Source organism: Coccinella septempunctata, chromosome 9 (genome assembly GCF_907165205.1).
Source record: "Coccinella septempunctata chromosome 9, icCocSept1.1, whole genome shotgun sequence".
Taxonomy (NCBI): domain Eukaryota; kingdom Metazoa; phylum Arthropoda; class Insecta; order Coleoptera; family Coccinellidae; genus Coccinella; species Coccinella septempunctata.
The window spans coordinates 14,610,737-14,886,138 of NC_058197.1; the positions used below are offsets into that span (position 1 = coordinate 14,610,737).

The 275,402-nt window shown below is 39.6% G+C and overlaps 2 long non-coding RNA genes and 4 other non-coding genes across 6 annotated transcripts; 2 read left to right on the top strand and 4 right to left on the bottom strand.

Annotated features, from left to right (window-relative positions):
• Nucleotides 1-114,802: 114,802 nt before the first annotated feature.
• On the top strand, nucleotides 114,803-237,910 carry LOC123320113. The gene is made up of 5 exons (XR_006538690.1): nucleotides 114,803-114,924; nucleotides 115,416-115,434; nucleotides 205,347-205,488; nucleotides 233,007-233,123; nucleotides 237,416-237,910. It is a non-coding gene; the product is annotated as an uncharacterized LOC123320113 (long non-coding RNA).
• On the bottom strand, nucleotides 159,451-159,524 carry Trnat-agu. The gene has a single exon. It is a non-coding gene; the product is annotated as a tRNA-Thr (tRNA).
• Trnat-agu lies at nucleotides 160,921-160,994 on the top strand. The gene has a single exon. It is a non-coding gene; the product is annotated as a tRNA-Thr (tRNA).
• Trnav-aac lies at nucleotides 208,209-208,281 on the bottom strand. Its single transcript has one exon. It is a non-coding gene; the product is annotated as a tRNA-Val (tRNA).
• On the bottom strand, nucleotides 209,144-209,216 carry Trnav-aac. The gene has a single exon. It is a non-coding gene; the product is annotated as a tRNA-Val (tRNA).
• On the bottom strand, nucleotides 236,288-237,498 carry LOC123320114. The gene is made up of 2 exons (XR_006538691.1): nucleotides 237,366-237,498; nucleotides 236,288-236,551 (listed from the first exon to the last, which is right to left on the bottom strand). It is a non-coding gene; the product is annotated as an uncharacterized LOC123320114 (long non-coding RNA).
• Nucleotides 237,911-275,402: the final 37,492 nt, after the last annotated feature.

Sequence of the window (275,402 nt, forward strand, 5' to 3'; positions counted from 1 at the left end):
TTTGGGGCCTTGACGATGGCAAATTGGCTAGTTCAATTCAGATCGTAACTCCTGTCGAATTCGTATCGGCGGGTGGTATCCATCTGAATTTATCCTTATTAATCTTCTCATTATTGAATGGATGTAGCTTATATTCGATGAATATCCATTATTAAACTAAAACACCGAATAACATTGTTTTAACAACCTAAGGAGGTCATTGGTGTTGATATAACCGACAACATCCTTAGTAGCCTTGGCCTTTACCTCGTGAGTATCCAGGACCGGTTTCCACATATGAATGGTTCTTAGGCTAGCCAGCTATGGAAACTTGCATACCACGTGTTCAGCTGTTTCTACTTCTGATCCACAGAGCCTACAAATCTCATTTGCTAACTTTTCCATACGATACGAATGATATTTGTACCGACAGTGCACAGTCAGCAGTCCCACCATCACCCGAAGCTCAGTTCGTGACAGCTTCAGCAGCTTTCTGGTATAGGTTGGTGAAATCATTACGAATTTCTTTGAATGAGTAAATCCAGGAGTTATTCTGTTGTTCACCTCCCATTATTGGACCACTGTTATAAGGCTTTATTCGGTATTCAGACTACAGGCAGTACAAGCAGATCAAAATCTTAAGCTAATGGGTCACATGACCTCAGAGATGACTCAATGTCAGGTTCAAAAGTTAAAAAAAATAAAAAACAATAGACCAGTACATCACATCTTTGACAAACAACAGAGAGAACAAGTCAGTACACCACTTATAGAACGAAGTTTACGAACACTATCGCACGAACAAACTCTCTCGAACAGCATCCATAGCCGCACCAGTAGCCCGAACACACAACCGGTACCCGCACTCGCGAAACCAGCTGAAGCTTTACCACTGAGATCTTGCAGTGGGACGAACTATACGAACCCTACGAGAACTGCGCCACACCACGCGGTTGAACTGCTTGTGTATGATGCAGCTACCCCTCAAAGCGGTATGGATTATGTCTCCAATATCCGCATCCGTAGCGCCAACCATCTTGATGATGTTCAGGTTTTCAGGGCACCATCCTCCCCTAGCACCCACAATGAGCGGAAGTACTTCGATAATTTTATCGGGGTATTGTTCTTCAACCTTCTCTAGGAAGGTGGGAGTGGAGTATATGGCTTTTTTAACTGCGTAAGCCATGCTCAAAGGCTCTGGGCACTCCCAGCTAACTGAAACGTCAGATATTATGACGTGCTGATCTTTAGTTAGAAGAAGGTCGGGTTTTAAAAGTTTTCCTTCCCTGTCCCTAATCCTGGGCTCCCTCGTCACCTGCCAGCCGTTCCTTATCGCTATGTTTTCGAGGCGATAAGCAACGTAGTTGTGCCTGTTTATCCTCTCCCAGTGCATAAGACTACACCTTTGCAGGACATGCGAGAGTGACTCACGCTGCATACATCCTGCACGGCAAACGGCTTCTGGTCCTTGGTTGTAAGGCAGGCCTGCTGATGGTAAGCAGTTTGACCGCAGCTGTATTGCCCGTATATAGTCCTCACCTGACAAGTATCTGGGAGGGTTATCAATGTACGTGTTGCACATCTTATGGTTTTTAAGTGCATTCAGTCCCTTGCCATAGAAAGATTGGTGGAGTTCACTGGCCCTATTATTGTCCTTCATGGCAGTGGTGGCGTTTGGCGGTCTTATCATTTTGGTCACCCTGTTCATCCAGATTGAGGATTTCTCTACGACGCAGTCCAGAATTGGCGTGATTCCTCTTAGTCGCTGCATCCTATATTGGTCTTTTCCGAACCAACAGAAAGGCTCTATTCCAGCAGGTGTTAACCTTGATGCTCTTTCTGCAAGTTCACCGGCTTTTTCATTTCTTTCAACACCACAATGCCCTGGTTCCCATAGTACCAGTCACTTCATTTCCTCTGGCCAGTTGCTTAATGACATTACGGCACTGTAATGTCAGCGAAGAGCCCTGGCAGTGTGATTCCAGGGACCTCAGCATGGCCTGGCTGTCCTTGGTGATATAGATATGCGCCCCTTTGAGGTTCATTTCAAGGCACTCCTGAGCGCATACGTAAATAGCCAGTGTCTCGCTCTGTAAAATAGAGGGTTCACTTCCCTGGGCTTTAGAGACACTCAATTACGCCAATGCCGGTGCCTACCTCTCATCAGTAAACCATGTGGATGACTTTTGTCCAGTCGATTTACGAAACTTGCACTAGGACGGTCAGCTATGACCGTTTCAAAGGGCGTCTCGAAATCGAAGAGGGTTGGCATAACATCCGATGGTTTTGCCATGAGGTTTGAGTCCAGTTGACTCAGGAACACCTAATGAGTGTGCGAATAGCAGAAACTGTCGAGTGCAGATTCTGTGGGGAGAAGGATGAGACTCCAAATCACTTGGAGACAGAATTCTTCGTCATTGTTAGCCAACGCAAACATACTTTCAGGAGCTCTTAAACCCATCCTAGATACTAGGGGAGATGGGAGGCATAGTTAAAATACAGAATTCACTTTTTCTGCTGTATCTAGGAGAGACAGACTCAGCCATTCGATATCAGTGTGCAAAATGGGTTGTGTTCCTCATTAAGTGCATGGATTCTCGAAGGTCTATTCGACATCCGTTAATAATTAACAGGACCGGAATTAATATCGAAAAGCGATAGAAACTTCGCACAGACGTGGAAGGGGAACAACTACGGGCAACTTCCCGAACACGGCAAGTGATATATAGTAGGTGGCAGAAGCGCGCCCGTAAGTGTTCTTGTAGTATTTAATTAATTGAATGAATAGTGATTTAAGTTTAGTCTGTACTTACAAACAATTGGCTACGAACCAAATTTCAACAATATCCTCAAGTTTCCTACCCGTAGCCGACGTTATTTCGATTCTATTAACTCCGAATTTATATGTGTGTACTACACGTACACTTTACAAGTTTCGTTCCTCTCTGTGTGTAGCCCCCGCGTTCTACCGTCCCCCCCCCCGCCCGCGACGTTCCTGTGTTTCGTGAATCGTGAATCGTTGTATTTATGGTACAAGCTCCTTCTGGATGATGTTTTGCCGGAGAGTTTCAATCTGGTCTTCGTCCTCGTTAATGTAATGTATAATGGATATCTACATTGCAGATTCGTAGATGAAGGTTGTTGAGAGATGGTTTTGTTATCGGCGAGGGAGGGGGTGTGATGGTGGAAGTTTGGCCCTTTGGTGTATCGCGATCTGGTCGGAGGAAATGGCGGAATATTTGGGTCTGTGACTTATCGATATGAACTGTGGGGTAATGAAATAATATTTAACGAACTCGTATCTGAAGATAGCTTGTACGTTTGGACAATGTTGCTGTTGAAATAAGAAAAGCAAGAGATCTCAAAATCTGAATTGGATATACAGGGTGAGTCTTTGACTCGTACAAATATTTCAACAGTAGATTCTTGAGGTCAAAAGCAACACTATTTCTTTTACCATTTCTCCTGAATTGGCTCGGTTTTAAAGATACAGGCTGTTGAAAAACATTAAAAAATGGTTTTTTAATTCTATTTCACAAACGGTTTTATCGAATGAGATGAATTTCGGAATATGTTTTTCATTCATTTGATGAATCTTTTTCGAACAAAAAATATCACTCACTTCTTCAAGTCCTCTTATTATGACCATTACGAACCATAAAAATACCAAAAAATCAAAGAACCCAACTCTTGAAACTAAGTTGGACGATATGAATATTGTAAAATGAAAGTATTCTTTATATATTTTCGTGTAATAAGCCGTTTTCGAGTTATTGTGAAATAAGAAAAATTGGGTAACTTTTTTTAAAAGATCCACAGATGTGTAGTTTCACAGATTTAGCTAGTTACTTGAGATTTTCCATGGGTGGCACACCTCATTATGAAAATTCAAAATGGCTATATCTTTTTAACAGGGCCAAATCGGAAAAAATGGTAAAGGAAGAAAGTGTTTCTTTTGACCTCAAAAATCTACTGTTGAAATATTTATATCGGTCAAAGACTAACCCTGTATTTGAATTGTACACAATATCGTTTGAATAAAATTGATTCTGATGGATGACTTATAAAAAGTGTGCATTTTTCCATCAGCTTGTAGACTAAGTATAAGCATGGCACACTCGTTTTTTGTCGCATTAATTCAGTGTGTGTTTCATGACGAACGACCTGATGATGGCCTAATTTTTGCCGAAATCGATAGCTGAATGAGATAAAAAAACAGATGTTTTACGAGGATGTGTTGATATCTAGCTAACCTAGACCAGTTCCATGCAAAAAAAAAAATTGCGTTACCAAAGCAACGAACAATAACTCATTAGAAGTGTCAGTGTGAAGTTTGAGTTCAAAAAAGTGAAGCAGAGTTACGCAATAAAAGAAAGAAGATGTCCACCAAATTGTGAAAATGGAAAAATTTGAGTATCGAACCATCCTCAAGTACCTGTATTTAAAAGTGTTAAGTTAAGAGGTAAGCAGATTCACAAAGATATGCTTAATTTCCTTGGTGATCAATGTCCTTCGTATGCTACCGTGAAAAATTGGACTACAAGCTTCAAAAGAGGTGAATTTTGCGTTGAAGATGATGACCGATTGGGAAGGCCAGTTTCTGTGTCAGTCCCCGAAAATATCGATGCAGTTCATGACATGATTTTATCAGACCGGCGAGTTGGGCTAAAACGGATATTTGGAGCACTGAATATTTCATACGAACGCGTTCATCATATAGTTCACGTCAATTTGGACATGAGAAAAATTGCTGCAAAATGGATCCCCAAATGTTTGAATGTTGACCAAAAGCGTGCAAGATTAAAAGCATCGCGTTCGATCTGTGCTCGATTTGAAAACGATGTAGACTTCTTAAACCGAATTGTTACTTTGGATGAGTCTTGGGTACATTTCTACGATCCAGAAACAAAGCAACAATCGATGGAATGGCGACACTCTGGTTCTCTAAGACCTAAAAAGTTTCGTGTCCAAAAATCTGCTGGAAAAGTTATTGCTTCAGTTCTTCGAGATTGCCATGGAGTAATCATGATTAATTTTTTTGGATAATAGTAGAACATTTTCTTGATAAGGGTGGAACAATAACCGGAGATTACTATTCGACATAACTGACCACTCTACGGGAAAAAAATTAAAGAAAAAAGACGCGGAAAGCTATCCAAAGGTGTTTTGTTTTTGCAGGACAACGCCCCTGCTCACAAATCTCATGTTGCCATACAAAAAATTCATGATTTAGGGTTTGAATTACTAGAACACCCCCCTTATTCACCAGATTTAGCTCCATCTGACTATCATACCTTCCCACAACTGAAAAGAAGTTTAAAAGAGCGTAAATTTTCTTCCAACTAGGAGGTACTAAAAGCTATGGAGGTCTGTTTTGTAGAGCAAGAAGAAACATTTTTTTGAAAGGTCTAGAGACGTTGCAGGTTTACTGTAATAAATGTATCCAATTATGAGGAGAATATGTTGAGTAATAAAATATATTGACATTGAAATTTTGTTTGGTTCTTTAGTAGGCTAAGAATTTTTCAATATATCCTCCAACCCAAAAACTGAAACACCTATCATTTCGATGCTCGCAAATCGGGATCCTGCTCTAAGCATAGCCGGTGTTTGCGTTACTCCAACACCCAAAATCTCCCCGTACTAAAACCGAAGACGTATAACTTCGAGATTGTGTTGCGGTTACCGTTAATTGAGACGAATATGTTCGCTGATTGTTATTTACACAATGGCGGCGTTCCGAAGACGCGAAGACCGTGTTTCACCTTGAATATTTCATGGATTTATATCAGGGAGTCGTGTGACTATGGAGAATTCGATGATAAAGCTCTTAATTAGCCGATAAGAGCTAAGGGAGGGGTGTAATCCGATAATCTGAAGATTAACACGGCAGGAATGGATGGAGTAGGTCCGTTTGCTATAATGTGGCGACGTACAAGAGAGGATGTTTTTGTTTGATATACGTGGTATTTCACAGAGTGAAATGTGTCAAATTTCCATGGCCAACCGCTAAAATGAAAGTGAATGGAGTATAGTTCAATTAGGTTGGACCACGAGCACTTTTCGCGGTTTAAAAAAATATATAAGTCAAACAGTAGACAGTGAGGAATTCACTCAAAAATGTCAAAATACAGAGAGTAGATCTTTCATTTCAATCTAATGGTAAATCATGAAAAAATTGGCTGAATTTTGGCCTAGTACACCAAGGAAATCGATCTAGTATCAAAATTTCGATTCAGAATCAATCCAAAACATAAAAAGGCCAAAATACATCAGAACCAGACAATAGGAAACAATAAAATTTAATCTACCCTCTTCATCGTCGCCCTGTCAAACTTAATAACAACAAAATCCTACATTTCCACCCCCACCCTCGCATCCACTGTCGGCACGAAAGCAATTAATCAAATACCGAAAGATCATCGTTCTTTTTTTGCGATTGAACGTCATATTCCGCCAGTACCGGACGGGGAGAGGGGGTGAGGAAAAAACGACAACGCAGGAAAAAAGAAAATAATTGAAGACAAGTTATTTAATGGCTTCTATTGAACGGCAGCCCCGCGAAATAAAGAAGGCCCAATTCCGGGCGAACAAAAGGAAACGAAAACAATATGAAACATGGCCCGCTGTCAGTCCGCTGATAGACGAAATCAATTCCGGGAATTTACTGTCCGGGGATGAACGGTAGGTATCCACGACGCGAATCAGGAAGGAGGGAGAACGACGTGTCTTTCCTTGGGAAGAATTGCGAGTACGACAGCAGTTTTTTCATCATCGGGTCCGGACGAGAATGCGGGGGATGATGGGTGAACGTTCGTTTCTTCGGGGGATGATCGTGTCCCAAAAGAAACTACTCAAAAATTGGATAATTTGTGAGAATATACTATTGATGAAAGGAAAGAAAAAACGATTTTTTATACGAAGGGTTTTTTGTCAGAAGGTAGTAGTCATCAAATTGGGACATTTCACCTGAAATTGTGTATATAGGGTGAGTCTTTGACTCGTACAAATAAACTGCTCCACAAGAGTTAGGGATATCGTATTCAATCGTTTTTAAAAGTATGTAATCTTCGAGAAAATCGCTGAAAACTCAATTAATCGATCCAATAAAAATCAGTATGAGACATTTCGTCAATCTGGTCGCCTTTTCACTGAAGTTTGGTTCTTTGCATATGCTTCATGAATGTTCTTATTTTGCATTGAAGTCAGTTTATCAACAGCTTCGATTTGAAACGAGTTTTCTGAAAATACCAAGACGTAAATTAACAAACGCTGAGACTAATAGGTCTATCGGAATGCTACAGGGTGGCCTAACTCAGGTTGTTGTAGCAGAAAGGCTCCAAGTCAGCCAAAGTGTGATATCTCGACTTTGGAATAGGTTCAGGGAGACAGGTTCCGCGTTGGAAAGACCAAGGCTTGGTGGGCGACGAAAAACAACACCAGGATCGGTTCATTACCGTTTCGGCGAGAAGAAACCTTACATCTACGTGTAGAGTGCTACGGAATACTCTTCAAAATGCAGACGGGGTCCAAGTTTCCATCCAAACCATCAGACCGTTTGAGAGTGGTTAATCTAGGTTCTAGACGTCCATTAAGAGGAGTTCCATTAACACGTGACCATAAGCGTCAAAGACTGGAATGGGCAAGGCACTATATCAATCGGAACGATCAATGGCGTAGTGTCCTTTTCACTGATGTATCCAGATATGGACGATTTTCAGATTCTCGAAGAATAAGGGTATGGACAATCCCACGCATACCCCGTAATCGTCGCTATGTCCAAGAAGTCCATCCATTCCGTGGGGGTAGTGTTATGGTGTGGGCCGGGATATGTTTCAACGGGCGCACAGATCTACACATTTGTCCTGGGAATATGACCGCCTTACACTATAGGGAGCATGTCGTTGAAAATGTTGTTCCAAATTTTCACGCTGCTATTGGTGAAACTTTTCAATTTCTAGACGATAACGATAGACCGCACCCTGCAGCCATAGTTGAGAATGCGCGAGAGGAGCTTGGTATTCCACATTTACCAATACCTCCGCACTCACCAGATTTGAATTGCATAGAACATGCATGGGATATGCTCCAAAGAAGATTAGATAATCATCAACCTACCCCAGTATCCTTAAATGATCTGAGAGAGCTTCTGCCCCGTTTATGGAACCAAATTCCTCAAGAAATGTTCAACAACCTCGTGTGTAGTATGCAAAGAAGATGTCAAGCCGTTATTGATGCCTGTGGAAGCCATAGATTGTATTGATAGCTTGAATTCTCTGGGAATAAAATTTCGTTATTTTACTCGATTTTTCTTATCCAGCCTGTATACGCTGCAGACCTACAGGCTAAAATTAATTTGCAACATGAAATCATATGAATTTTCATCACAAAAATCTTATTTCAACCATATTTTTTTTGCAATTTAAGTCAATATCCCCAATTCATGTGGAGCAGTTCATTTGTACGATTCAAAGACTCACCCTGTATGAAAGTCTAATGGACAAATAATCTAAACGTTGTTTCGTGGGTGTTTGATCAAAATTTTAAAAATATTCTGCTTTTTTCTTCTTTTGTTGTTTTTGTTTTAAAACCGCGTTTTCATTTCAAAGTGAAAGGAACATCTGCAGGTTAGAAAACCGATGCTTTGAAGGTGATATCAGCAGATATCTAACCAATATATTGTCCGAAATCCTATAGAGTAAGTCATTGCACCTTGATGTTTCGAAAATCACCAATTCCAGAATATTTCCACATCCGGATCACGTCTGTAAGCTGCCAAAACGTCATTCCCTGAGAGCATCCATCAACAGGTCGAAACGGACAACGAAAAGGTTACGTCCCGGGACGTTCGAACCCTATCAGATCCATTTCCGAACGCCTAACCCCGGGGTATCGGTCCGGTGGTTGCCTCCACTTCAACCCCGTGTCAAACACCCCCGGAATTAATAAAGTGTTAGTAATAAGGATCCCGGTAACGTTGAGGAACGCTACTTCGACTCCTGGTTTGCTTCGATCCGAGATTAGCTGATGTCTTGGATCGGGACTGACGTACGCAGTGGCGTAGAATCCAGGGATGTTATGAAGAAGGGCCTTATTTTTATGAATAACATTCCACTGTACTGTTTGTCACAGTATTCGTCCTACATATGAGGGTTAATTTTGATGATATTTTGTTCGTGAGTTCTAGTGAGGCCCCGAATGGTTTATATCCACAATAGAGTCATATAGGTGGCGTTGAAGTCGAGCTATACGATTGTATGTCAAAAGCCTGAAATAGTTTGATGAAATTTTGTTGTTGACTTCATGTTTGGCAAAGAATGATTTAGATCCACAACTGGGCTCAAAAGTACCATTGGAGTCGAGTTGTTCATTAAATGACAGTGATCAATTTGATGTGAAATGAGGCTTAAAGTTGGCGATGCTGTCGAGTTATGGAATTTCATCTGAAAATCCTAGGACAATTTCAATGAAATTTTGTGTGTGGGATCAATTGAGATCCCATATTGGGTCTCCTAGATGACGTTGCAGTCGAGATGTGTTGTATCGTTATAGATTTTTGGTATTTGGAAACATTTAGCTCAGAATTGCAATCAAAATTTCATCCGTAACTGTTATAGCATTGCACATCACTCACTTCAGCTGAGGACTCTTTTAAACTGGAGATGGACCTATAGAATGATTGAGAAGCTTCAAAACAGCTTTAGGTTTGATACTCGACTGTATCCATTCACACGCTCATAAATTGATCGTGAGACGACTGCTTCAATCTCATGGCATCGTAAATAATGTATTCTTGAGCCTCTCAATCATCCCTGGAATCCTCCCGGGTACGCCTATGGTTGTAAAGTAACACCCGTTAAGATCGACTGTCACTTATAATATGTAGGAATCTTGAATATCGAATGAGGGTAAGAGAAATTTAATTAGCCAACAATACAGAAACTTCACACTTTGGCAGCCTTGAGAGAATGGAATACTTTGCGAGGGTGTTTCCGTTACAGATCGGTATTTTACCCAATTATCTCCTAGAAAGGGATGCGTGGCTTGAATCATGGCCGCATCCAAGAAATAGGCATTTAAATTAGACGATGTTTATTCGTAAAGAGAAGAAAACGTTGATTCAAAAATATTTTTTCAATTCTGATCGATAGTATAGACAGCTTGTTTCCTGCAGGTCACTTTTCTAGTTAGTTTTCTACTAATCCATTTTCGTGGTTTTCATCACGTGTCCTTCCTAGGATGCTCGATCTTTCCCTCCAAGTACACAGAATATACAGGCAGATTCACGCCAAGTGCTCATTAGCACTAACAGTAGGTTCTTGAGGTCAGAATAAGCATTGTTTTTTAAGATTTAACAAGTCGTATTGTATTGGTGATTCATTGAAGACTGAATTATTCGAACCAAATTTTACTTGAAAATTTCTACCAGAGCTTCTATAGTTTCGCATTAAATGTTAAGGGTCTTTTTCTGGCGGACACCATGTACATTACGTGAGTCGAATTATCTTCGATATCCTGCAGACATTGTAGGACAACACCACCAACCTGTTTAACCTGGAGCGCCTCAAAGAAAAAACCTGTACCAAGTTCATCACGGAACTTCAATATGCAGACGACTGTTCACTTATCGCTAGCAGCTCAGAGGATCTACAGATAATGATGGACACCTATAAACGTATATACGAAGCTTTAGGCCTTAGACTCAATATCGACAAAACCAAAATCCTGGTAAGTCCGCCAGAAAGCCATCAAACAGATATCAGCCCGGAGGATGTAACTCTAGAACAGGTCGAGCAGTTCAAATACTTGGGAAGCTTCATAAATACTAGGGCTAATCTAGACACGGAAATACAAAACCGTATCAATTCGGCATCACGGGCATTCTGAAAGCTAAAGGACAGAGTGTTTCAAAATCACGACCTCAATCTGAAGACCAAGACAGCTGTTTACAAAGCAGATTGAACAAACGCAACAACGTCATCTAAGACAGATAATGCACATCAGATGGTTCTACAAAGTTTCGAATGCAGAAGTCTTGCAACGGGGGAGTTGTACAACAATTGAGACTCAAGTAACGAGGGCCCGACTCAGATGGAGCGGCCACATTCAGAGGATGAAAGACACAAGACTCCCCTAAATAGCTCTATATGGCTCTATATTCACTGAGGGAGCCCGGAAACCAGGAGGTCAGTATAAGCGGTTCAAGGATACACTACATCAATCCCTAAAATCAGTTAATGACAATCATAACTGGGAACAACTAGCGTTAGACAGGTCACAGTGGAGGTCTTTGGTAGGCAGTTATAATGGAGACTCGAGAAGAATACAGCGGCGGACAGATCTGGTTGGTGACTATCCATACCCTGAGTGTGGAAGGATCTGCAGGTCACGGTTGGGTCTCTTAGATGCAACTAGCCCTAAGAAATTACAAGTCTGTTCGCAATTTTTTTTTTTATTCTTTTTGTAGATTTATTCCCGGAAACGGGATACAGCAATGGATGGATGGATGCTGGTTTCTATGAAGTCAATTGAAAATGGCTTTTCAGGTGCCATACTTTAGGTGGCTGTATCTAAGCAGGGCCCGTTCGAAAAAAATTCTTCACAAGAAATCACCCCCTAAATTTTTTCGCAACAATCCATAAACACCCAGTATATTGACTCGATAAAACTGAATGCAACAGAACACTTGTCCCGATCCAACACATCATCACAATTTCAACAGAAACCACCCCCGAACAACCTCCAACAACTGTCGTCTTCTCCATCGCATCGAGAAACCGTATTATTCTCCCGCATAAAAGACGACCTCCAGAACAAACTTTTCGCCGAACACCTCTCGTAAACCCGTCTTTTCCAACAACTTAACTCCCCGTCCCGATTGATCTCCTCAATCCAATTTGCGACTTGACACCTCCGAGAGATGTTAAATAAAAAATCGCCCCTGAGTGGGGCGGGCGTGACGTGCCGCGATTGGAAATCGACGCCGTCGAAAAATACACCCTGATGATAGCAGCGTCCCGGCGTAATTGGGGGGCGTCGAAAATTCGGGAAGTTCGAAACAGGCCCGATTTAAAACTTGTTCCTTAACTTGTTCTTTGATCTCGGGGAGATAGTCGGTGTATTGATTGCGACGTTTGTTATCTGTCCTTTTACCAACGGAAACTGTGTACAGGGTAACCTACCACCTACCAATAGGCACTATTACATAACTCTAAAAGTCTCCCGATTCATAGAAATCAGTCAAGGTAAAATAACAGTAAAAGAAGTGGATTGGCAAACAGTCAAACGCGCCCCAAATGCTACGGATTCGTGTGCCAGCCAGAACCAAGACTAACACTCGACAGGCAAAGTCTGGCTTCAAAATCACAGGTCAAGAAATAAGGCACGGTGGTCGGAAACGGTTCTCCGCTGTGTTCCCTGCTCCCAACGGGTTTGCACGCCGGCAAGGAAATCTTACTTCTATACTTCATTCAACCTTATTTTAGCAGTCGGTTGGCCATGGAAATTTGACACATTTCACTCTGTATACTACGAAAATGTGGGGTTATGACTCTTGTCGAAACATTTTTGGGTTTTAAATCAACGCTATGTTGCCCGTTCTACGTGAAAGTTTCTGTTATTACGTATTTTATCACAATGTCGAATCTCTTCGGAAAATATGTGACGAACATAATTGAAGTTTATACAAACTGATTGAAGGCATACCAAATCCAGTTATTTGCATGGAAAATATAAGAGATTAGTATAATATCATAATATGCACTAGCTTGAGGAGAGTTAATGTTCGTTATCTTCTTTGGCTTACATCAGTTGTAGATTTCAAAAATATTAACTTAAAGATGAAATGCATATGATGCAGTGGTTGGGAATGGGTAGGTATTTCCTGGAGGAATTAACAGATAATTACAAGAATGTTAAATTTTTCAACAAAAATCATCTTGCATCAATATAAGTAAAAGGAGTTGAAGGAAGTTGCAAGTTAAGATGCAACTTCACCGTTGAACAAAAATTTCACATGAATAAACAGTAACAGGGCAACTTGCGTGTATTTGTGGCTATTCATCTTAATACATTGATGTAATTATAATATTTAGGTATTTATTAGTATCTTAAGACATTCACATTGTATAGGACAAGTCAAATGAAAAACAGAAAAATCCATTTTAGGGAACTCATTCTCCGATGACATTTATCGAAAATCCTGTAGTTAACTTTTGCATTAATTCACTCAAACATAAAATTCTGCATTAAATGCCACCACTTTTTTGGGTCTCCCAATAGAAGAAAATTCTTCGTCATACTCTTCATTCACAATCTTTCTGATTGTGGAAATATTCAGCTGAAATATAAGTCGTTTAGATTCAGATGAAACATTATATAAATTCTCTTACCTTGAATATGTTCGCTACCGTCTGACGTATTGTGGATTTTAGAATATAACTATTTGAATGAGCGGACCTGAATTCTAAATAGCACTTCCTGAAACCCTGTCTCTTTTTTCAATCACTTTCGGCATTTTCGTAATAAAAATTGATATTAGTTGTGGCAACGGCGTTACGACATTTCATGAGTGCCAACCTAACTTCGTTCTAGTTACAAAAACTTGAGAAAATTATTTCATGGCCAACCGACTGCTAAAATAAATTTGAATGAAGTATAGCTGGTAGAACCAAAAAGGATAAATTAGCACAATTGTTCACCAATCTGGTTCCTGCTCCCAGTGGGTTTGCACGCCAGCCAGGAAGACAAATTCAATATACAGTCGAATATTCATAATCACAATACACTAGAAAAATCTCTTATTCGAAAAGACTTCCTGAGATCACAGGGAAGTCCAATCTTCAGCGCTGCAAACCTGTACAACAAACTTCCTGGTGTGGTTAAGACTATGCCCAGAAGACAGTTTAAAAGAAGTTCACGTCATTTTCAACAAGCCAGGCGTTTTATTCAATTGACGAATTCTACTCTGAGACGATGGAATTTCATGTTGAGTTGACGATGACGTTTCGCATTGAGTAGCCTATCTTTATTTTGTCTTTATGTGTTGTCATACTGCAGATTTTATGTATGAATTATATATATGTACAACCTTTATTTTGACTTGTGTACACAATATTGTATCGTAAGACACCAATAAATATCTCTCTCTCTCTCTCTGGGATACTCTTCATAGATAGGCAGATCGACACTAAAAAATCTTCACAGCCTATATTCCAGAGTACCAACATATGTTGCCACACTGGAACGTGGATGCTCCCTCAATTTTTTTTTGTTCAAAACCGTGAGAGCTTTGTGCTACATCCCAGCAATTAGCCGTAACGCCCTGCAAGATTCCGTGGAAACATAAGACATCAACTCTAACGCCATCCAGCGTTCCTCGTTAGTTCCGAAGCAACAAACGAATCCACTCTCGTCCATTTGACGTAGCACTACAAGAAAGGCCCAAAACGTTAACAATTCCGTTTGAACATACCAAACCTCCCCATTAGCGAATGATCTTAACACCGACAGGAGTATACGACGCATTAGCGCCTGCCGCGCGCGTATTTCATCGTCATAGCTGGCCCTGGAATGCAAGTCTTGCTTTAATTAAGAATAAGAATGTCGTTACAGGACCCCGTGACGATTCGCAATTGTCTTTCGGCACTTTGTGCACCGACAGAGGTGTAGGGAGTGTATAATGAGTATGGCGTATGTGGAGAGAGAGCTCCTTCGACAGCCTCTGGGTATACAGCTGGTCCGGATGTAGGGTCCCAACGCAGGAAATCAGGAGTACAACAACGTTTTTGGCACCTAGAAACATCGCATATGCGGTAGCTAGAATATATCAACTCCAGCATAAAGCTAGACTTCTTTCAGAGCCACTGGAAATGGTAGGGACAAACTACTCTTCTTCCTCGCTCATCCTCTTACGAGGATGTATTGACATCTAGTTAGCCTAGACCAGTTCTATGCTTAAAAAAATATTACGTTACCATAGCAACGAACAATAAATCATTAGAAGTGTCAGTGTGAAGTTTGAGGTCAGAGAAGTAAACCAGAGTTACGCAATAAATTGAAAGAAAGAAGATGTCTACCCAAATTGGGAAAATCGAAAAATTGGAGTATCGAGCCATCATCAAGTACCTGTATTTAAAAGGGTTAAGAGTTAAACAGATTTACGAAGATATGCTTAACACTCTTAGTGATCAATGTCCTTCGTATGCGACCATGAAAAATTCGACTGCAAGCTTCAAAAGAGGTAAATTTTCCATTGAAGATGATGACCGATAGGGAAGGCCAGTTTCTGTATCAGTCCCCGAAGATATGACATGATTTTATCAGACCGTCGAATTGGGCTAAAACGGATATCTGAAGCACTGAATATTTCATACGAACGCGTTCATCATATAGTTCACGTCAATTTGGACATGAGAAAAATTGCTGCAAAATGGATACCTAAGTGTTTGAATGTTGACCAAAAGCGTGCAAGGGTAGAAGCATCGCGTTCGATCTGTGCTCGATTTGAAAACGATGTGAACTTATTAAACCGAATTGTTACTATGGATGAGACTTTGGTACATTTCTACGATCCTGAAACAAAACAGCAATCGATGAAATGGTGACACTCTGGTTCTCCAAGACCTAAGAAGTTTCGTGTCTGAAAATCTGCTGTAAAAGACCTTGATTCAGTGTTTTGGGATTGCCAAGAAGTAATCATGATTGATTTTTTGGATAAGGGTAGAACAATAACCGGATATTACTATTCACATTACTGATCACTCTATAAAAAAAATTAAAGAGATAAGACGCGGAAAGCTATCCAAACGTGTTTTGTTTTCGCAGGACAACGCCCCTGCATACAAATCTCGTGTTGCCATGCAAAAAATTCGTGATTTAGGGTTTGAATTACTAGAACACCTCCCTTATTCACAAGATTTGGCACCATCCGACTATCATCTCCTTTCTCAACTGAAAAAAAAGTATAAAAGGTCGTAAATTTTCTTCCGAAGAGGAGGTAATAAAAGCTGTGCAGGTCTGGTTTGCAGAGCAAGAAGAAACATTTTTTTTGAAAGGTCTAGAGACGTTGCAGGTTCGCAGTAATAAATGTATCTAATTGTTCTATAGAAGGCTAAGAATTTTTCAATATATTCCCGTCTGACAGATTAGTGCAGTAGTTCAGCAATTCATTCAATCCATGTGAAAGCATTGGGAGCTTGAAAACCCTTGAAATAACCTTGTAGTTCATAGGGAGTCCTGAATATCAAGTTAGGAGGTATATTTTGAAGTATACCATTTCATTCTTCCGACTCATCTTTCCTATTGATGATTTGCTTAAAATTCTCGATACCTGATGTCTCTCTGCAAAGGGATAAGGAGTATAACATATTCCTTTCGGGCCAAGATTACATTTGGACCACCCTGTTCTGTCTCTTCCTCCTTACGTCTCAACGGTGCAAAGAAAGCAACAGGAAATCCTAATCAAAATAGGAAAGGGGACGAACATGGCTTTCTCTCGCGTTGACGAAATAATGTACTGCTTTTTGGAGGGTTGTTAATATTTATCAAAACTATGTTAAAAGGCGAAATGCTGCTTGTATCTTAATTAACAAGAAGGAAGTAGGTGTGGCAGTAAGAGCTGAATATGGAAGTGGGGAATTATTCATAAATTTTGTTTCAGAGTGTGTAACACTGTGAGATCATCTCCAGACGTCTCTTTATGGAAGTGCAAAGACGGATCTGGGTCCTTCCCATTTATTTCGGTGTATATATGTTTCACTGTGCAATAATTGGGGAATTTTTAGTTCTTAGTAAACCGATGATCTTGAAATTTTTTTTCAGCAGATAATGAATTGGAAATCCTCGAAAATATTCTTCTTCAGATGATCTCTCTGAAGAATTTGACGAAGATTCTCAATTTATTGCCTGATGGGAGAGTTTTATCTATACTGTGAAAAGTTGCATCGACTTTTTAAATAATTTTGAATTCATTTATTGGAGAAATTGTTTAAAAAAATCTGCTTCTGTAGAATTATTTTGGACTTCTAACATCTTCCACAAACAATGATTATTTTTTTCAACATTTCACGTTCTAAGCATTGCCAGATTAACTATATCAAACTGATTAAACGAAAAATGTGGAGGAAGAAACCACTATTTTGTATTTCATTATCTAATTCCCATTTTTTTTTCAGTTTCTGAACAGATGGATCGTCTTCTGAATGTGACCTCCAAAAAGGTGAGTTTTTGAGTTGATTTAATTCGGTATTTGTTGCCAAAGCATTTTGTAGCTTGACTTTTGAAATGCCAGGTTTTCCTGAAATATATGGGATAGTTATCTGTAGATTTTTATCTCTTCAAGCATTACCTAATTTCCTTTCGTGGTTAACTTGCGTCAGTTTCTTTACCTGCTGAAATAACTGTCACTTTGGCATGAAAACAAGGATTTGGAATAGTGTAGAAACTATAGAAAAAATTTGAAAACAATTCGAAGTTGAGCTTCACTAGTTTATCAAGTTTGTAGATACCTTTACCATTATTTCAATTTGTGAGCTTCTCTTTTTTTGAGTACAATGCTGAAACTAAAAAATGAACGAGTATACAATATTTGTGGCGTACTTTCGTAGTTAACAAAAAATGATTTAATTCATGATTGAAATCCTAAGACAACCTTGAGAATATTTGCCCATCAGATTCAGATTTTTGGGGATGTGGATTGGAAGACCTCTGTCGCCCTGAAACAAAACAGCAATTTTATCATTATTTTTGCCCATATACTTTTCTTCTACAATATCCACGTAGTTATACCACTCTAATGCAACGTCTTTGATTGTTATTATTTAATTTAAGCTAAATGTATCTTCAATAGTAGTTTCCTTAATTCTCGTAATTGGTTAGCTTTAATTTTTCCATGTACAGACAGGGTGACAATGTCTGCATAAATAATTCAGGATCGCAGTGGGTTTTGATGAAATATCCTTCGACGCTCCATACTGACGAACAAAAAGGGGTTGATTCTGATTAAGTGATCATTTTATTCTCGATTCTGATTAGAATTCCATTAAGATGTTGAGATCGGCAAAATAAAAATTATGACACATTACAATCATTTATAAAGATCCTGGACAAAGTTCATACGAACATTATTCTCGATTGCACATGGATTTTTCGAACAATTTCTTCTTTCGTAAGGGTTTTTATGTAGATCAGGAGTTTCCTTCTTGCAATTTTTTTTATGCAAAATGAGTCTTTGACTAGTACAAATATTTCAACAGTCAATTCTTGAGTTCAGAAGAAATACGTTTTTCCTATACTATTTTCGGCCCTGATAAAAATATAAAGACGTTTTAAGTTTTCATAATGAGCTTTGCAACCCCCGAAGAAACAAAATTACTTTCAGACTATTCAAATCTGTGACACCACACATCTGTTGATCTTTTAAACAGAGTTGTATTCAGCCAAAGTAGCCAATTTTTCAAATTTCACAGATACTTTTTAATAATTGGACATCAAATTACCCGAAAACGGCGCATTATACGAGAAAATATGAAGAATATTTTTTTTACAAAAATCTCAAATATTCGCTAGATATCCAACCTAGTTTCAAGAGTTGGGTTCTTTGAATTTTTGGTATTTTCGTGATGGTCATAATGAGAGAAGTGGAAGACATGGGTGATTCATCAAATAAATGAAAAATTTATTCCAACATTCATTTCATTCGATAGAACAGTTCGTGAGATAGAATTAAAATAACATTTTTTTATGGTTTTTCAAAAGCCTCTATTTTTCAGACAGAGTCGGTTTGGAGTAAATGGCATGAAAAAAATTTGTTTCTTTTGAACTCAAGAATCTACTCTTTGAATATTTGTACGAGTCAAAGACTCGCCCTGTATATGGGTGAGTTTGCGAAACATGAAAAATATAAAAGCTGTGAATGAATTGATGTTTTCTTCAACATTTCTTAAATTGAAAAGTGTTTGATTGTTTCACGTTTTTTTGAATTATTTTCGATTTACTTAGTATATGAATTCACAATAGCGATGTTTTTTTGAAATCTTCATAAATATTCAACCCACTTATCCCAAAAATAAAGTTAAAAGGCATCAGATGTCATTGTATTTGTCTGCGAAATTTTATTAATATGGTCCTTTTTGTTTTAATTATATCTACTTTTTTCGAAACTTCATCCTAACCCTGTATACCTAAAAAGAAACAAGTTATGTTGAAAATGGCTACTTTTATTAACAAAATAACGTCCATTCGTATATTCATTAGCAGTTTCACAGTCCACGAAAAATGTATTTTCATCCCTTGATCTTCGCACAATGAAATGACCGTGTTGCCCAATTTAACGCACGAATTATTTTCAATTTGGAAACTCCCCCAACGTCAAAATCTCCCCCAGACGAGAATTGAATCGTCAAACCGGCCTCATTCGTTAAAAATTACGCTTGTCCGAAAAAAAAAACCTCGACAAGCCCCCTCGGACACGCCGATTAATAAATTAATAACTGCCCCCCTGTCCGAAATCTACAAGCTCGCCGTGTAGCGAAAAATCGGATATAAATCCGATACTTCCCCCCGGGTAAAATAGGAGCGACACGAAAAAAGACAACGCTGCCGATACACCCCCGTCACATCCCTACCCGCGACAAAAAAAAATTAACGCAATCTTCCGGACCGTAAACGAAATCGTCATAATTTTCAATTAACCGACCTTGCCGACCGGTACGGGATAAATAAAAGCAAAAACATTCGCTGCCGTCATCAACGCCATCTAGGTTATAAATTAATTTTCCGGTAACTGGCGTTAGGAGAAGTCTTTGCCGCTCTCCATCCCTCTGAGTTATGTCTATGACGGAAATTTCTACTTTTATCTAATTTAAAAGTTTGTTTGGATATAATAAAATGCCGGTGACTGCGTTGAAGTTGCCGTATATCTGAATTAGGCTATGTGTTTTGAATAGCCACACTTCTTTCGGTTAATTTGCCGCGTTGATGAAGGGTTAATTTGGGCGAAATGCAAAGTTGGGCCTCGGCGGAGTTGCCGTCGTCAGGTTTGAGGGAAAGAGGTTTCGCTGAAGCGGAAAATAGCGCCGTGAGGTTGGACTAGTCGTGGAGAAAAAAAAATCTTAATAAATTAACTTTCAAAGTAACATTACTGCTGAACTTAATCTTGTCGACTCAATATTGTAAGATCAAACCGATTTAGGAATATTCCGCCCGTCAAAAGTTGAGTAGATATATACAGGATGTTTTCAAAGGTGAGGCTTGTCTAAATAAATATCCAAGATGGCTGAGATACAACCCCTAGAAGTTCGACAAAATTTCATTGAATTTCAGGTACGGGACTGCAAGTAAACTTTGGCATCGCAAAAACGAAACGAAACATTAACATATGGCTGGACAATGACTGGTTCGGTACCAAGTTCATCCGATTAGATGCATCAGGTCCCTTCTGAGAGAATCTTAATTGTTGTATCAGGCAATTTAAGGTGAAAAAATGTAGAAAATCGAGGAAGTTTCTTGAAAGTGCTTGTGTTAGTTATGTTGAAAAAGTGCTATGATGTTTCCCCATTTCATCCCATTTTTACGACGATTGTTGGAATGTTCAAACAAGAAGATCGTGATGCCCATTGTGAAAAAATACGTGGATAATTTAGACGAATTTTATTGGTGAGATTTTGAAGTATTATTCTATTTTTTACACTTGTGTCGTAAGTTTCTTCTGTTTGTTGGTATCGAAATGAGCCATTTCATAAAATCGTGTAAGTTACTAAAAAATAATGAGAACAATTCGGCAATCCTAAGTTTCCATTTTCATTATCACGTAAATATCGAACGAGCCAATATCCTAAACGAAACCACATGGTCGAATCAGGAGATAAGTTTTTTGCTTCTGCTTTGTGATAATTCAGCTGAAAAACAGGGTCGTATTAGGATCTATTTCAGTAATCATTTTCAATTTTTTTTCAACTTTGTCATTTTGAAAGTGTTGATTGGTGATTTTTGGTGAAACGCTATTGAACAAAAAACCTAACCTTCAAATACACCCTGTATGTGATCGAGAACAGATAAACAACCCCCTGAGTGAACCAACAGTTTCTTCACAGTTTTTACATCAAATAATAACGAGGAGAAAGAAGTTTATGGAGAAACGTTGCCTTCAGATTAATGCTCTTCTTCAACTGAAAATTCCTTCAACCTGATTTTTTTTTTTTGGTGTAGCAGGGGAAAAATCTGCAAATCAGACGAACCACCCTTTCCTGAGAGGAAACAAGTGTGGGGTTTCTCACTCCCTGAGCTCGAGACCCACTAAAAACTCTTAACTGCTTCTTGAATTTTGGTTCCGGGAATTTGCCTATAAACCGTTCATCTCTTAGTCGGTTTTCTTCTCGCACACTATCGTGCTGGGAGTTATGTGTTTATCCTCTATTGGATTAACACTGTATTGAATTTTTCAATAAGTTTCTGTTGTTATTTTAATCTCTTTTTAATTGATCTCTTGGTCTCCTTCGGTAAATTCGCATTCTCCTCTTGTCTTCCTCTGGGTCGTAGTCCACTAGTCCCCTGTGTTCTTGATTCGGATGGTTTTTCGCTGTTTCGAATAATTTCTCTGCTTTTCTGTTCATGAATTCCGTTATGGTTTCCCATTTTAGGTCCCTATAAATCAGCCTATTCCTGACAAACCAAGGTGCATCTATTGCACATCGTAGCAGCTTGTTTTCAGTGGCCTGAATTCTTTTGATGTGGCTCTTTGCCGCGAAGCCCCGGGCAACTGATCCATAAGTCAGTTGAGGCCTAGCAACGGCTTTGATTATCTTTAATTTTGTCTCGTTAGACATGTGGCTTCTTCTTCTTATCAGAGGGTAGAGTATATTCATTGCTGCTTTCGTTTTGTCGATTGCTTGTTTGATATGACTTTTCCAAGTAAGTCCTTTGTCAAGCGTTATTCCTAAATATTTGGCTTCATTTTTCCAGTCGATTTCTTCGCCGTCAACTTCTAGATTCGTTGTGGGTCGCAGTCTTCTCTTCTGTAATAATATTGCTTGGCTCTTTTGTCCATTGATTTTCCACTTTATGCACCGGTCATTTGTTTCGTCAATCGTTTCTTGTAGAACTCGTTCTATTACTTCTGGGTTGCGGTGTCGAGTTGCTATGCCTGTCTGGTCAGCATATAACGTTAGCATGGTTCTTGGATACTTCGGAATATCGTGAATGTATATGTTGCACAGAAGTGGCCCAAGCACTGACCCTTGGGATACTCCAGCCTCTAAATCCCTTGTTGTGGAGCATTCTCCTTCCACTTTCACGTAAAATCTTCTATTTTGGCCTTCAACCTGAAAAGATAACGAAATCAATAATTCTTGACATAGTTTCTTGCATGTGGTGGGGGGTAAAGGAATAGTAGCTCCAATCAGTAACCAAAATTGGTGACCCTGGAGCCAGGGGGTCCAGGGACCTACTCGAATCAGTTGTGGTATTTTGCCCTGTCCAATTCAAAAGAGTGTATCTCAACTCAAGGACGAGGGTTGAGTTGATTTTTCATCTAACTGTCAAACCTACACTATCTGGAGAGTATATTACACCCTGACTGGATTAGTGAACTCCATTTATATCCCCCACCACATTAATCTGACTTCCAAATCTAACAGTATCTTAACAAAACTAATATACCTTTATCTCCCGCCTCAAAACTCTCGACGAAGACTAGTTCGAATCAAAATTCACCCTTCGCACCTAAGAAAATGTCCAATTAGGATCACGAACCTCGCTATACATTCCGCATCTGAAAATGCCAAGGAGACGCACCGATTAAAGATTATGGATATTTTAAATACCGATGCCAGTTCACTGAAATGACATTCCGTTTATGAATATTCATATCCTGATGATGGGATGAAGGGTTGCTCTGATCCCCAGACGCCCCCTCCACCCCTGTCGTCGATTCGGCTTCGGCATAACCACCCCCCATCCCCCCCCGACCAACGACCCCCTACTCTGTCAATCCCAGAAACCGTGATTTCTCGATGTTTGTTCTGTACACGCACGATAAGTTTGGGCGCTTGAAATATGCGGTTATTAATTTTGTCACAAGAGTCCCCCAAATTCATATTAGTTGTGAAACAGGATGTACCAACCGAAACAATCCGTTTGAATCTTTTCACACGATCGATTCTTCAAGGAAATGTCAATTTCTGTTTGACACTGTGTTTTGATGAGTATTCACATCCCCAACTGATCATTCTCACGTCCAAACTTCTTCCAAATTTCAACTCAGTAATGTGGGTCTATAGGCTTATACAGGTGTATAATTCAATTCTACTTATAGAGTTTTGATTATTGAACATTGAACAGGTATGACAATACCTTTCAGTTTTTATAGCAGTAATCAACAGGGGAGATTTTAATTATCATTTAGAAAAACGAAATATTCACAAACAGCTGAGTGAAATTGTAGGACTACTCCTTCGATAACTTCATTAGCATATGTCTGGCATCGAAAGAAACTTCATCCAAAACCATAATTGTACCTCACCGAAAAAGACGAACTTCTTGACGTACTCGTTCACTGTCAAAAAAACGTTCATATCTAGCCAGTGAAGACTACTCATCATCATTCATCACGCTCGATAGTCCACTCTAATATGTGAAACTCTTCTTAGCAAGCTGGAAGACGTTTTTCGATTGTGCTTAGGGAGGTTAGGTTAGGTTAGGTTAAGTATGGCAAGGTTAGGTTAGGTTGAAGTACATCTCAAAGACGTAAGCTTGCCATTCAGCAAGTAGGTACTGAGGTTCAACAGAAACTGTTGTCAGCTTTCGATGAACTGACATTGACAGTGGGGAAGCTTGACTTATTCTTAGAGAGATCCCAACACTCTTTGGATCTCATAGTTTTAAGATTCGAAGGAACCTTTTGGGAGTGAACCATTCCTAGGAGATTGCTTCGCCAAAAAATTCTTTTAGGTGCGTTTTGCTACACCTCAGAAAGATTCTGGACCTCTAAGTGGCCTTTCTGCTCGTTGTATGGCAAGTGTGTTGGCTTCCCTGTTTCCTTTGATTCCAGAGTGATCTGGAATCCAGTCTGAGGAGACATTGTTGTTTTTGTCGATTTCATTGAGTTCACTTCAGCATTTCCATATCAGTTTTGAGTGGATGACAAAGGAGTTCAAGGAGGTGATAGCAGAATGGATCACTTTGCCATATCCTGGATAGTTTCTTTCTAGGTTCATGTCAGCATACCTTTTGATTGCTAGTAATTCTGCCTGAAAGACATTAGGGCATATCTATTTTTCAAAATCCAATGAGTCTTTACAACGACGCTCTTGTCAATCCCGATTTAGCATCGTGAGCTCTCAAACTAATATTAGTTTGGAGTGTTTTTGAAAAATTGCTGTGGGACAAAGCGGCATTCATTTCACCAAGATAGGATTGTCATCAGAGTTGTTGTTTCGAATAGTTGTCCTTATAATCACGAATAAAAGGTGGAAGAAAAGAATATCCTTCACCTAATCACCGTATGGACTGAGCAAACTCACCTACGCCTCTGACTATCCGAGAGGCCGACAGACGAGAACAAACAGGTGCTCGTTTGATTATTTATATACCTGGATTCCAGTTCAAACAGGATCGCTTTGAGCAATCAGGACCCGCCAGATTCCGCAGATAGGTTCGAAGGTGAGAACTTGCCGTTTGATTGTTTCCTGCTCGGCGTACTTTGCGCCCCGCCTGCGTTATTCAGCTGTTGATGTTGGACTTGAGCTCTCTCAGTTGGCCTTGATTGATGTTCACTTCAATTGTTTAACTTGATCCATAGCCACCTGTTTAATTCGTGACGCTGTTTGTAGCCGCACAGTTGAGCGGGCGTCGAAGAAATCCGTCTTGAAGGAGGGGGTGAAATTATCCGCGCTCGTTGGGGATGAGGTGGTGCATTCCGAGGACGTGTCGTGAATTTTTAGGAAATGATCCGAGATATTTTGAAAATACAAGTATGAGCAGATTTCAAGTAGAGTTTTGAACAGATTGCAGCAATGTGATGAAGGAAATTATGATGAAGAACAGCACTTCTTGTCGAAGGTGTTCTTCTCCAGGTTCTTATGTATTTCCCATGGACTTGCGTACCCTTGTCACAGTACTCTATGGATGGTTTCTTCCAATTGAAGTTTCTTCGGTATCAGTCCTGTTGATGAAATGATAATAAGGATGGTCTTGATATCTTTCAACTCCCACTGTCTCCTGGTTTGTTGCTCGATACCCTTATATTTCGGAATCTTTTCGATGTGCCTATTCGTAGGTTGTTATTTGGAACCACCACGTTGATGCATAGTGCTCTATTCTCATATGTCTTCAGTGAAATGAGGTCAGGTCTATTGTGTGTAATTTTCCGGTTTGTGAGAACCTTGCAATCCCAGTAGAGCTTGTGATGATCATTTTCCATAATCTGGATGGTAATATCCATAAGTTACCTTTTTAGGCCTTGAAAGTTGGTATTTTAGAGCCAATTCTTAGTGTCAAAGCTTGGCAACTGCGTCATGTCTGTTCTTGTAGTCGTGCCTGTGATTTTCTATCATCCCTCAGTGATGTACTGGATGGTTTCATGTGTCGCACAGCCATAACGACCAGCATCGTTCGGTACTGAGGTATACGTGGTGATATATAGACCAGTTCCATGCATAAAAAAAATATTGCGTTAACATAGCAACGAACAATAACGCATTACATGTTTCAGTGTGAAAATTGAGTTCAAAAAAGTGAACCAGACTTACGCAATACATTGAAAGAAAGAAGATGTTCACCGAAATTGTGAAAATCGTTGGAGTATCGAGCCATCATCAAGTAACTGTATTTAAAAGGGTTATGAAGTAAGCAAGTTTACAAAGAGATGCCTAATACCCTTGGTGATCAATGTCCTTCGTCTGCTACCGTGAAAAATCAGAATGCAAGCTTGAAAAGAGGTAAATTTTCCTTTGAAGGTGATGACCGATCGGGAAGGCCAGTTTCTGTGTCAGTCCCCGAAAATATCGATGCAGTTCATGACATGATTTTATCAGACCGTGGAATTGGGCTAAAACGGATATCTGAAGCACTGAATATTTCATAAGAATGCATTCATCATATAGTTCACGTCAATTTGGATTTTAGGAAAAATGCCGCAAAATGGATACCTAAGTGTTTGAATGTTGACCAAGAGCGTGCAAGGGTAGAAGCATCTCGTTCGATCTGTGCTCGATTTGAAAATTATGTAGACTTCTAAAACCAAATTGTTACTATGGATGAGACTTGGGTTCATTTCTACGATCCAGAAACAAAGAAACAATCGATGGAATGGCGTCACTCTGCTTCTCTAAGACCTAAGAAGTTTAGTGTCCAAAAATCTGCTGGAAAAGTTCTTGCTTCAGGTTTTTGGGATTGCCATGGAATAATCATGATTGATTCTTTGGATAAGAGTAGAACAATAACAGGAGATTACTATTCGACATTGCTGACCACTCTACGAGAAAAAATTAAAGAGAAAAGACACGGAAAGCCATCCAAATGTGTTTTGTTTTTGCAGGACAACGCCCCTGCACACAAATCTCATGTTGCCATGTAAAAAATTCGTGATTTAGGGTTTGAATTAGGTAGAACACCCCCTTTATTCACCAGATTTGGCTCCATCCGACTATCATCTCTCTCCTCAACTGAACAAAATTTTAAAAGGTCATAAATTTTCTTCCAATGAGGAGGTAATAAAAGCTGTGGAGGTCTGGTTTGCAGAGCGAGAAGAATCGTTTTTTTGAAAGGTCTAGAGACGTTGCAGGTTCTCTGTAATGAATGTATTCAATTAAAAGGAGAATATGTTGAGTAATAAAATATTTTGACATTGAAATTTTGTTTGGTTCTATAGTAGGTTAAGAATTTTTCAATATATCCTCGTAGAAGAGATATTTTCTGCATTAACTGGTCGACTAGGACTAGACGTTGTTGATTCTTTTAAATTCACCGTAGGTGCAGGCTCTTGCTTTCAACTTACGTTCAACCCGTCGACTCTCATTCTCTCCCAACATAAATCCTCCTATTTCGGCATTTTTCATCGATTTCCACCCTCGGATGAATTGAAAGCCCCCATTAGCCATTAAAATAATTCAATCCGCCGAAAAACGCCATCAACCACCCCCCTTCTGAAAAATGTACATCATCAACTTGCCACCGATATCCAGCCTCACATTTCCCCGTCTCAATCTCGGCGACGCGTGAGGGGGGGCGGAAGGGGGAGGTTTTCGCATTAAACCTGAGAGATCTTAATAATAAAAAATCGCCGGTCATTAAACAGTGTCTAAATACGTTCGGCAGAAAATTGCCCCTGAAGAATCACCCTCAGATAAGGGAGGAATATTCAAGACGCGGCAGCGATCGGGCGCAATATCTATTGCTGCGGGGCTTATTATTCGGTTGAAATAAATGGCCGCTCATTTTTTCCGGTTTTTTAATATGCTCGTGTTGAGTTTTATGTAATGGCTTCGAGTTGATAGGGAAATTTCTTGGATGACTTACAAGCAAGCTAGAAACATTAAATAGATGTCCCAGGTTCCATTAATAGTACAGAGAATTGAAAAAAAATTGTTGTAGATCTGTTTAAAACTTTAAGTAAAATAAGCTACAGTTCTTTATTGGCTTCCTCAGAAGGCATTGCCACCTCGGGAGGCACCTGTTTAGAATAGATTAAGAAAAAGGGGCCTATGATTTTCTCATTCAAGACATTTCTTGAGCAGGCTTGAAATGACGAGGCATTATGTAAGTAGGTGAAGGGTACGAGTATGTATTGATATCTCGTTAGCCTAGACCAGTTCCACGCATAAAAAATTATCGCGTTACCATAGCAACGAACAATAACTCATTAGAAGTGTCAGTGTGAAGTTTGAGGTCAAAGAAGTAAACCAGAGTTACGCAAATAATTGCAAGAAAGAAGATGTCCACTGAAATTGTGGAAATCGAAAAATTGGAGTATCGAGCCATCATCAAGTACCCGTATTTAAAAGGGTTAAGCAGATTTACGAAGATATTCTTACCCTTGGTAATCAATATCCTTCGTATGCGACCATAAAAAATTGGACTGCAAGCTTCAAAAGAGGTAAATTTTTCATTGAAGATGATGACCGATCTGGAAGGCCAGTTTCTGTGTCAGTCCTCGAAAATATCGATGCAGCACTGAATATTTCATACGAACGCGTTCATCATATAGTTCACGTTAATTTGGACATGAGAAAAATTGCTGCAAAATGGATCCCCAAATGTTTGAATGTTGACCAAAAGCGTACAAGGGAAGAAGCATCGCGTTCGATCTGTGCTCGATTTGAAAACGATGTAGACTTCTTAAACCGAATTGTTTCTATGGATGAGACTTGGGTAAATTTCTACGATCCAGAAACAAAGCAATAATCGATGGAATACCGATACTCTGGTTCTTCAAGACCTAAGAAGTTTCGTGTCCAAAAATCTGCTGGAAAAGTTCTTGCTTCAGTTTTTTGAGATTGCCATAGAGAGTAATCATGATTGATTTTTTGGATAAGGGTAGAACAGTAACCGGACATCACTATTCGACATTACTGACCTCTCTACGGGAAAAAATTAAAGAGAACTGACGCGGAAAGCTATCCAAAGGTGTTTTGTTTTTGCAGGACAACAGCCCTGCGCACAAATCTCATGTTGCCATGGAAAAAATTCGTGATTTAGGGTTTGAATTACTAGAACACCACCCTTATTCACCAGATTTGGCTCCATTCGACTATCATCTCTTTCCTCAACTGAAAAAAAAAGTTTAAAAGTTCGTAAATTTTCTTCCAAAGAGGAGGTAACAAAAGCTGTGGAGGTCTGCTTTGCCGAGCAAGAAGAAACATTTTTTTTGAAAGGTCTAGAGACCTTGCAGGTTCGCTGTAATAAATGTATCCAATTATGAGGAGAATATGTTGAGTAATAAAATATTTTGACATTGAGAAAAGTAGATAACGGGTTTTCTCAGTATCTCTATTCATATCTGATTGGCCTCTTTCGGCCCTCTCCATGAAATTGGGGCTCTGAACAATCTGCTGGGATTCGAAGCTGATTTTCTCATCACCATTCCCGATCCAACCTCATGAAAAGTAGCAGGAGCGACAATAATATCGCATTCAACTCTTGCTGCGACAAATCTCGGCATTCGAACAATCTCATAGCCGCCTAGAACCGATCTCAGGAGACGCGATTCAATGCAAATGGTCCATCTCTCGTACAATAGAGCTTTGATGAGAGCCAATAAATCAGGAATATATGCAAAACGGCATCCCCGACCCCCGTGATATATGAGGGGTGCGATTTGGGGGATGTTATTATTGCCGTGAGCCATTAACAGGCCTCGATATTTCTGTAGTCGTACGTAGAAGGAGTCGTAAACAGTCGGGGGTGGTCTGTTCTTTGTTCGGGATCAGAGAAGGTTCTTGTGGCAGAAGATCAGTTCACGATTCGTGATCAAACACTATCAAGTGAAGATTCGGAGTCTTCCTAAAGATCTGCAGGTATATGTAGGTGGTCCCATCCCTTGTAAATGATAATATGCCTGTGTACAGGGTGATTATTTGAATCGTACGAATATTTACGAAGATTAGTCGACTACGATCCAACGGAAGAAGCTAGAAGGTCAAGAACCTACCACCGAAGACCGAGAGATCAGTTAAGGATTTAAATGTAACCAAAGAAGAGCTTAACCTATAAAAACTGTAGGCAGCATACAACTATCGACACGACTATGATCGTGTGAGAGTCCAGAAACCACAAGAGTCAACTGGTTAATAGGCAAAATGCCCGGAACCTACGAAGAAGCAGTTGAGGGTTTTTGGTGGGTCTCGAGCTCAAGAGAGTGAGAATCTCCACACTGTTCCCCCTCAGAAGAGGGTGTGTTCGTCTGTCTTGCAGATTTTCCCCCTGCCACACCAAAAAAAAAAACACTTTTTCTTCTACCATTTTTTACGAATCAGCTCGGTGTGAAAGATACTCTTGAAACTAAGTTGGAAGCTATACAGGGTATATTTGAAGATGAGGTTTTTTCTCAACAGGAGGCACAACTGGTCAAAATGAAACGTTTCACCAAAAATAACCAACATGAAATATTCAAAATGACATAGTTGAAAAAAAAATTGAAAATGATTACTGAAATAATACAACCCTAGACCGTTTGTTAGCTAAATTATCGTAAAGCATTGGGAAAAAGCTTATCTCCTGATTCGACCATGTGGTTTCGTTTAGGATATTGGCTCGTTCGATATTTACGTGGTAATGAAAATGGAAACTCAGGATTACCGTATTGGTCTCATTAGTTTTTAGTAACTAACACGATTTTATGAAATGGCTCATTTCGATACCAACTGACAGAAGACAGAAGAGACTTGGGACACAAGTGTAAAAAATAGAATCATACTTCAAAATGTCACCAATATAATTCGTCTGAATTATTCACGAATTTTTCCACAATGGGCATCACAATCTTCTTGTTCGAACACTCCAATGACAATCGTCATAAACATGGGATGAAATGGGGAAACATCATAGCACTTTTTCAACTTAACTAACACAAGCGCTTTCAAGAAACTGCCTCGATTTTCTACTTTTATTTTCATCCTAAATCATCCTAAATGGCACGATTCAACAATTATGATTCTCTCAAAAGTGACCTCATGCATCTAATCCGATGAACTTGGTACTGAATCATTCATTGTCCAGCCATATAGAGTCATTCGGGGTAACTGAGCGCAGTGGGTAAGTGTGCGCAGTGCGTATATCTCCACTATGCAATGTATGAAAGAGGGGTTCATTTGGGTGGAGCAAGGGCGCAGAATCCCCAAATTAGTTTTTCATGGGAGTGCGCCATGTGACGTTTCGTTATTTGCAATCAATCAAATTCACTAGTTTTCTTGTTAATTTTTAGCATCTCTGCAAATTCTGCCAGGTCCAAGTTCCGAGTCCCTCAGTGTTAAACAATATTTTATTCAATCATGGGCATATTAATCTAAATATATACTAAAAAATTTTAGGTTCTCTTAGCTGCTCAACTCTATAAGAACGTCAATTCAAATTTTGGCTTACTGGGGAAAGTGTGCGTGGGTAAGTGTGCGCATAGATTCATTATATGGGCATTAGCTCAGTACGGAAAAAATTATGACATTGTTGATTTTCTTGGTTAAGACTCGATCAATATTGTCCTATTTGTTCAGAAAAATATGAAAAGCCACCAACAGGGGAATGTATCAAGTGTTGTGTTCACCAAGAATTGTGGCACGAAGAATAATGCACTGCTTGAAAAAAGGCGCTTCTGTATTGACAATAAACAGCATTTCTCTAATATTGTACATTTTGATGACATTATTTTGTAATTTGTTTTGATTAAGTGGTTCACTAAGCAATGCGTTCACTTACCCCGTGAGGGTGCGCACACTTACCCGCAATACGGGGCATGTGAACGCACTCCGACTTTCTCTATTAAATTCTTTTTTGCGGAAAGAAAACGTTTTTGTTTGTTTGCTTTTTGATGTTTTCTTATAGATTAGAAAATTCTCTATCTTATGAATTTGTTTTAATTTTCCTAGCTTCAACATTTGAAACAGGGTATGGCTTGAAAGGCAAAAGTGCGCACAGTTGCCCCGAATGACTCTATTTATGTCTTGTTTCGTTTTTGCGATGCCGGAGTCACCTTCCACAGTTCCGTACGAAATTCAATGAAATTTTGTCGAACTTCTAGGGGTTGTATCTCAGCCATCTTGGATATTTTATAGAGACAATTTTTGGTTGAACGACTTATTTTGAGGAGTTCTACCTTCTGTCAAAAAAAGCCTTACCTTTGAAAACACGCTGTTTAATGAATATTTGAATGTTTTGTAAAATAAAAGTATTCTTCATATTTTCTCGTATAATGCGCCGTTTTCGAGTAATTTGATATTCAAAAATTAAAAAGTATATGTGAAATTTGAGAAATTGGGTACTCTGGCTGAATACAACTCTGTTTAAAAGAACCACCGAGGTGTTGTGTCACAGATTCAGCTAGTTATTCTGAAGGTAATTTCGTTTTTCCAAGGGTGGCACAGCTCATTATGAAAATTTAAAATGGCTATATGTTCTTATCAGGACCGAATCGAAAAAATTGGTATATAAAAAAAGTGTTCCTTTTTACCTCAAGATTCTACTGTTAACATCTCTGTACGGGTCAAAGAGTATTCTCAAAATCGGCCCCCACGGTTTGTAAAAGTTCACCTTGTGCAGAATTTTCCAATGCAAGGATGAAAATTTCACCCTTCGGTCGGACATCGCCATTTTCCAGATTTCGAACGCCGATTTTCCCGAAGAAAACGGCTCGGCGTCCCTCAAAAAAAAAAATAAAAGAAACGATCGTCAACCCCAGACATCCGGCATCGAATATTAAATTACACGGTAGAAAAAATTCCCGACCGCGATATTCCATCCGCATTAAATGAAGCCCGTTTATTTTTCATTTCCCGTCTGATTAAAACAACTATAAATAATTGAAAACGTCCGATAAGATCGGTACCAATAAGGCCCGGGCGGCCTGCGCTCTCCGGGAAGTTTTCCGAAAGTAGAGGGTTGAAAATAATTAAAAATGCGAGAGATGAGGGTACGATTCGCGGTCGCGGAAAAATCCTAAATCATTTTTTTCCTTTATCTGGCCGTCTTTGTCTTTTAATGTTCGAAGGGACGTCCTCATAGATTGCCGCCGGCGATTAGTGTTACGGTTTTAATTGAATTTCTGCTGCGGTCCACGAGACGCACGACGATGGATTCGTTGATTTCTCTGCTGAAATGCATTAAGTTGGCAAATAAGAATCCCTGCCAGTTTACGACCACTTTGTAGAGAACGTAACGAAGGTCCCAGACGGTCCTGTCAACGTTTTTAGAAGGTTAATTTTATATTGAAGAATTTTTCATAAATCTCCTGTTTTTTGCAACTCTTTATATTGTGACTATTATTCCTTTTTTTCCATGTTTCGGTAGCACTAACAAGAAAGGCAAGCGCAAAACCTTGAGAAAAGAGCGTTAGTCAAATTCCTCTGCATTTAAGATTTTCGGGGTTGCTGTTATCACATAAAAGGTGTACAGACCAAAGTTTACTATATATGGGAGCAGTGATACTGAAGGAAGTACCTATTTGAATTGAAACACTTTATAAACGAAAAATTGTCCGAATTAATCTTGCTTCGTTTGGATTTTCATCTTAGAAATTACATTTTTCAGAAATTGCAAATCTCAATCCGCGATATCTCCTGTTATATTCGTCTGATCCAATTGGGATTTGCGGTTCCATAATCAGCGTTGGCGAGGCTTTCACCGTAGCACAAAAACTCGATTTCGAAAATCTCGATTTTTTGGGTCAAAAATGAGCAAGGGGTAAAACCCCCCAAAAATGACCTATTTGCTATTCTGCCTGGAAATGAGGGTGATCTATTGCTGTCCTAGGATATGGAGTGCATATAAGTAATTTTGAATATTTTATAAAACCAAACAATTGATGATTCCATAGAGAATTGCACTCTAGAGAGCCCTCCAAAGTGAACTCGAAAATGAAAAATGGTAAATCAAAAAAGTTCATTTTCTCCTAAACGGTATCAGATATTTGAAAGTTTGGTATGGAAATATAGGTTTTCGAATACGCTGAATCTATTACTAGCAATTTCGTGAGCCTATCTCCCTTCGTTTAGATTTTCACCTACGAAATGGCATTTTTCAAAATTTTCCAAATTTCAATCTGCGATATCTCCTGTTATATTCGTCTGATCCAATTGGGATTTGCGGTTCCATAATCAGCGTTGGCGAGGCTTTCACCGTAGCATAAAAACTCGATTTCGAAAATCTCGATTTTTTGGGTCAAAAATGAGCAAGGGGTAAGACCCCACTAAAATGACCTATTTGCTCCTCTGCCTGGAAATGAGGCTAAACTATTGCTGTCCTAGGATATGGAGTGCAAATAAGTTATTTTGAGGATTCTATAAAACCAAACAGTGGATGATTCTATAGAGAATTGCTCTCCAGAGAGCCCTTCAAAGTGAACTCGAAAATGAAAAATGGAAAATCAAAAAAATTCATTTTCTCCTAAACGATGTCAAATATTTGAAAGTTTGGTATGGAAATATAAGTTTTCGAATACGCTGAATCCATTACTAGCAATTTCGTGAGCCTATCTCCCTTCGTTTAGATTTTCACCTTCGAAATGGCATTTTTCAAAAATTTCAAATTTCAATCTGCGATTTCTCCTGTTATATTCGTCAGATCCAATTGGGATTTGCGGTTCCATAATCAGCGTTGGCGAGGCTTTCACCGTAGCACAAAAACTCGATTTCGAAAATCTCGATTTTTTGGGTCAAAAATAAGCAAGGGGTAAGACCCCCCTAAAATGACCTATTTGCTCCTCTGCCTGGAAATGAGGGTAATCTATTGCTGTCCTAGGATATGGAGTGCAAATAAGTTATTTTGAAGATTCTATAAAACCAAACAACTGATGATTCCATAGAGAATTGCATTTCACAGAGCCCTTCAAAGTGAACTCGAAAATGAAAAATGGAAAATCAAAAAAGTTCATTTTCTCCTAAACGATGTCAGATATTCGAAAGTTTGGTATGGAAATATAGGTTTTCGAATACGCTGAATCCATTGCTAGCAATTTCGTGAGCCTATCTCCCTTCGTTTAGATTTTCACCTCCGAAATGTAATTTTTCAAAAATTTCAAATTTCAATCTGCGATATCTCCTGTTATATTCATCAGATCCAATTGGGATTTGCGGTTCCATAATCAGCGTTGGCGAGGCTTTCACCGTAGCACAAAAACTCGATTTCGAAAATTTCGATTTTTTGGGTCAAAAATGAGCAAGGGGTAAGACCCCCCTAAAATGACCTATTCGCCTCTCTGTCTAAAAATGATGGTGTTCTAGTACTCCATAGGGGTTGTTCTGTAGATATTCTGGAAAACCAAACAGTTGATTATTCAATATGGTCCAGTAATAGCGCGATTTACCTCTGCCTGGAAGTGAGGGTAATCTATTGCTGTCCTATGATATGGAGTGCATATAAGTAATTTTGAAGATTCTATAAAACCAAACAGTTGATGATTCCATAGAGAATTGCACCCCAGAGAGACCTTCAAAGTGAACTCGAAAATGAAAAATGGAAATTCAAAAAAGTTCGTTTTATCCTAAACGGTGTCAGATATTTAAAAGTTTGGTATGGAAATATAGGTTTTCGAATACGCTGAATTCATTGCTAGCATTTTCGTGAGCCTATTCCTCTTCGTTCAGATTTTCATCTGCGAAATGGCATTTTTCAAAAATTGCAAATGGCACTTCAGAGAGCTCTTCGAAGTCAACTCGAAAATGAAAAGTGGAAAAATAAAAAAAAATGATTTTCTCCTAAACAGGGCCAGATATTTGAAATTTTGTTATGAAAGTATAGGTTTTCGAACACGCTGAATCTATTGCGAGCAATTTCCAAAGCCCATCTCCCAGAAACATAAATTCCTCGGTACCTCTTCAACAGTTAGCAAAACAATAAATAGTCTTAAATATACAAAAAGTAGACACAGGTGGTCATTAAATTAAACAATAGAAAGTTAACGAACACCGTGCCTGTACCTAAATCGAAGCTTCGCCATCTGAAACCTCTTTGAGGCAAGTGGTCCAGCAAGAATCCTTCGATTCCTGCAACAATAACGGAAACGTTCCCGAGTCTGGCTGGCTAAACTGCCACTGCCGAGCGAGAGAGATCTGCCGACCATTAGTTCAATGGTCCGTTAGTAACGAATTTTGAATATAGTTGGTAAACTATTACATCGGAACTATGTGCGGAACGGTGGCGCCCTCTGAACTTCGGGCAGAATTTTCGATTGTCGAATTCGTAATGGGGCGTTATCGCTTTCTATTAACGCGCCGCGCTGTATATGGGGTATATATGGGACGTTTATCTAATGTTTCTATTCGAATGGAATGGGAATCGCACACGGATGCGTCCGAGATGTGTTCGTCGTGAAGTTCCTATGGAATTGGGATCACATCGTGGTATTAATAACGGAAGTTATGGGATAGTATTGGATATTTGGATACTCCTTCATTATGTCCTGGCACAGGTGACCAGTAGCATATCTGCTATGTTTTTTTGGGAGATCTGATAGGGAACTTTGTGTGATATTATTTTTCTGTAACCTCGACGTGTTTGATATGATATTTAGGATGTGCCTCTGCTGTATCCAAATGATATATTCCATGTGACATATTAGTAACTTTGTTCTTTATTTGCCATGTATCATTTTGAGATCATGGAGAGCTGCTACACGTGGCATATATGGAGAATTGTGAAAAATGTTATTGACACCGTCGTTTTGATTAGTGGATACTGCATATGTAATTATTATCATTTAGTTTTTATAGTTCTTCAGTTTCATAGACGTTTTGCTAATTGAATAGTTACTGAAAGTGGAGTGCAAATTAGTTGTAGTTGTAGTTAGTAGTTCATAGCAGTCCTATGGAACATGATAGGCTATGATTTTATTATTATCCAGCATATAAAAATCATATTTATATGTTTGTGTATATAACGAGCTGTTTGGTGCAGATTATCATATAGTAAAATACAAGTTTTTTCTTCACAAGCTACATGTAATTTGTAGAAATGAAAGAATAAATCATACATACGAATTTTCTTCAGAAAAATGTGTGTTTTTCTCATTCTAACAATCCATAACATAGACCAAATTTTTCTAAAAACTTCATTATCCATGCCAAAAAATTAGTGAACCGTTGATTAATCTTTTTATGGAATGAATGAATATTTAAAAACATGTTCTAACTAACAATATTTCTTGGAGAACAGTTATAAACCCAGCAGTTGGCAATATACTCTTTCTAGTGCTATTACTTTCTTCACTAATCTACAGATATCAATCTGGAATTTATGAAAACATGTAGTCAATTCGTTCACACACTGATGTTTGCAATTTTATTTTCTACAATTAGTGATAAAAACACCCCATTTGAAAACACAAAAATCGAGTTTAATATTATAGTTTATTACGAAATTCTCAAATTTTTTATATTTTTGTTGCAGCAAATATTTTTTATACCACATAAATGTATTGCATATGGATTCCAAATAGAACAAATATTTGTATGATACATATTTGAGCTCTTTATTTATGCTCACTTCAGAAACGAGATTCTGATTTTTTCTGATTCTGCCCTGATAAAATGACATTGCCATTTTCATTTTTCGTAATGAGCTATGCAACCCTTGAAGAAACAGAACTACCTTCAGAATAAGTAGCTGAATCTCCGACCTTACACACTGTTGAACTTAACAGAGTTTTTTTCAGTCGAAGTACCAATTTTACAAATTTCACAGGTGCATTTTGATTTTTGAACATTAAAGTACTCGAAAACGGTGCATTATACGAGAAATTATGATGAATGCTCTCATTTCACAAAACGTTCAAATATTAATGAGATAGCATCCCACTTAGTTTCAAGAGTTGGTTTCTTTGAATTTTTGGTACCTTTATGGTACCTAATTAGAAAACTGAAAGACGTGGGTGATATCTTGTGTTCGAAAAAGTTTCATCAAATAAATGAAAAACTGTATTCCAAACTTCATTTAATTCGATAAAACCTTTTGTGAGATAGAACTAAAAATAACATTTTTTTTTGTTCTTCAACAGCCTGTATCTTTTAAACAGAGCTGATTCGGAAAAAATGGTAGAGGAAAAAAGTGTTTCTTTTGATATCAAGAATCTACTGTTAAAATATCTGAACGAGTGGAAGACCCTGTATAGCTGTTCTTTATTTGTGATCTGAATGCTATATTTAGGTTACAAAGCAAGGAACATTGGATATAGCTCTGCTATATAGTAGCTCTATAATGTGATCTCCTGGGGAAGTGATTTTACGATCTCCTCGCATTAGTATAAAGAAGAAAACGATCTAGAGTGGTCCATAGGGACTAGTTATTTATGCATTGGAGAGGAAAAACTGTTATTTATTATAGTAGTGCTAGTATGCAGGCGAGTCAATGAGCAGTTTCTGGCTCCATTTTATTGTGTTTCTCTACCTAAACTGGACAAAGTATTTCGTATTTGGAATTTCCATGAGAACTTGATTCAAGTTAAGTAGGGAGTTACAATGATTTAGATGTAACGTTTAATCAAATCGAATGTTAGAAGAAGAAGACAATAGAGTTTTATGTTAATCAAAGGGATAATTGCGTCATATCAAAGGAGGCTGAATCGGACTTCAGAAAAAAGCACTTAGGAATTGTAAGAGTTAGAACAAATCTAATATTCAAATGAAAACGAGACGGAGAGAGGGCCAGATAAGAGCGACATGAAATAAACCGCATCGAGTACACGTCGAAAACTCACCGCCCCCAACTTTCACGGTCGTAATTCAAACCGGGGGCCCGCGGTCCTTCCAGGACGTAACGGGCGTCCCCGCAAAAATTATCAGTAGGCCATTAGAATACATCAAAAATTAATTTACCCAACGTTCTAGATTAAAAATTAAAACTTTCCGTTCTAAAAATTAATGGCTAAGAAAACAGCAGATAATTCCCGAAATTCAATAAGAACGGACCTGATAAGTGGCCGAGCGAGGACCTTAAATTTACCGCGAGTCCGACGACGACGCCTTTTTTTAATTGCGAATTTGCAAAATGAATTATAAATTTCCGCACCTTGAGTTCGACCGGGGCGCCCGGCGACATTTTTCATAATTAATTACGCCCCCCCCCGACCCCGCGCCAACCCCGACTAGCGTCGGACCTAGAATGGGTGGAAATGGGAAAAATAAATGGCGGGATGGTTAATGGACTTCGAGGAATTTATGCGGCGAAGGTGATGCCACGGGGTGGTATGTCCAGGAACGCATTTTCCCGAATCGTTTCGAATATATGCAGATACGGACCTGGTCGGATGTCTGATATCCAATAAACAACAGGAATAGAAACGCCGACGGTCTTTGAGAGTCCATATGCAGGTTGAGTCTTTGACTTGTACAAATATACTGCGCAAAAAATTTAACGCACAATATGGAAATCTCAAATTTATTCTACAACTGAAGGTGTTCTCAATGATAATTATTTTTGTCAGAATTATGCATGCATATGTTATCCACTTTTAACGGTTTTTTTCAATACAGATGTTTTTTCCCAGCAGGAATAAAAAAAGATGATATTATCAGGTTTTGAATGTATTGGCTCCATTCTAAAATCAGTTGTTCTCGATCAATTCTAGTTATCAAAAGTTTTTCTTTCGTTTGATTTTCTACACTCGATCGCTATGCAACGCGAAACACGCAATTTGACCCAAGAGGAATGTGCCCAAGCGGTAGTTTTGCGAGAAGAAGGGTGGACATACACAAGAATTACAGGAAGGTTTGAAGTTTCCCATACAAGTGTGTCCAGAATGTTCAGCGATTCAGGGAGACAGGTATGAATGTCCGAAGACCAGGATAGGGTAGACCAGGGGTAACAACTGCCATTCAAGAACGTTACTTAAGAGTTTCTTCGTTGAGGCAACGGTTTGCAACCGCTCACCTCCTTCAAATTCAGCTTGAGCAAACTCATGAGGTGCAAATTAGCACTCAGACAATAAGAAATCGTCTCAGAGAATATGATTTAAGGCCTCGTGTCGCGGCAGGAGGCCCAGCTCTTACCCCAGCCCATCGAAGGGCGCGTTTGGATTTTGCGAGAGAGCATATCCATTGGGAAGAGGCCGATTGGGAAAGAGTTCTCTTCACAGATGAGTCTAGATTCTACCTCTACCATTGTGATCGACGTTCCCTTGTATACAGGCGTCCACCTGAAAGATAATATGATCAGTGCAATTTCCTGAATACTACTGGTTTCGAGGGAGGATCGATTATGATATGGGGTGGAATATCTTTGACTGCTCGCACATACCTAGTGGTCGTTGATAATAGAGCTATGAATGCTGATAAGTATATAAGGAACATTCTTGAAGAGCATGTAGTGCCATTTGCCCCATGCATTGGTGAAAATTTCATTTTTATGGACGATAATGCCAGACCCCATCGTGCGCGCATCGTTCAGGAGTACATTGAACAGGTTGAAGTCTCTCGAATGGAATGGCCAGCAAGAAGTCCAGATCTCAATCCGATTGAGAAGGTTTGGGACAATCTCAATAGAAGGCCGAGAAGTTCAGAAAATCATCCAGCTACTCTTAATGACTTAGGAATCCAACTCGGAGAAATCTGGGAAGGATTAGATCAGAACATTTCAAGATCACTTATTTTGAGTATGAACCGTCGTTGCCGAGCTGTAATTAACGCAAGGGGTGGAAATACCAAGTATTAAATCACTCATCAGCATTTCAGTATTTTGAAAATTGTTCATTTCTCTTCTTTCACATAAGATTCGGTGAAATCCTGAATTTTTCTTCCATTTAATGTGTCTTGTTTCGTTCAAAACCTTCCCGAGAGAACATAAAAAATAAGTTATAAAGTCAATGTAGAGTTAACTTTCATTAAAATTGAGATTTTCAGAATGTGCGTTAATTTTTTTTGCGCAGTGAATTTTCACAGCAGATTCTAAGATCGAAAGAAACACTTTTTTTCTTTACCATTTTCTCCGAATCGGCTCGGTTTAAAATAAACAGGCTATTGAAAAACTATAAAAAATTGGTTTAAATTCTGTATTGTCAATTCTGGTGCTACATACCCATTTTCATGTGAGAAAATCTAGAGAGGTCCTTTGCGTTGAAGTAGTTAGCACAAGAATTGACCGAGAAGACTTTAAAGAGAATGAGTTGAATTAGATAATCTGTTATTATTATTATTATTATTATTATTATTACAGTAATGTTTAGAGCTGAGGCAAAGCCTGTATAAGCTCAAAATACAAAAAGAAAAATCAATAGTATGCGAAACAAAACGCAAACAAGAATTGAACAATGCAATTGAAAATAATTAGTGATTCAGACAAAAAAAAAACAAAAATAAAGATCAGTCAGGTTACGGTCGAATGGCTTCTATGTCGGTCCAGTCTGTTCTTGAACGCATTCACATTTGCTTGTTAGAGCAGTTTTGTAAGAATCGAGGTGAATGAGAAGTGAAATCAACAAAGTTAACGAAGAGAATCTTTTTCGCTTCAGCGAACATCTGAAATATTGTTGACAGGTGGCTGTGTCGATCAACTGTCGAGTATCGTTGGCACCATAGAAATGAACAGTAGCGTGGACAAGACCAAGATCATAGGGGCTCAATTTTCAACAGGGATTAAAAAAGTGTAGCAAATTGACACGGTTTATTGAAACTGCTTATGTTGACAAAGTGGTATTATAGTTACCCTATTTCATCCTATTTTTACGACGATTTTTGATTCTTCAGCGAATAAACATTGTATGCAGTTCCAAAAACGAAGCGATTTCGAAAATATCATCACTTTTCGCCAGTTTTCTACTCTCCACCTTTCCAGTCACATCACCTGCGAACCTCCATTTCTTGAAACTTCCATTAAGGGACCTCCCCGCCGACATAACGCGCCCCTAATGAAAGCGCCGCCAACTTTTCAAATTTACATTAACAAAACGACTCGCAGACACAGAAACAACGGGCAGAAATAGGGAATAAGGCGACGGGGATACGCGCAATAAACAAAGAGTTAATAACTAACGTCAGGTCGACTCATCAGGCGGGCCTAGGTTAATGGACATTCTGTATTAATACATATTTATATAGGCATATCAATTACTCCCCGGATTATCGTTCGGCGGGATTGAAACGTAAACCGACATTGAGTGCCTTTCCGGGGAGCGAGTAGCTGGCTTCAATCTTTCAAACGTGCAGGAATGAGAAAATGAAATTTGTATATGCGTGGGTCGCGGGCTAGGTAGTTATTTCGGAATCATCAGGCAGACGTGGACGCTGCCATCGGAAACTTCCAGTTTGCATCTACCGGCTGTTTGACTTCGATCTCCGGAGTACTTAGTGGTTTTCTTAGACTTCTTTGGTCTGACGAAGCAGAAGATATTCTGAAAAACATCAAAGGAAATGAAGATGACTAACAAACGTGCCAGGAAAAGAACACAAACTCATTTCATTGGACATCCTGAGAAACATCAAAGGAAATGAAGATGGCTAACAAACGTGCCAGAAAAAGAACACAAACTCCTTTCATTGGACATTCTGTGAAACATCAAAGGAAATGAAGATGGCTAACAAACGTGCCAGGAAAAGAACACAAACTCCTTTCATTGGACATTCTGAGAAACATCAAAGGAAATGAAGATGGCCAACAAACGTGCCAGGAAAAGAACACAAACTCCTTTCATTGGACATTCTGAGAGACATCAAAGGAAATGAAGATGGCTAACAAACGTGCCAGGAAAAGAACACAAACTCCTTTCATTGGACATTCTGAGAGACATCGAAGGAAATGAAGATGGCTAACAAACGTTCCAGGAAAAGAACACAAACTCCTTTCATTGGCGCATAATCTTTCTGCGGTGTAGATGAATGTACCTATAAAAAAGGGTTTTGGAAAAAAAAAACCGAAACAGCCTGGCAGAATCTTCCTGGGATGAATCAACCGAAAAAGGTTTCTATGGAACCTTAATACAGATCGATGACGCCTCAGGAAACACCTTATGAGAATACAGTCTGGAAGGAAAGTGCAAATTCTGTGGGGAGAAGGATAAAACTCTAGATTACTTTGTGACAAAATTCAAAAAATTCTTTGGACAAGAAACTTGTAGATGTGAGAAAGTAGCCCATGTAAAGACATCCTATATACTAGAGTTCATAAGAACTATACAACTGGAGTGGGGATGTGTACTACGTATTGTCGAGAACAGCTCTGATGGAGGCACAATAAACCTTCAACTCAAATTGCAGTAGTACCAACCATAAATCTACAATCTGCCCTTTCCCAATGGTGGAGGCTGAAACAGACTGCAACTCACTTGGGTACCTGGACTCCAAGACTTCATATAAAACGAGATATCAGATGTTCCATCCAGAAAACACATCTATTTATCGTCAAAGAAACCTTCTGTGGATCCCCTCATCTGTAGGATCTACAGATAATCTTGTATAATGTTGGAAATCTATAAACATATATAGGAAGCTTTGGACCTTAGACTCAATATCAACAAAACCAAAATCCTGGTAAGTCCACCAGAAAGCCTTTGAGCAGATATCAGTCTTGAGGATGAAACTCTAGAATAGGTCGAGCAGTTCGAACACTTGGGAAACTTCATAAATACTAGTGCTAACCTAGACACGGAAATACACAACCGTATTCGGGCATCACGGGCATTCTGGAAGCTGAAGGACAGAATCACGACCTCAATCTGAAGACCAACACTGCTGTTCACAAAGCAGTGGTCCTCCCAACGCTTCTTTACGGAAGCGAAAGCTGAAAGCCCTAGAGGCGACATAATAAACAGCTCGAACAAATGCGACAACGTAATCTAAGATAAATAATGCACATCAGATGGTTCCACAAAGTTTCAAAGGCAGAAGTCTTAGAGCGCGCGAGTTGTATAGCAATTGAGACTCAAGTATCGAGGGCTCGATTCAGATGGAGCTGCCTCATTCTAAGGATGCAAGACACAAGACTCCCCAAAATAGCTATGTATGGAGAATTCACAGAGGGAGCTCGGAAACCAGGAGGAAAGTATAAGCGGTTTAGAAATATACTGCATCAATCCCTGAAATCAGTTAATGCCAATCATAACTGGGAACAACTAGCGTTAGACAGATCATAGTGGAGGTCTTTGGTCCACAGTTACAATGGACACTCGAGATGATTACAGCGGCGGCCAGATCTGATTGGTGACTATCCATGCCCGGAGTGTAGAACGATCTGTAGGTCACGGTTGGGTCTCTTCAGTCACAGGAGGGCACACAGTAGCAAATAGCCCTAAGAAATTACAAGTTTGACCGCGCCGATAGCTCTGTCTTTGAGTCTTTTTGACTCTGGATCTGGAGATGAACTGAACTGTATCTTTATCATATCTTTTATGATTACTCCACGACACATAGGGTAACACTTGAAACCCTTGGTTCTCTCAAGCTGACTCTAGAGGAGTTAAGGAGCCACTCTTTTTCTCCTTCTTTGCGAAAGCCCATGTGTTTTTTGGCTCATTTTAATCCCCTTTTTCTGCAAAAGTGGGCTCCAACTATCTATTCATCTTATTATCGGTTTTTCTGCAGCCTATATGCTGGTTTTCATATTTTTCAGCACCTTCACCAGTCTGTTCGTTCCAGAATCTTCTTCACTTTGCTATATCTTCAGTTTTGCTTCTTACCAGTCCTTCTCTGGGAAAATCTCTTACCTCATGGACTTGAGGAGAAGGTTCAGCTCCATGCGCTCGTTTCTGTGCCACAATAGACCACACTGGTCGCTGCGGCAGGTCTGTAACTGTTTCCGCCCAACTATAACCTCCAGCAATTCGAAGTGAACATAAACAGGCTGCCGCCTATACCGTAAAACTTCTTGACGTGGACCGAAGGACCGCAGAAAGAAGAAAACCGACCTTCCACACGCGCGCTCGGCCCTCGAAACGCGACGGTCGTTAGCGGTAGCAGTTTATTAAACAATACCAAACGGCGTAATCGCCATTTGATTTTCCGACGGGCCCGCAATCTGCTTTTAACGGTCCGTTGAAATAGTGCGTTCTCCGGCATCAAATTCGGATTAAATTCGGAATCGTCCGATGTTTAACAAATACGAATTAAAGGGCGGTCATTTGCGGGAGGTAAAGTTGAATTATTCGCACTTGGGCTAATGCGTTAATGATGATCGAATATTTGGCGATAATTTATTGTGGGCCGTTAGTGCAGAATGGTGGGTTCTGGTCTGCGTTCGGTTGCCGTTGAATGTATCGTTATTCACGCCCGAAATGATCTGCAAAATATGATCGATGGACTATAACAGTGGTACGCTTCCGCTGTTTCCGATACGGTTAGTCAATTCATTCGATAGTTTGCGCTGACAAGATTTCTGTAGCTTCGAATTTATGGGTAGTCCGGGATATGTGAACCTCTTTCACTTTGAAGCCACTTAAGTTGTATCTGAAAATGGTAGCAACTCATTTTTTCGCGTCAAGATATCATGCCCGAATAGGTAACAATAGATAATGGTAGAGTGATGGTGAGATGAATATTTTGAGTACAGCAATTCTTTTTTTAGGAACCGAAAATTGGCTCATGTCTCCCTAACAGAATACAAAAATACAAAAAGGTATTCATTCTCCCTAACAGAGTTGAACAGGGGGCGAGGGATAACATCTCCTAGATGTTATGCCGGATACTGGAGTTCATAAGAAGTTTGGAACTGTATGGCGAGCTATAGAAGCTCTGAGTCGCAGTGCAATGTAACCTACTTAAAATCTACAATCTGCCAATTCTGTCAGTGTTAAAAAGCAACTGACGACATTCAGGCAAAGTCCAAATTGACGAATAATATCGTACTTTACCAACAACAGACCGGAAAAACCCGATTTGCTTAGGCAGACAAAGATGTGCCAGAACTTTAGAGTTGCCTGTATTATGTACACTAACGAAATAAACATGAAATCTGGAAAGGACCCAAGGAGGAGTATAATCAATTAGAACTCATGTGCAACTTCACATCACCAAACACCGTTCAACACAACACAGACTCCAGAAAAAGGCATTACATTGCGATGAGTGAAATTATATTATGTGATATGATTGAGTAAGGCTTGAGGAAGTCATTTATAAGAGTTGAACATTCAACTCAGCCTTAGTGTAGACTATTTTCCTCGTTCTTGGGACTGGGCTTTCCACGATTCAGAGTATCATTTTCCCTATCCAGTGATCGAACCCATTTCGAATCCAGCCATCCCTTCGCCAATAACTCCACTCCATAATATACACCAGGAAGGGAAGAGCACGTGGTCGGGAAAATGCAATCGACCCAAGTATTTTCACGAGCCATTAATTAATTACGGGGGAATGTCCATGGAGTAATTAGAAAAGCCACCGCACCAGAATAACTCATTAACATGTTTCGGAGATGTAAAAACAAATGTATTGTGAATTATCCGAATGACTTCCGTATCAGGTTGGGTCTCCTCCTCTGTTTGATAGTGGGAGACTGCTAGTATGGGGACAGTGGGCAATTGTTTCGCTCACTAGTCACGTGGCTCGCTTTTAGGACGGGTCAGGTATTCCGTCGGAATCTGGGTGGGTTCCGAAGGGTTACTAGGCCTCGGAATTAATTTGTACACAGTCATTGGATGAGGTTTCTTGTCTGGGTAAGATGGCCCCTATGCTGATTGTCAATTACATAGAAAAGAGGAAAGGAAAATCATCGAAGATGGTATATTTTTTAAAGGGGTTACATCGTCGTGTGACCTATGTATAAGTCTATTTATTCCCTCATCATGGGTTCATTCAATCATTGTTGTATCCCGTTACCGAGAATAAATCTACAAGAAGACTCAAAAACAAAACTATCGGTGCGATCAAACTTTTAATTTCTTAGGGCTACTTGAGACTGTGTGCCCCCCTGTGACTGAAGAGACCTAGCCGCGATCTACAGATCCTTCCACACTCCGGGCATGGATAGTCACCAACTAAATCTGGCCACCGCTGTATTCTTGTCGAGTCTCCATTATAACTGTGTACCAAAGACCTCCACTGTGATATGTCTAACGCTAGTTGTTCCCAGTTATGATTGACTTTAACTGATTTCAGGTAGTGATGCAGTAGATCCTTAAACCGCTTATATTGGCTTCCTGGTTTCCGAGCTCCCTCTGTCAATTCGCCATACAGAGCTATTCTGGGGAGCCTTGTCTTGCATCCTCAGAATGTGGCCGCTCTATCTGAGTCGGGCCCTCGTTACTTGAGTCTCAATTGCTATACAACTCGCGCGCTGCAAGACTTCTTCATTTGAAACTTTGTGGAACCATCTGATATGCATTATTTGTCTTTGATGATGTCGTTGTGTTTGTTCGAGCTGTTTAATATGTCACCTGTAGGGCGTCCAGCTTTCCTTTTTGTAAAGAAACGTTGGGAGGACCAGTGCTCTTGCGTCAGTTGGCAAAGAAGATTCATTCTATGATCAATTCATATGCCCCCTTTTTGGAATCTAATTTTTGAAATAATCTCTAATAAGATTATATTATACCCCTCATCAGAGCTGTTTTTACTACTATTATCTACAGCTCACCCTCCAGTTGTAGAGTTCTTATGAACTCCTGTATCTGAGATGGCTTCAAGGAGGTTACTTCTTCACTCCAAAGCATTTACGCGTAGTCTTACGATGCCAGGTGATCTAGACTTTCATACCATATCACCTTGAAATCGAGCATGTGAGATTGCATCTTGATTGTCAAAAGGTTTAACTATATCACATTTCTGATAGTTGCTTTGTTGGTTTATGTCCTCGGATCTTTCAATTGCAAGTAGTTCTTCCTGAAATATATTTCGACAACGGCCAAGCGATAGCATTTGATGCCAACCCTATCCCTTTCGTAGTTTTCAAACCATCTCAATACCATTTGATGGATTTTTCTTTTGTAGATTTAGAGAGTGACTTGATTCCCTTTCCAAATCTTCATTTTGTACTTGGCAACGTAGTTAATCTATTCTCGATATTTGTTTTCTGTATCTTCTGGACAAAGAGAATAATCGCTCATGGGATATTTATTTATTTATTTGTTTGAACCGGAGTCGTTGTGGCTCGATTAGCCTTCTGGGATCTGCGACCTTGTAGATCTTTTGTTCTCTTCCCTACTCATTCACAGAAACCCAAGGAGGTCCTCAATGGCCTTGATAAAACCGACAACATCCTTAGGAGCCTTGGCCGTTACCTCGTACGTATCCAGGACCGGTTTCCCCATATGAGTGGTTCTCAAGCCAGCCAACTCTGGATACTTGCATACCATGTGTTCATCAGTTTCTGATTCTGATCCACAGAGCCTACAAATCTCATCTGCTGACTTCTCCTGTCAGCACTCCCACTAACACCCGAAGCTCAGCTCGTGACAGCTTCAGCAGCTTTCTGGTGTAGGTCGGTGAAATCATCACGAATTTCTTTGACTGAGTAAGTTCAACTCCCATTGTTGGACTGCTGCCTCATATTGGTCTTTTCCAAGCCCACAGAAAGGCTCAGGTTCAGCAGGTGTTAACCCTGATGCTTTTTTTGCAAGTTCATCGGCTTTTTTGATTTCCTTCAACACCACAATGCCCTGGTACCCATAGTACTCAGAGAACATCAGGTTGATTCTGATTCCTTATTCCTTATACCTCCTAGAACACCTCAGAATTACCTCATGGGTTCATTTATTGCAAAATAAAGATGAGTAAAAGATGTTATGGTCTTCAGTGCTATAGTTTGCCACGTTCTCATAGCTCCAGTGATGGAAACACCGGCTAGCTTTTACATTTTATGGAGAGTTGCCTTGGCATGTCAGCCTAATGACTCATAAGTTATTTTCAATTCCACAATTGTGTCGTTCATCCATATTGCTATAATTTTGGGTTCATCCTCAAGTTGGAGACTTCTGCAAGCCATCATGACCTTTATTGCTTTCCTAGTCAGCCACCATACTGATTCCAGAGAAGTGTCAATTCTAGATAGATTACTCTATATGATGTCTCCATTTAGATGGAGGGTTTTTGATCGAATACTGACGATAATTCTCACGGATCCTTCGATACGTCATCGACAACATCCGAACCTCTCACCAGAACGATCCGGCGACGACCAAGACGTCTCCGCACCCCTGACAAATAGCCGGAGAGGGATGAACGTCAACGCGGAACCGGAACGAATAAATTCCGCCGAATGTTCGCAACGGTTTTGCATACATTCCCGTTTATCTATAATATGCACATGCATGACAATACGGGGTAATCTTTCAATTTCAAGAATACGCGCTCGTACAAAAATCCTCTGATAATATTCCCCGTCAGTTTCCCGGGCGATATTTCAAACGTTTTTATGATCGAGGCCGGAGCCGAAAACTCGCGTCATTTGCCTAATGCAAAGCGGCCCACTTGATGCGACGGATACAAGATATAGACGGTTCGAAACTATAGTTAATGTGCCGTTAAAAGCGCCGCGGGCGGCTGGGGGGGGGAGGATCTGCGAAATATGTTCGACGGTCTTTAACGGAAAATTCGAACGAGCAAGGATGAATTATTGATATGGTAAGTTCGCGTACGTTACGCGTGCGAAGTTATATCGTACTTAAAAAGGGAACGGGCGAAAGTGAGGGGGGTAAGGAAGCGCCGTTCCTGAATCATATTTTGACAGTTAAACTTTGACAAGTTCATTTAGGTTGACTGCCAAACGAACCACTGTTATGAAAGTCGTAAGTAATGGGGCCCACACACTATAGTTGGGTTAAATTGGAATATACTCGAGCGTCGTGGAGACCTAGTGGATTCTGAAGATTAGGTGGTAAAAAGAAAAAAAAGTTCTATTATTTATGCACTTTCAGCGGTGGGGAAAGCGTCTGCAGGTTCTCAAAGATGTAAAAAAAAAATCGTCAGGTGTACAAACTCGAGCATGTCAGATTAAGATACTGTATATTATGCCCTACGTGTCTCCGATAACAAATTCATGTTAATCTGACAGTTTACGTGGTGGGGCTGGCCGTACGGAAGAGTTGAAAATGGTAAAAAAAAAATTTCGAACGTGTCTAGAGGATATTATGTTAATTGAACCTAAGGAAAGCTACTTTATACTCGAGCGTGTCAGATTTTCATACAGATGATTAATCTCGGTGTTGAAGACGTGCTGACCCATTAATCTGACACTAATCAGGAGGGGTTTTCTGAATCTGAAAGTTTGAAGATGATAGCAAGGTATTTTTTTTTAAATATCTCCTGCCCAGTACCTCTAATCTTTTCTGTATTCATTATGAAAGCTGTAGATAATAAAATTCTATACAACTTTTGCCTGAAGCAATTTTACATACTCTTAACTGTTTTTGTGTTAGAAGGCCCTGGGGGCTAGGAGCTTAGCCACACATGCGAAATGCGAAAGGCCAAGGTCAATGTAGAAACACAGTCTTATGTACATTAGTACATTCATCGCCATGCGAGGATACCTATATTGAAAAATTCATAGCCTACTATAGAATCAAACAAAATTTCAATGTCAAAATATTTCATTACTCAACATATTCTCCTCTTAATTGGATACATTTATTACAGCGAACCTGCAACGTCTCTAGACCTCCAAAAAAATTTTTCTTCTTGATTGCAAACCAGACCACCACAGCTTTTATTGTTTCCTCGTTGGAAGAAAATTTACCACCTTTTTTCAGTTGAGGAAAGAGATGATAGTCGGATGGAGCCAAATCTGGTAAATAGAGGGGGTGTTCTAGTAATACAGACCCTAAATCATGAATTTTTTGCATGGCAACATGAGATTCGTGCGTATAGGGGCGTTGTCCTGAAAAAACAAAACACCTTCGGATGGCTTTCCGCGTCTTTTCTCTTTAATTTTTTCCTGTAGAGTGGTCAGTAATGTCCAATAGTAATTGCAAGAAGCAAGAACTTTTCCAGCAGATTTTTGGACACGAAACTTCTTAGGTCTTGGAGAACCAGAGTGTCGCCATTCCATCGATTATTGCTCTGTTTCTGGATCGTAGAAATGTACCCGAATCTCATCCATAGTAACAATTCTGTTTAAGAAATCTACATCGTTTTCAAATCGAGCACAGATCGAACGCGATGCTTCTACCCTTGCACGCTATTGGTCAACACTCAAACGTTTGGTGATCCATTTTGCAGCAATTTTTCTCATGTCCAAATTGACGTGAACTATATGATGAACGCATTCATATGAAATATTCAGTGCTTCAGATATCCGTTTCAGCCCTCTTTGACGGTCTGATAAAATCATGTCATGAACTATAACGATATTTTCGGGGACTGACACAGAAACTGGCCTTCCCGATCGGTCATCATCTTCAATGGAAAATTTACCTCTTTTGAAGCTTGCAGTCCAATTTTTCACGGTCGCATACGAAGGACATTGATCACCAAGGGTATTGAGCATATCTTCGTGAATCTGCTTACCTCTTAATCCTTGTAAATATATAGACTTGATGATGGCTCGATACTCCAATTTTTCGATTATCACAATTTCGGTGGACATCTTCTTTCTTTCAACCCTCTAATGCCCAAAATTTTTTTTCCTTTTTAAAATTATTTCAGTATAGTTTCAAGCTAGCTTATGTATAATCTACATCTTTTTTTCGCAAATAGTTAACTGATTTACATTAACACCTGTTCTCACGAAATGAACCTATACTGAAGGCGGACATGGGCAGTTGAACTAAACTGCTCACAGGGAATAATCTTGTATACACTTATATGCAACCAGTCTCAAGGCGGAATTGGGTATCAGAGAGTTAATTTATTGCGTAACTCTGGTTTACTTTCTTGACCTCAAACTTCACACTGACACTTGTAATGAGTTATTGTTCGTTGTCGTTCTTTATGCATGGAACTGGTCTGGGCTAACTTTATATCAATACATCCTCGTATTAATCTGACACGCTCGAGTAAATCCCGAATTTCCCTCTTGGGCTCCCCAACTACTATCAGGAACACAAAGACAAATAATTGTGGATGAAAATTCAAGTGAAATGCGTGGGCGCTGAGTCAGCAGTTTCCATTTATTCGAAATCTACGAGAATCCTTCTTTTACCACAGAAAATATCACTATCAACCCTCAACAGAATATTCTAAAAAATGGTGAAGCAAAGGATTCCGAATGTCTCCGGCCAGTTCATTGCTGGACACAGTTTTTTCACGGTAACTCACCAAAGTGACCACAAGAGTTCTTTGCCCATGAATATCAACTGAAATCCGTTGATATAATATCAAAAGAAAAGCGTTCAAACTATCAAAAGTGCACGCTCATCCCTTACAACATTCCCACAATTCCGAGCTTTCCGTTATAGCCGAAATTTCAAAGCGCCTACTTATCCCCGCTGAAACGTCGAATGAGATAATAACCGGTCGCTCAAAGGCGTCCCGCCCGCCCTGAAAAAGCCGCCCGCGGCCGGCGAAAACGAAAATTCCCAGGAATTCCCGAAAAAACTGCCCCGGAACATGTACTCGCACGTACGCGATGCACATCCACGGAGGCAAAACAATAATTACATCCTTTGTGCGCGGGATATTAATTAGTGGAATATCTCTAATTGCCGACGGACAGGACCATATTTTACTTTGTTGTATGTATATGTTTTTAGCGATATTCCTTCTTAGGTTTGAACCGCACGTTTGTTTAGGGGATTAAGGGGACCGCGCCGCAGGACCGTATTAATCCTATTATATTACGTATATAATATAAGCAAAAAATATTCATCAGTATTAACATATTAAGGTTTACGCCGCTCGCACGAAAAAGCTCTTATTCGTTTCCTCTGCCCACGTTGTGTTTTCGTTTGAACAAAGCCGACTCTATCTTCGGGTATTAGGGGGATGCTCCGGGAAATGGTATAATTAATTTCGCTCATTGTTTGGTTTCGTTTTCTATTGTGTCGAGTGTCTTGTAACGGTCAGCTTGAAAGTTTCCCGAGCGGTGGTATCTGTTCGTCGACGAATAACTTCTCAATTGCTTCAAAAAGCTTGTCAGGATTCCTCTGCATTGTTCATTACTCTTTCGCGATACACCAAACAATTAAAATTGCCCATAGGTATTGCAGATATTGCTTTACTCATATGTGGATTCATCGATAGACAAAATAACGTTTGTCATGTTCACACAATAGGGGCCACGTAAATATTTTTCTAGGACAAAAATCTTACAATGTGAGCTTGTACCCTTTGATAAGGATGAATCTATGCATGTCTTAGGATAAGTCTTTTACTCGTACAAATATTTCAACAGTGGATTCTTGAGGTGAAAAGCATTTTTTCCGATTCGACCCTGATCAGAAGATTTGGCCATTTTATGTTTTCATAATGAGCTGTGCCACCCCTGGTAAAAAATATTACCTTCCGAATAACTTTTTTTTTTGTGTAGCAGGGGGAAAATCTGAAAGACAGACGAACCACCCTCTCCCTTATGTGTTTATCTCCTATTGGTTAACACTTTATTGAATTTTTCAATTAGTTTCTGTTGTTATTTTAATCTCTTTTTAATTGATCTCTTGGTCTCCTTCGGTAAATTCGCATTCTCCTCTTGTCTTCCTCTGGGTCGTAGTCCACTAGTCTCCTGAGTTCTTGATTCGGTTGGTTTTTCGCTGTTTCGAATAATTTCTCTGCTTTTCTGTTCATGAATTCCGTTATGGTTTCCCATTTTAGGTCCCTATAAATCTGTCTATTCCTGATAAACCAAGGATCTATTGAAGATCGAAGCAGCTTGTTTTCAGTGGCCTGAATTCTTTTGATATGGCTCTTTGCCGCGAAACCCCAGGCAACTGATCCATATGTCAGTTGCGGCCTAGCAACGGCTTTGATTATCTTCAATTTTGTCTCTTTCGACATGTGGCTTTTTCTTCCTATTCATCGCTGCTTTCGTTTTGTCGATTGCTTGTTTGATATGACTTTTCCTTTGTCAAGCGTTATTCCTAAATATTTGACTTCATTTTTCCAGTCGATTTCTTCACCGTCAACTTCTAGATTCGTAGTGGGTCGCAGTCTTCTCTTCTGTCCCAATTTTTAAAATTTCACAGATGCTTTTCAATTTTTGAACATCAAATTACTGGATAACGGCGCATTATACGAGAAAGTATGAGGAATACTTTAATTTTACAAAACGTTCAAATATTCATTAAATAGCGTCCAACTTAATTTCAAGGGTTGGGTTCTTTGAATTTTTGGTATTTTTATGATATGTAATGGTCTTAAAGAAAAAACTGGAAGACGTAGGTGATATCTTGTGTTCGAAGCAGTTTGATCAAATCAGTAAAAATTATATTCCGAAATTCATTTCATTCGATAAAACCGTTCGTGAGATAGAACTGAAAAACACATTTTTTATGGTTTTTCAACAGCCTGTATCTTTCAAACCGTGCCGATTCGGAAAAAATGGTTGAGTTCTTTCAAAACTCAGTAACTTCAGTCTTTCATCAAATCGGCAAACTTTCGCTGATACGGACCATTTTAACGAATTCACAAGATTCGAAAAAATCTCATCGTGTGAAAAGAATCAGAAATTAACCCAAAATTTTGCGAAATCGACTCTCCGCCATCTTAGATGTTTTAAAGCGACTAATTTTGGTGAACAATGATTTATTCCTATGAGTTTTATCAACTGTCGAAAAGGCAGTTGTATGGTTGAAAATCCACTTGTATGAATTGAAGTTAATTTTGGCCAAGCAAAAGAACAAACGGTGAAATAATTAATTATTTATTCCAGTATTCGTACTAACGAATCTATTTATTTTTCAGATACTACATTATGTGAGGATAGTGGTGAGTACGACTTATTTTCATATTACAAAAATATCCCACACACTGTGTTCTTGAATATTCGATTCGTAACAATAGAATGGTGGCAATAACAAATCATGGGTTGCCTAGTCAAGGCGCTGAAAGTACCCAGGAAAAGTACCAAAACTGATGACTTGGTTCTGAAGTGCGGATACTTGTTGAAGTCTAAAAGTTAAACCAGAATATTGCGTTAAATATTATTTCTTTCGATATTCAAGAAAGAATTGCCATACAGATACACTGTGGACTAATTTCTTGAAAAGTTGATTTCTAAGAATGGTACCAACGACGAATCATTGGTTGCCTTCTCAAGGCGCTGAAAGTATCCAGGATAAGTAACCCAACTGGCTGGTTCATGTTGGTGTCTAAAATTTTCCATTTATCAGGCAAGACAGTTGATCAGTAGAGTATTTCTTACTATATTGAAAAAAAAAAGTATCAGACACTGTGCACTATATCCTTGAATATTGGATTCGTTAGAATGGTACCAAAGACGATTCATTGGTTGCCTAGTCAAGGCGCTGAAAGTCCCCATGCAGAGAACCTAAACTGACCTAGTTATAAACTGCGAGATCTTGTTGAAAAATGTTCTCAATCATTAGGCCACATAATTCTTGAGTGGAATATTAATTTCGAAGAAGTAAGTATGCATTGACATTCAAACGATCAGGAAGGATGTAGTATTCAGTTGAAGACTCCGCCGCATATTTTTATAGAGGATCTTTGTTGGAAACCTTTTCTGATACGTTTTTATTGTAAAAAGTTTGTTCTGCTCCTTACGACCAGTTTCATAATGAAATTTAAAGTCACTTTAAACTTAAAGCTTCCTTTATTGTCATTTTTAGTAGAGTTAAATGAAGCTTTAAAATAAAGCGACTTCAGGTTTGATTATAAGACCGGCCGTTAGTGTTGCAACATCTATAACAGTGTAAACAAGAATAATTCCATCAGCACATCTATAATGCAACACCTGTTAATACCCGATCGATGAGAACCAACAAACCCCGATATCGGCCAGTCAACCACCCTTCCCCGCACCACCAAACGTCCAATCCGCCTAACGATATCGCACGATTGTATGTACACGTGGTCTCGGCCGCATGCACACAGACCGACGGACAGGTCCTTTCCGCAAAACAAACTTACCGGCTTCAATGTGTTTATTACCGAACGGTAACCTGCTAAATGTTTGTACTTCTGTCGGACGCCGTTTTGCGGTGGTCCAATACTGATAGATGGTTCGTTTACTGGTCGGGAAGGCGATCGATGAGCGGGCTTAGCTAAAACGAGGATTGATCGGATTATGCTTATGGCTATGGATACATGGCTATTGATACATTTCGGGGTTTAGGTGCAGTGGTTGGATGCTGAGGAAAGGAGCGCAAAGTCCTTTCATTGTTCCGTAAACTTTCTGTGATATAAGAAAGTTTATCTACAAGAAAAAGTTTCAGGGGAAAGAAAAAACCGAAAGAAAATTAATTTGGAGGAACCTCAGAAGAACCTAAGTTTATATAAGTACAACACTTTCTTTGTAAGATCTTGTGTGAATTTGTTTTACTAATGTTGAAGAGGAACGTGAAGAAAATGCCCTTATTGCTCTTGTTAGTACGAATACGGTAAATGATTGCCAAGCAAGTGGTGGTAATTTAGGGGCACTCAACTCAACAGAAGAAAAGTGTTTGTTGCTAACTATAGTATGATTTATGACATCAAATTGAAAATTTAAAAAGACTGATGGCATTACAATACAGGCAGAAGAAAAGGCTTGGTATTCAGTAATGAATTCAATCAAAAATGGGAAGTTCTGCAGCCAGTTCAACAAATTTTGTTAGGTTAGAATCCCGCCCTTAAATACCTAAGTGGTCATTACAGGAGCGCTTAATTCTAAGGCTAGCTTTAGCCATTTAAATGTCACTTAACAGTTGGTGCAACGTGATTTAAGTCAAGGGTTCATTTTAAGGGCCACTTAACACTAAGTGCGTTTGGTGCAAACGGGTCTGAGTCTTTTCCAAGATACCGAAAACTTTTATCTGAAATGGAGAGAAAACAAAAGCCGAAAGAGGTAAAATAATTAAACTAGATTCAATATGTCAGATTGACCTGAAATTCACAACCCAATTCGAAAAAGATTCGGAAATTGCATGTATAGCCCAGAAACCATCCTGAAATTTATCAATGGAACAATGATTAACCAGATTTCTTCTGGTTCCCCGCATTCACAACTAGAAAAAAGCATACTATTGCAACGTCCGTAACCTGTTCTTATACGATTCAGAATACACCATTTTTTCCTGGGAAGATCAAAACCAAGAACTCTATGGAGTTATATTCGAATTAATGAAAAATTTGGACCATAAAGGTTTGCGCGACTTCAATCTAGAAATCGTATTTTCTGGAATGTAGGACAGAATTGGAAAGGAGTGAAATTTATTCCAGGAATTCATAACTATTGTCTGTCTACGAATATGAGGCGTATGTCGGACGAAATGTAATCGCCAGTTTAAACAAAACTTACAATAGGAGATAAATTGGTTGACGTAACATGCGCCTACAGCGATTCAGCTCCTTGCTGGTGCGAAAGCCCGTGTGGAGCCAGAAGCTGAAAATGAGAGACACCCTGCCCGAGTTCTTCCCTTATTGTGATTAAGTTTCATAGCTGGTGCGCAAGCCCGTTAAGAATCAAAAACAGAGCGGATACCCAAATCCCACCACTGTACCTTGTCTCCGGACCATTAAACCTGTGACTTTTGAGGCTGGATCCCATCCTTATTGTCCTATAAGAGGAAGTATAGGTTCTGGCTTGTGAATGAATCAATAATATTGCTATCGAAACATCGTTTCACCATATCTAAAAACTTTAATATACATTTTCATCAGGAATTTTATCCTGTATACGTTCCTTGTTATTTGGCCTCGAGTTTTGAATCGCCCTATAAATTTAGTTGTCCTAAATGTTAAGATATGAGCATTGTGTCGAATACTCAATGATATCACTGAGTTTGTATGATAATTAAGTACTTGGTTGGGCGACCGATCTGGTTATGGATTCGAACAAGAGAGCAAACGCTCTCGAGTTCAAGTCGATGCTTTTCTCGTTGTTTTTTTCTTGTCCGCGTATCAGTTCCCGGTAACCTGAACGGGGCACACTCCGTCCGGACCCACGCGCATTATAATATTACATCAATTATCAACGTCATATCTGCAGTAATATGCATTAAACGGCAGGCGAAACAATACAATCCGCAATTGCACAGTATTAATTAACGAGATGATATCCAATAGCGATACCCTACTGGTATTTCTACGGTTGTGTGATCCGCAGCCTTTGTGCGAGATCTATCGAGGCAAAAACTATACGGTTACTTTCTAGTCAAGGTGGCCGAGCAGGCACGGGATATATCGAGATTGATTTACTCAAGGAGATATTCAATACATCCTTTTTGTCCGAGCAGGCAGGAAATGGATTCATCCCGGTTTGCCGATGTGAGAAGGAAAAAATCGAGACGGTCATTGAACGATAAATTCACAAGTATCCGATTACCCTCGACTAATCCCATCAATTCGGACGGAATCGACATGTTTCACCGCTCCATGGATCGTATTTCTTCGAGATTATCTGATTCGGCGTCAGCGTTGACGAAAACATCAAAATTAACGTCGGAATCAACCTCAATGTCAACGTCAACGTCAAAGTCAACGTCAATGTCAACGTCAATGTCAACGTCAACGTCAACGTCAACGTCGAAGTCAACTTCAAAGACAGCGTCAACAGCAACTGTATAGATACTACATACTTGTCCAAGACTAACTTTTCAAGGATGGAAAAAATAAAGCGATACAATAAAAAATTATAAACAATAACTCATTGAAAGTGTCATTCCACTGTAAATAGAATGGCCTGTTCAGAATAATTGTTCAGTTTCTAAGAAAATCTGTTTTTCCTATAGGCCTCACCACTGTCAATCGCCAACCAGTTGGGACACATGTGGTACGCCATAAGTTTAAGTGAAAGTATCATATAAATACTGGCGCAGAGGATTTTCGCAATGACTTTTAATGTAACCATAAATCAGACGCTTCCAAGATCAACCCCATACGACAGACTCCTCCACTTACGTCGCAGTTCGACCAAAAAGACAACCAGAAAGAACCACACCAATTAGCACACTCATTAGACGATCTATTTAGGTCCGAATCAAAGGCATTCCACCCAGAGTCTCCCGTCGATATTTTCGAAACGGAATTGTGCGATGTATAAAATCGTTCCGGCCCCGTTAACAACTCCATATTCCATAAATCACGGATTATTAATATTTTAACTGTGGTCCTTTGAGCCGGATTGTAAATTATCCGCCGAATGATGGTTTTATTAGGTTCGGTATACGCATTCGTCAGATTGGAGGACGAAGTTCTTTAATTACCCCTTATTAAACGTAACTGTCGCGGGAGTACTTGATTCATGTTCCGATTCTTACGGTCGATCGTTGTCAGAAGGAAGATTTTGACGAGGATATGTGGATACGCTCGTGTGGACAGGAGGAGGAATAATTGGTGAGCTTGGAATTCGCGTCGACACTGCAGTATTGGGATGGATTTCGGAATTTTTAGCAGCTTTGAGTCTGAATTGAGAAAGAACGATACATAAAATACTATTCATAATGCTGTTCTTCACTAGTTACTATTCGTTTTACACGACTATGCCTCTAACAGAGAAGGAAGAAGGTTTTTCGAAAGTGACAGTTCCTAAATAAATACACAAAATGTTTTGTGACACTTGGCCAGCCTCTTACAGTAGACAATCAGGCAGGAAGGAAATAAGAATGGAGGAACAGAAGAGAGAGTCCAGTTTGTCATACAAAAATACACGACTGGTTTGTCCAAATACTGTATGTCCAATAATTGTTTCATAGAGTTCGAGGAGAAAGAGTGCCTACATTGTGGAAGTAGAGGGATACCCCTGGATTGGCTGGAAACACTAAAGGAGATGAGTAAAGCTATAGTGATTGTAGATTTTGAAGGAGGTTACGTGACACTGTGAGATAAAGATCCATCATGCATTACATCAGTGCTTTTTTCCCCTCTAAGTCTACAGCTGGTCATCCAGTTCCTGAGTTCTAATGAACTCCAGTATCTGGGTTGGCTTTTAGGAGGTTATACCTCGTCAAGTTTCTAGTTCAAAGCAACTTTTGCGTTGGCTAGTAATGGTGGGGCATTTGGTTATCAGAAGATCTGGAGATTCATCTTCCACCCAACAGAATTTGCACTCGTCAGTTTCTGCTAGATCAATTCGCATTGGTTGCTTCCTGAGCTGACAATGCTCTGTAAAAAATCCAGTGAGGAAGTGTAGTATATTATTGCTAAGATCAATATACTTCATAGACCTCGCAATATTAAAGTTCCTTTTTGGAGTGTTTCAGTCTCGAAAAATTCCTCTAGAGTCATTCTCTTTCAATTATCTACTTCTTTTGGAACTATTTCTTGAAGGTACATTATCCTATATACTATAGAAAGGATCATGGTCAATGAAATGAGTTTGTTCTCCTTCCCTAGCAAATGTATTCGCTTCCTTTTTTCCTTCTACTACCCATGAACCCATGCTAAATATACCTTGTCACTTGCTTTACTCTTTAAGTTTCTTTGGGTACTTCCATGTCATCTTAGAATCGATGACGTGCGAGCTCAATGCTTTGATCACAGCCTTACTACTCATTTCTGATAGTTTCTTTCTTGGTATTTCTGCACACATCTTTCGATTGTGAATATCAATATTTCTGCGTGAAATGAGCTTGGATAGTGGCATAGCAAAAGTGAGAATAATTTTGCCAAGCTATAATACTCCTGTGAAAGTATTTGTCGTGATTTTGGAATCATCTGTATACCACTCAATAGGATTTACGTGGGTTTTCTTTCCAAATCTTCCTTCTACTCAAAATGAGGAATGTTTTATCTCTGCTGGTTCTCTGGAACTGGCAATATTCCCATATAATTGTCTAACCATTTGTTGCCCCAAACCCAGACACCAGACGGTAGGTCAGGTTATTCCCATTGAAACCAAAGTTACAGTACCAACAAAAATATGCCAAGAGATGCTTCCTGCGTCATTGTGAGTGCCTGCAAAGTTTCGAAAATATCGACTTCATCCTTTCGATGACCATCACGTGGTCTCATATGTGTATGCACAGCATCAATCTCGAGATATTGTTAGGTCAATCATTACCATTCGTTTGTGTGTGTTCCCAACTAACATGAGCATTCGACGTTGAAGAAGTTTCTACAAGAAATAGCAGACAATTTTGAGGGTCCAATAACGTTATATCTTAGTCATCTAGCATATTCTCTGAAGCCTAGGTCGAAAGGATTATAGGTTTCTCAAGACCTTATCAACCTTCGAGATTCATCTCTGTAACTACATTTCGTTCAACATCCGAGCTCCCCCTTATAGCCGCCGCCATAAAAATGCGCTAAATTGTATTTTGCAGTTGTTTTTTCCCTTCGTTCGATAATTAATAGTTCTTATTAATTATCGTTTTACGACTTTATTATTACTCATTATTTTATGGCGTTGTAAATTTTTCGATATTGAGAGAGGGTGGTCCGTTTCCTTCAGCGTGACATTTACGGTGAACGTTTAATGCCTCGCTTCTGGCTTCCCCACGAGCGAAGTCAAGGAAGTCGATGTTGGCATTTTTCAACTACTGCATCTTGTTACATAGCGTCACTTTTATAGATTGCACGTGATACGTTTGCTTCATACGTCTAATCGCACTAGCAAGAAATCTAGTACCTACACTGATTTTAATCAGAGATCCATGATACAGGGTTGGGATAGAATATGAGACCACGTGATGGTCATCGAAAGGATAAAGTCGATATTTTCGAAACTTTGCTGGCACTTACAATGACACAGGGAGCATCTCTTGGCATATTTTTGTTGGTACTGTACCTTTGGTTTCAATGGGAATAACCTTACCTACCGTTCAGCTGGTGTCAGGATTTGGGGCAACAAATGGTGAGACAATTATATGGGAATATTGCCAGTTCCAGAGAACCAGCAAAGAGAAAACATTCCTCATTTTGAGTAGGAGGAAGATTGGGAAAGAAAACCCCCCTAAATCCTATTGAATGGTATACAGATGCTTCCAAAACCACGACAGATACTTTCACAGGAGTATTATAGCTTGGCAAAATTATTCTCATTTTTGCTATGCCACTGTCCAAGCAGTTAAAGCAATTGTGGATTTTCTTTTCATTAGGACACCCATATCATATGATCGTAAGGGTTCTATGAAGGCAAAGGCGACCACTTTTAGTCAGTTAGACTAATGCCACATAGGTCGTTTGTTTTATCCATAGAAAGGACCCAGAACACCTAGCATTTGAAGCAATTGCTGGAAACATAATGAAAATAATTCTTCGAGAATATTTCCTGAATGAGGCTGCTTCATCGAGGGGTTTGTGGTGCTGATAATTCAACTCCATTAAAGCTGCAACAGCAACACTTAGTAATCGTCGAACATCCTGCAGAAATCAACTTGCAGGAACTGATTGGCATGGACACACTAGAACGAGGTCAACCATGATAACGTCGACACTGCTGGACTTCCAGGAGATCCTTCTCGAGACAGAAGATTCCATCAGTGCCATCCAAGATCGAGTGATCCCAACAAGGAACCATATGAAATAAATCACCAAGAATGCCTCAGTGGACAAGAATAGACATTATGCTCTTGCCAAGATTTTACACCAAGAATTGGCAATGAAATACCAACAGAGTTTTTCAATTTAGTGGTGCTTAGGTTAGGTAAGGGTGTCTCTAGCCTTTGTTGTGAGGTTCTGAAGAGTATAACTTTCGTTTTGAGGAATATTCCATTCTTCTAGAACCTATTTTTGATCCTATCAAACAGTATCGAACTGGTTTTGAGTAGCTGAGGATAATTTCAGCCTGGTACTAGCATATTCGTGTCATCGGCATAGTTTGTGAGAAGACAAACAGTTATATCTATTGTTTCCTGTAGGTCTTTCTTACGAGTAGCTGTTTTTATTCTCTTCTCCTGATGTAGCACTCTTTCGCATGTCTTTCAAGATCTTTCGATGTAATTCTTAAGCATTTCTAATTGCACTGCATAGAGTCTCTTCCATTGCTGCATTCTCTTCCCAGGTATACGAAGGATTGCATTCGAAACTGTAGGTTTTATTCTTCGGGAATAAAAGCTACATGATCAGAACTAGGTAGGCCACTATCAAGTCGATTTATAGCCTTTCATTACTAGATCTCCCAATCTTTCATCCACACAACAAGTTTGGCTCATAAATCTCCTTGTGAGGCTCAAGTTGCTCTGGATGAGGTACCTCCAGAAGAAGTCGACCATCTTGTTAGGACTATGTCCTGATTTTGATCGCATAAGGCATCGTGGAGGTCCAAGACATTATACCAATTTTCCTTGTTCTCCTTCCGTTTGCATTCAGATCAAATTTTGATCGATTATCTTTGTTGCAACATCTTCATACTGGATATTCTGTTTTCTATGTCACTCGGTACATTTCGCTGAAATCTCCGATAGCGTCTATTCGAAATCGCAGAAAAATTCCTCGCCCCGCGTCTGCCGACATCCCATAACCTTCACCACCGATGCGTAACAGGTTATTTTACACCTCTATGACTACCCTGATACGTGGGGTAGCTCTCCGGGGTCCCTGAAGAACCGACGGACGACGCCGAGTGACGTCGACGGACTGCCGTAGTTCGGAAACCGGTCCCAGAAGGGCCATTATCCACATATATATTTATATAAAATACGTATCGCCTGCGACGTTATTACTTTTTGATTCGGCATATATTTCCGTAGCCCGAAAACGACCTAACGCGGTGGGTTTCGGAAAGGTTGGCATCGAACGGAGCGTGAAATCAGGGGAGATTTATGGGTTGCCTTCGAAGAGTTTAGTCTGGATGTCTTGGTATTTTGTTTGGCGAAAGGTGAGGATTCATAATTTCGTCAGAGCAACACTAATTTTTTTTTCGCCGACATATGAATCAAGGACAAACTGGATGAACAATAAAATTCTATGTACAAAATATGTGGGATTAGTTAAAAGCAACAGACACCTTGAACAAGTAATGATTTACAGACTACAGAGATAACAAAGCTTACTAAGAGATATTGAAAACAGAACACCCATTATCGATGAATTTATTGAAACAATTTGTTGTATTCATGTGCCCTAGGGTACCTACTTTATAGTTCATGGTTCGGTAAAGGGATGCACTCCTCTGCGACTTGGAGGTCTATTATGCCCCCATCAGAGCTGTTCTCAAAACTGAGCAATCTATAGCTCGTCCTCGAGCTCCAATGAAGTCTCAGAATATCTGAGAAGGCTTTAAAGAGGCGAAGTCCTCATTCCTTCTTTGATTGATCTCGTCCATGTCATTGGTAACAGTTTACTGCGAGGAAGCCAGTGACGATGTGTAGCTGAGATAATCCTTGAACTTTACAGCTTCAATATCCTTTTCTGGAATGATATTTTCCTCAAAGATTCCTCCAGAGTATTTCTCTTTTGATTTTTCCTTATCCAGAAACTCTTTTTCATAGGTGCTTTTTCCTCAGGATCAGTGGCTGGCGTTTGTGCTCCTTTTTTGGCAAGTGTATTGGTTTTCATTTATTCCAGAGTGACCTGTTCTCAAGACTAAAGAGAACTTGTTGTTCTTGCCTATTTCATTCTGTTTCCGGCGACACTTCCATGTCTGCTTTGAGTTGATGACATAGGAGTTCAGTGCTTTGGTAGCAGTTTAACTATCAGAATGGATAATACGAGGATGTATTGATATCTAGTTAGCTTAGACATGTTCCATGCATAAAAAATATATTGCGTTACCATAGCAACGAACAATAACTCATTAAAAGTGTCAGTGTGAAGTTTGAGGCCAGAAACGTAAACCAGAGTTACGCAATAGATTAAAAGAAAAAAGTCCACCGAAATTGTGGAAATCGAAAAATTGGAGTATGGAGCCATCATTAAGTACCTGTATTTAAAAGGGTTTAGAGGTAAGCAGATTCACGAAGATATGCTTAATACCCTTGGTGATCAATGTCCTACGTATGCGACCGTGAAAAATTGGACTGCAAGCTTCAAAAGAGGTCAATTTTCCATTGAAGATGATGACAGATCCATAAGGCCAGTTTCTGTGTCAGTCCCCGAAAATATCGATGCAGTTCATGACATGATTTTATCAGACCGTCGAATTGGGCTGAAACGGATATCTGAAGCACTGAATATTTCATACGAACCCGTTCATCATATAGTTCAGGTCAATTTGGACATGAGAAAAATTGCTGCAAAATGGATCTCCAAATGTTTGAATATTGACCAAAAGCGTGCAAGGGTAGAAGTATCGCGTTCGATCTGTGCTCGATTTGAAAACGGTGTAGACTTCTTAAACCGAATTGTTACAAGGATGAGACTTGGGTACTTTTCTACGATCCAGAAACAAAGCAACAATCGATGGAATGACGACACTCTGGTTCTCTAAGACCTAAGAAGTTTCGTGTCCAAAAATCTGCTGGAAAAGTTCTTGCTTCAGTTTTTTGAGATTGCCATGGAATAATCATGACTGATGTTTTGGATAAGGGTAAAACAATAACCGGAGATTACTATTCGACATTACTGACCACTCTACGGGAAAAGATTGAAGAGAAAAAACGCAGAAAGCTATCCAAAGGTGTTTTGATTTTGCAGGACAACGAACTTGGACACAAATCTCATGTTGCCATGCAAAAAATTCGTGATTTAGGGTTTGAATTACTAGAACACCCCCCTTATTCACCAGATTTGGCTCCATCCGACTATCATCTCTTTCCTCAACTGAAAAAAAGTTTTAAAAGATCGCAAATTTTCTTCCAAGGAGGAGGTAATAAAAGCTGTGAAGGTCTGGTTTGCAGAGCAAGAAGAAACATTTTTTTTGAAAGGTCTAGAGACTATGCAGGTTCGCTGTAATAAATGTATCCAATTAAGAGGAGAATTTGTTGAGTAATAAAATATGTTGACATTGAAATTTCATTTGGTTCTATAGTAGGCTAAGAATTTTTCAATATATCCTCGTCTGTATTTCTCGAAAATCGAATAGGCCTAAGTTGTCTCCAACAAGTCTACCATCACCGTCCCAGAAAAAATTCCATTCTACCCGAGAGTACCCGCGATAAAATCTATATTTTACCCCGAAATTAACGTCTTGGCGCTGGCCTAACCACAGATTTTATTCGTGTCAACAATGTTCGGGTTTTTAGGTAGTCCGAGGACCAGATTGATATCTTAATTGTTTCGTGAAGTTCTCAATTTCAGAACCTGGAAGACGTTGTTGAACACGTGTCGTGAGGCGGCGGCATAAGTCATTCCGTAAACCTTTCTTTTTTGAATTGCCACCACGATAACGATCGCTCGATAAGCTCTTGGGCGTAATCAATCCCGGAAAAATTTCATGGGGATTTATGGTGGCGAGCCTGATTGCGACGATTTCATTTTGTGATGGGATTATTTGGCTTGGAAATACTCGGAAACACCTCTATTAGAAAACCTTTCACGTATTCCCTTCAATACTTTATAACTGGGGTGGCTAGAGACAATGAATATTGATTAGTCATAGTCATTTTCCTGCCTTTATAAGGGAAATCAAAATCAAAATAACAAAAATAATAGTTGAAAAAGCAAGGATCTACAGATAATGCTGGACAACTGTAAACATATATACGAAGGTTTAGGCCTTAGACTCAATATCGACAAAACCAAAATCCTTGTAAGACCGCCAGAAAGCCTTCAAACAGATATCATCCTGGAGGATGAAACTCTAGAGCAGGTCGAGCAGTTCAAATACTTGGGAAGCTTCATAAATGCTAGAGCTAACCTAGACACGAAAACACACAACCGTATCAATGGGCATCAAGGGCATTCTGGAAGCTAAAGGTCAGAGTGTTTCAAAATCACGACCTCAATCTGAAGACCAAGACAGCTGTTTACAAAGCAGTGGTCTTCCCAACGCTTCTTTACGGAAGCGAAAGCTGGAGCCCTACAGCCGACATATTAAACAGCTTGAACAAACGCAACAACGTTATCTTAGACTATAATGCACATCAGATGGTTCCACAAAGTTTCGAATGCAGAAGTCTTGCAACGCGCGAGTTGTACAACAATTGAGACTCAAGTAACGAGGGCCCGACTCAGATGGAGCGGCCACATTCTGAGGATGCAAGACACAAGACTCCCCAAAACAGCTCTGTATGGCGAATTGACTGAGGGAGCCCGGAAACCAGGAGGCCAGTATAAGCGGTTTAAGGATACACTACATCAATCCCTAAAATCAATTAATGCCAATCATAAGTGGGAAAAACTAGCGTTAGACAGATCACAGTGGAGGTTTATGGTGCACAGTTATAATGAAGACTCGAGAAGGATACAGCGGCGGCCAGATCTGGTTGGTGACTATCCATGCCCGGAGTGTGGAAGGATTTTCAGTCATAGGAGAGCACACAGTCGCAATTAGCCCTAAGAAATTATAAGTCTGAGACTTGCCCATGCTATGGTCGGGAGACATAGTCAGTGGTCCAAGATTTCCGCCGCACTGAGCTTAGATAATAGTTTGTTTCAAAAAAAGAATATTGAATTATATGGATAAATATAAAAAAATATACAAAGGTTCAAAAGAGTAAAAATCATCTCGGAAATGAGTGAGAATGACTCTGAAATAGAAAATATGTATTTCATACGCTGATACATCTGATGATGAACACCTTGACATAGACAATCGTTGGTCATTGGAAATTGTTTTCTTTCAATCTTTTTGCTGATATACAAAGTTATGGTCAAGTCCCTCTAGCCCCCTGTTCTACTCTTCCATTGGTTAGGGAGACATGAGCCAATTTTCGGTTCCTAAAAAAAGAATCGCTGTGCTCAAAATGTTCATCTCACCATCTCTCTACTATTATCTATCGTTACCTATTTGGGCATGATATCTTCACTCAAAAAAATGAGTTGCTACTATTTACAGATACAACTTGTGGCCTTCAGAGTGAAAAGAGGTTCAACTCTCTTGCCACAAAATTTCTGAACTTCTTTCACTTTTGTGGAGCAGTATATTCATCGAATGATCATTTCACTTTATTAGTCGTGCAGAGGGACAGAACTATCATAGCTTATGGATCAAAATTACGTCCACCAATAAATCTGAACGTTGAAACGTCGAAAACCGATGACAGTTTTACAACGGCCGCGTAGAAAACAGGATTTATACGGGCGTTCCGACTAATCGAATATAGACAGAGAGAGCCAAGGGGGACATGCTTTTAAAATCGATGGCCGACATAAAAAGGCAGTAAACCGATAATTTGGTAGATTTAACAGCCGTTATGAGCATTATAAAATACTAAGTATGGACGCCCCGCCGCGTCTCTCCTGCACTATTTGAGAAGTTGTTGATGTGGTAGATGGTCCATTAAGGCGACATCATCATTTGTCCGCCGATTTTGTCCTCCGTCGTCATGGAAACGACGCGTTTTTTTTTTCAGGAATCTAAAGGTCAGTTATCACGAGCAGAAAAGGTGAAAACTACGATTGAGACAACAGGAAATGTATGATGATTTCTATTTGATATAATTCTTTTTTTTTTTGGTGTAGCAGGGGGAAAATCTGCAAGACAGACGAACCACCCTCATCTCCTGAGGGGGAATAGTGTGGGGTTTCTCACTCTCCTGAGCTCGAGACCCACTAAAAACCCTACTGCTTCTTGAATTTTGGTTCCGGGCATTTGCCTATAAACCGTTCATCTCTTAGTCGGTAAATTCGCATTCTCCTTTTGTCTTCCTCTGGGTCGTAGTCCACTAGTCTCCTGAGTTCTTGATTCGGATGGTTTTTCGCTGTTTCGAATAATTTCTCTGCTTTTCTGTTCATGAATTCCGTTATGGTTTTCCATTTCAGGTCCTTATAAATCTGTCTATTCCTGACAAACCAAGGTGCATCTATTGCACATCGTAGCAGCTTGTTTTCAGTGGCCTGAATTCTTTTGATATGGCTCTTTGCTGCGAAACCCCAGGCAACTGATCCATAAGTCAGTTGAGGCCTAGCAACGGCTTTGATTATCTTCAATTTTGTCTCTTTCGACATGTGGCTTCTTCTTCCTATCAGAGGATAGAGTCTATTCATCGCTGCTTTCGTTTTGTCGATTGCTTGTTTGATATGATTTTTCCAGGTAAGTCCTCTGTCAAGCGTTATTCCTAAATAGTTGGCTTCATTTTTCCAGTCGATTTCTTCGCCGTCAACATCCAGTTTTGTTGTGGGTCGCAGTCTTCTCTTCTGTAGTAATATTGCTTGGCTCTTTTGTCCATTGAGCTTGATTTTCCACTTTATGCACCAGTCATTTGTTTCGTCAATCGACTCTTGTAGAACTCGTTCTATTATTTCAGGGTTTCGGTGTCGAGTTGCTATGCCTGTGTCGTCAGCATATAACGTTAGCATGGTTCTTGGATTTTTCGGAATATCGTGGATGTATATGTTGTACAGAAGTGGCCCAAGTACTGATCCTTGGGGTACTCCAGCCTCTATATCTCTTGTTGAGGAGCATTCTCCTCCCACTTTTACGTAAAATCTTCTATTTAGATAATTCCTGATCAACTTGCATATTTTGATCGAATATCCAGCACATCTCATCTTATATATTAATCCTTCATGCCATACTCTGTCGAATGCTTTGATATAATTCGAATCATTTCCTCCCTTGATACGTGTCGCATCGACTAGCAATCCCGGGGAATAATCCGATCTTTAAGAGCAGATCGTGGTAGGTGCCTGAAGGACGCCCATCAATTTTTATAAGTCCGAGTTTTTTCGTTTCTTCCGTATAAAACGATCGTAAATTCCGGGCTTAACTATTGACAGACGGAAAGAGCCTACTTATCCGATAAAATATCCACCGACAGAAAAGGAATAAAGCTTATGTAATTCATAGATTTCCTTCTGAACGGAACTGTCTCATTGATGAATTGTTGTGCGGAGCTGGTGTTGAAGAGATTTCGGAAATGGTTTCAACGGACAGGGTTGGCTATCCGCTTGTGTTATATGGAACGAAAGTTTATCTCCTACTGAACAATATACAGAGAGGGCCATTGAAAAAGTCAGTATAACTGAATTGTATAACGATAGGATATTTTTGATTCCAGGGAGACAACTTCAAAGACCAAATTCAAAACCGAATGGCTTCAACCTATATTTTAAATAGGGATGATGGGGTGAGTGAGTCATTCGAAAAGCCTTCCTATTCTGAGTGCAGCATATTAAATTTTTTTTGATTCAATCTATTCGTTTTCGAGATATTCAAATTTCAGTTTTGTACAGAATTGGTTGTTTAGTTGAATATGCTGTGTGAATCAATGAAGGATTGTTATTGTTATTACAGTTTGGATTCAGAAGGAAGCATTCAACAGAGCAACAATTACTAAGGCTCACAGAATACATTACAGAGGGATTTCAAAATAAACAAGCTACAGGTCTTGTTTTACTAGACGTCGCCAGAGCATTCGACGGAGTATGGCATGAAGGATTAATATATAAGATGAGATGTGCTGGATATTCGATCAAAATGTGCAAGTTGATCAGGAATTATCTCAAAAATAGAAGATTTTACGTGAAAGTGGGAGGAGAATGCTCCTCAACAAGAGATATAGAGGCTGGAGTACCCCAAGGATCAGTACTTGGGCCACTTCTGTACAACATATACATCCACGATATTCCGAAAAATCCAAGAACCATGCTAACGTTATATGCTGACGACACAGGCATAGCAACTCGACACCGCAACCCAGAAGTACTAGAACGAGTTCTACAAGAAACGATTAACGAAACAAATGACTGGTACATAAAGTGGAAAATCAAGCTCAATGGACAAAAGAGCCAAGCAATATTACTACAGAAGAGAAGACTGCGACCCACAACGTAACTGGAAGTTGACGGCGAAGAAATCGACTGGAAAAATGAAGCCAAATATTTAGGAATAACGCTTGACAAAGGATTTACTTGGAAAAGTCATATCAAACAAGCAATCGACAAAACGAAAGCAGCGATGAATAGACTCTACCCTTTAATAGGAAGAAGAAGCCACATGTCTAACGAGACAAAATTGAAGATAATCAAAGCCGTTGCTAGGCCTCAACTGACTTATGGATCAGTTGCCTGGGGTTTCGCGGCAAAGAGCCATATCAAAAGAATTCAGGCCACTGAAAAAAAGCTGCTTCGATGTGCAATAGATGCACCTTGGTTTGTCAGGAATAGACAGATTTATAGGGACCTAAAATGGGAAACCATAACGGAATTCATGAACAGAAAAGCAGAGAAATTATTCGAAACAGCGAAAAACCATCCGAATCAAGAACTCAGGAGACTAGTGGACTACGACCCAGAGGAAGACAAGAGGAGAATGCGAATTTACCGAAGGAGACCAAGAGATCAATTAAAAAGAGATTAAAATAACAACGGAAACTTATTGAAAAATTCAATAAAGTGTTAATCCAATAGAGGATAAACACATAAATCCCAGCACGATAGTGTGCGAGAAGAAAACCGACTAAGACATGAACGGTTTATAAGCAAATTCCCGGAACCAAAATTCAAGAAGCAGTTAAGGGTTTTTAGTGGGTCTCGAGCTTAGGAAAGTGAGAATCCCCACACTTGTTCCCCCTCAGGAGAGGGTGGTTCGTCTGACTTGCAGATTTTCCCCCTGTTAAACCAAAAAAAAGAAGTACTTTGATCCCAGCTTGACTGTCAGAATGTATCGCTATCTCTTCTGGTAGTTTTTTTTACGTAATAGGTCATCGAGGGATCTCTCAGCATTGTTGGATTGTTGGTTGAAAGTTTTGATGTTTCTGATCCTTTCGCTTTCCCTTGTGAGATCCTTAGTTGTATCTCATATGCATCCATCTCACTCGTTTAAAATAGATCAAACAAATCGTCGACTCCTCCAAACCCTTGATAAGACCATATGAAATAGTATCTAAAACCAGTCTCCAATGAGGTTTTTCGGTTTCAATATTTGTTGGAAAGCTTGAGGAGATAGATAGGAATCGTGGATGTTGCAATTCGCCCAGAACACGCTGTACATCTGCATAGGTGAACCACGGACGTCTTCATCATCGGACATCGCATCGTCCCTGTCAATGGCATTATCAATTCGAATTAGCTTCATGCATACAGTTACAATATATATGTCACGTGTTATTGCACAATTACATCTCCAATTGCGCAAATTGATTTACAACCCGGTGTATACACACTCCGATAACGTAATGGTTATTGATATCTGCCATTCTGTGTCCCCTACGCCCTTTCTCTATGCCTCCGTCTGTCTGTACGTCGGCGGACAATACCACAGGACAATTATACTTGGACAGCGTGGCATACTATGATTTGTGGGCGATCGTGAACGTCATTCTGTCGTCTGTGATTCGACTGTACGGAATTTTGGGTAATGCTACAACTTGTATTCATGCGGAAGGGGCATTGTTAGGTTTGCGAGTAATTAGTTGACTGGACGTGATCAGATGACGATCTACTCCAATTTTTGAGAATATTCATCGTTCTATAGGTCTTGTACACCTAAACCCAAACGTCAAGTTCTTCTGCTCCTTTCATCACAGTTGTTTTTGCCACTGCAGCATGTGCAGATCGCCCTCCCATCCAGGAGTTTTTGTGAACTTCATGTGGCATGGCTTTAAGGTGGTATTCTCTCCATCTAGTTTCTCGTAAAAAGTTCTTCGGTTGTCTGCAAATGGCAAGATATTCTGTAACCATGTCCCAGAGTTTCTTCACCTTCTGCCGATGGTACAGGAGTACAGATGGAAAAGATGGAAAAGCCAACTTTTCCTGTGGTGGAAAAGAACCCACCTACAAACTCCCAGGATTTCTGTCTTCTTGTCTGGAGTCTCTATGACTTCCTGGAATTAATTTCATTATGGATTTTACGGAAAATCGGCCAATAAACGTGAAGCCATTGCCTGAAATGGCAACAATATGCTTAAAGAGACAACATGGTAGAGAAATATGAATAATCTCCATGGTGAAGTCTTCTGGCTAATTATTTTTATTTTTTGAACCAGGGTCATTGTGGCTTGGTTAGCCTTCTGGGAACTGCGACCTTGTAGATCTTTTGTTCTCTACCCTACACATTCGTAGGAACCCAAGGAGGTCGTCAATGGTGTTGATAAAACCGACAACATCCTTAGGAGCCTTGGCCGTTATCTCGTGAGTATGCAGGACCGTTTTCCCCATATGAATGGTTCTTAGGCCAGCCAGCTCTAGACACTTGCATACCATGTGTTCAGCTGTTTCTGCTTCTGATCCACAGAGCCTACAAATCTCATCTGCTGACTCACCCATACGGCACAAATGATAGATGTACTGACAGTGTCCAGTCAGCAGTCCCACCATCACCCGAAGCTCAGCTCGTGACAGCTGGTTTCTGGTATAAGTCAGTGAAATCATGACGAATTTCTTTGACTCAGTAAGTCCAGGAGTGTTTCTCCAGAGGGTTATTCTGTTGTTCAACTCCCATGGTTGGACCACTGCTTTATATTGGTCTTCTACAAGACCACAGAAAAGCTCAGGTCCAGCAGATTAACCTTGATGCTTTTTTTCGAGGTCAATACAGGACCTGAGCCTTAGAAAAGGTTTCTACTGTTTCGTCCACCTTGAAATCAAGGAATATTATTGGTGTGGCCTCCCTCAGTGAAAAAGTACCTGTATAAAGTTCCTATCTTTTTTGGATATTTCAGAAAATAAAGAAGTATTGGCACAATTTAAAAATGGGCAATATATCAAAGTTGGGTTATAAATATCTCCAAGACAAATGAAGATATCGTGAAACCCTTTCCACTAATAGAAAGTCGACCCAAGGACTTCTTTCAACGTTTTAACCTTTCTAGTCTAGATGTACTAGAAACAGCCCAAATCACGGAATTTGGAATACCCCGTACAGCAATACCGAAAATTTAATTTGAATGCGAAAAGTGAGTTTTCTGTAGACTGTACACCTTAATCTTTGAGCAGTGTAGTCTGTTCAGCTTCTTAACGATTTCTAGTTCACTAGGTATACTTGTCGTTTATCGATCTTATTCAATCATCCCATTAAGTCGCGTATACACGGTGCAGACCTAATGACATGCACGTCGAACCATCTACGCGGTATGCTAACGGCGGCAGTAATTGTCAGACGGTTGGCGGCAGTGCATCACACTACGTCACGTGACAGTATCGCCTGTCAGCCGCCTATTGACATGTATATTAGCGGTTTGATGGCGATATACGGAGATTTCCTGTATTAACGTGGACGTACAATTCGATACCCACGTTTGACGTTCGGGAAGCATAAGCACCGGTACCACAAATCACTCGAGGTTCCATTAGGGGTTAGAATTCCAATCTGGAAGCATACATAATGCCTCCAGATCGGGGAGCCATCAAATTGATTATGTCGAATTGGAGATGTAACGCTGATCTGGATATGTGCGGTTGTGCGTTCGTATCAGGGTAGATATCGTGGTTACTCTTTGTATGTCACCTTCCTATAAGGATATATTGAAAAGTTCTTAGTCTACTATAAAACCAAACAAATTTTAATGTTAAAATATTTTATTACTAAACATATTCTCCTTTTAATTGGATATATTTATTACAGCGAACCTGCAACGTCTGTAGACCTTTCAAAACAAATGTTTCTTCTTGCTCTGCAAACCAGACCTCCACAGCTTCTATAACTTCCTCGTTGGAAGAGAATTTACAACCTTTTGAACTTTTTTTCAGCTCGGGAAAGAGATGATAGTCGGATGGAGTCAAATCTAGTGAATAAGGAGGGTTTTCTAGTGATTCAAAACCCTAAATCACGAATTTTTTGCTTGGCAACATGAGATTTGTGTGCAGAGTCGTTGTTTTGCAAAAACAAAACACCTTTGGATAGCTTTTCGCGTCTTTTCTCTTTAAGTTTTTCCTGTGGAGTGGTCAGTAACGTCGAATAGTAGTTTCCGGTTATTGTTCTACCCTTATCCAAAAAATCAATCATGATTACTCCATGGCAATCCGAAAAACCTGAAGCAAGAACTTTTCCAACAGATTTTTGGACACGAAACTTCTTGGGTCTTGCAGAACTAGAGTGTCACCATTCCATCGATTGTTGCTTTGTTTCTGGATCGTAGAAATGTACCCAAGTCTCATCCATAGTAACAATTCGGTTTAAGAAGTCCACACCGTTTTCACAGCACAGATCGAACGCGTTTGTATGAAATATTCAGTGCTTCAGATATCTGTTTTAGCCAAATTCGACGGTCTGATTAAATCATTTCATGAACTGCATCGATATTTTCGGGGACTGACACAGAAACTGGCCTTACCGATCGGTCATCCTCTTCAATGGAAAATTTACCTCTTTTGTAGCTTGCAGTCCAATTTTTCACGGTCGCATACGAAGGACATTGATCGCCAAGGGTATTAAGCATATCTTCGTAAATCTGCTTACCTCTTAACCCTTTCAAATATAGGTACTTGATGATGGCTCGATACTCCAATTTTTCTATTTTCACAATATCGGTGGACATCTTCTATCTTTCAAATTATTGCGCAACTCTGGTTTACTTTTTTGACTTCAAACTTCACACTGACACTTCTAAGGAAATATTGTTCGTTGCTATGGTAACGCAATATTTGTTTTATGCATGGAACTGGTCTAGGCTAACTAGTTATCAATGCATCCTTGTATTTGACCCAACAGTTTTCGATGACAGTCGATTTCACTTGTGCAGAACACTTTCATTTATTTGATATGGTATTTGCTTCTTGTGTTTTTATGGCTCAGTTGCTGAATATATATAGACCTCCGGTATTTACTTTTATGTGGAGAAATGTTGAATCTTATTCATATGTCGTATCTTTATGTATTTACGTCTAGACCCTAGGTTTCTAGGCATCTTTCAGGTAGAAATATTCGAAATCAAAAAATCAGTGGAAATAAACCTATAAAGAAATATCAGAAAATTGACATAGCAATACATTCTGACAGTCAGGCTTTTTCTTTTGACCTCAAGAATCTACTGTTAAAATATTTGTTAGAGTCAAAGATTCACCCTGTATAGATGAAAACATCGATTAAGATCGATTTGGTTCGAATTTTTTCCGTATTTATTCCGATGAAAATTTTTTGTCGTGAATCTTGCATATTGACTGCCCTACACATCTTAGGTTATCATTACGATAAATTCTGACTTATTTTTGAGCTCTTTGATATTTTCCCTTAGAATTTTCTTGGTCAGAATCGTTCATTAGTGAATTTTTTTTTTATTGAAAGAAAAAACTATGGAAGTAGACGGAAATATTTCAGGAAGCGTCATCCGCAACCATCTCCGGACATTTTTATAGCCAACTGTAATCGATACCTGCCAACCATCGGAACCACCTGCGACAATAATCTAGAGGGCCGTTCAACCTCCGTCCGAACGGAATCGAGACATCTCGGAGACAAACTACCGCTTCCTATCTCGACCACAGATCAAACCGAAATTCATAGAAACTGTACCGTGGTTCGGATTCCGGGAACAGGCAATAAAAAGTTATATTATTCGAGATGACGTTTTCTCGAGTAGCTACACGATTCCTAAAAATTACCTATATATACGATTTTTTTCTTTCGGTTAATTGAGACGTTGGTTTTCGGGGCACGTACCGGCAGTAGTAGATACGTATACCGTCTCTTACCGCCGCGCTTCTTTGCCTGATGGCCGAGGGTATATTATTTAGATTTTCTGGCTGATAGATTAATGGACTGAATGGCCGTTGTCTGGATCAGATGAGGCGGTTTGATCGTTGACGTGGTTTGCATGAATGAGACATTTTTTCAATGGTGGTTCTTGGGAATTTTGACAGCGGTCCAGCTATCCTCATGATTTATACGATAGTTTGAGGTTTGCTCTGTTTCGTTGGAGGTAACTTTAATCATTGTAAGAGACCAAACTGTTCACGAAATACGCTGAAATACTTCATATTGAAGGGCGTCTCTTACTGCAAAAATTGCTGAACATCAATTTTTTGCACTTGAGCACTATAAACCCAAACAGGAGAACAATATTCAGCAGCAGGGCTGCTGTTCGAAGAGTACTTTCATCAGCACCCCATGAAGTACCAGCTAGTTTATGCAGGGATATTATTCCTAGTTTTCAACTTCATACGCAAATTTTACAAATGTGCATTGAAATTCACCGGGGACTGCAGTCCCATTCTTACATATTATCTTAGATATAATATACAGAGTGGGCCATTGAAAACGAAACAGACGAGATTACAGACGAAATAAATTTTTTCGATAGAAATGCTCGGACAGGTCGATTTCTGTTTCGAGGGGGACAACTTAAGATGTAGGTTACGGACGCATAGCGCTTCAACCCTTGCTACTACAACCCTCACCCCCAATTTTTGAATAGGGAAGATGAGGTGAGTGATACCTCATTTGAAAGGTATTTTTATACTGATTTCAGCACAGTAATTGTTTTTTCATTTTATGCATTAGTTCTCGAAATATTCTCAACTAAGTATTTGAAAATGAAGTGGTGTTTTCATGGCACTTGTAGTGTTTTTTTGTGAAAAATCGACATTTTGAGCTTCAAAACAACCATGACTGTGGCTTCCTTCTTCCAATCCACTGACATAGAAATCTTTATTCAAGATGTCGAACGAACAAAGCGTATTGCGAAGGAGCTCAATCTTGCTGAAACTCAATCTAAATTATCTTCGATATAATTTGCAGTATTTCCAATAACATGCGGTAACACTTGATCCATAGAAATCTCCAAAAAGTCCAAATACGTACATATCTCTAATCAGATTACCAGGCAAGAAAATCAAATCATTAATGATGCCACAGAAATATTCCAGTCCCAATTCGTGAAACGATTTCCGACTTAATTATGAAGTGTTTTCTCAGTTAATCAACAAAATGAAAACATTATTGAAGCCAACTGAGAAAACACTTCATAATTAAGTCGGAAATCGTTTCACGAATTGGGACTGGAATATTTCTGTGGCATCATTAATGATTTGATTTTCTTACCTGGTAATCTGATTAGAGATATGTACATATTTGGACTTTTTGGAGATTGCTATGGATCAAGTGTTACCGCATGTTATTGGAAATACTGCAAATTATATCGAAGATAATTTAGATTAAGTTTCAGCAAGATTGAGCTCCTTCACAATACGCTTTGTTTGTTCGACTACATTATTGAAGATTTCTATGTCAGTGGATTGGAGGAAGGAAGCCACAGTCGTGGTTGTTTTGAAGCTCAAAATGTCGATTTTTCACAAAAAAACACTACAAGTGCCATGAAAACACCACTTCATTTTCAAATACTTAGTTAAGAATATTTCGAGAACTGATGCATAAAATGAAAAAACAATTACTGTGCTGAAATCAGTATAAAAATACCTTTCAAATGAGGTATCACTCACCCCATCTTCCCTATTCCAAAATTGGGGGTGAGGGTTGTAGTAGCAAGGGTTGAAGCGCTATGCGTCCGTAACCTACATCTTAAGTTGTCCCCCTCGAAACAGAAATCGACCTGTCCGAGCATTTCTATCGAAAAAATTTATTTCGTCTGTAATCTCGTTTGTTTCGTTTTCAATGGCCCACTCTGTATGTAAAAACTCATTGATAAACACGACTAAACGAACAGGGTGGTTCATGCAGTGTCCATCAACGTGTTTTTATAGTTCACAGTTTGGTAATGGATTTACATTTCAGTCATTTTACTGCGACCTCAAGGTCTATGGTGCCCTCAATCAGAGCTGTTTTCACAGCTGCAGTATCTACACCCATCCAGCTCCAGAGTTCCAATGAAATTCAGTACCTCAGAGGGCTTCAGGAAAGCTATAATTTTCTCGTCCAAGACATTCCCTGCACAGGCTTCCAATGGCGAGGCATTCTGTACCAAGTGAACAAGAGTTTACTCCTCTTCTCCACAGAATCTGCACTGGTCAGTTTCTGATAAGCCCATTCTCATCATATGCTTCCTCTAAGGCGACAGTGAGAAAGCCAGTGAGGAGGCGTAACTTCCAATTCAGGTACAAACACGTCTTGGGTCTTGCACTTTAAAAATTCCGAAGGATCTTTCAGTTGCAAGTATTTCTGCCTGAAAACACTCTATCTGGAGACTGACGATAGAGTACAATTTTTGATGGTTTTTGAACCATCAGTATACCATTTGATGGTATTTAATCAGACGTATTTCCGAAACCCAATAAAATTTTTCCTGAAAATTCGCGAATCGTAGTTTATATCTGGAATCCATAAAAAAACAGGGAATTGAAATTAGTTCAGTCCGTTTTTGATGGTCGAAAGTGCCTTGTTCCAGAAGAAAATGAATGATTCAAAGTATTCGAAAAAATTTGATCCTTCAAAATTAATAAAATAATTGAAAACTCCTGTTCATGGCATTCTCCACTGAGCCCATGCCTGTAGTAATGATCAGCCTGGAGATATCCAGAGTATGGCCATATTTCATGCGATACATAATGTAGCAAATCCATTTGATATCGATTATTTGTACATTTTCTCGCACGTATTGCTATAATACCCTTCGCGAAGTTTATGGACAGATTTATGGAGTGCTCTATCCGAAGAAGACTTCCAGGGTTTAGGAGCGATGCGAAAAATGAACGCTCGCAAGGATTTCACGGGAATCTGCAACTGACACTCTGCATGGAATAAAGAACACTTTGAGAAACATACCTCGATAGTTTCGGAAAAATTATTATCATAGCCTTATAGCTAATTGAGGTTCAATGAACTCATTTCTGTACAATATTATACATATAGTTTGCACTCTTAGCTTCACTTTCTAGCTAAAATTGGGTGGTTAATTTACGTTCTACTTTATATGAAACGAAATGCACATTATACAGTCTGTCCAGGATTAATGAGAATAAATTTGGATATAGATTCAGAACCTCAAAATAAGACGAAAAGTTCAAATGGTGGTATGGCTGGAAACGCTTCGTTGAAGAGTTACTTTGCTTTAAAGATAAAGACATGGTTATGGATTCATTCAATTCTTTCAAAGTAGAACCAAGATGAACAAATAACAGAGGTATTTTTCGAATAGAGTTGCACCTGAAAATAATTTTCTCACTCATTCCTCATAGCTGAGTGTGGAGTGAAATTGACAACCCGAGCTGTCAACATAGGCGAATCTGTCAGCATTGGCGTATCTGTGAACATAGGCGTATTTGTCTGCATAGGCGTATCTATGGGCTATACTTATCTTCAAATAAAGGTATAGATCTACGGTCTTACTAGTCATTATAATAACGTTGATTCTACCATAACTGCCACAGGCTTCGAATATTATCATGAATGATGCATTGAAAAGACAATTTGATTTCGATACTCTATTGTTTCCTGAATTTTTGTCTGAAATTATAGTGTTTTCTCAAGCAATAAGATATATACTTTGCTCTGTTTTTGAATAACCACTTAAGGACCCCCATGATCTTTCGTTGCTCAGGTTCTACCGTTTCTATAATTTTGAATGTCAGATTGACCACCAGCATGGTAAACGTTTCAGTTCCTATATGCAGATGCGATGTTCAAAAACAGACCGAAGGATCTAATTCATTCTTTTACAGACATGGATGAAAGGCAATAAAGATTCCAGAAAAAATCGTCATTTCAATACATATTTTCTGATGAGCCTTGATGAAGAGTTATGGTGGAAATAAAGAAGGGTTGTCAATTTCACCCATCTGTAGCTATGAGGAATCAGCGAAAAAATGAGTTCTTTGTGCATCTCTATTTGAAAAATAACACTTAAAAATATCGTTCGTTCATCTTTGTCCCTCTGAAAAAATTGAATGAATCGATAAACAAGTCGTTATCTTTGAATTCTTTTCGATGATTTTTTCTAATTCCTTTTGTCACTGGGAAGATTCATTCTAGAGATGCAATCGTCTAGAAAGAAGCAGGCTCTGTGATTTTCAACTCTTTTATTCTCTGCACCATCCATGAATAACATGAGAATGTCTCATTAGCTAATCTATTGATGGATGTTTGGAGATATGCCAAATGTGTAATGTTCTGTGGTCTACCACAGAATTTGAGTCCTGTAATCGACAATCCTAGTTAGATATAACGCTGATTTTTATCCTGACCTTTGGCAAGACTGGTGTTCGCAAAGCTCATCTCAGTGTGAGGAAGAATAACCTCAAAAAAGTCAATTTTCTATCCTAGGATCTCCACGTCGATTTTCTCCACAAATTCCATCCGGACCGCCCGTTGCAGAACCCCGGACTCCACACACGCATTCCGGAATTTCGAACGACAGCATTATAATTTATATCAGATCTGGAAATATATTTGAATAGCGTCATTCTGATTTATACGTTTCTGCATCATATAGAGTCGCACAAAAGAAGGCGATCGCATAATATCTCCGGACTGTGGGGCGGCTGGAGGACGTATGTGGGGTGCGAATTGGAAGAAGAAGAAGAACCCGGTCTTCTATACGCCGTTGATTTATTTCTCGATATGCGGGGGGGATTTGTCAGTTTATATCTTGAAAAATGAGGAAATATCAAGCGACCGTAAGTATATGGGAAGTGTGTGGGACTTTTAAGCTGTCGAAAAGTGTCTAGGATAGTCCGTAGGCTTCAGTTGACGACGTAAACGAAGCATTTCGATGCCCAACAATTTAACAGAGTGTTTACTGAAGATGAACAAAAATGAGTCGTTGTCCGAATAGATATTTCGTTAAAATTTCATCATCCTAAACAACAAATCAAGTTCATCCGTCTACTATTAGTTAAAATGTTATTTCAAGGACTGAGCACCCTCTAAAACCATCCCGATTTCATAGAGAGGCTAATTCTTTTTAGGATTGAATCGACACTTTCCAAAATTGTGAAAAGGGTTTCAGGAAAAATAGAGATTGTCGTCAGGTTCTGAGCCTCCCCACTTTCATTGTAGCAGGTTTCAATGATGAACTAAAAACAGGAATAGCATTTGTGGATTTATCTTGCTGCATATGACACAGTATGGAAGGATGGTTTTATTTTCAAACTCCTTACAAATCTGAAGTGTGGAAACATGGTTCGCTTTCTAGAAAACATGTTGTCAGATACAAGGTTTCGTGTTTTGTTTATGATAATAGTACTAATTTCAAAACTTTGAATAACGGTCTTTCACAAGGATCAGTACAACCGTTCGGTATTGAGGTAGTTTTAACTGACTCCATCTTTTTGGGAATTTATCGAAGGTCAACTTGCGAGTGATTTTTCCCCAGGAAAATCATCGTAGATCTAAATGTGATACATACTCTGAAAGAGCAACTCTTCTAGTAATAAATGTGAAAATTTAATCCATTTCGGCGCAACCGTTCGGTCTTGAAGAAGTTTTAACTGATCCTAACTTTTTGGGAATTTTTCGAAGGTCATCTTTCGAGTCATTTATCTCCCAGGAAAATCATCGTAGATCTAAATGTCAGACATATTCTGAAAGAGCAACTCTTCTAGTAATAAATCCGAAAATTTCATCCATTTCGGCGCAACCGTTCGGTCTTGAGAAAGTTTTAACTGACTCCATCTTTTTAGGAAATTTTCGAAGGTCAACTTGCGAGTAGTTTTACTTCCGGGAAAATTATCGTAGATCTAAATGTGATACATATTCTGAAAGAGCAACTCTTCTAGTAATAAATCTGAGAATTTCATCCATGTAGGCGCAACTGTTCGGTCTTGAGGAAGTTTTAACTGACTCCATCTTTTTGGGAAATTTTCGAAGGTCAACTTGCGAGTAGTTTTACTTCCGGGAAAATTATCGTAGATCTAAATGTGATACATATTCTGAAAGAGCAACTCTTCTAGTACTAAATCTGAGAATTTCATCAATTTCGGCACAGTCGTTCGGTCTTGAGGAATTTTTAACTGACCCCATCTTTTTGAGAATTTTTCGAAGGTCAACTTGCGAGTAGTTTTTCTTCCAGGAAAATAATCGAAGATCTAAATGTGATACATATTCTGAAAGAGCAACTTTTTCAATGATAAATCTGAGAATTTCATCCATTTCGGCACAACCGTTCGGTCTTGAGGAAGTTCTATCTGAACCCAACTTTTTGGGAATTTTCAACGTTTGAGTAGCACCTCTTCTTTGAATGTTCGATATGAATCGAGCAATATACCAACATCATCGGAGCCAGTCTCCAAGAAGCAAGGCACTCGAAATTCAATCCTCCCCTAATCCGTCCTTCAATAACGATCTTCCCAACGGGGACCTTATCAAATTACAAATCAATTATCTCCCGATGAGATTCATAAACACGGTCTCTTTCATGCCTCTCCACATTCGAAAGCGAATAGTAAAGATGTTTATCAATCGGAAACATCCTCCTCATCCTCCTCCTCCTCAAAGTAATAAGGATTTCAACTTATTGCCTTTCGCGGAATAAGAAGAAGAAGATCGGCGAGCGGATCTCCCTCCCCCAACCCCCGCCAGCCCCACATCAGATCGAGATATGTATTTCGTCCTTATTTGTTGGAACGTTCCGCCCGTCTTAGTTTGCTTTGATATTCGGAAATTTCAATTCAATTGGATATGACAGATGAGTTCATAGAATTTAGTTGAAGGATGTACGCGGAGAGTCTTTTGAATGCGGAAGTTGCAGGATTATTAAGGGAGTTGCAGGCTCGATGTTTGGTATCTTGATATTTATCCCCGGGAGCAACAACTTTAATGGATATATATATGTAGCGTGTAGTGACGCTCCTGGTTTATTATACACGTCTAGAAAATGAGATTTCGATAGCGCACATCGCTAGAACGTTATAATTGAGGAAACGTTCGAGGTTCTTTTATGGGAGAGTCCTTCATGAAGATCTCCGTTTCGGGGAATTCTCGAATTTTGATGGGGAAGTCGAACACACAGTTTGCGTGTGCTGGTAGTTTATGAAATGTCTCTCAGGAAACGCTAGATTTATACTACTAAGAGTTTGTGATACAGTAGTTTGATTTCAGAGCGAGATGATTGATCACTTTGTTTTAAAGTGCACTAAAAATTCAATTGGTTTCTTTATGTTCGAACATGTGTTTATTTCAGGACGCTGGCTTCTTCCTTTTTCCAAATCTCTGACAATTTGCTAGTTCCACCTCTCATTTTGCGGCAATTTGAGCCAGTTTTCGATTTCTACGAATATACTTCAGCTGCAATTTTTCCCAATAAAAACATTGAATTTATGCCTCCCGCTAATTATGCTTAGTCAACCCATAATTTGACATATTCAACAAAAACCAAGGTTTCAGTCTGAATTTCAAAAAAATATGAACTGAATATCATGAGGACAGATGTCTAACTTCTCTGAAGCTGTGTTATTATAGTAAGCTTTATGGTTTCTTGTAGTTTTATCGTATCTGCTACCAATTTCGAGAAAAAATTTTGGGACGATGCTCTCGAAATCCTCAGAAGAGCCCAAATTTTAACAGACCAGAGGTGAAATGAAAAAATCTTCACGGAACGATATTTACGAGGATATATTGAAAAATTCTTAGCCTACTATGGAATCAAACAGAACTTCAATGTCAAAATATTTTATTACTCAACATATTCTCCTCTTAATTGGATACATTTATTACAGCGAACCTGCAACGTCTCTAGACCTTTCAAAAATAATGTTTCTGCTTTCTCTGCAAATCAGACCTCCGAAGCTTTTATTACCTCCTCGTTGGAAGAAAATTTACGAACTTTTGAACTTTTTTTCAGTTGAAGAAAGAGATTATAGTTGGATGGAGCCAAGTCTGGTGAAAAAGGGGGGTGTTCTAGTAATTCAAACCCTAAATCACGAATTTTTTGCATGGCCACATGAGATTTGTGTGCAGATGCGTTGTCCTGCAAAAACAAAACACCTTTGGATAGCTTTCTGCGTCTTTTCCCTTCAATTTTTTCCCGTAGAGTGGTCAGTAATGTCGAATACTAATCTGCGGTTATTGTTCTACCCTTATCCAAAAAATGGATCAAGATTATTCCATGGCAATCTCAAAAAACTGAAGCAAGAACCTTTTCATCAGATTTTTGAACACGAAACTTCCTAGGTCTTGGAGAACCAGAGTGTCGCCATTACATCGATTGTTGCTTTGTTTCTGAATCGTAGAAATGTACCCAAGTCTCATCCATAGTTACAATTTGGTTTGAGAAGTCTACATCGTTTTCAAATCGAGCAAAGATCTAATGCGATACTTTTACCCTTGCATGCTTTTGGTCAACATTCAAACATTTGGGGATCTATTTTGCAGCAATTTTTCTCATGTCCAAATTGACGTGAACTATATGATGAACGCGTTCGTATAAAATATTCAGTACTTTACATATCCGTTTTAGCCCAATTCGACGGTCTGATAAAATCATGTCATGAACTGCATAGATATTTTCGGGGACTGACACAGAAACTAGCCTTACCGATCGGTCATCATCTTCAATGGAAAATTTACCTCTTTTGAAGCTTGCAGTCCAATTTTTCACGGTCACATACGAAGGACATTGATCGCCAAGGGTATTGAGCATATCTTGGTAAATCTGCTTACCTCTTAACCCTTTTAAATACAGGTATTTGATGATTGCTGGATACTCCAATTTTTCGATTTTCACAATTTCGGTGGACATCTCCTTTCTTTCAATTTATTGCGCATCTCTGGTTTACTTTTTCGACGTCAAACTTCACACTGACACTGCTAATGAGTTATTGTTCGTAACGCAATATTTTTTTATGCATGGAACTGGTCTAGACTAACCAGATATCGATACATCCTCGTATATTTTTCAGCCTATGCACAAATTTGAAGGCTTAGCCATCCGTTATGTTTACCAGTATTTTTTGCCCACAAATCCGTACGTCTACCGTAAATCAGATCCTTCCAAATATTGAAAATGGAAATCGCCTATCTGCTCGACATAATTAGGTCTCCGAAGGGCCCTTAAGTTGGGCGTCGCGACGCCGATAAACCACCGACTTCGGTGTAAGAACTTTTAAAAGTCTTCCCGGGACCGATGCCCGAGACGTCCGTTATTTATGCGTCCTATATCGCCACATCGACGTCTTAATCGGCAGGATACACTGGAGGGTTAATGACGTCATTAATACGCGATCTAAATATCGCGGGGGTGATCTAAAGAGTGCAGTTTGTGAAAGTTGGTCGGGTGGAGATATGAGCGATGAGCTGGAATATATACTTTATCGATGATCTTCGAAGCTTCGAGACCTAAGTACTGGCGAGGTATTCGTTATAGGCTTATATGTATTGATATTTGACTGCAAGCTTCAAAAGAGGTAAATTTTCCATTGAAGATGATGACCGATCGGGAAGGCTAGTTTCTTTGTCAGTCCCCGAAAATATCGATGCAGTTAATGACATGACTGAATATTTCGAACGCGTTCATCATATAGTTCACGTCAATTTGGACATGAAAAAAATTGCTGCAAAATGGATCCCCAAATGTTTGAATGTTGACCAGAAGCGTTCAAGGCTAGGTTCCTAAACCGAATTGTTATTATGGATGAGACTTGGGTACATTTCTACGATCCAGAAACAAAGCAACAATCGATGGAATGGCGACACTCTGGTTTTCCAAGACCTAAGAAGTTTCGTGTCCAAAAATCACTGCTGGAAAAGTTCTTGCTTCAGTTTTTTGGGATTGCCATGGAGTAATCATGATTGATCTTTTGGATAAGGGTAAAACAATAACCGGATATTACTATTCGATATCACTGACCACTCTACGGGAAAAAATTGAAGAGAAAACACGCGGAAAGCTATCCGAAGGTGTTTTGTTTTTTCAGGAAAACGCCCCTGCATACAAATCTCATGTTGCCATGCAAAAAATTGGTGATTTAGGGTTTGAATTACTAGAACACCCTACTTATTCACCAGATTAGGCTCCATCCGACTATCATCTCTTTCCTCAACTGTAAAAGGTTGTAAATTTCTTCTAACGAGGAGGTAATAACCGCTGTGGAGGTCTGGTTTGCAGAGCAAGAAGAAATATTTTTTTTTTTAAAGGTCTAAAGACGTTGCAGGATCGTTGTAATAAATGTATTCAAATAAAAGGAGAATATGTTGAGTAATAAAATATTTTGGCATAGAAATTTTGGTTGGTTTTATAGTAGGCTAAGAATTTTCTACAATAACCTCGTATCCACATAAATACGGAAATATTTAGGTATACTGATTCCTTGAATATAGATTTCCTGCTTTTGATCTTTCCAGGAAAATATGTTGTGTTCTGAATTGTACAAGAACAGGCCTTGGACTTTGCAATAGTATGTTCTTCGATGGAATTCAGTTGAGAGCCTTAGTTGTGAAAGCGGGAAACCAGAAGAAGCTATAAATCATTTGATTAATGATTGTCCCATTTATAAATTAAAGGATGGTATTAGGCCTATACATGCAATTTCCGAAATTTGTTGAATTGGGTTCTACAACCTATTGAACGAAATAAAAAATGCGTTTTTTCTGTATACAGAAATGAAAAACAAACAGTTTTTTTTCCTCAGGGTGGTTCACATCAATGTTCACATTGCATTACAAACTATTCTGACAGCCTTTGCCACATATTCGTCAATATTTCGATGTTTGTTACAGGGAAAAGTCAAAATTGATCTCCTTCCCCCTTTTCAAGACCACTACCAGAAGATGACGGATGTCAACGAAAGTATCGGAAGTTTTCAGAAACCACTTATTACTTCCGTTCGAATTGGTGAGTGATAGTCGATCTGCGGATCCATTAGTCAAATTAAAAACGAGAGGACGCGAAGGGAAGCGTCTGTCAAAGAACGCTTTTTATACAGATGGAGTTTCATATTTTTCGATTGTCTTTCGGGGTTTCTTCGCAAAAAATCATTCGGAGGGGAAGGGTATTCGGTTTCGGTTCGTATCGATTCTCCATGATATATACCGGGGGTGGAATTTTCACGAAATGATCCCTCTTTAGATCGACTGTCGATGAACAATGAGGAAAGGAGATTGTTTCTTCGTATTTATTTGAAATCAAAGAATCATTCATAGTTCAACAGAACGGGTCTTATGGATAGTTGGTGGTAGTTTGATATAAAATACTTTTACACTTCTTTCATAATAGTGATCTGGCAGTGGTGATTTTGTGAAGGGGATATAATTTTATCTTTGAAATTCTGTAATATGTTTGGTGATATAAAGTGTGTGAAGAAATACACTGCGCAAAAAAAAATTACGCAAGTGCGTAATTTCAAAATTTGAGATTTCCATAAAGTTATGGAAATCTCAAATTTATTCTACAACTGAAGGTGTTCTCAATGATAATTATTTTTATCAGAATTATGCATGCATATGTTATCCACTTTCAACGGTTTTCTTCAATACAGATGTTTTTTCCCAGCAGGAATAAAAAAAGATGATATTATCAGATTTTGAATGTATTGGCTCCATTCTAAAATCAGTTGTTCTCGATCAATTCTATTGATCAATAGTTTTTCTTTCGTTTGATTTTCTATAATCGATCGCTATGCAACGCGAAACACCCAGGAGGAATGTGCCCAAGCGGTAGTTTTGCGAAAAGGGTGGACATACACAAGAATTGCAGAAAGGTTTGGAGTTTCCCATACAAGTGTGTCCAGAATGTTGCAGCGATTCAGGGAGACAGGTATGAATGTCCGAAGACCAGGACAGGGTAGACCACTGGTAATAACTGCCATTCAAGAACGTTACTTGAGAGTTTCTTCGTTGAGACAACGGTTTGCAACCGCTCGCCTCCTTCAAATTCAGCTTGAGCAAACTCATGAGGTGCAAATTAGCACTCAGACAATAAGAAATCGCCTCAGAGAATATAATTTAAGGCCTCGTGTCGCGGCAAGAGGCCCAGCTCTTACCCCAGCCCATCGAAGGGGGCGTTTGGATTTTGCGAGAGAGCATATCCATTGGGAAGAGGCCGATTGGGAAAGAGTCCTCTTCACAGATGAGTCTAGATTCTGCCTCTACCATTGTGATGGACGTTCCCTTGTATACATACGTCCACATGAAAGATATGCTCAGTGCAATTTCCTGAATACTACTGGTTTCGGGGGAGGATCGATTATGGTATGGGGTGGAATATCTTTGACTGCTCGCACAGACCTAGTGGTCGTTGATAATGGAGCTATGAATGCTGATAAGTATATAAGGAACATTCTTGAAGAGCATGTAGTGCCATTTGCCCCAGACATTGGTGAAAATTTCATTTTTATGGACGATAATGCCAGAACCCATCGCAAATTCAGGAGTACCTTGAAGAGGTTGAAGTCTCTCGAATGGAATGGCCAGCAAGAAGTCCAGATCTCAATCCGATTGAGCAGGTTAGAGAAGGCTGAGAAGTTCAGAAAATCATCCAGCTACTCTTAATAACTTAGGAATCCAACTCGGAGAAATCTGGGAAGGATTGGATCAGAACATTTTTAGATCACTCATTTTGAGTATGAACCGTCGTTGCCGAGCTGTAATTAACGCAAGGGGTGGAAATACCAAGCCATAAACACTTATCAGCATTTCAGTATTTTGAAAATTGTTCATTTATCTTCTTTCACATAAGATTCGGTGAAATCCTGAATTTTTCTTCCATTTAATGTGTCTTGTTTCGTTCAGAACCTTCCCGAGAGAACATAAAAAATAAGTTATAAAGTCAATGTAGAGTTAACTTTCATTAAAATTGAGATTTTCAGAATGTGCGTTAATTTTTTTGCGCTGTGTAGAATATTAGTTCAAAATCTCACCAATAAAAATCGTCTAAATTACTCACGAATTTCTTCACAATGTTCTTGTTCGAACATTCCAACAATCGTCGTGAAAATGGGATGAAATGGGGCAACATCATAGCACTTTTTCAACATAACTAACATAAGCACTTTCAAGAAACTGTCTCAACTTTCTACACTTTTTTTCACCCTAAATTGCATGATACAACAATTATGATTCTCTCAAAAGTGACCTGATGCATCTAATTCGATGAACTTCGTACTGAACCATTCATTGTCCAACCATATGTTTATTATGTTTCGTTTCGTTTTTGCGATGCCGGAGTCACCTTCCACAGTCCCGTACTTGAAATTCAATGAAATTTTGCCTAACTTCTAGGGGTTGTATCTCAGCCATCTTGGATACTTTATACGGACAATGTTTGGTTAAACGACATATTTCGATGAGTTCTACCTTCTGTCGAAAAATACCTCATCTTTGAAAACTCCCTGTATATATTCTATTTCTAGGAATATAAATTTTTTAGTCGGATTAAGAGATGAACAGATTTTCATTCATATCTAAAGAGTGGCTTTTCTGTTACTGCTGTCCTCGAAAACAAAGTAAGTACGGACGATCATTGTGAAATGAAGAAAGTGATGGAATGAAAAAAAAACTTTTATCTTGGTTTGCTCTTAAGACCAAGTTTAGACGCATGAATAATCTCGTTGCTATTTTCAAATATTCCCACAAAATTACTCGAAACTAATTAACTGCCCATAAAAAAAACCGTTCCAGTATTCGAACAATCCAGAAAAAAACGATAAAACCCGATTCAATGCGAGAATTATACGGTTATCGTAAGAAAATATCGAGGACCGAACCATGAGACGAAACAACGAAATTATAATAATGGAATGCCGGAGTCATAACATGATCTTATAAATAAATAACGTTTTCATTAAATCAGGACCATATGGCACTTAAACTACTGTCCATAAATCCAGATATATAATGAGAATTTATGCGTATGCGTTCCCTTCCTTTTTTCTTCCGAATATGACATCCACAATGGCCGCCAGCTCAAATAATAAAAACAACAAGGCTGGACAACGTGCCCAAGATGGATTTCTTTCGGGAAAAATAGTACAGTCGGCCAGTTCACTGATTGGAAGTTTGGGATAGCCGAAAAAGGAGTTAATGATGAAAGCAAAAGATTTCAGTGAGAGGAAAAGATTATGGTCCAGTTTGTCCGAATTATAATTGAAATTCGTCTTCAGTTTGCTATTTTTCGAGGAGTATTTGAAGTTTCACCTATGGTATCTTGCAATTAAATGCATGTGAAGTAGTAGAGACCATTAATGGAAAAATTGAGTTGAAATTTTCATCAGAGGAAAAACTTAACTCAACTAACACGCCATCTGACAATAAATCATAAAATGTATTCTCCTGAGTGAACTGAAAGGTTTAAATATCTGCTCAAATTAACATTTGCTTTCAAGTTGGCTTCTTTAGGAAGCTGTATCCAAACAGATGCTGCTCAAAAAAACTTATATGAAAGACCTAATCTGTTTTCGTCCATTATTCTTTTGCTTGTGGAAAATCGTCAAAAATTAACCCCTCTCGTTCATTGCAACCTATTCATTCATGATCCTGTTGAATATACACCTGTTCTACCCAATCCCAAGTGGCTCGAATTTGGTCCACTGTCTCGAGTCAGACGACGAGCCCGTTCCTCATATTTGCCCAAAGATATAAATCACAATAGTCTCGAGTTTACGCAGTCACGATAAAAGAGTGAACAGGTAACAAGATTTTATTGCCTTATATTATTAAATCGTTATTTTATTAATTTATGTAGATGGGGCCTACGTAACAATGCGACTTTATTGTTTCTTTGTGTTTGGCTGAATTGTCTGAATGCATAAGGAACCATTTACTGGTCATATGAAGACCGATTTATCTTGATTTCAGGACCGCAGTTATTTGACGGAGGTAATGAATATTTTATGAGTTATTATTATTGAATTGGCGTTTTTGTACAGACATTCATCGAATGAGGAACATTGGCAACCTTTTGCTATTTCTTCGACAACTTTCTTCGAAACCTAATAACAATCCCTTTGTCCTTAGGAAAACATGTCTTAAACATTGCTTCATACAATCAAAGTTTGGGAAATCTTTTTTCTTGGTATGAAGTTAGCTTTGACGCTTTCACTTTCCCCTACATTTTTCTACAGGAACTATATACCAAAGGTATATAACACTTTTTTTCTATACCATTTTTTCTGATTCGACCCTGATAAAAATATATAGCCATTTTAAATTTCTGTAGTCTGTAGTTCCTGGATGAACACAATAATCCACTACAGGTGGAATTAAAGAAAAATCGTCAATACCTAGAAGTGAATAATCAAAAATCATATTACCTTGGGCTGATCCTACCCTGCGCATTCCGTCCCGTACAAATTATCATTGCAGGTTCGTGGTTCTGGAAAAAAAATCAACATTATAAACTGGGCAGGAAAAGATGTTTATCACTTTTATATATTATTTATCAAGATCCCTGTCACGGTTTATTATTTGACTTATCTGTTTTATTTATTGTATTTCATTCAAGAAAGTATACGATGTTTCGTGAAACATAAAACGCTCATTATTAAATAGAACAAGGCGATGATGTTCGAAGAATAAGAAGTTGTCGTCCAATGGCAAATATGTGTTCAACTCGTAAACTAACAAACCGTTTATCGTGAATGAAACTAATCAGATGTGTTTGGAGAATTCATTCTATTTGAATGGATGTATGATAATTCTTATCAAACGAAAGTTACTTGAATGTATTATATTAATTGGGACAAACGAAGGAATGTGGAAAACGAGCGATGGATCGAGTGATCATTTCAAAATGAAATAACCTGTGGTTTATGAACTATTATTAGCAGATTGACTGTCAAACATTCATCAATCACTTGTGATTTATATGTCATTATTCACTGGCGTTTTGAAATTCATGGTCAGAAAAACAGGAATAGGATCTCAACATAGACATTGCTATACAGAGTGATCCAACGTAAACTTTCCGACTTTAAAATGGAAATGTTTAAGATCGTTCGGACTAGTCGATTTCAGATTCGAGTGAGAACAACTTTTCTGCTTTTTCCATCCCTGGTTTCGAATAGTGATGAGGGATGTTTCTATAACTGATTTTGAAGATCGTATCTAGTACTATCTGACCCAAAAATTAAGCTTCAAAATATCCATCGATAATGAAATAACATTGACATTAGTGAAAGAGGCAATGTGGAATTTATCTCGAGAATATTATTCGTATCCGACACATTTCGAAAGTATTTAGTTTGTTGTTAATATTTTGTTCAAAAAAGTATTAATTTTTGGTACGAAAAAATAGACGAACTATGTTTTTGTTTACCTTAGTCTATCGTGAATTTTCAAGAAGGTTATAAGCGTGTCAAAGCGATTGTAAATTTTAGTAGAATTGAAACGGTGTACTCCGTAGAAAAAATTTGGAAAATTTGACGCTACTGGTTCAGTCAGAAACAAAAAGAGGGCGCAAGAAAGAGACGAAACGAGGGACGTGGCTGTCTAGGGTCATGTAGCAATGGATCCGACCTTTGGTACTGGTAGATTGTATGATGTATCTGGTGTTTCACGCACAACAATCATGAGAATCTTCAAACAACATAAATTTCATCCCTATAAGATACGATTGGTTCAGAAACTGAACGAGGATGATCCTGATCGTCGACTCCAGTTCTGTAGGGTGATCAGTGAAATTATTGAAGGTAATGAACTACAAGTTCGATATCTGTTTTTCGAAGGAGTGTTCATTTTGTCGTGCAAGTATTGAAGAATACAGAATACCATCAGACGATCATTTTCCATTTTTTGTTCGTTCTCTCAACCGAAAACACGAAACACGCTGTATACATGGCTACCTCTGCCATTGTTTTGACCACCTTTATAGATTCCATCGCCGCCTACGCCTGTTGCATGCGACAATCCACGTCTCAATCAAAACTGTTGCAGTAAAAATCGCCGGTTACTATTCAGATTCCCTCCACATACCGCAGAGACCTTCACACCTTACATCTAAATGAGGCGGCCTTTTTGTAGCCGTCCTCGTGGCTGCTTAAGATGCAGCGCGGGCGGCCATTTTGATCACTTTATTGCATTGCGACAAGGTCCGATTTTTTCTGTGGGAAATATACGAGCGTGATTGACAGCGGGTATATGTCATGGGACGGAAATATCGCGAGATAAGGTTGTGTACAGGCTGCTCAGAGAATGGATTCGAATTTTGTGTAGGTACAACTGTATGTCGAGCATTAACAGATTTACATAGACTCTTTAACGAAGAATTTCACTAAACGCCCGTTAAAAATTGCCATTACTCTGAAATGAGTAAACTGTATCTGTCGTATGAGCCATCCCTCCAAACTCCAATGGGGAATTCTCTTCAATTTGGGTTATCACAGCATATGCAAGTTTAAACTGAATAATCATGGGTTTCATTCATGAATTTTTCAAATGCACCGCGGAAACTATTCAAAATCATTCTTCAAATATCAGGTTTTAAAATTTAAATCGCTTCGTTTCTAGTTTACTATTTGGCAACAGCGCCTACTAGAAATTTGAAACAAAAACAATGGCTTGTTTATAAAATAACAGCTGTTGATTTACAGCCAACATAAGGCGCGTACTCACTGGCGAGCAGCAACAGCAACCGGCCATAAAAATCCCATAAAATTTTACGACCTTCCTAGTTCGTCGCAGACCTTATAGACAGCCATCTTTGCCTATCTCATCGGAATAGTGTATTTGTTGTCCGTTATTATCAACGCATATTTCAGTCGATGTTGCCAACTTGTGCAATAGAAACGAAACGCTTTAAATTTCGAATACCCATTTTTATAAAAAATACATCATTTTCGTCAGAAAGATTATTCCCTATTATGTATTTCAATAATTTCTGCGAAGTTTGGTCCGAAAATCCCTGTTGCTTCCCGTTGTCAACCTCCCGAAAGTCCCTCATGCCGGAAAACCTTCAAGGACCCAATTAAAACCGACCGAAATCAATCGTGCCCCACACTCTCCCTACCCACCCCCCTACGACCCTGTGCGATCGGAGTAGCTTCTCCCGCGGAGTAAGTCAAAGTCCGTCTGATTACAAATAATCCCTCGGGAGCCGTGAAATTATGAGATTAAAAGAGGACGGAGCACGGGACCCTTTGACTCCCAAGATTAGCCATTATTTATAGGGTCATTCTGATAGACGTTCTATAAGGCCAATCAGTAATTGCTAGACGCGGCTGGCTTCTATCTGAGAGCGCTTCTTTCATCTGCAATTTACAATCAACAGAATTAGGTTGTCAGTGAACCGTGCCAGCGTCTTGATCCTGTGTACGCCTTAATTTATCGACGGAGATGAGGTGGGTTCTACGATGATGAAGTCTTGATACACTTTGAAGAGTTACCTTTAAAAGGGCGACATTCCTTTCCCATTCCTCATCTTATCTCTTCGACTGGACATAATTTTTCCGTTGAAATAGACACTGAATTCTCAGAAGTATGTTTGTTGTTTGGTAGGGGGTTTTATTCCACTGTGACCTTGATCTATTGTGTCCTCCATCAGAGCTGTACTCACAACTGTGCCAGCTAAAGCTCCAGAGTTCCAATAAACTCCAGTGTCTGAAAGGTTTTCAAGGCGGCCCCATTCCTTCTATGATTCTCTCGTCCAAAACATTCCCTGACAGGCTTGCAAAGGCGAGGCAACAGAAGTTGCCTCCTGTTCTCCAAGGAATCTACACTTGTCAGTTTCTGATAAGCTCATTCTCATCATAAGCTTCCTAAAGCGACAATGTCCAGTGAGGAAGCGTAACTCATTCTTACTAAATACTTCTTGGACTTTACAGTTTCAAAATCCGAAAGGTACTACTTCTTGGGATGATCCATTCCTGGAAGAATTCTCCAGGGGAGTTAGGTTCGCTGATATTTTTTTGTTAAGAGATGACCAGGATCTCCGATTTTCAGTCCTTTAATTACCTCTACCTTCCCTACATATTCCGACGTATATTGATGAAAGTATCAACAGAGTAGTCCAAAAATTTCAAGCAGCTATTTGCAGATTTTCGTTTATCAGCATGATAATGCACTACCACATATGTAAGTACGGAAGAACCTTAGGGTATTCCACATTTACTATAACCTTCAAGATCCCCTGACCAAAATCGACTCAAGCAAGCTTGAGACTAACTATACAGAGCCCTTGACATCCACAGAACATAGCAGGAAACGCTTCAACAGCTCAGAGATCCTTTCCAAAACTTTGGCTTTAAAAGGAGCAGCATTTCCCCAAAAACTTGGCCTGCAGAGAAGACGCCTAGAAGTTATTGATGCTCGTGGAGATCATACTTTGTATTGAGAATGTATCCTTCTCGAGTCTCCATTATAACTGTGGACCAAAGACCTCCACTGTGACCTGTCTAACGCTAGTTGTTCCAGTTATGATTGGCATTAACTGATTTTAGGGATTGACGTAGTATATCCTTAAACCACTCATACTGGCCTCCTGGTTTCCAGGCTCCCTCTGTGGATTCTCCATACAGAGCTATTTTGGGGAGTCTTGTATCCTCAGAATGTGGCTCCATCTGAGTCGAGCCCTCGGTACTTGAGTCTCAATTGTTGTATGACTCGCGCGTTGCAAGACTTCTGCATTCGAAACTTTGTGGAACCATCTTAGATGATGTTATTGCGTTTGTTCAAGCTGTTCAATATGTCGCCTGTAGGGTGTCCAGCTTTCGCTTCCGTAAAAAAGCGTTGGGAGGACCACTGCTTCGTAAACAACTGTCTTAGTCTTCAGATTGAGGTCGTCCTTCAGCTTCCAATATGCCAGTAATGCTAAATTGAAACGTTTGTGTATTTCCGTGGCTAGGTTAGCCCTAGTATTTATGAAGCTTCCCAAGTATTTGAACTGCTCGACCTGTTCTAGAGTTTCATTCTCCAGGCTGATATGTGTTTGAAGGCTTTCTGGCGGACTTACCAGGATTTTGGTTTTGTCGATATTGACTCTGAGGCCTAAAGCTTCGTATATATGTTTATAGGTGTCTAACATTAACTGTAGATCCTCTGAGCTGCTAGCGATAATTGAGCAGTCTTCTGCATATTGAATGTAAGTGATAAAATTTGTACGGGTTTTTGCTATGAGGCGCTTCAGGTTAAACAGGCTTCCATCAAATCTGAATCTTATTCCCACACCTCCTACAGGCATACTCTTGTCAGCAATTATCGAGACAGCTATGGCAGTAAATACGCTAACACGCATCCTTATTTTAATCCAGAGTTGGTTCGCACACTACTAAGATTTTTACTGGTCACGTCTGTCAAGTACCTACAGATACAAAGACTATTTCAAAATTTCCCCATCTCCATGTGGAAGATCGCAGTCCAATACCATCCATATGCATCTCCGAGATATCTTTCAATATTATAATACGAGTTGCATGTTATATGCAAATGACGCAGTTCGATTTCGATCTAATAATATCAATCTATTGTTTCAAACCGGCAATAAATAAATTAATATTTCCCCTAACCGATACACAGCTATATGGTTCGTGCATACCTGTTTTCGTCTTTACAATGCCTAATTTGAATATCGACTATCTTCGAATGAGCCGTACGATTGCTGCTTTGAATATTGGACGATCGTACGCTTTGATTGTTGCCCCTTACCTTCCGCTTCCTCAAGGGATATTAGCAAACATTTCCGATTTGCATCTGGACGAATACGGTCAGGTACCCATAACAGATACCACCTCCTTCATACTTGAGGGGATCCACTCCAACATGAACGTAGTCAGAACGGCATGAGACAACCTCCTAGAAATTGAACTATATTGTCGAGGGCTTTTAAGTCCTCATTCCATCGATTGTTGCTTTGTTTCTGGATCGTAGAAATGTACCCAAGTCTCATCCATAGTAACTATTCGGTTTAAGAAATCTACATCGTTTTCAATTCGAGCACAGATCGAACGCGATGCTTCTACCCTTGCACGCTTTTGGTACACATTCAAACATTTGGGGATCCATTTTACAACAATTGGTCTCATGTCCAAATTGACGTGAACTATATGATGAATGTGTTCGTATGAAATATTCAGTGCTTCTGATATCCGTTTTAGCCCAATTCGACGGTCTGATAGAATCATGTCATGAACTGCATCGATATTTTCGGGGACTGACACAGAAACTGGCCTTGCCAATCGGTCATCATCTTCAATGGAAAATTTACCTCTTTTGAAGCTAGCAGTCCAATTTTTCACGGTCGCATACGAAGGACATTGATCACCAAGGGTATTAAGCATATCTTCGTAGATATGCTTACCTCTTAACCCTTTTAAATAGAGGTACTTGATATTGGCTCGATACTTAAATTTTTCGATTTTCACAATTTCGGTGGACGTCTTCTTTCTTTCAATTTATTGCGTAACTCTGGTTCACTTTTTTGACCTCAAACTTCACACTGACACATTTAATTGAGTTATCGTTCGTTGCTATGGTAACGCAATTGTATTTTGCATACATGGAACTGGTCTAGGCTAACTAGATATCAATCCATATCATACATTCGTTGTGTTTTGAATTTTGTTCAGTTCTTTTCCCAATTTGTTTTTTTTCCACTAATGACCAATCTTATTCTATGGATTATTCATTGCGACTCAACATTATAGCTTTACCGGTAGTTTTCGGGCTTGCCAAACGCATCGTTCCTCAATCCTACCACCCACCTTCTCCCCACCCTTCCGAAACCGTCGAACTATTTATTTTCAACACTTTCCCAGTCCCCACGTCTCGACAGCACCGCACATCTCCGTGTCAATTTTCAGCATTCCACCCCGCACATTACGGACTTTATGGGGGTCAAATATTCCAATTTACCGACTGACTCGAAATTTATTGTCTTATTTTCAGCGCTAAATATTCGGTCGATATGAACTCTTCCCGCACCGACTGTATAATTTTATTGCCAATTTTTGGGATGTTCATAACGCCCCCGAGACCGTATTATGTGCTAGAGGCATCGCGGACGGGTGGTCGGTGGCGTCTTTATTATTAGAAATTTGTCGATTTGAATATTATCGGCAGTTCGATGGGCCGGAAATTGGGGCGAGGGAGGGGAGGGGGTGCGGATGTAAAGTGCGTTCGAAAAAATTCGCCTTCAAGTAGGCTGTGGAATTGTAAGGGTTGATATTCTGTGTCTGAACGTAACTTTTGATTGTATCACCTCATTTTCCCCATATATAAATACACTGCTCAACAATCGTTAGGGATCACGTGTAAACTTTATCCCCGTATCTTCTTTTCTTCTCAGGTTATAAGTGAAAACTCATTTTTCGTGTCTTTATTGGTTCCTTTATTTCGTGTAGTTTCATCAATATCGAGAAACAAATGTTGAAGTCTACACTTTTTCATGTAGAATGATGCAGTGGCGTATTCAAGGATATTATTTCAGTCTGCCTCTTCAGTGATATAGTGGTAACTTTATTTTATTTTTTTTTTGTAATATGAACCCTACGATTTTTTATATATTCCAGTGTCATATTTTTTTTATTCAGAATATACAGTGTGCTTTCAAAGGTAAGGCTAGTTTTATAGAAGGTATAAAACTCATCAAAATAAGTCGTTTAACCAAAAATTGTCTTCATAAAATATGGAAGGTGGCTGAGATATAACCCCTACAAAATTTAATTGAATTCCAAGTACGGGACTGTGGAACGGGACCTGGGCAACGCAAAAACGAAACAAAACATAAACATATGGCTGGACAATGAATGGTTCAGTACCAAGTTCATCGGATTAGATGCATCAGGTCGCTTCTGAGAGAATCATAATTGTTGTATCGTGCAATTTAGGGTGAAAGAAAAATGTAGAAAATTGATGCAATTTCTTGAAAGTGCTTATGTTACCTATGTTGAAAAAGTGCTAGGATGTTTCCCTATTTCGTCCCATTTCTACTACGATTGTTGGAATGTTCGATCAAGAAGATTGTGATGCCCATTGTGGGAAAAATCGTGAATATTTTAGACGAATTTTATTGGTGAGATTTTGAAGTATTATTCTATTTCTTACACTTGTGTCCAAAGTCTCTTCTGTCAGTTGGTATCGAAATCAGCAATTTCATAAAATCATGTAAGTTAAAAAGAAATAATGAGAAAAATTCGGCAATCCTAATTTTCCATTTTCATTACCACGTAAATATCGAACGAGCCAATATCCTAAACGAAACCACATGGTCAAATCAGGATATAAGTTTTTTTCCACTGCTTTCCAATAATCCAGCCTACAAACACTCTAAGGTAGTATTAGGATTTATTTCAGTAATCATTTTCAATTTTTTTCACAACATTGTCCTTTTGAATGGTTTGTATAGGTGATTTTTGGTGAAACGCTTCATTTTGACCAGTTCTACCTTATGTTGAAAAAAAGCCCCACCTTCAAATGCACCCTTATGTCGTGTTTTCTATTGTTCTGAATTCAGGAATATTCTTCATCCTTCATTCGATGAATCTTTCTCGAACACAAGATATCACACACGATTTCCAATTCTCTCATTATGACCATCACTTACCTGAAAAATACCAAGAATTCAAAGAACCCAACTCTTGTAACTAATGGTTGTATTCTGCTTTTCATTTGTAAGTTACGAATCTGTTGCGTACGATCGATCTGTAAGTTTCAGATCACAAAACACTAATATCATATTGACAGATTCGTAAATAATGCAATTCTGGAAATGTTTCTGTCACTATCGCATTGACAGTGTCATTTTTGAACTACTTATCGTAAATAGTTACGGATTCCTGTAAGCTATAGACACCACTAAAAACCGTCCAGAATCGCAATTTTCCTGTAAGCTTATGAAAAGTTATGGATTGGCTTACAGATGAAAGCAGAATACCACCATAAGTTGGACACTTTTGAATGAATATTGAACGTTTTGTGAAATGAAAGTATTCCTCATAATTTCTCGTATAATACGCCGTTTTCAAGTAATTTTATGTTCAAAAATTACAAAGTATCTGTGAAATTTAAAAAAATTGAGTACTACATTACTATACTTCATTCAAATTTATTTTAGCAGTCGGTTGGCCATGAAATAATTTTCTCAAGTTTTTGTAACTAGAACGAAGTTAGGTTGGCACTCATGAAATGTCGTTAATGTCATAACGCCGTTGCCACAACTAATATCAATTTTTATTACGAAAATGCCGAAAGTGAGTGAAAAAGGAGACAGGGTTTCAGGAAGTGCTATTTAGAATTCAGGTCCGCTCATTCAAATATACCCTGATATTCTGAAATCCACAATACGTCAGACGATAGCGAAGATATTCAATGTAAGAGAATTTATATAATGTTTCATCTGAATCTAAAAGACTTATATTTCAGCTGAATATTTCCACAATCAGAAAGATTGTGAATGAAGAGTATGACAAAGAATTTCCTTCTATTGGGAGACCCAAAAAAGTGGTGGCATTTGGGAATTTTATGTTTGAGTGAAGTAATGCGAAAAGTTTACTGCAGGATTTTCGATAAATGTCATCGGAGAATAAGTTCCCTAAAATGGATTTTTCTATTTTTCATTTGACTTGTCCTGTACAATGTAAATGTCTTAAGGTACTAATAAATACCTAATTATTATAATTACATCAATGTATTAAGATGAATAGCCACAAATACGCGCAAGTTGCCCTGTTACTTGTTTATTCATGTGAAATTTTTGTTCAACGGTGAAGTTGCATCTTAACTTGAAACTTCCTTCAACTCCTTTTACTTATATTGATGCAAGATGATTTTTGTTGAAGAATTTAACATTCTTGTAATTATCTGTTAATTCCTTTGGGAGATACCCACTCCCAACCACTGCATCATTATCTTCGGGTTAATATTTTTGAAATCTACAAATGATGTAAGCCAAAGAAGATAACGAACATTAACTCTCCTCAAGCTAGTGCATATTATGATATTATACTGATCTCTTGTATTTTCCATGCAAATAACTGGATTTGGTATGCCTTCAATCAGTTTGTATAAACTTCAATTATGTTCGTCACATATTTTCCGAAGAGATTCGACATTGTGATAAAATACGTAATAACAGAAACTTTAACGTAGAACGGGAAACATAGCGTTGATTTAAAGCCCAAAAATGTTTTGACAAGCTTCATAACCTCACATTTTCGTACTATACAGAGTGAAATGTGTCAAATTTCCATGGCCAACCGACTGCTAAAATAAAGTTGAATGAAGTATACAACTCTGTTTAAAAGATCCACATATGTGTAGTGTCACAGATTTAGCTGGTTAATCTGAAGGTAATTTTGTTTTTCCAGGGATGACAGACATAGCTAATTATGAAAACTTAAAATGCCTATCTATATCTTTTTATCAGGGCCGAATCGGAAATAATGGTATAGAAAAAAAGTGTTTTTTTTCCCTCAAGAATCAACTGTTAAAATATATGTACGAGTCATAGACTGTATGGTGGTATATCACGGTTGGTTTGTGACGGTTTGCCAAAGCCTTTTATCACTCAATATCCATGCGTGTTCACTTTGACTCAACTGCCTTCAAAGAGGAGAATATACTAAACTTTTCCTGAATGGAACACTTCCAAATCGATCATTATCCGTTTGCTCCTTCAACAACCTGATCCACTTGTGCGATTCCTTCGTATTCAAACAGGTACAAACATCCCCGACAGCCTCCCACCACCCAACCTCGTGGACTCCATCCGAGCCAAGGGCATGATTAATAACGAGAAACTCCTCGAAGATGATTTTCAACCCCCATCAAAGCGACCACCCCCCCGATCAATCCCAGATTTCCGAAAGGATTAACTGGAAGCGGGCGAAAACTGAAAGTGAAATCGCAATTAATAGCAGGCCTCATCAGCCTCTAATTGTGAAGTTGGAAACAAAATCGAGCGTCGTCACGAGGCTGGCTTAGTGGCAGGAACGGAAAGGGCCATTGATGCCGAAGAAGAACAATGCGAGCAGAGAGCATCATTTCCATTAGATATTATTGAAAAGTATGGTGCAATATCTCGAATGGGGAATATCTATAGAGGGTTGAATATCAAGTCTCGTTTGTGTATCTGTCACTGTCAGATACAAGGGAGTTGAGGGAATGTGGGAGATGGGAACGCGGAGTGCCATGAGAAATGTTCTGCGGATTGATATCGTTTCGGCTGATCTTCGAGGTTTTTCCAGGGGGTTGTTTTTCGAACTGGTCTAAGCGACGAACGATGGCTGAGTACTGCTCATTTGAGTACATCTCTTAGACATATACAGAGGTCATGCAGTGATTTTTGGCGTTTGTTTGGGATTCAGAGGAAGATCATGCGAGTGATGGATAATTTGGGATACTGTTTCTGCATGAGATTTTGTCTTACGCTCATAAAAATCATGAAAACTTGGTACAAAACAAGGATGGTCATAATTATAATACAAGAGCAAAGTATGTTATTCATTTACCCCATACCAGGCTCAGTAGGTCGCAAAAGGCTCCTTTTTATTTGGCAGCCAAACTCTGTAGTAAAATCCCAAGGGATATGCGAAGTCTGCCCATGAAAGTCTTTTCTGAAAATGTATTTTTTACTGTGGATAAATTTTTAAAGTTTGAAATAATAAATTTGTGAAATATTATTATATTGCGAAATGTGACGAGTGTAAACCTATTTGGTGTAAACATGAATAGATCTATTCTATTCTTTTGTACTCTTATTCCCTTATTTATTATTATTTTATGAACCAGGGTCGTTGTGGCTCGGTTTAGGCTTCCAGGAACTGAGGCAATGTGGATTTTTGTTCTCTACTCTACTCATTCATAGGAACTCAAGGAGGTCGTCAATGGTGTTGATAAAACCGACAACATCCTTTGGAGCCTTGGCAGTTACCTCGTTAGCATCCAGGACCGGTTTCCCAATTTGAATGGTTCTCAGGCGAGCCAGCTCTGGATACTTGTACCATGTGTTCAGCTGTTTCTGCTTCTGGTCCACAGAGCTTACAAATCTCATCTGCTGTCTTTATCATACGGTACAAGTGATATTTGTACCGACAGTGCCCTGTCAGCAGTCCCACCTTCACCCGAAGCTCAGCTCGTGACAGATTTAGCAGTTTTCTGGAGTAGGTCGATGAAATCATCACGAATTTCTTGGACTGAGTAAGTCCAGGAGTGTTTCTTCTGGAGGTTATTCTGTTGTTCTACTACTTTTGTGGGACCGCTGTCTTATAATGGTCTTTTCCAAGCCCACAGAAAGGCTCATGTCTCATTTCCTTCAACACCACAATGTCTTGGTACCCATAGTAGAGTCACTCTGTTGTCTCTGCCCAGTTGCTTCTCAACATTCTCAGGAGCATTGACCGTTACTTCGTGAGTATCCAGGAACGGTTTCCCCATATGAATGGTTCTTAGGCCAGCCAGTTCTGGACACTTGCATACCATATGTTCAGCTGTTTCTGCTCCTGATCCACAGAGCCTGCAAATCTCATCTGCTGACTTTCCCCTACGGTACAAATGACAACAGCTGACAGTGCCCTGTCAGCAGTTCCAACATCACCTGAAGCTCAGCTAGTGACAGCTTCAGCAGTTTTCTGGTGTGGGTCGGTGAAATCATCACGAATGTTCTTGACTGAGTAAGTCCAAGAGTGTTTCTCCAGGGGGCTATTCTGTTGTTCTACTACTATTGTTGATCTTTTCCGAGCCCACAGAAAGGCTCACGTCCAGCAGGTGTAAACCTTGATGCTCTTTTTGCAAATTCATCGGCGTTTTCATTGCCTTCAACACCACAATGCCCTGGATTCCATAGCAAAATCACTTTATTGCCTCTGGCTAGTTGCTTCATGGTATTACTGCACTCCCATGTCGGCAGAGATCCCTGGCAGTGTGATTCCAGGGACATCAGCGTGGTCTGGCGGTCCGTGGTGATATAGATATGCGCCCCTTTGAGGTTCATTTCAAGACACTCCTGAGCGCATACGTAAACAGCCAGTGTCTCGGTGTGTAAGATAGAGGGTTCACTTCCCAGGGCTTCAGAGACACTCAGTTTAAGTCCATGAATGCCAATGCTGGTGTCTCTATCTGATTTTGATCTATCAGCAAACCATGTGGATGACTTTTTGTCTAGACGTCTTACGAAACTTATGGCATTAGTATGGTCAGCTATGACCGTTTCGAAGGGCGTTATGCTTTGCATAACCTTGCGATGGTTTGGCCAAGAGGTTTGAGTCCAGTTGATGCGAATTGGTCTAGCAGAAACTGCCGAGTGCAGATTCTGTGGGGGGGAGTATGAGACTCCAGATCACTTGGTGACAGAATTCTTCGTCATTGCTAATCAACGCTCCAGAGATACTCAGTTTAGGTCCATATACATCAATGCCATTGACCCTTTCTGATTTAGCGGATTGTAACTAGAGAACACAATAATCGAGTACTAGAGTATGTCTCTGTCTATAGAGACCACCCATTGGAAAATCTTCATCTACAGTCTTGCTGTCTTCTCCTCGTCCTTGCCAAAGAGCCCTCTTTGGCTCTTTGGATGTTAGAACCGCAGCTTTGAAGGACGAAATTATAAACTGTATCAAAGAAATACCGCTAAATTTGTCTAAAACTCTCACGGGAAGTATTGACCACACATATTTGTTAATTCACCCTGTGCTACCTTCAGTTTCTATCGAAAAACACTTCCGGAAACCCCTTCGCCAAGGAAAAACAATCAAACGTCCACCCGACAAGATCGTTACGTCCGTCTCCGCGTGAAAATCCCGCAAAGACAACGATCTTAGCCGTCAAACCCTCCGACGTCTTAACTACAACGTACCCCCTGACCCTCCGAGGCCATAAAACACCAATCGGAACCTCCTAATCACCATCGGACCTAATTGAAACGCGGGCCGTATCGGTTCTGCCAGATAGTTACCCCCGGTCGTTCTGGACAGACCCACGTGAAGGGGCAGTAAAAATATCCAGTTCTCCGGAGGAATCGAAGTAAAGGGCCACGCGGCCTGATTGCCGATTTCGCCAATAGAGGTCCGATGAGCGCTTTCTGAAGCGTGTACCGACGGCTTAATGTTACGATCGCCAATTAAGGTTACGGCCTTCTTTGATGACGATTTCTTCGTTAACGTTCGGTGTTCTATGTCGTTAAGTTGCGGCGTAACTATTTCGTGTAGATTGCCTGGGTTCATAAAATGTATCGATGGCTTGTGGTCAGCCGGGTCGTTTCCTCCCGGTCGTGTGGTGGAGGAAATCGAAGACGTCGAAAGGGATAGCCATCGCATAAGGCGGCTGAGCAATTCTCCAAGCAACATATTTCTGCGTTGAGTGATTATACATAGAGGCAAAAATCTTTACCTCTGAGGGTCAGTCTTCAACTCATACATATGTAGGTTGTATTTGAAGGTGAGGCTATTTTTCAACAGAAGATAGAACTGGTCAAACTGAAGCGTTTCACCAAAAACTATCTATACAAAACTTTCAAAACGACAAAGTTGAAAAAATCAATAATGATTACTGAAATAGATCCTAATACGAACCTAGACTCTTTGTAATCACAAAGAAGTGGCTATATCGGACAGACTGAAATAAATCTAAAGACCGGATTGAAGGGACATCAAAGAGACTGTCAGAATAGAAAACCATCGACTGGTGTGTCCACTCACACCTTGAAAACTGGTCACTTGATGAATTTCGACAGTATGGAAGTTTTGAGGAGCAATGGTAACAGATGATATAAACGTATGTTCTTGGACTCTCTTGAGATTAAATATCTGTTCCATCCCTTGAATCTAGCCACGGAATCACAGGAATTCAATTCAATTTATTGTAACATCGTGGATATCAAAGATTATAGACCTAACCTAACCTTATAGACCAAACCTGACCTAACTCTATAATCTTTGGTGGATATAATAACGGGTAAGGATAAAGTTACGTACGACCCTGGTATAAATTCTACTTTGAGTGGGTTTTGACAACTTGACGTTTGACATTTATGACGTGTCGATCGGTATACATACCTTTTTATTGAACGTATGTCTCTCCTCGATGAGATGAATTTGATTTTATTTTGCCTTTTGTCAAGAATTTTAATATCTTAACTGGAAGTTTTTGATGTGTAGATGTAATTGCCACGGTTGTTGTTCTGCTTGTTCATTATTCTGTTAGGTTAGGTAAGGTTAGGTTACTCTGCTAGGTTCAGTTTGAATGTGAGTTTTCATTGATTTATTTTACATTCTACTGATATTTAGTGCCCTGGAGATGGCCATGTATTGAATAAAGAAGTGTGACAAAGACCAAACAAACTTTTCAACCGAAAATTTTTGCATTCTATGCAGTGATAAACTCATCTCCTGATTCGACCATGTAGTTTCGTTTAGGATATTGGCTCGTTCGATATTTACCTTGTAATGAAAATGGAAACTTAGGATTGCCGAATTGTTCTGATTCATTTTAAGTAACTTACACGATTTTATGAAATGGCTCATTTCGATACCAACTGACAGAAGAGACTTAGGACACAAGTGCGAAAAAATAGAATAATACTTCAAAATCCCACCAATAAAATTCGTCTGAATTATTCACGAATTCTTTCACATGGGCATCACAATCTTTTTGTTCGAACCATCCAACAATCGTCGTAAAAATGGGATGAAACGGGGAAACATCGTGGCACTTTTTCAACATAACTAACATAAGCACATAAGCAAGAAAATGCCTCGATTTCCTACTTTTTTTTTCACCCTAAATTGCACGATACAACAATTATGGTTCTCTCAGAAGTGACCTGAGGCATCTAATCCGATGATCTTGGTACTGAACCATTCATTGTCTAGCCATATGTTCAACTGAAAATTTGATTGGTAATTAGCGCAGTGTTGAAAACATCTCAAATGAGGCCACAATAGAGCAAGAGGTCACTGCTGGTACAACCACCTTAGAACTATGAGCTATAAACCATCGTAGTTGTAATTGTCCAATGGTTATTTTTCTTCATGATATCGTCACTGGAAAGATTTTAGCATGAGATATTAGATGCTTCTTCAAAGTGGACCTGTTTCTCTTATATTCAGTCCTTCAGCTTCAAATACTCATCTGTCCATCAGTAGATGAGGAGTTTCAAGACGTATAATCAATTTTTTCGAAAATGTCGAAAATTTACTCTTGTTCTCAGTTACCTTGGCATGCCAGACTATTGCCTTATAAGTAATCATTCATCTTCCAGTTCGTTTCAGCGATTTGGGGATACAGGCGCAAGTTTTTCAAAGCCTTCATTGCTTAACTAGCAAGAACTAGTTTCAACACTGTCCAATCGTCATTTCATCACTGTAGCGCCTTCGTTGCAACTCATGCAGAAATATCAAAGTCGGCTGCTACTCATCGCGCTCTCAAATACCGCAAAACCCCGGTACGAAACCGACATTAACAACCGCGCACATATGAAGCCATAAAACGTCAAATTTAAAGGCTTATAAAACCGGCCATTTTATTATTTAAGAAACAGTAGCGATATCCTAGATAAAATCTGAAATATGCAAGCGCGACCGCCGCTGCGGGAAAAAACAAACGGACGTCGAAACAACTGACGAAAGGGATATCGTTATACGGCCGCCATATTCCATCGTTCACGTTTCTGGCTCCCCCGGTATGCCGATCCGATCGGACTCGGAGTTTTCGAGAAATAACAACGCCATAAAAGTTCGGAAATTATGACGGCAATTAATGGGAGATATGGGGAATATTTCACGGACGCATAGATCGGATATTAAAAGTTTCGACAGTTCACGTCGTCCCCGACGATCTTTATGTTTTTCGCAGTTTGGGCCCGATTCGTATCTACGCGGAGGAAAGTTGGGTGGGTTAAGTTATGACGCGAATCGGCTGCTGGGTACGAGAGAAAGAAAAATGCGGCACTAACGATAACGAAGATTTCCTTTATCTACGGGGGCGGAAGAGTTTCCCTCAACCGGAATCTCCCACCCGAAAACTGGGTTGGACATATGCGGATATTGAACCTCTTGACACAACCATCAGATGTTATGCCAATCATCTTTGATTTCGAAACGCCCTCTGGAAGTGTCATAGCTGACCATCCTAGTGCGATAAGTTTCGTCTGGACAAAAAGTCATCCACGTAGATTACTGATGGATCAAAAATCAGAGAGAGGCACCGGCATTGGCATATATGGACCTAAACTGAGTGCCTCTGGAGCGTTGATTAGCAATGACGAGGAATTCTGTCACCAAGTGATCTGAAGTCTCATACTCCCCCCACAGAATCTGCACTCGGCAGTTTCTGCTAGACCAATTCGCATCAACTGGACTCAAACCTCTTGGCCAAACCATCGCAAGGTTATGCAAAGCATAACGCCCTTCGACGGTCATAGCTGACTATACTAATGCCATAAGTTTCGTAAAACGTCTAGACGAAAAGTCATCCACATGGTTTGCTGATGGATCAAAATCAGATAGAGACACCGGCATTGGCGTATATGGACCTAAACTGAGATCTCTAAAGCCCTCTGAAGTGAACCCTCTATTTTACAGACCGAGACACTGGCTGTTTACGTATGCACTCAGGAGTGTCTTAAAATGAACTTCAAAGGGGCGCATATCAATTTCACCACAGACAGCCAGGACACGCTGAGGTCCCTGGAATCACACTGCCAGGGATCTCTGCTGACATGGGAGTCCCTAATACAATCAAGCAACTGGCCAGAGGCAATAAAGTGACTCTACTATGGGCTCCAGGACATCGTGGTCTTGTAGTAAATGGAAAAACCGATGAACTTGCAAAAAGACCATCAAGGTTAACTTCTGCTAGACCTGAGCCTTTCTGTGGGCTCGGAAAAGACCAATATACTGGTCAGGTGAGAACTATGTACGGGCAATACAGCTGCGGTCAAACTGCTTACCAACAGCAGGCCTGCCGTACAACCAAGGACCAGAAGCCGTTTGCCGTGCGGGATGTATGCAGCGTGAGTCACTCTCGCATGTCCTGCAAAGGTATAGTCTTATGCACTGGGAGAGGATAACCAGGCACAACTACGTTGCTTATCGCCTCGAAAACATAGCGATAAGGAACGGCTGGCAGGTGACGAGGGAGCCCAGGATTAGGGACAGGGAAGGAAAACTTTTAAAACCCGACCTTCTTCTAACTAAAGATCAGCACGTCATAATATCTGACGTTTCAGTTAGCTGGCAGTGCCCAGAGCCTTTGAGCATGGCTTACGCAGTTAAAAAAGCCATATACTCCACTCCCACCTTCCTAGAGAAGGTTGAAGAACAATACCCCGATAAAATTATCGAAGTACTTCCGCTCATTGTGGGTACTAGGGGAGGATGGTGCCCTGAAAACCTGAACATCATCAAGATGGTTGGCGCTACGGATGCGGATATTGGAGACATAATCCATACCGCTCTGAGGGGTGGCTGCATCATACACAAGCAGTTCAACCGCGTGGTGTGGCGCAGTTCTCGTAGGGTTCGTGTAGTTCGTCCCACTGCAAGATCTCAGTGGTAAAGCTTCAGCTGGTCTCGCGAGTGCGGGTACCGGTTGTGTGTTCGGGCTACTGGTGCGGCTATGGATGCTGTTCGAGAGAGTTTGTTCGTGCGATAGTGTTCGTGAACTTCGTTCTATAAGTGGTGTACTGACTTGTTCTCTCTCTGTTGTTTGTCAAGGATGTGATGTGCTGGTCTATTGTTTTTATTTTTTTAACTTTTGAACCTGACATTGAGTCATCTCTGAGGTCATGTGACCCATTAGCTTAAGATTTTGATCTGCTTGTACTGCCTGTAGTCTGAATACCGAATAAAGCCTTATAACAGCGGTTCAACAATGGGAATTGAACAGCAGAATAATCCTCTGGAGAAACACTCCTGGACTTACTCAGTCAAAGAAATTCGAGATGTTTTCACCGACCTACACCAGGAAGCTGCTAAAGCTGTAACGAGTTGAGCTCCGAGTTATTTTGGGACTACTGGCGGGGTACTGTCGGTACATATATCATTCGTACCCGATAGGAACGTCAGCAGATGAGATTTGTAGGCTCTGTGGGTCAGAAGCAGAAACAGCTGAACACATGGTATGCAAGTGTCCAGAGCTGGCTGGCCTTAGAAGCATTCATATGGGGAAACCACTCTTGGAAAGTCACGAGGTAACGGCTAAGGCCCCTAAGAATGTTGTCGGTTTTATCAACACCATTGACGACCTACTTGGGTTCCTATGAACGAGTACTGTAGAAAACTTTCAACCTGAAAAATGGCCACGAGGATCCACAAAAAGGTAAATACGGTAGAGTGTTGTTGTGGTGGATCAAGAAGGTCATACACGAAGAGCTTGAGTAATTGGACGGAATAGGAGGCAGGTATCAAGGGCAGTAGACTAAGTATAGTGCATACTTTACTCAGTCCCTGGCTTCAGGCAAAAATACTCTGTAATTGACTCGGCTCCCTAGATTTCCCTATACTTCACCCATATATCTACACCTTCCCTCTACACAAACTAGTGGCAATTCTACGTGAGGTCCAAGTTTCTTGGATTTCTCGAGAAGAAATCGACCATCTCATTAGAAGCATTTCCCGACGTTTTTCTGAGTGCATAAGACGTCGTGGAGGTTCAACACCTTATTTTTACCTTTTTTACATAGCCTTGGTAATCGGAACATCCAAACGCAACTGTAGATCCGTTTCGGGATCATTGCCCACTCATCAGTGCAGTGTAGCGTTAAATATTCCAACCGGCGGTTGGGGAAGGGGGGATGTACTTGGGATATTTAACGCTACACTGTACTGATGAGTGGACAATGATCCCGATGGCCATAAGATCTTTCTCCCCTAGCAAACAAACATAAAATCGAATCAAAAAAATTGACGTGATCATAATTTTGAGGTTTAGGCATAGAAATAACCCCAGACAATTTCCGAACATATTCTCGCTCTTGCTGAAAAGACTATTAATCTGCATATTCAAATTCTTAGATGTTTTTACCGAGCTCCTCTCTCATTCCGCAGATAGCCATCTGAACATCCCATTGTCCGCAATTGCAAAATCAGAAACATCCACCACAACAACCCCCATTCAAATGACCCTCCCCTATTGCCAGCTATTTCAATAAAACGTCAAAAGTAACAAATATCCCCCTCACGAAATCACTTCATACCCCGACAGACAGTCGATCGAAAAATCCTCACCGACATACGCGCGGCCATGAAACGTTTTCATAAAACGTCCGGGAAAAGTCTTCAATCCGTCCGGTCGGGAAATCTATTGTTGTTTTCCATTTTCCGAACAGGCGAACAGTTGCCCTATTCAAATTTTATGACAGCCTAAACGTCGGACGACTCTCCAAATCGAATAACTCCTCGACCCTGACGGGGGACCGCCGGGGTCGAAACGTTGTAAAACATAGCCCTAGCCGCAGAAGATCGAGGGGGCGTCCGGTCCTTTCTTATATTGATATCTGTCCATTTATCTTATCCAATGAGCCTATCCAGATTCCTCCGATTTTATTAGGGGCTTAAAGGAGCCACCAAACCGGATAAATGATTCAAAGGTCTGCGGAATATAAAATGAGGGATTATTTTTTCGGAATCTGTCCGGTTGTGCGGGGGTAGGTTTCGTCAAATTGGCCGAAGAGCGGGGTATTTCTGGGTGATGTATTGCCGTGTTCAATTTATGGGTTTTGAAGAGGGTCCAACGGAGATTTGGATGTGAGGGAAGAGGATACGTCGGATCAGATCTATACGCTAGTTTCCGAATGTCTGGAGGATCTTGAAGAGCTTTTTCAATGAAAATTCATTCATTTATTGCTGTATCCCGTTACCGGGAATAAATCTACAAAAAGACATAAAATTTTTTTTTTTTTGGGTGTAGCAGGGGGAACATCTGCAAGTCAGACGAACCACCCTCTCCTGAGGGGGAACAAGTGTGGGGTTTCTCACTCTCTTGAGCTCGAGACCCACTAAAAACCCTTAACTGCTTCTTGAATTTTGGTTCCGGGCATTTGCCTATAAACCGTTCACCTCTTAGTCGGTTTTCTTCTCGCACACTATCGTGCTGGGATTTATGTGTTCATCCTCTATTGGATTAACACTTTATTAAATTTTTCAATAAGTTTCTGTTGTTATTTTAATCTCTTTTTAATTGATCTCTTGGTCTCCTTCGGTAAATTCGCATTCTCCTCTTGTCTTCCTCTGGGTCGTAGTCCACTAGTCTCCTGAGTTCTTGATTCGGATGGTTTTTCGCTGTTTCGAATAATTTCTCTGCTTTTCTGTTCATGAATTCCGTTATGGTTTCCCATTTTAGGTCCCTATAAATCTGTCTATTCCTGACAAACCAAGGTGCATCTATCGCACATCGAAGCAGCTTGTTTTCAGTGGCCTGAATTCTTTTGATGTGGCTCTTTGCCGCGAAGCCCCTGGCAACTGATCCATAAGTCAGTTGAGGCCTAGCAACGGTTTTGATTATCTTCAATTTTGTCTCGTTCGACATGTGGCTTCTTCTTCCTATCAGAGGGTAGAGTCTATTCATTGCTGCTTTCGTTTTGTCGATTGCTTGTTTGATATGACTGTTCCAAGTAAGTCCTTTGTCAAGCGTTATTCCTAAATATTTGGGCTTCATTTTTCCAGTCGATTTCTTCGCCGTCAACTTCCAGTTTCGTTGTGGGTCGCACTCTTCTCTTCTGTAGTAATATTGCTTGGCTCTTTTGTTCATTGAGCTTGATTTTCCACTTTATGCACCAGTCATTTGTTTCGTCAATCGTTTCTTGTAGAACTCGTTTTATTACATCTGGGTTGCGGTGTCGAGTTGCTATGCCTGTGTCGTCAGCATATAACGTTAGCTTAGTTCTTGGATTCTTCGGAATATGAGATAAAAAAAAGAACAGACTTATAATTTCTTAGGGCTAATTGCGACTGTGTGCCCTCCTGTGACTGAAGAGACCCAACCGTGACCTACAGATCCTTCCACACTCCAACGTTGTCCAAATGTTGGGAACCGGAGGAAACCATGGTTAATTATTGTCCCATACGAAATTTCAGGATGGTTTTTGGGCTTTTCGTGCAGTTTCCGAAAGGTGGTGATGAGAACTGTTGAATGTTAAGTTAGAGATATCGAACTTAATGAAAAAAAAAAAAACCAATAGAACAGAGACATGTGGTTATATTATTAGGTGCCAAGATTCGAGCTACCTTCGATCTTCAATGTGATAATTGCGTGGAAGCACCTTTGAATAGTGCATTAGGATTAGGGATGTAAAACGCCCCCGCCTGCTGCCCTAAGAGATATCTTCAGAGTTCAGATCCGGATCCCGTACCACACACCGGCTCCGGTGGTGTTTCCGGTTGGTCCGGAAACTGGCTAAATGCTCTCGAATGCGGAAACGCTCACTGCCGGAATAAACAGACATATATTCTTGGACCGGAGTAAGTGTTGGATATTTTACGTTGATGGGAAGGGGCTGAGAGGGTGGGTGTACGGTTGGAGATTGGGGGATGAACGGTATAGACATATTTATCTTGGACTGGACTGGATTTAGGTTAGGTGGTACAGAAAATCACTTTTTTTGTAAGCAATAGCCAATCAGGTGAGCAAATTCTGTTGTGGGGGATGAAATCCTGGAGTCGCAGAAGGCCTCGTGATTGAAAACTAATTCAAAAAATGCTTCGGACAAGGAAACACGTGGGAACGAAGATGTTTCCCCCGGAAGCCATGCCAGATGCAGTAGTTCATCAGAATAAAAGAACTGGAAGGCAAACTGCTATAGTACAGCTCTGAAAGATAATTCAGTAGACCTGGACGTGTAAAATCTGATTAAATCCATTTAAATCTACAATCGTTGCAAATTTGTTTTCATAGCTCACCCTGTATAGGTATTGGATCTAAGAGAATCCCCATTGTACACGTGTACGTTAATCATAAAAATCAAAATTTCTACAGGGTGAGTCAGACTCGTACAAATGTTTCAAGAGTAGATTCTTGAGGTTAAAAGAAACACTTTTTTCCTATAACATTTTTTCCTAGTCGGCCCTGATGAAAAGATATATAGCCATTTAAAATTTTCATAATGAGCTTTGGGAAAACAAAATAACCTTCAAAGTAACTAGCTAAATCAGTGACATCTTTGGATATTTTGAACAAAGTGTTGTTGTCAGCCAAATTACCTAATTTTTAAAATTTCACAGATATTTTTCAGTAGAACTAAAATTACGTTTTTTATGGTTTTTCAACAGTCTGTATCTTGCAAACCGAAACGATGCGGAAGAAAAGGTGAAAGAGAAAAGTGTTTCTTTCAACCTCAAGAATCTAGTGTTAAAATATTTGTACGAGTCAAAGACTCACCCTGTATATAAGAAATGCAGTGCGTCAAAACCACCCCAATCTCGTCATAAAATAATTCATCATTCAATACACCGCTCCATCTGAATATACGTATCGGTTATCGATCGAAGAATATCAACGAAGAAAAAGCTGTTTTTCAGTTTCGCGACGTTTATGAGTCACAAACGCCAGATGCTACCGATAGATAGACGATCATGCATATTTACCAGTAGTTGATCGGTTCGCGTATTGGACGTATCGTGATTTATTTTTGTGCCTTTTATTGGGAAGAATTCTTCAAATCGAACTATGGAAAATTTGGAACCCCTAAGGTTTCAGGTAAAATAAGGATAAACTATGTATCTCCTGTGATAGTTTCTCGATAAACTATGTGCATATATTATTCGTTATCATTTCGTGAAACTCTGTAATGGGTGCACTTTGGGTTTGTTTTATTATTATCTAGGTCTTTACTACGAGCATTCCTTTACCATTGGTCGCTATACTTCAGATTATACTAGGTGTGACATATTTTCAACTGCAGTCTTGCAATAGCTTTTAAGATTTTTTGTCAATTTCGGTTTTGAAGGAAAGTGGCCAACAATTCTGATAGTCTTTTCAATTGAAATATATTGCCACAGGCCAATTTCCAGGAAGTTTGAGTGATGCATTGACTTTGTTGAAATCTAAATAATGTATTATAGCATCAAAAGGAAATAATTTAATGAAATAAATTTTTACTTCAGGAAAACGAATATGTAGGTACTTTTGAACCACTTTTTGTTCCTGGAAAAGTATACCTGTCACTGATTTCGTTTTTTTTTTTGCAGGTTTTCGGCAAGCCCATATGTGAGTACTTTGAATTTCTTTATCTGATGAAGCTCTTGAAAACAGGAATCTTCACAATTTCTCTATCGACAGGGTGAGTCAAATATGAACCCATCGTGACGTACACATTTTAATGATGAACATTTGGAGCAGCAACCTTGTTCTGAGGTTAACGGGAGCACAAACTAAAAAATAATTGTTTATTTGATGACAATATATTGAACTTCCGTGTATTATCGTTTGATGATATTGAAATAAAATGATTCCTCTTTTCACATTTTTGTTCATCATTTCATCTTGCTATTTTGACAATTTCTTGCATATTTCAAGCAATCTGCATGTCTTCAGTATTCGCATGCATATACAGGGTGCATCATAGCTATTGGGACGATGATACCTGATGTTCCATTTGAGTGGTAGTTTTTGTGACGGAAATTTTTAGTCATTTTGATTAGAAAATACGATGACAAAAATATGTTCAAGTTATATTGTTTCTCTTAGATAGACACGATATCGATCAGTATTCAGAATATTGAGATTTATTTTTCAAATGTCGAAATTAAATTTTGTGGATCAATTGAAAAATTTTTGTTCACGAAATTGCAAAAAGGACTTTTTTGCCAATCAAATTCAATTTTCACGAACGAAAGGAATCATATAGCATGTTCATTTTCGAGAATACGATCTTGTTTCCAATTATTTAGGAGTTATAAATTTTATTGCCATGAAGAAGTTCGTATTGCTCAGAAAATATGGATTTTTTGTACCTTGAGAATTCATTAGGTGAATTGATTTCGAAGAAAGATATCACTCGTCTTTCTGCCTAAGATTTGATAATTTTGTGAGAATTCATAGTTCAATAATACACTTTCCAAATATCATTTGTAGGCAGCGTACTTGAATACTTGGTGTTTGTTGATGATTCAAAATGATAAAAAATTGAAAGGAGGGCTTCTATCATTCAAAATATCTGCAGGTGGTATTGAAAATTATAACTGAATAATTTGAAACAGGTCTGTATTCTCAAAAATGAACCTAAAATATAATTTGATTCGTTCATCTTTTGGAATAAGTGTGCCATGCGAAGTGAAAATTGAATTTGATTGAAACAAATATGTTTTTACAATTCTGAAAACAAAAATTCTTCAATTGATCCAGAAAATACAAATTTTGATATTTGTAAAATAAATCTCATTTGTGAGTTCTGTCAGGATAATCTGCAAACTGCCTGTGCCATCTCGAAGGGCTATTAGAAGTAAACCAGTCCACAAATTTCTATCAAATTCTGACAACTCGTTTTCAAGTTATGGATATCGAAAATTTAAGCCATAAATCACCCTGTATCTCCGAATCTAACGACCTTCGGGTACAAAAGAGGCAACTTTTCTGACAGACCTAGATGACCCTCATTCGCCATTAACCTCTATGTCCAACTGCTCGTGAAACACCCTGTATATCGAACCATTTCAAATTGGGCGCCCTTATAGCAATAAACGCAGTTGAATTGAGGCGATCCTGGCATTCCCAAGATCGACTCTACCCATTACAACCCATTAATAACGCTAAAACCCCCCAAAACAAGGCGACCTCCTACAGATACACTTGTTCGTTTCCGCATTAACATCGAACCGAGACCGGAACCGAAAGCGTTCGGTCCAAAACCGCATAGATTTGTCCGTCCTTTAAGGGCGACGTAAGGCAAATACCTCCGTAGGTCGAAAGGGACAATTGGGAAATCCAACGGGTGCGTTATCGGTTGTTTCGAGCGCGATTGCAATTGTTCGTCGTTTCGTAGTGACCGTTAGGAATACGATAGTTCTACTGGGAGGATTTTCCTTGGTGGTCCTGTAAAGATCGTCCTGGATTCGACAGTATTCTAGCTGTTTTTTCAGTTAAAATAAAATGTTTTTTTCGTCTATTCTCCAGGGCTTTAGCTCTGAATTCAATCATTTTCAAGAAAAACGGTACGAAAACGTACGAATATCAGATGGAAGACCTAATTTCCATTTGACATAATAGAAGACTATAAAATATCGATATTTCACTGAAATATTTTTTGCCCTTTGAATTTTATTCCCGTGAGAAAAGTTTGAATTTATGTCAACCCATACCTCAGATGTACAGTGTGAGTCTTTGACTGGTACAAAAATAGATTTTTGAGGTCAAAAGAAACAATTTTTCCCATACCATTTCTTACGATTCGGCCCTGATGAAAAGATATAGCCATTATAAGTCTCATAATGAGCTGTGCCACCCCTGGAAAAACAAAAGGTAATTTTGTTTTTCCAGGGATAACTAGCTGAATCTATGACATTATACACCAGTGGATCTTTTCAACTCAGTTGTATTCAGCCAAAGTAAGCAATCTTTTCAATTTCACATTTTTCAACATTTTTTCATTTGAAGAAAGAGATGATGGTCAGATGGAGCTTAATCTGGTGGATGAGGAGGGTGTTCTAGTAATTCATGAATTCAATGTATGGCAACATACATTTTGCATTGTCCTGCAAGAACAAAACACTTTTGGATAGCTTTCCGCGTCTTTTCTCATTAGTTTTTTCCCGTAGAGTGATCAGTTATATCGAACAGTAATCTCCTGTTATTGTTCTACCATTATCCAAAAAATCAATCATGATTACTCTATGGCAATCCCAAAAAACTGAAGCAAGAACTTTTCCAGCAGATTTTTGGACACTAAACTTCGTAGGTCTTGGAGAAACAGAGTGTCGCCATGCCATCGATTGTTGCTGTGTTTCTGGATCGTATAAGTATACCCAATTCTCATCCATAGTAGCAATTCGGTTTAAAAAGTCTACATCGTTTTCAAATCGAGCACAGATCGAACGCGATGCTTCTACCCTTGCACGCTTTTGGTCAACATTCAACCATTTGTGGATCCATGTTGCAGCAATTTTTCTCATGTCCGAATTGACGTGAACTATATGATGAACGCGTTGGTATGAAATATTCAGTGCTTCAGATATCCGTTTTAGCCTAATTCGACAGTCTGATGAAATCATGTTATGAACTGCATCGATATTTTCAGGGACTGACACAGAAACTGGCCTTCCCGATCGGTCATTATCTTCAATGGAAAATTTACCTTTTTTGAAGCTTGCAGTCCAATTTTTCAAGGTCGCATACGAAGGAAATTGATCACCAAGGGTATTAAGCATATCTTCGTAAATCTGCGTACCTATTAACCCTTTTAAATACAGGTATTGTTCGCTGCTATTGTAAGGCAATACCTATTTTTTTATGCATAACTCTGGTCTAGGCTAACTAGATATCAATACATACTCGTATACGAGAAAATATGAAGAGTACTTTTATTTTGCAAAAAGTATACTATATACTATACTATACAGGGTCTTTCACGAGGAACCTCACCCATATTTATACGGGAAACTACCGAACGTATTTTCATGAAATTCAGCACTTATAAGTATTTCACGATGCTGATGAAATCTAAAATATTTTCAAGGCATGAGCACCTTCGGTTTTTCCGGAAATGACGTCAACTTCCGTTTTTCGAATTAGAACACCATTTTTTTGTTGCAGAAATAGATTCCTTAGAAAATTTCAAGTTATTCTGATGTAACATTTTTCAGTTTTGGTTGCAAAATTCTCTCTGAGCGGGAAAATTCGAAAAAAAAAATCAAAAATAGAGCTCCGCTGAAACAAGAATAACTTCGAGGTTTTTGGATGGAAAATTTTCATTTTTGGGATTTTTCAAGATGTAAGATTGATGTATCCACTTTAAAAATCGAAATCGCGATTTATAATGCAGGGGGTGAAAAAATCGCTTTCAAAGTTAGGGATGACAAAATCGTGAAAAATCAATTTTTTCAAATTAGAACCCCATTTTTTATGGCAGATATTGAATCTACGTTAAAAAATAATGTGAGTGTATGCATTACACCCTTGCCCTAAAGTGGATATTTTTCTGAGTTATTCACAAAAAACTGTTTTGCGTCTTGAATTTTCAGCTATTTCTTTTCCCTTCACGCCAAAAAGATGAAATTTTCAGGAACTGTTACTTAAACCATGTTTTAGATTTTACTACCCTAATATGCCAGAGAAAAAAGTTACAGGTTGTTCCTAAATAGATGGCGAATTTTAATTCGAATTTGTATCGGAAACCTCTTTATTTCAATTGATCGGCCATCAATTTTCTCTCCAGTGATAAATAAATAATTCCTTATGAACCATATGCAAAAACTTACCATGTTTTACATTCTTTTTTTTTAATGATAGATATTATTAATTACATCTGCCAAATTCCTCTTTATTCAGTAGCATTTTGTGTTTACTATTAATTTGGTGATAATTCGTATTAAGTTATAAAATCGATCACTATGCCTAATTTTACCAATGAAGATTATTTAAATCTCATTCTACTTCATGGAGAATGTAATAAAGTTGTAGATAGAACGATTCGACTGTTCATTGAGAGGTTTCCTGACCGACCCAGACCAACGAGAGATACCATTAACAGAACCATGACAAACTTGAGAAATGTCGGATCTTTCGTTAAGAAAACTATACACAGAGAAAAAAGTGTAGTAGATGATGAGAATCATCTTTTTGGCTTGAAGGGAAAAGAAATTGCCGAAAATTCAAGTCGAAAAACAGTTTTTTGTGAATAACTCAGAAAATATCCATTTTAGGGCAAGGGTGTGATGCATACACTAACATTATTTTTTAACGTTGATTCAATATCTGCCATAAAAAAATGGGGTTCTAATTTGAAAAAATTGATTTTTTCACGATTTTGTCATCCCTAACTTTGAAAGCGATTTTTTCACCCCCTGTATCATGAATCGCGATTTCGATTTTCAAAGTGGATACATCAATCTTACATCTTGAAAAATCCCAAAAATGAAAATTTTCCATCCAAAAATCTCGAAGTTATTCTTGTTTCAGCGGAGCTCTATTTTCGATTTTTTTTTCGAATTTTCCCGCTCAGAGAGAATTTTCTAACCAAAACTGAAAAATGTTACATCAAAATAACTTGAAATTTTCTAAGGAATCTATTTCTGCAATAAAAAAATGGTGTTCTAATTTGAAAAACGGAAGTTGACGTCATTTCCGGAAAAACCGGATGTGCTCATGCCTTGAAAATATTTTAGATTTCATCAGCATCGTGAAATACTTATAAGTGCTGAATTTCATGAAAATACGTTCAGTAGTTCTCCGTATAAATATGGGTGAGGTTCCTCGTGAAAGACCCTGTATTCCGAAATTCCTTTCATTCGATAAAACCATTTGTGAGATATAAAAATTTTTGATGGTTTTCAACAGCCTATATCTTTCAAACCGAGCGTATTCAGAAAAAAGTGGATTATAGTATTGTATTCCCAGTGAAAATGTGCCTGAAGAAAGTACTCATCATTGTCAGATATTTTCGAGAATCAAGAAGTTATGGCACATTTTCGAAATCGACAAAATATCAAAAGTTGGTTATATATTCAAGACAAATGAAGATATTGTGAAGCGGTTTCCACTAATGGACTTTTCACGAAAATCGAGCCCAGTACTTCTCTCATTGTTTTTCCCTATCTAGTCTGGAAGTACCAGAAACAGTTAAAATCCAGCAATTTGGTATACCCTGTACAGAATGTTCCAAATTCGATGTCCAGTGAGGGAATCTCCTAAACAAAAAGAGCTAGAGCAAAACCGATGACACGTTTCTAAGCTCCTTTTCAGAGTAACAAAGAATGGTGGAAACCGTAGGCTCCTACGCTCCTTCGTTTCTGAGTTATTAGCAAAAATTGAGATTTTGACGATTTCCAAAATTTCTCCTAACTTTTTTTTCTTTGAACTTACAGATCTGAAACTGGAACCTTCTTAGGCACTTTCATACCTTTAATCTACTGATGAAAGATTTTTTTTCCAATAAAACTTTGCATTTCGAATATTTCGCCTCATGATTAGAAATGAAAACACTTCTTGAACTGGTCAATGGATTTTACGTAAACAAGAGCCTGTAGAAGGTTCAAGTTTAGTATCTGCAACGAAATAGTCAAAACCTCATTTTTTGCTGATAACTCAATAATAAATAATCCTAGAAGGCAACGGTTTTCACCATTATTCGTTTCTCTGAAAAAGAACTCGGAAAGTATCCTCGGTTTTGCTATAGCCTTTATATTTTCCGAGATACCCTCACTCGACATTGAATTTGGGACACCCTGTACATATACGGGATTGCGAGAAAATGTGAGGAGTGATTCCTCTGCTGAAAATAGTGTGACTGTTTCATGTAAATTTTCCTGCTAAGATGCAACTCGCAACCCCTTAAAGATGGCACCTGAAAGCAATTTTTAATTTTTTTCGAAACCAAAAAACTCACAAATGACAAAGAAAGTGATGTTCCTCTATTCTGTCAGCATGATACCTGCCTACTAGATAAATTCAAGTATTTCAACTCGCATGACTCGACCACCTATAGCTTCGTCCCTTTCTTTCGTCCCAACTAGCTCTCTACTCCTATCCTATCCCGATAATAGTACAGGACCTAATAAAAACCCCCTTCCGTCTCTCCACGTTCGTAAATAAATTGAAATTGGCCGGTCAGGATGGCCTGGGTGGACGTTGCTCTAACTGTTGTATCGATATAAAGAAATACTGTTTCGGTTTCCTCCATTAAAGGGGCTCGGTTTGACGATGGACCTTTTCGTATCAGTCCTCTCTCAATGAGGGAGATTCTCGTTTATAAGGGACGGTTTGGAGTTAATGGGCTTCTCTCTGAACCGAATTCCGTAATCGGTAAATATGGGGAGGACGGTCGGGGGATGTTTTCTTTGGGTGAATACTGTGAGTTTCGAAGAGATTGCACGATATGTTCAACTCTTTTCTTATCGTTTTGTCAGTCATTTGATGTTGATGAAAATTATTATTAGTAATATAGGTCCCTAGCTCTTTTCTTATGGACTATGGGCAAAATGATAATATTCTCATAACAGGCAAGTTTGTTTCGTTTGGAATTCTGAGAATTCTGCTAACGTTTCGAAAATATCGATTTTTTGAGTCGAAAATCAGCAAAGGGTCAGAACCCCTGAAATGAAATATTTGCTTCTCTGTATGATAATCGGGATGCTCTATTACTGTCTTGAGATATAAAGTGCATAGAATTTGTTTCGAAGATTCTAGGAAACCAAACAGTCGATGATTCAATGCAGAATTGCACTCCAGAGAGCTCTTCAAAGTCAACTCGAAAATGAAAAGTGAAAAAACAAAAAAAATTATTTTCTCCTAAACGGTGTCGGATATTTAAAAGTTTTGGTGGAAATTGAGGTTTTCGAATACGCTGAATCCATAACTAGCAATTTCGTGAGCCTATCTCCCTTCGTTCAAATTTTCACCTTCGAAATGGCATTTTTCAAAAATTCCCAAATTTCAATCTGCGATATCTCCTGTTATATTCGTCTGATCCAATTGGGATTTGCGATTCCATAATCAGCGTTGGCGAGGCTTTCACCGTAGCACAAAATATCGATTTCGAAAATCTCAATTTTTTGGGTCAAAAATGAGCAAGGGGTAAGACCCCCCAAAAATTACCTATTTGCAACTCTGCCTGGAAATGAGGGTAATCTATTGCTGTCCTAGGATATGGAGTGCATATGAGTTATTTTGAAGATTCTATAAAACCAAACAGTTGATGACTCCATAGAGAATTGTACTCCAGAGAGCCCTCCAAAGTGAACTCGAAAATGAAAAATGGAAAATAAAAAAAGTTCATTTTCTCCTAAACGGTGTCAGATATTCAAAAGTTTGGTATGGAAATATAGGTTTTCGAATACGCTGAATCCATAACTAGCAATTTCGTGAGCTTATCTCCCTTCGTTCAGATTTTCACCTTCGAAATGGCATTTTTCAAAAATTCCCAAATTTCAATCTGCGATATCTCCTGTTATATTCGTCTGATCCAATTGGGATTTGCGATTCCATAATCAGCGTTGGCGTGGCTTTCACCATAGCACAAAATATCGATTTCGAAAATCTCAATTTTTTGGGTCAAAAATGAGCAAGGGGTAAGACCCCCCAAAAATTACCTATTTGCAACTCTGCCTGGAAATGAGGGTAATCTATTGCTGTCCTAGGATATGGAGTGCATATGAGTTATTTTGAAGATTCTATAAAACCAAACAGTTGATGACTCCATAGAGAATTGCACTCCAGAGAGCCCTCCAAAGTGAACTCGAAAATGAAAAATGGAAAATCAAAAAAGTTCATTTTCTCCTAAACGGTGTCAGATATTTGAAAGTTTGGTATGAAAATATAGGTTTTCGAATACGCTGAATCCATTACTAGCAATTTCGTGAGCCTATCTCCCTTCGTTTAGATTTTCATCTTGGAAATGGCATTTTTCAAAAATTGCAATTTTCAATCTGCGATATCTCCTGTTATATTCGTCTGATCCAATTGGGATTTGCGATTCCATAATCAGCGTTGGCGAGGCTTTCACCGTAGCACAAAATATCGATTTCGAAAATCTCAATTTTTTGGGTCAAAAATGAGCAAGGGGTAAGACCCCCCAAAAATGACCTATTTGCAACTCTGCCTGGAAATGAGGGTAATCTATTGCTGTCCTAGGATATGGAGTGCATATGAGTTATTTTGAAGATTCTATAAAACCAAACAGTTGATGACTCCATAGAGAATTGCACTCCAGAGAGCCCTCCAAAGTGAACTCGAAAATGAAAAATGGAAAATCAAAAAAGTTCATTTTCTCCTAAACGGTGTCAGATATTCGAAAGTTTGGTATGAAAATATAGGTTTTCGAATACGCTGAATCCATTACTAGCAATTTCGTGAGCCTATCTCCCTTCGTTTAGATTTTCATCTTCGAAATGGCATTTTTCAAAAATTCCCAAATTTCAATCTGCGATATCTCCTGTTATATTCGTCTGATCCAATTGGGATTTGCGATTCCATAATCAGCGTTGGCGTGGCTTTCACCATAGCACAAAATATCGATTTCGAAAATCTCAATTTTTTGGGTCAAAAATGAGCAAGGGGTAAGACCCCCCAAAAATTACCTATTTGCAACTCTGCCTGGAAATGAGGGTAATCTATTGCTGTCCTAGGATATGGAGTGCATATGAGTTATTTTGAAGATTCTATAAAACCAAACAGTTGATGACTCCATAGAGAATTGCACTCCAGAGAGCCCTCCAAAGTGAACTCGAAAATGAAAAATGGAAAATCAAAAAAGTTCATTTTCTCCTAAACGGTGTCAGATATTTGAAAGTTTGGTATGAAAATATAGGTTTTCGAATACGCTGAATCCATTACTAGCAATTTCGTGAGCCTATCTCCCTTCGTTTAGATTTTCATCTTGGAAATGGCATTTTTCAAAAATTGCAATTTTCAATCTGCGATATCTCCTGTTATATTCGTCTGATCCAATTGGGATTTGCGATTCCATAATCAGCGTTGGCGAGGCTTTCACCGTAGCACAAAATATCGATTTCGAAAATCTCAATTTTTTGGGTCAAAAATGAGCAAGGGGTAAGACCCCCCAAAAATGACCTATTTGCAACTCTGCCTGGAAATGAGGGTAATCTATTGCTGTCCTAGGATATGGAGTGCATATGAGTTATTTTGAAGATTCTATAAAACCAAACAGTTGATGACTCCATAGAGAATTGCACTCCAGAGAGCCCTCCAAAGTGAACTCGAAAATGAAAAATGGAAAATCAAAAAAGTTCATTTTCTCCTAAACGGTGTCAGATATTCGAAAGTTTGGTATGAAAATATAGGTTTTCGAATACGCTGAATCCATTACTAGCAATTTCGTGAGCCTATCTCCCTTCGTTTAGATTTTCATCTTGGAAATGGCATTTTTCAAAAATTGCAATTTTCAATCTGCGATATCTCCTGTTATATTCGTCTGATCCAATTGGGATTTCCAGTTTTATAATCAGCATCGCCAAGGCTTCCACCAAAGCTCAGAAACTCGATTTCGAAAATTTCGATTTTTTGGGTCAAAAATGAGCAAGGGGTTAGACCCCCCTAAAATGACCTAATTTCTACTCTGTCTGAAAATCAGAATGTTCTATTACTGTCTTAGGATATGGAGTGCATAGAATTTGTTGAGAAGATTCTAGAAAACCAAACAGTCGATGATTCAATACAGAATTGCACTCCAGAGAGCTCTTCAAAGTCAACTCGAAAATGAAAAGTGAAAAAACAAAAAAAATTGATTTCTCCTGAACTGGGCCAGATATTTGAAATCTCAGTATGGAAATATAGGTTTTCGAACACGCTGATTCTATTGCGAGTGATTCCGAGAGTCTATCTCCCTTCGTTTAGATTTTCATCTTGGCAATGGCATTTTTCAAAAATTGCAATTTTCAATCTGCGATATCTCCTGTTATATTCGTCTGATCCAATTGGGATTTCCAGTTTTATAATCAGCATCGCCAAGGCTTCCACCAAAGCACAAAAACTCGATTTCGAAAATTTCGATTTTTTGGGTCAAAAATGAGCAAGGGGTTAGACCCCCCTGAAATGACTTAATCTCTACTCTGTCTGAAAATCAGGATTTTCTATTTCTGTCTTAGGATATGGAGTGCATATAATAGGTTCTGAAGATTCTAGAAAACCAAACAGTCGATGATTCAATACAGAATTGCACTCCAGAGAGCTCTTCAAAGTCAACTGGAAAATGAAAAGTGAAAAAACAAAAAAAATTATTTTCTCCTGAACTGGGCCAGATATTTGAAATTTTGGTATGGAAATATAGGTTTTCGAACACGCGGATTCTATTGCGAGCAATTTCGATAGTCTATCTCCCTTCGTTTAGATTTTCATCTTGCAAATGGCATTTTTCAAAAATTGCAATTTTCAATCTGCGATATCTCCTGTTATATTCGTCTGATCCATTTGGGGTTTCCGGTTTTATAATCAGCATTGCCAAGGCTTCCACCAAAGCGCAAAAACTCGATTTCTAAAATTTCGATTTTTTGGGTCAAAAATGAGCAAGGGGTTAGACCCCCCTGAAATGACTTAATTTCCACTCTGTCTGAAAATCAGGATGTTCTATTTCTGTCTTAGGATATGGAGTGCATATAATAGGTTCTGAAGATTCTAGAAAACCAAACAGTCGATGATTCAATACAGAATTGCACCCCAGAGAGCTCTTCAAAGTCAACTCGAAAATGAAAAGTGAAAAAACAAAAAAAATTATTTTCTCCTGAACTGGGCCAGATATTCGAAATTTTAGTATGGAAATATGGGTTTTCGAACACGCTGATTCTATTGCGAGCAATTTCGAGAGCCTATCTCCCTTCGTTTAGATTTTCATCTCGGAAATGGCATTTCTCAAAAATTGCAATTTTCAATCTGCGATATCTCCTGTTATATTCGTCTGATCCAATTGGGGTTTCCGGTTTTATAATCAGCATTGCCAAGGCTTCCACCAAAGCGCAAAAACTCGATTTCTAAAATTTCGATTTTTTGGGTCAAAAATGAGCAAGGGGTTAGACCCCCCTGAATAATTTCCACTCTGTCTGAAAATCAGGATGTTCTATTTCTGTCTTAGGATATGGAGTGCATATAATAGGTTCTGAAGATTCTAGAAAACCAAACAGTCGATGATTCAATACAGAATTGCACCCCAGAGAGCTCTTCAAAGTCAACTCGAAAATGAAAAGTGAAAAAACAAAAAAAATTGATTTCTCCTGAACTGGGCCAGATATTTGAAATTTCAGTATGGAAATATAGGTTTTCGAACACGCTGATTCTATTGCGAGTGATTCCGAGAGTCTATCTCCCTTCGTTTAGATTTTCATCTTGGCAATGGCATTTTTCAAAAATTGCAATTTTCAATCTGCGATATCTCCTGTTATATTCGTCTGATCCAATTGGGATTTCCAGTTTTATAATCAGCATCGCCAAGGCTTCCACCAAAGCACAAAAACTCGATTTCGAAAATTTCGATTTTTTGGGTCAAAAATGAGCAAGGGGTTAGACCCCCCTGAAATGACTTAATCTCTACTCTGTCTGAAAATCAGGATTTTCTATTTCTGTCTTAGGATATGGAGTGCATATAATAGGTTCTGAAGATTCTAGAAAACCAAACAGTCGATGATTCAATACAGAATTGCACTCCAGAGAGCTCTTCAAAGTCAACTGGAAAATGAAAAGTGAAAAAACAAAAAAAATTATTTTCTCCTGAACTGGGCCAGATATTTGAAATTTTGGTATGGAAATATAGGTTTTCGAACACGCGGATTCTATTGCGAGCAATTTCGATAGTCTATCTCCCTTCGTTTAGATTTTCATCTTGCAAATGGCATTTTTCAAAAATTGCAATTTTCAATCTGCGATATCTCCTGTTATATTCGTCTGATCCATTTGGGGTTTCCGGTTTTATAATCAGCATTGCCAAGGCTTCCACCAAAGCGCAAAAACTCGATTTCTAAAATTTCGATTTTTTGGGTCGAAAATGAGCAAGGGGTTAGACCCCCCTGAAATGACTTAATTTCCACTCTGTCTGAAAATCAGGATGTTCTATTTCTGTCTTAGGATATGGAGTGCATATAATAGGTTCTGAAGATTCTAGAAAACCAAACAGTCGATGATTCAATACAGAATTGCACCCCAGAGAGCTCTTCAAAGTCAACTCGAAAATGAAAAGTGAAAAAACAAAAAAAATTATTTTCTCCTGAACTGGGCCAGATATTCGAAATTTTAGTATGGAAATATGGGTTTTCGAACACGCTGATTCTATTGCGAGCAATTTCGAGAGCCTATCTCCCTTCGTTTAGATTTTCATCTTGGAAATGGCATTTCTCAAAAATTGCAATTTTCAATCTGCGATATCTCCTGTTATATTCGTCTGATCCAATTGGGGTTTCCGGTTTTATAATCAGCATTGCCAAGGCTTCCACCAAAGCGCAAAAACTCGATTTCTAAAATTTCGATTTTTTGGGTCAAAAATGAGCAAGGGGTTAGACCCCCCTGAATAATTTCCACTCTGTCTGAAAATCAGGATGTTCTATTTCTGTCTTAGGATATGGAGTGCATATAATAGGTTCTGAAGATTCTAGAAAACCAAACAGTCGATGATTCAATACAGAATTGCACTCCAGAGAGCTCTTCGAAGTCAACTCGAAAATGAAAAGTGAAAAAACAAAAAAAATTATTTTCTCCTGAACTGGGCCAGATATTTGAAATTTTAGTATGGAAATATGGGTTTTCGAACACGCTGATCCTATTGCGAGCAATTTCGAGAGCCTATCTCCCTTCGTTTAGATTTTCATCTTGAAAATGGCATTATTCAAAAATTGCAATTTTCAATCTTCGATATCTCCTGTTATATTCGTCTGATCCAATTGGGATTCCCGGTTCTATATTCAGCGTTGCCGAGGCTTCCACCCTAGCAGAAAATCTCTTAGGTTAGGTTAGGTATATTCCTCCGATCCAAGTGAGACTTTCAGTTATATGACACAAATCTACGAAAATGATAAAGAGTAGTATTCGTAGTTTTACTCGTCCATCGATATCCAGAAACTGGAAACGTAACCGAAAGACCAAGATCTACCACCTCTGCACAAAATCGGTTTCTGACTGCACCTACCCGTATAAATTCTTCGAGTATAGGTACTTCGAGAAAGTTCTGGAGTAGGTATGCAGACATTTGGATGAGCATTGCTTCAATTTCCACATAGCCGAAGGAAGATTTCCACTGTCGCTAGTGCTAACAACATTCGTCAATGTTTGATTTGCATTTTACCACCCCCCCCATCATCGCTCACGTCTACCACCCGCGCGAATATATCACCAAATCCAATCCTTGCACGCGATCCATCCTTCGGACTCCAAGCCATAACTTTATGACTCCTCTGCGGCGGTCTACAAATTGTTGAACATTACTGCCTGTGCGCCTCTCGCGAATGAATACAGTCGGAAAAATTGCGAATATGTGACCGGCCTCGCTCATATGTCACCGAGATGACGCTAGATGTCGCCCGCGATAGCTCGCCGAGATCACGTACCGCACCGCGGCCTGCCCTGGGACTGAATATGAGTTTTATAGATAGATCGCGAAGTTTGATATTATTCCGTGGTTTTATTCGTTGCGATACGTGAGACGAATGTTCTATGGCGATGGAATTTATATCGATGGTCGCGACGGGCCGGTAATGGGTCCTTCTGTGGCCGCACGGGGTGGGGGTTCGGTCACGCCACGCTTGTCGCGATGTCTTGGATGGTAGTTCTAATGAGCATGTAAGATCGCTATCTGTGAGTGATGGGGAGTCGGCAGGGGGATCCGGTATGCAGAATTTTAGATCTGGGCGAAATCCATGAAGGTCCATAACTAGTTTAGTCTCTTGTTCATGTCTTGTCATCTTTTACTAAAACGATCCACGAAGGTGCGACCTAAATACTTGGGTCCATGGAGTTTAGAGAAGAAAGTCTTTTCATACTTTATGTCTGCAGTTCTAAACTGTCCAGATTCTGTTTGGGCATAGGTACATGATGGCTGTGTAAGGGTGAAAGACTACATCCTCAATCATTTGTGGAAAGCCATGTGCATTCATCATCATCGTTGCTGTATCTCGTTACCGAGAATAAATCTACAAAAATACTCATAACCCAGACTATCGGTGCGAACAGACTTATAATTTCTGAGGGCTACTTGCTACTGTGTGCCCTCCTGTGACTGAAGAGACCCAACCGTGACCTACAGATCCTTCCACACTTCGTGCATGGATAGTCACCAACCAGATCTGGCCGCCGCTGTATTCTTCTCGAGTCTCCATTAGAGCTGTGTACCAAAGACCTCCACTGTGATCTGTCTAACGCTAGTTGTTCCCAGTTATGATTTTCATTAACTGATTTTATTAACTGATTTGATGTAGTGTATCCTTAAACCGTTTATAAGGCCTCCTGGTTTCCAAGCTCTCTCTGTGAATTTGCCATACAGAGCTATTTTGGGGAGCCTTGTGTCTTGCATTCGTGTACGCTTCATCTGAGTTGGGTCCTCGTTACTTGAGTCTCAATTGTTGTACAACTCAGGCGTTGCAAGACTTAAGCATTTGAAACTTTGTGTAACCATCTGATGTGCATTATTTGTCTCAGATAACGTTGCTGATGTTCAAGCTGTTTAATATGTCGCCTGTAGGGCGTCCAGCTTTCGCTTCCGTAAAGAAGCGTTGGGAGGACTACTGCTTTGTGAATAGCTGTCTTGGTCTGCAGATTGAGGTCGTGATTTTGAAACACTCTGTCCTTTAGCTGGCAGAATGCCCGTGATGCCGAATTGATACGGTTGTGTATTTCCGTATCTAGGTTGACCCTAGTATTTATGAAGTATTTTAACTGCTTGACCTGTTGTAGAGTTTCATTCACCAGGCTGATATCTGTTTGAAGGCTTTCTGGTGGACTTACCAGGATTTTGGTTTTGTCAATATTGAGTCTGGGCCATGTGCACAGTGTTGGAATTATGGTGAAGGAGGTTGTTGCTTATAATAAGGTCTCCTTCGGTGTTCATTTCATCGCAGAGACAAAATGACCGCCGTAGGTTACATCCAGGTGGAGGTGAAACTACATGTTTTGCCATATATTAGGACGCTGTCCAACAAGATTATGCACGACCACATGTAGCTAAAATTAGGTTGGCTCAATTTGAATTGTACATTCTCTCATGTATTTACTCTCCATGGCCTAATAGATCTCCCGATCTAAACCACCTATAACACGTTTGGCGAAGAAGACCATCCTCCACAAATTCCAGTGGCAGTTTGACAGACAGGTACAAGTTGCCTGGAATGAGATAACTCAATAGGAAATGGACCATCTTATCAAGAGTATGAAAATATTCAGCTTAATTTCGAACCTCTCGCTTGGTATTTTTTTTTTTTCAACTGAACCAGTTCATGGTTGTTGCTAACAGATGAACATCGCTTGTAGTCGTTCAGATCATTTCCAGAATCAGACGAATGTAGGTACCTTAGTTTCTCTCTTGAAACAAGTCGTTTTAATTCTCGATTTTTTGCTTTGCCTTCCACAGGAAGAGGATTATGATGCACATTTTAGAAAAAAGCAACTTTTAAGCGGAATAGGCAATCTTTTCCCCTAGCACCCCCGTATACAACCACAAGTTCCCTGTCGTTCCTCAATAAAAATCATAACGAGGCCCACACTCCTCTCTCACGAAAACCGCGGACAACTTTTAATGATCCCAAAAACCCAAAAACTTAAAACGGTGCGCGCCGGCGATGAAAGAGCCACGACACCCCCCCGTCGCCCCTTCCACCCCCTCGATAAATATAAATCTTTATCAAACTTTCTGGCCCGGCTATCGGCTTGAATGGAGCGTCGAAAACAAAAACGGTTAAGGGGACAACTTCGTGCCCATTCATCGAACTTTTTTCCTATTTATCTTTGAACCTATGGGCCCTTTGAACTAGATGAAAGGATCCATTCTTCGGTTCCCGATCCGGGCCTCGTTTCGTCCGCGGATGTATTTATTCAAATCGAACGATTTGAATACGACGTGAATGGACGTCGAAATCTTATTGATGCGGAGGTCGCAGGTGTGTGTGAGTTCTTTGCATTGAACTCGTACGGTTTGAATATTGATAGGACGAAGAGATAGGGTTTCATATGCTGTTCCTGCATGTGCATCGAGATGACGGTTTGTCCCATGGATTCTGGGTCTCGATTATTATTTATCTCCTTAAAATGCAGGCTCATTTTTTCTTAATCTTAGTCTAATTTATATGGAGAAGTACTCTCAAGATTTTCACACTGGCAAAATTATGGGAGGAAGAAGAATGGTAACGAAGTTTCTATTGTGGTGTCGATTTCAGCATTTTATTTCAATTGTACCTTGATTCTTCGAGGATACAGGGTGATTCACTGTGATGGCCTATTAGATATTCATGGAAATCTAATCACAATTTTGAGCTAAATGTTTGCTCTTCCAGAATATGTATGACATAATCCCAAAACTCGAAAGCTGATTCTCGAAAAATCCTGAAAAAGATGGGCTCAGTTAAAAACTCGTAAAGACCGAACGGTTGCGCCGAGATAGATGAAATTGTCAGATTTATTACTAGAAGAGTTGCTCTTTCTGCATATGAATCACATTTCCATCTACGGTTACTTTTATTGAGAGATAAACGACTTGAAAGCTGACCTTCGAAAAATCCTGAAAAATATGGGTTCAGTTAAAAATTCGTCAAGACCGAACGGTTGCGCCGAGATGAATGAAATTCTTAGATTTATTACTAGATGAGTTGCTCTTTCTGTATATGAATCACATTTCCATCTACGGTTACTTTTATTGAGAGATAAACGACTTGAAAGCTGACCTTCGAAAAATCCTGAAAAAGATGGGTTCAGTTAAAAATTCGTCAAGACCGAACGGATGCGCCGAGATAAATGAAATTCTCAGATTTATTACTAGATGAGTTGGTCTTTCTGTATATGAATCACATTTCCATCTACGGTTACTTTTATTGAGAGATAAACGACTTGAAAGCTGACCTTCGAAAAATCCTGAAAAAGATGGGTTCAGTTAAAAATTCGTCAAGACCGAACGGATGCGCCGAGATAAATGAAATTCTCAGATTTATTACTAGATGAGTTGGTCTTTCTGCATATGAATCACATTTCCATCTACGGTTACTTTTATTGAGAGATAAACGACTTGAAAGCTGACCTTCGAAAAATCCTGAAAAGATGGGTTCAGTTAAAAATTCGTCAAGACCGAACGGATGCGCCGAGATAAATGAAATTCTCAGATTTATTACTAGATGAGTTGGTCTTTCTGTATATGAATCACATTTCCATCTACGGTTACTTTTATTGAGAGATAAACGACTTGAAAGCTGACCTTCGAAAAATCCTGAAAAGATGGGTTCAGTTAAAAATTCGTCAAGACCGAACGGATGCGCCGAGATGAATGAAATTCTCAGATTTATTACTAGAAGAGTTGCTCTTGTAGTATATGAATCACATTTCAATCTACGGTTACTTTTATTGAGAGATAAACGACTTGAAAGCTGACCTTCGAAAAATCCTGAAAAATATGGGTTCAGTTAAAAATTCGTCAAGACCGAACGGTTGCGCCGAGGTGGATGAAATTCTCAGATTTATTACTAGATGAGTTGGTCTTTCTATATATGAATCACATTTCCATCTACGGTTACTTTTATCGAGAGATGAACGACTTGAAAGCTGACCTTCGAAAAATCCTGAAAAAGATGGGTTCAGTTAAAAATTCGTCAAGACCGAACGGTTGCGCCGAGATGGATGAAATTCTTAGGTTTATTACTACATAAGTTGCTCTTTCTGCATATGAATCACATTTTCATCTACGGTTACTTTTATTGAGAGATAAACGACTTGAAAGCTGACCTTCGAAAAATCCTGAAAAAGATGGGTTCAGTTAAAAATTCGTCAAGACCGAACGGATGCGCCGAGATAAATGAAATTCTCAGATTTATTACTAGATGAGTTGGTCTTTCTGTATGTGAATCACATTTCCATCTACGGTTACTTTTATTGAGAGATAAACGACTTGAAAGCTGACCTTCGAAAAATCGTGAAAAGATGGGTTCAGTTAAAAATTCGTCAAGACCGAACGGATGCGCCGAAATGAATGAAATTCTCAGATTTATTACTAGAAGAGTTGCTCTTGTAGTATATGAATCACATTTCAATCTACGGTTACTTTTATTGAGAGATAAACGACTTGAAAGCTGACCTTCGAAAAATCCTGAAAAATATGGGTTCAGTTAAAAATTCGTCAAGACCGAACGGTTGCGCCGAGATGGATGAAATTCTTAGATTTACTGAGAGATAAACGACTTGAAAGCTGACCTTCGAAAAATCCTGAAAAAGATGGGTTCAGTTAAAAATTCGTCAAGACCGAATGGTTGCGCCGAGGTGGATGAAATTCTCAGATTTATTACTAGAAGAGTTTCTCTTTCCGCATATGAATCACACTTCCATCTACGGTCACTTTCATTGAGAGATAAACGACTCCCAAGCTGACCTTCGAAAAATCCTGAAAGAGATGGGTTCAGTTAAAAATTTGTCAAGACCGAACGGTTGCGCCTAGATGGATGAAATTCTTAGATTTATTACTAGATGAGTTGCTCTTTCTGTATATGAATCACATTTTCATCTACGGTTACTTTTATTGAGAGATAAACTACTCGAAAAATCCTGAAAAGATAGGGTCAGTTAAAACTTCCTCAAGACAGAACGGTTGCGCCGAGATGGATGAAAATGGATGAAAATGCTTTGGACAAGAAATCTGCAGAAGCGATGGCAGAGCCTTCTTGAGGCCACACCTGATATCCATTGGATTTCAGTAGATTTTCCATTTTCCGCAGTTGCAGTCGAGATCTGTTCGGAAAATTTTCGTGGGAAGCTCTTGGTATTGCAATATCCTCAATGGAATCAGCATATGATAGCAGAATTAAGCTAAATGTCAATAAATCCTCGTGTCCCCATCAAAAACTACCGAAACCTCGCCGCAAAACGCCATCGAAACTTCGCCACAATCGAAATTTCCCAATCCGGACCGGAACCTCCACCTAGGCTCCCTCAACCCCTTCCTCGTATATCAGACACGACTCATGGACCGTCTTGAAAACCGTATAACTCAAGGAACGGTCGCTGGACATGCACACGATTACAACGGGTCCACGGTATCGGCTGCGGTCAAGCCAAGGCGCCATCGTCCGTTGAATAATAAGGGCCCTAATTTGAATCGGTTCTTGTCCGAACACGGTTCAGGTGTTCGGAACAATCCCTGTCGCAAGTTCGGTTCCGCTCCGCGGTCAGTTTGGGGTGTTTTTCGTTTCTGGCCCGGTACTTTTGGGGGGAGATGGAAGGCTGTCTCGGAAGGGAGGAGATGTCGGGCGGTATTTCTGGGAATGAGGGAACAATTTAAAGGAAATGGCGACCGAAATCGCTTATTGAGGGTGCTATAACCCTTGAAAATCGATTTTTCAGGATGGGGTACCAAGATCCATTTGAATGTTGTGTTTTAATCGATCATGTTGAATGATATATTGGGCAACTTTGATTCTCCTTGTTTGTTTCAACCGTTTTCTCGGGTAAAACGAATTAACAGGTGAAGCTCTTGAAGCTTCTTTTCATTGGAAAAAGATTTTCTTGATGTAGCTATATCAGCCGAGGTAGAAATAGCTTTCAACCTACTTACCCATTTTGGACTAAGCCTGAAATGCGATCCTGGTGCATCAAATGTAAACAGACAAACCTGAAATTATCTTTCAGCTACGTATGGGAGAGTTGAACTCCTTTTCACTTTGAAGCCACCGGACATGAGCGATATAACTCTGTTTCCCACAATTACCTAGCCTGAACATCGGCTTGAGCAGGAAATGGCTCTCTGCGTTGCTTAAGTTACGTCTTACACCTTGTCGTCTCAGGATACCAGTGCCACAAGATAATCTAGGCGAAACCCCAACCGAAGTTGCACTGACAGCGTCATCAGTGCAGCTTTTAAACACCTTTTAACGCAGCTCCTTCAAAAAGATGGATAAATTCGGAGGCCAAGACAGCTGTTCACAAAGCATCCCAACGCTTCTTTACGAAAGCCAAAGCTGGACTCCCTTCAGGCGACATATTAAACAGCTTGAACAAACGCAACAACGTCATCTAAGACAAATAATGCACATCAGATGGTTCCACAAAGTTTCAAATGCAGAAGTCTTGCAGTGCAAGGGTTAACAATTGATACTCAAGTAACGAGGGCCCGACTCAGATGGAGAGGCCACATTATGAGGATGCAAGACACAAGACTCTCCAAAATAGATCTGTATGGCGAATTCACAGAGGGAGCTCGGAAACCAGGAGGACAGTATAAACGGTTTAAGGATATACTGAATCAATGATGCCAATCATAACTGGAAACAACTAGCGTTAGATAGATCACAGTGGAGGTCTTCGGTTGACAGTTATAATGGAGACTCGAGAAGAATACAGCGGCGGCCAGATCTGGTTGGTGACTATCCATGCCCGGAGTGTGGAAGGATCTGTAGGTCACGGTAGGGTCTCTTCAGTCACAAGAGGGCACACAGTCGCAAGTAGCCCTAGGAAATAAGGGTTTGTCAATCTTTTCTTCTTTAGTTTTATTTCCGGTAACGGGATACAGCAATTAATCTGTGAATGGTAGCAACTCTTTTTCTTTGCGTCGAGACATCATGCCCAAATATGTAACGGTTGATAATAATAGAGTGATGGTGAAATGAATATTTTGAATACAGCAATTCTTTCTTTAGGAATCGAAAAATTGGCTCATGTCTTCCTAACCCATGGGAGAGTTGAACAGGGGGCGAGAGAGACTTGACCATAAGTTTGTTTATCAGGAAAAACATTCAAAGAAAACAATTTCCAATGATCAACGATTGTCTACGTCAAGGTTTCCATCATCATATGTATCAGAGTCACTTTCCCTTATTTCCGAGATGTTTTTCACTTGTTTGAACCTTTGTATATTTCTTTCTATTGTATATTCATTTCTATTATTCAAATTTCTTTTTTGTAGCCAACTATTATCTAGGCTCAGTGCGGGAAACTTGGACCACTGATTATGTCTTCCGACCATAGCATGGGTCAAGTTGCTACATTGTTTTCACCTCAAATCGCAAAAAACAACAATTTTTTCAAATGACCTGATGCGATTCTTTCGACCTGAGGAATCTACCGTTAAAATATTCGTACGAGCCAAAGACCCACCTAAAAATTATAGCATTATTATCATTCATTATTGCTGGGTTGAATCTCTAGTCAATGAGATCATGAAACCTTCCCATTCGACCCTCAAAATTTCGACCTGGGGCAGAGTTTCACCCCGTTGAACTCCTCGACCACGTCCGAAGGTCCAGAAGGCACCTCGTCACGCCTAAAATCAACATCGGCCCTCTTGCCCCCCTCTAGCCGCCATTGTAGAGATCCGTGGCGATTTATTATTTGGTCAGTATTGTTTCAAAGTGTCGACTTAGGCCATTGAATACGCCAGCGGACTTTGATATGCGACCGGTGTATGGAGACTTGGCCGGGGTCCGGCTTTCAAACGCCCAACCGATAACTTATTCTCTAAAGGGTATCATTCAATTAATGATATCGTTTCTCCGCAACGCGCCCCCCGCCACCCCCTCTCGGTTACCGGGCCGAGATTCATTGTTTCGCCGGGGAGAGCCGCTGGACTTTGGAGAGCGTGAACTAATGGGGATAGGTTATATAGTGGTAAGTTGTTTTAGTAAAATTGAATGGTGGAAGCTGCGGTCTTGTCCGTTTTTGTCCGGTCGACGTATACGTTGTTCAAGGCGTGTGATGTATTGGGGATTTAATTGGGGTGGGTGGAAGCGGTTGATGTGGAAGGAGGAGGTGGCTGTTGAGAAAGAGTCGAATCGACTTGAATGATTCAAGCATTGAATCTTATTTCGTATACAGGTTGACGATTTGAAAACTTGCCAGTCGAATTATGTCACGACAAGAATGATTTCAGGGTTAATACAGGAATAGGTCAATTTTTATTCGGAGGGGGACATATTTTGAGCAGAATTGTGAGCCGAAATCTCCTAAACCCTAGGTGTAGGGGCTATCACCTCTAAATTCTCAATAGGGAATAGGGGGTGAGCTAACCTCAAATGGAAGATCACTTGAGCCACTTCGTGAATACTATGGTTTGCAAATTTTTATCGAGTCCTCGAAGTAGTTACAGGGGCTGACAATTTGAAAACTTGCCAGGCCAATTATGTCTCCACAAGGATGTTTTCAGAGGAAATGGCGTAAGAGGTCAATTTTTATTCGGAGGGGGACATGTTTCTAGCAGAATTGTGAACCAAAATCTCCTAAATCTTAGGTGTAGGAGATGTCACTCCTAAACTCTAAATAGGGAATAGAGGGTGAGCTATACCTCAATTGGAAGATTATGTAGAAGGAAATATTGTCTTCCAATTTAGGTTTAGCTCGCCCTCTATTCCCTATGAGGAATTTTGGGATGCTAGCCCCCTAAACCTAGGTTTGAGGAGATTTAGTCTTACAATTTAGCTCAAAATATGTCCCCCTCTGTTTAGAAATTGACCTGTTCCGGCTTATTCATTGAAAACATCCTTGTCGAGACATAATTGGTCTGACAAGTTTTCGAATTTTCCAAACCAAGTTTGTGACTTCACTACATGACCAATAGTATCCGCAGACAGCTCTAGATTTTTTTTCTGTGAGATAAGCTTTTCAAGAATGTCCTCTGAAAATTTCATGGATCTGACTGCAACCGTTTGATCTTGACGAATTTTTAAGTGAACCCTTCTTTTTCGGAAATATATCATCGTAGAGCTTCACTACGTAAATACCAGTCTTCGCAGAGAATTTTTTTCTAGCTAGATGAACTATTCGAAAGAATATCCTCTGAAAATTTTATGTTGTTCGAGTCTATTCTTTGGTCTTGTTCAACTGATCCCATCTTTTTGGGAATATTTCCAAGGTCAACTTTCGACCCTCGCAACTCCCAGAAAAATCATGGAAGGGCTAAAAGTGATACATATTCTGAAAGAGCATTATTATTATTAGTATTTGAACCTGGGTCGTGGTGGCTCCATTAGCCTTTCGGGAACTGCGACCATGTAGATCTTCTGTTCTCTACCCTACTCATTCATAGGAACCCAAAGAGGTCGTCAATGGTGTTGATAAAACCGACAACATTCTTACTGGCCTTGGCCATTATCTTGTGAGTATCCAGGACCATTTTCCCCATATGAGTGGTTCTTAAGCCAGCCAGCTCTGGACACTTGCATACCATGTGTTCAGCTGTTTCTGCTTTTGATCCACAGAGCCTACAAATCTCATCTGCTGACTTTCCCATACCGTACAAATGATATTTGTAGCGACAGTACCCTGTCAGCAGTTCCACCATCACCCGAAGCTCAGATCGTGACAGCTTTAGCAGTTTTCAGGTATAGGTCGGTGAAATCATCACGAATTTCTTCGACTGAGTGAGTCTAGGAGTGTTTCTCCAGAGGGTTATTATGTTGTTCAACTCCCATTGTTGGACCGCTTCCTTATATTGGTCTTTTCTGAGCGCACAGAGAGCTCAAGTCCAGCAGGTATTAACCTTGATGCTCTTTGTGCAAATTCATCGGCTTTTTCATTTCCTTCAACACCACAATGCCTTGGTACCCATAGTAGAGTCACTTTATTGCCTCTGGTCAATTGCTTGGTATTACGGCACTCCCATGTCAGCAGAGATCCCTGGCAGTGTGATTTCAGGGACCTCAGCGTGGCTGTTTGTGGTGATATAGATATGCGCCCCTTTGAGGTTCACCTTAAGACAGTCCTGAGCACATACGTAGACAGCCATCAGTCTGTAGAATAGTAGTAGCGTCTGTAGCTTGAATGTCAGAGCGTTGGCTCAGTAATATCACAACCACAAGGTACTGAGTTCGATCCCGGGCTGGGGAGGAAATTTTCTAGTCGATACGGGTACGGGATACCATTCACTATTGGGTTGAAATCAACAGTGCTTTGCCTAAGGTGGCGTAAGGACAAAGTAACAGAGCCTATACATAACACAACTGGTTCTCCGAACTCGGAGCTTCTGAGGGGTACTTTGGTACCTACAGAGAATCAGGATAATATAGTAACAATAACAATAGATGATTCACTTCCCACTGCATTAGAGACACTCAGTTAAGGTACATATGAACCAATGTCAGTGCCCCTTTTTGATTTTGATCCATCGGCAAACCACGCTTCTGAAAGAGCAACTCTTCTAATCTAAGATCACGAAGATCGTTTGATTTTGGGGAGCTCCAAAGAACGCTGAGATCAACATATTGAATATCTCCTTGATGGAGATAAGTAACACCGCCCAAATGTGGCATGCGAGTATATTACCCCCGCGACTTTGCCCATTTTTCGAGCTGCCAAACCCGAAGCAATAAATATCCGATAACCGCTCAACGAGCCGACGCTATAAATACGAAAAATACCAGTTGGGAACCCCGTCGATACGTCGAACCTATCGAAAAAACGAAAACGAGACGCCGATCCCCGCAGGAAAAATCGGGAGTAGGTACTTAAGGTACGGATGAGGGATCGCGTTGTCGGTACCGCGGACACAATTACATATTTTACCGTGGCATAAACTAATGGGAGCCATTGTCACCGCTACCGTTCGTCCACTTGGGAGGTTCGTGTGGCCCCCCCGCGGGTTCAGTTCGGGTTGCGGAGGTGGCCGCTTCTGGCCGATTTTCGGACTGGACCCGTTCAACGATGATCGAACGTATTGGAAGTGATTTATGCGGCGCTCCTCGGATATACCGAACGGTTGGATCGATATTCCCGAGATTAATTTGCCCAATTTTTATATTTAATTAGTTTTTTAGGGTAAAGGGTGATAGTTGGGGAGCCGACGATGCTAAATCGTGATTTACTCGAGCGTCGTGGAGAAAAGAAGGTTCTCTGATGTATCCACTCTCAGCGGTGGGAAAAGCATCTGCAGGTTCAGATGTAAAAAAAATTCGTCAGGTGTACAAGGTGGACAAAATTCGTTGTCTACTGAGAGGATCTCGAGAACTTTAGTACCTAGAAGAAAATGGACGACACATTTCCGAGCTCTGTTTCGGAGAAACAAAGAATGGTGAAAACCGCAGCCTCCTACAATACTTCGTTTTTGAGTTTGACAATTTCGTAAAGTTGTCATAACTTTTTTGTCTTTGAAGTTGCAAATCTGAAACTTGAACCTTCTACATCCACTGACGAGCTCAAAATATTTTCTTCATTTCGAATCATTAGGTGAACTTTCATTATTTTAAATGCAAACTTTTATTGAATTTGTTATTTTTGAATTAGAAAAAACTTCTTGTCAGTAGATTCCACGTATGAAATTCCCTAAGAAGGTTCAAGTTTCAGATCTGTAACTTCAGAGACAAAAAAGTTATGAGAACTTTTCGGAATCGTCACAATCTCAATTTTTGTTTATAACTCGAAATCTAAAAGTGATAGACCGATTCTGTTTTCAGATTTGTATTAGTCTTGAAAAAAGAGCTCGAGAATGTGTCAACCGTTTTCTTCTAGCTGCTATAGTTCTCGAGATTTCCCCAGCAGACAACGAATTTTGCCCACCCTGTACATACTCGAGCGTGTCAGATTAAGATACTGTATATGCTCCACGTGTCTCTGATAATAAATTCATGTTAATCTGACAGTTTGCTTGGTGGGGCTGGCCGTACAGAAGAGTTGAAAATGGTGAAAATTTTTCGTGCGTGTCAAATTTTTAGAGGATATGTTAATTGGACCCAAAGGAAGCTACTTTTCAAGAGACTGAAAATTCGTACGTGACGCAAGGTCACAGCAGACCTTTGGAAATGCAAAAAAATCGCTACTTGTACATACTCGAGCGTGTCAGATTTTCATACAGATGGTTAATCGTGGGTTTGTAGACGTGTTGACCCATTAATCTGACACTAATCAGGAAGGATTTTCTCAATCTGACAGTTTGAAGATGATAGTAATACTTTTTCCAAAAACATCTTCCTTCCTGTACCTCTAATCGTTTCTGTATTCATCTTAAAAGTTGTAGATAATGAAATTCTATACAACTTTTGTCTGAATCAATTTTACATTCTCTTGACCGTTTTCTAGTTAGAGGGCGATAACTGCGAGGAGCTCAGCCACACATGCGAGAGGCCAAGGTCAATGTGGAAACCCAGTCTAATCTACATGCATCGCTATATATCTCAAAAACGTTCAAAAGTAGAAAAAATTGCTTCAGACAAAATTTGTAGAAAATATTATGCTCTACAACTTTCATAATGGATGCAAAAACAATTTGAAGCCCAGGAGTGGACATAATTGAGAAAAAACTGATTTTTGTGACCTTTACGGCCAATTTCTATTGTTTCGGCTTGCTGAAACTTTCAGATTATATTTTTTCCGTTAGTCTTGAATCATTAAATCAAAAAATAAGTCACAGTGCTCGAGAATGTATACGTGCGACTTTTTTATTTCCCAAGTTTGGCGCCCTCCCACAAATTTTGGTCACTCTTAAATTATCAGATTAAGACAATATATGCTGTTCAACATGTAATTAACCACATATATCTTAATGTGACACGTTCGAGTATGTACAATGATAGTTTTTTTTTACTACTCTGACAGATTGTCTTAGACAATTGCTCCCATATACAGGTCTAATTTTTGGTAGAGGTACTCTACAAGGTCCAAGGTATCTTCCTTCCAGTTTTCTCATTATAACCATTATGTACCAAAAATGCATAGAACCCAACTCTTGAAACTGAGTTGGACGCCATGTAATAAATATTTGAGCGTTTTTTGGAATAAAGGAAGTCCTCATATTTTCTCGTATAAGACGCCGTTTTCGATTAATTTGACGTTCAAAAACCAAAAAGTATCTGCTATATTCGGAAAATTGGGTACTTTGACTGAATGCAACTCTGTTTGAAAGATCCACAGATGTATAGTGTCCCAGATTAAGCTGGATATTCTAAAGGGAATTTTGTCTCTCCGGGGGTGGCATAGCTTTTTATTGAAGCTTAGAATGGCTATATCTTTTTATCAGGGCTGAATCGGAAAAAATGATATAGGAAGAAAGTGTTTCTTTTGACTCCAAGAATCTACTGTTAAAATGTTTGTACGAGTCAAAAACTCATCCTGTGTATTTATTGGGTATCATTTACGTCTGTGAAATTCCTATCTAATCAGTTTATATTCCTCTACCCATGCAGGTCAGGGCATATTCAGGGCATATTCATTCAGAATGTCGAATTATTCCCTTTGACAGAAACGATTCACGCAAGTTGGGAAGTATCGTAAATCAATGGAGTGTAGAAAACGCTCTTCAAGGTTTTTTCTTCAAATAGTGTACATATATGATATTTCACCTAGCGGAGTAGATGGGCCTTCCAGAGCACAAACGGACGTTAATTTCCCGTCAGCATCTCAATCCGGATCGGCCGATCTCCGCGCGCCGAACATCCTCCGGGCCCCAATAAGATCCGTCGAACAATTGAATTGTCATCTTCAAAGCACACTAGACGTTGGTTTAGATTTAGCTGCTGCCACGTTCAATACCGCCATTATGCATGTCTGTTCCGTGTATATGATTCCGGGCCACATCCGGGACCATTGTTTCCGGCCTCCCATTCCTAATCAAAATCTTCCACTTAATTTCAGACGTCTTCGCGGGCGCTCCATATGGGGGTTGGCTGGTGAGAGGCGGGAGGGGAGGGGGAGACGGTATGGCTTGTCTATTGAGTTTTTGAGATCGAGCAGCCGGATCAGCGGAGAGGGGACGGTGTTGTTTGTAGTTGTTGATTGTTTGATAATTAGGTTTTGGGGTGGGGGAGGGGATAAGTGGGATTTGATGGCTCGTTGGAATGAGGTGACTTCAATGATCGACTCTGGATTGAGAGCCAATGCCCGCTAATTACAAGTAGAGTATAAGGGATGACACTTACATACGAGGATGTATTGATATCTAGATAGCCTAGACCAGTTCAATGCATAAAAAAAATATTGCGTTACCATAGCAACGAACAATACCTCATTACAAGTGTCAGTGTGAAGGTGGAGGTCAAAAAAGTAAACCAGAGTTACGCAATAAATTAAAAGAAAGAAGATGTCCACCGAAATTTTGAAAATCGAAAAATTGCAGTATCGAGCCATCATCGAGTACCTGTATTTAAAAAGGTTAAGAGGTAAGCAGATTCACGAAAATAAGCTTAATACCCTCGGTGATCAATGTCCTTCGTATGCGACCGTCAAAAATTGGACTGCAAGCTTCAAAAGAGGTAAATTTTCCATTGAAGATGATGACCGATCGGGAAGGCCAGTTTCTCTGTCAGTCCCCGAAAATATCGATGCTGTTCATGACATGATTTTATCAGACCGTCGAATTGGGCTAAAGCGGATATCTGAAGCACTGAATATTTCATACGAATGCGTTCATCATATGGTTCACGTCAATTTGGACATGAGAAAAATTGCTGCAAAATGGATCCCACATGTTTGAATGTTGACCAAAAGCGCGCAAGGATAAAAGCATCGCGTCCGATCTGTGCTCGATTTGCATACGATGTAGACTTCTTAAACCGAATTGTTACTATGGATGAGACTTGGGTACATTTCTACGATCCAGAAAAAAAGTAACGATCGATGGAATGGCGACACTCTGGTTCTCTAATACCTAAGAATTTTCGTGTCCAAAAATCTGTTGGAAAAGTTCTTGCTTCAGTTTTTTGGGATTGCCATGGAGTAATCATGATTGATTTTTTTGGATAAGGGTAGAGCCATAACCGGAGATTACTATTCGATATTACTGACCACTCTACGGGAAAAAAATTGAAGAGAAAAGACGAGTAAAGCTATCTAGAAGTGTTTCGTTTTTGCAGGACAACGCCCCTGCAAACAAATCTCATGTTGCCATGCAAAAAATTTGTGATTTAGGGTTTGAATTACTAGAACATCTCCCTTATTCACCTGATTTGGCTCATTCCGACTATCATCTCCTTCCTCAACTGAAAAAAAGTAAAAAAGGTCGTAAATTTTCTTCCAACGAGGAGGGAATAAAAGCTGTGGAGGTCTGGTTTGAAGAGCAAGAAGAAACATTTTTTTTAAAGGTTGCAGGTTCGCTGTGATAAATATATCCAATGAAGAGGAGAATATGTTGAGTAATAAAATATTCTGAAATTGAAATTCTGTTTGGTTCTATAGTAGGCTAAGAATTCTCCAATATATCCTGGTATATTCCTAAGCGCAGTCACGTCTACTATCAAAAACGCTAAAGCAAACTTGGTGAATTTTCTCTGCACTCTTTCCAATTTGTCGATACATTTATGGTAAAATGGTCTCCAAATTACCACGAACAAAGCTAAAATATAGAGTCTTGGCCGATTCTACAGATTTGAATGCATTTGAAATCCGCAAAACGAAACACAGCTTCAAACTCTCAGAAACTATACACTATCTACGTGAAATTCAAATGACAGACTCGAATCAAGTGGGACTCCCAGATGCCTCACAAACCTCAGCTCCTTCACAAGTACCCCCATCGATGGATAGGGGAAATACCAGAAGATTAGTATTTTTGGTGAATCTTATATTAACGAGTACTAAATACCATTTCCTTAAACCCAGCGACATCACCTAAACTTACAATCGACCTATACATCTTGAGATCGTCCGCATAAATTTCGAGATCGTACATCGAAGGACCAAGAGACTGTGAAGCAACGAATGGCCGGAATTCAAAACATCCAAAGCAACAACCATCACTTGGAAACATCCAGCAAGACGACCGATACCAATCCCTTCAGCTCGACCTCAACAATGAATTTCCTCGAGGTCGGAGGCCAAACATTACATCCTTAGTAATTACCGGCGTCCTCCTGCTGGCGCCGAAGGAAAACGTCTGATTGAAGGACCCAATCGGAAAACGGGTTAGCAAGAAGGGGCAATAATATCTACATGATTAACAATAATAACCCGAAGGGGTTAATTTATAGAACACCTGTACGCTATCCATGCACCTACCATAATTACCTGACCGGGTCTTACTTGTTGATTTTGCGAAGATCACGTAACCCTTGGCTCACGATGTTACGTGTCTGCGGGGCGGTTATCGGGGGAGGTATTGGTATTTATGCTGTAAATTGGGGCCGCAACATGCTGCATGCTCTCTGTTAGCTCCGGGGGTTATGGGACGTTCTTATTTGTATATATCTCGTCTATCGTTTGTGCTAAGACAAATGGAGAACTCTTGAAATATACAAGGAATTAAAAAAGTTCGAGATATGTGGTATATTCGAATTGATGATTCAGGTAAAGTATGACCCATTTGAAATAACTTACTTCACCTTAAAGAGTTGGGTTTATTCAAGTAGAGTCCTTCCACTTTATGTTACTAGAACGTGGTAAGGTTGGCACACATGAGATGTTGTTAATGTCATAACTAAGTTGCCACAACCATTCACCAACTCTTTTTTTATGATGCAATAATAAGGTACTGCGGTGTCCCATTCAATATAACAAACTCTTTTCTGTATGTCAGAGATGATAATTAATTTCCATGATCCGTTATGAGTATCACATAAAACAAAAAAAATACTACTAAAAAAAATGTTTCAGAATCTTTCGAATACTTGAACATAAACCATCATTGCTATATATCACATTGATGTTTCAGAAACGTCCAGTAACTCGAGAACAAATCGATATTTCGCTGATCTGCTTTCTGATGAAGATGTTTTCTGAAAGTCCTCGAGAAGCTTTTGGTGAGCATCGAATTTGGGACACCCTGTACAACGATCGACTGCGAATTATGCATCCTTCTAACTTTCCTTATGAGAACAGACGATAAGACAAAAACCACTCTGTAGATATGGTTGAAAAACTGATCGTTTCTTACATTATCAACACTTAAACTAATATGCGAGGATATATTGAAAAATTATTAGCCTACTATAGAACCAAACAAAATTTCTGTATCTTAATTGGATACATCTATGACAGCGAACCTGCGACGTCTCTAGACCTTTCAAAAAATGTTTCAATGTCGTTGGAAGAAAATTTACGACCTTTTAAACTTTTTTTCAGTTGACGAAAGAGATGATAGTCGGATGAAGCCATATCTGATTAAAAAGGGGGGTTTTCTAGTAATTCAAACCCTAAATAACGAATTTTTCGCATGGGAACATGAGATTTGTGTGCAGGGGCGTTGTCCTGCAAAAACAAAACACCTTTGGATAGCTTTCCGCGTCTTTTCTTTTTAATTTTCTTCCGTAGAGTGATCAGTATTGTCGAATAGTCATCTCCTGTTATTCTTCTACCCTTATCGAAAAAATCAATCATGATTACTCCATGGCAATTCCAAAAAACTGAAGTAAGAACTTTTCCAGCAGATTTTTGGATACGAAATTTCTTAGGTCTTGGAGAACCAGAGTGTCGCAATACCATCGATTGTTGCTTTGTTTCTGGATCGTAGAAATGTACCCAAGTCTCATACATAGCAACTATTCGGTTTAAGAAGTCTACATCGTTTTCAAATCGAGCAGAGATCGAACGCGATGCTTCTACCCTTGCATGCTTTTGGTTCAAACATTTGGGGATCCATTTTGCAGCAATTTTTCTCATGTCCAACTATATGATGAATGCATTCGTATGAAATATTCAGTGCTTCAGATATCCGTTTTAGCCCAATTCCACGGCCTGATAAAATCATCTCATGAACTGCATCGATATTTTCGGGGACTGACACAGAAACTGGCCTTCCCGATCGGTCATCATCTTCAATGTAGAATTTACCTCTTTTGAAGCTTGCAGTCCAATTTTTCACGGTCGCATACGAAGGACATTGATCACCAAGGGTATTAAGCACATCTTCGTGAATCTGCTTACCTCTTAACCCTTTTAAATACAGTTACTTGATGATGGCTCGATACTCCAATTTTTCGATGTTCACAATTTCGGTGGACATCTTCTTTCTTTTAATTTATTGCATAACTCTGGTATAATTTTGACCTCAAAATTCACACTGACACTTCTAATGAGTTATTGTTCGTTTCTATGGAAACGCAATATTTTTTGTATGCATAGAATTGGTCTAGACTAACTAGATATCAATACATCCTCGTAACCTGGGAATTCTTTCTAATAATTTCTTTAATACTTGGTGTTCTGTTTTCTATGGCTCTCAGTGTATTCAGAGCGTTCCATGGCTTTACAATGAGGGTTAGATCCCCTTTTCACCCTGTCTATATGTAGGCATAATCAATTGAAACAGGGATATCGTTAATCGATAGCAGATGGTATTTTTCACGATATTCATCGTGCGTTATCAGCGTGAGAATCTATTAGAAAAAAAATCCATCTATCGATCGGTAGCTGAATTAAATGGGGTGCACCTGACGCTTCCCGACTGGTGGCTGCCGACCCCGGGGGTGGTAAATCAGGAACAGCCAGAATAAATCCGTTAGTGCAGTGTTTGTCTAGCTGGGGGCTTAAGAACACTAATTATCAAAGTTAGAAACTGTATTAAGATTATATGCTTGCGCGCCAAGGTGAGGCCTTAAATATTGTCAATTTAGCAATTTAGCAACTTATACTCTCGCGATTTTGTCTGTTATTATAGATAATGGTATGCTAAATTGGTTGACTTTCGCCCCCCTTACGTCTCACGTGCCCGCGTAAGAAGTTTACTTTGGAAGAGAGGTTATATTTGACAGGTGACGGGAATGCGGATATGGCAATTCCGAATATTTGATCTGCATGCTAAGCATCCCCTTGTTCTAGGATTGAACAGGCGAAATGGAAGAGGGAAATCGATAGATGGCATGAGCTTAAACTTTAAATTCTAACAGTAATCCTTCAACTTACTTATTCTGCATACAGGGCGTTTCTGAATTGATGGGAAAGATTTTTACTGTTGTACCTCCAAGGAAAAACCCTTGTATAGTTGATTTCATTTGTGGTTGAGTTGAGGAGTATCAATCAATTTATAAATATCGAATTTTTTCGTCCATCTCAACAAATACTGACATATGTGTTAATTTCCCAATAAAAATTTACTTTTTTAAGGGAATTTTGTTCGTCCCCTGACACTTTTCCTCCGGCTATCGTCAATAAGTTAGGGCTCACTCCTTGAACATACGTTGTAAAAGCATAATAAGAACATGTTTCTTATTGGTGGTTAGGTTAACGCGTTTTTGAATAGTTTCAACTTTGATGTAATATTTCTTACCTTAATGCTCAGTAGTACGAGCATATATTGAAAAATTCTTAGCTTATTAGAGAACCAAACAAAATTTCAACGTCAAAATATTTCATTACTCAACATATTCTTCTCTTAATTGGTTACATTCATTACAGTGAACCTGCAACGTCTCTAGACCTTTCAAAAAAATGTTTCTTCTTGCTCTGCAAACCAGACCTCCACAGCTTTCATTACCTCCTCGTTGGGAGAAAATTTACGACCTTTTAAACTTTTTTTCAGTTGGGGAAAGAGATGATAGTCGGATGGAGCCAAATCTGTTGAATAAGGGGGGTGTTCTAGTAATTCAAACCATAAATCAAGAATTTTTTGCATGGCAACATGAGATTCGTGCGTATAGGGGCGTTGTCCAGGAAGAACAAAACACGTTTGGATAGCTTTCCGTGCCTTTTCTCCTCAATTTTTTCCCGTACAGTGGTCAGTAATGTCGAATAGTAATCTCCGGTTATTGTTCAACCCTTATCCGAAAACTAAATCATGATTACTCCGTGGCAATCCCAAAAAACTGAAGCAAGAGTTTTTCCAGCAGATTCTTGGACACGAAACTTCTTAGGTCTTGGAGAACCAGAGTGTCGCCATTACATCGATTGTTGCTTTGTTTCTGGATCGTAGAAATGTACCCAAGTCTCATCCATAGTAACAATTCGGTTTAAGAAGTCTACATCGTTTTCAAATCGAGCTCAGATCGAACGTGATGCTTCTACCCTTGCACGCTTTTGGTCAACATTCAAACATTTGGGGATCTATTTTGCAGCAATTTTCATCATGTCCAAATCGACGTGAACTATATGATGAACGCGTTCGTTTGAATCATTCAGTGCTTCAGATATCCGTTTTAGCCCAATTCGACGGTCTGATAAAATCATGTCATGAACTGCATCGATATTTTCAGGTACTGACACAGAAACTGGCCTTCCTGATCGATCATCATCTCAATGGAAAATTTACCTCATTTGAAGCTTGCAGCTCAATTTTTCACGGTAGCATACGAAGGGCATTGATCACCAAGGGTATTAAGCATATCTTCGTAAATCTGCTTAACTCTTAACCCTTTTAATATTAATATAGGTACTTGATGATGGCTAGATACTCCAAATTTTAGATTTTCACAATTTCGGTGGACATATTCTTTCTTTTAATTTATTGCGTAACTCTGGTTTACTTTTTTGACCTCTGACTTCACACTGACACTTCTAATGAGTTATTGTTGGTTGCTATGGTAACGAAATTCATGCATGGAACTTGTCTAGGCTAACCAGACATCAATACATCCTCGTTTATGTATCGCTTTACCTGAATAATGTTAATATAAAGGGTGGAAAACTAACCGATTCTTTGATATCGAAGTTACAATGCAGTTGTGTCAGACAAAGTTGAAAAATTTCATTCAGTTTTGAAATTTTCTCCTTCTTCATTCGTTCCAAATGTTCCCTATTGGAAATTATGAGTGATGGAGTAAAGGAACTCCCTAGGTTTTTCCATACCGGGGAAAACAATCGGTGAACCGGGCGAAAACGCAAAAAATCAACCCTCTCCTCATTCGCACGCATAAAAAAACCGCGCAATAAAACACGTCCATACCACTTTCCGAAGAGACCATAGACATCGTCTTTATTTTATTCGACCCCCGGCAATCTGTCAGTCCGCTCTTCCGCAACAATTTCCCCGTATATTTATCGGGGGCGGGAGTGGATGCGTCTGTTGAAAAGACGAGTTCTGTCGATTTGGCCGGATCTCCTTTTAAGTGTCCCTGATTTATGGCCTCGGAACGGCTCGGAAATTGGATAGACGCCCGTTTTTCCGGATCCACTTCTGCCGACAAGAGGACGTGCGGGATACCGTCTTTATCGGATGGAGAGCGATGTGTTTTTTCATGTAGATCGCGGGATATAGAGACACACGTAGCCTATATCGGCGATATTGCGTTTCGAATGGGGTGCCTCTGAGAAAGGCTGCCGGTGACTGATAGAATCGTCCGATATGTTACGTCTTGTACGGATTTTTTATTTCGAGGGGAATTTTCCGGTTTAAATTCCGTCTGATCGACAGAGAAATTCGTGGTTCGTTCAGATGTCAGAAGCGTCAACACGAGACAAGGCTCAGACGAGTTGTCAATTTCATTTTTTTTTTTTTTTTGGTGTAGCAGGGGAAAAATTTGCAAGACAGACGAACACACCCTCTCCTGAGGGCGAACAGTGTGGGGATTCTCACTCTTTGAGCTCGAGACCCACTAAAAACCCTTAACTGCTTCTTCATAGGTTCCGGGCATTTCGCCTATTAACCAGTTGACTCTTATGGTTTCTGGACTCTCACACGATCATAGTCGTGTTGATAGTTGTATGCTGCCTATAGCTTTTATAGGTTAAGCTCTTCTTTGGTTACATTTAAATCCTTAACTGATCTCTCGGTCTTCGGTGGTAGGTTCTTGACCTTCTAGCTTCTTCCGTTGGATCGTAGTCGACGAATCATCGTTGTTCCTCATTTGGATTTTGTTTGGCTTTGTCGAATATCCTTTCCGCCTTTCTTTTCATAAATTCTGTGACTGGTTCCCATTCCAAGTCCTTGTAGATTTGTTTGTTCCTAACAAACCAGGGTACGTCCATCGCCATTCTAAGGAGTTTATTCTCAGTGGCCTGTATTCTCTTGATGTGGGTCTTGGCTGCGAAGCCCCATGCCGCCGATCCATAAGTGAGTTGTGGTCGCGCGATAGTTTTAATCATCGTCAACTTGATGTTCTTATTCATATGACTTCTTCTGTCTATGAGTGGATAAAGTCTACTCATTGCGGCTTTTGTTTTATGAACTGCACATTTGATGAGGTTTTTCCATGTTAGTCCTCTGTCTAGCTTCACTCCTAGGTATGTTGCTTCATTTTTCCATTCAACCTCTTCTCCATCAACTTCAAGGATTTTTTCCATCCTCAATCTTCTCTTTCGCAGTAATATTGCTTCTGTCTTTGGTCCATTGACTTGGATTTCCCATTTGATGCACCATTTGAGTAATTCATCTATGGCTTCATGCAGTCTCTGGTGTATGATCTCTGGGCGTCGATGTCTGAACGCTATTCCCGTGTCATCTGCGTACAAGGTAAGCATATTTCTAGCATTCTTCGGGATATCATAAACGCATATTACGTATAGCAGAGGTCCAATTACCGATCCTTGAGGCACTACCGCCTCCAATTGTCTGGTTTGAGTGAAATCGACATGGTTTAATCTAATTTAACAAATATACTCCTCCACAAGAGTTAGGGATATCGTATTCATGGATGAATTTTCATCACAAAAGTGTTATTTCAACTATATTTTTTGTAATTTAAGTCAATATCCCTAACTCATGTGGAGCAGTTTATTAAAGCATCCCTATTCCCAAACCTATTCGTGCTAGTGTTGGATAAATTACCAGTTTTCCACAAAAATTTGCCGAAAACATCAATCTAATGAACAGACATACAGGTTGGTCCAACGAAAAGTAGTTTTTTTCCCGGAATTCAGTTCAATTTTCGAGCGTTGTGAAAAATTATCTTATCAATGATTACTATTCTGCAAAATCTGACGAAATACGTCCCATTATTTTCTGAATAAAATTATTATCACTCAAACCGCGAAATGTTTTAATTCATTATCACGGAATGCCAGTTTGGGAAAACTTCCGACGAAATATCTCAATATTTAAGTTTTCAATTAATTTATATTCCTTGTTTTCAATGAGGCTTTTCCCGGCTTTCGCAATAATTGATTTTGTTCAGAGTCGATTGTGTTTATATTGCGGTTCAGACTTTTCAGCTATCGGATGCTTCGCGGAGAATGGGGAGCCAGAAGAACAATATAGTCCTTTGCCGAATGATGACGAGATCTTACAAGACCCAATCATCCTTTCTTCGATATCAATAGAGAGAAGTTGATTTAGTTCCCACAAAAAGTGCACTGACTTCACTAACAAGTAGATATGTGAATAAGAATGATTCTGGTTTAGGATACACTGTTTTGTTTGCTTCATTTTTTATTATTCTCCCCACGTTTCGGTGTTATCCATCAGGCACCTTCAGGCATTCGCGTATCTTAACTTTATTCACAAAAAATAAAAGATTTGATAGTTTCAATCATCGAAACCTCATCTACCAATCAATTTTTCTTGAAATTTATTATCTAGCTGGTATTATTCACTTGAATTTGTTCGGAGGAATAAAGAGAATGGAAAATCAACTTGATGAAGATGGCAATATGCTTTTACAAGAAGACCTCATCCACTTCCAACTAGGTGGAACCCTAACTCATTATTTCATCAACTGAGAAAGTTGCTCACTAATCATTTCCAAGAGGCATGGATTGATAGGAAAGGGCCAATGAATGGCCACTACGCTCTCCAGACTTGACACCTTCAGATTTTTACCCCTGGGGACATCAAAAGTCGGTTCAGTGTGAGGCGATCTACTGAATTTAATCTAACTTGAACATTCAAGTTCGATATTTACGTGGTAATGAGAATGGAAAGATAGGATTGTCCACTTATTGTCATTATTTTATAGTAACTAACACGATTTTATGAAATGGCTCGTTTCGATACCAACTGACAGAAGAGACATAGGACACAAGTGTAAAAAATAGAAAAATAATTCAAAATCTCACCTGAAAAATTCGTCTAAATTATTCGCGAATATTTTCACAATGGGCATCACAATCTTCTTGTTCGAACATTTCAACAATCGTCGTAAAATTGGAATGAAATGGGGAAACATCACAGCACTTTTTCAGAATAACTAACATAAACACTTTCAAGAAACTGCCTCGATTTTCTACATTTTTTTCTCACTAAATTGCTCGATACAACAATTATGATTCTTTCAAAAGTGACCTGATGCATCTAATCCGATGATCTTGGTACTGAACCATTCATTGTCCAGCCATATGTTTATGTCTTGTTTCGTTTTTGCGATGCCGGAGTCACTTTCCACAGTCCCGTACTTGAAATTCAATGAAAATTTGTCGAACTTCTAGGGTTGTATTTTAGCCTACTTATTTTGTTGAGTTCTACCTTTTGTCAAAAAAAGCCTCACTTCTGAAAACACCTTGTATTATTATCCCTCAAGAAGTAACTGCACTCAAAAGTTGACTAGGACTTACTCCAACAAAATAGAAAACACATGATATGGCTTACCACAACTGATGATTTCAAAAAAACTAGTGGGATGTCATATTATGAATGTCTACAACTCTAACCTCTAATTCCATAGTTAACGTAGTTCTGATTCATTTTCGTGTGAATTCATTACCGATTTTTGTTCCATCTTCAATTTCAAACAAAGTTAGGTTTCTCTCATTCCCTTCAGCCACAAAAGCTGTTATTACCATAATATTCAATCTGCCCTCTGTCCAATCCAGAAATTTCTTCAATTCGTCTCATAGATACCTATAATTAACCCACGCGTCTAATTTTCCAAGAACCCTGCCAGTGATCAACAACCATCAAAGATCGGACAGACGTTCTCGTAAAAAGGGGAGGCGTCTAATAAATATGTATTAAACATTAAATCGAGAAGAAGCATAACGCTATCCTCTTAATAACACGTTCTCGATATCGCAACGCGTCACTCAAACTCGTATTGATACAAACGGTCGAGAAACACGTCAAATCTGGACGCCCCCAGGGGGAGTTCATAAGAACTTGAATCCGTTTTGATATTTCGTTTATCGATGAAAAAAAAACAATAAAAAAAATCGAATGAGTTCCGACGATTCGTTCTTCGAGATGATACGGAGAGCAAGTTGTTCCCTAGGTGGGGTATCATGATGGGTGAGTGACAGGTACCCTGCCTAAGCTGTCAAAAATTTCCAACCGGTGTTGTCTGACGGATTTTTTGTTATGAGATGGACGTCGGTAATATAAAACAATAAAATGCTGAATGTTATTGATCGTGGCAAATCTGGTTGTTCGAATAAATTATGGAGTCTGTCGAAAATGTACTGAAGGAAAAAACTAAAAACCAGTGTTGTAACCATGGGGCTATCAGCTGTCTGCTCTACAAAGGGAGAAGTTCTTTTCAATCAAACTTCTTTTTCGTTTAATCGTTTGATTTTGTACGGAAGAAATTGTCAAAATTAACATTTCTCTTTAGTATTTGTTCATTTGTTTGTCGTTACAAGGCCAACACGTCGGATGTCAAGTTTTGATATGAAGAATTTGTCCTAGTTTTTTCATTTTCTCGACGTCTTTTAGGCTTTTATGTCCAACTCTGAGTAAAGGAAATATAAACAAGAACACTTTTGTAGAGCTTGAAACATTCGCTATAGGTTGAGTCGATTCAGCTAAAGTGTAAACCAATTTTCTAAGCCAAAACGTGAGGAATTAAATTAAAAAAATTCTGCTACTCCTACGATGAAATATTTCGTCTCTGATGGTGCTATACTGGGAAACGCCATCCATTTCAGAACGAAACTGACGTCAGCGTTGGACTCGACTCATGGTAGTGCCCAACAGGGGGCGGTCATGATATAGGTAAACTGTCCATCCCCTTGAAACGCAACAAAGAAATATAATCTGACAGTTTCAGCAAGCCGAAACATTACAAATTGGTCATAAAAATAACGAAAATCAGTTTTTTCTTAATTATCTCCACTCCTGGGCTCCAAATTGTTTTTGCATTCATAATAAAAGTTGTAGGGCATAAGATTTTCTAAAAATTTTGTCTGAAGCAATTTTTTTTACGTTTGAACGTTTTCGAGTGATATGGCGATGAATGTAGATTAGACATTGACCTTGGCCTTTCGCATGTGTGGCTAAGCTCCTCGCCCTTATCGTCCTATAACTCGAAAACGGTTAGCAGTATGGAAAATTGCTTCAGACAAAAGTTGTAGAGAATTTTATCGTCTTCAACTTTTGTAGTGAATACAGAAACGATTAGAGCTGCAGGAAGGGAGATATTTTGAAAAAATGTCTTGGTATCGTCTTCAAACTCTCAGATTAAGAAAACACCACCTGATTAGCGTCAGATTGATTGGTCAACATGTCTGCAACACCGAGATTAACCATCTGACACGCTCGAGTATGTATAAGTTACGAATTTTTTTGCATTATCAAAGGACCGCTGTGACTTTCGTCAAGTTTTTTTCGTACTACACAGCGTGGAATGTGTCAAATTTCCACGGCCTACCGAGTGCTCTTATAAAAGTGAATGGAGTATACTCTCCTACTGCCGAGTTTAGATACAATCGACGAGGGGAAGATATAAAGATATACAGAAATGGTCTTTTGTTGGTAAATAAAGTTTATCCATTACTCTACGACGCCTAGAACTTCGGCAGTCTATAATTCCATCGAAGCTGAGGTTCACGGTTCAACAGTTCTCCCCGAAAGAAAACTCGATATACCTTTGTCGATACACCGGAAACCTACAAGGGAAAATCCGACGGACCGGGGAAACAAATCAAGTTATCTCATTTCTGCTCAGGGTCCATGTGAAAGGAACCGAAAGAGCCCTACTGCCACTTGTACGTTTTCTCATAAAGTCCCATCACGGTTATGAGATCGTCGGTCGCCTCAAGACCAGTCCAGTGATCTCTCTACGATTCGATATATATCGGATTAGAGAAGACCTTTTCGCTCCCCCCTCACGGAGGAAATGCATTATTCTTTGTGCGGTTAACGCTAGTCAACGCATTCGATACGTTTGGCGATATCGGAAGAGTGGTCTTTTGTTCGGGAATCTGGAGTGACGACAAGATGTAATTATTGTCATTCCGGAAGGTGGTTTTGGACTTGACAAGTCGCAACGGATCCATCACCTCCTTGTATTGAAGGCGTTTTTCAGCTGGGACCTCTCATCGAATTTCTGAGGAAAATCGTGAAATCATGAGATTTTTTTTTTTTTTTTTGAGATTGGGGACAAATTTCTTGAATACTGTTTGGGTTTGGCTAAGAGAAATGGTTGAGAATACTGACACATAAAATGCAGATGGATGGGGAGAGTTGATGTTGGTTAGTCTCAACGAATGAAAGTTGAAGACTTTACGACAGAAATATGATATTCATAAAGGGTGAGTCTTCAACCGTATAAACATTTCAACAGGAGATTTTCGAGGACAACAGAAACACTTTTTCCCATAGCATTTTTTCCGATTCAGCCCTGATAAAAGGGAAGAGCCATTTCACGTTTTCAGAATCAGCTGTGCCACCCCTGAAAAAACAAAATTATTTTTAGACTAGCTAAATCTGTGGATCTTTTAAAAAGTGTTGCCTTCGGTCAGAGTATGGGGAGTCCGAGAGAGTTAAACACCTTTTCACTCTGAAGCCACTTAAGTTGTATCTGTAAATGGTAGAAACTCATTTTTTTGCTTCAAGATATCATGCCCAAATAGGAAAAGATAGATAATAGTAGAGTGATGGTGAGATGAACATTTTGAGTAGAGCAATTCTTTCTTTAGAAACCGAAAATTGTCAACCTAACCCATGGGAGAGTTGAACAGGGGACCAGGCCAGGATCTACGATTTTTTCTGACCGGGGCAAAAATTCATGATGCAATTTGATTTTTTCGTAGGATCAGTATTTTGAGAAATAAATCACTTTAAATGTAAAATTTCGAAGAAATTAGTCAACTTTGAGGATGTGTAGCACCCAGAAAAAAGCACTAGTCATATGCTGATTTTTTTGTGATAGATTGGTTCTTTGCGAATAGAAAAAACTACACTTCATTCATCTACCGCTAACAGTTCAGATTTTATAATTTTTTCCGCGAAGGTCCAAAATTTCCGATTTTCCATCGACCATAACTTGAAAACTTAATTTTTAAAAAATATCTGTTTGCATATTCGTGTTCTACGCACTCGTATTAGTGTACAGTACGAATTTTTTTTTGATCGGACACCAAAAATATTTTCCAAAAAATCCATACAGTATGGAAAATTTAAAAAATTTTCGATCTCTACGGTTTCCACCAATATTGTTGTATTTACTAAATCGAGAGCGTAGATTATGAATATGCGAACAGAATTTTGCTGAAAGGATTAGTTTTCAAGTTATGGTCCATAAAAAATCGGAAATTTTGGCCCTTAGTTCCAGATGAAATGGGTATGAGTCGGTAAGTCCTCAGGCAAAGAAATTACTGGCTCTATGCTTGCGACACATTGTAGACATATCCCATCTTTTAACATATTTCACCCAAGTGTGGCGGTCATTCCTAGATGACTGAATAATACTTATACAGTTAATTAATCCCTGATTGATTTTGAAGATTTTTGGCATAGTGATGGTTTATCATGTTTCCATTCTACAGTTTCGATTTTAGCTCTAGGAAATTAATTTTTTCCGAGAAACTAAAAAAAAATTTTCAACCTCTGGTTGATTTTGGCGCCCCCTTAAGCTGACGCACGGGGCAAGCGCCCCGCTTGCCCCCCCCTAGATCCGGGCCTGCAGGGGACGAGAGAGACTTGACCATAAGTTTGTTTATCAGGAAAAACATTGAAAGAAAACAATTTCCAATGATCAACGATTGTCTATGTCGTCATCTATGTTGTCATCATCAGATATATCAGCGTATGAAATACATATTTTCTATTTCAGAGTCACTCTCAATTTTTTCCAAGATTATTTTTACTTTCTTTAACCTTTGTATATTTTTTATATTCTATTCTATTTTACAATGTTTTTTTGAAGCAAACTATTATCTAGGGTCAGGGCGGGAAACTTGGACCACTGATTGTGTCTCCCAACCATAGCATGGGTCAAGTCTCTCACACTCTCATTTAGTCTCTTCAACAGATGTTTTCTTGAAAGTTTTACAGCTACTAATTAAAAGGCCCATCGTTTTTAAAACAATATTAGTCAATGAAAGCAATAAAACTAAATAATACTACGCACCTATTAAACTTTCCAGACAGTGTAACTTAAATGTAATTTAAATACCTAGTTCTTTTATTCCACACATATAAAAAACAACACAAAAATATGAGCGAACAAAAAATTCTGAGGAGGATATTCCAAGTGTAGATTTCTGCCAGTCCAATAGCTTTTCCTAATCATTCATATGTATCCGAAAAAATGTTTCCTTGTAAAAATTAGTAATTAAGATTGTTTACCTCAATGGATGTGTCGAACTTTGAGAAACACCAGAAGACAGTGATATTCATATCACGATTTGAGTCCTTGGTAAGTATATCTACACATTTTTATGTTCTTCTCAATAAACGTCATGAGGAAAGATTGCTCTTTATTCACTACAAATTTGCGAAAGTCCTGATAAAAATGTTGTTTACCCACTAGGCCCCGGAGGGATTCGAACCCTCGATCTCCTGTTTACTAGACAGGCGCTTTAACCAACTAAGCCACGGCGCCGCTTGTACTTAATTATAAGCGAATCGTACTCAGTCCTTTCGTTGAGTGTTTACATTATGACACTCATCTCTATAAGATAAATATACTGGCTTGCCAAGATTCTTCTCTTTAGTAGTGGTTTCACTGATAGCGGCTATTCCTTCAAAATATATCTGGGATTTGTCGAATCCTTCGATGGTCTTGTGTAGACCTTTGAGAGGGGCTCTGGTACAAGAGCTCTCAGTTCTCAAAGGCTGAATCCCAGCTGATAGAGCCCATTCTGCTCGGAGTGACTCAGGGGTCACCTGAAAACCCAGTCACTCTCGGGAGAGTTCGTTTGTAGGATTCCAGCGACATCCCTCATAGATTCCAGCGTATGCAGCATCTCCAGACCCTACTCACGCGAACCCCCCGTCGATCTGCAAGACCAAGACGCGATGAACCGATCGGAATCCCATCCGCCTCATCCGTTCGACTGAGGAAATACAAATCCAATTTAAGTTGCCCGCGTAACGCTCCGGGACTGTCACATGTCAATCTCGGCCCGCTTCGATCTGTCTCTTCCCATTTCACGGCCTCCTGTGTCCCCGATTCAATTAGGCCGTTAATTGGAATCAATCGTTTTGATTAGACATAGCGCGAGAGAATCGTACGAGACAGGGGGTTGGGGGGTGGGGGTAGGAAGGCGCCTCGCTCGTCTCCTCGGTCTGACGCGGATTTTCGGGACTTTTTGCGACACTTGGAGATGGCTTGGGAGGCACTGGAGAGCTGGAATTGATGAGCAAGTGGGCTGGAAGTAACAAAAATACGCAGTGGCTTCAGCAATTCAAGACAATAATTGTTACAGCTTTCTATTCGTGCTGCGCGTCAGTTTGTCTGACGTGACGGCACATGAGTGTAGTACACCAGTACACCAGATCGATGAGAGCCAGATGAGGGGTGGGTAACATTAGGTCTTATTTTTTATTTTATTGGGTGGACCGAGAGTGGTGAAGAACGATAGCATGTGAGAGGGTGAGTAGGGTCTGGAGATGCTGCGTACACTGGAATCTATGAGGATGTCGCTGGAATCCTACAAACGTATTCTCCAGAGAGTGACTGGGTGTTCAGGTGACCCCTGAGTCTCTCCGAGCATAATGAAAAACAGGTAAGGTTAAGACTGGGCTCTATCAGCTGGGATTCAGCCTTTGAGAACTGGAAGCTCTTGTACCAGAGCCCCTCCCCAAGGTCTACACAAGACCATCGAAGGATTTGACAAATCCCACATATATTTTGAAGGAATAGCTGCTATCAGTGAAACCACTACTAAAGAGAAGAATCTTGGCAAGCCAGTATATTTATCTTATAGAGATAAGTGTCAAAATTTAAACACTCAACGAAAGGACTGAGTACGATTCGCTTATAATTAAGTACAAGCGGCGCCGTGGCTTAGTTGGTTAAAGCGCCTGTCTAGTAAACAGGAGATCGAGGGTTCGAATCCCTCCGGGGCCTAGTGGGTAAACAACATTTTTATCAGGACTTTCGCAAATTTGTAGTGAATAAAGAGCAATCTTTCCTCATGACGTTTATTGAGATGAACATAAAAATGTGTAGATATATTTATCAAGGACTCAAATCATGATATGAATATCACTGTCTTCTGGTGTTTCCCAAAGTTCGACACATCCGTTGAGGAGAACGATCTTAATTACTCATTTTTACGAGGAAACATTTTTTCGGACACATATGAATGATTAGGAAAAGCTATTGGACTGGCAGAAATCTACACTTGGAATATCCTGCCTAGACTTTTTTGTTCGCTCATATTTGTGTGTTTTTTTATATGTGTGGAATAAAAAAACTAGGTATTTAAATTATTCCCCCCTAAGCCATTTGGCTGAAAACGCCCCTGTCTCAGTGCAACCGTTCGGTCATGACAAATTTTTAGCTGACCCCATCTTTTTGGGAATTTTTCGAAGGTAAACTTCAGACACTCATATCTCTCAGAAAAATCATCGTAGATCTAAATGTGATAAGGGGTGCCGGGAGACTTGCTTAGGTAGGAGACTTGAACCACCTCAAAAATTTCAATTCAAATTTCGCGCTACCGGTATCGTGAATAGCTTGCGACATACTCGTAACAAGGCACAACTAGTGGCGGCTCCATTTTGGCCGCCATCAGAACAGTTCGGGAGTGGTAGGGTTGAACGTGATTTTGTTGTTAGGAAGTAGGGAATTGAATAATTTTTGTTCGTTACACTGTCTGAAAAGTTTAGTAGGTGCGTGGTGCACTGGGCTTAGATAATAGTTTGCTTCAAAAAAAGAAAATTCAAGAATAGAAATGAATATAAAAAAATATATAAAGGTGCTAAAAAGTAAAAAGCATCACGAAAATAAGGGAGAGTGACTCTGAAATAGAAAATATGTATTTCATACGCTGATACTTCTGATGATGAAAACCTTGACATAGACAATCGTTGGTCATTGGAAATTGTTTTCTCTCAATATTTTTCCTGATAAACAAACTCATGGTCAAGTCTCTCTCGCCCCCTGTTCAACTCCCCCATGTGTTAGAGAGACATGAGCCAATTTTCGGTTCCTAAAACAGAATTGATATACTCAAAATGTTAATCTCACCATCACTCTACCATTATCTATCTTAACCTATTTGGGCATGATATCTTGACGCAAAAAAATGAGTTGCTACCATTTACAGATACAACTTAAATCTCTTCAGAGTGAAAAGGGGTTCAACTCTCCTGGACTCCCCATACATATCCTAGAAGACCTCAAAATTTCATCAACTTCGGTGCAAGCGTTTGGTCTTTCAAATTTTTGACTGAACCCATCTTTTTTGTTTTTTTTTTCGGAGGTGAATTTTCAACACGCCTATCTCCTACAAAAGTCATCGTAGATCTGGAAGTGATACATACACTTTTAGTGATAAATCTCGAAATTTCATTGATTATGTCTTTTTTCGTAGTTTTCTATCTTGTTTTAACATTTCCCTTAAAAAATATAATTATAGTTGACTCTTTTCATGATAACACGCACTTATCTCGACAAAAATTGAATAAAAATATACCTAAACCATGCGATGCATTTACATTTTCTGTTGGTTTGTTAATATCAAGTGTCATGAGTCAACAGAGGTGTACTAACCTGAAGTGAGGATATCTTGATACAAAGATTGTCTTGCTTAATTTTATTTCAACACTTTTCAAGTCGAATCTACGACAGTAACTTGTAAAACGGAATGTTTAATTATGAAATACTTCAAAGTTTTCCTGATTCTTCGAAATAACTAAGTTACTCCCATGAATTTCGATATACAGGGCGTTTTAAGGACAGTTTTACGTCTCTTGAAATTTTACGGTTTCTTAGCTATATCAGTCGATGGTGATGCACCAAAGTTAAATATGGGGAGGCTTCAAACTTACGGCTTTCATAAATAGAAACCAAACGAATAAAACAGTCTAATGTAAAAGACACAGAACATGTAAGTTCAGTGTTTTCCACTCTTTCTTCTTAAAAACTGTTCAAACTGTGTCAGTTCTGCGTCTGGCATACCAGTGTAGAAGATCTCCGACCAAATTGGAGGAATTTCTGTCTACAAGGTCGGTGCATGATATACAGTCCGAGAACAGCGTGAACAAGTACCTTCGGGCGGAAAATTTACGACCTCATCGATGAAGAAGGGAACTATGAGGACCCTCCAGTTTAACCCTTGAACCAGGAAAATTTATATCCTAAGGGCTGCGGATAGATCGGAAATTCGCAAAAATAAACTCGAGATAATCTTGAGCTTTCCGCAAAAGGGATTCTCCAGTGGATTTATGTTGGAATATGGCTAACGTCTGATTTATCGATACTGGGTTGGATGGAGAGTGAGAGAGAGGGGTAGGTTATCGGAAAAAATAACTGGAGAAATGACAGGAGGATAAGAAACAATTAGGACTTGGATGATATTTAGTAGTGAAGTGTTGAAGGAGTATGGAATGATACAACACTGCGCAAAAAAATTAACGCACATTATGGAAATCTCAAATTTATTCTACAACTGGAGGTGTTCTCAATGATAATTATTTGTAACAGAATTGTGCATGCATATGTTATCCACTTTTAACGGTTTTCTTCAATACAGATGTTTTTTTCCCAGCAGGAATAAAAAAATATGATATTATCAGATTTTGAATGTATTGGCTCCATTCTAAAATCAGTTGTTCTCGATCAATTCTAGTGATCAATAGTTTTTCTTTCGTTTGATTTTCTACACTCGATCGCTATGCAACGCGAAACACGCAATTTGACCCAAAAGTAATGTGCCCAAGCGGTATTTTTGCGAGAAAAAGGGTGGACATACACAAGAATTGCAGAAAGGTTTGGAGTTTCCCATACAAGTGTGTCCAGAATGTTGCAGCGATTCAGGGAGACAGATATGAATGTCCGAAGACCAGGACAGCGTAGACCACGGGTAACAACTGCCATTCAAGAACGTTACTTGAGAGTTTCTTCGTGGAAACAACGGTTTGCAACCGCTCGCCTCCTTCAAATTCAGCTTGAGCAAACTCATGAGGTGCAAATTAGCACTCAGACAAAAAGAAATCGCCTCAGAGAATATGATTTCAGGCCTCGTGTCGCGGCAAGAGGCCCAGCTCTTACCCCAGCCCATCGAAGAGCGCGTTTGGATTTTGCGAGAGAGCATATCCATTGGGAAGAGGCCGATTGGGAAAGAGTTATCTTCACAAATGAGTCTAGATTCTTCCTCTACCATTGTGATCGACGTTCCCTTGTATACAGACGTCCACATGAAAGATATGCTCAGTGCAATTTCCTGAATACTACTGGTTTCGGGGGAGGATCGATTATGGTATGGGGTGGAATATCTTTGACTGCTCGCACAGACCTAGTGGTCGTTGATAATGGAGCTGTGAATGCTGATAAGTATATAAGGAACATTCTTGAAGAGCATGTAGTGCCATTTGCCCCATATATTGGTGAAAATTTCATTTTTATGGACGATAATGCCAAACCCCATCGTGCGCGCATCGTTCAGGAGTACCTTGAAGAGGTTGAAGTCTCTCGAATGGAATGGCCAGCAAGAAGTCCAGATCTCGATCCGATTGAGCAGGTTTGGGACAACCTCAATAGAAGGCTGAGAAGTTCAGAAAATCATCCAGCTACTCTTAATAACTTAGGAATCCAACTCGGAGAAATCTGGGATTAGATCAGAACATTTTAAGATCACTCATTTTGAGTATGAACCGTCGTTGCCGAGCTGTAATTAACGCAAGGGGTGGAAATACCAAGTATTAAATCACTTAACAGCATTTCAGTATTTTGAAAATTGTTAATTTCTCTTCTTCCACATTCGGTGAAATCCTGAATTTTTCTTCCATTTAATGTGTATTGTTTCGTTCAGAACCTTCCCGAGAGAACATAAAAAATAAGTTATAAAGTCAATGTAGAGTTAACTTTCATTAAAATTGAGAGATTCAGAATGTGCGTTAATTTTTTTGCGCAGTGTATTTCCCATGTGTTCAACGTTTTCAGCATGGGGTGTAGTAAATAAGATCGTCGTGAACTCTGTTGGGTGGAAAGACAGGATGGAAGTAGTAAGAGTTGATTTAATATCCTTTCTTTTGAGTTCCATTCAAGTGACCCCATCTTTTTGAGAATTTTTCGAAGGTCAACTTTCGAGTAGTTTTTCTACCAGGAAAAGCATCGTAGATCTAAATGTGATTCATATTCTGAAAGAGCAACTCCTCTAGTAATAAATCTGAAAATTTCATCCATTTCGGCGCAACCGTTCGGTCTTGAGGAAGTTTTAACTGACCCCCATGAAGTGCCTATGAAAAATCTCTTTCTGTTATTCGTTGGCCATTCAACTCGAGCGATCAATAGAGTGTTGATAATCGTGTATTGAATCCCAACAATGTGTTCTCACCCACGATCTGTTGTGACAATGAGCATTGGGGTATTTGAGATGACAAAAAGTGATTCGTTTGTTCTTCATTTCCGTTTTTTATGAAAAGCCAAACACCTGGTTTGTTCGTTCTTTGATTCTTCATGAGGAGTCGTATAGAGTTATCGATGGATGAAATGGTGAAGAAGAAAAGTTTAATCCCAAGACGTTTAGGATTATTTCTGTGTGAAGCGTTAGGGTTTTTTTTGGCCATTTTTGGATACAATAGGTAGCTTCTAGTCGCTCTCGTTTTCATTATGGAAAACTAGAGGAGATTTGTATCCTTCTTCTTCCTTGAATGGTTGAATTTTCGAAGTTGGAATTTTATAAAACTCATTCAAAACTAGGGCTCATCGATATCACAGACAAAAGGATTCCAAGAGAGCCCAACAGGAAAATTCGGGATTTACTCGAGCTTGTCAGCTTAATATGAAAACAGACCTTGAGTTCCCATAAGGAACATAACAGGACCCATTATGAAATCAGTCGAGTGAAAATAACAGAGCAATAGTTGGAATAGAAACAGTCTACACAAATTAGAGGGTTTCCGTCGAAAATATATTAAACTGGCAAGTTAGGAATAAAGGAACGGTTTCCCCTGAGTTCTCACACCAGCAGAGTAGCGAACTAACAGAAGGGGTAGAACACAAATTGTGACAAAGGATATGTATAGGAGGAGAGCGCTCTCTTACCTCTGGATGAAATTTTCGGTATTTCAATAGTTGACTAATACTTTACTGAGAAAACTCTTCAGGGCGGTTTCCTTGGAAGAGGTTGGCTTTAGAACATCAGACCAGAAGTAGTACAGGAAACGCTCTGAAGATTTCCATATCAAATCATCAGTGAAAAATCCACTTTTATTTCCCTTCAATTAAGGATCTCAGAGTCGATCTTGCATTGTTAATTATCGCTCCAGATTGTGTTATTTCAACAAGAAGGCAATTAAAAATTCCCCGTCAAGGCGTCGCCCCCGGCGACGTTACGAACAAAAAAAAACGAAGGAGACGCCTCACAATGAAATGACGATTCGAAAACAGGAAGGGAAGAAAGAGTTGCTCGAAACGGTCAAATTAAAAGACTTCCAATCGGCATATCGTCGGTTTTCCACTGCACGACGTCGCCGTCTTCGTTCAGTACTGGCCGCGTGCGGAAAAATTCGCTCATCCAGGCCGTGTTTAAATGAAAATCGAGTCAAAACGGGTAATTAACGTTTGTTTTGGACGGAGGGCCGCTGCATTTCTTGCGTCGCTCTCTCCGGGAATTTGAATATGAAAAAGTCGAGCGGGCGGGGGGGGAGGGGGTGAGGGAAAGGGACGTCGCGATGGAGAGCGGCGCCGGAAAAATAAATATATGAAAATTAACATTCAATTCATTCGGCAACAAATGGCGGGATTCAATTAGATTTTTAAATTAGATCTGCGATTGCGACGTCGCTCGTCGGTCTCAAAAAAAAATTAGTATCGCGTCTGGGCCCGATACTCGGAGTGCGCGAAAAATTGTTTGGTCCATTGCTGGAGAGTAGGAGAGGATGCTGCGTGTTTTGCACGTCTCATTTTTGAGCTTCTTTCTCCGTGCCGGTTGGACCTTTTTTGAGCTTCGTTTTCAATATGGCATCTCTGTTATCATTCATTCATTGCAACAATTACAGGGGCATATCGTTGCTTAGCGTGGTCGGCAAAATTCTCTCGAAGATTATGGCTAATCGTCTGATTCCACTCCTAGACAAGCTTTTACGTGAATCCCAGTGCGGCTTTCGACCAAATCGAGGTACGGTGGACCTAATTTTCACACTGCGACAGCTGCGAGAGAAGGCTCGTGAACAACAATCAAGGATCTCAAGGATCTATAAGGCCTACATCGATTTAAGTAAGGCTTTCGACTCGGTGAAACGGACAGCGCTGTGGAAAATCATGGTACGCCTTGGAGTACCCGAAAAATTTTTAGCAGTGTGTAAAAACCTTTATACCAACAATACCGCTAGAATACAGCATAATGGCTCTACAACCGACTATTTCTCAACCAGCTCTGAACAAAAACAAGGCTGCGTATTAGCGCCTTCACTGTGCAATATTTTCGCCATAGCTGTCTCGATAATTGCTGACATAAGTATGCCCGTAAAAGGTGTTGGATTGAGATTCAGATTTGATGGAGGCCTGTTCATCCTGAAGCGCCTCAGAGCAAAAACCCGTTCAAAGTTTATCACGGAACTTTGAACCTAGAACAGGTTCAAATACTTGGTAGGCTTCATGAATACTAGGCCTAACCTAACCTAACCTAACCTAACCTAGACACGGAAACACAACCGTATCAATTCGGCATCACGGGCATTCTGGAAGCTAAAGATCAGAGTGTTCCAAAATCATGACCTCTATCTGAAGTCCAAGACAGCTGTTTACAAAGCAGTCGTCCTCCCAACGCTTCTTGACGGAAGCGAAAGCTGGACGCCATACAGACGACATATTAAACAGCTTGAACAAACGCAACAACGTCATCTAGGACAAATAATGCACATCAGATGGTTCCACAAAGTTTCGAATACAGAAGTCTTGCAACGCGCGAGTTGTACAACAATTGAAACCCAGATAACTAGCGCCGACTCAGTTGGAGCGGCCATATTCTGAGGATGCAAGACACAATACTCCCCAAAATAGCTCTGTATGGCGAATTCGACATCTTAAGGAACTTTGGCTGTTACCTCCTCGGTGTTCATCAACAATTGAGACTCAAGTAACGAGGGCCCGACTCAGATGGAGCGGCCACATTCTGAGGATGCAAGACACAAGGCTCCCCAAAGTAGCTCTGGATGGCGAATTCACAGAGGGAGCTCGGAAACCAGGAGGCCAGTATAAGCGGTTTAAGGATATACTACGTCAATCCCTGAAATCGGTTAATGCCAATCATAACTAGGAACAACTAGCGTTGGACAGGTCACAGTGGAGGTCTTTGGTACACAGTTATAATGGGGACTCGAGAAGGATTCAGCGGAGGCCAGATCTGGTTGGTGACTATCCATGCCCGGAGTGTGGAAGGATCTGCAGGCCATGGTTGGGTCTCTTCAGTCACAGGAGGTCACACAGTCGCAACTAACCCTAAGAAATTACAAGTTTGTTCACACCTTTACAGTTTTTTTTTGTCTTTTTGTAGATTCGAACGAGATACAGCAATGATGATGATGATTCATTCATTCATTGCTGTATCCCGTTACCATGAATAAGTCTATAGAAATTTATTGAAAAAAAAAACTGACCTGTAATTTCTTAGCGCTGGTTGGGACTGTGTGCACTCCTGTGACTGAAAAGACCCAACCGTGACCTTCCACACTTTAGGCATGGATATTGACCAACCACATCTGGCCGCCGATGTATTCTTCACGAGTCACCATTATAACTGTGGACCAAAGACCTCCACTGTGACCTGCCTAACGCTAGTTGTTCCCAGTTATGATTGGCATTAACTGATTTTAGGGACTGATGTCGTATATCCTTAAACAGTTTATACTGGCCTCCTGGTTTCCGGGCTCCCTCAGTGAATTCGTCATACAGAGCTATTTTGGGAAGTCTTGTGTCTTACATCGTCAGAATGTGGCCGCTCCATCTGAGTCGGGCCCTCGTTACTTGAGTCTCAATTGTTGGTGAACACCGAGGAGGTAACAGCCAAAGTTCCTTAAGATATCGCTGGATTTGTCAGTACCATTCAAGGTCTGCTCAGGATTGAATAAGTAGAGCCGTAGGGCAGAATATCCAACTGGCAGCAATGTTTTTACATTGAAATAACTCGCAATGTTGCTGTCATCTGAACAACACAGAGCGCGTGCCTCTTTCATCCAGAGCGTCAACAATTCCTAACCCATTATCTCCCAAATCGAATATCATCCTCGTGTGATATTCAAATCTCCAACAGAATGATCCCAAGACACCAAGGTCCGTTTATCACAGTCGTCTAGCGTATAAGATCGAGATGATGGATCGAATCCAATTCGTGACGTGACTCATTCCCCATCTCGATCGTTCAGATGTAGGTGTACTTTTAATCGGTCCATTCTTATGTGCCTCCTATACAGGATGTCATTAACTCTCGCATACGCACGCAGACGGACGGAACAATTGTCCGACCGGGACTGTCGCGCGTTGGTTTTCTCCCGTCAAAATATGATAACCAGAAGCGCGGTTCGGAAAACAATGGCGACTTCTTTATGTCTCTTCTGTCGTTTCTTCTGGCTCCTACGCATCGACGCGAGCTGAAAAGGTCCTGTATCAATTTGGAATACAATAAAGGGCGCAACTGGCCATTGTTACCGGCTGGAGATTTATCGATACCGGTCCCGTTCTTATGGTGATTCTATGAAGGATTGATATTCGGCGGGGTGGTGATTTTATCTGAGGTGTTGGGTGATTGTTCGGGTTCTATCTGGCTGCTGTGAACTTGTGAACTTATCGATGAGCTGGAGATGTTTGATTGGACGAAAAGAAGACAACAAGGTGGAAAAAAGAACGATAGGATGGAAAGAAGAGTACAGAAGTATGCAATGATCATGTGTACGGTGATTAAGATGTTGAATTGAATTGCATTTTCTCTCCAGAAACATGTGAAATATGCATATACATAAATCTACAGAGAAGATGTACAGGGTGAGTCTTGGACTCGTACAAATAATCCATCCAGGATAATAATTGTTTATTTTGACCTCAAAAATCTACTGTCAGACGAACCACCCTCTTCTGAGGAGGGAACAAGTGTGGGGATTCTCACTCTCTTGAGCTCGAGACCCACTAAAAACCCTTAACTGCTTCTTGAACATTGGTTCCGGCCATTTGCCTATAAACCGTTCATCTCTTAGTCGGTTTTCTTCTCGCACACTATCGTGCTGGGATTTATGTGTTTATCCTCTATTGGATTAACACTTTATTGAATTTTTCAATAAGTTTCTGTTGTTATTTTAATCTCTTTTTAATTGATCTCTTGGTTTCCTTCGGTAAATTCGCATTCTCCTTTTGTCTTCCTCTGGGTCTTAGTCCACTAGTCTCCTGAGTTCTGGATTCGGATGGTTTTTCGCTGTTTCGAATAATTTCTGTGCTTTTCTGTTCATGAATTCCGTTATGGTTTCCCATTCAAGGTCCCTATAAATCTGTCTATTCCTGACAAACCAAGGTGCATCTATTGCACATCGTAGCAGCTTGTTTTCAGTGGCCTGAATTCTTTTGATATGGCTCTTTGCCGCGAAACCCCAGGCAACTGATCCATAAGTCAGTTGAGGCCTAGCAGAATCTACTGTTGACATATTTGTACGAGTCATAGACTCACTCTGTATATATAGGCCACTTCTTCCTCTATAATTTTAACGAGATGAGATTTTGGGACCAAATGAATTCAATTGAAAATGCCAGATAAGCCTGGCTTTTTATAAACCTTTTTATAAACTTTGAAGTTGATGGAGAAGAGGTTGAATGGAAAAATGAAGCAACATACCTAGGAGTGAAGCTTGACAGAGGACTTGCATGGAAAAACCACATCAAATGTGCAGTTGATAAAACAAAAGCCGCCATGAGTAGATTTTATCCACTCATAGGCAGAAGAAGTCATATGAATAAGAACATCAAGATGACGATGATTAAAACTATCGCGCGACCACAAATCACTTATGGATCGGCGGCATGGGGCTTCGCAGCCAAGACCCACATCAAGATAATACAGGCCACTGAGAATAAACTCCTCAGAATGGCGATGGATGTACCCTGGTTTGTTAGGAACAAACAAATCTACAAGGACTTGGAATGGGAACCAGTTACAGAATTTATGACAACATCCAAATGAGGAACTACGAAGATTGGTCGACTACGATCCAACGGAAGAAGCTAGAAGGTCAAGAACCTACCACCGAAGACCGAGAGATCAGTTAAGGATTTAACACGTTGACTGTCCCCATTCTAATTTTTTTTTCACCCCCCACTTCCAACACATTTATCCAAAGAGAAGGGTTACTTTATTTTATATTACTTTTATATTCTATGAAAAATTAATTCTGCAGCCATTTAAGGAAGTGTTCTTGTTCAAAATCTTCAAGTCCAATGGAAGGCTTGATGCTGACGTTTCTTGAATCACGTATGATTAATTATGATTGAGGTTATCAATACATATTTCTACAAAACGTTAAGCCCATATGAACCGACCAAACTGCAGCGTTCATGGAAAGTAACCATATTTATCTTGAACGTCAAATGAATCAATGAATCACATACGACTCATGGACTCCTGGCGAAAATTTTTATGTATCATATGTGATTCATGGGACAGTCAACGTGTTAAATGTCACCAAAGAAGAGCTTAACCTATAAAAGCTATAGGCAGCATACAACTATCCACACGACTATGATCGTGTGAGAGTCCAGAAACCATAAGAGTCAACTGGTTAATAGGCAAAATGCCCGGAACCTATGAAGAAGCAGTTGAGGGTTTTTAGTGGGTCTCGAGCTCAGAGAGTGAGAATCTTCACACTGTTCCCCCTCAGGAGAGGGTGAGTTCGTCTGTCTTGCAGATTTTCCCCCTGCTACACCAAAAAAAAAAATTTATAAAAAGTTCATCCCCCTAATATCACTTTACAGGATGAGCCCTTGACTCGTGCAAATCTTTTAAGAGTAAATTCTTGAGGTCAAAAGAATGTAGATCTTTCAAACAGAGTTTTATTCAGCCAAAGTACCCAATTTTCCAAATTTCACAGATACTTAGTTGCAGGAGTTGGTTTCTTTGAATTTTTGTTATTTTTGTGGTACGTTATGGTCATAACGAGAAAACTGAAGAACGTGGGAGAAATCTTGTATACGGAAAAGATTCATCAAATAAATGGAAAACTATATTCCGAAATTAATTTCATTCGTTAAAACCTTTTGTCAGATAGAACCAAAAATAACATTTTTAATAGTTTTTCAACAGCCTGTATCTTTTAAACCGAGCCGATTCGAAAAAAAGTGTTTCTTTTGAGTTCAAGAATCCAATGTTGAAATATTTGTACGAGTCAAAGACTCACACTGTAGATGATCCCTGGTGTTAAAACCATCATAACTATGAAATTTGTTGAAAAAAATGGACTACATCGAAAAAAACGAGAGTAAACTATAATCATTGGGCATTGGGGTATTGCGAAATCAGAATTTCATGCAGATTCCGAATACTTATCTAATAAAACAAATTTCTGCCTTGAAACTCAGGGTGGTGTCGTGTCTCACCAGTTTCAGACGAACCTACAAAGTGAAAAATAATTTCAACTATGCGACAATAAAAAAATTACGAATTATCAACAGTTATCAAGCCATAGGTGCACGTATAGTATGTGAAAAATTTTTTCATACCAAGATCGATCATTCCTGAATCTGAGAGTGAATAAAATTAACAGCAACAGAGCAGGCAATTAATGTATAGCAATGAAAGCATGACATAGACCACCCCCGGCGCGTTCTGAGGGCGAAAAAAAACGGCGCGAAATAAATAATTGAGTTGGAGGAGGAGGAGAGGGCAATTTATGAAGACGTTCCTTTAATTGGAGTATCTACAAATTGAGAAAAAACTTCTGAAGCATTGAGACCGAATGTCACTACAAGAAAAAAGTAATTAACTCTTCTTGAATAATTAAAGGAAGAAAAGAATAATTCAGCCCTGTCTTATTACAAATTGGGAACGATAGATGGCTGTCTAATATCGCTCACCCTCCACCCTCCTCTCCTGTTCTTTTTCCAGTCTTAAATTAATTAGTTTCACCGGCAAGCGGAAACCATTGTTTGGTGGACGGTGGAATGTTGGAATGATTGCCGTTGAAAAAACTTGCGGGGGAAAGGGTTGAAATTTAAGACGCGAGATGTTACTATCGGTGGGGGGTAGCGAGCATCTTTTTCCAGTCTTTTACGACCACTTGTTACGCGCCTGTTTCTATTTCGAAAAGATTCTTTCGAAAAAAACAGATACGAAATATTTTATCTCACAACAATTATATTAACATTTTCTCTTCGTGTATATCTGTTTTGCGCTTCTTTGTCACATCCCTACAGGTTGTCATTTTTGAGGTCGTTTAAGAAGTCACAGACTCGAACATTTGTTTATGTATTTATTAGAAAAGGTAGAACTGGTCAAAATGGAGCGTTTCATCATGATTCATAACTAAGTTAAAAAAAAATTGAAAATGATTACAGAAATAGATCCTAATACGACCCTAGACTGTTTGTTATCTGAATTGTCGCGAATCAGTGGGAAATAACTCATCTTCTAATTCGACCATGTGGTTTTGTTTAGGATATTGGCTCGTTCGATACTTATGTGGTACTGAAAATGGAAACTTAGGATCGCCGAATTGTTCTCATTATTTTTTAGTAACTTACACGATTTTATGAAATGGCTCATTTCGATACCAACTGACAGAAGAGACACAAGTGTAAAAAATAGAATAATACTTCAAAATCTCATCAATAATATTCGTCTGAATTATTCACGAATTTTTTCACAATAGGCATCACAATCTTCATTTTCGAACATTTCAATAATCGTCGTAAGAATGGGATGAAATGGGTAAACATTATAGGAAGTTTTTGGATTTTGGCATATGAAGAAGATGTCCTTCAATTTCAATTATTTTCAGCTTATTCTTTACACAAATACATCATCATTACACTTTCTGAGGTTTTTATCTCTGTTTTTTTCATGTATCATACGAAGATATGTATGGTACCCCGTTGACATTTTTCCTCTGCTTACACTGAGATCTGGAACGTGGAACAGGTTTTTAGGATCTGTTTCTTATTCCATTTCTTTACACCCGCTTCATTGTTATTTTCAGATTGTAAAAGTTTGTAACACTCTTTTTCAAAAGAATATATATAGCACTTCTTCAACATAACTAACTTTCAAGAAACTGCCTGGATTTTCTACATTTTTTTCGCCCTAAATTGCACGATACAACAATTATGATTCTGTCAAAAGTGACCTGATGCATCTAATCCGATGGAATTGGTACTGAACCAATCATTGTCCAGCCATATGCTCATGTTTTGTTTCGTTTTTGAGATGCCGAAGTCACCTTCCACAGTCCCTTACTTAAAATTCAATGAAATTTTGTCGAACTTCTAGGGGTTGAAACTCAGCCATCTTGGAAATTTTATATGAGCAGTTTTTGGCTAAACGACTTATTTTGATGAGTTGTACCTTCTGTCAGAACCTTCTACCTTTGAAAACACCCTGTATAGGTTACGATGTATTTAATGACCTTTGAATCGATTTAACACTAAAGTAGATAGGTTGAGACCTACACCTATGAACTCCTAACAGGGGTAGTGAGCAAAGAGAGTTGTTTTGGCCCCCATAACTTCTGTCCTTCTGGATTATGGGAAGCAAAAAGTAGCTCCGACTCTGCTTTCTACTGCCCCATCTACATCTTATCTCAGTCTGTCCAAGCCTCAATACCCTACCGTCGTTTGGACATGGACGTCCCATCAAACACGCACAAAACACACCTACCGATCTCGCAGGCAGGTGGTCCCTTGCTTGTAGGAATCGAAGAGGAGGCCGCGAACGACGGTCGCTTGTCCGTCCGTCTGTCAAACCGCGGCCGAAGCCTTCTTTTCGATCGCGGCAATTACATCGGCCTACTCCGATACACCTAATTATAAAGGAAGATCGGTTCGGTTAAACGGTTTTTAATTGGCTGTCAACTTGTTGCGCGATACGGACAACAATAAAAGCTCGTTCTATACGGTCGTTTTCTCGTGTTTTTTTGTTCGTGTCGGTTTCGTATCTTGGTCGGACACGCCCGTCCGGTATTGGCCGGACGGGTTTTTGGTGCGGTTGCGAATTACAAGATGGTGTGATGAGTTTACAGAGGGATTCCAAAATAAACAAGCTACAGGTCTTGTTTTACTAGACGTCGCCAGAGCATCATACAGAGTATGGCATGAAGGATTAATATATAAGATGAGATGTGCTGGATATTCGATCAAAATATGCAAGTTGATCAGGAATTATCTCAAAAATAAAAAATTTTACTTGAAAGTGGGAGGAGAATGCTCCTAAACAAGAGAAATAGAGGCTGTAGTACCCCAAGGATCAGTACTTGGGCCACTTCTGTACAACCTATACATCCACGATATTCCGAAAAATCCAAGAACCATGCTAACGTTATATGCTGACGACACAGGCATAGCAACTCCACACCGAAACATAGAAGTAATAGAACGAGTTCTACAAGAGACAATTGACGAAACAAATGACTGGAGCATAAAGTGGAAAATCAAGCTCAATGGGCAAAAGAGTCAAGCAATATTACTGACTGCGACCCACAATGAAACTGGAAGTTGACGGCCAAGAAATCGACTGGAAAAATGAAGCCAAATATTTAGGAATAACGCTTGACAAAGGACTTATTTGGAAAAGTCATATCAAACAAGCAATCGACAAAACTAAAGCAGCGATGAAAAGCCTCTATCCTCTAATAGGAAGAAGAAGCCACATGTCGAAAGAGACAAAATTGAAGATAATAAAAGCCGTTGCTAGGCCTCAACTGACTTATGGATCAGTTGCCTGGGGCTTCGCGGCAAAGAGCCACATCAAAAGAATTCAGGCCACTGAAAACAAGCTGCTACGATGTGCAATAGATGCACCTTGGTTTGTCAGGAGTAGACAGCTTTATAGGGACCTGAAATGGAAAACCATAACGGAATTCATGAACAGAAAAGCAGAGAAATTATTCGAAACAGCTAAAAACCATCCGAATCAAGAACTCAGGAGACTAGTGGACTACGACCCAGAGGAAGACAAAAGGAGAATGCGAATTTACCGAAGGAGACCAAGAGATCAATTAAGAAGAGATCAAAATAAGAACATAAACTTATTGAAGAATCCAATGAAGTGTTATCCATTAGAGGATAAACACATAAATCCCAGCACGATAGTGTGCGAGAAGAAAACCGACTAAGAGATGAACGGTTTATAGGCAAATGCCCGGAACCAATATTCAAGAAGCAGTTAAGGGTTTTTTAGTGGGTCTCGAGCTCAGGTGTAATGAGTCTTGCGTTGAATTGGGAATGGGCATGCGGTGGGTTCCTTCAAAAGTCTTGTCTTTTTGGTTAGAACTTTAGAGAGTTAGAAGAGCTGACGAACTGGCTGATTCTTTTATTTGTTTCTTAGCTTACATTGTTATTTTCTTGAAACTACAGGACCTATACAAGTCTATCGAATTTGAGAATCAATAAAGCTGGCACACTCTTTTGAAGAGGAATATTCACTTATCCCAGATATCTCAGATATCAAAGGTTTTAAGCTCTGTTGGAACTGTCTCCCGGTTTTCTGGCTCATATTGGTGGTTAGGTAAGGGATGCTCCCTGATGTCGATCGGATCCTGTCTTCTTTTTGGCTCCTTGGTGTTGGATTCAAAGTGGATGGTGTTTTTTTTTATGTTCCTCTGCATTTCTCAAACAGGGTGAGTCTATGACTCGTACAAATATTTCAACAGTAGATTCATGAGGTTAAAATAAACACTTTTTTCCCATACCATATTTTCAGATTCGTCCCTTATAAAAAGATATAGCCATTTTAATTTTTCATAATGAGCTGTGCCACCCCTGGAAAAAATGTGTGGGAGGGTGCCAAACTTGAAAGAATAAACGTCACGTGTATATTCTCAAGAGCGCTGTAGCTTTTTTTCTTATTATGATTCAAGAATAGCGGAAAACAATATATCTGACAGTTTCAGCAAGACGAAACAATAAAAATTGGCCATAAGTGTCACAAGAATCAGTTGTTTTGAATTATCTCCTCTCCTGTACTTCAAATTGTTTTCGCATTCATTATACATTGTGTTGGGCAAAACATTTCTTACGAATTTTGTCCGAAGCATTTTTTTCTATGTTTGAACGTTTTCAGGATATATGGCGATGAATGTACATTAGACTGGGTTTCTACATTGACCTTGGCCTTTCGCATGTGTGGCTAAGCTCCTCGCCCTTATCACCCTATAACTCGAAAACGGTCAAGGGTAGGTAAAATTGCTTCAGACAAAAGTTGTACCGATTTTTATTATCTACAACTTTCATAATGAATACAGAAACGATAAGAGGTACAGGAAGTGAGGTTTTTCCAAAAATGCCTTGTTATCATCTTTTAACTGTCAGATTAAGAAAACCCCCCCGATTAGTGTCAGAGTAATGGTTCAACAGGTCTTTAACACCGGAATTAAACATCTGTATTAAAATCTGACACCCTCGAGTATGTACCTGACGATTTTTTTTTTAATTTTTGAGACCCTGCAGACGCTTTCCCCACCGCTGGAAGTGGATACATCATGGAACCTTTTTTCCTTTTTATCATCGAATCTTCAAAATCCACTATGTCTTCACGACGCTCGAGTAAATCCTGATTTTGCGCCAAAAGTCAAAAACTACTGGATGAAGTTCGAAAGAAACAGCCTTGCTCAGGAAATATTCCCTCAATTTCGTGTGACTTACAATAATTGGACAAATCAACAATTTCTCGACCTCTCAGATGTCTTAGCAGCTCTGTACATTCTATTGAGTTTCAAAGTGATGTATATGATATTTCGTCTACATTGTTCTAATTTTTCTCTGCATTGCTGTTTTGGCGGTATGTGTTGGGGTGAGTTCACGCTATTAGAAGAATGGCGTGCTCTTGGGGTGATTGTTTCGTCCCACTGCTAGGGTCGGACTCATCAGGTAGGTTAATGAACCCTAGCAGCTACCTACGACAATCGCCGAAGCAGCGTAGTTTGTGCCTGCTATAAACGCCGGTTACGTCGAGGGTATCGAGTTATGCGTCGCCGGTGACGCCATCGTTTGGCATATGCTGCACCGCAATAGACGTATAATCTACCCTGTGATCGCAACCGTCGTGCGCAGTGATGCCATCGATTGGCTACCCTTGGTACCATCATGGTGAGATGAAGTATTCCTCTACCATGGGTACAACTACGCCGCCACACTGTTAAGTCGATAGTGGTCCAAGAGATGAAACCGATTGAGTAGCTCAGCGCTCAGCAAGCGTAGTTATTATTATTGTTCTGATTCGTTTTATCAGTATACTTCGGAAATTTCAGGAATATTCACCAAGAAGCAATAAATATTGTTGATGTTGAAGTAATTAGGATTTCTTGTGTAATTGTTGTATCTCCACAATCTTTCTAACCTACATTATCGGAGAACTGGAAGTGTATTTTCTGTTTTTATACACTCGTATAGATTTCCACTTTGCTCTCACTTCCCACTCTCGTCGAAACGCTCTCTATAACTTCTGCGTTGAGTATCCATACAACCGACAGCTTCACATCTCTTCGTAGGAGCCTCTCCATGCTCCAAAAGCCATAAATGAATGCATCCTATCCGAAACATCGCGAAAAGCTCATCGAGCATCCTCCACATCGGATATCCGAAGAACATACCTCAATTATCGTAGGAATCACTGTCGCCGATCCGTTTCGACCCCAAAACGTATACAACCTACATGTCAAACCCCCATAACGCAAATATCTCCTCCTCCAATAAGGTATGCGGTCTCGTACGGCACATTCGAGAAGGTTGAAGGGCCCTCCGGGCCCAGATCTGAACATCGGTACAGTCGACGAGCACTTATTGAAATACCGACGTGCCCATACCTCTCCGCCGCCATCTATCTGATTTATTTTCTTTCGAACGGGCGAGGAGAGGCGACGGTGGCGCTATGGAGAACGGAGCGGCGCGTAGGGGTAGCGCGGAGTTGAGGAGGAGGCCCTTTCGCGTCGAAAATATTTTCCTTTCAATCTGCTCATTAAATTTCCATTGTTCGACGACGTATCTCTCGAGTCGTGTCATCAGAGTCGATTCATGCCGATAGGTTGTTACCACGTTTGTTGGCTATCCTTTGGAGGGGATTCGCATCAGGAATGTCAGAAGGGGGGTGCAATACAAGTTGTTGCGAAAAAATCCAATATTCGAGGGTTAAATGGAGCGAGGCATTTCGTAACAAAGCTCTTTGTGGCCTCATAGCCCAAAAACGAAGATGTCGAAAAGGATGTATGGCAAATGTAACCTTTCCTGTTGTCTTCTTGGTCTCAGAGGACAGAGTGTCCTTCAAGCTCCTGCATAAATACATTGCAAGGTGTATTTCAAGGTGAGGCTTTCTTAGCAGAAGGTAGATGGAGGTGATGGACATCTACGTCAATGAATTTTTGTACTTAATCCAAAACAGGTCAACTGCTTCAAATTTCCATACATTTTTCACTACAAATCGCACAATACAACAATTTTTTAAAGTGACCTGATGTAACTAATCAGATAGACTGGAATGTACCGAACCATTTATTTTCCAGCTTATGTTTATGTTATGTTTCGTTTTTTCGATGCCGGAGTTACCTTCCACAGTCCCTTACTTGATATCGAATGTAATTTTATCGAAATTCTAGTGGTTTTAGCTCAGTTCATACACAACCGTGTCAATTCGGCATCACGGGCATACTGGAAGCTAAGGACAGAGTGTTTCAAAATCACGACATCAATCTGAAGACTAAGACGACTGCGCACTTATCGCTAGCAGCTCGAATGATCTACAGATAATGTTGGACACCTATAAACATATGAACGAAGCTTTAGGCCTTAGACTCAATATCGACAAAACCAAAATCCGGCTAAGTCCGTCAGAGAGCCTTCAAACAGATATCAGCCTGGAGAATGAGACTCTAGAACAGGTCGAGCAGTTCAAATACTTGGGAAGCTTCATAAATACTAGGGCTAACCTAGAAACGGAAATACACAACGGTATCAATTCGGCATCACAGGCATACTGGAAGCTAAAGGACAGAGTGTTTCAAAATTACGACCTCAATCTGAAGACTAAGACAGATGTTCACAAAGCAGTCGTCCTCCCAACGCTTCTTTACGGAAGCGAAAGCTGGACGCCCTACAGGCGACGTATTAAACAGCTTGAACAAACGCAACAACGTCATCTAAGACAGATAATGCACATCAGATGGTTCCACAAAGTTTCGAATGCATAAGTCTTGCAACGCGCTAGTTGTACAATTGTGACTTAAGTAACGAGGGCCCGTCTCAGATGGAGCGGCCACATTCTGAGGATGCAAGACACAAGACTCCCCAAAATAGCTCTGTATGGCGAATTGACAGAGGGAGTTCGGAAACCAGGAGGCGAGTATAAGCGGTTTAAGGATATACTACGTCAATCCCTGAAATCGGTTAATGCCAATCATAACTGGGAACAACTAGCGTTAGACAGGTCACAGTGGAGGTCTTTGGTCAACAATTATAATGGAGACTCGAGAAGGATACAGCGGCGGCCAGATCTGGCTGGTGACTATCCATGACAGGAGTGTGGAAGGATCTGTAGGTCACGGTTGGGTCTCTTCAGTCACAGAGGGACACACAGTCGCAATTAGCCTTAAGAAAGTATAAGTCTGTTCGCACCGTTGTTTTTTGTCTTTTTGTAGATCTATTCCTGGTACGGGATGCAGCAATGAATTAGCTCAGGAATCTGAGAAAATTTTTGGTGAGGTGACTTTATACTGACGTATTTTTGAGTAGTGTTTTGTCGGAAAGTTAGTTTTTCTGGGCTGATATGGAGTCAATTGAGCATGAAGTTCGAATTTTAAATAACAAAATTTTTCTTTGTTTCACACTTTATTCAGGGTAAAAAGATAGGAGAGGAGTTTTACATTCAGATCAGTAAAAAAGTGTCTGTACAATATTTCTACAGATTCTGGATACATCAAAGAATAGAAGGCTTAAACAGATATTCGAAATTGACTATATAAGTACAAAAGAAACAATTTTTCCGATACCATGGTGGTACGAAGATCTGTACCGACAGTCCACCAAAAATAAAAGCTAAGCTCGTGAAAGCTGGTGTAGATAGGTGAAGATACCATGAATCTGTACAAGAGGACTGTTCCTTCAGAGGATTGCTCCAATGTGTATACCCCATTGTTTGTCTTTTGTTGGTCTACCTTTCAGAGCATGTATTGATATGAAGAACAACGAAACTGGAAGTTGACGGCGGAGAAATCGACTGGAAAAATGAAGCCAAATATTTAGGAATAACGCTTGACAAAGGACTTACTTGAAAAAGTCATATCAAACAAGCAATCGACAAAATGAAAGCAGCGATGAATAGACTCTACCCTCTGATAGGAAGAAGAAGCCACATGTCGAACGAGACAAAGTTGAAGATAACCAAAGCCGTTGCTAGGTCTCAACTGACTTATGGATCAGTTGCCTGGGGTTTCGCGGCAAAGAGCCATATCAAGAGAATTCAGGCCACTGAAAACAAGCTGCTACGATGTGCAATAGATGCACCTTGGTTTGTCAGGAATAGACAGATTTATAGGGACCTAAAATGGGAAACCATAACGGAATGCATGAATAGAAAAACAGAGAAATTATTCGAAACAGCGAAAAACCATCCGAATCAAGAACTCAGAAGACTAGTGGACTACGACCCAGAGGAAGACAAAAGGAGAATGCGAAGTTACCGAAGGAGACCAAGAGATCAATCAAAAAGAGATTAAAATAACAAAAGAAACTTATTGAAAAATTCAATAAAGTGTTAATCCAATAGAGGATAAACACATAAATCCCAGCACAATAGTGTGCGAGAAGAAAACCGACCAAGAGATTAACGGTTTATAGGCAAATGCCCGGAACCAAAATTCAAGAAACAGTTAAGGGTTTTAAGTGGGTCTCGAACTCAGGAGAGTGAGAAACCCCACACTTGTTCCTCCTCAGGAGAGGGTGGTTCGTCTGATTTGCAGATTTTCCCCCTGCTACACCAAAAAAAAAGATATGAAGAAATCCACTGAAGAAGTTCTTCATCGAGGATAAATTCTCTAATTAACGCTTTGATAATATACAGAGTGAGTCTTTGACTCGTAAGAATATTTCAACAGTAGATTCTTGAGGTCAAAAGTATCACTTTTCATGGTACGTAACGGTCATAATGAGAAAACTGGAAGACGTGGGTGATATCTTGTATTCGAAAAAGATTTATCAAATAAATGGAAAACTATATTCCAAAATTGATATCATTCGATAAAACCGTTTGTGAGATAGATAGTAAAAATAACCTTTTTATGGTTTTTTCAACAGCCTGTAACTTTCAAAACGAGCCGATTGGGGAAAAATGGTAAAGGAAAAAAGTGTTTCTTTTGACCTCAAGAATCCACTGCTTAAATATTTTTAGGAATCAAAAACTCAGGCTGTATAAAATTTCAGTCATATCACAAAAACAACTTAATGTATTGGACAATGGTTTTCACCAGAGATCGAGAGTCCTCTGAACGTTTTTGCCCAGCTGGCCTAGAAATAAAAATTAAGCAGTTTGGGACACCCTGTATACCTATAGAAAATCTTGCACTTTCTCTACGTTTTATATGCAAAGTGAACGTAACCGAAGTGACGCCTCAAACCAGAGACAACTGTCTCTGCCTCAAACTGATCATAGCTGGAATCCACGTCGAGAAACCTCCGGAGCGAGCGGGGTGTAGCGAGGGGGTGAAGGGGAAGTTTCTAAATCAGTATTGAAAATTTAATAACGTTATTCGTCAGGGCTCGCTTCGTTTGATGCGAATTAAGATACACGTCCGCCCGATACGAATGAATGGAGAGATTAGCAATTTTCGATTGCGATCGAGAAATTATTATTTGATGTTCAACGGTAATAACTCCCCGGCATCCCTATCATCGGACATTATTAATGTCGGCGAATATTCCTCATTTCGATACGGAGGAGGATAAATTGGGAATTTGGAGGACGGAGTGAGGGTATTCGGAATGTTGTCGAAAAATAAGAAGTATTAGGTTGATTTATAATTGTCTTTCGTGTTATCGAACGATATTCATCGTGGGGAGTTTCAACGTCGAAGGTTAGCAAATGAAAACGACGTGCTTTCTAAATTTATTAGAATACAGGGTGAGGCAGAGCCGATTGACGAGTTTCGAAGGGTCATTGCTCAGGCTGAGGTGCGGCAGGGCTCTTTGTGTTCCTTAGGGTCTGTAGTTTGTCGTCAGAATCTGAACTGGCAATGTTACCGTCACAGTAGCTTCCCAGCGTTAAGTTTACATTGGAATAACCAAGCTTCATTTTGACCAGTTCTACCTTGTGTTGAAAAAAAGCACCACCTTCAAATACACCCTGTATAAGGGAAAATATTCGATGCAGAAGAGGATTATGTTGTCATTATACCTAGATCATAATCCTCCTTCTGTAAACTTGAGAACATGCGAAACACCAAAATCTCGAGACTATTTTCAAGATAAAACATGTCCTGTTTCAAAAGCTGCTAGATAGCAGAACTAAGTCAAAATTCTTTATTTAGGTGTCAAATAACTTAATAAGAAGCAACTATACAGTGAGTCTTTCACTCGTACAAACATAGTATAGTATTAGATTCTTGAGGACATGAGAAACACAGTCTTCCCTTGCCATTTCTTCCGAATCGACTCGGTTTAAAAGATACAGGCTGTTGAAAAACCATGAAAAATGTTGTTTTTCTTCTATTTCACAAACGGTTTTATCGAATGAAATGAATTTCGGAATATAGATTTTCATTTATTTCATGAATCTTTTTCGATTACAAGTTTTCAAATTTTCCCATTATGACTATGTGCCCAAGCGGTAGTTTTGCGAGAAGAAGGGTGGACATACAAAAAAATTGCAGAAAGGTTTGGAGTTTCCCATACAAGTGTGTCCAGAATGTTGCAGCGATTCAGGGAGACAGGTATGAATGTCCGAAGACCAGGACAGGGTAGACCACGGGTAACAACTGCCATTCAAGAACGTCACTTGAGAGTTTCTTCGTTGAGACAACGGTTTGCAACCGCTCGCCTCCTTCAAATTCAGCTTGAGCAAACTCATGAGGTGCAAATTAGCACTCAGACAATAAGAAGTCGCCTCAGGGAATATGATTTAAGGCCTCGTGTCGCGGAAAGAGGCCCAGCTCTTACCCCAGCCCATCGAAGGGTGCGTTTGGATTTTGCGAGAGAGCATATCCATTGGGAAGGGGCCGATTGGGAAAGAGTTCTCTTCACAGATGAGTCTTGATTCTGCCTCTACCATTGTGATCGACGTTCCCTTGTATACAGACGTCCACATGAAATATATGCTCAGTGCAATTTCCTGAATACTACTGGTTTCGTGGGAGGATCGATTATGGTATGGGGTGGAATATCTTTGACTGCTCGCACAGACCTAGTGGTCGTTGATAATGGAGCTACGAATGCTGATAAGTATATAAAGAACATTCTTGAAGAGTATGTAGTGCCATTTGCCCCATACATTGGTGAAAATTTCATTTTTATGGACGATAATGCCAGACCCCATCGTGCGCGCATCGTTCAGGAGTACCTTGAAGAGGTTGAAGTCTCTCGAATGGAATGGCCAGCAAGAAGTCCAAATCTCAATCCGATTGAGCAGGTTCGGGACAATCTCAATAGGGCTGAGAAGTTCAGAAAATCATCCAGCTACTCTTAATGACTTAGGAATCTAACTCGGAGAAATCTGGGAAGGATTAGATCAGAACATTTTAAGATCACTCATTTTGAGTATGAACCGTCGTTGCCGTGCTGTAATTAACGCAAGGGGTGGAAATACCAAGTATTAAATCACTTATCAGCATTTCAGTATTTTGAAAATTGTTCATTTCTATTCTTTCACATAATATTCGGTGAAATCCTGAATTTTTCTTCCATTTAATGTGTCTTGTTTCGTTCAAAACCTTCCCGAGAGATCATAAAAAATAAGTTATAAGGTCAATGTAGAGTTAACTTTCATTAAAATTAAGATTTTCAGAATGTGGGTTAATTTTTTTGCGCAGTGTATTTCAACCTCAAGAATCTACTGTTGAAATATTTGTACGAGTCTAAGACTCCTGTATATGTTCTTAGAATAAATGTTGAATTCACAGTGTCACCACCGAAAAACCCTTCTACAAACACCAACTTCAATTATTCTTCCTCGTAGACAAAATGGCTTAATTTAACTGAAGTGAAGAAAAATCAGATTCTTCGTTGGTAACAAATTTAAGAAGAACAGAGTACTCAATTCATCTTTCTGTTAACTCTTTCGCTTTTCGCGAGCATATTCCTTACGCCAACATCGGTGGGGTTCGAACAGCAATCGGCATCTCGGAAACCCTTCGAGGGAAGAGGTGAGATCCCAATCAAATGTCAACAAGCGATACCTTTGACACAGCGCAGTGAGCAACTGTTTGCACAGCCGACTGGGTTCAACCAGATGCTGCCAGCCCCGGCATTAGCATATGTTAAGGTGCTCAAACAAGGCGCTATTTTCTTAAGGTGGTTCGGGAAGACGTTCGAGTTCAATTTGGAATTAATGCGTCTATTTACACGAAATATCTTTCCACGTATCTTGGCTCATGAATAATGGATGGGAATTGGAAAAATCGTTCTGGAAAGGAGGCAGTGACGACAGCTTAGGGGTGGGAGAGGGAGAGCGGAAAGGGTTGCGTTTCTAGTAACTACAAATGAAAGAACAGTATTGATAAATGTACAGGGTGAGTTTTTGACTCTTACGAATATTTAAACAGTGTAATCTGGAGGAGGATTCCCATGAAAATCCATGGATCAACATTTGAGTGAGAGTTAAGAGTGACAGATGTCCTTCGACTCACACTAACGACTCTACAAGTTATTCAAATGCACCTGAGCATCGAATCAATACAGAAGAATAGTTCTGGATCCTAGATCTTGAAGTTGCACTACCACCATAAGATCTATTGTTCCCCCACTTTCAAGGAACTTCTTCATCCATCCCCATTCTGATCAGGTGCTTCCTAAAGCGAGAATGTTCTTTGAGAAATCCAGTAAGTAGGTGAAGTACGAGGATGTACTGATCTAGTTGGCTTAGGCCAGTACCATGCATAAAAAAATATTGCGTTGCCATAGCAAAGAGCAATAACTCATTGGAAGTGTCAGTGTGAAGTTTGAGGTCAAAAAAGTAAACCAGAGTTACGCAATAAATCAAAAGAAAGAAGATGTCCACCGAAATTGTGAACATGGAAAAATTGGAAAAACGAGCAATCATCAAGTACCTGTATAAAAGAGTTAAGAGGTAAGCAGATTTACGAAGATATGCATAATACTCTTGGTGATCAATGTCCTTCGTATGCGAACGTGAAAAATTGGACTGCAAGCTTCAAACTAGGTAAATTTTTCATTGAAGATGATGACAGATCGGGAAGGCCAGTCTATGTGTCAGTCCCCGAAAATATCCATGCAGTTCATGACATGATTTTATCAGACCGTCGAATTGGGCTAAAACGGATATCTGAAGCACTGAATATTTCATATGAACGCGTTCATCATACCTCACGTCAATTTGGACATGAGAAACATTGCTGCAAAATGGATCCCCAAATGTTTGAAAGTTGACCAAAAGCGAGCAAGGGTAGAAGCATCGCGTTCGATCTGTGCTCGATTTGAAAACGATGTAGACTTCTTAAGCCGAATTGTTACTATGGATGAGACTTGGGTACATTTCTACGATCCAGAAACAAAGCAACAATCGATAGAATGGCGACACTTTGGTTCTCCAAGACCTAAGAAGTCCAAAAATCTGCTGGAAAAGTATTATTGCTTCAGTTTTTTGGGATTACCATGAAGTAATCATGATTAATTTTTTGGATAGGGGTAGAACAATAAACGGAGATTACTATTCGACATTACTGACCACTCTATGGGAAAAAATTAAAGAGAAAAGACGCGGAAAACTATTCAAAGGTGTTTTGTTCTTGCAGGACAACGCCCCTGCACACAAATCTCATGTTACCATGCAAAAAAATCCTGCTTTAGGATTTGAATTACTATAGAACTCCCCCCTTATTCACCTGAGTTTGCTCCATCCGACTATCATCTCTTTCTTCAACTGAACAAAAGTTTAAAAGGTCGTAAATTCTCTTCCAACGAGGAGTTAATAAAAGCTGTGGAGGTCTGGTTTGCAGAGCAAGAAGAAACATTTTTTTAAAGGTCTAGAGAGGTTGCAGGTTCGCTGTAATGAATGTATCCAATTGAGAGGAGAATATGTCGAGTAATAAAATATTTTGACATTGAAATTTCGTTTGGTTCTATAGTAGGCTAAGAATTTTTCAATATATCCTCGTATATTCTTGTTAAGATCCGGGTGGCTCTTAGATCTCGCAGTTTCAAAGTTCTCATCATTTCTCAACATTTCAGATTCCTCCAGTCTAGGAAGATTGCTACAGGGTGTTCCTTCTTCAGGATTTCCCTTCTCATGCAACTCTTTCTTGTAGTAAAATCTTCCTTCTCTACAGAAAGCTTACTTGCCAATGAAAGCTCCTCAATTTCCTTTGATTCTCTAGTGACCAGGAACCCGAACCAAAAAGACCACAGCCTTATTTACTTCTCTGAGCTTTTTTTCGGCACTTCCAAAGCTACAACATTCCTGATAGGTTCTTTTGAGGATTATTTCCTCATATCAATCGATTTCCTGCATCTGGAGCAGAATAACAGTTACTTCCTACTTCCTGTACTCAATATGTGACTTTTCACGCAATCACATTAAGATCGTCTTGCATTGCATCATCCCCTGCGCGAAGATCTTTCAAAACCGAGCGGAAAAAACCTCCAATCATAAAAATCCCCATATCGACGACCGCATTATAAAACACAAAGCGTGTTCAGTCAGATTGAGAGGCCGTTCAGATACGCACAAAGCGTCCAAAGCATAAAGGATCGGTCGCTGGAAGGGGATGGAGATGCGAAGGACCAAGGAGATAGTTTACGAAACATCCGGGGCGATATTACCGGCGACATTAAGGGAATCGTTCGAAAACGTTTTCCGCAGGCCGTTATAAAATCGACATCTGTAACAGATCAGCCACGAAGAAGGGGGGAATCGATTACGGATGCAGCCCCCAACGATGTCGCGTATCTGGGCGACTTAAGGGGTTTTTGATGGTTTCCTATCGGGGATTGAGACGCACGGGTTCAGATTTTAAAGTGAGGTGACAGTTTGGACGGTTTCTCTGCGGTTTTCGATGGGAAACTTCTGACAGTTGTAAGTAAACAGTATGAATGGCTTTGTGAGCCTGCACTGATACTGTTGTTATGAATCTAAATACGCCCCTGTCACTCTAGGTGAATTCAGCCTGGTGGAGGAAACTCTAGAACAGGTAGAGCAGTTCAAATACTTGGGAAGCTTCATAAATACTAGGGCTAACCTAGACAAGTAAAAACACAACCGTGTCATCGGCATCACGGGTATTCTGGAAGCTGAAGGACAAAATCACGACCTCAATCTGAAGACCAAGACAGCTGTTTACAAAGCAGTGGTCCTCCCAACGCTTCTTTACGGAAGCGAAAGCTGAACGCCCTACAGGAGACGTATTAAACAGTTTGAACAAACGCAACAACGTCATCTAAGACAAATAATGCACATCAGATGGTTCCACAAAGTTTCGAATGCAGAAGTCTTGCAACGCGCGAGTTGTACAACAATTGAGACTCAAGTAACGAGGGCCCGACTCAGATGGAGCGGCCACATTCTGAGGATGCAAGACACAAGCCTCCCCAGAATAGCTCTGTATGGCGAATTCACAGAGGGAGCTCGGAAACCAGGAGGCTAGTATAAGCGGTTTAAGGATATACTACCTCAATCCCTAAAATCAGTTAATGCCATTCAGTCAGAGGTAATATACAGGGTGGCAATTTGAAAACTTGCCAATCCAATTACGTCACGACAAGGATGATTTCAGAGGAAATGCCGAACTGATTAATTTCTATTCGTAGGGGGATATATTTTGAGCAGAATTGTAAGCCAAAATCTCCTCAACCCTAGGTGTAGGAACTATCACCCCTAAATTCTCAATAGGGAATAGGGGGTGAGCTATACCTCAATCGAAAGATCAGTTGTCCCTCTACATGAATACTATGGTTTGCAAATTTTTATTGAGTCCTTGAAGTAGTTACAGAGGCTGACAATTTGAAAACTTGCCAGGCCAATTTTGTAGAGACAAGGATGTTTTCAGAGAAAATGCCGAAACTGGTCAATTTTTGTTTCGGAAGGGGACTTGTTTCTAGCAGAATTGTAAACCAAAATGTTCTCAGTCTTAGGTGTAGGAGTTGTCACCCCTAAACTCTTAATAGGGAATAGAGGGTGAGCTATACCTGAATTGAAAGACAATAGTATTATGTAGAGAACATATTGGCTTCCAATTAAGGTTAAGCTCACCCTCTATTCCCTATGAAGAATTCAAATCAGTGTATACTGTATACCTAACGACTAATTCACAAAACTTTCTGCGAAAATTTTATTTCTCTGGATTGTGATGCACTGCCACATACATAGATCCTCAGAGGTGACAACAATATTCGTTGTTGCTCCACAGAGGAAATCAAGACCTCAATCTGAAGACCAAGACAGCTGTTTACGAAGAAGTCGTCCTCCCAACGCTCCTTTACGGAAGCGAAAGCTGGACGCCATACAGACGACATATTAAACAGTTTGAACAAACGCAATTACGTCATCTAGGACAAACAATGCACATCAGATGGTTAACCAAAGTTTCGAATTCAGAAGTCTTGCAACGCGCGAGTTGTACAACAATTGAGACTCAAGTTACGAGGGCCCGACTCAGATGGAGCGGCCACATTCTGAGAATGCAAGACACAAGACTCCCCAAAATAGCTCTGTTTGTCGAATTCACAGAGGGAGTTCGGAAACCAGGAGGCCAGTATAAGCGGTTTAAGGATTTACTGCATCAATTCCTAAAATCAGTTAATGCCAATCATAACTGGGAACAACTAGCGTTAGACAGGTCACAGTGGAAGTCTATGGTGCACAGTTATAATGGAGACTCGAGAAGGATACAGCGTCGGCCAGATCTGGTTGGTGACTATCCATGCCCGGAGTATGGAAGGATCTGTAGGTCACGGTTGGGTCTCTTAATTAACAGGAGGGCAAACAGTCGCCATTAGCCCTAAGGAATTATAAGTCTGTTCTTTTTTTTATGTCTTTCTGTATATTTATTCCCGATAACGGGATACAGCAATGAATGAATGAACAGAGGAAATTAATAATAGACCCTACATGGCCAATTTTACCGAGGATCGTAGGGTTAGTAGTCAGTCTATCGATAATAATTCACCTACCATAGCGTATAAACTAATCGCTTGCGCTCTGTACGTTCGACCGGAATTAATTTCACGCAACTTGCGACGCGATGTCAATGTGGTATTTCAATATATTCGAAAGGACATCGAAAGGAATGCAATAGAGGTGGACGGTCAGTTGATAAAAAAAAATATGGTAAAACGTCCCCGGCCGGACTACGGAATCGCATAATATTCCGGTAATTTGAATACGTGAAGTGTGTCTATCGAAGGCATCCTGCGAATGCTGACAATATTGGGTTTTATTTCGTGAATTGTTGTAGCGGCCGGACGTTTTGCCCGCTGGACGAACAGGGAAAGAAGTTTCGGCGTAAAACGTGTTGTACGACGATCAAATTCGACTTTAGGTAGGAAACATTATGGAGTACTGCATTTTTTAGTGAAACAGGAGCATAAAACGAAAACAACTGTGTTAATCGAGGATGTATTGAAAAATTCTCAGCCTACTATGAAACCAAACAAAATTTCAATGTCAAAATATTTTATTACTCAACATATTCTCCTCTTAATTGGATACATTTATTACAGCGGACCTGCAACGTCTCTAGACCTTTCAAAAATAATGTTTCTTCTTGCTCTACAAACCAGACCTCCACAGCTTTTATTACATCCTCGTTTTAAGAAAATTCACGACCTTTTAAATTTTTTTCAGTTGAGGAAAGTGATGATAGTCGGATGGAGCCAAATCTGGAAAATAAGGGAGGTGTTCTAGTATTTCAAACCCTAAATCACGAATTTTGAGATTTGTGTGCAGGGTCGTTGTCCTGCAGAAATAAAACACCGTCGAATAGCTTTCCGCGTCTTTTCTGTTTAATTTTTTCCCGTACAGTGGTCAGTAATGTCGAATAGTGTTCTCCGGTTATTGTTCTACCCTTATCCAAAACATCAATCATGATAACTCCATGGTAATCCCAAAACACTGAAGCAAGAACTTTTCCAGCAGATTTTTGGACACGAAACTTCTTAGGTCTCGGAGAACCAGAGTGTCGCCAATCCATCGATTGTTGCTTTGTTTCTGGATCGTAGAAATGTACCCAAGTCTCATCCATAGTAACAATTCGGGTTAAGAAGTCTACATCGTTTTCAAATCGAGCACAGATCGAACGCGATGCTTCTACCCTTGCACGCTTTTGGTCAATATTCAAACATTTGGGGATCCATTTTGCAGCAATTTTTCTCATGTCCAAATTGCCTTGAACTATATGATGAACGTGTTCGTATGAAATATTCAGTTCTTCAGATATCCGTTTCAGCCCAATTCGAAGGTCTGATAAAGTCATGTCATGAACTGCATCGATATTATCGGGAACTGACACAGAAACTGGCCTTCCCGATCGGTCATCATCTTCAATGGCAAATTCACCTTCACTCTTTTGAAGCTTGCAGTCCAATTTTTCACGATCGCATACGAAGGACATTGATCACCAAGGGTTTTAAGCATATCGTCCCTCTTAACCCTTTTAAATACAGGTACTAGATGATGGCTCGATACTCCAATTTTTATGATTTCCCAATTTCGGTGGACATCTTCTTTCTTTTAATTTGGTTTACTTTTTTGACCTAAAACTTCGCACTGACACTTTTAATGAGTAATTGTTCGTTGCTATGGTTACACAATTTTTTTTATGCACGGGTCTAGGCTAACTAGATATCAATACATCCTCGTATATTCGTATATATATATTATATATTCCTCTTATAGAGGGTCAGTCTTTTACTCGTTCAAATATATCTTCTTTCTTATTTTGGGCTCCTTGGTGTTGTATTCGAAGAGAATGGTGTTCTTTTGCAGGTTTTTCTACATTTCCCATGCAGGGTGAGCCTCTGACTCGTACAAATGTTTTAACAGTGGACTCTTGAGGTCAAAAGAATCACTTTTTTCCGGTACCATTTTTTCCGGTTCGGTTTTTTCGTAATAAGCTGTGCCATCCCTGGAAAAACAAAAGTATCCATGAAAATTGGGTACTTTGGCTATATTTCTTTACCAAGGCCGAATCAGAAAAAATGGTATAGAAAACAAGCGTTTCTTTTGAGAGGACGAAATTTTTTTTTGTGTAGCAGGGGGAGAATCTGCAAATCAGACGAACCACCCTCTCCTGAGGGGGAACAAGTGTGGGGTTTCTCACTCTTCTGAGCTCGAGACCCACTAAAAACCCTTAACTGCTTCTTGAATTTTGGTTCCGGGCATTTGCCTATAAACTTTAGTCGGTTTTCTTCTCGCACACTATCGTGCTGGGATTTATGTGTTTGTCCTCTATTGGATTAACACTTTATCGAATTTTTCAATAAGTTTCTGTTGTTATTTCAATCTCTTTTTAATTGATCTCTTGGTCTCCTTCGGTAAATTCGCATTCTCCTCTTGTCTTCCTCTGGGTCGTAGTCCACTAGTCTCCTGAGTTCTTGATTCAGATGGTTTTTCGCTGTTTCGAATAATTTCTCTGCTTTTCTGTTCATGAATTCCGTTATGGTTTCCCATTTTAGGTCCCTATAAATCTGTCTATTCCTGACAAACCAAGGTGCATCTATTGAACATCGAAGCAGCTTGTTTTCAGTGGCCTGAATTCTTTTGATGTGGCTCTTTGCCGCGAAGCCCCAGGCAACTGTTCCATAAGTCAGTTGAGGCCTAGCAAAGGCTTTGATTTTATCTTCAATTTTGTCTCTTTCGAAATGTGGCTTCTTCTTCCTATTAAAGGATAGAGTCTATCCATCGCTGCTTTCGTTTTGTCGATTGCTTGTTTGATATGACTTTTCCAAGTAAGTCCTAAAGCGTTATTCCTAAATATTTGGCTTCATTTTTCCAGTCGATTTCTTCGCCGTCAACTTCTAGATTCGTTGTGGGTCGCAGTCTTCTCTTCTGTAATAATATTGCTTGACTCTCTTGTCCATTGAGCATGATTTTCCACTTTATGTACCAGACATTTGTTTCGTCAATCGTTTCTTGTAGAACTCGTTCTATTACTTCTGGGTTTCGGTGTCGAGTTGCTATGCCTGTGTCGTCAGCATATAACGTTAGCATGGTTCTTGGATTTTTCGGAATATCGTGAATGTATATGTTGTACAGAAGAGGACGAAAGAATTCTTGACGAAGAATCTACTGTTGAAATATTTGTACGAATCAAAGACTCACCCTGTAGAGTAGACCATAAAATGGAAGCATACCAACTAATCTCGTGAATTTTTACATCCCAACAAAGAAAACTGTCATTATCCTTCTGATATCGCGAAAACGTACGAAACAACTAAGAAAAAATGTTGCTGTCGATCAAGGAGTAACCCCTCACTCGGTCATCTTCCAACCCTGATGTGTTCGCATGGAAATGACCCTGGGAAAAAAATCCCCCGATGTCTAATCGTCGATCAGCATGCCACGCACTTCGATCGCGATCGGGAAAACGTGAAAATCGCATTGGGGAGGGGGTGGGGACGCGTCCGCGGTCGGCAGGGGGTAGGGGGCGCGAACCCCCAACCCGCGGTCGATGAAATGATTTCGTGATAGTCTTCGGAACGCAATATATCAAAGCGAGCTAATTTGTAGCACGGAAATTATAGATCCGTGAGAGATAAGTCGCATAGAACATAGATTGTGAATAAGCGACTTTATGTTCTTCGATTGGCGGCGAGCGGACGATGAATATTCATGGGGGTTAATCGAAGAAAAATGGAAATGGGGTCGACGGTTGAATTTCAGTGAACTTTAAGCGACGTATCGCCGAGGCGATCGGTGGTCTGAACGCGGATAGCACGGAAGAACCTATGTGGATTTTTTCTAATCGATATAATAATACACCCCCATCGTTTTATCCCTCATTGAATCCAATTAACCTTTCAGATTCTGAGATAATAACTTGAGAGTGAAATAAGGGAAATTTAATATTGTACTTTCAAAGTTCGATGAAATGATTCAAATCTCTCAAGACAAAAAAAATTACAGGATGTATCTTTGACTGGTACTCTTAAGAAACACTTTCTTCCTTTACCATTTTTTCCGAATAAGCTCGGTTCAGAAGATACAGTTTGTTGAATCTTTTGGAGACTGTTTTTAGTGTTCTTCATCGTGAAGGTTTTCGTTACTTACTTATTATTAATTTTTCCGAGTTGATTATTGATATATCTTTTTAATTTTATTTTCCATAGTGAGGTTTATTAATGATCTTCGCATCTTTTTTCTTGAATTATTCTAATTATTTATTAACTAGCATGTAACTATGAAATATTGCGCGCAGATTGAAGCTAGTACGTTCTGTCTACAAAATAATGGACAACATCTTGTGAAAAATATGTTATTTTCATATTTAATCCGAAATGAGGGAAGATTGTGAGCTAACTAGCTCACTTTCAGCATGCTGTCAGCTATACTCCTTTCACTTTTATTTTAGCACTCGGTTGGCCGTGGAAATTTGACACATTTCACTCTGTATAGTACGAAAATGTGGTGTTATGACGCTTGTCAAAACATTTCTGGGTTTTAAATCAACGCTATGTTGCCTGTTCTACGTGAAAAGTTTCTGTAATTACTCATTTTATCACAATGTCGAATCTCTTCGGAAAATATGTGACGAACATAATTGAAGTTCATACAAAGTGATTAAAGGCATACCAAATCCAGTTATTTATTTGGAAAATACAGGAGATCAGTATAATATCAGAATATGCACTAGCTTGAGGAGAGTTAATCATCGTTATCTTCTTTGGCTGGAGTTTGAATACGTTACATCAGCTGTAGATTTCAAATATATTAACCCGAAGATGAAATGCATATGATGCAGTGGTTGGGAATGGGTATCTCCCGAAGGAATTAACAGATCATAACAAGAATGTTAAATTCTTCAACAAAAATCATCACAGAATCAATATACGTAAAAGGAATTAAAGAAAGTTTTGAGTCAAGATGAACTTCACCTTTGACCAAAAATTTCACAAAAATAAACAATTAACAGGACAACTGGCGCGTTTTTGTGGCTGTTAATCTTAATACATTCATATAATAATAATAATTATTTATTTATTGGTACCTTAAGACATTAACAATGTACAGGACAAGTCAAATGAAAAATAGAAAAATCAATTTTCGGGAACTTATTCTACATTCATGAAAATTCTGTAGTAAACTTTTCGCATGAATTCACTCAAACATAAATTTCTCAAATGCCACCACTTTTTTGGATCTCCCAATTGAAGGAAATTCTTTGTCATCCTCTTCGTTCACAATCTTTCTGATTGTGGAAATATTCAGCTGAAATATAAATCGTTTAGATTCAGAAGAAACATTATATAAATTATCTTATATTGAATGTGTTCGCTACCGTCTGACGTTTTGTGAATTTTAGAATATCAGGGTATAACTACTTGAAGGAGCGGACCTGAATTCTAAATAGCACTTCCTGAAACTCCGTCTCTTTTTTCAATCACTTTCGGAATTTTCGTAATAAAAATTGATATTAGTTGTGGCAACGGCGTCATGACATTAACGACATTTCATGAGTGCCAATGTTACTCCGTTCTAGTTACAGAAACTTGAGAAAATTATTTCATGGCCAAACGACTGCTTAAATTGATGTGAATGGAGTATAGAAAGTTTAATGTTGATGATGATAATAGTAGCAATTAAATTTTGAATGGTCTTCCACAAGGATCAGTTTTAGTACCTCTTCTTTTCAATTAATATCTGTGTGATAACCCTACTACTTCTTCTGAGAAAGGTATATGTTGTCACCACTCTGATTGGGTTGTTACAAATTGAATGAAATTTTGAATGGGGGCGTAGATATTAGGAGAAGGACTTACTTGGAAAAGTCATATCGAACAAGCAATCCACAAAAGCAGCGATGAAAAGACTCTATCCTCTGATAGGAAGAAGAAGCCACATGTCGAAAGAGACAAAATTGAAGATAATCAAAGCCGTTGCTAGGCCTCAACAGACTTATGGATCAGTTGCCTGGGGTTTCGCGGCAAAGAGCCATATCAAAAGAATTCAGGCCACTGAAAACAAGCTGCTACGATGTGCAATAGATGCACCTTGGTGTGTCAGGAATAGACAGATTTATAAGGACCTAAAATGGGAAACCATAACGGCATTCATGAACAGAAAAGCAGAGAAATTTTTCGAAACAGCGAAAAACCATCCGAATCAAGAACACAGGAGAGTAGTGGACTACGACCCAGAGGAAGACAAAAGAAGAATGCGATTTACCGAAGGAGACCAAGAGATCAATTAAAAAGAGATTAAAATGACAACAGAAACCTATTGAAAAATTCAATAAAGTGTTAATCCAATAGAGGATAAACACATAAATCCCAGCACGATATTGTGCGAAAAGAAAACCGACCAAGAGACGAACGGTTTATAGGCAAATGCCCGGAACCAAAATTCAAGAAGCAATTGAGGGTTTTTAGTGGGTCTGGAGCTCAGGAGAGTGAGAAACCCCACACTGTTCCCCTTCAGAAGAGGGTGGTTCGTCTGTCTTGCAGATTTTTCCTCTGCTACACAAAAAAAAAATAATAGGGGTAATACACTGCACCATCTCTAGTTATTGTGTCTGGCCTTGAAGAAGATCCTCAATATGACCTCCAATCGTCACCATCTAACTCAATGTAGATGGTGCACCTTTTGAACCACTCCGCACAATAACATCGAACCGACATGATCATCCCTCTTAATCCTTTCACAGTCCTCCACCGGATCCCCTACAACAACCGATTAGACATCAATTACTCGATCTCGTTCGAATAATCCCCACCCTTGGGCCCTCCAGGTGGTCAATTCGACCAAATATATTATCGGACGATTTCTGGTCGACCGGGATCCCGAGCAAGGGTACCCGAGGTCCCGATCGGACGCCTGGACTCCTGTAGGATTACCTTCTTATTGGATGCGACGTCGGGTCACTACGAAACGCGTCCTGCCTGGCACCCTTGTAATCCTTTCGGGCCTGGAGGCGAGGGCGTAAGATATAGGGGCTCAGGTGGCGTGATCTAGTGCCTATAGGCGTTAATAACGAGAGGTAATTTGGGGGGTGGACAAGATGCAGGAGGATGTTGAGGGTGGTCATAGCATTTTGGTGTAGCTTGTGGCGAATCCTTCGAATTGGACATCATGTCTTTTCACTAAAGTGAAAATTGAAGTGTCCGAGATGCATTATTGGTGTTTTATAATTCTGAGGATTTTTTTGTAGTCGGTTGTAACCTATCACATGATTTTTAACATTAACTCCGTTGGGCCCTAACTTTAGAGAGCTTCCTTGGAGTGTTGATGGGCGGATAGAGGTCTTAGGAGAAGTATTCATAAATGTTTAGGTCTGTTCAGAATTCAAGTTGTTCAAATTCTGTGAAAATTAATGCAGTGGACTGTTACCAGGTAATTGAGTTAGAGATGGTAGTGTAAAAACATTTATTGCATATCCGGTATATCGTACACAATCATAAAATGAGTAACTCACCCGCATGAAGCTAATACAGTAATAATACAAATGCTAACAACATCCATAAAACTGAGATTGATATTATTCAACTGAAAACAGAGGTGTTCTAGAGCACTTCAAATGGAGAGTCACTTGATATCAGACTTAGACATTGAGAAATATATATGAACAACGTTTTTTTTTGTTTACAATGAAAATCAGAAGGTAAGAATAATCAATTTCGAGCGGTGAAAGCCAAATTGTTTAAGTCTGGTCATCAGTGAGATCAATACATTAAATATAAATAGAGCAATAATATAAATAAGGTTGATCTTGAAGAATAGAGAAGTCATCAATGAATACAAAATTTACAGAGAAGGTCTGCTGACAAGTAAGCACAATTAAAATGTCCATCAGAAAAATAGGAGATACAATTGATAAATTATGAGAGTTACAATATGAGATTACTAATGAAGAAAACCACTAATCGTTGGTTTCGAGAAGTGCAGAAGCTATATCGATTAATGTGAATGAATATGAGAATATAAATCATAATGAAGAAATCATAACAACTGGATTTAACTAGGACCAGAGATTGTCAACCAGTATCATGGCTTACTACTGACCATTGAACCATATTAGAGAAGGAAATCAGCTAAATCCAGGATCCACCCTGGAGAATATGAGGATTCATTAATCTGAAACTCGACAACAGTAGTTATATATAAATATAAGGTTGAAAACAGAGTTGACTTGAGAAATCAAATGAACTGATTCAAATTAAAGAGATGAGCTTGAGGAAATCCTGTATATTCCTGAGGAGGAACTTAAATGTGTTGACATATGAATTGAGCAGTACTAGGATTATAAATGTTTTTGAAGAAAACAGGGTAAAGAGAGAAACTGCAAGACGTCATTTTGAGTTCGTCGTAAAACAAATGAATATCGGGGAACCACCAGATTGTCCTGTTACTACGAAACGCAATGACAAGTTCGTCACTGGTGTCAAGACCTTGAAATTTCTCGAGTCAAGACAAGATTTTTTTTGAATTTCTTGACTTTTCTCAAGACAAGACAAGAAGGTGTAAGAGAAGTATCCCCAGGTGAGGAAGGGAGTACTATATGTGACTTGAGTCGGAAGTTTTCGAATGATATGCCAAATTTTGCCTTCTTTTGGATAACTAAGCATGGACTGTATCAGTTGTTGAAGGGCTTTTGCCTGCTGGTGAACTCTTTCAATCTTTTTGCCGACGTCCAGTCGGCGTCTTGCAATGTGATTAGAAATTAGGACTGTCGTTGTGACCATAGACTTCAAGCCTGTTGTGTGACCATGGAGTTTGATCAATGAAACTTCAATACGCAATCAGAACAAATCACAAGTGGTGTATGAATGTCGTTATGCTCAGAAAAATGAAATGGTCTTGGCAAACAAGACAAATGACAAATGACAACTCCTGCGCCTATCTCGCTACCTTATAAATCAGAGAACATAGCGCTAAAATACGATGTGAACAACGTAAAACGTCCAATTTTGCGAGTTACATTTACCGCGATAACTGACCCGCTGAAAACCCGGCTGAAACGTCATAAACACACACACTGCGGAGGGGGCAACGCGACCGTACGCAGAATTGCGATCGTCGGAAATTATGATCGCGGGCCGACCCGACGGGCGGTATCGGTAAGGCAGATAACTGCGGAACTGATGGTCTGGCGATCGCATCTAACAATAACTAATATCCAGAGAGACTGGCTCTGCCCGTGTGTCTGGGGCGATATCAGAAAGATAAACGGCTTGTAATGGTTTAATCTCACGCGAATTCGATAAGCAAGGTTAACCTGACGCCGATGCAGATAAGGCAGTAGCAAAATTCTTTGATGAATTGCCCGGCGTTGATTTATTAGGTAGGTACGCCGCCGATGCGCGCCCTCTGCCGTTCGATCGAGCGGTTTTTTTCTTCGGGTCGGCTGATTGTTATGCGGCTTTGAATGCATTGTTGACGCATCAGGATCGATGAGCTTAATGAATTGGATGCAAGGTAAATCACTGTTAAGAAATTTCATTCCGACGGTAGGTAGACAATGTATTTTGTATTGAAAACTGGCAACACTGGTATTGTCAGTGCAAATCTGCCATTTTGGCATCTTGAAGTTTGACTTTATGACTTTCGACGTGGTCTAATTCGAGAACCATCGATCAAATTATCTAGACTTTTCTCGATAAAGCACCATCCTATGGGACCATCATATATGGCTGGTGAACTGAATTCAAAGGTAGATATTTGTAGACCGATATTCAAAAAGAGGCTCTTGCCGTTTGATGCGCTGAAATGCCTACAAAAGTACAAAATACAACTGTGGTGCATCCAAAGCTCTATACACTGTGAGTCTTTGACTCGTATAAATATTTGAACAGTTGATTCTTGACGCCAAAAGAAACACCTTTTTCCTTTACCATTTTTTCTGAATCCTCTCAGTTTGAAAAAAACAGGCTGTTGAAAAACCATAAAAAGAATATTTTTAGTTTTATCTCACAAATGGTTTCATCGAAAAAATAAAATTAATTTCTTTAATAAATGTTATTCCAACATCATCTACGTCTTCTAGATTTCTCTAGATTTCTCATTATGACCATTACTTATCATAGAAATACCAAAAATGCGAAGAAACCAATTCTTGAAAGTAATTTGGACGCTATCTAATTAATATGTGAATGTTTTGTAAAATAAAAGTATTCCTCATGTTTTCTCGTATAATACGTCGTTTTCGAGTAATTTGATGTATGAAATTGGGTACATCTGCTGAATACAACTCTGTTTGAAAAATCCACAGATGTGTAGTGTCACAAATTCAGCTAGTTATGAAGGTAATTTTGCTTTTACAGGGGTGACATAGCTCATTATGAAAAAATGAAATGGCTATATCTTTTTATCTGGGCCGAACCTCAAGAATCTACTGTTAAAAGTCAAAGACTCAACCTGTATAACATCGACAAGTTGATGAGAATCTTCAGAATCTTCTACGGAATAAATATTGTCTCTCAATTCTGACCGTTCACTCACATGGCTACATAAGCAACAAACAAGTTTTGGTTGGCACTTATCGGACAACCATGTACATTGTCATGACCTACTTCACTTCGGACAAGTGCAGAGAGAGTGAAAGTACTCATATTAGTACTGTTTCTGTACAACAACTTGCAGTCAGGCTCAATGGTCTAGGGGTATGATTCTCGCTTTGGGTGCGAGAGGTCCCGGGTTCAAATCCCGGTTGAGCCCGTACTTTTTTGACCCTTGAGGAGGATCCTACCTTGGACATAAAACATAATACTGTGATGAGTCAGTAATATAAATGTTGTTTGAAAAATAAAAAGTTCGGAACGTTGTAGAAATGGGTAGTAATACTCACTTCGTTCTTCAATTGATAATTTTTTGAGGAAGATTTCGATGAATGTATATTTCTTATGCCTATACGTTTCAATCTGCTACGCACTCAAATTAGTCCAGAAGTAAACAAGGAAACGGATGAGTTTTTCAAAGAACTCTTGTTTTCAATTTTACCGAAAATAAGATATTGGACGAATTCATCAAAATTCAAGATCCTCAAATTACAACGTATATTTTTCATCATTTCAGTTGATTTTGATTGAAAGGGAGTGGATTACCTACATAAACACATAGATTTTTCAAGCAAAAAATCGAAAACAGCAATTTCGAACTGTTTGATTAGTCTGTGATGTCCGGAAATCACAGAAGGAAACTAAAATTCGATAAATTAATAGGTAACCTCTCTCTTTTTTAATGTAAAATCGACTGGAATAATAAAAAAACAGATTGGTGATTTGAAAATCGTGAGAGCGATGAATTTGAATTGCCCAACTTGATGATCTGTTCTCTACGCCCTCCACGTAGCATATACAGGGTGGTTCATCGCGAAGGCCTATCACAATTTTTTCTAACGTGACCTACATTTCTCTCTAGTTCTCAAAGGAGAACCTTTATAGCAATAAATCTAGAGAAATTCCATCGAGCTCGGTGTAACCGTGCATTCTTGACGATTTTTTAAGTGACCCAATTTTTTTTGGCACTTTTTGGAAAGTTTACTTTCGACTTTCAGAAAAATCATGGCCCCTCCACTGGATACGCCCTTGAGCCCAGTACATATTTTCATTTCTAGATAGCGTATGTATGCCATATGCCATACCTTAGGTATAAGCTTAACCGTTTACGAGTTTTAGGGATTTATGAAAAAAATGGTGAAAATTTAGCCAACTTATAATCCTTTACGAGGCAGTTCTACGTCATACCCTCCCCCGTGATCATTAATATTCAGTCAGGTCGAAAGCTCCATTCCCTTATTTACCGAAGACAGAACAGTCAAGAACGACACTCCAATAAATCTCCCCGTGATGTCGATTCTCAAACGGAATCGCTGAAGTCAAACCGTAAACCGTAAAAATTTCGAGTAATAAAGTCTGCTGTGTAAACAGGGGTTATTTGAGAGAGCATCGACTAACCAATATTTTAATTAAGATCTTCGGAAAGAAAGGGGATGATCTGGTTCTTGTATTCCCGATTCCGTCGCAGCTTTCTGTATTACCGACCGTGAAAAAGTGTCGATTCGAAAGAGATTTTCATGCTCGGTTGGTAAGGGTAGCACCGGTTCTTTTCCAGAGGGGTTTTTTGTAGAGCGAACAGGTAATGATGAAATCCAGAATTGGAGCACAAAGAGGCGTTTGTTATTCGAATTGGCAACACTGATTTTAGTGACAGTCGATTTGACAGTTGACAGATGTCAAACTTCACAATTGAGCATTGATAGTTTGTAAATTCAGAATGAAACTGATCTATTCTAGCTTTTTTAAGGAATACTATTGTGAATATGATATGAATAATGTGCGTTTTTTTTCAAATCACTGTATACATTAGTTTTGGTCGTTTTGCGATATCGATTCAGTGCTTTTGTTATCGTCGACCCCATCGTCCACGATTTAACAGTCGACAATTAATCCTTTTTAATCGAAATAAATCTACGCAGGAAATTGTTATAATGCCATATTTATGGGGGAATTAACGATTTTTTCTTAATTAGGATCGTGCGTGCCAGGAAATCAGCCCGGTTTTCGCAAGGGTCCCTAACGTAAGGAACGTTTTCTTGAATGCCTATTTTTCCACGCATCATGCGATTGGACAATCTGTTAAAGGGGGTTCTTCGGTTAAGTTGAATTGATTGGGGGATGGGAAAAGTCCCTTTATGAAGAATAAACTCCGTCCATTAGTGAGGTTAGAGATGCAGGTATCGTTCATTCAATTTCAAATTTGTTGAGGAAAAGGGTTTTTTTCGATCTCAAGAATCTACTGCTGCAATATTTTTACTAGTCAAGGACTCACCCTGTATATTGAAACAAATCAAAAACATCAATCCTATACTTCATTCACTTTTATTTTAGCAGTCGGTTGGCCATGGAAATTTGACACATTTCACTCTGATTAGTACGAAAATGTGGGGTTATGAAGCTTGTCAAAACATTTTTGATTTTAAATCAACGCTATGTTGCCCGTTCTACGTAAAAGTTTCTGTTATTACGTATTTTATCAAAATGTCGAATCTCTTCGGAAAATATGTGACGAACATAATTGAAGTTCATACAAACTGATTGAAGGCATACCAAATCCAGTTATTTGCATGGAAAATACAAGAGATCAGTATAATATCATAATATGAACTAGCTTGATGAGAGTTAATGTTCGTTATCTTCTTTGGCTTACATCATTTGTAGATTTCAAAAATATTAACCCGAAGATGAAATGCATATGATGCAGTGGTTGGGAATGGGTATCTCCCGAAGGAATTAACAGATAATTACAAGAATGTTAAATTCTTCAACAAAAATCATCTTGCATCAATATAAGTAAAAGGAATTGAAGGAAGTTTCAAGTTAAGATGAACTTCACCTTTGAACAAAAATTTGAATAAACAAGTAACAGGGCAACTTGCGCGTATTTGTGGCTATTCATCTTAATACATTGATGTAATAATAATAGGTATTTATTAGTACCTTAAAACATTTACATTGTATAGGACAAGTCGAATGAAAAATAGAAAAATCCATTTCAGGGAACTTATTCTCCGATGACATTTATCGAAAATCCTGTAGTAAGCTTTTCTCATTAATTCACTCAAACATAAAATTCTCAAATGCCACCACTTTTTTGGGTCTCCCAATAGAAGGAAATTCTTTGTCATCATCTTCATTCACAATCTTTCTGATTGTGGAAATATCCAGCTGAAATATAAGTCGTTTAGATTCAGATGAAATATTATATAAATTCTCTTACATTGAATATGTTCGCTACCGTCTGACGTATTGTGGATTTTAGAATATCAGGGTATAACTATTTGAATGAGCGGACCTGAATTCTAAATAGCACTTCCTGAAACCCTGCCTCTTTTTTCGATCACTTTCGGCATTTTCGTAATAAAAATTGATATTAGTTGTGGCAACGGCGTTATGACATTAACGACATTTCATGAGTGCCAACCTAACTTCGTTCTAGTTACAAAAACTTGAGAAAATTATTTCATGGCCAACCGACTGCTAAAATAAATTTGAATGAAGTATATGTTGCACTATTTTTGGATTCAGTATTTTTTCAGAGATTGATGATCTATACATAACCTTCAAATGACTTCTTCGCACATAAACCGATAAATAAAACAATGGTTGGATGCAAAATATCGACAATCATGTTTCATTGAATCGGGAATACGTATGAAAACAAAAAATTTATTTTCGTGGCCTTATATTCTCCTAATGAGAATCCTATTCACCAGTCTGAAATGGACAGAAATAAGAGAAACCAGGCATCTTAACGCCATTCGATAAAATAGAGTCAATGAGGCGTAAGTACGATAAATACATAACAAATGAACATCGAAGGCGTCTAAAGTGCCAATGAATAACATTATTTCGCAACATTTACTTGAGTGATGGATGCGATGAACAGAGTTGAGTGAATGACTTTCGTGAACGGTTAGGTCCAATAGCTCTTAGACTAAAAAGAATACGGATTCTTATGAACACCGCTTCCAAACTAAAACGAATAACATTGAATGATTTTCACACGTTCTACACAATTGAAATTCGAAATTTCATTATAACAAGGCTGGATTTATCCCAAGACGATGCCAACTTAAGTTTTGATATCACGTTAACTCTTATTAAGATTGGTAGGTGCATTGTAACTGAAACGTCAAACGCCCATAAGTAGTAGATAACTTCCACGAGCTACAACGTCAGTAAGAGAACGTTTTCGATTTTTTTCAGATGAGAAGATAATTTTCACAGTAAGAATGAAGTCAATCGGACATCGAGACGCTTGTTCAGAAGAGTTTTCGAATACTTATTTCACTCGTACAGAGCCGAGGCAATTGGCAACTACGGCGACGTAGCTGAAGGCAGCAAACAGGTTAGTACTAACTTTCATAAAGGTTTGTGAGGTTGACGAAAAAATCTAATATGCACCTTGTCCAAAAACTATATTCAAGTTGTAATTAAAGGTATAAGGCTTCTTTCAAAAGAAGGTAGAACTGGGTGAAATGAGGTAACAATAAAAGCACTTTCAATGAACTGCCACAATTTTTCACACTGTTTTGACCCCAATTCGCAAGATACATCAATTTTTTCGAGTGACCTGATGCAACTACTGAGATGGACTCGCATGTACTCAACCATTTATTGTCCAGCCTTATGTTTATGTATTGTTTCGTCCTTCTGATGCTTGAGTCACCTTCCACAGTCTCATACTTGAAATAAATAAATTCTAGGGGTTGTAGCTCAGCTATCTTGAATATTTTATATAGATTATTTCTGGTGAAATGACTTATTTTGATGAAATCTGCCTTCTGCCAACAGAAAAGCCTCAACTTCGAAAATACCCTGTATTGCCTAGCCCACTTATAAGATTTCGGGCTATTTTAACCTGAAAATTTCACATCTGTATATAGTTCAAAATTAAATAGGGTTTTTCTGATGAAAAGGTACAAATTTGTTGATTATCCTTAACTTCTGAAGAGCAGTCTGTTTGAGATCTTAAAAATATGGCGGCGGACGATTCTTCGACTTCAAATTAAACGCACTAATCACGACTCGTATAATTATCAATTTAACAACCATCTATACCAATTTCCTCCGCATCCGCCATGACAGACAGAAGGAATGTGAGTTTTATCGATATTCTCAATCTTAAACGGCATTCATATTAGTAAATAACTCAATTCAGCGCTTAATTCAGAGAACTACGACATTCGTCGTTCTAATTAGACCCTTTAAATGTTATTTTCGTATTCTTTTTAGTCCTTATTTCCTTTTATTCCGTCCGTGGCTAATAAACCGCATTTCTGCGAGCGGCAAGTTCAAAGCCGAGCCGCACTTGTTCCGATTTGATATTTCAACACGTTTAATACCCCGGTTAGTTGAAGCGCTGAAGTTGACTTTTTATCGATTATGAAATTGTGCCCGCGGTATTTGTCGGCCGGTCCGTGGAATTCAAATTGAATGGAGATATTTTCGTGTTCGTTCATTATTTCGATCGATGTACATTCGTAATCGCGGGATTGGAGAACATTTTTTCGCACCCATCTATGTCTGCGGAAAATGCCGGAAATGAATGGTGAATTCATGGTCAGTTTGAAATACAGGTTGTTTTAAAATTCAAAGGTGAAGCTTTTTTCGACAGAATGCAGAACTCATCAAAATGAGTCGTTCAACTACAAATTGTCCATATAAAATATCCAAGATGGCGGAGATACAACCCCCAGAAGTTCGACAAAATTTCATTGAATTTCAAGTACGGGACTGTGAAAGGTGACTCAGGCTTCGCAAAAACGAAACAAAACATAAACATATGGCTGGACAGTGAATGGTTTAGTACCAAGTTCATTGGTTCAGATGCATCAGGTCACTTTTGAAAGAATCATAATTGTTGTATCGTGCAATTTACAGTGAAACAAAATGTAGAAAATCGAGGCAGTTTCTTGAAAGTGCTTAACTTAGTTACGTTGAAAAAGTTCTATGATGTTTCCCCATTTCATCCCATTTTCACGACGATTGTTGGAATGTTCGAACAAGAAGATTTTGATGCCCATTGTGAAAAAATTCGTGAATAATTTAGACGAATTGTGTTGGTGAGATTTTGAAGTATTATTCTATTTTTTACAATTGTGTCCTAAGTCTCTTCTGTCAGTTGGTATCGAAATGAGCCATTTCATAAAATCGTGTAAGTTACAAAAAAATAATGAGAATAATTCGGCAATCCTAAGTTTCGATTTTCATAACCACGTAGATACTGAACGAGCCAATATCCTAAATGAAACCACATGGTCGAATCAGGAGATAAGTTTTTTCCCACTGCTTTGCGATAATTCAGCTAACATACGTTCTAGGGTCATATTAAGATCTATTTCAGTAATCATTTTCAATTTGTTTTTTCAACTTTGTCATTTTGAAAGTTTTGTATAGTTGATTTTTGGTGGAACGCTTTATTTTGGCCAGTTCTACCTTATGTTGAAAAAAAGCCCCACCTTCAAATACACCCTGTATTGTCCGTCCGTCAATGAACACCGAAAAAAGCTAGGAATTTCATATTTTCCGTGTAAGTAAAGGATCTGAATGAACTGGATGGGCAAAATACAGCAGATGGTTTCGGTGTTATAGGTAAAAAGGTTTAGAATGACGACGATATCATCAACTTTTTATGGAATTTGGATGTTATGTAATGAATTTTTTTCTCATAATGCGCAGTTTTCGAGTAATTTGATGTAAATTGAAAAGTATCTGTGAAATATGAAATATTGGGTACTTTGGCTGAATACAACTCTGTTTAAAAAATCCACAGATGTGTAGTGTCACAGATTTAGCTACTTATTCTGAAGGTAATTTAGAGGGGTGGGGCAGCTCATTATAAAAACCTTAAATGGCTATATCTATTCATCAGGGCCGAATGGAAAAGAATGGTAAAGGAAAAAAGTGTTTCTTTGAACCTCAAGAATCTATTTCCAAATATTTGTACGAGTCAAAGAGTCACCCTGTATTTCCACATCTCCCTGTTGGAATTGAAGGCTGAAATTACCGATAAGCTTCGAAAGAAAAACATCGAATTCTGATTGTCGAATTGCAATAAAAAGTTTTTGTTTCCGCCCGGGATCGAACCGGGGACCTTCCGCGTGTTAGGCGGATGTGATAACCACTACACCACGGAAACTTGATGTATGTATATATGCACAAGTTGAAAAATTTCACGAACTAGTCTCATTTACTAGCAAAATTACAAATGGGGAGATCAAACATGTAAATATGAAGCTTCTTCGGCCTTCTTTGAAATCGTAATGAGTGTGGTCACCCATCCAAGTACTGATCACGCTCATCCCTTCTTAGGTTCCTGAAGGAAAATTTCAATCTACCAATATTACAAAGAATATAGATATGATCGAGTTTGAAACCAGTACTCGACTCTTGAATGAGGTTCTAGAAGTATATGCAAAATTTGGTCCTCATCTTGCGATGAGTTCCCCTTTTATTTGATTTGATTTTTCTCAATTTTTCATTGATATCGTTCCCATTAAATTTCACACAAGTCTTCGTATCAGCAACTAACTATTTATGACTAATCTTCGATACAGAGTACTGGGAGCTACCTAACCTAACCTAACCTAACCTAACCTAACTATTTATGACTTATCTTCGATACAGAGTACTGGGAGCTACCTAACCTAACCTAACCTAACTATTTATGACTTATCTTCGATACAGAGTACTGGGAGCTAAATACTGAAATATGGTAGACATCAATGTAGAATTAGGCCTGCCGCAGACATGCAACTTTTCAGTTTTGCAACTGTTTAGTTGCAGAAGTGAGTACAATGCATTTATATGGGGCCCCGCACACATGCAACTAAATAGTTGCAGCGATTGCCTTTGTGTGCGCCCTCGAACCGCTTGCAATCAAACTGTTGCGCAACTGAAAAGTTGCATGTCTGCGGCAGGCCTTATTGTTTTCGATGACATGATTTCTGGAAGGGATTCTCGAAGTATGTTTCACATTTTTAATGATAGTATAAAAAGTGTGTTTCCGCCCGGGATCGAACCGGGGACCTTCCGCGTGTTAGGCGGATGTGATAACCACTACACCACGGAAACTACATGGAAGAATTTGAATGACTTTCAGAATTCTTCGTATGAAGTAGAGTAATACAAGATCAAAGTCCTTTGTCAATAGCGACGGTGAAAAATTCTTCTGGAACCAATATTAATTTTGACAGCACTATAATCAGCAATTATTGCGAATCAATAAAATGGAAAAAAAAAGATATAAAGAACTATTTTTTGAAATTTCATTTTGCTCGATTCCTGGTAGATCACATGTTTTTGGCAGATACTTATCCTTTTCTGTTGGATCACCCCTTGCAAACCCCTAATTGCTCCAGAGAAATTCTCGGTCGAATATCGAAAAGAAACATCCACTTTTTCTTTTCCTCCCCCCTTAGACGGGCAGATATGCAATAAGTGGTCGCGTAATCGTTTTCGAAACTTTCATCTTTCGGCGCGATCGAGAGGGTGAATTTTTTATGTAAAAGCCGTCCGGGGCCTCAAAGAACCGTGTAATTGATACAAGATATCTTCATTTTACTTTCAAAGTAATATCGAGATTGATGCACTTCAAATTTTCGGTATTAATTCCGGAAGTTTGAGTGCTCTCGATGGATTCTTTTGCATATTTCGATCGAATGTCTGATTTCTGCTTCATTCGCGGTATGAGGATTATTGACGTGGAGATTTTCAGAGAAATATGAAAAACGTGGTCAGAAATTGAGAGTATACAAGATGTTTACTGAAGATGCAAGAATCATCATAAACTGTATACGGGGTAAGTCTTTGACTCGAACAAATATTTTGACAATAGATTCTTGAGGTCGAAAGCAACACATTTTTTGCATACCATTTTTCCAATTCGGCCCTGATAGAGAGATATAACCATTTTAATTTCCACAGATTATCCCAAGAGACGTCATTTGTTGTTTTGTCATCCGATTATATAACGTAATAGCCATTCTATCACTGATGTAAGTTGCGGTCCAGTGTTCGTAACGTTTGGACGCTTTAAATTCGGAATAAATTCTCGTGGAAATTTTGGATTTTGGAATTTGTACACTCTATAGAAAATAGTATTACAGATAAATTTGAAAAAATTATTCAAGGGTATCGAATTTTTTCTAGAATATACCGAAATTTCCACAGATCGTCCCAAGATACGTCATTCTTTGTTTCGTCATCCGATTATATAACGTATTAGTCATTCGGACGCTTTTATATTCGGGGTGAGTTCTTGTAGAAATTTTGGATTTTGGAATTCGAACACTCTGTAGAAAATAGTATTCAGATCAATTTAAAAAAATTATTCCACGATATCGTATTTTTTCTAGAATATACTGAAATTTCCACAGGTCAGCCCGGATACGTCATTCTTTGTTTCGTCATCCGATTATATAACGTATTAGTCACATTCTATCGCGTGATATTAGTTGCGGTTCAGTGTTCGTAACGTTCGGACGCTTTTATATTCGGGGTAAGTTCTCGTGGAAATTTTGTATTCTGGAATTTGAACACTCTGTAGAAAATAGTATTCAGATCAATTTAAAAAAATTATTCCACGATATCGTATTTTTTCTAGAATATACTGAAATTTCCACAGGTCAGCCCGAGATACGTCATTCTTTGTTTCGTCATCCGATTATATAACGTATTAGTCACATTCTATCGCGTGATATTAGTTGCGGTTCAGTGTTCGTAACGTTCGGACGCTTTTATATTCGGGGTAAGTCCTCGTGGAAATTTTGTATTCTGGAATTTGAACACTCTGTAGAAAATAGTATTCAGATCAATTTAAAAAAATTATTCCACGATATCGTATTTTTTCTAGAATATACTGAAATTTCCACAGGTCAGCCCGAGATACGTCATTCTTTGTTTCGTCATCCGATTATATAACGTATTAGTCACATTCTATCGCGTGATATTAGTTGCGGTTCAGTGTTCGTAACGTTCGGACGCTTTTATATTGGGGGTAAGTTCTCGTGGAAATTTTGTATTCTGGAATTTGAACACTCTGTAGAAAATAGTATTCAGATCAATTTAAAAAAATTATTCCACGATATCGTATTTTTTCTAGAATATACTGAAATTTCCACAGGTCAGCCCGAGATACGTCATTCTTTGTTTCGTCATCCGATTATATAACGTATTAGTCACATTCTATCGCGTGATATTAGTTGCGGTTCAGTGTTCGTAACGTTCGGACGCTTTTATATTCGGGGTAAGTCCTCGTGGAAATTTTGTATTCTGGAATTTGAACACTCTGTAGAAAATAGTATTCAGATCAATTTAAAAAAATTATTCCACGATATCGTATTTTTTCTAGAATATACTGAAATTTCCACAGGTCAGCCCGAGATACGTCATTCTTTGTTTCGTCATCCGATTATATAACGTATTAGTCACATTCTATCGCGTGATATTAGTTGCGGTTCAGTGTTCGTAACGTTCGGACGCTTTTATATTCGGGGTAAGTCCTCGTGGAAATTTTGTATTCTGGAATTTGAACACTCTGTAGAAAATAGTATTCAGATCAATTTAAAAAAATTATTCCACGATATCGTATTTTTTCTAGAATATACTGAAATTTCCACAGGTCAGCCCGAGATACGTCATTCTTTGTTTCGTCATCCGATTATATAACGTATTAGTCACATTCTATCGCGTGATATTAGTTGCGGTTCAGTGTTCGTAACGTTCGGACGCTTTTATATTGGGGGTAAGTTCTCGTGGAAATTTTGTATTCTGGAATTTGAACACTCTGTAGAAAATAGTATTCAGATCAATTTAAAAAAATTATTCCACGATATCGTATTTTTTCTAGAATATACTGAAATTTCCACAGGTCAGCCCGAGATACGTCATTCTTTGTTTCGTCATCCGATTATATAACGTATTAGTCACATTCTATCGCGTGATATTAGTTGCGGTTCAGTGTTCGTAACGTTCGGACGCTTTTATATTCGGGGTAAGTTCTCGTGGAAATTTTGTATTCTGGAATTTGAACACTCTGTAGAAAATAGTATTCAGATCAATTTAAAAAAATTATTCCACGATATCGTATTTTTTCTAGAATATACTGAAATTTCCACAGGTCAGCCCGAGATACGTCATTCTTTGTTTCGTCATCCGATTATATAACGTATTAGTCACATTCTATCGCGTGATATTAGTTGCGGTTCAGTGTTCGTAACGTTCGGACGCTTTTATATTGGGGGTAAGTTCTCGTGGAAATTTTGTATTCTGGAATTTGAACACTCTGTAGAAAATAGTATTCAGATCAATTTAAAAAAATTATTCCACGATATCGTATTTTTTCTAGAATATACTGAAATTTCCACAGGTCAGCCCGAGATACGTCATTCTTTGTTTCGTCATCCGATTATATAACGTATTAGTCACATTCTATCGCGTGATATTAGTTGCGGTTCAGTGTTCGTAACGTTCGGACGCTTTTATATTCGGGGTAAGTCCTCGTGGAAATTTTGTATTCTGGAATTTGAACACTCTGTAGAAAATAGTATTCAGATCAATTTAAAAAAATTATTCCACGATATCGTATTTTTTCTAGAATATACTGAAATTTCCACAGGTCAGCCCGAGATACGTCATTCTTTGTTTCGTCATCCGATTATATAACGTATTAGTCACATTCTATCGCGTGATATTAGTTGCGGTTCAGTGTTCGTAACGTTCGGACGCTTTTATATTCGGGGTAAGTTCTCGTGGAAATTCTGGAATTTTGTAGAAAATAGTAATACGGATCAATTTTAAAAATTTTTCTATACAGGGTGACAACTTGAAAACTTGCCAGTCCAATTATGTCTCGACAAGGATATTTTCAGAAAAAATGCGGGAACAGGTCAATTTTTATTCGGAGAGGAACATATTTCCAGCAGAATTGTGAGCCGAAATCTCCTTAATCTTAGGTGTATTGGTTGTCACCCGTAAATTATTAATAGGGAATAGAGGGTGAGCTATACCTCAATTGGAAGATAGTAGTATTATGTAGAGGAACATATTGTCTTCCAATTGGGGTTTATCTTACCCACTATTCCCTATGAAGAATTTAGGGGTGATAGCCCCTACACCTAGGTTTGAGGAGATTTTGGCTTACAATTTTCGTCGAAATATGTCTCCCTTCCTTTAAAAATTGACCTGTTCCGTCTTTTTCTTCGAAAAAATTCTTGATGCGACATAATTGGCCTGGAAAGTTTTTAAATTGTCACCCTGTATGTTCAGAATAATGGACAACAATTAAAATATCCAGAAATCTAACAAGTTATTTCTCTCCTGATTATTTTTATCGATTGAAACGTGAGTAAAATCCCAGTCTTCAATATTTGATCTTGAGGTAGCACCCTGTATAGCCGGTTGCTCGTGGAACATTCCCGTGTTGTCAAAAAATCGAGATGCTGGAGCGTGACATATCTAACGCCAGCGAGTTTATTCATCATTTATCGAACACCGACGGGAGAGGAGCAATCTACTCGAGATAAAACCATAACGGAAAAACCATCCGCGGAAAACGACGCACTTCCGCGAGACAGTCGAACGTCCCGAAAACATGCCAAAACTCGCTGACACGACCGTCACATAGACGCGAGCAGCGAGCCCACCACCTCCCTCATACATTCAACCGGCGAAGACGTCATTCCCTTCAATTTATGCATCCCGGAAAACACACAGGGCATAAGCCGCCTGGATAGACCGTATTTTAAATATTCCTACGTTTCTGCATACGTGACTTTGCCGTATCGTCTTAGGAGTATTGAATAATTCCGAAGCATACTCCCGTTCTAGACGTTTAAAATCGTCCTGTTTTATTCATATACAGTCGATTTTTCTTTGCGGCTGCCATAAAGTCGAAGATAAATTTCGGTTTAAGCGTCCGCATTTGAATTCCGAGTTTGAGAGGGACACGTTTGGAGCCTTTGAGAGTCGGGGGTGTAAATATGAATCTTCAAGGGTGAACTATACAGGATGAGCCTTTGACTCGTACGGATATTTCAACAGTAGATTCTGGAGGTCCAAAGAAACACTTTTCTCCTATACCATTTCTTCCGATTCAGCCCTGATAAAAAGATATAAGAGGTGTAACTCCACCAAAATTCTGTCGGGTTTGAACACTATTCCACCCCTGGAAACTTCCTGTATATAACTCTAATTCTCACACCAACCTATCCTTGTTTCGGCAGGCACAGATTACTAGCTAAACCCCCATTTACAAATAGACCACAAACAGACAAACCTTTAGTCTCTGCTCGATGATATCTCGCTAAATATAAATTTGTTTCCTATAAATTATTTAACTTGGGGACCAAAAGGTTAATCTCTTGATAATAGTGGATCCAGGAACCGAATATGGGCTCCAAAGTTGTGGAAGTGTTGATTAAAAGCTTCCGATGTTAACTGTTAAGGATACAGCTCTACGAAGGAGTATTTATCACTATTGGAGAGATCCTCAAAATTTTTTCGATAGAAATGCTCGGACAGGTCGATTTCTGTTTCGAGGGGGACAACTTAAGATGTAGGTTACGGACGCATAGCGCTGCAACCCTTGCTACTACAACCCTCACCCCCAATTTTTGAATAGGGAAGATGGGGTGAGTGATACCTCATTTGAAAGGTATTTTTATACTGATTTCAGCACAGTAATTGTTTTTTCATTTTATGCATTAGTTCTCGAAATATTCTTAACAAAGTATTTGAAAATGAAGTGATGTTTTCATGGCACTTGTAGTATTTTTTTGTGAAAAATCGACATTTTGAGCTTCAAAACAACCATGACTGTGGCTTCCTTCCTCCAATCCACTGACATAGAAATCTTTAATCAAGATGTCGAACAAACAAAGCGTATTGCGTATTTGGACTTTTTGGAGATTTCTTTCGATCAAGTGTTACCGCATGTTATTGGAAATACTGCAAATTATATCGAAGATAATTTAGATTGAGTTGCTTCGCAATACGCTTTGTTTGTTCGACATCTTGATTAAAGATTTCTATGTCAGTGGATTGGAGGAAGGAAGCCACAGTCATGGTTGTTTTGAAGCTCAAAATGTCGATTTTTCACAAAAAAATACTACAAGTGCCATGAAAACACCACTTCATTTTCAAATACTTTGTTAAGAATATTTCTAGAACTAATGCATAAAATGAAAAAACAATTACTGTGCTGAAATTAGTATAAAAATACCTTTCAAATGAGCTATCACTCAACCCATCTTCCCTATTCAAAAATTGGGGGTGAGGGTTGTAGTAGCAAGGGTTGCAGCGCTATGCGTCCGTAACCTACATCATAAGTTGTCCCCCTCGAAACAGAAATCGACCTGTCCGAGCATTTCTATCGAAAAAATTTATTTCGTCTGTAATCTCTTCTGTTTCGTTTTCAAATGGCCACCCTGTATAGAGGGAGTCGAAAGTAACGCAAAAAATGCATATCTTCGGTATTTACCATGTTGTATGAAAATCCTGGAATACTTAAATTTTTTTTTGAACTAGGCAGTTTTTCGTGTAGGTATATGTGACGATTTTCTCATGCACTAACTAAGAGGGGAGGAGGGTAGTTTTTCAAATGGCAACCCTAGCTTTTGTTGCCAGCAGTGGATAGACATTTTCTTGGTGAGGATGATTTGGTCAATGATTGAGTTTTTCATGAGCTTTTTCTCCATTTTAATGATGAAACTCATTGAATTTCACTTTTTTTTCTTTGGAGATCAGTTCCAGAAATTATCTACCGCTCTGATTGCAACTGCTTGAATGTTGATACAAATGTGAAACAAATTTAATCTGATGTGGAGTTCTAACATTTTCAAAGGAACAGTTGTATCAGTGAAGTTCAACCGAAGTTTCTGCTACAAGGATGCAACGATGCGAGCTCGAAGCTCTACCAAGTCTACAGTAAGATCTCAGTTAAAAAATGCTACATCTACTTACTGGGTGTTTCCACAGGCCATTGAAGCTTGAAGCACCTAATGATGAAATAGATCCGGCATGAAATAATATGGTTTGAACCAGAAGGCTTCTTGTGCCTGAACCTGAAGGTCCAGCTTGGTTCACAGATGCTCTGAGATATCCACAAGGACTGAAAGAAGAAGAAACTACGAATCACAACAGAATACCCCTCCATTGCTAGCCAACGTAAAAGATACTTCGGAGGAGAAATTAGAAGGGGCAAGGATATAACATCTTTAAATTCATCCCTGGTACTGAAGTTTTTCGAAAGTCTGGAGATGAACCAAGAGCTATAGATGACTTATCGACAGAAACAGCTCTGATGGGGTAAAAGATGGACTTTGAGGTTCCGTGCAGCCCCTTAGAACAATCTACAATCTTCCTGTGTGGTGGAAAAATCTTCGGAATGTATGGAAAGAAATTCAGTGTGAGCAGATGCAGGAAGCACAGTAAATGGTGCAGTTATATACAAGAAAGTAGACATGCGACGAGCACAACGAATTCCAACAGCCTAAAATTTTACCCCAGCACAATTATCCATCCATCTGAAGACTTCCAAACATCAAATATTCAAATATTCGAGCAACTTGTTCGTCTCATCCGACATTATCGACCTCTGAGGCTCTAGAAGCGGACAATCTGAAGTTTCAATCGCGAATTGTATTGCATATTCCCAGATAGACAATCCATTACGTCGTATCCAGAGGCGACAGCCGGAAGTATAGTAGCTATATCCGTTTTCGGAACCTCCTTATCGAGGGCTGGTGGGGTTGTGTGGGGGAGAAGTCCGTGTTTGTCATTCAGATCGAAGGCGCTGATTATTTTCTCCATTCGTTTCGGGAAATGGACTTCTTGTAGCGGTCTATTCCCTGGCATGTTTTGAATTGCCGGAACGTGTGGGGTGGGGATGGCTCTTGGGAGATCGGAAGGTTTCGAGCAACGGAAAATAGGTTAGAAAATCAGTGTTCAGTTTGATTTCCAAATCCCAGCCTTCTTTCTGTCAACGAGGATGTATTGATATCTAGTTAGCCTAGACCAGTTCCATGCATAAAAAAATATTGCGTAACCGTAGCAACGAACAATAACTCAGTAGAAGTGTCAGTGTGAAGTTTTAGGGCAAAAAAGTAAACCAGAGTTACGCAATAAATTAAAAGAAAGATGTCCACCGAAATTGTGGAAATCGAAAAATTGGAGTATCGACCCATCATCAAGTACCTGTATTTAAAAGGGTTAAGAGATAAGCAGATTTAAGAAGATATGCTTAATACCCTTGGTGATCAATGTCCTTCGTATGCGACCGTGAAAAATTGGACTGCAAGCTTCAAAAGATATAAATTTTCCATTGAAGATGATGACCGATCTAGAAGGCCAGTTTCTGTGTCAGTCCTCGAAAATATCGATGCAGTTCATGACATAATTTTATCAGACCGTCGAATTGGGTCAAAAAAGATATCTGAAGCACTGGATATTACATACGAACGCGTTCATCATATAGTTCACGTCAATTAGGACATGAGAAAAATTGCTGCAAAATGGATCCCCAAATGTTTGAATGTTGACCAAAAGCATGCAAGAGTAAAAGCATCGCCTTCGATCTGTGCTGGATTTGAAAACGATGTAGGCTTCTTAAACCGAATTTTTACTATGGATGAGACTTGGGTACATTTCTACTATCCAGAAACAAAGCAACAATCGATGGAATGGCGACACTATGCTTTTCCAAGACCTAAGAAATTTCGTGTCCAAAAATCTGCTGGAAAAGTTCTTGCTTCAGTTTTTTGGGACTGCCATGGAGTAATCATGATTGATTTTCTGGATGAGGGTAGAAGAATAACTGGAGATTAGTATTCGACATTACTGACCACTTTAAGGAAAAAAATTAAAGAGAAAAGAAGTGGAAAACTATCCATAGGTATTTTGATTCGGCAGGACAATGCCCCTGCACACAAATCTCATGTTGCCATACAAAAAATTCGTGTTTTAGGGTTTGAATTACTAGAACATTATGTAGAGTGTTGACTAGTTTCAACACCGAGTCTTTCGATGTCGATGTTTTCAATGTATCTTTTATTCGTTTCAAGAGCTGTTTGAGGCATGGGTTAGCTGCACGTTCCATTTCTTAGTTGCATTTTTTTTAATTATATTCTTTAGTTACATATGTTTATACATGTATATATGCGTATATATTTAGTTTTTAAGCAGAACATTTATTGAAATGTAGATATTTACCACATAAATTTGAATTGATTTTGTTGTTGAACTTTGTTCTCTTTTTCGGTTCTTATATTGTAATGTGTATAAATTGAAATGTTTCTTGTTTGATGTGCTATATATTGTATGAATACTTCTTTTTGACTTGTGAGTACTCTTGTTGTGTTGAAATACCCGTCAGTATTCTCGTAAATGAATAAAAACACCTCCCTCATTCACCAGATTAGTCTCCATCCGACTATCATCTCTTTCCTCAACTGAAAAAAGTTTAAAAGGTGGTAAATTTTCTTCCAACGAAGAGGTAATAAAAGCTGTGGAGGTCTAGTTTGCAGAGCAAGATAAAACATTTTTTCTGAAAGGTCTAGGGACGTTGCAGGTTCACTGTAATAAATGTATGCAATTAAGAGGAGAATATGTTGAGTAATAAAATGTTTGGACATTGAAATTTTGTTTGATTCTACAGTAAGCTAAGAATTTTTCTCAATATATGCTCGTATATGATCATCAGATGCGATTGGAGTTTGAGTCATAATAGTCACTGTAAAATAACACAACCGTAAGGCAAGGCGCAAATAGAAGCGCAGGTTAGTGAGGTGAAGCAGCGTGAGTTTTTGTGAAACATAGAAAAGACCACGACCGCGCAAATAAAGCGTGATAGTGCCTTGTCAGATAGTACGTGCAGCGCAGGAAAAAGCTGCGTCACCCTACGTCACCTCACCAACCTGCGTTTCTATTTGCGCCTGGCCTAAAGGGTTTATTATTGAAGATTCTCCATTCATCTTTTTCTGCTGGACCTTTTCTGAGGTCTCTCTCTGTTAGGTGAGGAGAAGTGTATCGTATTTTCACCTAGACCAAGATACTTTTCAGATCCTGCAGTCTGAAGTTCATGAGAAGATCAACCTCTGGAAGAATCTGATACAGTTGTTGTTTGGGTTCTGTCGAAACCTTTTCGTTTAGGTGCATATTCTTCTGCTGACAATTTAAGGCGTTCCTGCAACTTCCAAGTATATTACCTTTAGAGTTTTTCTTGATTAGCGGGTGACCAGGAATCTATTCTGGTATTCTCACCCCTTTTCACTGAGTTTCTTCGATACTTCCATATTAGTTTTGCTCGATGTCTCGATACTTTATTAGCAGCTTGACTTTAGTTCTGATGTTGTTTTCTGGTCGTTTTTACCCACTTATATAACCATTTAACGACAGAATCCTCCGAAATCAATCAAACAACTCAAATTCCCCATCTCTGCTTTCAACTCAGGATAATCATAGAACGCCGTCCAATGCCCAAGCGAAAAACTGGTCGTAAAACCCTTCTCCAAAGTGTAGCGTGAAGCACACGTCAACGACGACATTTATAATTTATTCTAGCCATCACACACCACCCCCCCGCCTGCCCCCCCGTCGATCCTAGGAGCCTTTCAGCCTGCTCGATCTGCATCGACAATGATTCATTGATGACTTAATTTAGGCGTAGTCATGGAGACATTCGATTTCTCCAACTCTTCCAGTCCCCGAAGGCCCAGTCCTTGGTGTACGGAAGATGCCGGCGGAATATTACGAGCCACTCAATTCTCGTAGGATTTTCAGTATCTACTTTTAATGGGAAAGGGTTGGTTTTTTTAAACAGCGCTGGTAAACTGAATGGTATATCGGAGAGGAGAAAAGACAGGAGTCTGGAGATTTAACTACAGAGTGTCTGGAAATAAATGCGAAGGACTTAAGGTCATGATTCTCTGATGAAAATTAGCAGGGGTGGTTCATTTGAATTTTTTCCAGAGTTGACCTCCCTTTCAAAGTACAGCCTTTGGAAGGACTTGACAGTATTTAATTTTTTCTTACGGGCACTTAAAACAATTCAGTTATAACACTCTATATAATATGAAGCACTAATTTTGAATTATTCTGCGAAAAGTATCGAGTGTATTGAAAATTTGAAAGATTTTCTCCAGATTTGGTATTGGATAGAAAAAATTGTGTGAGCAACACCTACTTAGTGCTTCATATTACCCTCCTGCTAATTTTCATCAAGAAGTGTCCTTAAGTCCTTCGCATTCATTTACAGACGCCCTGTATATCGGCCAATACAGTGCGAGTCGAACAAAAAACAGGTTATACGAGGCTATATTGAAAAATTAGTAGCTTACTATAGAACCAAACAAAATTTCAATGTCAAAATATTTTAATACTCAACATATTCTCCTCTTAATTAGATACATTTATTCGAGGGGTGAACCGGTCGTGAATTGTGGTGTACAAATTGCAGGAATTGTCATGAATTGAATTGAATTGCCAAGAATTGTTGAGAATTGTCATGAATTGCCAGGAATTGTGGTGAATTGTCAAGAATTGTTGTGAATTGCCAAGAATTGTGTGAATTGTCAGGAATTGTTGAGAATTGTCGTGAATTGTGGAGAATGGGCTATTTTTCTAAATTTCAAAATCTAAGAATTTTTATAACTCAAATACACATATGGAAATTTATTTTTTTAAAATTTTAACACATTGCATTCGGTCGGAAATTGTGATTTCAGAAGAGCTCTCTTATAGAACATGGATATGTTCTAAGGTATAGAATTCAGAAAAAAAATTTTGTAATATGTGGATATTTCGGTGGATATGGAATCCTATATTTTCCTGATCGGTTTCACTGGTGTCGAATTGACAAAAATTACTAGTCTGTAGTAAGGGCATTCTACGTTACACGCTTTTACACAATCGAATGTTTATTAAGTTTCGAAGGGTGTATATCTGAATTTTGAAGCGAATCTTTTTCGTGTTGGATAACTAATGGAAATGGGTTTCCATAAATAATTTGAATTCGATTCTGGAGTTTTAGGAAACTTGTCCATCGTCGTAAATTATAAAGAATTGTTCTGAACTATTAATTTCCGTGAATTGTTCGAAAATTCTCATGAATTGTCTGGAATTGTTATGAATTGCAATGCATTTTCTAATTGTTGGGCGATTCGCTGTCTTGCAATTCACAGGTGTCCAACCTGTCCAACTATTAGGAAGCAGAAAGGGAGGTTTGCACATGTATATGGACATGTATATAGTCATATTCATGTAGACATGTATATAGTCGCATGCCGGCGCAATAGTGCAAACTCCGAGTTTAATTTCTGTATTCTGTGATTTGAATATAAGATTGAGCAGGTAAGAATTATACAACATCTAATTTTTTCATTATTTCTTATTGATACACAATAATTTCCTACGGGTGTGAAGCCAGGTTTCTTTCATCCACAGTTACAATCTGTCAACGCCGCGCTCTAAGGATAACTGTATTGTTCAGTATACAATTCTTACAGTTCTGAAAAAGATATTAATGCTCGTTTTAGGATTTGAGTTTCTCTTGGAAAAAGAATGAGATATGGTGCAATCGGATATTATTCATACCTTGATTTATACTAATGAAAATCATCAAAGCTCATTGTCAGCCCGTACGGAGGGCCTGAAGGGATTCAAAGTTAAAAATTTTCTCGAGACATGTGCATTCTTGAGAATAGAGTAAATTGGTTCGATATAACATTTTACATCATGAACAGTCATCAAAACACATTGTTAACCTGTACAGGGACTATTCACCAACAATATTGGTGAATATTGGTCCCGATCTCTTTGCGTTCAATAGCAGGTACCTGAAAAGATTCCTTTGGTTGAAACCGTTTTATTACTCTGTTGGGAATAACCCATTAAAATCATTGTTAAGAACGGGCGTTCTTTCTTCAATGCATATAATATAATTTTGGTTATTTCAACCTCATTTTTAACACTTTTATAATTTCTGAGAAGATGTTAATTCGAAATGTCGGTCTATATCGGTATATCGATTGCAATAATGTCAATTATATATTCACAGCTTCTTCCCTCTCAACCTGACAAAGATCATTCGGAGGTTCATCTAAGACTTGGAGACTCGCTTGGAGATGTTTCTCCAAGTCTAAAATAAAAATTATTTGAAACATTTGTCTAATGTTTCAAATAATATATAAATCATATATTTCACTTATACCATTTGTAATCAATAGAGCTTTAGTAATGTAATAATTAAGGTCCGCGTTGAATGAATTCCTAGATATGTAGGTACACACTAAGGATCACCGAATTGGGCAATTCGGAGAGGGATATATTTTCAGTTGATTAATCAGTGAAGATGAATTAATAATATTAATAATTGTTTTCAGCACTCAAAAAGTAGACATAGATATTTCAGCACGTGTGTCGAATCTCTTGATGGTTATTCTGTAAGCTCTTTGTTATTCCATATAAATTGAACGAACAACTTTCATGAGAACACAATCTTGATTTCAACGCCCCATATTTCTGAAACCTGGTAAGTTGTGTTATTATTTTGTAGTACTTCACATATTTTCATAAAATTCCATAAAATAACTCGACATGTTGATGTATGATTTAAAATTAATAGCTTGCACAGTAACCATTTTTTTCAACTACTCGATCAATTTGCGTTTGATAGAAGGTACTGATTCAAAAAATTCCACCTATAAGTATTTCTTCGCTTCATAAAATTTTATAACTCAATTTGGAAAAACCTACAAAAATTGTCGTTACGAACGGGTACGCTCTGTTGTATTCAATATTAGGGTTGCCCATTTTGACCAAAAAGATTTTATGCACAGAATAACTCTAGAGCCATTTGCTGAGGGAATTTTAAAAAATTTACCTGAAAGTATTTTTTCGGATCATACAATTTTATACCTCAATTTTCAAAATTGTCGTTATGGAAGGGAATGCTCTTATCCTATATTAGGTCGTTTTCACAACATTTTATTCAGTTGAATTTCAAAGTTGTTTGAATCAGCCTATATAACTATATAACTATGTTGATAAGGGGAGGTTAATAGTACATCGAACAATGAAGTATAGGATATCCATGGATAGAAGCAATTTCTGTAAGCTAGCCTTAGTTAGCCTCAACTACTATCTGGCTATATCTATAAGACATATTATTGAGTGGTTTCAGACTTCTCATAGTGTGATGTGAAGAAAATTCCCAAAATATATATTCAAAAAAAAATACATAACTATGAATTGTATTGAATTGTCATGAATTGTATTGAATTGTCATGAATTGTATTGAATTGTCATGAATTGTATTGAATTGCCAAGAATTGTATTGAATTGTCCGTGAATTGCCATGAATTTTCTTGAATTGTGTGAATTGTTGAATTGTCTGAATTGTTTTATATGCTATTATAGGAATTGCGTGAATTGTCTGAATTGTGGTGTACAACATTTTCATGACCGGTTCACCCCTCGCATTTATTACAGCGAAACCTGCAACCTTTGAAAAAAAAAGAATGTTTCTTCTTGCTCTGCAAAACAGACCTCCACAGCTTTTATTACCTCCTCGTTGGAAGAAAATTTACGACCATTTAACTTTTTTTTCAGTTGAGAAAAGAGATAATAGTCGGATGGAGCCAAATCTGGTACATAAGGGGGGTATTCTAGTTGTTCAAACCCTAAATCACGAATTTCTTGCATGGCAACATGAGATTTGTGTGCAGGGGCGTTGTCCTGCAAAAACAAAATATCTTTGGACAGCTTTTCGAATCTTTTCTCTTTAATTTTTTCCCTTAGAGTGGTCAGTGATGTCGAATAGTAATCTACGGTTATTGTTCTATCCTTATACAAAAAATCAATCATGATTACTCCATGGCAATCCTAAAAAACTGAAGGAAGAACTTCTTCAGCAGATTTTTGGACACGAAATTTCTTAGGTCTTGGCGAACCAGAGTGTCGTCATTCCATCGATTGTTGCTTCGTTTCTGGATCGTAGAAATGTACCCAAGTCTCATCCATAGTAACAATTCGGTTTGAGAAGTCTACATCGTTTTCAAATCGAGCACAGATCAAACGCTATGCTTCTACCCCTTTCATGCTTTTGGTCAACATTCGAACATTTGAGGATCCATTTTACAGCAATTTTTCTCATGTCCAAATTGACGTGAACTATATAATGAACGCGTTCGTATGAAATATTCAGTGCTCCAGATATCCATTTTAGCCCAATTCGACGGTCTGATAAAATTAGGTCATGAACTACATCGATATTTTCGGGGATTGATACAGAAACTGACCTTCCCGATCGGTCATCATCTTCAATGAAAAATTCACCTCTTTTGAAGCTTGCAGTCCAATTTTTCACGGTAGCATACGAAGGACATTGATCACCAAGAGTATAAAGCATATCTTCATTAATCTGCTCACCTCTTAACCCTTTTAAATACGGGTACTTGATGATTTCTCGATACTCCAAGTTATCGATTTTCACAATTTCGGTAGTTATCTTCTTTTTTTCAATTTATTGCGTAATTCTGGTTTATTTTTTTGACCTCAAACTTCACACTGACACTTCTAATGAGTTATTGTTCGTTGCTATGGTAACGCAATATTGTTTTTTAAGCACGTAGCTGGTCTAGGCTAACTAGATGTCAATAATAATAAGGGTTTGACTCTTTAATAATGTTGTGTGAGCAACATCTACTTCATATAAGCCTTCCAAAGCGTTATAAACGGCATTATCATCATATGCTCCTCCATTTCCTGATTGGAGGACCAACTCCCTTACCCCAATTTCCATCGGTCGGAGGACCGGATGAATATTCACAAGTTATTAAATCCGTACACGCTCTTATGCTTTATAGACGATCCAGATCAGACGCCTTCGTCGTCGTTCGTCTTTTGTTTTTACATCGGCGCTTCCCCGTCTCTCTCCCGCTCGGTACGCTCTCCGGCGGGAGGGAGAGGTCCCTGATGACGTGCGGCAGGTCCGAGATCGCGGTTTTAATATTAGTTTTACGGAATACGATTCATATTCAGATTACGGACTCTGCGGGACCGTTCGGTTTGTTGGAGTATTTCGTTATTTTATCCGGAATTGTTGGGGGTGGTTATTGATTAGACTGGGTGGTGTCTACTCTGTCGTCAGTTGCTATATGAGATATCTTGACATTTATGTATGTGGTTGTTGGATCAGGATGTTTGAACAATCAAAAAAACTAATTTGAAAGGTTCGCTGGTTACTTATAGTCCAGACGTCTATGTTGATTCAAAGCGGGCCATAAAAACGTTCTGTTGTCATTTCGTTTCCTAGGTACAGGGGGCTATATAAAAATACGAAGACTGTCTTCCATTATTCTTAAAAAATACCATCAGCCTTCCGTTCGTTTTAGTGGTGTCATCACTTCTGAGAACTTTTCAAAAACGTCAAAATCTCAACCTTTGCTAATAGTTCAAAAACGAAGAATCCTAGGCGGCTACGGTTTTCACCATTCTCTGTTTCTCTGAAACAAGGCTTGGAAAGGTCTCTTTTGCTGTAGCTCTTCTAGTTTCCGATATTCCCTCACTGGACATCGAATTTGGGACACCCTGTAGGTACAGTTCGAATTCGAGCTGTGTTTTGCACACATACTCAGCTAGAACTTGAGCTGTACAACTGGGCCTTAAGTATGATATCAACCTACTAGATTAATTCATGTTGTTAGATTATTCCAGACTCATGCTGGCTGCTCATAAATTTTCCTGCAACTATGTATGGTATACAGGGTGAGTCTTCGACTCGTACAAATATTTTAAAAGTAGAAGTTGATTCTTGAGGTCAAAGAAACTCTTTTTTTCTTATACCATTTTTGGCGATTCGACCCTGATGAAAAGATATAGCCTTTTTGAGTTTTCATAATGAGCAGTGCCACCCCTGGAAACACAAAATTACCTTCAGATATCAAGCTAAATCTGTGACACTACATATCTGCGGATCTTTTGAACAGAGTTGTATTCAGCCAAAGTACCCAATCCTTCAATTTCACAGATACTTTCTAATTTTTAAACATCAAATTACTCGAAAACGGCGCATTATACGAGAAAATATGAAGAATACTTTTATTTTACAAAACGTTCAAATATTCATAAGATAGCGTCGAACTTAGTGTCAAGAGTTGGGTTCCTTGAATTTTTGGTATTTTATGGTACGGAATGGTCATAATGAGAAAACTGGAAGACGTGGGCGAAATCTTGTGTTCGAAAAACATTCATCGAATGAATGAAAAGCTATTTTCTGAAATTCATTTCATTTGATAAAACCGTTTGAGAGATAAAAGTAAAAATAACATTTTTTATGGTTTTTGAACGGCCTGTATCTTGTACCCCGAGCCGATCCGGAAAAAATGGTATAAGAAAAAAATGTTTCTGTTGACCTCAAGAATCTACTGTTGAAATATTTGTACGAGTCAAAGACTCACCCTGTATATGGTTGTGATTCTGTCTGTATCCCACAACAATTGTCTGTTATGTCTTTTGGAAAGATTTTCGTGGGAAATCTTCGCTCTGTTGCCATTCCATCGAAATCCACAATATACTGAACGAAAAAAAATCTGCTTTTTTGAATATCTCAAACTGGCGTTAACTTCCACCAAAAATTATCGCGATAAACTCGCATTACCGCCCGCATTTTCCGATTTCCCGTACAAAACGCCCGTCACGGAAATCATCGGATCGAAAAAATGCCGGAAGGTCGTCTTCTTCCCCCCATCCCCCTCCTCCGAAAAAAAAATCGCGAAAAACGCTCGCATTCGCGCCGGGCTTATCGAATAATTAAAATCAAAAGAAATTAATTGCTTCGGGGCAGAACACTGCCGGATTCCGCCTTCCTCCTAATTGTTTTTCATAATCACGGACTCTTTTCAGGGACAAAAGAAAAGAGCAACCCTTTGATGTGTGGGCAAACAGAAGGAAAAACTGATAAATATGAACTATGCCCCGTTTTTTCCTCTTCCCCTTGATGTCGGGCTCACGAAACGTTCCTTTAATTAAAAAAAAAAAAAAAGAACGAAAATGGCGAAGAATCGATCTCCGAAAGGTACGCGTATTGAAATTACATGATTTGGAAGAAATTAATTGCTAGCGAGTGGATTTGACTCGTCAAAAGAGCATTTGGCTTTGCCTTTGAGATTTTCACATTTTTCAGTTACCACTCGCACAGTGATGCAGCGATGAAAGGGCCGGGGATGCACGTGAAAAGACGTCTGAAGTACAGTTACTAATTGATACAGGAAATTTCCATGCGGTAAAATACCTTGAGGATGGGGGATATTCTTCAATAGATTTATGTCGGGAAGATTGTGAACGCTGCACTCATTATACATCGGTCGCAATTGACGGTGTATATACATCCAAATGAGACGTACATCCTGCTCTTTCCATCACGTGTCATCATCAATATAATCTTGGGAATACTTCCAAAGTTAAGGATGTTTTCTCTAAATTTCGAGTATACCGTAGAGAACCTGCACCGCTGGTTGAGTTATGCGATACTGATGAGATTATGTATGAGGACACTCTCTTTCGATGTAGGCTAGTTTCTTGTGAACAAGACAATCGAACACTGAAGAGTTGTTAGAAAGATTGTTGCCATCACTAGTTTTTTCTCTTGCATATTTTTTTATTTTCTTAATAATGTTTTGTATGTATAACTTTTTTCTTTGTATTTGAATGTTGGATGTCCCAATTTCAACCCTGATTTTGAATACTAATAGTGGACTCCAATGAATTTGTTTAATTCACCTGTATTGAAAGAATACATAGAAAATTTCAACACATTGATAGAGAATCGCGAGATTCCAGTCATTCATCCATTCATTCATTGCTGAATCTCGTTACCGAAAATAAATCTACAGAAAGACTAAAAAACCAGACTAAAGGTGCGGTCAAACTTATAATTTCCTAGAGCTACGTGCGACTGTGTGCCCTCCTGTAACCCAACCGAGACCTACAGATCCTTCTACACTCCAGGCATGGATAGGCACCAAACAGATCTGGCTGCCGCTATATTCTTCTCGAGTCTCTATTATAACTGTGGAAAAAAGACCTCCACTGTGATCTGTCTAACGCTAGTTGTTCCCAGTTATGATTAGCATTAACTAATTTTAGGGATTGATGCAGTATATCCTTGAACCGCTTACACGCCATACAGAGCTATTTTGGGGAGTCTTGTGTCTTGAATCCTCAGAATGTGGCCGCTCCATCTGAGTCGGGCTATCGTTACTTGAGTCTCAATTGTTGTACAACTCGCACGTTGCAAGACTTCTGCATTCGAAACTTTGTGGAACCATCTGACGTGCCTTATTTATCTTAGATGGCGTTGTTGCGTTTGTTCAAGCGGTTTAATATGTCGCCTGTAGGGCGTCCAGCTTTGGCTTCCGTAAACAAGCGTTGGGAGGACGAGTGCTTTGTAAACAGCTGTCTTGGTCTCCAGATCGAGGTCGTGATTTTGAAACACTCTGTCATTTAGCTTCCAGTATGCCCGTGATGCCGAATTGATACGGTTGTGTATTTCCGTGTCTAGGTTAGCCCTAGTATTTATGAAGTTGCCCAAGTATTCGAACTGCTCGACCTGTTCTAGAGATTCATTATCCAGGCTGATATCTGTTTAAAGGCTTTCTGAGGGATTTTGGTATTGTGATATTGAGTCTAAGGCCTAAAGCTCCGTATGTATATATGTTTATAGGTGTCTAACATTACAACAAGATTTATCCCCATATTCACTTTTTGGTAGAAAAATTCGCGAATAGTTCAATCTTCATCAATCCCTTATATTCTGAATAGAACACGAGGTAAGTAATACCTCTTTTTTTGAGGTATACTATTTGAGGTTTTCGATAACACTTCGAAGGCATCAATTATACTCCTTAAGTGTATGTTCTTGAGCGAAAATATATAAAAAAAGTTGAGATTTGAATTCAATCAGATAAACTCACTCTGTATTATGAATTCTATGGTTCCTCCTCTCCTTGTGAGGAATCCATGTCAAACTTGATCTATCACAGTGAAAATTCGTTCATATCAAGAAAAAAACAGCATCTTTCTCCTCTAGCAAATCGAATTTCACCCCCTACCCATTCAGAATCAACAGATCGAGAAGCTGCAGCAGTTACGATAAATCTATCGCTCCTTATCAACCGGAGGGAATCTATTGGATTGTTCTTTTCATTCGCGGACGAACGGCCTAAAAAAGAGGATCGGCAAATTGAAGATTTTATCGGCATCGCCTCAAGAAATTGGTGTTTTACACTTCCGAAGATGGGGAGACAAATTTCTCTATTGCTTTTTGATCGATAATTTGAATTTCTTCCTCGATGTGAAGGATGAGGGGGAATTCAAGGTAAAAAAGTACAATTCCAACTGAGATTACCATTCTCGGATTTCAGAAGACGATTTTTTTCTCAAATTTGGGACAATTCTCCAAATATCTGTGGAAGGTAATGAAGTACCTAATTGAAAATCAAAGAGCTTGGTCCTCTATAACCAGTTATAACTGCGGTTCAAAAACTTTTAGAATTTTTAGATTGTTTCAAAAGTTTTCTTTTTTTTTCACCAATTTTCTAATATGAGAAATCTAAATGCTTAGGTTCTCACTTATCTATATCTTTTCTTTTGATATTATTCTACAAGTTTGACAGTTTCAGGCGAACTGTTGTATCTCAGCCATCTTGGATATTTTATATGAAAAACGACTTATTTTGATGAGTTCTACCTTCTGTCAAGAAAAAAATCCTCACCTTTGAAAACACCCTGTATAAAAGGAGACTAATAAAGTAACCAATCATCCGAATAGAAACGAGGAACAAATCGATCCAAACGCCGAAAACAATCGCTTAAGCGATCGTCATCGAGACAGGCACAAACAAAATTCATTTTCCCTTTTCCAATTAGTACGAAATCAACCCCAGTTGAGGGGGGTAGGAGGCAGGGGACCATCCATACGGAATATTCGTGCTTTCGAAATATTTACAACTTGTAAATTGATGGAATAAAATAGTTGGCGATAGTTAGTCGACAGGGCCCACGCTATAAATTAGAGATAATTGGGGATGAACTTCGGCAATATTGTCATGATACAATTTTCGAGATAATTAGTAAAGCATTATTCATTTCCCCGGTGGAAAATGGCCGTGAAGTATGGAACATCCCGTAAATCAGGGGATGGTTGATGCGGCGAAAACGATTCCAACTTTACGAGCTCGACGATTGGCTGTAGACGCTTGGGAAGGGTTCGTTAATTTTTTTTTTAATTGTTTCGGACCAGTAGGTGATTCACGATAGGTGGTGAAAAAGACCTGCTTGTTTTATGATCTGCTCTCAAATGATAAAAATATATCGATATGCGAGGAAATTATCATTCCTGGATAAAAAAAAACAGGCAGAAAAGATTTTCACCGAATTCATTTTGAAATAACTTTTCGAGGTGTGCATCGATTTGATCATTTTGTTGTCTATTTGTAGCCTATTTCATCTAGTTTATCACCTGATGTAGAGTCTGCAAAAATTTCATTTGAATTTGATGGTATACAGGATAGAACTGAAAGCTGCAATTTCCACTAAATTCCTGAACACCCTGTGGAGGTAATAAATGACGCAATGATGGGCGTTTGAATGAGTTTTTGAAGCCTGATCTTCCCTTAAAATTTTCCTGTTCAATTCACGGTACTAGGTTATTCCTAAAAGGAAATACGACATCTTAAAAAGTGGTTTTGAAATGAGTTCTGCGAACGTTTTGTTCATCCGGTTTTTTTTATCCAGGAGTGTATTATTGATTCCCGAGACCGAAGACTGAAGACCAGTTGGAAAAACTGATCGTAGGAGAAACCGCAATTGATAGTTAATCTACGTAGTCACTCCATCAGTGACTCATCGACAGAAAACGTGGCGCAATCAATCTTGCGAGCCCAATATCCGATATACATGCCACCAGTTTTCACCTAACGCAACCAGCCCCCGCCCAACCCCTTCCTACGTCCCGTCTATATCAAAAAGTAAAGCGGAATTATGATTGGTCACTTATTTAATTACATTCATCTATCATTTCGCTGTCGACAATGGCTGACTTTGAGCGATCGGGTCACTTCACGTTTTCCATCTTCTCCCCCCAACCCCCTCCGGAATCGGGACGGTAACACGCGATGAAAATTAGGGCCTTTCCTCGGTATTCCCGATAAATGAATCAATCAATCGGTTCGGCCCCGTGGACTACGTTAAAAAGTGTTGTTAGGTTGAGCGTTCAAATACTTGGGGAGTTTCATGAATACTAGGGCTAACCTAGACACGGAAATACACAATCGTATCAATTCGGCATCACGGGCATACTGGAAGCTAAATGACAGAGTGTTTTAAAATCACGACCTCAATCTGAAGACGAAGACAGCTGTTTACAAAGCAGTGGTCCTCCCAACACTTCTTTACGCCCTACAGGCGACATATTAAACAGCTCGAACAAACGCAACAACGTCATCTAAGATAAATAATGCACATCAGATGGTTCCACAAAGTTTCGAATGCAGAAGTCTTGCAACGCGCGAGTTGTACAACAATTGAAACTCGAGTAACGAGGGCCCGACTCAGATGGAGCGGCCACATTCTGAGGATGCAAGACACAAGACTCCCCAAAATAGCTCTGTATGGCGAATTCACTGAGGGAGCTCGGAAACCAGGAGGCCAGTATAAGCGGTTTAAGGATATACTACAGCAATCCCTAAAATCAGTTAATGCCAATCATAACTGGGAACAACTAGCATTAGACAGGTCACAGTGGAGGTCTTTGGTACACAATTATAATGGAGAGTCGAGAAGAATACAGCGGCGGCCAGATCTGGTTGGTGACTATTCATGCCCGGAGTGTGGAAGGATCTGTAGGTCACGGTTAGGTCTCTTCAGTCACGGAAGGGCACACAATCGCAATTTACCCTTTAAAAAGAGTCTCTTCACAATGTTTTTTTTTTGTCTTTCTGTTGATTTATTCCCAGTAACGGGATGCAGCAATGAATGAATGAATGAATGAGTTTTTACTCGACCAGTATCATGCTTTCTATAGATGACACTTGGAGATTTCTATTCGTTTGTATTCTGTATTTCCGGGATTTTTCTATGCCACATAATCCCCCCTACGCCACTGATCCCAACGAGCGGCATCCCAATTTCAATGGCGCATTTGGGATCCTTATGTAAGTAGCGCATTTATATCTTTGGGAGGTTTGGAAGTTGTCTATCTATCCGAAAGACACTTTAATATAAAGTTTCATATCGGGCAAACTCGCAAGCAAGGAGCTCTTCACTTTGTATCCACTTCGAGCTGAAATCTATATTTCGAAACTTGTGTATTTGATATTTGTCTCCCCCTTTCTTCTTGTCATCTGTCTCCTCGCTCTCCGTTCCGAATGAAACCGATAACGGATGCTGGTGGAGCAACTGCAATTATTACTTGAGGAAATTTGATGTTTCAGTGTTTGCGTGAGTCTTGAAATTAGTATGCTTTGTCGAATAATAAAAGTTACACAGATACGTAGGAAAATCCTTGCATTTTTCGAGAAAACTCCGCTATTATTCATCGTTTAATAAATGGCAAAGCCACGTTACCATTTTTCGTTGATTCTAGGACTGTTACTCGTAACAACCAAAATTCTACCCAACAATAACCATGCAAATTCGTTTTGAATTTACTCTCGTTGAAGTACGTATTCTAAACACTTCAACAATGCGTTTTAGTTTTGTTAGCTAAGGTAATTGATCGTTAATTTAATCATATTTCCCATTCATCCTAGTTTTTCATCTATGGATATTGATAAATAATCGATTAAAGTTTCCATTCATTCTTTACAGATAACATAAAGACCCATACCAAGCCAGGACTCAGAACTCCGGCAGTGCTAGATATGTACATTGACCACTACTCCACCGAGTCAGCTACACCAATGGTTCTTGAACTCGAATGAAGAGGTGAGTCTATTTTTTTTTACTCTCCTGCAGAACAATTAGGTGGAGTTTACTTTATCTGCTACGAATTCAATAGCACTGTTATTATGATTCATCATATACGTCGACTATAAGTAAAATTTACAGGGTGGGCAAAATTCGTTGTCTACTGAGGGGATCTCGAGAACTAGATATATAAGAGACAGAAGAAAACGGATGACACATTTCATAACTCTTTTTTTTCAGAGTATCAAAGAATGGTGAAAACCGAAGCCTCCTACTATTCTTTGTTTTTGAGTTATTAGCAAAAAATGAGAATTTGACGATTTCAAAAGATTCTCAAAAATTTTTCGTCTTCGAAGTTATAGATCTGAAACTTGAACCTTCTACAGGCACTTTTTTCAATGCAAACTTTTATTGAATTTGTTATTTTTGAATTCGACAAAAATCTTTCGTTAGTGAATTCTACTTATAAAAGTGCCTAAAAGGGTTCAAGTTACAGATCTGTAACTTCCAGGACAAAAAGTTATGAGAACTTTTCGAGGTCGTCAAAATCTTTTTTGCTAATAACTCAAAAACGAAAATTCGTAGGAGGCTACGGTTTTCAACATTCTTGGTTTCTCTGCAAAAGAGTTCGGAAATGTGTCATCCGTTTTCTTCTAGCTCTTATAGTTCTCGAGATCCCCTCTGTAGACAACGAATTTTGTCCACCCTGTACATATGGTTGAATTTAGGTTACGGAAACAAGAGCTTCAACGAGTAACCTCTATTCAACGTATCCCACCACATTTAAACTGGGTTTACAGAAATACTTTGAGTGAAATACCATCTTCTGAAGAAATTTCTTTCAACATTGTTATACGTGCCTAGCTTAACTTCCACCCTCAAAAATAAGGTTTTTCATGGAATATCGGGAATATCTGAGAATGATTGGAGTGACGTAAAATTTTTCTTTCGAATGCATTGCAATTTTAGTTTAAAAAGTCATCAAATAACAAATTGTTTTAAATCGAAGTGCAAAAACACCTGTATGACTATACTCAGATCGAAAAGACTTATTCTTCGACTTATATTGCCTGATAGCAAACTTGATATTGTTGCTTTGGAAACTAGATTAAGCTTGGTGAGTGGAGACTTCATCCAAAACTCAAAGCCTTTGTGGAAATTCAAAAAAGTGGAATAATAAGGGAGAAAAGAGAGCTTTATTTGGACACCTCTTTGAAATTTTAAAAGATTTTCATTCACATGAGTTATTTAACCACGACACTCGTTTCGCTATAACAGTATCATCTTCAGGTAAATTATGTCGTCGTTAAATAACTAATGTTAGTGAAAATCATCGGCCACATTAATTCAATGTATATTTTCCCACTTTTCTTTACATATTTTCCAATCATCAACTCCCATCTCGTGAATGAAAATGAAAACGGTCCCATTCATTAGTATTCCGCATTTTCCAAGTCAACCGTAGTCTTCTCGGGAAAAACATATTAAGAGATACCTCTCTTCGTTATTTAGCCAGTAGGGGGCTAAGAGAAATGGAGCAACAAACTTCCAAATGACTTGGAAAGACATTAAGAATAGCTGTTTCAGTGTAGGGGCTGTATTATGTAGTTTGAGAGCTATCTGGTCAATGATTCAATGTGAATCACGATATCATGGAAATGGTCTAGGCTAACTAGATATCAATACATCCTCGTATTTCACCTATGTAGTTTGTGTCGTGAACGGAATGGAGTAGTTTGTTTTTCCTCATACAAAATGACATGCACATATGCCTTAGGGTTAGGTGAGAAATCTATCAAACTTTGAGAAAAATTTAACCGATGGAATACAGGGAAGAATAAATAATGTGTTGGACCTTGTTTCACTTGAAATATCTCATCTCAGGCGATTCATACCTTATGTCAAAGTGCCACTAGAGTGTGTTGGAGATAGGGTAAACGCAGTAATATTCTTCAGTATGTTTTCACAAGAAGAGGCGAAATATTTTTAAGTATAGGCCTTATTTTCCTAATTCGTCAGAGAAAACAATTGTGATATAGGTGAAGCCTTTTGAAAATCCGAATAATAATTGCACAGAAGAACGAAATATCCACGTGGGTAGGCGAAATAACAAATCTTCAGTGCCGGCGAATCCGTATGCTGAATAAAAAATTACTGAAATCGGACTCCCATAATCCGCAACTCTCAGATCAAAGCCGGCCGCGATAATTAAGGGACCGAAGTCCGCATTCGAAAAATTACCATCCCTTAATTTCACGTAGGGGGTTACCTTAAAATTTCGTTATTTATTATCCGTAATGAAGCTCGCTTAAAAGAGTTTAATGGCGGAAAAAGAAATCATTTTCAATATAAGGGACTGCGATTCCGTGCGCGGATGTTAAAAAGTATTTATATATATGCCGGGCCAGAAATTAGCCCGCAGGCCTTTTTAAATGTTTTTAATCTCCAATGGCGGTGCGCGCTTGTATTAAGGCAAATGCTCCTGGAACGTTTCACCCAAGTAAAAAGATTATAGGGATTTCGAACTGAGTATGGAGAAATATTTATTTTGCGCGATTAGGCCGGTCGGATCTTTACGTGGAGTTGGAATTAGGAAAATTGCACGATTTTCCACTGAAAAATTCACGCTTAACAATCTATCTTTCATAATACAGTCGAAAGATCACTGATAGTTGGGGAGCCAAAGATGCTCGAGATTTACTCGAGCATAGTGGATTTTGAAGATAAGATGGTAAAAAAAATGTTCTATGAAGTATGCGCATTCAGCGATGGGGAAGGCGTGTCAGATTTTCTGACACGCTCGAGTATGTACAATGGTCTTTTTTTTTACTAATCTGACAGGCTGTCCCAGGGATTTCCCCTATATACAGCTCTAATTTTTGGTGGAGGTACTCTACAGGGGGTGTCCAAGGTATCTCCCCTTATATTAAGCTGACACGCTCGAGTAAATCCCGAATTTCCCTTTTGGGCTCCCCAACTATAATGCCCGGTTTCTGAGGTCGTTCAATATCCATCGTTTTGTTATCAATAACTTTAAAGATGGATAAACTGTCGTTAATTTCGTCTGGGTTTGTTACGGTTCTTTTAATATTTTCGTATAAATGGAGCTCAGAACCCGGGCATAAGGTAGTTTATTGGGAATATAGGATACTGTGAAAAGGGCTATGAAATTAAAACAACCATTGGTTATAAAACATATATATTATATTTGCATGCTACATTGCCTCATTCATAAGAAATCTGAAAAAGTGGGAAAATCCCACCTGAGACACTCTGAATAATTCAAAAATTACATCACTAGAAATTATTTCATTAGGTTTATACCCTGATGTGTTTCTGCCTGCATAAGACGTCGTGGAGATCCAAAACATCAATTTTTTCTTTTTTTCCTACGGATGAATTTATCTCAGAATTTGATCGGTCACTCACCTAACCCTGGGGTTTACCTGTAAGAGAAAAATCGTTGCAATAAATTCATCAGTACTGGTCTTTCTTATCTAACTCCACGGCTATTTTTGTCCACGCAATGACTCTGAGAAAACCAATCTCGGAAAGCCGCCCCTCTTCGATTCTCGTAAATTAATAAAATAAACAATCATTAGGGGCTTTATTACAGGCCGATCGGACGTCGAAATCGCCAATAACCGCCCGGGCGCGTATTCATAATTTCCAATATCCGAGATGGGCGAGGACGACGTCCGGCGTCGTTATTGAACTGGGGATATTGCACAGGCCTGAGGACGCTGGACGTCGTAAAGATGCCGTTTAAGAGGAGATGGCTTTTTTTCTCGAATGTGGAGGTGTGGGTAAAGCCTTACGGTGTGTTAATTGATGAATCGTTTCTGTTGGGCGCGATAAAACTGTTGAGAATTTACAGAAGGTTTCTCGTTATTATTTATAACAATAATGATTACGGTCACACCTAAAATAGTGAGGAAATGAATACAATAATAAGAATAAATTGAAAAAAAAAGGAAAACAATCAGGAATTCGACAGATGAGATTTGTAAAGGAGATTCCAATTATACTGTCTAATTCCTGATACTCGTTTTAATTTTCGTTAAGATCATGGACGAACAAAACATTTATAAAAAAAATCTTCACCAATCTTCTTCTTTTCGATTTAATATTGAATCAAAAAGAAGAAGATTGGTGAAGATTTTTGTATATTTGAAATTTTCACCCAGTATATCGTATTTCATTCCAGTAAGACAGTTGAAATCAGTTTATCAATTTCTTTGGAAGATGGATGTAAATTACCATATGAAACTTTTTATAGTAGAGTCTCTGAAAAAAATTTTTTTTTCCAGATTTCCCGTGGTTTCACGAGCTTCTGTGTCCTGCTACCAACTTCGGAGAATCCATTATATCTGAGAACGTGATTGACTTCACCTGCAGCAAGAATTGGAAGCCATTATGTGTTGCTGAATTGGACAGTATTAATTAGATGGATCATACACCTTATTTACGTCCAGTTGCAGGAAAGTCTATAAAAATTTAATACTTCATTAAAATCTTAATCCTCCATTTTCCCCTTCAAAAATGACAGTTTCAAATTTTGATGGGACATCAAATCTTAATGGACTTTCTTGCAACTGGACGTTAGATAGCTAATACTTGTATTATAATTTTATTAGTTATTCAAATTTTATAAATTTTATGGAGTTAATGAATTTTGTATTTGAGATTTTTTGCTTTAAATCCGTTCGATGTAACCCTATTTTTCAACTTTTTTTTGCATTTGAGATTTGTTCTGGTTTAACATTTCTATCTGTTTGTTAATAATTAAATTCTGAGAGTAAAAAGTGTTTTTTTTGTACGAAAACACCAAGTCCCTTCGTGAATCCTTCTGTTTTCAAAATATTTTTTATATATTACAACAGTCAAGTTTGATAGTCAAACAACAGTTGTAATGGACTTGATTGAATTGAAAAATAAATTTAAACTGGAGCCCTAGAGAAACTCCGTGAGCCTTGTTCACCGCCCGAAAAACCCTCCTTACCTAGAGAAACTCCGTGAGCCTTGTTCACCGCCCGAAAAACCCTCCTTACCTAGAGAAACTCCGTGAGCCTTGTTCACCGCCCGAAAAACCCTCCTTACCTAGAGAAACTCCGTGAGCCTTGTTCACCGCCCGAAAAACCCTCCTTACCTAGAGAAACTCCGTGAGCCTTGTTCACCGCCCGAAAAACCCTCCTTACCTAGAGAAACTCCGTGAGCCTTGTTCACCGCCCGAAAAACCCTCCTTACCTAGAGAAACTCCGTGAGCCTTGTTCACCGCCCGAAAAACCCTCCTTACCTAGAGAAACTCCGTGAGCCTTGTTCACCGCCCGAAAAACCCTCCTTACCTAGAGAAACTCCGTGAGCCTTGTTCACCGCCCGAAAAACCCTCCTTACCTAGAGAAACTCCGTGAGCCTTGTTCACCGCCCGAAAAACCCTCCTTACCTAGAGAAACTCCGTGAGCCTTGTTCACCGCCCGAAAAACCCTCCTTACCTAGAGAAACTCCGTGAGCCTTGTTCACCGCCCGAAAAACCCTCCTTACCTAGAGAAACTCCGTGAGCCTTGTTCACCGCCCGAAAAACCCTCCTTACCTAGAGAAACTCCGTGAGCCTTGTTCACCGCCCGAAAAACCCTCCTTACCTAGAGAAACTCCGTGAGCCTTGTTCACCGCCCGAAAAACCCTCCTTACCTAGAGAAACTCCGTGAGCCTTGTTCACCGCCCGAAAAACCCTCCTTACCTAGAGAAACTCCGTGAGCCTTGTTCACCGCCCGAAAAACCCTCCTTACCTAGAGAAACTCCGTGAGCCTTGTTCACCGCCCGAAAAACCCTCCTTACCTAGAGAAACTCCGTGAGCCTTGTTCACCGCCCGAAAAACCCTCCTTACCTAGAGAAACTCCGTGAGCCTTGTTCACCGCCCGAAAAACCCTCCTTACCTAGAGAAACTCCGTGAGCCTTGTTCACCGCCCGAAAAACCCTCCTTACCTAGAGAAACTCCGTGAGCCTTGTTCACCGCCCGAAAAACCCTCCTTACCTAGAGAAACTCCGTGAGCCTTGTTCACCGCCCGAAAAACCCTCCTTACCTAGAGAAACTCCGTGAGCCTTGTTCACCGCCCGAAAAACCCCTCCTTACCTAGAGAAACTCCGTGAGCCTTGTTCACCGCCCGAAAAACCCTCCTTACCTAGAGAAACTCCGTGAGCCTTGTTCACCGCCCGAAAAACCCTCCTTACCTAGAGAAACTCCGTGAGCCTTGTTCACCGCCCGAAAAAACCCTCCTTACCTAGAGAAACTCCGTGAGCCTTGTTCACCGCCCGAAAAACCCTCCTTACCTAGAGAAACTCCGTGAGCCTTGTTCACCGCCCGAAAAACCCTCCTTACCTAGAGAAACTCCGTGAGCCTTGTTCACCGCCCGAAAAACCCTCCTTACCTAGAGAAACTCCGTGAGCCTTGTTCACCGCCCGAAAAACCCTCCTTACCTAGAGAAACTCCGTGAGCCTTGTTCACCGCCCGAAAAACCCTCCTTACCTAGAGAAACTCCGTGAGCCTTGTTCACCGCCCGAAAAACCCTCCTTACCTAGAGAAACTCCGTGAGCCTTGTTCACCGCCCGAAAAACCCTCCTTACCTAGAGAAACTCCGTGAGCCTTGTTCACCGCCCGAAAAACCCTCCTTACCTAGAGAAACTCCGTGAGCCTTGTTCACCGCCCGAAAAACCCTCCTTACCTAGAGAAACTCCGTGAGCCTTGTTCACCGCCCGAAAAACCCTCCTTACCTAGAGAAACTCCGTGAGCCTTGTTCACCGCCCGAAAAACCCTCCTTACCTAGAGAAACTCCGTGAGCCTTGTTCACCGCCCGAAAAACCCTCCTTACCTAGAGAAACTCCGTGAGCCTTGTTCACCGCCCGAAAAACCCTCCTTACCTAGAGAAACTCCGTGAGCCTTGTTCACCGCCCGAAAAACCCTCCTTACCTAGAGAAACTCCGTGAGCCTTGTTCACCGCCCGAAAAACCCTCCTTACCTAGAGAAACTCCGTGAGCCTTGTTCACCGCCCGAAAAACCCTCCTTACCTAGAGAAACTCCGTGAGCCTTGTTCACCGCCCGAAAAACCCTCCTTACCTAGAGAAACTCCGTGAGCCTTGTTCACCGCCCGAAAAACCCTCCTTACCTAGAGAAACTCCGTGAGCCTTGTTCACCGCCCGAAAAACCCTCCTTACCTAGAGAAACTCCGTGAGCCTTGTTCACCGCCCGAAAAACCCTCCTTACCTAGAGAAACTCCGTGAGCCTTGTTCACCGCCCGAAAAACCCTCCTTACCTAGAGAAACTCCGTGAGCCTTGTTCACCGCCCGAAAAACCCTCCTTACCTAGAGAAACTCCGTGAGCCTTGTTCACCGCCCGAAAAACCCTCCTTACCTAGAGAAACTCCGTGAGCCTTGTTCACCGCCCGAAAAACCCTCCTTACCTAGAGAAACTCCGTGAGCCTTGTTCACCGCCCGAAAAACCCTCCTTACCTAGAGAAACTCCGTGAGCCTTGTTCACCGCCCGAAAAACCCTCCTTACCTAGAGAAACTCCGTGAGCCTTGTTCACCGCCCGAAAAACCCTCCTTACCTAGAGAAACTCCGTGAGCCTTGTTCACCGCCCGAAAAACCCTCCTTACCTAGAGAAACTCCGTGAGCCTTGTTCACCGCCCGAAAAACCCTCCTTACCTAGAGAAACTCCGTGAGCCTTGTTCACCGCCCGAAAAACCCTCCTTACCTAGAGAAACTCCGTGAGCCTTGTTCACCGCCCGAAAAACCCTCCTTACCTAGAGAAACTCCGTGAGCCTTGTTCACCGCCCGAAAACCCCTCCTTACCTAGAGAAACTCCGTGAGCCTTGTTCACCGCCCGAAAAACCCTCCTTACCTAGAGAAACTCCGTGAGCCTTGTTCACCGCCCGAAAAACCCTCCTTACCTAGAGAAACTCCGTGAGCCTTGTTCACCGCCCGAAAAACCCTCCTTACCTAGAGAAACTCCGTGAGCCTTGTTCACCGCCCGAAAAACCCTCCTTACCTAGAGAAACTCCGTGAGCCTTGTTCACCGCCCGAAAAACCCTCCTTACCTAGAGAAACTCCGTGAGCCTTGTTCACCGCCCGAAAAACCCTCCTTACCTAGAGAAACTCCGTGAGCCTTGTTCACCGCCCGAAAAACCCTCCTTACCTAGAGAAACTCCGTGAGCCTTGTTCACCGCCCGAAAAACCCTCCTTACCTAGAGAAACTCCGTGAGCCTTGTTCACCGCCCGAAAAACCCTCCTTACCTAGAGAAACTCCGTGAGCCTTGTTCACCGCCCGAAAAACCCTCCTTACCTAGAGAAACTCCGTGAGCCTTGTTCACCGCCCGAAAAACCCTCCTTACCTAGAGAAACTCCGTGAGCCTTGTTCACCGCCCGAAAAACCCTCCTTACCTAGAGAAACTCCGTGAGCCTTGTTCACCGCCCGAAAAACCCTCCTTACCTAGAGAAACTCCGTGAGCCTTGTTCACCGCCCGAAAAACCCTCCTTACCTAGAGAAACTCCGTGAGCCTTGTTCACCGCCCGAAAAACCCTCCTTACCTAGAGAAACTCCGTGAGCCTTGTTCACCGCCCGAAAAACCCTCCTTACCTAGAGAAACTCCGTGAGCCTTGTTCACCGCCCGAAAAACCCTCCTTACCTAGAGAAACTCCGTGAGCCTTGTTCACCGCCCGAAAAACCCTCCTTACCTAGAGAAACTCCGTGAGCCTTGTTCACCGCCCGAAAAACCCTCCTTACCTAGAGAAACTCCGTGAGCCTTGTTCACCGCCCGAAAAACCCTCCTTACCTAGAGAAACTCCGTGAGCCTTGTTCACCGCCCGAAAAACCCTCCTTACCTCTTCGACTTCGACTTCGACTTCGACTTCGACTTCGACTTCGACTTCGACTTCGACTTCGACTTCGACTTCGACTTCGACTTCGACTTCGACTTCGACTTCGACTTCGACTTCGACTTCGACTTCGACTTCGACTTCGACTTCGACTTCGACTTCGACTTCGACTTCGACTTCGACTTCGACTTCGACTTCGACTTCGACTTCGACTTCGACTTCGACTTCGACTTCGACTTCGACTTCGACTTCGACTTCGACTTCGACTTCGACTTCGACTTCGACTTCGACTTCGACTTCGACTTCGACTTCGACTTCGACTTCGACTTCGACTTCGACTTCGACTTCGACTTCGACTTCGACTTCGACTTCGACTTCGACTTCGACTTCGACTTCGACTTCGACTTCGACTTCGACTTCGACTTCGACTTCGACTTCGACTTCGACTTCGACTTCGACTTCGACTTCGACTTCGACTTCGACTTCGACTTCGACTTCGACTTCGACTTCGACTTCGACTTCGACTTCGACTTCGACTTCGACTTCGACTTCGACTTCGACTTCGACTTCGACTTCGACTTCGACTTCGACTTCGACTTCGACTTCGACTTCGACTTCGACTTCGACTTCGACTTCGACTTCGACTTCGACTTCGACTTCGACTTCGACTTCGACTTCGACTTCGACTTCGACTTCGACTTCGACTTCGACTTCGACTTCGACTTCGACTTCGACTTCGACTTCGACTTCGACTTCGACTTCGACTTCGACTTCGACTTCGACTTCGACTTCGACTTCGACTTCGACTTCGACTTCGACTTCGACTTCGACTTCGACTTCGACTTCGACTTCGACTTCGACTTCGACTTCGACTTCGACTTCGACTTCGACTTCGACTTCGACTTCGACTTCGACTTCGACTTCGACTTCGACTTCGACTTCGACTTCGACTTCGACTTCGACTTCGACTTCGACTTCGACTTCGACTTCGACTTCGACTTCGACTTCGACTTCGACTTCGACTTCGACTTCGACTTCGACTTCGACTTCGACTTCGACTTCGACTTCGACTTCGACTTCGACTTCGACTTCGACTTCGACTTCGACTTCGACTTCGACTTCGACTTCGACTTCGACTTCGACTTCGACTTCGACTTCGACTTCGACTTCGACTTCGACTTCGACTTCGACTTCGACTTCGACTTCGACTTCGACTTCGACTTCGACTTCGACTTCGACTTCGACTTCGACTTCGACTTCGACTTCGACTTCGACTTCGACTTCGACTTCGACTTCGACTTCGACTTCGACTTCGACTTCGACTTCGACTTCGACTTCGACTTCGACTTCGACTTCGACTTCGACTTCGACTTCGACTTCGACTTCGACTTCGACTTCGACTTCGACTTCGACTTCGACTTCGACTTCGACTTCGACTTCGACTTCGACTTCGACTTCGACTTCGACTTCGACTTCGACTTCGACTTCGACTTCGACTTCGACTTCGACTTCGACTTCGACTTCGACTTCGACTTCGACTTCGACTTCGACTTCGACTTCGACTTCGACTTCGACTTCGACTTCGACTTCGACTTCGACTTCGACTTCGACTTCGACTTCGACTTCGACTTCGACTTCGACTTCGACTTCGACTTCGACTTCGACTTCGACTTCGACTTCGACTTCGACTTCGACTTCGACTTCGACTTCGACTTCGACTTCGACTTCGACTTCGACTTCGACTTCGACTTCGACTTCGACTTCGACTTCGACTTCGACTTCGACTTCGACTTCGACTTCGACTTCGACTTCGACTTCGACTTCGACTTCGACTTCGACTTCGACTTCGACTTCGACTTCGACTTCGACTTCGACTTCGACTTCGACTTCGACTTCGACTTCGACTTCGACTTCGACTTCGACTTCGACTTCGACTTCGACTTCGACTTCGACTTCGACTTCGACTTCGACTTCGACTTCGACTTCGACTTCGACTTCGACTTCGACTTCGACTTCGACTTCGACTTCGACTTCGACTTCGACTTCGACTTCGACTTCGACTTCGACTTCGACTTCGACTTCGACTTCGACTTCGACTTCGACTTCGACTTCGACTTCGACTTCGACTTCGACTTCGACTTCGACTTCGACTTCGACTTCGACTTCGACTTCGACTTCGACTTCGACTTCGACTTCGACTTCGACTTCGACTTCGACTTCGACTTCGACTTCGACTTCGACTTCGACTTCGACTTCGACTTCGACTTCGACTTCGACTTCGACTTCGACTTCGACTTCGACTTCGACTTCGACTTCGACTTCGACTTCGACTTCGACTTCGACTTCGACTTCGACTTCGACTTCGACTTCGACTTCGACTTCGACTTCGACTTCGACTTCGACTTCGACTTCGACTTCGACTTCGACTTCGACTTCGACTTCGACTTCGACTTCGACTTCGACTTCGACTTCGACTTCGACTTCGACTTCGACTTCGACTTCGACTTCGACTTCGACTTCGACTTCGACTTCGACTTCGACTTCGACTTCGACTTCGACTTCGACTTCGACTTCGACTTCGACTTCGACTTCGACTTCGACTTCGACTTCGACTTCGACTTCGACTTCGACTTCGACTTCGACTTCGACTTCGACTTCGACTTCGACTTCGACTTCGACTTCGACTTCGACTTCGACTTCGACTTCGACTTCGACTTCGACTTCGACTTCGACTTCGACTTCGACTTCGACTTCGACTTCGACTTCGACTTCGACTTCGACTTCGACTTCGACTTCGACTTCGACTTCGACTTCGACTTCGACTTCGACTTCGACTTCGACTTCGACTTCGACTTCGACTTCGACTTCGACTTCGACTTCGACTTCGACTTCGACTTCGACTTCGACTTCGACTTCGACTTCGACTTCGACTTCGACTTCGACTTCGACTTCGACTTCGACTTCGACTTCGACTTCGACTTCGACTTCGACTTCGACTTCGACTTCGACTTCGACTTCGACTTCGACTTCGACTTCGACTTCGACTTCGACTTCGACTTCGACTTCGACTTCGACTTCGACTTCGACTTCGACTTCGACTTCGACTTCGACTTCGACTTCGACTTCGACTTCGACTTCGACTTCGACTTCGACTTCGACTTCGACTTCGACTTCGACTTCGACTTCGACTTCGACTTCGACTTCGACTTCGACTTCGACTTCGACTTCGACTTCGACTTCGACTTCGACTTCGACTTCGACTTCGACTTCGACTTCGACTTCGACTTCGACTTCGACTTCGACTTCGACTTCGACTTCGACTTCGACTTCGACTTCGACTTCGACTTCGACTTCGACTTCGACTTCGACTTCGACTTCGACTTCGACTTCGACTTCGACTTCGACTTCGACTTCGACTTCGACTTCGACTTCGACTTCGACTTCGACTTCGACTTCGACTTCGACTTCGACTTCGACTTCGACTTCGACTTCGACTTCGACTTCGACTTCGACTTCGACTTCGACTTCGACTTCGACTTCGACTTCGACTTCGACTTCGACTTCGACTTCGACTTCGACTTCGACTTCGACTTCGACTTCGACTTCGACTTCGACTTCGACTTCGACTTCGACTTCGACTTCGACTTCGACTTCGACTTCGACTTCGACTTCGACTTCGACTTCGACTTCGACTTCGACTTCGACTTCGACTTCGACTTCGACTTCGACTTCGACTTCGACTTCGACTTCGACTTCGACTTCGACTTCGACTTCGACTTCGACTTCGACTTCGACTTCGACTTCGACTTCGACTTCGACTTCGACTTCGACTTCGACTTCGACTTCGACTTCGACTTCGACTTCGACTTCGACTTCGACTTCGACTTCGACTTCGACTTCGACTTCGACTTCGACTTCGACTTCGACTTCGACTTCGACTTCGACTTCGACTTCGACTTCGACTTCGACTTCGACTTCGACTTCGACTTCGACTTCGACTTCGACTTCGACTTCGACTTCGACTTCGACTTCGACTTCGACTTCGACTTCGACTTCGACTTCGACTTCGACTTCGACTTCGACTTCGACTTCGACTTCGACTTCGACTTCGACTTCGACTTCGACTTCGACTTCGACTTCGACTTCGACTTCGACTTCGACTTCGACTTCGACTTCGACTTCGACTTCGACTTCGACTTCGACTTCGACTTCGACTTCGACTTCGACTTCGACTTCGACTTCGACTTCGACTTCGACTTCGACTTCGACTTCGACTTCGACTTCGACTTCGACTTCGACTTCGACTTCGACTTCGACTTCGACTTCGACTTCGACTTCGACTTCGACTTCGACTTCGACTTCGACTTCGACTTCGACTTCGACTTCGACTTCGACTTCGACTTCGACTTCGACTTCGACTTCGACTTCGACTTCGACTTCGACTTCGACTTCGACTTCGACTTCGACTTCGACTTCGACTTCGACTTCGACTTCGACTTCGACTTCGACTTCGACTTCGACTTCGACTTCGACTTCGACTTCGACTTCGACTTCGACTTCGACTTCGACTTCGACTTCGACTTCGACTTCGACTTCGACTTCGACTTCGACTTCGACTTCGACTTCGACTTCGACTTCGACTTCGACTTCGACTTCGACTTCGACTTCGACTTCGACTTCGACTTCGACTTCGACTTCGACTTCGACTTCGACTTCGACTTCGACTTCGACTTCGACTTCGACTTCGACTTCGACTTCGACTTCGACTTCGACTTCGACTTCGACTTCGACTTCGACTTCGACTTCGACTTCGACTTCGACTTCGACTTCGACTTCGACTTCGACTTCGACTTCGACTTCGACTTCGACTTCGACTTCGACTTCGACTTCGACTTCGACTTCGACTTCGACTTCGACTTCGACTTCGACTTCGACTTCGACTTCGACTTCGACTTCGACTTCGACTTCGACTTCGACTTCGACTTCGACTTCGACTTCGACTTCGACTTCGACTTCGACTTCGACTTCGACTTCGACTTCGACTTCGACTTCGACTTCGACTTCGACTTCGACTTCGACTTCGACTTCGACTTCGACTTCGACTTCGACTTCGACTTCGACTTCGACTTCGACTTCGACTTCGACTTCGACTTCGACTTCGACTTCGACTTCGACTTCGACTTCGACTTCGACTTCGACTTCGACTTCGACTTCGACTTCGACTTCGACTTCGACTTCGACTTCGACTTCGACTTCGACTTCGACTTCGACTTCGACTTCGACTTCGACTTCGACTTCGACTTCGACTTCGACTTCGACTTCGACTTCGACTTCGACTTCGACTTCGACTTCGACTTCGACTTCGACTTCGACTTCGACTTCGACTTCGACTTCGACTTCGACTTCGACTTCGACTTCGACTTCGACTTCGACTTCGACTTCGACTTCGACTTCGACTTCGACTTCGACTTCGACTTCGACTTCGACTTCGACTTCGACTTCGACTTCGACTTCGACTTCGACTTCGACTTCGACTTCGACTTCGACTTCGACTTCGACTTCGACTTCGACTTCGACTTCGACTTCGACTTCGACTTCGACTTCGACTTCGACTTCGACTTCGACTTCGACTTCGACTTCGACTTCGACTTCGACTTCGACTTCGACTTCGACTTCGACTTCGACTTCGACTTCGACTTCGACTTCGACTTCGACTTCGACTTCGACTTCGACTTCGACTTCGACTTCGACTTCGACTTCGACTTCGACTTCGACTTCGACTTCGACTTCGACTTCGACTTCGACTTCGACTTCGACTTCGACTTCGACTTCGACTTCGACTTCGACTTCGACTTCGACTTCGACTTCGACTTCGACTTCGACTTCGACTTCGACTTCGACTTCGACTTCGACTTCGACTTCGACTTCGACTTCGACTTCGACTTCGACTTCGACTTCGACTTCGACTTCGACTTCGACTTCGACTTCGACTTCGACTTCGACTTCGACTTCGACTTCGACTTCGACTTCGACTTCGACTTCGACTTCGACTTCGACTTCGACTTCGACTTCGACTTCGACTTCGACTTCGACTTCGACTTCGACTTCGACTTCGACTTCGACTTCGACTTCGACTTCGACTTCGACTTCGACTTCGACTTCGACTTCGACTTCGACTTCGACTTCGACTTCGACTTCGACTTCGACTTCGACTTCGACTTCGACTTCGACTTCGACTTCGACTTCGACTTCGACTTCGACTTCGACTTCGACTTCGACTTCGACTTCGACTTCGACTTCGACTTCGACTTCGACTTCGACTTCGACTTCGACTTCGACTTCGACTTCGACTTCGACTTCGACTTCGACTTCGACTTCGACTTCGACTTCGACTTCGACTTCGACTTCGACTTCGACTTCGACTTCGACTTCGACTTCGACTTCGACTTCGACTTCGACTTCGACTTCGACTTCGACTTCGACTTCGACTTCGACTTCGACTTCGACTTCGACTTCGACTTCGACTTCGACTTCGACTTCGACTTCGACTTCGACTTCGACTTCGACTTCGACTTCGACTTCGACTTCGACTTCGACTTCGACTTCGACTTCGACTTCGACTTCGACTTCGACTTCGACTTCGACTTCGACTTCGACTTCGACTTCGACTTCGACTTCGACTTCGACTTCGACTTCGACTTCGACTTCGACTTCGACTTCGACTTCGACTTCGACTTCGACTTCGACTTCGACTTCGACTTCGACTTCGACTTCGACTTCGACTTCGACTTCGACTTCGACTTCGACTTCGACTTCGACTTCGACTTCGACTTCGACTTCGACTTCGACTTCGACTTCGACTTCGACTTCGACTTCGACTTCGACTTCGACTTCGACTTCGACTTCGACTTCGACTTCGACTTCGACTTCGACTTCGACTTCGACTTCGACTTCGACTTCGACTTCGACTTCGACTTCGACTTCGACTTCGACTTCGACTTCGACTTCGACTTCGACTTCGACTTCGACTTCGACTTCGACTTCGACTTCGACTTCGACTTCGACTTCGACTTCGACTTCGACTTCGACTTCGACTTCGACTTCGACTTCGACTTCGACTTCGACTTCGACTTCGACTTCGACTTCGACTTCGACTTCGACTTCGACTTCGACTTCGACTTCGACTTCGACTTCGACTTCGACTTCGACTTCGACTTCGACTTCGACTTCGACTTCGACTTCGACTTCGACTTCGACTTCGACTTCGACTTCGACTTCGACTTCGACTTCGACTTCGACTTCGACTTCGACTTCGACTTCGACTTCGACTTCGACTTCGACTTCGACTTCGACTTCGACTTCGACTTCGACTTCGACTTCGACTTCGACTTCGACTTCGACTTCGACTTCGACTTCGACTTCGACTTCGACTTCGACTTCGACTTCGACTTCGACTTCGACTTCGACTTCGACTTCGACTTCGACTTCGACTTCGACTTCGACTTCGACTTCGACTTCGACTTCGACTTCGACTTCGACTTCGACTTCGACTTCGACTTCGACTTCGACTTCGACTTCGACTTCGACTTCGACTTCGACTTCGACTTCGACTTCGACTTCGACTTCGACTTCGACTTCGACTTCGACTTCGACTTCGACTTCGACTTCGACTTCGACTTCGACTTCGACTTCGACTTCGACTTCGACTTCGACTTCGACTTCGACTTCGACTTCGACTTCGACTTCGACTTCGACTTCGACTTCGACTTCGACTTCGACTTCGACTTCGACTTCGACTTCGACTTCGACTTCGACTTCGACTTCGACTTCGACTTCGACTTCGACTTCGACTTCGACTTCGACTTCGACTTCGACTTCGACTTCGACTTCGACTTCGACTTCGACTTCGACTTCGACTTCGACTTCGACTTCGACTTCGACTTCGACTTCGACTTCGACTTCGACTTCGACTTCGACTTCGACTTCGACTTCGACTTCGACTTCGACTTCGACTTCGACTTCGACTTCGACTTCGACTTCGACTTCGACTTCGACTTCGACTTCGACTTCGACTTCGACTTCGACTTCGACTTCGACTTCGACTTCGACTTCGACTTCGACTTCGACTTCGACTTCGACTTCGACTTCGACTTCGACTTCGACTTCGACTTCGACTTCGACTTCGACTTCGACTTCGACTTCGACTTCGACTTCGACTTCGACTTCGACTTCGACTTCGACTTCGACTTCGACTTCGACTTCGACTTCGACTTCGACTTCGACTTCGACTTCGACTTCGACTTCGACTTCGACTTCGACTTCGACTTCGACTTCGACTTCGACTTCGACTTCGACTTCGACTTCGACTTCGACTTCGACTTCGACTTCGACTTCGACTTCGACTTCGACTTCGACTTCGACTTCGACTTCGACTTCGACTTCGACTTCGACTTCGACTTCGACTTCGACTTCGACTTCGACTTCGACTTCGACTTCGACTTCGACTTCGACTTCGACTTCGACTTCGACTTCGACTTCGACTTCGACTTCGACTTCGACTTCGACTTCGACTTCGACTTCGACTTCGACTTCGACTTCGACTTCGACTTCGACTTCGACTTCGACTTCGACTTCGACTTCGACTTCGACTTCGACTTCGACTTCGACTTCGACTTCGACTTCGACTTCGACTTCGACTTCGACTTCGACTTCGACTTCGACTTCGACTTCGACTTCGACTTCGACTTCGACTTCGACTTCGACTTCGACTTCGACTTCGACTTCGACTTCGACTTCGACTTCGACTTCGACTTCGACTTCGACTTCGACTTCGACTTCGACTTCGACTTCGACTTCGACTTCGACTTCGACTTCGACTTCGACTTCGACTTCGACTTCGACTTCGACTTCGACTTCGACTTCGACTTCGACTTCGACTTCGACTTCGACTTCGACTTCGACTTCGACTTCGACTTCGACTTCGACTTCGACTTCGACTTCGACTTCGACTTCGACTTCGACTTCGACTTCGACTTCGACTTCGACTTCGACTTCGACTTCGACTTCGACTTCGACTTCGACTTCGACTTCGACTTCGACTTCGACTTCGACTTCGACTTCGACTTCGACTTCGACTTCGACTTCGACTTCGACTTCGACTTCGACTTCGACTTCGACTTCGACTTCGACTTCGACTTCGACTTCGACTTCGACTTCGACTTCGACTTCGACTTCGACTTCGACTTCGACTTCGACTTCGACTTCGACTTCGACTTCGACTTCGACTTCGACTTCGACTTCGACTTCGACTTCGACTTCGACTTCGACTTCGACTTCGACTTCGACTTCGACTTCGACTTCGACTTCGACTTCGACTTCGACTTCGACTTCGACTTCGACTTCGACTTCGACTTCGACTTCGACTTCGACTTCGACTTCGACTTCGACTTCGACTTCGACTTCGACTTCGACTTCGACTTCGACTTCGACTTCGACTTCGACTTCGACTTCGACTTCGACTTCGACTTCGACTTCGACTTCGACTTCGACTTCGACTTCGACTTCGACTTCGACTTCGACTTCGACTTCGACTTCGACTTCGACTTCGACTTCGACTTCGACTTCGACTTCGACTTCGACTTCGACTTCGACTTCGACTTCGACTTCGACTTCGACTTCGACTTCGACTTCGACTTCGACTTCGACTTCGACTTCGACTTCGACTTCGACTTCGACTTCGACTTCGACTTCGACTTCGACTTCGACTTCGACTTCGACTTCGACTTCGACTTCGACTTCGACTTCGACTTCGACTTCGACTTCGACTTCGACTTCGACTTCGACTTCGACTTCGACTTCGACTTCGACTTCGACTTCGACTTCGACTTCGACTTCGACTTCGACTTCGACTTCGACTTCGACTTCGACTTCGACTTCGACTTCGACTTCGACTTCGACTTCGACTTCGACTTCGACTTCGACTTCGACTTCGACTTCGACTTCGACTTCGACTTCGACTTCGACTTCGACTTCGACTTCGACTTCGACTTCGACTTCGACTTCGACTTCGACTTCGACTTCGACTTCGACTTCGACTTCGACTTCGACTTCGACTTCGACTTCGACTTCGACTTCGACTTCGACTTCGACTTCGACTTCGACTTCGACTTCGACTTCGACTTCGACTTCGACTTCGACTTCGACTTCGACTTCGACTTCGACTTCGACTTCGACTTCGACTTCGACTTCGACTTCGACTTCGACTTCGACTTCGACTTCGACTTCGACTTCGACTTCGACTTCGACTTCGACTTCGACTTCGACTTCGACTTCGACTTCGACTTCGACTTCGACTTCGACTTCGACTTCGACTTCGACTTCGACTTCGACTTCGACTTCGACTTCGACTTCGACTTCGACTTCGACTTCGACTTCGACTTCGACTTCGACTTCGACTTCGACTTCGACTTCGACTTCGACTTCGACTTCGACTTCGACTTCGACTTCGACTTCGACTTCGACTTCGACTTCGACTTCGACTTCGACTTCGACTTCGACTTCGACTTCGACTTCGACTTCGACTTCGACTTCGACTTCGACTTCGACTTCGACTTCGACTTCGACTTCGACTTCGACTTCGACTTCGACTTCGACTTCGACTTCGACTTCGACTTCGACTTCGACTTCGACTTCGACTTCGACTTCGACTTCGACTTCGACTTCGACTTCGACTTCGACTTCGACTTCGACTTCGACTTCGACTTCGACTTCGACTTCGACTTCGACTTCGACTTCGACTTCGACTTCGACTTCGACTTCGACTTCGACTTCGACTTCGACTTCGACTTCGACTTCGACTTCGACTTCGACTTCGACTTCGACTTCGACTTCGACTTCGACTTCGACTTCGACTTCGACTTCGACTTCGACTTCGACTTCGACTTCGACTTCGACTTCGACTTCGACTTCGACTTCGACTTCGACTTCGACTTCGACTTCGACTTCGACTTCGACTTCGACTTCGACTTCGACTTCGACTTCGACTTCGACTTCGACTTCGACTTCGACTTCGACTTCGACTTCGACTTCGACTTCGACTTCGACTTCGACTTCGACTTCGACTTCGACTTCGACTTCGACTTCGACTTCGACTTCGACTTCGACTTCGACTTCGACTTCGACTTCGACTTCGACTTCGACTTCGACTTCGACTTCGACTTCGACTTCGACTTCGACTTCGACTTCGACTTCGACTTCGACTTCGACTTCGACTTCGACTTCGACTTCGACTTCGACTTCGACTTCGACTTCGACTTCGACTTCGACTTCGACTTCGACTTCGACTTCGACTTCGACTTCGACTTCGACTTCGACTTCGACTTCGACTTCGACTTCGACTTCGACTTCGACTTCGACTTCGACTTCGACTTCGACTTCGACTTCGACTTCGACTTCGACTTCGACTTCGACTTCGACTTCGACTTCGACTTCGACTTCGACTTCGACTTCGACTTCGACTTCGACTTCGACTTCGACTTCGACTTCGACTTCGACTTCGACTTCGACTTCGACTTCGACTTCGACTTCGACTTCGACTTCGACTTCGACTTCGACTTCGACTTCGACTTCGACTTCGACTTCGACTTCGACTTCGACTTCGACTTCGACTTCGACTTCGACTTCGACTTCGACTTCGACTTCGACTTCGACTTCGACTTCGACTTCGACTTCGACTTCGACTTCGACTTCGACTTCGACTTCGACTTCGACTTCGACTTCGACTTCGACTTCGACTTCGACTTCGACTTCGACTTCGTCTTCGACTTCGACTTCGACTTCGACTTCGACTTCGACTTCGACTTCGACTTCGACTTCGACTTCGACTTCGACTTCGACTTCGACTTCGACTTCGACTTCGACTTCGACTTCGACTTCGACTTCGACTTCGACTTCGACTTCAGTAAAAGCGAAAACGTACATTGAATAAAACAACGTCAAAAACAACTTGTCATATAACATCTCATCTATCTATCCAAATATAATAAATAACAATAGAATAGGGTTAAGAGAGGGAGAGAGCTTTATTGAATAATCAAATATCACTTATGTTTTAATAGGTCATTATAAACATTAAACATAAATATGATAAAAGAGCAGTTCAAATTCCTAATACATAAAAGTACATGAAATAAACAGAACAAAAATATAAACAAACAGAAGCTTGTTGAATAACGTAGCAGCTCAGAAGTCAGGGCCAGGCTGGGATCTGCTGAGTCTGACATATTCCTCCTTCCTTGAGCCTGTTTTTGGTGTCATGCTGCTCTGAAACAAAAAGTCTATGTTTGGATTAAGAAATGTTCACATTTCGAGTGTCATAGGTTTGCATGCACTGAACAAAATAGTTTATATTCGCCCAAATTTCTAAATGTAGGAATCATCAATAAGTAAATATAAAAAATATATAGTCAATATTCTGTTCTTTTTGAAAACTCCCCAACATGATTCCCTGTAACCTAGCCCAAAGATGACTCTGATTTCTCTTTTCTGTACCTATGTGGAAAATCTCTTGTGTGTTAGCATATGCCAGACCAACTCGCATCAAACTGTCAAAGTTGGAAAAATAAAATATTCTAAGATAATCGGTGTTTGAATATTGTCTGATTATTCTCAAGTTATATGACAGCATTACTCAATTACCAGTGGACATAAAAGTGTATATAACAAGAAGGCTTATTTTATCGAAGGAGAGTAAATGAAGATCATGGTTTCGGTCTAATTCAAACCCATCAGAGCAACACTACTCCCAACTCGATAAAAAGCATTGAATTGAAGGAATCATCATCCAATTCAATCGCAACGAATGCAAAAAATCCAAGAGTTTCGACGAATTCTTATAATAATTGATTTCATCTCATATTATGACGACCTGAACACGAGGAGTGTTCCCGTCTATAATTTGAATCCGCACAAAAGCAAAAGGGCCCCACTAATTGAGACATTAACGGAAGAACGTATTTCGAACCTCCCCATAGCACCCACGGGGTGAATACGACCTTTTTCATGAATAAATAATTCCATACCTCACCGTTATGTTCCGTCGGAAAATATCGTTTTGTTTTTCGCGAAATGTAAGTCCGCCCGATACGTTTGTTCATTTATAAACCCTCTACGACGTCCAGTTCATTATGAATGCCGGGGGTAGGGACGGAAGGGTTGCGAGGTAGATGGGGGCTCCGTATTCTGATACTTTAAATATAAATGGACTCTTTTCGATAAGCTGAAACGTATACGGGATGAATTCCAATGGACGGGGTGCGTTGGGGGATGGCGAAATTTGGTCACGTTCGAATTGAATGGGCCTAGTTTTTTTTTTAAGACTAATTGGGAAAAATCAAGTCTCGATGAAAGTCGACAGAAAAACCTTGAGCGCGGGACGAATTTCAATAGGCGAAAATGTTCGTTTCCATCGTAAAAGAAGGGGTTGGTACACTCTGCTTTGGAAAAACCAAAAAATGCATCACATCTTATTGTCGATTTAAAAAGAATTTCCGATACTGGCAATTGTTAGTGCAATATTTTAAAATCAACACCCTGTATATTTTGATTCGCTGTGTTTCAGATACTGGGAAAGAAACCTTCAATGATTTTTGATTCATCAACCCTCAATAACGCAGAGATTCCCATTGATTCTTCCTCGTGCCAACTCATGTAAAAGGACATTATTACCCCCAATCCACTCATTTTCAATAGATTCCCGGCATGTTTTTCAGAGTTTATTGACGCAAACCTACGCTCAGATTGCTTGTTATAGATTTCCACCCCAACGATCGCCGTCGATGGTTCAATAGGGGGATGATACCAGGGAAAACCGCGCTCTCGTAAAGGGTTTATCGACTGAACGAAGATGATGAATACCTTGTTAGGGAAAACTCGAACGAGACGCTGTTCATTTCTTACGCAGCAAAGATCTACGGAGGAGAGGGTGGGTTGACGTTCGATCCCCATGTGAAACATCAGGGGTTGGGGTACGCGATATTGGGGATATCAATCCGGTGTAGAATATGATTTTCGCGTATCAAATATTTCCAATTTTTCATGATCAATCTAGAGTGGAAGTAGATAATGAGATTTGAGGGTTGTTATGTTGACAAAAACTCGAAAGGCATAACTATTTTGTCAATAAACGGAATTCCTATAGATAATAGAGGAGAAAAAAACTCAAAAACTAGTTCAGTCAAGTTGGCATGTCATTTTCATCGAAAATTTCGGTATATTCTAAAATAAATACGATTTTGTTGATTAATTCTTTGAAATTGATCCGTAATACTATTTTCTACAGAGTGTTCAAATTCTAAAATACAAAATTTCCACGAGAACTTACCCCGAATATGAAAACGTCCGAACATTACGAACACTGGACCACAACTAACATCACGCTATAGAATGGCTAATACGTTATATAATCGAATGACGAAACAAAGAATGACGTATCTCGGAATGATCTGTGGAAATTTCGGTATATTCTAGAAAAATACGATTTTGTTGATTAATTCTTTGAAATTGATCCGTAATACCATTTTCTACAGAGTGTTCAAATTCTAAAATACAAAATTTTCTCGAGAACTTACCCCGAATATTGAAACGTCCGAACATAACGAACACTGGACCACAACTAACATCACGCTATAGAATGACTAATACGTTATATAATCGAATGACGAAACAAAGAATGACGTATCTCGGGATGATCTGTGGAAATTTCAGTATATTCTAGAAAAATACGATTTCGTTGATTGATTATTTGAAATTGATACGTAATACTATTTTCTACAGAGTGTTCAAATTCTAAAATACAAAATTTCCACGAGAACTTACCCCGAATATAAAAGCGTCCGAACACTATGAACGCCGGACCGCAACTAACATCACGCGATAAAATTACTAATACGTTATATAATTGCATGACGAAACAAAGAATGACGTATCTCGCGATGATCTGTGGAAATTTTGGTATATTCTAGAAAAATACGATTTCGTTGATTAATTATTTGAAATTGATACGTAATACTATTTTCTACAGAGTGTTCAAATTCTAAAATACAAAATTTCCACGAGAACTTACCCCGAATATGAAAGCGTCCGAACACTATGAACGCCAGACCGCAACTAACATCACGCGATAAAATTACTAATACGTTATATAATCGGATGACGAAACAAAGAATGACGTATCTAGGGATGATCTGTGGAAATTTTGGTATATTCTAGAAAAATACGATTTCGTTGATTAATTATTTGAAATTGATTCGTAATACTATTTTCTACAGAGTGTTCAAATTCTAAAAAACAAAATTTCCACGAGAACTCACCCCGAATATGAAAGCGTCCGAACACTATGATCGCCGGACCGCAACTAACATCAACCGATAAAATTACTAATACGTTATATAATCGCATGACGAAACAAAGAATGACGTATCTCGGGATGATCTGTGGAAATTTCGGTATATTCTAGAAAAATACGATTTCGTTGATTAATTATTTGAAATTGATTCGTAATTCTATTTTCTACAGAGTGTTCAAATTCTAAAATACAAAATTTCCACGAGAACTTACCCCGAATATAAAAGCGTCCGAACACTATGAACGCCGGACCGCAACTAACACCACGCGATAAAATTATTAATACGTTATATAATCGGATGACGAAACAAAGAATGACGTATCTCGGGATGATCTGTGGAAATTTTGGTATATTCTAGAAAAATACGATTTCGTTGATTAATTATTTGAAATTGATTCGTAATACTATTTTCTACAGAGTGTTCAAATTCTAAAAAACAAAATTTCCACGAGAACTCACCCCGAATATGAAAGCGTCCGAACACTATGATCGCCGGACCGCAACTAACATCAACCGATAAAATTACTAATACGTTATATAATCGCATGACGAAACAAAGAATGACGTATCTCGGGATGATCTGTGGAAATTTCGGTATATTCTAGAAAAATACGATTTCGTTGATTAATTATTTGAATTTGATTCGTAATTCTATTTTCTACAGAGTGTTCAAATTCTAAAATACAAAATTTCCACGAGAACTTACCCCGAATATAAAAGCGTCCGAACACTATGAACGCCGGACCGCAACTAACACCACGCGATAAAATTATTAATACGTTATATAATCGGATGACGAAACAAAGAATGACGTATCTCGGGATGATCTGTGGAAATTTTGGTATATTCTAGAAAAATACGATTTCGTTGATTAATTATTTGAAATTGATTCGTAATACTATTTTCTACAGAGTGTTCAAATTCTAAAATACAAAATTTCCACGAGAACTCACCCCGAATATGAAAGCGTCCGAACACTATGAACGCCTGACCGCAACTAACATCACGCGATAAAATTACTAATACGTTATATAATCGAATGACGAAACAAAGAGTGACGTATCTCGGGATGATCTGTGGAAATTTCGGTATATTCTGAAAAAACTACTATTTTGTTGAAAAAATACGATATTGTTGAATAATTTTTTCAAATTGATACGTGATACTCTTGTCTACAGAGTGTTGAAATTCCAAAATCCAAAATTTCTACTAGAACTTTCTCCGAATATGATTAAACCGTAATATAATCGGCTACGGAACAACGAATTTCCTATCTAGGGTCGCTGGGGGTAGTGTAGAAAATCAATAGTTAAAAATAGTTCTAAATGTAGTATTCGTTATAAACCATTCCATCCTGGATGTGGTTCAAAAATTAAAAAGTGTTGTGATGTTGATATAACCAACATAAATGTAAGTGACAAATCCGGGCCCGACTTATCCCCGCTAGAAAAATCATAAGGGGTTGTGTTCTTTCAACCTCTTACTCAACTCGTCATCGCCTTCCAAAAGCTGTATCTTGTAAGCGAGGTGATTCCGAAAAAAACTTTTGGAACTACCCCTTATTTTCATCGAGCAATCATTTCCCCAAGTCCTTCTCATTTGTTTACAGACATCCTGTATAAAAAATTGAATCACCGATGTCACCCCGCCGATATTTTTGTCGAAATATGTTGAAAAACTGTAGATAAATAATTGCTAAAACAAATTTCATAGACACTAAAGTTAAACATTTTTTTTCATGAAAAAAACGACTAAATTGGAAAAAAGAGACAGGGTGACACATCAAGACGTCCTTTAACTCCAATTTAAAGAAAAAATCAAGGCGTTTTTGAATGGAGATTCTTGAGGTATTACTTCCTACTTAAACAAAGTTTCACTATAAAATATTACGCGAGCAAAGCCACAGCTTTTAGCTAGTCATTCATATTATTTTCCAATGAAATTAAAGGACATTCTTGAACAAGATAGAGGCCTTTTCATCTCGCCGATGTTACTGACCTAATACCTTCCAAAAATCCCCTTCCACACGCGCCGTCACATCTTCCACCTCCCCGTCGATACCAATAAAACGTTCAAAAGGAGGACAATCACCCCGTCCCCCACCCTACAACCCCCGACGTAATGCGCTCATAAAAATCCGCGAACACAGATATTAATTATTTGCCAACATTGTTCGGCGGCTTTATTAAATTGGCAAAAGAAATTCGCCCCCGTCCGACACAGGGGGGGGTGGGGGGTGGCTTGTAAGCCGATGTCAAAGGGAGCCCCCGGTTTAATTGAAAACTTCAAAACGTATTAAGCCGCGGTTATCGCTTAAAAATCGCGGTAGCGATTTCGACTTTTGACAGCGGAAATAATGCCCCGGCGCGGGGGTTTTGTTTGCGGAACAAGGAATTCGGCGGATTCGGTTACGCCGGAAGCGGCGCGGGGGTGGGGGGCGGTTATCAAAGGATGAAATTGTACGGAAAATATCGATATTGCGCGTTTTTTTCCCGGTTTTAATTGGGGGTTGACGGTGGCGCGCGCGGTCGTGTCGTTTCCGCTTGTCGGCCTTGTCGGCATCGGCGGATAATGAAAAAGAAGGTTTCTGAAATTTTCGAAATAATTATACATATTCTATGACTTGCAGAAATATTCAAACAGTAGATTCACAGTAGATTCTTGAGGAAAAAAGAAACATTTTTTCCCATTACCATTTTTTCCGAATCGGCTCGGTTTAAAAGATACAGGCTGTTGAACAAACATAAAAAAATACTTTTATTTCTATCTCACAAAAGATTTTATCGAATGAACTAAATTCGGAATATAGTGGTTCATTTATTCGATGAATCTTTTTCGAACACAAGATGTAACCCACGTCTTCCAGTTTTCTCATTATCATCATTACGTACCATCAAAGTACCAAAACTCCAAAGAAGCCAACCCTTGAGACTGAGTTAGATGCTTTACAGGGTGGCCATTTGAAAACCAAACAGACGAGATCACAGACAAAATGAATTTTTTCGATAGAAATGCTCGGACAGGTCGATTTCTGTTTAGAGGGGGACAACTTAAGATGTAGGTTACGGACGCATAGCGCTTCAACCCTTGCTACTACAACCCTCAGCCCCAATTTTTGAATAGGGAAGATGGGGTGAGTGATACCTCATTTGGAAGGCATTTTTATACTGATTTCAGTACAGTAATTGTTTTTTCATTTTATGCATTAGTTCTCGAAATATTCTTAACTAAGTATTTGAAAATGAAGTGGTGTTTCCATGGCAATTGTAGTGTTTTTTTGTGAAAAATCGACATTTTGAGCTTCAAAATAACCATGACTGTGGCTTCCTTCTTCCAATCCACTGACATAGAAATCTTTATTCAAGATGTCGAACAAACAAAGCGTATTGCGAAGGAGCTCAATCTTGCTGAAACTCAATCTAAATTATCTTCGATATAATTTGCAGTATTTCCAATAACATGCGGTAACACTTGATCGATAGAAATCTCCAAAAAGTCCAAATACGTACATATCTGTAATCAGATTACCAGGTAAGAAAATCAAATCATTAATGATGCCACAGAAATATTCCAGTCCCAATTCGTGAAATGATTTCCGACTTAATTATGAAGTGTTTTCTCAGTAATGGTAATCTGATTAGAGATATGTACGTATTTGGACTTTTTGGAGATTTTTATCGATAAAGTGTTACCGCATGTATTGGAAATACTGCAAATTATATCGAAGATAATTTAGATTGAGTTTCAGCAAGATTGAGTTCCTTCGCAATACGCTTTGTTTGTTCGACATCTTGATTAAAGATTTCTACGTCGATGGATTGGAGGAAGGAAGCCACAGTCATGGTCGTTTTGAAGCTCAAAATGTCGATTTTTCACAAAAAAACACTACAAGTGCCATGAAAACACCACTTCATTTTCAAATACTTAGTTAAGAATATTTCGAGAAATAATGCATAAAATGAAAAAACGATTATTGTGCTGAAATCAGTATAAAAATACCTTTCAAATAAGGTATCACTCACCCTTCTTCCCTATTCAAAAATTGGGGGTGAGGGTTGTAGTAGCAAGGGTTGAAGCGCTATGCGTCCGTAACCTACATCTGAAGTTTTCCCCTTCGAAACAGAAATCGACCTATCCGAGCATTTCTATCGAAAAAATTCATTTCGTCTGTAATCTCGTCTGTTTCGTTTTCAAATGGCCACCCTATATAATGAATATTTGGACGTTTTGTAAAATAAAAGTATTCTTCAGAATTCCTCGTAAATGAGCCGTTTTCGAGTAATTTGATGTTCAAAAATAAAAAAGTATCTGTGAAATTTGTAAAATTGGGTGCTCTGGCTGAATACAACCTTGTCCGAAAGATCCACAGATGTGTAGTGTCACAGATTTAGCTTGCTATTCTGGAGGTAATTTTGCTTTTCCAGGAATGGCACAGCTCATGATAAAAACTGTAAATGGCTATATTTTTCTATCAAGGCCGATTCGAAAAAAATGGTATAAGAAAAAATTGTTTCTTTCGACCCTCAAGAATCTTCTGTAAAAATATTTGTAAGACTCGAAGATTCACACTGTATACTATTACTTTCCAGTTTGGCAACCTGTGGTTCAGTTAGAGTTAGAATGCTTAGGACATGTTGAAGAGGTTTGTTAGCCAAGGAGTGCAATTTGGGACCTTACTTGACATACAATTTTCTTCATATTTTGACCTCTTGGGGATATATGAACGTTTACTGTACAGGGTGGGCCAAATTCGTTGTCTACTGAGGGGATCTAGAGAACTATAGCAGCTAGAAGAAAACGGATTACACATTCTCGAACTCTGTTTTCGTGACTAATCCACATCTGAAAACAGAATCGGTCTATCATCTTTAGATTTCGAGTTATAAATAAAAATTGAGATTTTGACAATTCCGAAAAGTTCTCATAACTTTTTTGTCTCTGAAGTTACAGATCTGAAACTTGAACCTTCGACAGGCACTTTCATACGTAGAATCTAGTGACACAAGATCATTTTCTAATTCAAAAATAACAAATTCAATAAAAGTTGGCATTTGAAATAATGAAAATTCACCTAATGATGCCAAATGAAAAGATATTTTGAGCTCATCAGTGGATTCTACGTAAAAAAGTGCCTGTAAGAGGTTCAAGTTTCAGATTTGTAACTTCACAGACAAAAGAGTAATGAGAACTTCACGAAATTGTCAAACTCAAAAACGAAGTATCGTAGGAGTTCTCACCATTCTTTGTTTCTCCGAAAATTAGCTCGGAAATGTGTCATCCGTTCCCTTCTAGCTGCTATAGTTCTCGAGATCCTCTCAGTAGACAACGAATTTCGCCCACCCTGTATATACGATTTTCGTAATTCGTCCCTACGAGGTCTACCTTAAATCGCACAATTTTCGATTACATATTTCGTGAACTTATTCGATAAAATTCCCGAAATTTTTCGATTATCCTCTCGTTTCACGACTCGGAAAGCGAAACCCGAATCGATTCCCCTGGACTTTAAAATTACCTGTTGAGTTTACTCGATTAGCGGTTTCGAACTCGTCAATCCGCCCTCAAATTGCCATATCCGCGTCCTCCAAACGAACTCCACAGAAATTATCATAACAACGACGCCCAGCGTCGAATTTTCCGATCCGTCTTTTTCTCTCGTCAAATTCCGAAACTTCGATGATGGGAAATCTCTCCCCCCCCCTCCGACTAATTTTTCCGGAGGACTCGGAAAAAATCTATTAGGCGGTCGGGAAAGTCCCCCCGAACGGCGATACATAATTCGGGAAAATTTCCAATTAGATATTTATGAGTTTCCGGGCAGGAAGGAATCCCTGATTAGATTGCCGCCAATTTTTTTTCCGCGAATTAGAAGAAAAAAAAAGTTTCGTATTTGATGGGATAGTCGATTCGGTCGACTAATTGAGTTTTCGGATTATCTCAGATGCCCGAAGGATTTTTCCGGCCGTATTTTCTTTTTTTTCGATAAAAATCGATTATGGACTGCAAAATATTTACAAGGTGATTCATTTAGGCAATCCGTGGAAGCTAGGGGTAGATAGAGGAAACAGAGGTGAGTCAAAATAACCTATATTTGAGGGGTCCATCTCTTTTATAAGCAAGATACAGAGTGTTTTATTGATTTTGCCGATTTCTTCAATTACCCATAACTTTCGAAACACTCTATATATTGTGATGGTATTTGTTCTGTTCGTTCTATGCAGCAACTAGTTTATACTGACAAAGTTACTGATTTTTTTTCAGGTCAGGCACTCTATATATTGATTATATCAAGGGATATCTACCCTTATCTACATTTACCTATGAATCATCTTGTATACAAACTGGGCCATTGGAAATAGAAACGAAAAAGCGACTCTGTATACTATAGGTCGGCTGGACCGGATTAGAACTATACAGGGTGGGTTTATGACTCGTACAGATATTTCAACAGTACATTTTTGAGATGAAAAGAAACTCTTTTATACTTTGCCTTCTTTTCGTAAACGGCTCGATTTAAAAGATACAGGCTGTTGAAAACAAAAAAAAAATGTCATTTTCAGCTCATTTTCACAAACGGTTCCATCGAATGATCAATCTTTTTCGAACACAAGATATCACCCACGTCTTTCAGTTTTCTCATTATGACCATTACGTACCATAAAAATACCAAACTTTCAAAGAACCTAACTCTTGAAACTAAGTTGTACGCTGTTTAATGAATATATAATGTTCAAAAATTGAAAATCTATGAAATTTGAACAATTGGGTACTTTGGCTGAATACAACTCTGTTTCCGAGATCCACAGATGGGTAGTGTCATAGATTAAGCTAGTTATTCTGAAAATAATTTTGTTTTACCAGGAGTGGTACAGTTCATTATGGAAAACTTAAAAGGCGATATCTTTTTATCAGTGCCGAAAAAAGTGTTTCTTTGGTCCTCAAATCTACTGTTGCCTTCTTCGTACGAATCAAAGACTCAACACCTGTATAAAAACGTCGATTTTTGATACAAGAAGGACAACTTCTAAGATCGAATTCAAAACCATATTGCTTCAACCCCTTACCGTTAAAACCCCAACCTCTATATTTTAAACAGGGAGGATGGGGTGAGTAATTTTTTATTCTAATGGTCTTTCTTGTTTGAGTTCAGCATTTTTTTCGCCTCATTAACTGCATTTCTTCTCGAAATATTCACATTTGAATATTAAACAGCTTCAATTATGCTGTGTAAATATTTCTAATTTTTACTGACTCATGAATCTGCGGTACGGTTCAACGGCATCGCAGTAATATTGTGATGTTAGGTGTATAGCAGTGTTAACGAGTATCTACCAAACCAAAGAATAACTCAGTAAAAATTTGATTGATTCACACAGCCAATTCTGTACAAAATTTGACTTTGAATATTTCAAAAACGAATGGATCGAATTAAAAAAAAATCAAATATGCTGAGCTCGGAATAGAAGGTTCTTTCAAATGGGTTACCACTTTACCCATCACTCATAATAAAGGGGTTGTGGTTGAAACATTAAGGCCAAGTTGTTCAGTATTTTGTAGTCGATACAGTTGGAAAGTAGATCATCGTCGATGCCAACGACTTTTTTTTCAAATACAGGACTTCCCTAATCAAACGAGGACTATACAAATACTCCAGATTCGCAAAAGCGACATGTAGAATGCAAATCAGGGCAGTCATTAATTGGATTTGATCCTCCTTGAACCCCCCTACCCCATGTCCGTGCTGCAAAATTCGAAATACCTTTATTATTAATAATTCCATTAGCTTTCCGCGAAATACATAAAGCGAATTCGTTATTTCGAGGCTCGGACGTGTGTGTGTGTTTCTCTGATGAAAATAAAAGCTCACCGACGTTCGTCAGTCTCGCTCGCACGTACGGACAGACGGACAGACCCTTTTTCTTTATGATTCCGTCGCACATGGCCGCTTTTGCGGCTTATTCGGTTAGCGATTCGAATCGGAGCGGCGCGCGTCAGTTTTCTCGATTCGTTATTTTATTAAAACCGGGACGCGGCGTCATCTCCTTCGCGGCTTTTCGATTAGCGAATTTTTCGATGAAAATTCCCGTTTCAGAAAGACGGACTATATTGGGTATTTTCGAGCAGAGATCGAATCCACTACCGATGCTCATAAATCACATGTGATTTACGAGCCATAATTCGAAGATTTGTAGATTAATGATTAGCGATTTTTGAGCTGGTCTACAATTTATGGTCGAAACCAGAGACGAGGTCACTCAACAACATATTGTTGTAAAATGCAATATCTCCCAAATTGTGAAGGGCAATACCTTGGCAAGTTTCGTTTCACCACTACTCTTCTGGCTGATTTTTAACACCACAAGCAATTGCTTAATGTATCAGTAAATGGAATTGCAAAACCTTCAACAATCTAGCTGCTTGTAAAACAACAAAGTTCTTGCGATAACGTGCTGGTAAAAATACTGCGATCAATGTACTGGGTATCCCAGATTCGATGCTCATTGAGTCTCGAGAACTATAACGACTTCAAAGATCCAAGTTGTCTTTTTTCGAAATTTTGCAGGGCGTTTCTGCAGAATGACTGTTTCATATATCGCTATATCTGTATATGATATTCGATTCACTTCAGAGTTCGTCATATGTTGCAGTTCCATTTAAGTTTTCATCCAATTTAAGTATGTAATCGTCATTGAATTTGAACTAATTTCTCCTTTTTATATGATATCATCTTCATTGAAAAAGAAAAGTTGATTAGGAATATACAATAGACGCAAAAGTAATTGAATATCTAAAGAACTAATATTTATTTACAGGGTGTTCCTTGATTGGTCACACAAACGATGAGGGAAGATCCTTTAAGTAATTTTAGGAAAAAAGTCTCATAAACAAGGGACCGCAAGAATTTCGTTTTCGAGATACAAGGTGTTAAAGTTAGAATTTTTAGATTGGTATCGAAACCATTCAAAAAAAAAGTTTTGAAGGAAAACGGTGGACAGTGTTCCATAAAGAATATAACCAGATTTGCTATTGGCATTCAATTTCGGTTGAATATCTCATGAAGTGTAGAAACTATAAGAGAAAAACTTGCTAAAAATTCTAACTTCAACACCCTGTATCTCGAAAACGAATCGTTTGCGGTCCCACATTAGCGCCACTCTTTTTCTTGAAATTACTCTAGGAACCTCCTCTTCTCGTTTATGCGTCCAATTCAGGAACACCCTGTATAAGGTGTCTCATTTCGAGAATGGAGTCGAAAAACTGAATATCTTGAAAAGGATGACATTTTTGAAAAACTGACAATGAGATGCTTTTCGACAAAAATGGAAAAGATAGGGTGTCCCATTTGGAAAACGCTCACTCTTCCCTTTATCACTGAAATGATAATTAATTTCTTTGATCCGTTATGAATATAACATTGAAAATAAAAATTACTGAAACAAACGTTCCGTGACATAAACCAAGATTTAGCGAAATATTTGAAGTAGTTTTTCAGAAACGCCCGGTACACCTAGAAAAAATCATATGTGGTGCCGGAGAAAAAGGAGTTAAGATCATTTTTGATCAAAACGAGATAGGTCTTCACTCTGGATGTGCCAATCAAAATCTTGCTTATGGGCCAAACAACAAGATAAGTCAGATCAAAAAAATAGGCGTCAGTTCATGCTCGTAAGGAAGTACATATATTTAAATATCTCCAACCGAATGTTCCATGAGAGACAAATTAACTCATCTCATTCTCAATGATGAATTTACTTTATATCAACACCTTATAGAATTTCAAATATAAAATTATGAACCCACTTCAACCTCACTCCTGGAAACGCCACTGTAGCGAGCTCGTTGAAATTTCGAGATCTATTGCTAGAAGAGTTGCGCTTGACAAAAGTTGACCCTCAAAGACGTTCACTTACAGTTCAATGCTCACAGATTCCCAAAAAGATGGGGTCATTTAAAAAATCGTCAAAACTGAGCGACTGCAGCTCCATGAAATTTCGAGACTCATTACTAGAAAAGTTGCTCTGTGAGAATATATATTCATCTAGGCGTTTCTCTTTTGAAATTGCGGCAATGCGACCGCACCAGGGGGTTGCCTTTCGGTAATAATAAAAAAATCCCAAAAACCGCATCGACCGCATCCGCTAAAACGACGCGCCCGTTCCGTACCGAATAAAATATATATTTAACGAAATATAAAAATGGCTAGATGCACACACGTACACAAAAGCGATAACTTTCAGCGTTCGGTTTACGGAACCCGGTACACACACAGAGAGAACACTCCAGTAGCAATTAATATTCATTGTAGAAAACCGCACGTGTCCTTCTTTTTTCATGTGTAAATTTCTGCGGTTTTTGTACGGCGCGTTATATCGCGTATCATAAATTATCGTTGAATTAATCAGTATTCAGTTGGAGGAACGGGCCAACAGAACATTCCTAAAAATAATGGCCGAACTACACGTATAATATGTAGATACAGAAAGTAATTAAAAGAATTTAATGTTCCAAATATAAAATTCGGCCCTTTCCCGGTCTTTTTTCGACGGTTTGCGTTCGCCGTTCGTCCACGACCTCAGAGGGCTCCCTCTATCGCTCACTCCTCTGCACGAATTTACATCGCAAACGTCCGCGTTTAGGAGATATTCCCGTGGTTTTTCTATACGCGGTTAGAATAATGATGCTTGTCGCAGATTGGTTCGATTGCCATTTATTATTTGGATACTTATTTTATGTAAGATTATGATCCACATTCTGTTTTCATGAATTTGATATTGTATCAAAGCATCATCAAGACTTGCAGGTTCTTACCTAATAAACAATGTTATTCAAACTTCACTCCTAAATAATGCAATCTTGGTATATGAAACAGGGCCATCAAGTGCTCAAATGGATAAACAGGAGTTAGATGAAGTATGAAACCAAGTATACAGGGAGTTTTCAAAGGTGAGGCATTTTTTGACAGAAAGAAGAAGTCATTGTAATATGTACCTTCACCAAAAATTGTCTACATAAAATATTGAAGATGGCTGAACTACAAACCCTGGAATTTCCACAAAATTTCAGTAAATTTCAAGTAAGGGACTGTGGAAGGCGACTCCGGCATTGGAAAAAAGAAACAAACCATAAACATATGGCTGGACAATGAATGGTTCAGTACATCCGAGTCTATCTGATTAGTTGCATCAGGTCACTTGAAAAAATTGTTGTACCGTGCGATTTGGGGTGGAAATAGTCAAGAAAGTTGAGACAGTTTATTGAAAGTTTGTATGTTGACAAAGAGCTATTAGACGACACCCCATAATTTTTTTCTCATTCAACCCATTCGTTTTTTAAGTAACGTTAGTTTTACCTTCAAGCAAGTTGTATGAATCAATCCAATTTTCACTCATTTATTTTGCAATTTCGATGATAAATCTTCTGGTAGGTTCCGGAACTGGTTATTTTTGAGAAAGGAGGAAATTATTTCAATTTTTCTGACAATGAATAAACTAAAATATTCAGTAAATCAAGGAAAATTTGATCGATTCACACAGCATATTTAACGAAATGACCAATTCTGTACGAAATCGAATATCTCAAAAACCAATAGATTCCTTGAAAAAAAAATTATATTGTAAGCTCAGAAGAGAAAGGCCTTTCAAATGAAGTATCACATACCCCATCTTCCCTATTCAAAATAAAGGGGTTGGGGTTGAAAAACTAAGAGAAGAAGAAGTTTTTGAATTTGATCTTAGAAGTTGTTGATCAATAATTAACGTTTCTATACAGGGTGAGTCATTCATTTCAACAGTAGATTCATGATGTCAAAAGAAACAATGTTTTCATTTACCATATTTATCCAAATCGGCTCGGTTTTAAAAATACAGGCTGCTGAGAAACCATACCAAATGTAATTTTTAATTCTCACAAACGGTTTTATCGAATGAAATTATTTGAAAAATTGGGTACTTTGGCTGAATACAACTCTGTTTAAAAGATCCACAGACGTGTAGTATCACAGATTTAGCTAGTTATTCTGAAGGTAATTTTTTCTTTCATAGGTGGTACAGCTCATTATGAACATTTAAAATGGCTATATCTTTTTGTCAGAACCGAATCGGAAAAAATTGGTAGAGGAAAAAAGTATTTCGTTTGACCTGAAGAACCTACTGCTGAAATATTTGTACGAGTCAAAGACTCGCCCTGTATTATAATTTTCAACTCCTAAGCTTGTTAATAAAAGGCGAACAGTGATCTCAAGATAGGCTAGTTTTATCCTTCGCAGAAATAGCAAGGACTAAGTACAGAAGTATTAATATGGTAGTGAATTGTTGTCGTATTTGGAAACAAGAAGGCCGTACACGAAGAGCTTTGATTAGAAAAAATTGTGGTGAGATTTTTAGTTGGATTTCAGTCCATTGTTGAATTTTGTGGAGACCCAATGATAGAAGCTTCACCAAACAGGCTTAACGGAAATTGAAAGTGTAATAAAATTCAAAACTAGTACGATTCCTCTCGTATTTTTTCTGCAAGACCGGCTCTACTTCACCCTGTACATTCGATGAATTTTTCATCGAGATCCAGGCCACCCGAGACTCTAACGCTTCAAGATTGAATAAATTAATCGCACTAAAGGGCACCGAACAAATTAGTGAGAAAATTGTAATCAATGATTCGGAAAAGTCGTTTCCTTCTACGTATCCGCGAATTAATATTGCCTCGGAGAGCGTCCCTTCCGCAGCCGTTTGTCGCCCCCCGAAGAAAACCTGTTAAAATTAATGCGGTCGTCAAATATCGAACCAGGAATTAAGGACGGTATCTGCTTTATGGGCCGTCTGAAAATATATCGAGCGCTATCGGGGTTGATGGGGCGGAAAAGGGAGGTTTTACGTCTTTCGCCGATCGCTACACCCTGATGACGATCGAAAGGCTCGAAACTTGGGCGCGATTGGAGACGCGGAGTTTCGAGCGAGGAATTGAACGATAAATACACTTCTGAACAGAGAAAATCGGAAAGAAAAAATTTTCACCATTTTCATTTTGAAATAGCTTTTTAAGGTGTTCACCGATTTTGATTATTTTATTGCCTATTTGTAGCCTATTTCATCTAGTTTATCACCTGATGTCGAGTCTGAAGTAATTTCAATCTAATTTGATGTTATACAGGGTAGAACTGAAAGTTGTGATTTCTTCTGAATTTAAGAACACCCTGTGGAGGTTATAAGTGACGCAATGATGGGTATTTAAATGAGTTCTTGAAGCTTGATCTTCTTTTAACATTTTCTAGTTCAATGCACATCAATAGCTCTTTCTTGAATGGAAAAACGATTTTTCAAAAAAATTTATAACCTAACCTTTTTGAGTTATTAAATATTTTTCGAAATTTTAAATCGAATTGGCGTGTTACGAGAATGACCCTAGTTCTCTCAATATTTGAGAATTGAGTAAGAAATGTAGCAAGACATTAGATATTGGTCTGATCTATGTCACTACTTTTGAATTGTAGTTGTCAGTTATACAGGATGGACCAAAAAAATCATCATTTGCCAAGTTACAAAAGCGTAAAAAAGTCTGTTTTTTTCCAAATTAGACACCTAGTATATTTATAAATTTTTGGAATCAGTACAACACACTCTACTGAAAGATAGGTATTTAATTTGTAAAAATAGACTTTTTTACGATTTTGTAACATGACAAATGATGATTTTTTTTTGGTCCATCCTAAATAACTGACAACCATAATTCAAAAGCAGCGACATAGATCAGATCAATATCTAATGACTTGCTAAATTTCTGACTTCATTCTCAAATATTGAGCGAACTACAGTCATTTTCGTAACATGCCAATTTGATCTAAAATTTCGAAAAATAATTAATAACTCAAAAACCGTCAAAATAGATATGAAAAAGTAAGGGTGAATAGATTCAATATTTCATGGAGTATCATAAAAAAAAATTGAAATACTGGACATCCCATTAAAAATAACAAAGTTGTTGCCAAATTTTCTTACAACCTGAAACACTGGAAATGCGATTTTTTTTTTAAATGTACCTTATATGGCCAAATATCGATCCACAAATTTTGAAAGGAAAGAGCTATTGACGTGAATTAAACGAGGAAATGTTAAGAGAAAATCGGGCTTCAAAAACGGCTTCAAAGGCCCATCATCGCGTCACTAATTACCTCCACAGGGTGTTCGGAAATTGAGAGGAAATTGCAACTTTCAGTTCCACCCTGTATACCATCGAAATCAATCGAAATTCCTGCAAACTCGACATCAGGTGATAAACTAGATGAAATAGGCTACAAATAGATAATAAAACAATCAAAATCGATGCACTCCTTGAAAAGTTATTCCAAAATGAATTCGGTGAACATTATGATCCAAGTTTTCTGTGTCCAGGAGTGTATCAGAAAACCATTTTCGCATGCTGGAAATCCCTCTTTTTTGACCGTCGCGAGAAACCCTAATAACACGTCGCCCCCCATCTATAACCCCGCAGAAATCGGATAAACATAGATCAAAAGTATCCTCTAATAAAACGTAATTACACAAAGGAATCGACGTATAACCGGACGAGTCTGGTGAAAGGAAAACGTGGTTATTGCCCGAGAAACTGACCCGCTAATGCGTCTGGCAGCACGGGACCCTAACGCAGTATCTGGTCTTCATATTTTTCACTTAGATCACGACTATTCGCCGAGCCATTTTCACGAAATTGTATTTATATATATATATGGACCTTCTGCTGCAAGCCTCGATATGCTTCCGCTTCATCTTCTTCTTACTATCATCCCATTTATGGCCTCGGCATTATTTCATTTGTTTCTTGTGTGTCGCACATTAATTTTTCCGCAACACTAGTTCCAGTGGAGGACTAATGAAAGATGAATTAGTATCTACTTAGTGGTGGATTAATTTATGGGACTTCCGGCTGCAAAAATGGCTCTAGCAACTTTGGGATCGGAGTGGATCGATCCCCAGTCGGTTAGATTTTTATAAACCGCCTGTTCAACGTTATTTTTGAGAAAAATCAAGTGACGTGGAAAATACAGGGTGTTTCATAAACATTTTGAACAAATCCAGGATATCAATCAATGAGTTATTTGGATTTGGTGATGCCCACGAGACTTTACTGAAGTCTCATCTCAAGAATCGTGCTAGAGTCTAGTGATAATAATTATGACGCATACTCTAGCTAATCTACAGGGTATTTTTTCCCAATTATATGTCTTAGGAAGTATATAATCGATTCGTTCAGCCAAAGAACAGTGCTAGTCCAAAATTGCTATTATGAGATAATCTCGAAAAACATTGTAGTTGCTCATTAGTTGATTGAATGTTGTTCAAAGCGATGAAAATGGTGCTGGGGTCTTAAAGCTGTAGTGTTCGTCATAATAATATTTTTCTCTCGTTGAATCGATGGAGTTACAAGATATAAGCCTTTTGGCCATCTCAGATGAAAATGGACTTGTACAGTTCTTCAACTGACCGATTCAATCATAAAATAGTGATGAATCTTTTGAATTCGCTGAATGAATAGAGTGCTTTCAATTTAGATTTTTAAATGTTCGGTTTCAATCGACTGTTGTAATGTCATGACAATTTTATAATATGCAAATTGAAATAATAGATTCAGGGCGAGTCTTTGACTAGTAGAAATATTCCAACCGTAGATTCTTTGGGTCAAATGAAAAACTCTTCTTCCATACCATTTCTTTTTTATGGTACGTAATGGTCATGATGACATAACTGGAAGACGTGGGTGATGAAATCTTGTGTTCGAAAAATATTGATCAAATAAATGGAAAACTACATTCCGAAATTCATTTCGTTCGATAAAATAGTTTGTGAGATCTAAAAATAACATTTTTTTAATGGTTTTTCAAAAGCCTGTCCCCGGGTTTCATAAAGCTTGTTCGGGGAATCAACGCTTGACTGACGAATATACGTCAATTTACTTTCAATCAATAATTCACTCATGAGCATTCAGAATATCATTCTTGCATCAGATTATGATCCTCATACATTCATTGAATGATTCCTAATTGCTACTTCTTCAATATACTCAAAATTGAAAGAATTTCAGTGATTTCTTTTTAGTAATCGAGTGAATGTCAAATCGTTGATCGGACAATCAAAGTTTTATGAAACCCGCTATGTATCTTTTAAACCAAGCCGATTTGGAAAAAATGGTAGGGTAAAAAAGTGCTTCTTTTAACCTCAAGAATCTACTGTTGAAATATTTGTACGAGTCAAAGATTCATCCTGTATAAAAGTACCTATTATAGAAAGCCTTCTACACACACAACTGGATTCTGATGGTTTCAGCTATATTCGATTAATTCTAGTTATTAATTCTTTTAATCAAAGCAGAGGTGAATTTGAATTCATGAAAAGTATTCTTTCGAATGTCGGAAAATATATTGATGTGTTGCTACAAGTTATTCCTTCAGGTGAGCTATGACATTATCATCTATTGTCATTCAACTTCAACACCCTGTATGTTTTTCTCACACCAAAAAATTTTCAATGCATATTCGGACCTATCGCTATATTCCGATCCTCAGTGTATACAGGTTGTTTCATCTCAGACGAGCCACTCCGTATTATATTTCTTATCCCGAAATACTTCGCATAATTTTATTGGGGGACATCTTATGACGTATATTTGAGGCTTGAACGAGCAACCCCTAAGAAGGGGAGCTTCAACCCCTCAAAATAAAATGAGGAAGAGGTGTTGAGAGATACTTCATTTGAAAGGACTTGGAAGCCTCTTTACAGCGGTGTATGAAAAACGATATTTTCATGAACCATTTTTACAATAGAGGAATTTTGAGAGACCACCTCAATCGGATCTCTGTTTATGCCTGGTTAATTCAAATGGCGAAATTCATCTTGAAATGTTAGAAAATGAGATTGATCAGTTAATAAGAAAAAATTAGAAAACCTTCTTGCTCGTTTTAGAGAGGCTTCCAAGACCTTTCAAATGAAGTATCACTCAACCCCTGTCCCCTATTCAATTTTGTAGGCTGAAGCGCCCCTACTTAGGGGATGGCTCGTTCAAGCCTCAAATATACGTCAAGATATCCCAAAAAAAAAATCAAGTGTTTCGGGAAATATTTTCAATCATTAGGGGATAAGAAATATATGGTCGTCTGAGATGTATAGTTATGAATCACCATGTATATTACCATTGAATGCTAACTCACAAAATGTTTACCCAAAAATAATGAGAAGAACGGTCTCTAGGGAAGCTTTAACAAATTATGTAATAAAATGCATTGTTTGATTGCTTTTTCTCGCAAAACCAGGGATTTTTATTCTTCAAGAGTGGTGCTCTTATATTTCTGAAGAAAAAACTAGTACCTTTTCTTAAACTTCAACTATTCTTATCCAATTTGGAAGAAAAAGAGTCTTTGCGTATTTTTTTAGGATTCACCACTCATGAAAAATGAAAATCGCTTGTTCTTCAAAAAAAAAGGAATCAAACAATGAATTTTATTACATCATTTGTTAATACCAGTAAGCACGCCACTGTAGTTGTTGAAAACGGGGTTGGTATGTGAAATAATCATCCTATAAGATATCTATTTTAGCCAAATCTCGTTCAAATATATCAAGTCGTTTAGAAAATATCGAAGAATTCGTTATTTATTTGAAATACCTCCTTGGAAACGAGGCATTTCATTTTTTCGCAATGTTCATGAAACACCCTGTATGCATCTTTGAAAAACATCAATATTCTCAATTTTTCGAGTACCTATTATACAGGGTGGCCATTTGAAAACGAAACAGACGAGATTACAGACAAAATAAATTTTTTCGATAGAAATGCTCGGACAGGTCGATTTCTGTTTCGAGGGGGACAACTTAAGATGTAGGTTACGGACGCATAGCGCCTCAACCCTTGCTACTACAACCCTCACCCCCAATTTTTGAATAGGGAAGATGGGGTGAGTGATACCTCATTTGAAAGGTATTTTTATACTGATTTCAGCACAGAAATTGTTTTTTCATTTTATGCATTAGTTCTCGAAATA